The sequence below is a fragment of the Phalangium opilio genome, unplaced genomic scaffold (genome assembly GCF_054372755.1).
Source record: "Phalangium opilio isolate 3A_F unplaced genomic scaffold, DU_Popi_V2 ptg000003l_1, whole genome shotgun sequence".
Taxonomy (NCBI): domain Eukaryota; kingdom Metazoa; phylum Arthropoda; class Arachnida; order Opiliones; family Phalangiidae; genus Phalangium; species Phalangium opilio.
In genome coordinates, this window is record NW_028324145.1 from 13,408,177 (window position 1) to 13,663,067 (window position 254,891).

Here is a 254,891-nt window from a genome sequence, read left to right on the forward strand (position 1 = left end):
ACTTGTAAATTCTAAAATAGGAACTTTTAGAATTGTAATGTCGTAACCCGATACTAAATTTCCTTTCACTATAGCAGCAAAGACTATATATATTGAACCAACTGAACTACGTCCGATAGAAATATCTCCAGTGGGAGAGAGGATGAAGAGAAGGACCCTTGTTTCCTGAAATAAAACACTTCATTTTTGCCCCTACCCTACATGCCTCGCGATAGCTTCCACTATAGTTTATTTATAAACAGGAACCTACCCTTGGGATATTTGAAAGGAACGAAATATTTTGACTATGCATTTTGCTGATTCCGCGCGATCATTTTTTGTCAAGAGGGTGTCGTACCATAAAAAAAATTGTTACGATGCGTTGCGAAATATGTAGCTCGAGAAAATATTTAAAATTTTTGATTTTTCCTAACGGATTATTATGTTTTCTAGGCCTACGCAAAAATGGGAATAAGCCTGAAACTTAAGGCGTTCTTGGGATTGAAGCAGTCGTTTCGTTTGTTCATCCAGAACGCACCGCGAGAAATGCTGCTCCAGAAATATTTTGCGTTTCTATATGGATTAGGCATATTTTCCATTTTTCCAAAAATTAATCTTCCTTCTCTCTCCCTTTCCGCATCTGTTGATATTATCGCGCCTTTAACTATAAAGAAATAACGTTTCGGGCGTTGTCCGTTTGGCGTCGCTGTACCAGGAATATATCCCCCCTTTTCTCTATATTCTAAGGAAGCCAAGGTTTCCACGCACTCCCAGAGACCCAGCATCCGCTAGAAAATTTTCGACCCCTAGTGTCCATTAGGCGCGATTTCTAGAAAAGTGGGGGAGCGATGCTTTCTGCTAGGTCCGACTCCGATCCTCTCGGGCGCCTTCCTTCAGTTCAGTAGAGAGCGGAAGAGTGACTAGAGACTGGCAAGCAACCGTCCGAGAGTGGAACTCGCGCTCTAGAGTTGCTATAAACCCGGATGTTCGTGTCGAAGGACTCTCAGAAGCAAAATGAGCCTTCGCGAACGGGATGTCGCCTAGGCCTTTCCAGCCGTCGACAGTTCGCCGCACCGCCGCTTCTTCGCTCACTGCCGCTGCCTGCACTTATTCCCTATTACTACTTCTCAGCCTAAACAGTCGCCTCGCAGGTAAGCCCAACCATTTTTACTCCTCTCCTCGGCCCTGGCATGCACTCGGTGGAGAAGATACAGTACATATCTTCCACTTAGCAACCGTTGCTAACCGACGATAGGAGAAAAGAGACTGAGGGAGAGATATCTTAGGAGCGTTTATTTCCCAAAAACCTATAGGCCAGTAGACTCCGTGGCGCAGGATTTGTGTCGCCAAAGGTTCCGTTAGCTAGTTTTCGCCTTCATTTAGGTTTTAAGCCAGGGAAGTTAGTCGCTATTGATTCCGTCGAGGTTGAGTTTGCCTCTCTCGGGTTCGTTGCCCATTGGAAAAAGAATACCCCGTTCTCTCTAGACTATAACGTACCTTGCCTACGCTTCTTGGTTGTTTAATGCAGAATGTGGTGCGTAGATTTTTGGGATTCATATCTATTTTTCTCATACCTTTTCTGTTGATTTTTATTACATTCTTCTTTGCGTCCGTCTATCCCTGTTCCGTGTGCTTTGTGAGAAGGGATGGAGACTAGGTTGAGAAAGGTCTTGAGAACACGAGTTTATAACGATAATAATCTTGATCTAAATTTTATTTATTTTTCCCTTCTAAACAAACCCTGAATAATTATGGGATGGGTGCCTAGATAAATTTAAATATATGCGGGCTCTAGGGTTCAATGACGTTTACCCAACTTAACTTTCGTATCTCCTTACAATCTGAGATGCTATTTTCTTTATCTTGTGATGTATCACGAAAAATAACCACCATACATCGTCCACCTTTTTAAATATACGATTCTGCACATGTGTTTTATAAAAAATCATATTTCGCATTGGTAAAACGCACGTTTAAAAATATGCATACCTTCGTTTGAAACCTGTTTCGCCTTATACTTGTGGGTGTTTATTATTGAAATATCTATATTTTGAAAGGGATTGAGTATAAGCATAAGTTCGTAAGATATGTGCCATAAGTCTGTCACTGGTTAGAAACTGGAGCTTGTTATTAAGTGACGTAGGTCATAGATTCTGGTGAGGCGCTGTTAAAGACTCAGGAATGCAAAACCGAGTGTAGTACTTCAATTCTCGCTTGTCGTTCTCGAACTAGCTCGAACTGTAAGTCTCTAGAATTACGAAGTATAGGTAGTGTCATACTTATGGAAAGGAGCATATCTTATAAGCTTATGGTATAAGATAGACGATCACGAATATTCTGGGGTTTATACGTAATTCCTAACTACTTCTTTTTTTATGCCAAACATCGCTCGCTCGTTCCATAAAATATTGGATGCGCGTGTCTATGTAGTTAGGCCCGATTTACATCCCATCCTCTTTTTCGACCTAAACATCCCGCAATTACTTTACGAAAACCGTTTTTCCAAACTAATAACGCTGCCAAAGGCTGCTATATATTAGCTTTAGTGTTAAATTGAAATGGTACATGAGTATGGCTACTGACTATATCATAAAACTCGTTCTTTGGTCCCCAAAAAGTATGACCAAATTCGTTATTTTTTTGAGGAATGTACAATACGAGATAATTCAGCGTATAAATTAATAATCCTTCTTATAATTGAAAAGGTCTTTCTTTTCTTATTCTTTTCCTTAATTGAATAATTGTTGTATACGTAATTATAATTATGGTATTCTGGAATTTTAATTCCGTTAACGCCGCGTAATTTGCATGATATAATATAAATTTTCTCTCCAGTCTCTGGGATGCGTTTAGGAAAAGGAGGAGATGGGTAATTCTATACGGTTGTCCCCGGATTCTTTATGAAATATTTTGAGAGCGCGAGAATCAAGATAAAAAAAAATAATAAAAAAATTAGAACCATGTGGGTCAGAGAAAATCGATAACTTCATGACGGTGTTCAAATTTTTTTTTTATTTTTTTACTGATTTTTTTATTTGGGAATTTTGAAGAATTGAGGTTAAAAACAAGAATAGGTAGATGCGTATATACCTTTTTATTAAGTATAAAACACTTAATAGACGCTTTTAAAAAATAATTTGTAGCTTGAATTATTTTTTTTCTTCAAAATTACTAAATAATAAACCACTTAGTTCCGTCATAAGTTTTGAAGTTTAATTTTAAAATAATAAAACTCCCCGATGAGCTAACTTTTAAAACTTTATACTTAATTTTATACAATTTAACTGCAGGATTTAAGTGGGGGGGGGGGGAATAATGTGAAACGCTTTTTTGAAATCCCCGAGTTTTTAAGAGGAAATTGGTAGCCCATGGCCAAAACTGCTTTTCGAAGTAATTTTCGAAAGTGGTAGAGCTTTTATAGTTGGTGGGTGTAGGAATAAACTAAGGTACTTTTAAAAGTAGTAATACGTTTTCTCTCTCTCTCTCTCTCTCTCTCTCTCTCTCTCTCTCTCTCTCTCTCTCTCTCTCTCTCTCTCTCTCTCTCTCTCTCTCTCTCACTCTCCTCCAACTCATCCCCATTTAAAAGCGTAAAAGGAAACCAGAGAGAGAGGGTGGGGGAAGAAGGAATTGCTCCTTCATCTTCGGTCACTTCAAAGGAGAAGATGCGGCGGCGATGGAAGAGGCTGAGAGGGCTGGAGAGGATGGGAAGAAAAAATGTCCCCTTAAAGAAACTATTTCTTGGGAATGGAGAGGGGAGACATCTTTAGCACCTTTTTAAGTCGCTTTAAATGGACAGTCCGTTCCCTAACTGAAATTGTCTTGAATTCCAGATTCAACTCATCCTAAGTCCTTCGTTAATGAACTGATACTGGGGAAGGAACTGGGATAATGTGTACTTTGGGTAGAGCAAGAGAAAGCGACACTTGTAGCATTCTACACATTGTTTCATATAATATGAACAACGGACCATAGTGTAATGACGAAAAAAGGAAAAATGTGGACGGTTATGAAGTTATTTTTAGATGAGTAATAATTAGTTGACAGTATTTAGAAAGGTGGGAAGGGATGTTTTTAAGTATGATATTAGAGTCAACTAACTTCGATTAGTAAGATGGCTAGGTTTTTGTGTTGAAGGCCGCTTTGTTACTTTATTGTTCAACTTATGACGGAGAATAGGTGGAAAGCTACGGCGTATGTGTTGTTTATGCATTGACCAAGCGGCTATTTTTACCTTCCCCTAACATTTTTGTATTAGTTCGAAAAAAATGAACAGTCAACGTTACACGCCTAATCAGTCTCGATTGAATGTGGCCCACACAACACCGAACCGGACCCAAAATTCCGGACTGGAAAAATACCATAGAATTCACTTTGCTCTAGCGTGTTTTTGTTTGTAACGTAGAAACGAATACTGATAAAGCCTTACCCGTCTCTTTTAAGCCTATATACAGTATACCTTTTCTCTCATTGCCTCTAAATTAGTGAACAGTTTTTATGTAACTGTTTGGTGCAAGGGGTGGATACTTCGTTTCATTTTATACGGAGAAAATGAGTTTTTGATTTCTCTGCATCTAAACACGTTTTTTTTATTACATATAGGTGTATATTACACAACTCAGGAGTGCTTGTATATAATTTCACAAAGAACATTCTTGAAATACCCTGATTTTATCAAAGAAAACTAGTATATTCCATTAGATTTTTCTTTCTTTCTTGGATTACAAACGGTATACGTAAAAGGGAAGAATTCGCAATTCCCCAGCCGTTGTATATCATGCGAAACACCAGATAGCGAGCTCTTTTTTTTTAAAAAAGAAAGAGAGAAAAGGTTAGCCTATGTGTAAGAAACGTTGTAAATTTGGTTAATGCGAAATGCAATTTGTCAAAAGATTAGATGCACGTATCGTTTGCCTTAAGGTTTAGCTAATAATATCGACTTAAACATCCATCCCAAGATGAGTATTCACTAAATCCCCAAAGGTAAGGTCGAATTTATACAAGCGTAACTGCAATATATACATCATTACCTATATTACTATTGAAAATTGGGATGATTTACGAGTAAAACCATCAGAATACGTTACAAGGAGATTAGTGTACGCTATTATACGGTGTATCGATATCCTTACAAAGGATAAATTTGTTAACAATATCTTGCGTCATTTGACACTGCGTCCCTTTTCATTGGCCTGTTGCCAAACATGTCGTTGATGAAATTCAACCCTTTTATTCCTTAACTAATTTATTTAAAATGCAACGCACCTATAGAGAGGCCCGGTAAGCCCATGAGATTAAAAATATTCTAATTTAACTTTAATGTAAAAATTTTTGTAGGAGGATACGTTTATATTTCTTCTCTTTAGAACTAATATGATAATGCACGGAGCAACCTACCCCCTTGACTACTATTTAGGTCATTTAGTAATTAACCCTAAAAACCCCACGATGCTTGTGGTGTATTAGCGTTCAATTTGACAAGGCTTCTTATTAAAATTGTGCTTGATAAATTATTAAGGAGGCGTTGATGATTACAAGGGTACGAGCCGACAATGAATGAAAAACACCGCGTACATCGCGTGGGAGGGTTATGTTTTTTTAAACAATATATTCTCAATTATGCAAAACAGCTTTTAGTCTTTATGTCTTACCCGCCTTAATTCGTAAGCTTGTTTGTCTCTCGCTCTTAACAAATTAAACTTGTAGGTTCCTTCCACGTGATAAATTAACCAGCCATTTTTGATCTTGGGCGTTAACCAAAAGTCTATTAATTAATGTAAAATAGTTAGCGAGTCAGGTTGAGAATTTTTATCATCTTTTGATAGGAAATTTAGGTTACCCACAAACGTGATGAGTCTATTAATCTTTTGTTTACTTAGTATAATTAGAACCTTGGCTTTAAGACGTGTGTTTTTTTTTTTATTGCTGAAGGAGTAAAAAAAAGCTGTCGGCTTTTCTGATCGTTTAGTTGATGGATTGACGAGAAACGTAGCACACCACCACATCTTTTCAAGGGTTTTTAGAGTTTTTCGGTGAACTAGCTGCAGTTTCTATGTACTAGCTATAGCTAGGCTAGATGCGTGTGCCAATTTTAGTTATTTTTTTTTCTTCTCTTCCTATTTCCGAAGAAAGAACAACGATAAAAGAGTTGTTTTTTATTTATTTTTTTGACCTTTTACAAAAGCAATAACCCAGTTGGATACGTGTTATTTTTTCCCTTGTTTTTGTTTTCTTAGTCTATAGGCTACGATTTAGGGTTAGCGGTTTATATACAGTGGATGCTCTGATTTTTCAAAGAGAGTATAGGGATTGATTGAGAGCCAAAAGCTTAACGGAGATCCGCACGTTCGAACGTCAACTACAGACTTTTACAAGGATAAAGATAGCTAGGTTAACTCTGTATGCGTATTTCTTGGCGTTGACGTTTGAATTGAACGTCTGGATCAATGTGTTTTCGAGCTGGTTCACGTGATGCTTAGTATATAAATTCAAATGGAGACTTCAGTAGGAGTTTGAAGTCGTTCGGAAATACCTAGTGAGATCTTTATCCGGAACTGCGGAAGTAAAACTAAGACTTAGCTATTTACATAAGGCAAATACAAGAATATATAACGTTTTCCCAAGGAATATTGACTTGAATAATACAAGGTGTTCTTCGAAACTAATATAAATTCGTCGTTCAGTTTGGATATTCAAGGGAAAGTTAAAATAAATTCGTAGAAAATAAGAACCCATATTTCGAAATCTCTTCCAAGATAGTAGTACTCCCTTAGGGTTTTAAGACACGAATTTCGACTTTACATCCGGGCCCCGTTATTGCCAATGATGCGAGTACCACTATATCTGCAAGGTGGTGGCAAGCATGCAAATAAAACAGGCAATATGCGCTATATAAAGAAAAACATTTTTTTTGGAAAGATAGAGGTCAAAAAGACTTTCAAAGGTTTCCCATATTTCAGAGCTTAAATCCGGCCGTATCTCTAGCTCGTATATGAAAACTGCATACATGCTTATCTGCGTTTGCAGAAATAAAATGATTCCCTGCATGGATTCAAGGATTAAAAGTGTGGCTGCTTGAAAGATGTTTACACTTTAGATTTGAATTCATCCCGAGCCAAGTCCAAACCAAACCAAACCGAACCGGATTACCTTCTAAATTTACACGTATCCCCTTTGTTTTCATTGGTGTAAACTCAACATAAAACCTACCTTTACCCTTATCTTTTGCGTGTAACATATAGCAGACGATTAACATCGCGTGTTTTGTTATTGCTTTACCTCACACACATTCACGAGCTTATAAAGCTTTTTGGCTGGATTAAACCGGCGGGCTCGGATTGCCTTTATGTAACTGTATAAGTACTTGGCATTAAAAGCAAGGCACCCCATGGTATTAAAACCGTTACGACCAGGTGTTGTGGACACTTTTACGAGTTCCTAGTTGGTAGGTCGGTTAGGATTTTATTTAAAGGGTACCATAGATTTTTATTCGCGCGGCTTCTGGTACTTTTCTCGTCTATATTTTTAATCCCTCGTTAAGCCTTGGTCTTATATTATCAAGTATCAACCCAGTTTTAGACGTAAAAGACCGAAATTTAACCAGCCCACGATATTTTCCCGCTAAATCGTCAGTTTTATGATAACGCAATTTGTCCTTTTGGGTGCCAACTAGTGTCTACCGAAATGGAGGCAATATTGCTAAGGTTACAGAACGTATATTCACAAAACCCTTTCTCCCCCTTTACCTGGTATTGTTTCTGTTAACGAGACAAGACACGGGGTTAATACAGCCACTCTTTCCCCCCCCCCAACCCCATAGTTATTATTATGAAAGAGGCCCCTTCCGCGATCATCGAACGAAACCTAGCAAGGTCACTTGACCCTAAGGTGATTACGGACGGTAGTCTTTCGTAACTCTTGGATGAAGTGTAAAGTTCGGTAGGGTTGGGACATAGGAAAACCTTTTCATCGCTGGCCGCGCTTTGCAAGCTAAGCCTAAAACCCAAACTATAATTATAATTCCACCCTTACACCCACTGGTTCTCCGCTCTTAGCACCCCCGCTCGCTCTGATGGACTCTTTAGCTGTGGAGAATCGAGTGTGTGCTCGAGAGCATCCAAGGCCCCAGTTTTCTCAACGAGGCGAAACGAAAACAAAAACGCCTCTCTCTACATCATTCTAAAAAAAATTAAGAGGAAAGCTATATTCTTTCCTAAATGGATCTCTCTCTAGAATCTCTCCCTTCCATCAACCACAGGCAAGTCCTCACTCACCCTGTTGAGGATGGTTAAGCCTAACCACTATACCTCTCTTGTAATTATTCCCGGATAACCTCACCTATTCTGAAATTGGTTCGGGGTTTAGTTCAGTTTGCATGCTCTAGCGCGCATTTTGGAGCATTTTCTTTTCAGGACAGGGTCGTGACGGATCACGATTTTGATTCTGATAAAATGAATAAACCTTATTCATTAAAAATATAAAGCTATTAGTTAGGACTTTGGCGAAGGTTACTGTTGGTATTTTTCAGTATTGATATTGGCAGAGTTTGAACTCGCGCGTGTATTCGGTTGAAAGAGTCTATTGTTGTGATACGTTATTCTAAGGAGGGTGGCATGCACTGAAAATTCGATAGGTGATACGGGGCTTTGTCCGCCTTTATCCGACTATTCTGACAAGATGACTGATTGGTTTACTCAGATCAATGGGCCAAACCCACTATCTAATGTAGTTACCAAACTGATATCGAGGAATTTCCCTTCTGATTAATCTTACGAACATAATATCCCCCTTGTTCTTTTACCAATAGGCTCCTTCTGAACTTAGACGTTTTAAACCACCCTTAAGCGTAATGTTTTAGAAAATCTTTAAGCCCATTTTTCGCTGATATTTCTTTGGACCTAATTCGTGTAACCAATGATGGTCTCAATATATTTTCAGTTGCAACCGGACCTAACTCGTTGCTACGCGAGTCCTTCTGTGATCTGGACGAGATTAGACTGCGTTGCGAATCAAGCAAGTATCTGTTGACCATTCACGGAGCCCAATTCACGACTGATTTTGATACGGTGCTCAACGGAACGTGCCTTGGGAGAAGCGGAGCTGGAGACGAAGAACTGACGTTGCTTGGAGAGGAAGTCTTACAAGAAGACTATAAGAAAGAAAATCAGCTCAAGATCTGTTCCGAGGATATTCGAGTCTCTCTCAATAGCCAGTAAGAATAAACTACCATTTTTTTTTATTTGCATTCAATGCCTTTATGACGAGAGGTTGTTGAACGAGGTACAATATATAAATGGGGTTAAGATATCAATTCTTGCTTGATAAGAACGTTCGACAAGAACCATACTATTCATTTCAAAAAAAAACTCTTAACAACAAGTCAAAGAAATGAAATGATCCCACGACATACATGAGCCTTTTCTTATCTTCTTTGAGTCCAGTTTGTGACATCAGTTATAAAACAACCGTGAATTTGTCACAAACCTGACGCCATAATACAAAGTTGCGCTAACGGATATAGCACGTGTACACCTTTGGGACTGGAACCCAAAAATGTCACCCTCTTTTTTTGCCCGTACCTTAGTGGGTGTATCTGCTTCATTACTTTGATGGATTATCCAATGGAATCAAGGGTGAAACGGTCTGGAAAAATATTAAATGTACACATGGGCCCAATACGGTTACACTCTGGGACTGGTAAGGGTGTTAAGTTCTTTTAGGAGAGGATATTTTTATCGACAACGATCAGTTTGGAACGCCAGCAATTTCGACCGCTTTTATCACCCGAGCTGAAGAAACCAGCTCGCAAAATGTTTTCGTCTTACGGACGGTGGAAGGAAGTGATCTATATTTGTTGCCACCCGTCTCGCCTATTAAAAAACAGAGCGGGAAATGAGCTAACGTGTACAAGGGTGATAAGAGCCGTTGGGCGAACGTGCATGCACGCTATCCTGCTGTACTTTAGCGGAATAGCTACCTTCCTAATGAACCATAAATTACTCCTAAATTAGCCGAAAACTTTAGTATGTAATGTCCCTGGCCTTTTTTTTATTCGCCGAAGGGACATCGTGCGGTGCTCTCGCTCTGCTCTGGGAATGAATCTCCGTCGTTATATGTTAGTCGTTTCTCTTAGTTTAATTGCCTAACATTTGTTGAGGGTGCGGGTTAGATAATGACCTACCTGTGGTTATACATTTGAGTTTCCAACTTGGACTCAAGAATGAATGGATCAAAATTAATTTTGCGTTATTTGTTTATCCATTTCAGGTGCGCTGGTGCAACCGAGTGCGTTTACAACTACACTCACCATCACATAGACAAAGTCTGCTCGACCTCACCTGGAACCATAACCGTCGAGTACCAGTGCGTTCCTGGTAAGTTACACTTCTTAAATCAGAACCCTGCATGCACAAGCTCCAAAACTTAATTCTTTTTCTATCTCAGTTTTCCAATCTGCAAGGGGGAAGGGATTTATTTTAACGATTGAATCTTTTTGCCTTATACTAGCGTTTTAACTTTTTCTTAATCGCCGAAACCTTTCAATTTCTTTTCTTGTTCCCGCGATTTTCTCTTTTCCATAAAAGGGAGTCAGTCGTATGTAGGCACTTAGCTACATTAAGTCATTCCTAACCAACCCTCATCTGAACATCGAAAAGTCTCCCAAAAATCGATAACTTTCTTCTACTGGTTTTTTTTATCCTGAGGAACCAAATGCGGTTGGTTGGTAGGTTGAGGTAGTTTTTTATCTCCACGTTAATAGGGAAAATGGGAGGAACGGGAGCTAAATTTTTTACTGGGGAGCAGAGAAATCAGTTCGCGAGTCGCCCTAGCCGGAACATTTTAGCGCTAATGTACCACGAGAACCTTCTTTAAACACGTTCCATCGCCCTAAAATTCCTTACATAAGCTCAAAATGGACATCCTGCCTTATATCTCTCTTCCTTAGTTTCCTCTCAGGGTCACGTGACGCGACTTTTAGGCTTTGGAGAAGATGACACATCAAGTGGTTGGTTCTATGTAGAAATTGAACGGAAAATATCTTGGTCACCACTATTGACTTTTAGTTTTAGATATGAACTTATCCCGGATCATGTCCGAAAAAAGTGTTTCAGGCCCAAAATGCAATTCTGTTGAGGCTATAACTAGGACATGGCTCGTTATGGGACTGAATCACTATTTAATACGTGTTATATCGTAAACTGAGGATGAAAACACTGTACCGGTAGTAGGTTTTTTAATCTTCCGCATCCTCTATACTTACTTCCGACTCTTTTACTCATACCCGGAAGTCAGTGGCTCATTTCCGTCTGATTGAAACAAAGGCCAAGGAAAAAGTGCTTTGTGGAGCTTACTGCTTTGGGGGTATGTCGACGTGAAAGCGAGATTAGAGAGGCTTATAAAGATTTAATTAGAAAATTTTCCAAAATTCTAAAATCTCATGGCATACAAGCTTTCCTCCGACTTATTTGTCAAAAAGATTATTAACTTAATTCCCTCTACTTGAAAAATTGGGTATTGGTCCCCTAGACAAGGCGTAGAGTCTCCCAAGTATAAATGTAAAGAAAGGAAACTCATTTCGCTTATTTTGAGACTCTAACGGAAGCAAAGAGAGGAAGAGGCCATTATTCTTGTTAAGGATTACTTTGAGACATTTGCGCCTACATTTCGGTGAGTCTTACAAATCCCTTGGCCCTTTCTCTTCGTCTCGAATGTCAAAGTAGAGCCCGCGCTACCATCTACGTTAACATTCCAACATTCGAAGACATAACCTTCCCAAGATTAGTGCCGGATAAAAAATAAGGGTAATCAAACACGTTATCATACTGAAGGTATAGTTTGTAGATAGAGAAAAGATAAAAAACCAATCATGCTTTAACATTTAGTCAATATTACTGTGGACTACCACTGAAGGAATGTGAACCCTTCTACACCCATTATCCTAGCTCTAAATAACACCGAAATAGGTAGTAAGGTTAGGACCCAAGAATAATTCTCCATGGGGTCTAATAGAATAAAAGATAGAGAAGTACCATTTCTTTGAATACAAGACCCTTTCGTCTTCATTTTACATGTCCTATGGGTTACATTGAAACTAAATAGACCTATTCAACGTAAACACCGAGCGCAGTTCACGCTACTTCTGATCATATTGCTAAATTTCGAACTAAGGCTTAGGTTTGATTTTGACAGCTTAGCTTAGGCGAAAATGGCCCTTTGGTAATGATAATGGCTGAATTTCTTCCCACACACGCCAACTAACAAATAACACGAGACCTCGCGTGATGGTGAATCATTGACAGCTAAGAAAGTTGCTCCAACACCACTTTCTTCTTCTTCGGCCGCTAGTCTGGCTCTGTAATCTGTATATCAAAATGGGTATTAGCCGTGTCTGCGGACACCTTTTTGGAAAATGGCAAAGATCTTAAGCAGAAAAGTCCGTACCTAAGTCTCGAGTCCATCAAGTAACTCCCCGAGCTGAATAAGAATTATAAGGCGGGAAGGGAATGAGCTATAAATATTACAAGTTCGTGATAACAGCTTCCCCTTTTCCGAACAGACACCTTGGGTAATTCTTTCTTCCTCTTTGATGATCCCTCGCTTACTGATCTATAACAAAGAGTTGTTATTTTTCTCACCCCCTAAGTCCCAGAGGGTCTTACCACGCGGCGATAGGTGATTAGGAATCTATTTTCTAGATGGTGATAAAGAATGCAATTTCCGTTCCTTGCCTTCAGATAAAATAATTTAGTGACGTCATTTGATCAACTGAGTAGATCTCTTTGCCATTTTAGTCACTGATGAAAACTTTCAAGGGATCCTTTCTTTGGAAGTTAGGCCTTCTTTAAGAATCATTGATCTTTCAAACCTACCACTTTTGAAACCTTAAAAATTAAGTACGTGTTCCCAAAATAGGCATAGTTCATTCTTCATAGCTTTTCGTTTCTCGAGTCCAACCTGAAGGTGAATGAATAATTATTTCCTAAACTCCAAACGACTCACTGTCACTCTGTGTTTTTATATTTAACAAATTACAAATTGTCCTCCTTCTTTTGGTAGTCAGTCTAAAGAGTAAATGAATGATGGTGGTTAATATTCCGGGTTCGTAGCCAAATTAAGAATCTAATTGCTTTCTAACGACGTCCCCTCCATTCGTTTAAAAACAAATTAGTTGTCAGATTTTTGTTTTTTTAGGGTTTCCCGGGCCCGGAATCCAGTGAATCTTCTACATATCCGTTATGGTTAGGCTTAGAATTTTGTCCCTTTCAATAATATATACTCTATAAGAATGTATGTTCATGGAACCTTTTCTCAAAGGACTGGGGCGCACTATATAGCTGGATAAGTAAATGTATAAAAATGTATGTTTGGCTTCTCACTGGCCGTACTCTTTTCTAAAGTAATGACTGGTAATATCGTGTATAGGGGATCTTGTTATATCGATATTTATAGACCAAATAAGGGGATTGAAGACGAGGGGGAGTTATATTTTTTATTACTAGAGACTGAGGAAGGGAGATAAAAGGGTATCATAGACTCATTCCGTAGTCAAAGGTGACACTGTCTCGGGGTATAGACGAGAGACACGCTGGGAATATAAAGAAACTTCGATTTCTTTTCTACTATTTTCTTATTGGGTGAATAGGTAAAAACAGTTGAAAAGGGTTAAATGACCCGGCGATCTATCACCCCTTCTTGGTTGGCTATTTTGGGAGCCAAAGCAACTACACGCCTTCACGAACACACATACAAATATATCGTTTTCTTTCCTTTATTTTTTTCTGGTCGGTTTGGAAAACAGAGTCGTCGATACTCCGCTTCTGTAATTACCCGTCGTCCCCCGCGGAAGGATACGTCTCTTCACCCGGTTACCCCTCTTTTTATCCGGGTTTGGTCAACTGTACGTGGAACATCACGGCCGGAGATGGACAGACGATTTCTATGGATTTGTTGGACTATCACCTGAGACCGCCTCGTCCCTATTACGGCAGAAAAATTTGCGACGAAGCTCTCTCGGTCTACGACGGACCCACAGCGGGAGGGACCAAACTGGTCAGCGCTTGCGGACAGTCATTGCACGCCTTGAAGACTTACGAAAGCTCCGGAAACTCCATACTCGTTATTTTCAATTCCGAACGATTTTCGCCCTTTAGGGGATTTCTTTTGTATTACAGAGGTATGAAATAAGATTAGATGGGCTCTGTCCGTTCGTCCCAGAAGGTGCCTTCAATGCGGACAAAGATTATAGAATAGTGTTTAATCTTTGACTAAATTGAAAATACGTTTTGGGATGGTCAGATGTTTATTGCCCAATATTATAGGCCTTCGTCCGCGAATGTACCCATATCTTGTTCCGTTGTCCACGGTTTTAAATTCAACGCGAACGTCAAGGTATATACTTGTAAATGGCAACCAAACTGTTCTTGACGTTCAGCTTCGAATTACTAAATATATAGACGGTCTTATATAAATGGTACATAATATTTCAACCTCAGTTTGCAACAACGCTGCAGAAACGTACTGGAGTTTTTTTCCTTCAGAAGGACAGCGATGATTATTTACAGTGTTGCATTTTGCGGTTGCGTGGCAATGGATTATATGGCTTCGTTCACCACCCCCGGAAATGTTTTCTCATCAGATCTATTTTATTATCGCGTTAGCGAAAGGCTGTCCAACTTTACCACCACCCAAGGACGGGTATATGGTCTATCGTAACGGGACCACCGCCCTTTATATGTGCTGCAAGGGACACTTGTTCAACGACACGTTAGATAACGCCCGACCCGTGCACTGCGTCGACGGACAACATTGGAACGCCACCGTCCCCGCCGCTTGTTTATGTAAGTTCGTAATTAGAGTCCTGAGTTTTGATTAGACGCCTAATGTATGTTTAGTCTAGTTGTAAATTAAATAGCTATGTCTAATCTAATATTCAAAGTGAGCTACTAGATAACATTCCAGACTGGTTAATGACTTAATGTTTGCGATAAACACGTCTTCCTAATGACCAAGCCTGTTTGCTTTAGTGTAGACATTACCTTAATCAATGACGTTTTAAATTCCGCCATTTGTAATCACGAATCGTTAAGCCTAATTTTGATTGAATTCATTTGAATCCCGGCGACATAAAAATATTTTGAAAACACACACCGGGGCCTCTAAAATTAATCCCTCACGTTTCCCAACATTTGTAACTCGTATAAATAGTCGTATCTCGTCGATGTTAATGTAGGACTAGCAGGTGTTTTAAAAACAAGTAAAAATTTGCACACCCCAGTACTTGCTATGATACCATGTTTTCCGGTATCGTACCTATACTTGTTGAGCTTATAAACACAAAAAAGTAAAACGGAGGCACCAACTCTTATCTTTTCACACGACATCTTCGAGGAGGGCGACCTAAATTAGTCTTTATCTCTCTCGCTCTCTTCTGTGTTATATAAGAAAGGGGTATTGCTAAATCTATTCTTGGGTTTTCTCGATGCCTTTAGCTTACGAAGAGCTGCGTGAGAGCGGAAACTATACGGACATTGACTTCATTTGGAACAACACTTACGAATCTTCCAAACCCAAGATTTACCAAGCCGGCAACGATATGTTGGCTGGTAACTAATCTTTCAATTAAACTGTTTCTTATTGTGATAGTTTGAATTGAATGGAATGAATGTCCTCTGTTACAGATATTATTATACCGTCGGCCTTAATGGCTAGTCTCATATTGGGAAATATCATCGTTATGATCATTATTCTCAAGATTAGAAGGTGAGTAAAGGGTTTTGGCTCGTTGATTTATTTATTTATTTAATGATTGTGGTACCTAAGTAGCTGCGTTAAGTACCTGGTTACCATTAATTTTGCTATTGCATTTAATTCCTTGGTTCTTAATCCTGGTTCCCTGCACGTTCTGTAGTCAGAATCACGATATTCATTTGGTGCAAAACAAAAACTTGATTTTAAATCCATGCGTTCACATGGTAAACCCTTTATTTGACATTCATGCATTCTCATCGTAAAACCTTGATTCTAACCCATGAATTGTCATGGTAAACCCTTTATTTCAAACCCATGAATTGTCATGGTAAACCCTTTATTTCAAACCCATGAATTGTCATGGTAAACCCTTTATTTCAAACCCATGAATTGTCATGGTAATTTCCTTGACTCTATTCCAAGTCTTAAGTCATTGTTCTCTAAGAAATACGCGTATCAACCTTTGCCAAACGCAAGACGTTTTTATGATCACCACAGCACGCTTGACTCCTACCTAGCATGGTTGTCAATTTATAACAAATTAGATACGCTGCTATCGATTGCTTTAGACTATGGCCTACTTAGACGGTCCTTCCTAGCTTCCTCGAGCAGTTGGCTCCTTAGGAAGCTCTGAAAATATTCTTTTTTGTTAAGGAAAAACAAAGACAACGATGATTTTGACGACGAAGAGCCACCAAAACCGTGTTCTTCCACGGAACCCCCAAACTTGGATGAAGTTTGACCCTGGATATGACCCCTCTACCACTATCCATCGCGTTGGTCGCTGACCTTCTCTCTCTCTCTATATATATATATACGAATCATATCTCACATTATATTTAATAGCGAGGCATGACCTTATTATCGAAAAGGTGTCTGTGACAGTGAACCCTTACTTGGGCCTAAAAAAACAATGTTCCGCTTAAATGACAGTGTACCGAGTAAAATCAACTACTGACTACAGGCTACAGCAACTGTACTTCCAAAAAAACGGGCCTTAATTTCAGACCAAGGCTTAAATAATAATAATAATAATGCGAATCGGCTACAGTTTTATATAATAATCTACTTAAAAAGGCTTAGCAAGATAATATTGTACTTTAAAAGGTAATAATTTGAAACAGTGACGTAAATAACTAAATATATACATATATATACATAATATAAGAAAAAGTGTATTATCATGCAAAAAACAAACAACATTATGTTTTTGCTTAAATGTGATATCCATAGGTTTTCCCCAGATGTTCTAAAAAGGTTTTAGAAGTATTAAGGTTACATTTTTGAAAATGACACTATCCCTTTAAAAAAAAATTAAAAACATAACAGAGAATCTCATGACGAACCGATTTTAAGTTTCTGTTTTTTGGCGCCAAAAGTATCCCATGTTTCTAGGGCACGTTTTAGATGAATTAAATTTTTCAGGGCGTTTTTTATAAGAAAAATTTTATATAAACAAAATTAATATTTAAATTCGACATTAAGTTACTAATTTCGGAAAAGTGGGTCTAGATGGCGGCGCGAGAGTTTCGTAATCAAAAATATTATAAAATAATATGGCGGCAAAATTTAAAAAAAAAAAAAGTGCGAGAGAGAATCTCTTAATATATATCACTTCCTCGTGTGTTTAATTAATATTAATTTAATTAACACTTATTAACCCTAATTAGAGGCAGTTACCGTAATTAAGTGACGTTAATTGCTTGCGTTTGTAGGGGGAAAACCATTCCAGTAATTATTAATTATTTTTTTTTAGAAATGAGCTTTAATTATGATTTATTAAAGAGAGAAGAAAGGCAGAAAAACATTTAATATATTTTAACAAGTTTTTCGAATTTTCGGATATAAAAAATGAAGATGAAAATCATTAATTATTTAAAAGGTGAATCTTAATATGATGAAGATGAAATTAAAATTTGAGAAATTGTATTTAATTTTCTAACGAAGTTTAGAGAAACGTACGTCGAATGAAACCCATCTCATTCGTGTTTAAATAAATGTACCTTTTTCGATAAAAAAAAATTATTCAAAATTATTTATCGAATTTTGTTTGAAAGGGTTATTTATTGACATGTGGTTTATTTCTCATAAAATTATCATTTTCATATTTTCCATTTCATTTGTTAGATAAAGTTAGACTGATTAGAAGGTTCTATATTGTAAATATTTCATAATGAAATATTGCGAGTTTCGATTTAGGACCAAAATGGGTGACATTTTGCTCCAAATATTTGCCTTAACATTTTTATTAATTTCTTCCGTTTCAACACGTTAGTTTTAAGAATTATTTCTTAAATAAAATAATTGGTATTAATAAATATTTTAATAATAATATTACAGGGAACCTGGTGCATTTAGGAGATCAACCACTGTACAATAATGGTCAGGTTCAAAATAAATTTATAAGTAGTTCTATTTTACAGCACGTTTTTATAAAGCAGGTCTCTTCGAAGGCGATATAACTGGTATCGATTCCGAAGCTATTCACGTATGTAATTAATCGTGTAATTAGTTAACCAATTAGCAAATCTTTAATTTGTTGACAGGATAGAGCATCTGTAGTCAGTCCAAGGTTACTTTGGCCTGGGGGTATTGTTTACTACGAGCTTACGAAGTACACCGGTAAATGGGGTTATGGTGTATTTTAGTATCTAAGTCGGAAGTGGCGATTACATTAATGAAGTTTTGGGATAGTTTACTTCCTTTTAAAGATAGACTTAATTAATATTGTAAACAATGTATAGAATACATTAGAGAAGAGATTGAAGAAGCCATAGCCGAGTACCACGAAAAGACATGTTTGAAATTTGTCGAGAAGAAACCGGAAGATACTCATATTCAAGACTTCATACGTATTCAATGGGCCAATGGGTATATATTAGAAATATACGTCATGAATACTGCTTGAGGTTTGTACCTAAAACTAATTAACATCAATTTTAATCAAGTTGTTGGTCTAACGTCGGTCGCAAAGGGGGAGGGGTTCAATTATTGTCACTCGGAGATGGTTGCCATCACAAAGGTCTTATCATCCATGAATTAGGACACGCAATCGGCCTTTTCCATGAACATTCACGCTCAGATCGTGATGATTACGTAGAGATCATTTGGAAAAATATCAAGAAAGGTATGTAGGATCCGGGTTAGAAATATCACTTCGATTGAACTCTGACCTCCCTGTCAAGGTCAAGAAACACAGTTTCAAAAACTGCAATTTTTCGAGAATAACTTATTGGGGGAAGAATTTGATTATAAATCCATCATGTTATATGATGAGAAGTCGTTCTCGATTGACGGGGAATCGACCACGATACGTGTTAAGAAACCAGGGGTTGTAATTGGTCCTGTATGGAAGAAACCTGGCTTCAGCGAAAGCGATTTACGTCGAATTAACAAGTTGTATCAGTGTTTCGGACAAGTACGACCCAAGCCACCAGTCGCTCCCGATTTTTACTGCGATTTTGAAGAGGATCACTGCTTTTTCGAAGAAAGAACTGCTCAAGAAGGATTCGTTAGAGAAGTCAGGACACTGGGAGGACGCACAAGTAATTCGAATTAAAGTTAATTTGAAACTGGTAAGGATTAATTTTAATTGTACGCCAAAAAGGCACTGTCTTGGTTGCCGAGTCGAAAGAAGTTACAAAGACCTATTTGAGTTTCACAACACCAATGTATCCCATGTACGACCGCTACGTTGGATGCTTCTCGTTCGACTTTTACATGAATGGCAAGGAAGTTTACGAACTGAGCATGATTAAATGGGCCCAAGAGACCACCCATGTCTTGAATGAAAGAAATAAGAGTGATAAGTGGAGAAAAGTCTCGGTTCCTGTGTCCGGGGACCAAGAAGAGGTTAAGGTATGAGAGACGATTGCAATTCTTCAAGGTTAAACATTAATTTCACTTCTTGATTAACTTCTATAGTTCTTCTTGTCGCTCTACTTCCTTGACTTGGGAGGTGATGGCATTTTTGCCATCGATAACGTATCCTTTAAGTATAGTAAATGTGATTAATTATTGTTAATTAATCAAATGAATAAAGATAGGATAATCAGTGACTTTACTTGTTCTTTTAACCGACCTTCTTCGAAACCAGATGTGGGTTTTATAATAGATAATTTGAGATTAGATGTAACTTGCTATCAATTAGCTTGATTTTAATTTAACGAATGTTCTGTTTTAATTGTTATTGACAATTTTAATTCACTTGCTTATCACTAATGCCACCTGAAATTTCTAATCTAATTCCCAAAATTAATAACTCCCAAGGTTATGAAAAGTGTTTTAGATAATCGTAACTGCCTTTTTAAGTGTGCTGAAATTAAGTTCAGTAGCTACTTGGATTAGAATATAGCGTCGAAGATGGCAACGTTTTCGGCTGTCCTGGTTTTAACCATATTGTACCTGGCCAACGCTGGTAAAATTACCTTTACTTGCATCTTATATTTAAGCTATTAACACGTTTTTTTATGATAGGTCCCATATCATTCTCTGGAGATGCCCCACTTTACAACGATGGTACTTAAATTAAAATAAATTAATTTAATAACTTTAAATGATTCTTAATTAACACCATATTTTGCTCAAAGGGTTATTGGAAGGTGATATGGTAGCTAGCCCCGAGGTTAGGTTTGATCAATTAACTTCCATAAGTAATTAAACTAAACAAAAACATAATTACTATTAGGTTTACAACGCTATTGTGGACGCCAGGAAACTCTGGAAAGATGGTGTCGTTTATTACTACATTGGTGAAAGCGCCGGTAAGTGATGATTTAAATGTTTCTCGAGTATCAAAGTTAATCATTTTGAATTTAATTACTTAGAGGTAATTAGAGAATACATTCTCGCCGGAATCGAAGAATATCATCAAAAGACTTGCCTTCGCTTTGTAGAAGTTCAACCAGATCAAGTACCTGATTATATCGAAATCGGATGGTACAGCGGGTAAGTGTCCTTTCTTCTTCTTTGGTAAAGGGAGGTAAATAAGGACCATCCATCTGTATGTGTAGTTGCTGGTCCATGGTTGGTCGTGAGGGCGGCAGACAGTACATGTCCTTGGGTACCGGTTGCCACTGGAAAGGTCTAGTTGTCCATGAATTTGGTCACGCCATCGGTTTCTACCACGAACAAGCCCGGTCTGATCGCGACGCTTACATCGAAGTTTTATGGGACAACATCCTGGATGGTTACGTAGAACAATTCAACAAGATGAAGTACTACGAGCACAATCTTCTGAATGAAAACTTCGACTACAAGTCCATCATGTTGTACGAAGAGACCGCTTTTTCCAAAGACGGTGTCCTACCAACCGTTAAGGTACTTCAAGAAGGCAAGGTTATTGGTCCAGTCTGGAAGAAGGATGGTTTGAGCGAAAGTGACGTCAGACGTGTCAATCGTTTGTACCAATGCAACGGAGAGGTCAGACCACCGCCACCGGATGTACCTGATTTCCATTGTACCTTTGAGAATGACGATTGCGGAATTGTCAATCAGGAGAACATGGGATCTGAATTCGAAAGACGTTACGCTAACATCGCTGGACAGGAAGGTATCATATTTTTGGTTACTTTGAAAACATCACTGCATGCCAATGTTTGAACACTTGTAGGTTACATGTTGGTCATGGACGTCGAGAGGACCGGAAGTATAGGAGCGCGTTTAATCACGCCCTATTACAGTCTCTACGGACGTGATAATGGATGTTTCTCGTTTGACTACTTCGTGGAAGGCGAGGATGTTTACCAATTCGATGTTTCCAAGCAAGGAAACAAGGGAACCAACGAAATCTACCAAACTAAATCGATCGACGGTAGATGGAACACATTTTACTCCGAAATCGACGAAGAAGATGGTGATCCAAGGGTAAGATTATAATTTTCATAATCTCGCGTCTTTTTATACATAATTTGCATGATATTTCAGTTCTTTATTACCGGCACTGTTCGTAAAGTTGGTGGAAAGGGTATTATTGCCGTTTCGAATTTTAAATTCAGACTTGGCAAATGTTAAGCCTTTTATTTATTTAATAAATAAATCAACGGGTTAATCTATAGGTACAGGTTTGAAATTCATTCTTAAGTCTCGTTTAATTAAACCTTTCTTTTTCTCCCTTCATCGTGTTTAAAACCCCGGAGGCGGTAATTAATCGAAAAATTAGAGTTCTTTGACGCTATTATTTAAAGATCAGTTGTATACTATTGGAACTGGTTTGACCCGATTTTATTATTTTCCTTTCAATATTAGAAGCGAATGCAAATTTTCTCCACGTAGATGGCCTTGTTAAAAAGATAAGCAAATTCTTTACACAGACGGAGTCGAAATCCCTTAGGCCTAAATTGTACTTTTTTACAAGTCAAGTTCAGATTTATTTTGAAAGTAAATAAGAGGGTGGATTTTAAACTATTTTGACATAATGAAAGGGGTTTATTGTCCTTTTTTGAAAGCTGTGCTAATATATTATGAATCGTTTCGTAATTTAGCTTAACTGATTTGTAAAAATTAAACAAACAACGAAAGTTCATTACAATCACAATATAAAGGGCATTGCATTGTCGGCGGCATTAACCAAACCAGCCAGGCTCTAGTCTAGAGACGATGATTTGAAATGAGATTTTATATACATTATACATTTTTAATGTATTTGCGGGGGCCTGTAGGCAGCTGCGTACGTATGGTATGTATGTATGTATATATTCCTATCCATAAGTTAAATCTCCATACACCATTTCGAAAATTCGAAATTTCCCATCCTTACTCCTGAAGGATATAACATTACCTAAGCTGGTCTCGAAAATACGTTAGTTCCTTATCGAAATAGCCTATGGGAATCGTTATGGTTTAGTAGTTTTCCCCCAGCCGTCACGATTAGACTATACCACCATCACCACCCCTGACTTTATTCCCTCCCAGTCGACGAGGCACTTTTTTCTTTCTTTTCTAGTTGGTAGTCAACAGCCTTTTCTGTTTGCAACCCCAACCCGGGCCGGGACGTTTTAGATATTATTATTCAAGTTGTTGGTCTGGTAGAGAACGAACGTTAACATTCCTGCACTTGGCAGGTTTGGATCGAGGGTCTCTCTCTATCTCTCTGGTATTATTTTGCACGCGGTAACGTCCTGCATGAACCCATATCACCTGGTGGTATCGCCCCTCGCGAATCTTCGCAACTTTTAGAATCTTAGACGTTTTAGAGACACTACTAAGCCGCTTGAGACTAGTAAAGATGGTAATAGTGGCGTCTAGAGGATGTATCGTTACGAAGTCAACCGTTAGGTCAGAAGAAGAATTACCGTGAACCGTGAGAGTGATTTGGTACTGACTGACTGGTGGTCGGTCGGTCTACAACCCAGACGAGGTTGATAAGGAAAACGATACCGTGTGAGGCTCACGTTGTACTTGCGTTACCTGAAAGGATACGTTTTGAAAAGGGATTGTACATAAGTGTTTAACCATGGCTCGTGGAAGAGGTTGCGCCTCGCATCTTGTCTGCATCATGGCGTTTTTAACATGGGTATGTACTTGTAATTCTTGCGATGTTATTTGACAGCAATCTACTGTTAAATAGTTAAACGTACGTGGCAGGTTCCCGCCTTTTAATCTATTACACGTAATGGTTAAATAACATGGAATGTCATTGGAGCAAGTGTTAATTTCGATTAGTCATATTTGACACATTAATGTCATTGTTTTATGAACCGAGTACATTCATTTTTTTTTTCAAAGTTGACATCTTATTCAAAACAATTACGTAATTATTTTGTTATTACCATACATGTTACGTTTATGTTATGGTCCACCAAACATACTTATGACTTATAAGTTTCTTACCTAGTTTATATCTGTGCAATGCGTGACAATTCTAAAGAAAAATTTGTTAAGGATATTGGTATAGCGAGGGAGTTGAAATAACTATACGTAATAACAGAATTCCTTGATGTGGGTTATTCAAAATATGTTATGGGTAATTTACTTTTTGAAGAGAACCCGCTAAGTACCCTTAAAAAATATAAACACGATCTTTTTTTTTCTTTTTTTGAAAATTTCCTGGTTATGCTATAAGAAAGATCTGTCAATTTAAATACCTTACGTTCAGAAGTAGATAAACGAAGGTAATTGAAGTATTCTAGGCCTGAAATTCCCATAATGTTTCTCACAAGTCATTTGACAACTCGAGCTAATCTACTTTAGAATCCTTTTTAAAACAGTGCATCGCGTTTCCTCGTATTGGTGAAGAATTTTGGCAGTTTTTTTGTAAATACGGTTTTTTATTTTGCTATTTAAACACGTTACGTTTTTAGCTCATGAGTTTTCTCCCATGAACATCCGAAATGTAATAAATATATTCCTTTATTTACACGCTTCTTGATTTTGTGGAGCACAAAATTCACCGTTAATTCTTTTTGAGTCAGAACTTTAAGTTCTCTTCTCCTCCCCCACGTTTGCAGAAATCTTAATTGTTCCCGTTTTTTTTGTGTGTAGCCCTAAGCCCTATCTTAGAAATCAATGTACCAAGTATAACCGTATACATCCTAGTTCTTATTGTGTTTCTCCTGGTTTTGCTTGAAAGTAGGCCGCCAACTGGGTTCAAAGGGTAGCTTGGGGCTTATAACTTCATTTTCTCCATATAGATCGTGCACCACGGGGCTAATTTCCTATAAAGGCTATTAAATTAAAATGAAGGAATGTAGAACGCGGTAAAACGTGCATGCGTCTTTAGAAATTTACACTCTCAATTCAGTCAGGGGAAAAAAGAATTTTTTGCGATTTCAATTTAGGGTTTTTTGTTATATTTTTCGGACGAAAATACCGTTTCAAGTTCTTTTTATTAATACAACACAATTGACCCTTATCTGTGCTCGGAATTGACCCTTATCTGTGCTCGGAATTGACCCTTATCTGTGCTCGGAATTGACCCTTATCTGTGCTCGGAATTGACCCTTATCTGTGCCCGGAATTGACCCTTAACTATGCCCACAATTGACCTCTAGACCATTAGACGTTTTTACCCGAAATGAAATGCAAATTTCAGGAACTAGTCTTAGATGTTTACAATCACTGTATTTATTCCAAAATTCTAAAAAAAAACACGTCATGGTAGCTCCGCATTTTTGAGCGATTTACACCCATTTCCCGTTAGTCCTAACGGGTAACCACTAGGGCTAACTGTGGTTTTGTTTCAAAGGCTACCGCTATGTAGTACATAGTAACATTTTTCAAAAACATCCCGTTAATAAAGCTTGACGCTGAATCGCGTTGACTTAAAAATTTAGTCGGGAGATGGTTGGCATCTAGTTTGGCGTGAAAGGAAGCTGCGATCATATCCTGCTGCCCAAAATGTGATCGCTTCCTTTGCTCTGCGCCCAAAAAACTTTCTGATGAGAGAGCTGGGTGTTTGAAATGTGTCAACGATACTTGATAGTAAGATAAGGCTTACGAAATGGGTCCGTCTTCAATTGATAGTGGTCTCGGGTGACATTGATACGTTAGTGTATTCGTAGTCGCGCGACGAGGTCGAGGCCAGGGACTCTCCAAGCATTGTTCCCATTTTTTAATCGCGTTGCCAGTTTTGCTATTTGGCGGAACGGAGTTTGAAAAATATTATAGTAGTAATAATAATAATAATAGAAGGAAAAACCGGTTTTGGAAAAATATTCTTTTCATCTTTTCTCAATTTATTTTCGTACGGTTCTATCCCCTCGACAAAAAAGAAGATTGTCACCGTTTTTTTTGAAAGCGAAAATATTAATAAGAAATTTTATTTCTCTCTCTTTCATTCTTAGTTGGGTGTCTTTGACTTATCACTTTCTAATTTGAATAGATATTTTGAGTGGCCCAAAAAGACGTCTTTTATCAAATTTTGACACCCAGTTTGAAGGTATTTCGCTAAAGAAAACTGAGAGATTGAATTGGGGCTAAGGGTTTTATTAGTTACTAGTGTTTGATATTATCCTAGTCTAGTTGGGGTCCTGAAAATGTTCCATTTCGTTGGTGTTTATTTTTTGCAATGTTGAATAACGTATCTCCCTATGTTACCCTTTTAAAAGCATGTCCTCTTTACTCTCTGATCTGAACCGGAAACTCTGTAGCCACCCAACAACATCTTCCAAGATGATACTGCAGAGTGACACACGATCCTCATCCCCTCTCACGATGAAGTTTATTTCTGTATAGGCTTTGAGACAGTGTGGCGTCTGTGGGTCTCTTTTAGACTTAAAGTTAACTCCGGTACATGGTAGCGTCACCACCTCCCGAATTATAACCTTATCCTTCATCGACGTCACTGTAGGGGTCAGGGACATTGCGAAAACGTACTAGCTCTAATAATAAACTTGGCTACAAAATAAGGGGCCGTTAGGGTTCTCGTAATTTTTGGGAGGTCTCTGTGATGCAGAGAAGGGATACAAAGCCGAGATATTGTCCTTAAGATGGAAAGAAAGAAGCTTAATGGAGAGGAACATTACCAAATTTACACTTCCACCCACAAGTCTTTCAAGAGTTAAGACTCGTCTTCAATCAGTTCATCATTTCTGGAATTGGATGGAAGGTTTTTTACGAGCGTAACCTTCGAGTGATGGGAATTTGAAACTTAGTGTTAATTAAAATCAGGATTTACGGGTCTACGTAGGTCTTAAGTACCGGTAGTCCTTCGCCAAAATTAAATTAAACACTTTATTTCTCTTAATATCATTTAAAAGAATCGGATTAAAAAAAATGAACTGGGTCATGAACCTAAATAAATTTTATATAAAATTTATTTTATTGTCGGTTTTTCTCGTGTCTTCCTCGTAACCAACGGATGTCAGACTCTGATAATTAAAAACATCCTGCACGTTTTCATTCCTATAAATAAAACCAAACCAATCAACCGTGAAAATTACGATATAAAGTAAAAATATATGAGAAAAAAATCTTTAAAACTGGCCATGAATATCTGGTTTGACCCCGAAGTGACACTATTTATTATAACTAAAGATAATCAACTAGATATGATACCTAAAGAAATCTTCCGGATTTAAAACTATCTATAAATTCCAAAGAAGTAGAATTAAATTCAATGTATTTTCAAATTGAAATGAACTAGGCCTAATAATATTTTGGTTTCCGGAGCTATCCAAGCAAATCCGAGATAGATCTAGTATCGTTTCTTCTTCCCCTCGGGCACTTGATCTACGAAGGAATTCATAGGAGATATAATCTAAAAACCATTAAGGATGAATGACGAAAATGGTACCGAAAGTTACCCTTAAAAATAATGGCACGTTGATAGTCTTAAAATTAAAGAGCGTGACATTCTCTTTGTTTTTTTTCTAAATGGATCCATCTCCTCCCCTATACTATCTTCTACTTCTTTTTCTTCCGAGCTCTTTTGTTTTTGAGCTCTTTGACTAATCGAAATAACACGACAGAAAACCCGTCAAGCGAAACAATGACAGATCACGAAGATCATAAGAGGGGAATGGGTAGTTTTTATTAATTTGTTACGGATTAAATGTCAACCGTTTCTATTTATTTTTTTCTTCCCCATTAGATGATGGGGGGAGCTTTGCTCGGTTTAACCATGTGGATGCTAGGGACATCGCCCGCTGTCAAGAGGTTCTTTTCGGGGACATTGGTAAGAAACTGAACTCGGATGAACTGCATGCTCGAAAGAAGTTATTTATACTTATTTCTTTTTGGAGATTTTAATAAAAAAAACTCATGCCTAAATTTCGCGACATAAAATGTTTGATAAGTAATTTAAATGATATATTTTCTAATTGCAGTATTTCACTTACGTTCTGTTATGTCTGGGATCGTTAATGTTTATAACTGGTAAGGTTTTTGTTTAATTATTTTTTTTTAATTAAGGGCCAAAATTATTAAAACTTTAAAATAGAATTAATTTTAATCTGGATTTTAAATCTTTTCGTTTGAAGAAGCAATGACAAACGTTTCTTTACAAGAACAAAAAAAAGGGTTATAAAGGAAGTTATGTTTTTCCCTTGACTCTTATAGGTCTTTTTGGTTGGATTGGTTCGTACAAGAGGGGCGGATGTCTCATGAAAATGGTAAGAGAATTTTTGAAAAGAAAATGTGTCACGACTCTTGCACCAATGAATTTTAATTTTCCCCCTCATTAAAATTAAAAATCAAAACACCCTTGTTAGATTCTGTCGTCAAACGGTACATTTCATACATTATTTTACAGTTTCTGGTCCTTTCTGTTTTGACTGTTGCCTCAGAAATTGGAGGAATCGTGGCCCTCAACGTCTTACGAATGAAAGTAAGTATACTTAAGATTGTCGGCTTATTTGAACTTTCAATTACGAGGGTTTTCTTTTATCTGATATTGTTTCTCTTCTTTGCAAAGATGGCTGATATTTTAGAAACTGGCTGGAACGAAGTGAATCAACCGAGTAAGAACATGGTGCAAGAATCGTTTTCTTGTTGCGGCTTTAGGGGCCCGAAGGAATTCGCTCACAATAGCGATCCTATCGACGACAGTTGCTACGCTCAACAACCGAATGGCGCCGCCGTCTCCAACAACGACAATGGAGCCAGTACCACTCAAATCTTAGAAGTCAGAAGGCTCAATCGAGTGAGATATTGAAAGAGAGGGACTTTAATTATTCAATTATACTAAATCTATTCATTTTAGAATGGCTGCAAGGAGAAGCTGGTCGAATGGTTCTATAATCATAAAGTGATTTGGATTGTCGCCCTTGGACTTCTATTGTTATTTCAAGTAATTATCGTCGTAAACCATCACAATTCTAAATTGCACTCGGTCCTTTCTCTAATTGTTTTGGAATTTCAAAGGTTACCTCGATTTTAATGACTGTCTACGTTCTAAACCAAAGAAAGAGGGCGGACAATGGTTCCTCGACTCAATCCTTACCTATTGTCCAGTCGTATCTGTGACCGCCCACGGGTCATCATCGATACATTTAGGCCTAACCGCTATCAACTCATCTCCCCTGAAACTCAAACCAAAGCCAAAAATCTCCGCATAAATAAATTTGTAAAACGTGTGCCGAACCGTTCATCGCGAAAGGATTAACCTTGGACAATATTTGATGAAAGGTTTATCGTCGTTCGCCATCGCTTTGACAGCTGTCGTAACTGTCGTTTGCTTGACAATACTTGACATTTTTTTGACATTTTGAATAATTTTTTAATATGAAATCGAAGTTTTTACGTCACGTCTTGTACTTCCCCCCCCCCAAGAAGATGAAACGGAAGTTATAACAATGTATTAGTGTTGTTTAATCTGTTAAAGGTTGTCGCGCAAACACTAACTTGATGTATAATAATTAAGTTTTAAGTAATTAACCAATAGTTGAAGACACGAGGAACTCAAACTCAATATTGTTTAATTGTTTCAGAATTGTTTGCGCTCTCAAAAAGTGCAAATAAACGGAGAGCAAATATCAAAACGGATATGATTTTAATCGAAACTAGGAGGTTAGGCTTAACGTGTCGAATTAGGCCTAAATTTCCGCTAGATTCACCAGGTTTCTAAGGTTACCGTTTCATCGGTTTCGGTTGTAATTTCCGATAACCGGAACCGGAACTACGCCGAGTGAATTCCTTTCATTGTTTCATTCCCAGACGAACGGTCAATGATTTCCAGTGTACAGTTTTGAAATGGGCGCCTCTTTTACATCTATAGACTGTTCCATTATTGACAGGGGTGAAGAGAACTTTACAGGGCGGAGGGATGCGCCAAGAAGCTCCGCTAGAGGCAGTGCGGGTTGGCTAGCCTCCCGTATTCTGGCTCCATCTGGCGTTGTCTCCCCCCCCTAAGCCCCTGCGCGTTGGTTTCTCTACAAGTCATTACAGGAATAGTCTGGAATTCTCACGTGGACATAAAGTATGACGTAAGGCAAATAATCCACGTAACCACACGTTTAAAACAATTTTTTATTTAGTTTTCAACCGATATTCAAGTTTTAATTCATTTACGTATACATTGATAGATGTTTTTTTAAATTTCATATAAAACTCAAAATTAATTAACAGAAAATCTTTATGATTAACATGATTATTTAATTTAATTTAATTTTTTTGCTAAGGGGTTATTTTTAAAAGCCTATTTAATTTTACTTCAACGTGTTTTAATCTTTTGTTTTTGGAAGACACTGACATACGACTCAATCGTAAAGATTCGCCATTTTTTTGGAAGCGCTGGTAACAACGAAAAGCAGTTTGTTTTAGTCTATCTTTGGCCTATTTTATGATATATTTTTATGGCCGAAATTTACGCTTATTGTGGAAGCGAATTTAACCCGATATGCCTTGGTAATTAACCAATGGAAGCCCGACATTACTGGGTAATTAAATTCATTATAATTTTAAATATATTTTTTCAGTGTAGATGTATATTCGGAAGCACGTATTTTTTATTAGGTCTCTCTTTCTTCTTCACGTATTAATTTTGCATTGATGACGTCACATAATTCGTCATTTGCGCGCCAGGCGTCGCGTTGTTTGGAAGCCCGAAGAAACCTCGCTCCGTTTTAAGGTAATTTTGAATTTTTTAATTAAACTCTTATAGTTTTAATTTGGTTTATGGAAGCCCGTTTATAATATAAGAGTTATCTTTAAAATTACTTCGTTAATATCATTTAATTATATGGTATTTTAATTTCATATAATTTAATTAAAATTATTTTAATTTTTATTTATATCCAAATTACGATGTGCCCTTCTATTCTAACATTTAGGCTTAAATTTTAGCATCACATTTCTTATTTTCCTTCTTAGTATTTAAATACTTAAATCATGTATATTGGAAGACTGATTAGGTTTACTTTGGCGGCTTTATAATTTTGCGCAAAATTAATATGGCGCCATTTTTACGGTGTGCACGAGTACCACATTGTTTTAAGGGTAAAGATGGAGGAGAGGGAGAAGCCATGGTCGCGCTTTTGCCACGTGACCACAGTTTTACTACTACCCGGCTAGGGGGGGGAGAGAAACAATGGACAAAGAGGGGATGGTTTTAATTGCAACGCGCGGGCAAGTTTTTTCGCGCAGCGGCATCTTTTCCCTTGTTTTACTGTATTTTATGGCGAGGCCCATTTTGGCGGTTTAATTTTAACACGTGTTGGTCTTAGTTAGGCCTCGGCTTTTAGCACTCGTATTTTAATTCGAAGGTATTTATTTTTAATAAAGAATGAATTTATTTATTTGATTCTAATACGTATTTTTTATAGAAATTATGTCAAGATTTACTGAGATCTGACGAATTATTTTGTGGAAGACTGTTCAACTAAGAATCTTCATTCTTCAAGGCCAAAGGTCAACACATCATCGATGGCTTCCACCTTAAAGGTAGATGACTTTAAGTTTTAATTTTATGTGGTACCAATTTGGTATCTATATTAATCTAGACCACGGTGGGTATTAATTGGTCCCCCACTTATGTATCATAAACTTTGACCCTTTTGCGGGTACTTAACAACTATCTTGAACTTTGACCTTCGAATATGCTGGTATATTCATCCGTCTTTTACCAACATTATTGGCAACTGGTATTAGGTTTTATTAGTAATTAAGTTGTAACTTGACCCTCAGTTGACCTTTTAGTTTAGTGGAAGCTTATAGGATTAGGCAATAAGCCAAGGCCGCGTACATGGAAGACTTGGCCAATTTCTAAGCATTGAATTAAAGTTTTAAGCCTTGGCCCTTGCTGACAATCATGATTCATTAAGCCTATGTCCAGATAGTAATATACTCTTGACCAACTAGTGACCGTGTCGTGTTTCAAATTAGATTTGTATTATAAAATAACTAGATCTCTAATCTCATTGATTTTTGAGAATGATATAAACCACTTTTGGTTTAAAAATGGTTAAGAATTATTGCGTTTGAGATTTGGTTATACGGATCTTACCATCAATAATTAATGTTAATGAAGTTTAACGTTCCATTACTCATTAACAAAAAAAATCCCATACCTTATCTTCCTTCGTTTTAAAAATAATTAAACCCTAATTACGAATTTAATCTACAATATCTTTGAATTATTCGAAAGATTATTTTAAGAACTAGAGACCCGTAGTTAGGTCGAGGGTTAATTATTTAGCACCTCGTTTAATTGGCATGGAAAATGGGCAATGATTAATTAAGCCTTTGTTTTTAATTGTTATACCTTTCCATCAAGGTTCATTTTTCTATCTTGACGTTTTAAGCATTTAATCCATTTTTCTGTTATGGTCAGCGTGTTTTACCTAATTCGGTGGTCTTCTATAGTTTCCAAAATAGTCTTTTTCTTTATTCACGTTTATAGTTAGTTTCATTTAACACTTAAAACGCCGACAACATTGAACAAATATCGGTGAATCAATTTAAATATAATTATTTTTACGTCATTATTCCATTAATTATGGAAGACGCGCGATTATTTTTGTTTATTTTTCTTTAAATATTTGGAAGACGTTTTTGCATCACATCAAGGCACCCCCCGAACGAACTTTTTCCCCCCTATATATTTTTAAATCCTATTTATTTAAATTTTAATTATCTTTCTTGGTGCCTGAAACTTAAATGTTTTTGGTTTAAATGGCGCACCCCAAAATCGTCATTTTTTGTGAATTATAATAATTTGTTAATGATGGAATGGTGCCAACACTATCAAAAACTATTTCCACCGTCTATCTACAGTAATAATGACGAAAGGTAAAAAATATCCTCGTAAGCCTCGGTAATATTTTTAAAAAACCCTCCTCAACCTTATTATTAACTAATAGTTGTTAACGTAACCTTGCTAAGACCTTTTGGATGAACCGGAAGTAGTTCCTCTCCGGGTCGTAGCTTAGTCGTATACTCATCTTGTTGTAAAGAAAGTTCAACAAATAGTCCTAAAATCTTGACGACTCGTCTTTGAGACGCGTTCTGAATTTTATAATTGTAAATGATCCGATTGGTGGTGACTAGAGTTAGGGTTAAGGATAAATTACGCTTGAGGGTGGGGTTTAACGTAGGGTAGGGGAATGTGGTAAGCTTCAACCAGGGCCGAGGCGGAGTTGTAAAATCCGCTAATTCCGAAGAAGATTCCGATGGCCATGATGAAAACCTCCCACGATATGCTGTGCCATTGCATTTCGTGCCATTTTAATTTCATGTGGAAGTAGCAAGGCCAAACGAAGGATAACATGGTTCCCGTGAAGCTGCCAATCAGGCCCATTAAGAGCGCGAAGTGCGGAATCGACATGGCCATCAAGGTGATGAAGATGACCAACACGACTCGGAGGGCCACGGCCCATATGCGCAAGTCCCCGTCCATGGCGATGCAAGACGGGAACAGACTCTTTCCGAAGGTCCAGTTTCCTTTGGGCGCTCCTTCCGGGATGGGTGCTGGGAATTGGGTGGGATCGACGCTATTTTCCGCTTCTCTCGTCTCGGCCGAACCGGCGTCCCAATTGTCTCGTTCCATTTCGGCACGTTCTCTTTCGCGGGCTAGTTCCTCTTCTCGTTTCTTGACGACGGTGGGCGGTGGTTCGAAGAAGGCCGATTCCAGTAGTCCGATGGCGGCGAAATAGGGCAGAGGGTAGGAGAGTAGGGCTTTGAGTACCAGGGTCAAGTTGACGATGACTTTGAATCCTTGGGTGGGTAGATTGTTGGTGATGACTTCTTGCGTCTGTTCGCCCCAAGTGAGAAATCCGACGTAGGCGAAAACTCCTTTGAAGACGGCGGCGGCCACGTGGCTCCAGTTTAGCATGCATTCGAAGCGGGATTTGTTTAGCATGTTGCCCTCTAGCGTGGGCAGGAAGATTTGAGACGTGTAGCTGAAGACGACGATTCCGAGTGTGACGGGAAACATGTGGATGTCGATACGAAACTGCACTTTCCCCCAGAGCCAGTCGCCGGCTCTGGTCAGGCAATAGCCTAGAACGACGACGTTGATCAGAATGTGAGCGATTGTGCACCAGAAACTCAGGAGAGAAACGGCGTGCAAGTGGCGTAAGAAGGCGCAGGGGAGCAGGAACATAGTAGAGATCATCATCCAGGATCGCTGATCGATGGGCCCGTCCGGGAACGAGCCGATCATGAGGTCTCCGCAAAGGACCACGTACAGTATACACGTCATCAGCAGTTCGATTATTTGCGCGATGTTGACTACTTTGCCTCCCCAACGCTCTCCCAAACATATATCCGCGATCGCCACGTACGAGTTGCGAACTCGGATCATTTCTCCTTTCTCGTTCGGCTCGTACAAGCAAGCCACCAGAATTTTTCCCGTGTGACAGCAGATGTAGGAGATGAAAACCAGGGCGAAGACGCCCCAGTATCCTCCGTGCAGTACCGCGTACGGTAGACTGACTATAAACATTCCCTGTACCGAAGAAAAGAGACCCCCTGATTAATTCCAACTTCATTTCTCACTATCAATAGCTAAGCCTAATTACCTGGATGGCGTTGGTAACGTTCCATCCGGCTTGCCACTCTGATATCCGTTCCTTTCCGAATTCGCCTTCGGCTCCGTAACCGGTTTCGTGGTCTTCTCCTTCTTGCGAGCCTGACCGGTTTCTAATGGAAGACAGTTCCGTGTCGCCTTGACTGTGACCGTACTTGGCGAAATGTAGTCTTTCGTTGTCTTCGCTTTGTCCGCAAATTCCCGCTACGAGCGGCTTGACTTGCGCCCACATGCTATATACGTACGACGACATGGCCGCCGCCTTATTTTAGATCCTACTTCTTAATTCAATTCAAATGATCTTGTATATATTTAACCGATGTTAATTCAATTTCCCGCTGTTTTTGAGGATCGAGGACTCAGCCCTAACTCTCCTTTCCTCTTAAACCCAAATGGTCAGTACTTTAATCTCGTGCCGTTTATGTACTTGAACTTTGACCTTTGGATATTCATGCGTTCGTTTCGGTGTCGTTTGTATCTCGTTTCGATGGAACTTTGTCTTTCAAAAATGATTCAAATTGAATTAGCATTATTGACCCTGATTATTTATCTACTTAATAATGAACTGCTTTAGTATCGCGATTAAATTATTTTTGAAACTTTTTTGGATGTAATAAGTTAAGAGATTGAATTTTGACTCGGCTATGTAATAAAGCAAAGTATTTAGATGGTGTGTTGGGGCTAATATTAAGTAGAGGTTCTAAAAATCACGAATATCTTCGATCATATTCGTCTAGATAGCTGGTGGACGCCATTTTACAATCGATTGGGGGTCCCGTAACTAGGCTTCACGTTCTTACGAAAGAACGTTACATGGTTACACCAATTTCATATTTTTCTCTAGAATCTTACATAGCAACACGTATAATACTTAACACGCGTGAGATTCATAACGTCATTTAAGTATTTTTTGGGGGGATTTAATCAGAAAGATAAGGTGTAAATCTTACCTTTATTCCTGGAGGTTGGTTCCTAGCTCGATTCTAGCCCCGCCGTAGCTCTCTTGGTCCCCCCTTTTACACCCCAAGATGTCCGTCGCTCTCGATCTCGGGGACTACCATCGTCCTTCATCCGGGCTCTTCGATTTTCTCTCTCTTCCTAGAGTCCCTCCGAATCCCTTCACTCGCTCCTCATCCTCCTTTACTACCGGCGGAGAAGTGGATGGATAGCGTAGCTTTACAGTTGCCCAAGTGGATCCATAGACCTTTTCGATGATCAACCCCGTACGCGTTTGTTCCTCCCTCGAAATGTATTGTGTCCTTGTTGGCTCTTTATCATAATGAAAATGGTCTATAATTTAACTCAACCTTAGTTTGCCTAACACAGGAATGTACCCTTTAGTGTACTTAAATGGAGCTTATATACAGTTTATATCTTTGCCATTATAGAATAGTGGGCTTGAATTTGACCACAGCGCCACCGATCCTTGGGTGACCGTAATAAAACGTTACGACTCAGTCTACCCTTTCTTTACTCTTCACCAAAATTGAAACGATCGTGCGGGGATCATGACGTTGTGGACGGACATCTTATGTTTTTATGTTTTCTAATATAGCAAATAGTTTTAGATCATCCCAGCTTTTTGTTTGTTGTTATGGTTCCCGGAATTTTAGACCGCCCATATTTATCGATCCGCTGTAGACATTGGGTACAACTATTCTAGACGTTCCTCCCGAATTTTTTCATTTATGACAAAGAGATGGGGAATTTGCATCGTGGGTGGTTGAACCAATTTTAATATTTGCGAAGTTGTATTTTTTGTTGTCAAGTTAAAGGTTTTTCCAGTGAATGGGGGATCAATAATGCGACGCTAATTACCGTCCATGAGTCAAATTACAATACATTTATTTATAGGACTTGGTTGGGGTGGGGGTGGGGGTGGGGGGTTAGCTTAGTCTGGTCCTATTATTTGCCGAATTCCGAACTGATATTGATTAGGAGTTGCGAGTTTACCCACTGCCCTCTGTGATATATTGGAATTTAATTAAACTTCCAATGAATTTATGTAAATTACTTATCAGACCATAGCAGTGAGGATAATTACCCTTGATTATATCGATAAATTAACTGGTAATTACCGATAATAATTATTGATTACTGTCTGGGGTAAATTACTATCGTTCAAATAATCCGGATAATAAAATTATTCCTCTTTAACAATGATGGATGAGCGTGCCAAATTCCCAAGTACAAATTAAGTCAACGTTTATGTTAATTTTAAGGCACCGGTATTTAGCGCTGAGTACGTTACAAAGCAGATACTGTCCTGATCAATACTAAAACCCCCTCTCGAAAGTTCGGTACCTTTTGAAGCCTTTCCTCGGGCCTTCAGCTTTCACATAAAGTCACTTGGAAGTTGGTTTACCGTGTACAAGTTCGAATAACATCCATTAGACTTTGAAGGCACGCCAAGTACTTGAGCACGTTCCTGGTCAGGTGTCTTTGACAAGTTAATTCTAACTCTACGTCACAAATATGTTTGTTGTTACCACGCGTGTCCTCTTGATAAAAACTCGATGCTACTTTTAAAGGCGAACACAAATATTATCTCATACTTTCTCGGTCATGAGTTTTAGTAAACTCTTTTGTTTAGACCGCCCGTCTAGCTCAGGTCCGTGGCGACTTCCTCCAATCATTTAACCTTTGTTTTGCTCTGGATCGAACAAAGCGTTGAGCCATTTTCCCGGTGGTTGCATGCAACGATGCTGGGAAAGTTCCTGAATGGGATTACGTTTTGTTCCCCAAACCCATAATTTTCGAGCGCAGCTTTCGCTTAGTGTTAATGATGATGCCACGTGACGTAGGCTCTCCTGTTTAGTTTAGTGTTTTTTTTTAGTATGAGAGATAAAGGGAAGGTGAAACGAGACAAGGTTATTGTTAGTTACTTAGGTCCATTTGATTAATTTTAATAACAAATAAGCATCGTAATTTATGCAAAAAAAAAACAAACGTGAAAAGCAGGGTTTTATTATGAATTTATGAATATTGAACTGCAGACTCTGGGAAAGTAAATTTAAAATACAAATTTAGCTCTTAAATGATCGACCCTTATTCTGTTTTTGCGCGTATTGTTTCATTAATGGTTTTTTTAACCTTTAATCCAGAGGCAAATTTAGATTAAAAAAATTCTTAATAGTAAGGTGAATCATATGATTAAGTTATTGATAGCCTTTGAAACCTTAACTCAGGGTCTCATTTGACATCTTTTGTTGTCGTCTAGTTCTTCCATTTTTGAATGAAATTTGTTCAGAAACACGATCCCCCCTTTTTTTTAGCTTAGGATTTTTGGGGGGATTCGTATTTGAATACTCTTTCTATATCTAGCGGTATTAGGTTTTTTAGGGTGTAACTTGAAGGGTTCCTGAGTCCATGAAGAATTTGTTATCCCTTTGAAATTCGATATTACTTGCGCATCAGGCAGTAAGGTGTGTCGTTACGCTTTGGCTCTTACTTACTCGGAAGCGTTGAAGGCGGATTCAGGGGTTCCAGTTTCATATTTTTTTTAAACAAAACTAGGCCTATACATTAAGAATGGCGGGAAAATATATGCATACGGGAATATGTATTTCCTTTTCTAGAATTTCTCTGTATTTTTAGAAGGAAAATGTCTTAGCAACATAAATTTGAAACTTTTCTTCCTATTTTCTTATTTTTTCTACCAAATAACTGTTTCATCTCGTTTTATTTTTATTTTTTGATATATATTCACCTAAAAATATTTTTCAGCATATTTTCATACCAAATAAGGAGGGAAAATCCCTGGTTTTTTTTCTTATAACAAAAAACAAAACGCAATGCAATGCAAACTTCTTTCTTGTTTAAAATAGATTGCGATGGATAACCGTGAAGTTCTTGAATACCTATTTCTTTCACGAATTTCGCAGAACTTACTTTAAATATCTAGTTTTGAGACAAGGGAGGGTTGATACCATTTACACTGCAAGAGGTCAGGCTACTTGGCGGACAAAGTGCAGTGGCTGGTAGACTGGTCTCCTGGTGTAAATGGTATCAATCCTCCTTTGTCTGAAAACTATTTATATGTAGTTTTATATTATTTTACTAACAAAAAAAAAAAAATAACTGAAAAGTGGATTTAACTTCGTTAGGTTGTATGATCTGTAAAAGGCCTTAATATTTACTAGTGCCATGTTAGATCACAATAGCAATAAGCAGGTCCTGCAACTCTTAGATGGGATTGAATGGCTTATAAAGCCAGGCATATCGTTGCAAAACTAACTGCAATTACAGATAGATTTTCCACCCAATTTAAGTAACATAAAGTGATACTCCACTTTTCGTAAAATCATCGAGACACTCTTGTAACGCGTACTAGAGTGTATTAATTCAAATCAACGTCCCGGATTTCAAGTTTTCTTCTCATTATCTCAAGAAAATAAAAAAGACGGGGAAAAATTTTTACGGTCGGAAAGCTAGATGGAGAGATGATGGAGAAAAAAAGAAGAAACCATACTTTGGAGGTTCCTTATTAATGAGAAAGCTCTTTGCTTGGTTAAACCAAATTAAGTTTCCGTCACTTGGCGAAGTGTTTCGTGGTACTTTTATTTTTCTTGTCCTTTAAGACAGTCGTAAAAAGTAGCTAAAAATGTGAGCTCGTAAATGAGACGGTGGTATGTGTGGATGGTGAAGTAATATATATAAATTGAGATTCATTACGCGTTAAATTTCTTTTTTTCATACGCAGTTTATACCGCGTGCAAAGTTACTCTTCAATTATAAGATTATATACACCAGTGTGTTAATCTCCGATTGAAAATAATACCCGGATACGCATTTTTATTTTTTTTTTAACTTAAGAGAGATGACCACCAAGAGGTGGAACTGATTTGTGGGCAAGCATTTTTCTTAAGTCATTCTGCATTGTTTGAGAATAGGAAAAAAATTAAATTAAAAATTATCGAAGTAATTTAACGCATGAACGCTTTAATTTCAAATTATAATTATGAATTAATTTATTAATTAGGGTCGTCGAACTAGTAAATTGGTAGTTAATTAATAGGGATATAAATATCGCGTAGATAAGTTTTTTTTATAATATTCATACAAGGTCATAAAAATTGCTCTTGGTCGTCAACTAAGCTGCTCTTTTTCGTATAAAAAGCCAATAGGTTTTAAAAATATTTTTATATTAAGCTTATAGCGACGAGATCAGTTTATTGCAGCTTGGGTAGTATAAAAACAAAGCTTTAAGTCTTTTTAGAAGCGAGCGACGGTCTCGCTTTCCCCCCCCCAAGCACCGTAAACTTGACTGGGATTATATCCATTCTCTTTCAACAAAGCTAGGATTACGGGATGGGTTGGTATTGGTACCAGCGCGGCAGCAGAGACGACAGACACAAAAATCGATTCAGAGAACGTAAAGCTGTTAAATAGAGATAATTATCTTAACTTTACCTCTTTTTTTCTGTTTTGTTTCTCTGGGCTTTAATTGAAAGCCAACTAAGACGATTAGCAACGGAAGTCTGGGACCATCGGCTTTCATAAAGGTGTTGGACGCTTTCCAGTATCTAATACGTTTTCAGTAACATCTCAAAAAGAAACAAATTATAACTGAGTAAAATTACCTAAAACTATTACGTTGACACTCTCACACACTTAATTGCCGAAAACCTCTTCTGAAATTAGCACATAAATCTCAATAATTGACCATTCCAAGATTTTACTTAAATCTCAAATCTTCCTTCAATTCTTCGAACCGTGCTCTTGAATCTCGAAGAAGTCTTTTAAATTTTGGTTTTAAAATCTTAACATAACGTTGAAACCTGGAAAGTGTCTGACACCTTTCTGCACTTTCGTTGGTCTGGAAGCTATGGTCTTCGAATGTTTTTCTTACCGATTTGCCGCCTTACTAAATTACGATAGCCAGGCTTACCCTCGATTGTACTCTTTATTTAGTGGGGGAAAAATATTTGAACGGGTTATTTGGACCTAAATAACCCGTTAAGATAGTATATTTACATTGATAAGTTAGACTTTTAAATTATCTAGGGTCAATTGAATTTGTTATTACTACGTAGGTTTTCAACACGTATCGATAGATTTTGTCGAATTGTTTAGCTTTCATCGTGTTGAAAATACTGCATGGTATATAATTTACTGAAAAGCTACGTGTTGTGAAGGAAAGAGGAGACCGGATATTACAAAATCCTTACTCGCCGCATTGTTCATCTCAATTTGAATTGTATATCGAATGTTAGCTTTAAGACCGATATTACAAGCTTTACACGTATTGCATACGTAGACTGGAATTAATGTGGTAGATAGTTTATCCCAGTTGGGAGTTCCGTAGGCAGGAACCTTCTTCCATCTCTCTTAAGTTAGGTGAGACGAACTTAAAGGGAATTTGGCGCCTAGACCTAGTACCTTCACTAGGTTAGCTTATTTGTATTTTTGGGTTCAGGCTGCATGCATACCAAGCAATCTAGATTGAAGGTTTGTCCATAATCCCTTATGGGAGTTAAAGCTAGTAATCCAGATAACTTAGGGACCGGGAAAGGCGTGGGTGGATTATTGCATCCTTGTTTTATGACGTCATTGGGTTGGGTATGTCTCGGTGGAGGCAACAGTATAATGCTTTTCCTTAGTACCTTAAAATTTACAAAATGGAATAGGGACTATCGCTTTAATTTACGAGGGTGTACAAAGCAGCCTTTGTCAACGTTTCTGTTCAAGGAATATAAAGTGTTACACGCAGTTTGCAACCGAAATTGCTCAAACCAAGCGAAGATAGGGTCCGGCCTTTGAAAACTCTGCTTTTGTGCTATAGAGAAAACTGCGAAAAGGGATCTGTTAAGGTTTTGAGAAGCGATGGAGCAGAAAAACGGGCGAAAAGATGGCGTCGCAATCAATAAACTCTGAGTTTTCACACGATGACACCATACCTCTATTTCGACCCCTTTTATAATTTCGCTAAAAAGCTGGCTTTTTACACATTTTTTATTTTTCATGATAGTTTGATCATTTCTTGGTGCGTGGGAACCGAAATCTTCTTATCGGTCTTTCGACTGTACACTTTTCTATATATTAGGCTTAGGGTGCAATATATATCAAGTTAGGACTTGGTCTAATCTAGGTTAGAGAGTATATTAGTGATGCTAAAGTAACCGCATCCTACTTGTCTCTTTCCTCCCTTCTCTTTCTCTGTTATTTAAACTGTTCGCAGCCGAAATGCTTTGATCACGTGACTAAACCGAATGAAGTAATGGATGCTACTATATCAAAATTAGATTTTTATAGGGCGAAAGGAAACTAATTCACTCCCTTAAATTGAAAGAAGATATTAGTTATGCATGAAAAATATTATAGAATATAAACAAACTGTCAGAGCATAAAGTTGATGGATAAAATGGACTACTAAAGGATGTTTTTAACTTAGATTATCATAAATAGTCACTTGGATATTTTAAATTTTGAATGTGAATGATGCATGGAAGGGAAGAGAAAAAAGTTAGGAAATGCGCCTTGCCCCTCCCCACCAACTATCTCTTATTTTTCCCCCGAAATTTTCAGGAATTTTGCGCAAACTTTTAGCGCCAAGCATCTTCTTTTCTAATCGAAGCTTATTGGAAATTTTTTCTCTCCTCCCCCCCCTCTCTCTCTCTCTCTGGATGGAGCTAGGAATTCTTTTCATGGCTCGCGCGTCGTCTTCTTCTCTTTCTTCTTTCACCTCGTGACAGGTGACAAGGCAAAGAACGTTCCTCCTCTCTCTTTTTTCCTCAGTTTCCTCCATCTTTCTCCGTCTCTAAGTTCACTCGTCTCTCTCTCATCCTCTAGAACCCTAGTCGCTGCTGCCCCTAAGCGGCCAATACAGAAAAGAAAAAAAAACCCCTAGGGAAAGATTACTTAGGGACATATCGCGCTATTCTGATACGTAACTTGTTTGTTCAGCAAATGAGGAATTTAATATTTATTTCCGATTAAACGCGGAAGTAGAGAGCTTCTGTTGAACCTTTCAGTTCCTCTTTTATGGGGGTCCGCCATATTGCAGAGTATTTTGTATCAGTCAAAGATGAAGTTTAAGTGGGTTGGCGTAGCGGTTAGCGATTTCTCTTCGCAGCAAGAGGATCCTGGGTTCGATCCCGGACAGTGGCATCGGGTGAAAATCTGGGAACAAATCCTTCCGCGTAGAGTTGCAAGTTCTCTCTGCGTTCTAACCCTGTTTCTTCTTTCCATCAAAACTTGCAGAGGTTAATGGTAATAGTTAGTATAGGGCGAAGTCGGCGGTTAGCTGTGGCATAGGTCCTAGCCACCACCCCTCTGTGCATTGTAAAGGGACCCACCTGTAAACAAGCCACAGACTTAGCGTGGAAATCCCTTCATAGACAAAGCTTAGATCATTATCATCATAGCAATGTCATCATCCTCTACAAAGGACTTAGGACCAGCGTAGCGTTCCAATGGGATATTATTTGTTCAATACCGAAATATTTCTCCCCCCTTTTTATCTGGCTTTCCCTTTTTACATTTATAGTCTTTTCATACGGATCGGTTTTTTTTTTTTATTTTCGTTTCCTTCTTGGGCCCGTCTTTTTGACGTGGAAGAATGGTATAAAAATCTTTAAACGCGTCCCCGAAGTGTTTGCTCTCTACGCCCGAACCAAACATCGTTTTTCAATTTTCTCTTAAATTGAGACCGGTCTGGTGTGTGCCTAGTCTACGCGTCTGAAAGGAAATAATGCACAAAGAATATCGAACTATTTGAGATCTAAAAAAAAAAATAAAGAAATATATAATGCGTCCATAAAGGGGTCGAAAACATACATGAATTTATCATTTGTGATATTCACCTATCTCCTGGAATATATTTTATCTGGGGTTATGAATATCTTTTTAAAGTATATCCCATATGAAAGATGACAGATGAATATGGTTTTGTTTTAAATGCGTGAATTTCAGGCAAGGCTTAAATAGAATTTAGGACTTGCATTTCCAGGGTTCATAAAAACCTGGAAAACTCAGGGAAGAAAATAGTTGACAAAAACACAGGGAAAACTCTGGAGTTCTTAAAAGTTTTAGTGAAATTCAGGGTACGTTAGCTCTGATGGGGTTGCTTCAACTATAAAAAGCCACTCCCGTTGCTATTACTCCATATTTGGGAAAAAAAATTTGGAAATCTCGGGGAAATCGGTTTTGCCAAAGTTGTATGAACCCTGAATATGTATTCGCTATTAGCCTATTTACTTTTAGTTTAATGTAATTATTATTCTGATGTTTAGCTAAAATCAAGGAATTTGTTTTAATTTCAAGTCGTTTTTTTTTTTGACTGAATAACGTCAGGATGGAAATTTCTTCGAAGGGTCACGTTTGGCCATCAGCGAGGGATCAAGATTTGGGCGGTCTAGTGCACGACCGAGCTGCACGGAGGATCGCGGGAACCGTACTATTTTAAAGATCTGAAATGACGTCACCATGGTTCCCGAACGCGTTTGTTTTTCGCGGTATTTTTAAATCGGTTTGCATAAACTTTACGTGTACTTTGACTTTTGTGGTGTGTTACATTTGAAGTTGACACGAATTACGCATATCTACTAGTTCATCGGAAAGCCAAAAACAGTGGGTGAATACATAAGTGCAAAAGTTGGCGCGAATAAGCAAACATTAAGGTCAGAGCGCTGCGTCCCATTGTCCCTTTCCCAGATATCAGGTCAGAGCGCTGCGTCCCATAGTCCCTTTCCCAGATATCAGGTCATAGCGCTGCGTCCATAGTCCCTTTCCCAGATATCAGGTCATAGCGCTGCGTCCTATAGTCCCTTTCCTAGCTTGTCAGGTCAATTGTAACTAGCGAGCAGTACCAAAATGTTGCGCGCGCATTAACAAAGTTTCAGGTCAAAGCGCAGCGTCCCATAGTCCCTTTCCCTATAATGCGCTCATCTGGAAGTCACGTGATCATGTCACCTTGATGAGGCCGATCAAGTTTATTACGGTCCTACGTGGAGGATGGTGTGAATCTTACAAACTGTCTATCGTGAACTTTCTATTGAACGTCAAAACTAAGTCAATCGGTTTCCAGAACTGTTAAAAAAAATTAATCACCAAGTCGTGTCGCGGGTTAGTTTTTAAAAGCAAGTTTAACTTTGTGAACATTTCGCGTGATAGTTTATCATCGTGTTTGTGTGACGCTCTTCACCAACTTTGGATTCGATCGTCGTTAAAATGTAAGTACCCGTTTTATTTATTTATTTTTTTTTGTCGCTGGCTTTGTTACGTCCCTGTAATTTTTGGGTTATTTGGTTATTAATGACGTCAGGCATAGAAGCTCCGCCTACGATAAATGTAGCATAGATTGTACAGCGTAGATATGTCAGGAACTTGTAAAATGGATGACAGGTTGTTTGTTATTACTCCACATATGGGTAAAAGCCTGAAAAACTCAGGGAAATCGCTTTTCCAAAAGTTGTATGAACCCTGTTTATTTATGGGTATTATATCGTGTATTGCATTGTTCTTAATATATCGCAGTGTTACATAATCATTTTTCCATTACATTATCTTCCATAATCCATTTAATACACTCTCCATATGTTGCTCTTCTCTCGCTTATAAGAAACAATCCTTGTAAATTTGGGAATATATTTCATACGCTGGGAAATGTTCTATAGAAGGGGAATGCGAGTAAACGCCTTTTTGATTTAAGAGTTACCTCTATGTGAAAGAAATACGCATTAGGCTTAAGGGAGGAACGTCTAGTAAATAAATAAACGGAACAAAGGTCGAGCTATAATGGATAATAATGTTAGTACCCAAGTAGAAGTGGCAGTCGTATACCTCTCGCTGTATTACCCACCTATGGAGAAATAAACTCCAGTGTCTTTGCCGTTTAGAATCGTGAATGGAAATAAAACGCAGCAAAGAAAGATTAACGGGGAATCTGATATCCGAATGTTCGATATTAATTTCAAATGTGACTTGGCATTGTAGGGGTTATTATGGCCAAGGCTTAGCTTGGGTTTTGATTCGGAGTCAAGTGATACTCGGTGATATTCAATACATGTAGGGTGGTAAATGGGACAGAATCGGACCAAGATATACGAGAGGAAGTCATCGAGACGTAAAAATGATTGGTTGACAAGAATTCGGATCCGGCTTTGTCTTGTTCGCCTAGAGGAGACATTCCTTCTTAACCCTAACTTCACTCGCGCTATTGCTGGACACTCTTCCTTGTCCTTTGTTCTCCGTTTAAAAGGCTATAGCAAAATGGCAGTGAGGAACGAAAAAATGAACAAAATCCAGGAAACTGTCCTCGTGATCAGAAGTAGATAAAGAAAAATTTGAAGTAGAATTCTGAGGGAACTTTAACGAAAGTAGAAATAGATCTAATAACTTCATCTTGATTCGCTTCTAGTTTGGTTCGGTTTGGTTTGGAAAAAGAAAGTGCAGTGCCCATACCGTCAAACATTAAGGGTCAATGTAATCGGTCAACGAGATAGCAGAAGCAGTTTCGGAGTTTTCTTTCGGCTTTAACGGGTTTCGATGGATTAAGTACGCCAGAAATAAAAAAGGAAAATGGCGAAACGCAATTTATTCCAGATTTTTCTTTGCCCCCCCCTTTTCTTTTGTTTCTGTAAACGTCTAGCTCGAATATTTTGAGGCCGGGTTTCTATTATAGATTGATTTTCTAATTCTATCCTCAAATTTCAAGGGCGAGTTTGTGTCCTATTCTTTGGCAGATTCTAGTAAAAGTTATTATTTATTTTTTTCCGGTGAATTTATTACGTTAAATCTTAATTTAATTCAAAAATTAATCCTTGAACCTTGGGGATATTAATATGCATATTGTTAGTACCGTTTTTGGAATAAGTGTGTAGGTGAGTTCTCCAATGGCTTCTAAGATATTACACAGGTCCCTATTTGCGAACACGAGATCCAACTTGATTCACGCTTTTGGATATGTTTTTCTTTTCGGGGATATTTTTAAGAAGCCACGTGTGGATTTTACTCAATCCTCTTATCTCTAAAAGGTTTTTCCCCTCTTAAAGAGTTTGAGCAGAGAGAGAGAAAGATGCCCTGAAAGAGAAATAAGCTGGTAACCGTAATAGTGAGCGAAAAAACATTCTACCAAGGTGGACGCTCAAGCACCAGCCTTTCGAAATCTGTTCAATTCCGTGTTCAGACGCGAGGCCGCGATTTAATTCCTAAAAGAACCTAGTCTTGAAATAAACCATTTTGAAAGAGAATCGTTTGAAACCCGAATTTTCCGGACAGGACATGATGTTATTGAGACTTTTTAAGATCAAATCAAAGGACGTTTTTGATTGAAGGCTCGAGCTGTTTTAGTAAACCCGGCTTTCTATTCAATGGAAGTCTTAGCTGTCTTAGTTAGACAGAGGAACATCGTAGTTCGTGTCTTTGATTGAAATGGTCTATTTTGAAAAGAGGTTACCCATGCAATTTTATTTTCCACATATTCTATTGCCTGTTCTGTTGGTGGCTTATACGAAAGACAGAATCGGATATTGGGGTTGGAGGGGGAGGGGGGAATAGGAGTGACAGTTCTCTTTGAAAAGAGCGCTCCAACCGGAAGTTCACCGATAACAGACGTTATTAAATGTTTTCGGATCGCTTATTCGATCCAAACGACGTTTTATGGCTATGAGAATCAAGTCCACCTACCCATCCGATTCATCCGCAATTATCTCTATTATTTAAGCTGTAATCCGAGCTTTATTTATGTCGTAAGGGAATAGTGTAGAGTATCCTTAACACTTAAGGAAACCTAAGATTGGTTCTCGCAGTCAACGGATCAAAATTTTCCATTCTTTGAATTCGAACGTTTGCGCTGTTCCATACTGGACACGTGACGGAATCCCTCAATAACTCTGTTCATGAATGATTTAACGTTAATATTAGACCATACCGTTTTTCTGAGAAGGATATGAGATTTATTGGATCGTACGTTTCCTTTAGTTTGACAGAAATCATTCCCCTTTTTTATGACATTCGTTCACTTTTCCTTCATAAATATTTTTAAAAAAGTTTGATCGGAATATATAAAAGTTATTTTAAAATGAGGTTCAGGCTTCCCTAAATGAAGTTATAATATCGATTCTATTGGTCCGAAATTTGGGGTTATTTATAACAGAAGTTATAAAATGATTTAAAGTTAATTTGAAAAAGTAATTTTTGTCAGTTTCTCACTCTCAGAGAACAATTTTCCGACTAACAATTGTCTCAAGAAAAATAGAAAAATCTGGAATGGGAGTTTGAAATTCAATCAGGATAAAACACTTAATTATTACGTTTCTAATTTTTTTTTAAAGTAACGTAAGGTTCAATCGAGAATATCTGATGAAAAAATTACTCTGAAAATAATTTTGAAACTTTTTTTCCCCCAATTACTATCAACCATGGATTGAGTTTGAAATGCAGGGTTCCTAGGAAACATGGATTAGTCAGGGCTTTGGGCAGCTATCCAGGAATAATTTATTCCTCAATAAGTATTCAAGCATAAGACAGTGATAACTTTTGATCGTTAAGATGGTGTTTAAAAGAAATAACCTGCAAACCATGATAACTTAATAGCTAAATTTTCAATTAAAAATTTCATACGAACTCTGAAACAGAATTTCGAAAGAAAATGTATTTTTTTTTTTTTTTCATTACAAGTTTAGGATCTCCGTCGGTTCGTTAAACACCTAATTTTTTTCTGATGATTTAGAAAAAATTAGTTTTTTACTCTCCAAGTTTGTTAGATTTAGTGAGTGGAAAGAGTTTTCATTAAGATTTTACTCAAAAAATAATAAAAAAAAACCTGGATTTTTCTGTTAGGCATCATAAAAAGTGGCTCAATTTAATTTCGATGAGTATCTCTGGATGTAGTTTGGATTTTCATTAGAAAAAGCAACCCTTTTTTATAAATATAAAATGTTTTTCAAGCGTGAAGGGAAATTGTAACGTTATTATATTTCTAGAAAGAAACGTGAATATCCTTTCAAGATTAGATTAGATCAGGCCGTTCATTGTCCCTTAAATTTTTTATTTTAACTTCATATAATCAATTTATTTTTTCTACTTTACTTCGAGCTAAATTATCAACTACGTATTACATTTTGAGATCTGGTTTCAACACATATACCTTAATTAAATATACTTGGCCAACTTTTACTGGTTAAATTTGAAGACCCTTTCCTCAGGTGCGAGAAATAGACCTGTTTTTTGGTTTTGTTTTCAATTAGCGTGTAGTCTTCAACCATATGCCTTAACACTTTTAGCGCAGAGAAAATGTAATCAGGTTAATCATCCCATGTCCGTTTAGATAGGTACCTTCTATGATTTACTCGGCTAATAGCCTAGCTAGTTTTCCATGAAGTTTAGCCGTTTCAACCTTAGAATGGGTTGAAATTCTTATGGGAGAAGCATATTTTTCTCGAGTGATGTTTACCCACTTCTAAGTCTAATTCTGCAGTCCAATTAGGCATTACAGTTTTAGCTGAAAAAATTAGAGTCAACGTTCTTTAAAGGACAAGTCTCAAGTTTGAGTCGAATGCAACAACGCTATTGCTTAGTTTTTTTCGTTTTTCCAAAAGTATCTTGACACCCCTTTAATTTTCTCTGGCGGGTTAACGATGCCACGAAAAAAAGAGTTGCACCTTGTACATACACTCTTTACCCGTTCAACCACATCGTGCACTTCCTTTTCTATATATACGTTTTTACTTTTACTTTTAGTCATTTTGGGCGCAAAAGATTGGCGTTATTCGTAAAATAAAATCAACGTCAAAAAGTAATCTAGGTCGATTAAGCCACCGCCACCATCACAGTCAGTAGTCGGAAGAGCAACCCCCTAAAAACATTGATTTCAGAAATTCCATCAGGAAAAATCAATCGAAAGCTGATTTTTAAAATCGCTCTAGAACGTCATCCCAATTTTTTTTCTCTTTTTCAAAACGTTATGTGTGGGAGTCTTTTTAAGAGAATTTAAAATGTATGACCGAGGCTTAGCTACTTCTATGAAGTAGTGAATTAGGCTTAGCTACTTGCGTAAAATATTGAGGTTAGGCTAAGCTACTTGAATGAAATATTGAGATAAGCTTAGCTACTTCAATGAAATATTGAGATTGGGCTTAGCTACTTGCGTATAATATTGAGATAAGGCTTAGCTACTTGCTTGAAGTAATTAAATTAGGCCTAAAATAATATTAGTAAAACTAATTCAAACTATATTTAAAACGACGATCCATTACGCCTATTTTTAGACTATCTATTTCTCTCTCTCTTTCGTTTATCTGACCTGCAGTGGCACTATTTGTCACTAAAACCCGTACAATAAAACTTGTTGGGCGGTGCAATGAGACCCTTTGGCCCCCTATCTTAAAGAGAGTGATGGAGAGCGCCATTATGAAAAATATGTCCGTAATAGTTCAAGATGGGAAGATGCTAGTAAGAAATGTGTTTGACAAAAAGGGGAAGGAAAGTAAAAATGTCATTCGTTTCCTAAACGTTTTTCTGTCCGCCGACCTCACAAGGGTTTTCATGGTTTGCGTGGGTGAAACGTTTCTTTCACCCGGAAAAGATGAACGGGGACCCCTTGTCGTAATGATATGGCCTTTGAAAAGTTTAGGAATTTCAATGGGGTTTTTTTTTCTCTCCCTTCTCTTATTCCAACTCAAAATCGTCGTACATATAGATGATATCTCAAGCTCAATAAAAATAAAGATGGTATAGGGTTAAAACATAGAGATAAGTTGCATATATATAAAGTTTTGTCTTCAAACTCGAGCTATTTTGATACCAAGTATAATGAAGAGTACGTATCCAGGACTGCTGTTATTTTAGACTATACTTGCACGCCAAAATATAAGGAATTCCTCAAACCGAGGGGCTAATCACTATCAAAGTCAATGTACACCGATTACTTGTAATCATTTTAGCACTGTCAAGGGGCAGGGCTTTTAAAGATTTAGTACAGTCAAAGGTACAGTCGCGTACACCGATTGCAATGAGTGACCGGATTCTCGTCTTTAACAACACATCCTGGTTACGTTGCGTATAGATACTTCCGGTTCTCAGCCCCTCCCCCTTCAATCGAAGCTTTATTTAGAATACACAGGAATATAGGCACCCATCTCAAACTTAGAAACCTCTCATTTAACTAAAGGTCAAACCCCGGTTGCCATTGGTGTTATTGGTCATTCTCAGTCTGAAACAACGTGTGTGGTGTGTGTATTTTGTTGGGAGGACTTGTAGAGATGCTGTCACATTTTCCACTACCCAATATTGACGTATAAATAACAAAAAGAAAAAACTGAGAGAGAAAAAGTAGAACTTTTCTGGGGTTTTTTTTTTTTGGTTTTTTGTCATACATAACTCAAGGTTTTTTTTTCTTACTTCTGGTGGTAAGATCAAGCTTCCTGGGTTTTCTCTTTCTCTTTTTGTCGGAGTCTCGGGATAATGGGCGGACACAGACTGGGATGGAACTCGAACAGTGTGTTGGGGATAAAAATAAAAAAGGGAAGGAAAAAGTCGAGGAACCATAAACCTTAAGGAAGTATCGCTTCTGTTATTCCCGATTCCCTCATCCGCGACACCGAGGCTCTACGTGGACTTACTCACAATAAGGCAATCAAACTTGGGACTAAAACACTCATCCTCCCTTCAGTTTTCCTTTCCTTAAAGGGATAGTAAAAGCTATGGTTTACTTTATCGGAAAATGTAATGCCCAAACTGAAGTAATTAATCATTTGCATTTTGATTTTGTCATATAATTTTACTTCTCGATTCCAAAATAGTCTAACTTCCTTAGCATAGTGTATCATATGGTGTCAATGGCCCTTTAACCCAGTTCTATAAGCAACATTGAAATATATAAAATGAAGAATTTGTCCCAGACATATTTTTATCAACATGCAGTTTGTACTATACTTATTCTTTTTTACCCCAGTTGACCTTTTGTTTTCCTTTCCAAAAATATTGTGCAGTTCATTTACGCCTATTCAGTTGAAACTTATTTGGTCAGTTTGTTTTTAGCCTATAAAATCCATACAAACTTTACATAAAATTCTCTTCATGCGTATAAAGTTAGCTCAAAGTCACGTATATATATATATATATTTTTTTTTTTAAAGAAATAACTTTTACAAACTCGGACAGGTTTATCGCGTACAAATTTTACACGGTTAGACAAGCATTCAAGATTTTATAGCAATTTCTACCTTTTTTTCGCGCGCCAAATATTCTCACGTATTTTATATAAAAACCCATCTCGCGCCTTTTTTAAAAAAGGCGGGAATAAAAAAACCAACTTACTTGACAGCTTCTGTAAAGCTAGCACGTGCTCTAGATGTTTTTGGGTCAGTCTATCCGGATTATGTACAAGCGGCGGAATGCAGATTTACAAAGTTTGAAAAGTCCTATAACTGGCAGTTTTACTCGAAAAGCTTTTCTGAATCCAATCCAAGCCCCTTTCGGGCCAATTTTCCGTAGTGTTCCCCGTATTTCGCTAGCGCAAACATGTTGTTGATCTTTTTCGAACCGAAACTTAAGAGGACAATATTTGTTATAGTCTTTTTGGAGCGAGATTTCTGACCACCCCCATACCTGTCCTCGACCTACGATGCCGGTCTCCTTTGATTTTAAAGTTAAAGTAGCTTTGCACGAACTCCCACGCTAGCTCCGTTTTCTACGCAATTTGAACCAGGTTTTGTGTTTGGTATTTTAAAGCTTTTGGTTTCTGATGTAGGAAGGTGAATTAATTCGGTTTTATTTATTGAAACCCTACGTTTCGAAATTGGTCGAATTAATTTATTTCGTCAATATTTATCTTTCTCCATATTTATTTCTATAAAATACGCCCACACTCGGCGCTCTCTTTTATGGGTTTCTCTGATTGAGTAGTTAATTTAATTTAATTTAAATTAAATTAAATTGAGAATTAATTAGCAAAATATACTCTAATATCTTGATTAATTACGTGTAGAAACTCAATCTCTGAACAGTTATGTTTTGATGTGAAACCGATTTACAGGCGTACAATTGAAAATACATTATAATATTACCCCTTTATGTAATCTTTCCCTAAACACACAAATAGGAAAATTCGTAGGTCTTATAGATACAAAGTTTCATTATAATATTAGTTTAGATTCTTTGAAAATTTCTTTTAACCGCAATAATAATAATAATATCATGTATTATTTTTAAAAGACCCAATTAAAATTAGGTATTCAATAACTAAGCCGAACTAAAATTGATTAATTGGTGCGAAAATCCTTGAAAATTGTCAATTGATTATAGGTTTGAACAACTCTAAAATTTAACTGTCAAACTTAGTTCCACTTTAATTATATTATAATGAGTTAGAAACCAACCGATTCTTAATTTATAGTTATCAAATGACAACGGTTCGTCTCTTAACTCCCTTATTCTCTCTGCCCACCCCCACCCCCCTAGCCTGGTCTGGAAAATTAATCGATTACGTCTACCCTCCTTATAATCACGATGAAAGACCTACGCATAGATATAAGTAATAAATATAGATAGATTAGAAATACCCAATTATTACCTAAGTATTGCCCAATTTCTTTCAAGTCTGAAAGAAAAGTATTTGTACATTTCATTTATTTCTGATATCTATGAATTGTCTCGTGAGATGGGCGCGTGGGAATTTGAAAGACCAATGACGTGAATAATCTGGACTACCTTCAAACCCCCCTCTCTTTTCTAGTAATTAGCTCTAATTGAGTATTCTCTTCCAAGGGTGATTGGGGAAAATCGTTAGTCCTAAGAGAGGTAGGTAACAATTATACCCCCTCTCTTTGGTATTAATGACGTTCCATTATGAATCCTAGTCCCGGAACGAATTTGGGAGTCCCGAGACGTTCTGATCCCCATTTAAATGAACTATTTTGTTTTGTTTGTTTTTAGGGGTAGTTTCCAAATTTTAATACTCTTAAATTAACGATAAAGTCACGCGTCTGAGGTTAACTTAAGTGCTTTTAAATTGAATTAGGACGTCTATTGGTGAAGTTTGGTTAAATCTTGATGAACCAAAAAATAATCACATAAATAAAGGTTTGTGGCTGTAGTTTTCCAGACTGAGATGTTGCGAGCTCTCCCAAATGTTTGTTTTCTCGTAATTAGAGGTTAAAAGCTATAAAATGTAACGTTTTCGAGAGTGGGGGTAGTCCCTGGGGCCCATACCTTCTAGGGGGCAAGGACCTCGTCTACGTGGGGGCCCATGAACTCTATTTACGACCCTGTGTATCTGTTATCTTTTCTTGAAACTTTATTGACTCTAGGTTAAATTAGTGCGTACATTCTATAAAGGGCTGTTTAATTTTGGTCTTGGTTTCGACATGGTTTTTCATAGAACTGTATTAAGTCTTTGAAACTTATCAAGAAAGTAGAGGTTCCTCCAAGGGCGGTTCCACCTTTTAACTTTATGAACGAGCTTGCTTGGATCTTGACAGAAACTACTCCCAATGATGATGCGATGCTCATCTCCGTACGCAGCATCTCTTGCTTCTTGGATTAAATTAACAGGTCACGTAATCTAACTTAGTTAGTCTGGGGAAGATTAGAATCCCCTAAATGGGGTATATAGCCAAGCCAGGGACCGAAGCGTCTCACCTTTCACGCCCCCTCTTTGAAAGATCGAGTGATATAATACCCGAATTTCTATCTCACGTTCCCTGCTTCCTCCGTCTTTGAAGATTTGGTCCGACGAAATTTTGCGGGCTTCCATTTCCGGTTGCCCTCTTAAGGGGATGCCATTTGTAGATGAGATGTGGGAGGGTTCTCTTATCTTCAGGTCCTTTAATAAGTCTGATCCCTGGGATTAAGTAAAACTCGGGATGTAATAGTACTAAAGACAGAAGACCTGGAAGTAGAACAACTCGAAGCTGTTAAACAGTAACTATTAGCTTCTGTTCGTGAATACTAATATTCTGGCGAATTTCGTGGCTTTGGATTATTGGACTTCAGGAATACATGACGAAGACATTAGAAACCGAGTACATTTGCTTGTAAAGACGCGAAACTACCTCTTACCTTTGAGATTTCAACTGTAAGGTGTCTAGGACACCATTATAGCGCATTATTACGTCTACATAGCCATTATAAGTAATTGTTTTGAATTTCCCAAGGCTGTAGTTAAACCTCTAATAGGTGAACTGGAAAATTTTACTTAAGATCAAAAATTGAAACGCGTTAGAATTAATTTGGTCGACATATTGAATTAATCAAACTGTGAAATTGGGAGTTAAGGCAATTATAATTTAATAAATAAACAAGAGCTCTTTTGATTAGATGGATACCATTTGGATTAACAACTATATTGTTAACACGATAAGTTCAGTCGACCTTATCCCTTAGCTCAGCTCTATTAGCCGTAGTACGCATGCGCTAGTTGTAATATACAGTATAATCTGGAAGGGTTTATTTGGTCATTAGGTTTTGTGTATGTTTAGAGAACTAAGCAATGTAAAATTAATAATGGCGTTTGAAATGTGTTTGCGAAATCTCAGAGTCTGAATTCTCTAAATGTTTGTAAGTTGTTTATTCCGACTTTGAAATTTGACCAAAGTTACAGATATTTTGTGGTGTGGAATTTGGGGTTAAAGTATAGCTGTGGTCCAAACAGTTTATATGAACTTGTAGTCGTTGAGTACCTTGGTTTTCCCGAAAAACTTGTAAAAAAACCTACGATATTAACTTAATTACGGATTAAAAAGCGCAACTTTTGCGTCAAAGCTACTATTTCCGTTTTGATATCCCTTAATATACATATTTTTCTAAAAAATACTTAATATATTCAATATCTTCTGTCACTTGACAGTAAAACAAAGGCCACATTAACCCCCGAATCTCTTTAATATGTTGTGTCAAGTGAAGCTTCATTGTGTAGCATAATAAGCTAGTAATCAGCTTCACACCTGTGCAATCCGAAGTTTTTCGTACGATGGCGTCGCATCACGCCTGGTTTCACAAGGGGTCTAGAGATAGCCCCCCCCTCCCCGCTGTTGTAGGATGGGCATGGCAACTTTTGGTCCTCTTTCGCGCTCTGATGAGCGATTGATTAGCGCCCAAAACGGGTCATCACCATCCATCTCCGTTGCCCCTGAGTTGCTTTACTTTACTCTTGACAGTTGACACCAGTGTTAAAGGCTAGATAACCCTTTATTCTTTATGGAATATTATAGTCGAGTGTTGAAGTAACTTTTTTGTACGTTTATTCGGACATCGAATTTCCTTGGTGGACAAAGTCGAGTGTAGGGACTTGTAATAATCCATCTCAACTTCTACACTGAAATAGGATCAGGGCGGCCGCCCATTATGTATTTAACTAAAGGGATTATGGGAAAAGGATGTAATGCGCTGTTCCAGAATTACACGGGGCACTGTTGAAACGTTAAAACAATTCTGCGTTGTTCTATCTTCATTTTGCCGTCCGGGCCACTGTTTTTAAGTTAAAATTTCAGTGTTTTAGGGATGACCCCTTAATTAAAATTAGAAATCATTGTATGTTCAGTTTCTTTATTGAATTTAACCTGGGTCATTCGTAAAATATTAATACAAATCATGAGTTGAAAACCATGACCCGGACTGCAAAATGTCATCGAATACTTTAGACTCAAAATCACCTAAAAGAACACCCTCCTTAATTTATGGCAGTCTTATCAGAAACACCCTGTATATTGTGTGAACTTTGCCCTGGAAGGAATGGTAAAGGGTGTTTTTCTTGTAAAGAAATGAATTCGTTTGTAGCTTGCGAAGTTCGAATCTTGTATGTGATATTACACCATTAATATGTAGTGTCAGAAAATATTTGAATTATTCAATAGGCTTAAAGGTCACGGTGATAAATAATTTTTGGATATTTATAATAATTGTCGGCTGAGACGTATACATTTTCTATTTATTTGTGAGGGTCGACAAGGCTTGAAACTTATCTTGTTTGTAATTAATCACAAAAATCAAATTTTATTTTTATTATAATTTTAAACAATTTATAATCCACAGAAACGTATATATATATATAAAATGTATACGTACACTCTTTAATCTCTAGTATATAAATAAAAGCAACCACGGTATAGAGCTTAATTTTATTATACCAGGTACTTTAAGAAAGTTGATCGCTTTCGATTATGGAAAAGCAAACTAAACTCTCTTTAAAGATATTTCTCTCTCTCTCTCTCTCTCTCTCTCTCTCTCTCTCTCTCCCATCCAGCACGCGATAAAAATGTTGGGGCGCGTCAAGATTCGTATATAAAATGTTCATTAAATAGGAAAAGGCCCCTTAATGCTTGATGGGGGACTATAGCCATGCAGGCGATCTTTAGGCAAAGAGATGAAAAATCGAGAATCCCATCTTTCCCTTGGGCCATTCTTCGAAGCTGTACCCTCTAGTAGAGCGCTTCAACTCTCTCTTTCTCTCTTTCTTTTGGCCAGGGATACTTGGAAGAAGCTATAGCTCTTATGATGGGAAATTACTCAGTGTAAGATATGACTCCGTAAGGGATTCGTTACCCCGGACGTTTTTAAGAAGAGAGAATTGGTGGTGGTGGGCTATTAAGGTTAAGAACGACGAGCAAACTCGAAAAAGAGCCGCGCGTCGATAGATTTCTTTATAAAAAAATATATAAGGAACGAGGTTTCATTCTCTGTAAGTAGGACTACCCATTAGGACCCCTGTGCCATGTGCTTCCTTGAGATACTTTGGGTCAAACCTATTTATAGCTTAATATTTTTTGCTTTACCAAGGCTTATTTTTTGAATTTATTAGCATTTTTCGTGAATATTGTGCTTGGTGTTTGTTATACATAGTTTTAGACTAGGATGATTGATACCATTTACACTGCAGGAGGCGAGGCTATTTGGTACTGTACTTTGCCCACCAAGTAGACTGGTCTCCTGCTGTGTAAAGAAAAATATAAATGGAAAACAATACTTTTAAGTTTAAGTTAAATTTAATAATATCAAGTTTCTGTTGTTGATTGAAACTTGTAACGTTAGCTTCGTTTTACGTACAATATCCTAATGGTTTAATTTCAATATTCTTGATACGATTGAATTAATTCATTGTTTAATATATATAGCCTTCCCCCATCCTAAGAGATTACGCCAGGAAATTAGACCCACGTGGCCGTTTAACTTTTCTTATTTTTATGAGTTTTCCAATGAATCAGAAGTTTATAGCGAGTATACCCAACTAACATTTTATTCGTAAGTGTGATAAATGATATGCCAAATTGTCAGAAACTTTAATCGAGCTGTCAGAACTGTATCTTTTTTGTTAGTTTCAAAATCTACTATAGTTTTATGGAAATTAACGTCGTCACCACAAATACGTGCGTAAATGCAAATTTTTCCGTCTTTAGAATATGTTTAAGAAAACATTATTTAATGAAATTTAAAACTGTCACAAATAATAACTTTTGTTGGATCCCTTTGGCTAGATTTGTTAAGACTTTGAGGTTTATATATTTGAATTTTTATTAAACTTTTCTCGCAATTAGTGTTAGGAAAATTTATTCACTACTAAGTTCTTATTCTTCCCCAATTTTTGGGTGGGTCCTTAATTCGCGTCACTTCTTCGTACGTCTTTCACCGCTGCGAGCAAACTCCAAAAATTCTTGACTGCCTTTTTCTTCTGTAGGGGAACTCGAGAAAGAGTTAGAAATCCGAGCAAAACTCTCAAAACCGGCAAGAATCCCTAATTAGTTAGTTAGACGAGACTCGAAGGAGTCAAGAAGTCGAAAGTTTTCGCCTAGATCGCGTGGGCAAAAAGGGGATCGAAATATATTGTTATAAGAGCTTTTATATCACGGAAATTGCCTGCCGTCCCCCCTCCGTTTAATTATTATCAGAAATTCGTTAATTGAAGTAAAACTTTCATAAGGATATTTAGTTGTGTGTGTTTGTACGTGACTTTCTTTGAAAAACCACAAGCTATAATAAAGTCACGCGTTCGAATGAAAAAAAAATAGGCCCTTTTGTTAGAGATTTGAAAATATATCTGTAACAGAAAGAAATACGTAATTGTTTTGGAAAAACTAGAACTAGCTTAGTTTTTTAAAGATATGCTTTCAATAAACTTTAGGCTAGTCCAATTTATTTATTTTTGTTGAGATCGTTTGATTCGGAAAATTGCAACAAAATTTTAAAACTTCTAGTTAGGGAAACTTTGTGGATCAAGTGCCTGGGAAACTTTGTGGATCAAGTGCCTATCATTATATTGGTTAGGGAAAAATCAAGAAATAGTTCAAGTATTTACAAAAAACCTCATTAAATGAAATGATAAGACCAATTATTTATAAAATTCAGAGATGTCTTTATTAATATTTTACATCAAATAATGGACGTTTATATCCACGTGCCTTCCATAAATTGGACGGAAAACTGCACATCTTCATCTTCTTATTGTACATGTACTTGTACTTGTTATTAGTATAATATTAGCTTTCGATTGCGTAGGAATTTTTCCAATTAGCCCAGCGCGCTGTCCGTGAAGCCAAGATCCGAAGAAAATCCGGAGCGAACTTCTTTGTATTTCAAGAAGGCAATTATTTCTCTTATCCAGCAACTAAGGTTTATGGCTAGTTATTTTGAATATATTCCCGCCTAATTTGACCGCTGGGCATTCCACACCAGCTCTTGTTACACCAATAAGAGTGTATTGGGAAGTTGTACTTCAAGATAATAACATTCAATCAGCGTTACTTTTATATTTGTGTGTTGCAAGTTCGATGCTCTTCATCGTAATTTACGTAGTTCCGAACTTGAATAGGCTTTTAAATTACAATGGCTGAAACAAAGGCTTTTAGGCCTAATTTAAATTGATGACTAAGGTTTTTAGGGGATTTTAAAAACCAAAGAAAAATAAGAGATAAATTTTAGAAAATCAAAGGATTTTTTTCAGGTACTTTTTTCTTTTTACTTTTTTACAAAATTTTTCTTAATGAAAAAACGATACTTTCGCTTCAAGTGAGACTAGATCATGATGGAAGTTCAGTATATTTAAGAGTAGATTCCTTGCATCTCTAACAAATGATGTGATAGTGTTTTGGAAGTATGGCTTTCACAGTGCAGACGTTTGCACCTGATTACGACAGCAGATTGTTGAAGCTTACCAATAGCGGGGTTTATTCATGTGTAAGATCTTTAGTCGCATTCCGAGCGGAATAAATTGCCAACGGATGGTTTTTCCAGAGCTCTAGTGTTGAACATAAAAAAGAAAATGACCCCAAAACCACGCGAGCCGAGGATACTGCATGGAAAACCCCATAGATTTAAAATTAAAAATGTCGGTGCATCAAACCAAAAAATAATGGTTTTGTCTAGGGGTTGGTTTTTTGTTTATAATGATCTGTTGCATTCTGGGAAAGACTTGGTTGTAACTTTCAAGTACTGGAGACCTTTTGCGAGGTTATAGACTTTGTAAATATTTAGATGGACTTGGGGAGATGTTTTTCAAATAGGAAATTGTAATATTAGAAGAACAGAAAATCCTGCCAGTGTTAGACTGAAAAGTGAAATTAATTCTTTGTAAATACGGGTGTTTAGTAGTGTTTACTTTGTGAATTAATGGCCAACTAGGAAGCTAGAATAGTTTGTTGTTCAAAATGAAGGGAATTGAGATGCTGTTTGCATCCTTAAGAACACGGAAAACCTCTCAACTAAAGACAGCCTACGTCTCGTTTCGATATTGGAATACAACGAAACCAAGGGTTAAGTTCTATCATCACTTAAGATTTTTAGCGCGTGCACTTTCGAATGTGGAAATCTTAAATTGGGACAGACTCTAGGGCGACAGAAGCTGTTAGACAAGCGCAAACATCTCGCCTTTTCGTGTTCCAACAGATAAACAAGCTATTTCTCAGTTAGCCCCTCCGGTGCAGAGTGAATGCTATCAAATTTGGCGCGAATAGTGTGTATATATATACTATACACCAGCGCCTTGTTATCTTCAAGCCTGTCAGAAATTCTGAATATTATTTTCGACTTATGAGGTGTATGTATGTATGCCGTTTTATCTTTGTTTTAAGTCTAAACGTCAAGTTGATAGCGAGCTACCTTCGTATCGGTGTTAGAGTAAGGCTATACCTGTACGTTATTAGGTAACAATGAAGGTAGGATAGCTTATGGGCTGTCAAACTTTGCAGAATATACTATATACCAAGTTTTGAATCTCAAACTAAGCAGAACTTGGTCTTTCAATGAACACCTCCTTCGACAACTTACATAGGCTATTTTAATTTAAGACTATTGCTATCTCGCGGCATGGGTGTTATCGTGTTTAAGAGAAGCTAGGTCTTGAGAGGAACTAATTTACCATGGCCTTTCATCGACAAGGTCTATCTAGATAAAATTTTCGCCTCTAGCTCGTCAAAATTCAAATCTAAGGAGTCGCGAAAATTCGACAAGAGGCTTGCTTGTCTGTCACTGCAATTTTAAGTTACGAACTAAGAATTATTATAACAAGGCCGGGCTTTCTCCTTCAATTTTGATTTTAATTTAAATTTTTATTAAGAAATATACAGGGTGATTCTAAAATGGTGGTATAACCGGACTACTGCGGGTTCTATGAGCGATTTTAAGTCGAAAATGTTCTATGACATTTTGTCATCCAGGCCACCGTTTAAAAGTTATGATAAGGATCATTTACGGATGACCCCTTAAAATTAATTAAATTAAACAAAAGCCCAGCGGGTTGAATACATTTTTTAAGGGGACTCACGTGCTTAGTAATGGCGCTCGCGATTTACTTCCCCGTGAACTCCATAAAGAAGTCCTCCACCAATGTAAGCTTGAAAATGGGTTCAAATGGGAAGATTCATGCCGAATTGAGAAAAACCTAACCCAATGGGGAAATGCATTGAAAATTTAATAAAAAAGGACCAAATGGGAAGATTCTTGCCGGATTGAGAAAAACCTATCAAACAATCAACAAAGGTTTAATGTTTTATTTCCACTCTCTTCTGAGAATCGCAAAAAGAAGTGAAGCTTTTCAAGCAAAATTACACGTATTTTTGTTTAAAGCGGATCAAAACTTAATTTTAACAATTTGATCGTCAATGGAGTAAGAAGTTACGGAACACATGGGCTCTACTGCAATGTAACGTAAAAATTGTAAAGTCAGAAGCCAAATTAAGAAATGAACTAAATGTCGGTTTTTGGCGGTGTAGCGTGTTTTGCCTCATGGAATGAGAGTCTGACTTGTTGTTCTCACATTCGATTCTCAAAACTTGATGAATAGCTGGCTTTTGTTTGCTTTCGTGGCCGGATTGCAACTAACTGTAAAGTCAGTTGGAATTTGGAAGGAATGAGAGTCTGACTAGATGTTCTCACATTCCATTCTCAAAACTTGATGAATCGCTGGCTTTTGTTTGCTTTCGTAGCCGGATTGCAACTAACTGTAAAATCAGTTGGAATTTGGAAGGAATGAGAGTCCGACTAGATATTCTCACATTCGATTCTCAAAACCTGATGAATCGCTGGCTTTTGTTTGCTTTCGTGGCCGGATTGCTGGAAATGTCCCCCTTCATGGTCTACGCATAGCCGTGATCGTCGGACTATGGAAAAGCATGCCCTCCTTGTCTCGCCACTTTGCCTGATGATGTCAAACGCACCAAGGATTCTCGCGCAAAGGGTTTCTTCGTCAGGGACTTCCTTTGCGTAAACTAAATCCTTCACGCGGCTCCAAAGGAAGTAGTCGATTGGTGTAAGGTCTGGCGATCTGGCAGGCCAAGGCGTTGGTCCCGCTCGACTAATCCATCTTGGACCGAACGTCTCGTCTAGATATGCCCTCACTTGACGGCCAAAGTGCGGCGGTGCCCCATCGTGCTGAAACCAGAGTTGCACACGATCAGCCAATGGTGGTTCGTCCAACACATTTTGAACATCTGTTTGCAAAAACTCCAAATAACGTTCCGCGTTAAGACGAAACGGAAGGATAAATGGACCAATCAGGCTGTCGCCTAGCATACCGGCCCAAATGTTTATACGCCATTCTTCTTGAAAACTTGCGTTGCGAATGAGATGCGGATTTTCGTGAGCCCAATAGTGCAAGTTGTGTAAGTTTAGAATGCCCATCCTTGTGAACTTTGCCTCATCCGACCAGAGAATACGGCCACGGAAATGGTCGTCCGCATCATGTTGTTCCAAGAGCCATTGGCAGAACATTTGGCGCCTTGGAAAATCGAGGGGTCGCAATTGCTGCACTCTTTGGTAATGGTATGGGTGTTGATCATCCAGGGTTGGAAAAAATCCGGATAATTTGAATAAATCCAGACCAGTGGTTTTTATTGGATTAAACAGATTAAACCGGATTTTTGTGGATTTATCCGGATTTTTTAAAAACACGAGTCATTTTAGGTTTTTTTGAAGGCAAAGTGCGTCTGTTTGGCTCTTATTTAAGCTTTGGGGCACTCCCCAACCGCTAACCCTGGTTCCAATATAAAATCGTCTTCAACTTTAACTGCAAAAATGTTTTCATAAAATCTATTTCTTTCCCGAGTGCACGAGCCTAACAATAGCGCGGCTCCAGTGGATCCCTTGAAAGAGGACTTTCCTTCTAAACTCCGGGTTTGGCTTGGTAAAGGCTAGTGGGCGGCATTTATACATGCACGTATAATTCTCGCCCACAAATGCCTCTAGCTTTCCCAAGCCAAAACTGGACTGCTGGAGTTCGTAAGGAAAGTCAACTTGTAGGGGATACACTGGAACCACGCTCTGTTTTAAGTTCGAGTAATACTGGTAAAATATTGTAAGCTGTAACTGGACAGTAACTGGTAACATAACTATTAGTTTTATCATTTAAAATAAATAATCTTTAGTGTTCGCTTCCTATACTTTTGCCTTGTTTCTGGTTGTATTTTAATTATTTTTATGGCACAAAATTGATTTTTCCCCATTCATAATTAAGCCGGATATTTTAGGTGGATTTTTTTAAGTGGATTAATCCAACCCTGTGATCATCATGGTGAATGGTTCGCCAAACGATCGGCTGGAGAATGTTGAGCATTCTGCTAACACGTCTAGTGCTGAGAGTGGGGTCGTTAGACACCATATCCAAAACATTTTCCTCGACTGCCACTGCTCGTAATGCTGGACGTCCACGATCCACCCCTTGAATCAAAACGCTTCCAGTTGCCCGCAATCTTTCCTGTGTTACCCAGATTACGCGAGAATCTGGGTGACGCCTATTTGGAAACAATTCCGCGTAACGACGCGATGCGGCTTCGTAGTTTCCTTCACAATAGCCTAAAGCTAGTATCATATCTAGAGGTGTGCGGTTATCCGTTTCAATCGAATACCAAACCGAATAATTCGATTCGGTGTTCGATAAGCCCATTTTCACTATTCGATTCGAATATCGAATACCGAACCAACTATTCGGTTAAAGTTCGACTACCATAAATTTAGGTCCTTGGCACTAGAGAGACCCACCTCATTTAAAAAAATATCATCCCAATTTTATTTGTCTCCCATCAAAAACTCCCAGAAAGTGCATAGGAAAATTTTAAGAAATACTTGACCACCAATGAGGAGAGATATTTTGAAATTTAGTAGCTTCTAAATGTTCTTCTCCTTGCTTTGTATTGACTATTGGCGAATATTAGGGTTACTACCCGATCAACCGCGAATAGTTGGCCTAGTATTCGCGAATATTAGGGTTAAATATTCGCGGTTACTAGGCTTAACTATTCGCGATTAATCGGGAAGGAAAAAATTACCAAGGCCCAACTATTCTGTATTCGATTTGGAAAAAACTATTCGATTCGGTATTTGATAAGGAAAATTATTTGGTATTCGATAACCGGTTCGATACCCAAAAAGTGGTATTCGCACACCCCTAATCATATCGGTGTATTCACCGGTTGTATAAACTGCCATCAAAAAGCGGTTTTCTAAAACTTGGTTTTTAAAAAAGCGGGTTGGTTCCGTTCACTGTCTGCGCTGTTTAAAATCAAATTTGAAATAAGCTTAAGAATTGTTGGGAAGATCGTAGTCACGAGACTTTAGCACGGTAAAAGGCTGCACGTGCCATTACAAAATGTTTAAATGTTGGTGCGCGACGGCGAATATCAGTTTGAAATTTCAAGAAAACCAAGGCTTAGCTCAAAAACACAATAAAAATAAAAGCAGCTTTAATACCCTTCCAAATTCCAACTGACTTTACAGTTAGTTGCAATCCGGCCACGAAAGCAAACAAAAGCCTGCAATTCATCAAGTTTTGAGAATCGAATGTGAGAACATCTAGTCAGACTGTCAGACTCTCATTCCTTCCAAATTCTAACTGATTTTACAGTTAGTTGCAATCCGGCTACGAAAGCAAACAAAAGCCAGCGATTCATCAAGTTTTGAGAATGGAATGTGAGAACATCTAGTCAGACTCTCATTCCTTCCAAATTCCAACTGACTTTACAGTTAGTTGCAATCCGGCCACGAAAGCAAACAAAAGCCAGCTATTCATCAAGTTTTGAGAATCGAATGTGAGAACAACAAGTCAGACTCTCATTCCATGAGGCAAAACACGCTACACCGCCAAAAACTGACATTTAGTTCATTTCTTAATTTGGCTTCTGACTTTACAATTTTTACGTTACATTGCAGTAGAGCCCATGTGTTCCGTAACTTCTTACTCCATTGACGATCAAATTGTTAAAATTAAGTTTTGATCCGCTTTAAACAAAAATACGTGTAATTTTGCTTGAAAAGCTTCACTTCTTTTTGCGATTCTCAGAAGAGAGTGAAAAAAAAACATTAAACCTTTGTTGATTGTTTGATAGGTTTTTCTCAATCCGGCAAGAATCTTCCCATTTGGTCCTTTTTAATTTTACACGGAATTTTTCCGTTTAAAATTTAAGAAACGGCACCAAAACCCCTGTCCCTGTCCCTGTGCCGGACGTACGCTTACGATGAGAGAGAGAGAGATCGGTAGCGTACGCGGTGGCGATACGAAGCTCCGCGTAGAGAGAGAACTGCCTGCCTGGTATATTAGTGAGAGGGGGAAGAGGGAGAGGGGGCATCCCGCTCGGAGAGAGAGGAAAGAAAGGTAGTTTAAATCTCGCGGGCTTTTTTGAGTGAAGGGAAACAAGATGATAATTTTCGTGCACTACTGCACTTTTTTAATTTTACACGGAATTTTATTCCGTTAAAATTTAAGAAACGGCACCATGCGCGTGATACATCAGAGATTATGCTGAATGGTTAGGTTAGGTTAGGTTAGGTTTCGTAAAATAGAGGGGACGGTTTACGGTCATAGTGATTTCTGGTTTAGGGGATCCAGGATTTGGTTTTAGATACATTATTTGATTCGTATGGTTTTGAAAAATTATACTTTAGTGGGGTGCACAATTTAGTTTCATTAATATTATTTGAAATGTGACGTTATTAGAAATTAAGGGGATACACGATTGCGTTTCAGAAATGTTTTTAGTTGTACGATTTATTGGAGATCAACTATACGGGGGGTCACGTGAGCCGTGTAAAATTACTATTAAGGCCCAGCCCTTGGGCCATCTTGTTTATTAAATTTTCAATGCATTTCCCCATTGGGTTAGGTTTTTCTCAATTCGGCATGAATCTTCCCATTTGAACCCATTTTCAAGCTTACATTGGTGGAGGACTTCTTTATGGAGTTCACGGGGAAGTAAATCGCGAGCGCCATTACTAAGCACGTGAGTCCCCTTAAAAAATGTATTCAACCCGCTGGGCTTTTGTTTAATTTAATTAATTTTAAGGGGTCATCCGTAAATGATCCTTATCATAACTTTTAAACGGTGGCCTGGATGACAAAATGTCATAGAACATTTTCGACTTAAAATCGCTCATAGAACCCGCAGTAGTCCGGTTATACCACCATTTTAGAATCACCCTGTATTAATTTGAAGTAGTGACTTTCAGTATATATTTAGCGAAAAGTATTTAATGGAAGTTTGAAGCCTTGTTTTCGCGCTAATCAACTTTGGCCATTTGGCAAAAGGTACTAACTTACTTGCGCCTAAGTTTTGAAAGAAAATAAAAATTGAATCTCATTTTTGGCCGGAGGTCTTTTCTCGCTGTAACATATAATGGATACTGTAGAAAACTTGACCATTTTCGCCATCGTTATTGTCTTTAGGCGAGTTTTCGTAGTTTTCTTCCGCTTCGGGCCAGTTTTGCAACTTCTCAGTAAATTAGTCTCTAACTTGAACGGCTACTGGCTATGTACTTTAGGTTAGAGTAACTTTACACTATTAACTGAAGCGGTGCATCACGCAACTTGGAACTTAAGAGAGAAAGGTGCAGCAGCACTATATGGTTTTAAGGATAATGTAGCCCGTGGGTTATCGCTCATAGAACCCGCAGTAGTCCGGTTATACCACCATTTTAGAATCACCCTGTATTAATTTGAAGTAGTGACTTTCAGTATATATTTAGCGAAAAGTATTTAATGGAAGTTTGAAGCCTTGTTTTCGCGCTAATCAACTTTGGCCATTTGGCAAAAGGTACTAACTTACTTGCGCCTAAGTTTTGAAAGAAAATAAAAATTGAATCTCATTTTTGGCCGGAGGTCTTTTCTCGCTGTAACATATAATGGATACTGTAGAAAACTTGACCATTTTCGCCATCGTTATTGTCTTTAGGCGAGTTTTCGTAGTTTTCTTCCGCTTCGGGCCAGTTTTGCAACTTCTCAGTAAATTAGTCTCTAACTTGAACGGCTACTGGCTATGTACTTTAGGTTAGAGTAACTTTACACTATTAACTGAAGCGGTGCATCACGCAACTTGGAACTTAAGAGAGAAAGGTGCAGCAGCACTATATGGTTTTAAGGATAATGTAGCCCGTGGGTTTCTTAGTTTTCTAATAACATACGGCGGGTGTCGACACCGCGTGGAGTTAGATTCTTTCTGAGCTGTTAAGCTTTAGAAACTCAGTACTTAAAAGAACTTTGTAATAATCCTTAATGTTAGTCTAAACTAATGGGACAGTATACCTTTGGCTATAACCCAGGATCTAGAAAACTTGAAAAAGAAATTTAAATGTGTCCAACTTAAAATGCCTTCTGGAAATTTGAACCAATTAAGTTTTGCTGTTAATTATTAAAAATATGGAACTACGCATGCAGCCACTAGTCTCTAAAATAATATTTCTCAAAAATACTCTAGCTTTGGCCAATGAGAAGTTCTTCTTTCGTTCTCATCCGTTTTCTCAATTTTATCTTAAAAATTAGAACCCTAATTCCGGGAGGAAAAATGGAAATTTTTCATTGATCGCTAAAAAACGTCAAAACGGAACTTAGCGGAAGTACCCATCAACTACCACCACGCGCAGTCTTTTTAGTTTTAATTTCCGTAATAGTTAAAGTAGTCGCCAAGAGGGTACAGGCGTCAGTCATTTGTACTTTATGGGGACCCAACGTTGGCAATATCTCAATTTTTAAGCTCTGGGTGTCGTGGAGACGCAGTTAGTCGAAGTGTCGCCGGAATCAATGAAAAAGGGAGTTGAGAAATGAGAATAGCTGCGAGTTTGATCCCTAAATCGAAGATTTTCTTTTGAAAATGTTCCATTTACTAACTCGGAACTCTCCTATATCGCTTTTAGTTTTTTTGTTAAATCGTTTTGTCTGAACTTTAATAATAGTAATGCTTTTTGTACGTTTTGCTCCTTTTTTGGGGGAAACGCACGTCATTTCCTCGCGTCTGAGTTTCGATAGTCGATTAATCGAAGTAAAGCCATATCTCTTCCACAACATATTTCCCCCTTTATTCATTTACTTTATAACATTAATATCACTACCATAAAATGCAGATTTTTCCCATATTTACTCTAAGTGTTCATCTTCAGTTTCGAAATGGTTTTTAAGATTGCTGAATGTTTCCTAGACTTAAGCCTTGGTTATGAATTATTATTATTTTTTTTTAATTCATTATGCTTACTGAAAACGGAATTTTAGGCTATTGTTTAGTTTCTACCGATCATAGAAGAGGGAAGATGTGTGACTAAGAAACCTTAGTCACAGTATGAGCTGTTTTATCTAAAAGAACGTGGTCTAACCAAGTGCCTCACGTAGAGATGTTTAGGAGTTTTACAAACCACCGTAAATCTAGTACTGTAGTTTTCTCTGGTGATTCAGCTGAAGAACTATTCGTAGTCCAAGCTAGGAGAACGAATGAGATGGAGAGGTAAACATACGATGGGAAGCTGTCACGTTTGCTTGGCCTTAACGGGACATGTACGTGATCGGGAAACTAGAAAACCCCTAATACTATTTACCGCTCCTGCTCATTCATCCTCCATGGTCCTAGTCTCTCCGTTTATCTTTACGGTTATTTCTTGGAATACTGTCGGGGTCGAGGGAAATTACCGTGACAAGACTTGGGCTGACCTCTAGCGAAGACTTATAAACCCGATAGTAAAGGGGTCATCTCACCCATCTAGCGAAAGACACGCTGCTGACCAATTTTTTTCCAAGCAATAACCGAGAGGTGTACCTTAGCGGAAGAGTCTTTGAGATTGGTTTCAATTAGGGATGTTTCGCTGGAAAACAATTAAGGTTGAGAGGGACAGAGAACCAAAAAAAACCCCCCCAATTTATTTCATTAAAATTCAGGTGTCTGGTAAATTAAATTATGATAACGTGATACTATTTTTAGATTTAGTCATACCACTACTCAAAAATGAAAAATTACTACCTACAAATTAATTTGGCTAAAATGACGCACCTATAGTAAGAAAAAAATGCGTCATAGTTGGCAGCTAAACCGTGACGTCGAATATAGGGAAGACCATCGTTCCTTATTCTCACCCTCTGTCTCCAGTCATCCCCTCTTTCTCAAGGCGCCTTTTGCGTAGCCTTAACCTTACCCTTAAGATTGGCCTGGTGGATTTCTCGGGCTATCGGGTATTAGGCCAAGCATGCTAATGAAAAGAAGGCTGCGTGAGACAGATACATCCATTTTCTTTCTGATATCGCCCCCCCCCTCTTCCTAGTAATATTCACCATCCCCTAGCTCAGATATAAGAGTCCTTGAACTAAAGCCCAATCTTGAAATAACAACGTCCTCTAAAACGTCTTGATGTCTTTTCGTTTATATTCATATTAAGTTCTAACTTTTGTCAACAGAAACCATGATAGTATCAATTGTCCTCCCTATTGCATTATCCAAGGCTTAGTTATAGGTTTCCATGGTAACCACGAAACTTGGTCATACTTGAATTACACTGTACAATAAATAAGCCTTGGCAGTTAAAAAATTATAGTATAATCTCTAATGAAACCAAGGCCTAATTCCGGGAACGAACAGATTCTTTAGAAAAGGGGTCGGGCTGAATCTTGACTGGGGAAATATTATTGCGACAAAAATAAACGTCTTTATCTCTACCAGACGGCTTTACCACTCCTCTTTAGCTATCTTGCCATAGGAGATAGTACAATGGGAGTAGAAACTCTTCCTCTTTTTCTTTATTTCCACCTTCTCTCTGCCTTTTAATCAGTAGTGCTTTATGAATAATAGAAGCACTGAGCTAACGCCGCTACTCGTTTGTTTATCCGTTGTTCTTTTGTTCGACGATGTGTTTTTTATTATTAACTCTAGCGATAGTTTTACCGTCTGGCTCCGAACAGATAAAAAATTCCGTTGGCAATTCGGTTTATGGAAATTTTCAGACACCGAGCTTGTTTTAGCTTTTTTCTTTGAATTTTTTTCTCGTATCGAATGTTTATGTAAGAATATCAATTTCTATACTGCGATGCATGAAGTTACTCGTATAAAGAAATACGCTCCCTTTGGATTTCTTGTTTCTCTAGACAGAAGACTATAAATTAGTTAGAGTTTCGTATATACCGTTATGCAAATCGTGACAAATATCAGGACCAGATGTTTCGTTTTTTTCTGGTTTTACATTTTGAATTTGCGTTACTCGAGTTGCAGTTTGAATTTTTCTGACTTTCAGGCGATTTTGGAGATTTTTTGAGTATTCGGGAAAAGCCAGCTTTTAGGGGTTTTTGCCATAATGTTAAACCTACGAGCGCCTGTAGAAATGTTTTACCCGCAGTGAATGAATGAATGAATGAATCCTTATTTGCTTTCTATATGGAGATCCCTTTTGAAACAGGGAGGAGCCACTACTGGCTCGCAAGCAATTGGTACAGACCGTTACAATTTGTTAAACATTTGTAAGGTAAAATTAACCAGATTATATACAAAATGGAATACAGTATGAAATGGTAATGATACAATGATTTTTTTTTTATTATTAATATTATTGTTCTGCCAACGGAGTGAGAGGAGGCGCCGCGCACTTGCAAGTAGCAATATAGGGGGAGCACTGTTGGTACAGCATGAGTTAGAGGAAGACACACATGAGCCAGGCGAATGGTTTCAACTTGAGTTTCAACAAAGTCTTTTAATCTAGCCTTAATGGTGACCTGATAGTGGAAGTAACGCTGGCCTGAGTGCGGTCATTAAAGAGACTCCTGAACGGTATTTCGTCATCGCGTAGGCAGGATGAATGAGTGCCATCATAGTACATTTGCTCTTAAAGCTCACACCATACTTCTCAAAGTTGCCCCCTCCTGTAGATTCAGTACCCCCTGTGCAATGTCTTTACTTTAATTTTACATGTTCTCCTCCACGTTGCGCACCTCTTATTCTTCCGTTGACATAAGGACCATTATTCTGCCGCCGGTGGTGCACCTCGACGCGCCTTTTGGCGCTCGCGGTATTGTTTACGTTCCCATTGGGCTCTGCGGGTCAGATCAGCCTGGATGTAAATTGCGCGATAGCCCTCCTTATCTTTCAAGGATTTAGCCTTCCTGAGTACCAATTTACGTTGGTTGGCGTTCTCGAGACTCAATTTTACAGGGGGGATGCCAGACCCTTTCATCCGAGTGCAATGTAGTACTTTAATTGGCTCGTCTGTCAAGTCCAGTGCGTCATTCAGCCAATCGGTTGCAAGAGATGGGTCATCCAGGGCAGCAGAGGCAGCACCAAAGATCATGACATTTAGCGCCTTATCTTGGACTTCTCGGGCTTCTTTTATAACTTTTGCAACTAATGAATATTGTAGTCCATTGGCCACAGGTGCCGTCAAGTCTAGCGCGAGTTGTTTCATTTCCGATATCGGCGCCTGGAGTTCCTCAAATCGTTTCTGCATCTCAGCCTGTGGTTTAGCCAATTCCTCCCGTAGTTGTGCTATTTGAGATTGGGTAGATTGGAATTCAGCGGCTATTTCGTCGAAAGTGGCCTGGACGTCACTAAGTTTCTCTTGAACCTTCCTAGTAATCAATTGCTCGCAGTGTTTTTCCAATTCAAGTTGAAGCAGTGAGAATTTGGTACTAATACACAATTCGATGTCGTCTTTAATAGCTGAGACCTTCTCCTCTACCACGGAACCCAGTTCTGTTTTTATCATCTTACCCAGCGAGGCAAGAAGGGCGTCCTGATCGAAAACTGGGGTAGCATTGTGGCTGGCAGAAATTGCCGTGGCTCCAGACTCTGTCCGTTTGTTCTGATCTGGACTGTTAGGCGTGGTCACAGACCTCCCAGTAGGCGATGACTTGGAAGTCATAGTGGTCTTGGCAGAATTATTCTGGTGCTTCTTATCTTGACCCGACGTAGAGGTGTTTAGCTTAGCATTTAGTTGTGACTTCCCCCTAGCCATGGTCTGACAAAAGAATTGAAATTCCCGCCAGTGGTAAATACCGCCTGTTGTCAAAAGGTGGCGCCTTAATCTCCGGGTTCCCACAGAGACGCTCTTCCACCCTAAGACTACTACCCAGCTAAGCCTTGGTTAGTAATTTAAAAATCCCAAAATAAATCTTAACAGCGCGGGCCAGAGTCAGTTTTATGTTACCGTTAGAGGGTCAGGACCCTTAGTTAGAAGAAAAATATATCGTACATAGAGAAACCCATTGAATCACAGTAGAAATTTAAGGCAAGGCGCAGCCCGATCACACTAGACGCGACGCTGTTCTACATCACCGGAATACACCAATGTTCGCGGAGAAGCCGTGTTACAGGGGTTTTCTTAATTTTTGTTTAGAGAAGGGACATTCCATAGACTAATTATTTAGTATGTTCTTTTAAGTATTAAATGAAAGCAGGTGTGCCTTTCCACCTTAATTAACACACATAGGTATCTTAATTAAAAAGAAAGAAAGAAGAGGTGATTGAATGTCTTGAGCGAAATAATATCTGGAAGTTGGGGGATATAGCCTTTTCCGTAAATTAGTGGAGCTCGGTCCCAAAACACAGGCGTCATATTTTCTCGCCGGACTTTCATCTTAAAAAAAATGACAACGGGGATATAAGCAAGGGGAATTAACTAATCCAAAAGAGAGCAGCCCTCGGAATGTACTCGTAAAAAGTATTAAAAGAAGCCGCCCGAGAATAGCTTGAATAGGATCGAATGAGTTGGTTCGTGGTTTAGTTCCAAAGAGGATATGGGTTGGGAAGGAAGAGTTGTTTGAGATAGAGAGACAGAAACAAGACGTAATTATTTTCCGCTTCCGTCGCGGCAGCAGCGTCAGACAGTTTTCTTAATAGCTCCCCCCCACCCTCTCTCTCTCTTTTACAATCTTGGTTTAAACGCACCGCCCACTAAATAAAAATAAAATGGGCTGAAGCAAGTAAAATTTTTTATTACAATGATACACAGACTCTATAGTGTGTCGCTAGGCTGGGGTTCCCCATATTCGTAACTAACCTTATAGCTAAACATGATGATAAAGATGAATTTAGACTTAATGGATGAAAATATACGCTTAAAATTGACCCACTTAACTTTAGGTTTGGTTCATTGCTTACTTGTGTTTGATTAAGAAAATTAGTTTGATTGGCTGTGTGATTAATTACTAGACGTTAGGCTTAGCGCAAATAAATTAATACATACTATTTGTAATTAAGGTCCACGTTTGGCGACGTACCCCCAATAAACTTGAGGTTTTTTCAGGCGATACATTTTTTGACTCAACTAGATGAGTCAAAAAGTTGTATTGTCTGAAAAGACCTTTATTCTACCTCTTCCATTTTTGCTGAGGGGAAACAAAGTATAGAATTTTACTAGAAGTATAGTTGTAACTTCTTATTGCCATCTTGGACGTTTTTGAGGAACGAGAAAATGCGGTCGCGGGGAAATCCTATGGGGAGTTTTGTTCTCTTTTTATTATTATACAACCGAATAAAGGAACATCATTTTCCACCCTCGCGATGGCTGTTTTCACGGTATTACTCTTGCACGAGTGTGGGTGGACGGCGCGCGAGGTTCTGTTTATTTCATCCCGAGCATCTAATACCCTTAGGCGAATCTATCTCGTTGACCTTTTCTCTGATCCCGAATTTTCCCAACTTCTTCCAATATAATAAAGTTTGAACTCTACCCAAGAAATTGAGAGATAAAAAGAGGATCTCGATTTATATTGAATTGAAAATATAAATGGTCTGTAAAATACAGATCGTACGTAGAACGATAATGTACTTTGAATTTAGTCTAAGCTCTATACAGATCGAATTAATTTAGTTACGTTTTTTAATTTGACAGAGTTGAGTAGAGGATGAAGTGTTTTGTCCAAGGTACTTACTGTCTATAAACGTCTTGTATTCAACAGACACTTTCAGGGTCATAAGATGCTCTTATCTCTTCTTCCGTCGTTGTAGTCACTTCCGGTTAGGCCTAACAAAATCCCTTATTGAGATCGAAACTCGACTTTATAATCGAAAGTTTTCGCCTCAATTGACCAAGATCGCTTGAAGAAAGTAAGGGGAAGAAAAGATATATTTTAGAGTCGAGATAAGAAAAAATAAAAGTATGTCCTTCTACTATGTAAGATCGAAAAAAAAAGAACATCCCTTGTCTTCCAAAAAAGCAGCAACCACTAGATCTCGTGTTCCAGCTTCTTACCATCCTAATTTTTTTCTTCTTCATTTCATCCCGTCTTTTCGAACCATCGCTCAGCACCCTGTCACATCAATTCCGCGCTTTCAATGTCTCGCGCGCTGTAGCTCTAGTCGCTGCTATCGTTTTGGCGCGCTTCTTTTACCCCCTTCCATCTTCCATCCATCCCACGTGTACGACGAACCCTTACGCTTGGTTTCGTCCGCTTCACCACAGAGTGGATTTCCCATCAACCCCCCCCCCCCTCTTTCTTTGCCCCTGCACTTCACCATCCGATCAGTCGATGCCAGGCACGCGCCAGCAAGCTTTTCGAGCGTTAAAGGTTCTGGTCACCGATGGTTTTTTCCCCTATTTTCTCGCGCCAAGGCCTAACCGTACATACATACCCATCCTTCCTTTCCATTGAGTTCTTTAATCCCGGGTACATGGATGGATACAAGATAGTATACCAGAGACGTGAGAACTTCCTAAACTCCACCACCAACACCGTTTCTCTATAGTAATTGATTAGGAACAGAGAGTATCCGATTTTTTTTCGTAGACGGACTCTACAAGTAACAAAATATTCCAATGTATAGATTATTGTGAGGTTTTTTTCATGGTCATCTTTTTGTCTCAGGCTAAGTTTACTTTGAGGATATTATCTAGATACGTTTTTTTTCATGGTCATCTTTTTGTCTCAGGCTAAGTTTACTTTGAGGATATTATCTAGATACGTTTCTTGTTACTATGTATCGGTAACATAGTATCGGTGAATTCTTTTCTAGTTTTGTTGGCAATTTCCTTAGTTCGAGGAACCAAGGCTTAGCATTCGCAACTGTAAACCCTTTTCTCGTCTGACTGAGAGAAAAAGTGGAGGTTGGTTGAGAACCAGACGATTCGGTATGAAACTCTGAACGCGCAATACTCCAGCCCCAGCTAAATCCTATTGCTCTAGATTGAATCTCATTTTATTACTGGGAATTCGATAACCCAGAACGTTCACAATGATACGGACAGGGCCCCTTGCCTTTTTGTATACATTGCGTTGTTGAAATGGTACGGTTACTGCCCATCTTATTCGAAAAAGCATTTGGAAATGATTGAATAGCCGATCGTCAAAGCATGATGGAAGCGAAGCTTCCTTTTCTCACAGACCCCTTGCAGATTTTTCGTTTTCTTTTGATCCATAACTGAACAGAAAAGGAAATCCGGAGCCACTTGTCCCTTACGTACTACTTCTTTGGAAGTGCGGAGAATAATCGGAATCTGTTCCTCTGGAATAGATGTAGACGGTGTCAAGGTCGACCAGAACTTCCCCCGGTTCTTCCTTTAGGAGGTGATGGGGCGATGGAAGGGACGTAGACTGGTACTTATTGGGTCAAATCTCTTAGAGCAGACGCCAATGTTATTGGCCATAAACACCCCCTTTTAGGTCTTCCTAAGCTATCCATCAACTCTCGGGAGTTGGCCGGGACTATCTTCGATGCAGACCAACGTGTAAAGAACAAAGAATATGGTAGGATTTTTAGAGCCCATTCTACTGTCTACTGCAGATAAACCGATTACTTCTTAAGCCCAAGAGCAAAACCTCCCATTTCTGAGAAGGAAAATCGTTGTAAACAAAGTGTTAATTTAAAGGCGGCAAATTTCTTGAAACTTAATTAAAAGTTCCCTTATATACGAACCGAAGTTTTCCTGGAATTTCCAGGCCAGACACAACCCGGATAGCTCCTAGGTAACTCCAAAAATAATTGAATTAAAAGGTGTATGAAATACGGTATTGAATTATTTTGTTTTCCCTTTTAACAACTACTTAATTTGATGTTAAAACTAATGTCGCGTTGATCTGAAAGGTTATTCAAAATGTTTTACCTTTTATTGTTTACCAAATCTGGAATACTTAATATAGCATTTAATTTTAATCTAAGGACCATGCAGCTATGTCCAACAATTTATAGAATTGTTGTCTTCGTTCAATTTGACCGTCTGTGACGTCACGATGTTTAAGGCACCCTCCTGGTTCATAATTACACCGAACCAAAATTTCCCGGTCGCTTTTATCAAACGATTTAGACTTAAGGTACAGGAGATTGGTTCGTCTAAGTGGTAAAGTACTTCATAGATGAAGGTAGGAAACTCGCTTGACACGCGATGACTTTTCTATCTGAATATCTTGTTACTTTTGGACCTTTCAAGGTGAGATGGAATTCTAGCTAGGTAAAGAGCGGAGAAATGAGCCTGGAGAGAAGCTTAATTCTCCCAAAAATTAATTAAGACTGAGAGACGCTGAAACGTCGCGTTACTTTATTTAACAGCGCTTTGACATGAAAGCCGGGGTTAAAGGTTACGCCTACTAAGTACTGTAATATATTATATTATATTAACTATAGTCTTCTTTACAACTCAAAGTATAAAACGGCTTAAGATCAAAGTTATTAAGGTATAATTTAGTTAATTCAATGTATTTGAACTCCAATTCATGGACCATGTTCAGATAAGGCCCTGTGCAGCTTGAGTTATTTGAATTTATAGTAACAACCGAATGCGTAACACTCTGCCCTTCGTGTTCTTTTTATTGCAGCAAAGACATTAGAATAAATATGGTAACCAAGGAACCGTAAAGTAATAAAAAGAAAACACATTCGTGTGTGTGTATTGATAGGTCACTTAAGGTTATAACCATCCTATCTTCGTGCTTGTACCCTTTTTCTTAAATGGTATAAGCAAACATTTCACTCTACACCCACGTCCCTGATGGCTCAGGAAACTTAAAGTCCAGAACGCGTCCGCCAAAAGGAAGTAGTGAGGAAAGAAAGTTCAAAACAGCGGAAGAATCTATCGGTTATAGAATGTTTGTCTAAGATATATCACTCGCTTCGCCATGGGCCTACAACTTTATCGCGCTACAGTAGACCTCTAACCCTAAAACCTATTCAACCAGCCATTCTTTTAGATTTCCTGTTACAATAAGATGTGATTCGCAGTATAGTTTTATGTTTTTTAGTTGGGCTCTGGTATAATATTCGCATCAAATTGTTTTTGCGACACTACATACTGGTGGTGGTCAATGAACTGAATTTTAGTGAGGTTGAAGGTTCTTACAATGCCATTTAAAATTACTTACACCAATATATCAATGTAAATCCAATTTTCACGTCTATTGTCTGATCTATCTGATAGACTAAGACCTTGTGTTGTATTTCTGTCGCGTATGGTGTGATGTAACCAAAAGAAAAACAACCTTGGACAAATTACTACACAGCGAGAAGTTTAGATTGCTTTAGGCTTAACCCCGGCCGCGAATACACAAGCGACGCAGTCTAGAAACGTTTTTCCCTTACTTGATTTTGCGTCTTTTCTAGAACTCTGCTTTCTGCCAATCTTTCGCTGCTGCTGTTTTTCATCCAGGATTGGTAAGCTTTACTAGTCCGCTATAGCTGTCAATGGGTTTTCTGCTCCTAAAGCTATCTTCTTATTTTTTTCCTTTTGCCAAATTGAAACGAGTGTCCGACGTTCGAACCCTTGGCTAGCTATGGCTGTTTTTCTTATTTTTCCTTGAAAGGGGGGGGGGTGAGTTTATTGCATCCCGATAGCCTTTTTTTGCCACTGAATCTGACACGGATTTACAAGAGGGAAAAGGGATAGGGTGAAAAAGGAAGAAAAACACGTCGGTGTAAATGTAATGTATTTTTTTGTCCTTCCACTACCCTCCTTCCCGTTGCTTGCAAAAGAAATTGACCCAGCATGGTGGTATCATAAGTATCATAACATTATAAGTCTCCGTGTAGTATAAGGTTAACGTGTACGACAGTATTGAAGTCATAAAGTAATCTAATTTGCATATTATTATTATTATTTTCATGGCAGTGCTTCTTTATTATTACCACTTAATTTTAATGTAATTCCTTATGTTTAGTTTATTGTAAAAATCTTATGTCAAGGTCCCAACGTAAATTCAATGAATTCTGAATTTCTGATCAAATTACTTCTGGGTAATCCCATACCGTTTCAGTTGCTCCAACCGAAGAATATCTAGTTTCCTCAAAAGGCAATCTCGATATTTCGAGTTTTATTGAATATGCAAAGCTAAAATGCATTCGAAGCTTCAAAAGTTTGAAGGTAGTTCATACGGTGTTAAGTTTCTTTTTCAGAATTTTGCAGTCTATTTTTAGAATTCGTCCAAACTTTCTAGAGTAGTAAATCCGTTTGTTAAGCTGCTTGGAAACCATGCATCACATTTCGTAGGAGGTCGATTTGCTCTAGAATTGGAAATTTCGAAATAAAGACATAAAAGATGAACGCTTACTTTTCAGAATGAAATTTTAAGATTTGTGTATTTTTCAATTTTCAAGCTAGATTAATCAATCGTTTTCTCAAAATAGCATCCAGTTTTAAGGTGTTTCGACTTCTCCCCCCCTCCTGTAAATCTTTCTTAATTATGTGCTTAATTCGATAAATAATTAACTATATACATTTATGAAAAACGTACATTTTTAATTACAATTTATCTTTTGTTTTTTAAATGTCCATTTATAATTTATATATGACACTGAGAAATAACACCGTGCCATATTAAGTGAGCACTCTTTGTTTGGGGGTTTATTTTTTAATATATCTTTAAATTATTTTAATTAATTAGCTGGTTGTTCTTTTCCAATTTGGAAACATCGAGTAGAATTTTTATATAGTTTTAATTTTTAACAACAAGTTCAAAATTAGGTGTTTTTTATTTTGAACAACGTTTATTATTATTTAATTTTAATTATTTCATAATAATTTTATATTAAAAATATACACTAGGGCAGCGTATTTAATAATCTGCCATTTAATAATTTATTTCATTGAGATTTGTAACGAAGGGAAAAATGTTTTTGTTTTATCCTCTCCATCTTTAACGTTAGGCTTAGCTCAGTACCGACTTTTAAAATGTTTTCCCGCTTTTTCCACAACGGCGACGATAAGAAGACATACCGCTAAGCCTTCGTTCAAAGTGTTGGGAAGAAAAAGTTTCTTTGAATTGTAAAAGACGTTAGGTCTAGTAACGAATGTCCTTTGTAAGTCGGGATTTTTATTCGAACTCGCTTCGACAAAACTTATCCAAAATTTTCTAAAGGAATCTGGCATCACGCTTTCAAAGAGGTTTTGAACGTAGCAGCCGCTCGGTTTTGACTCGTCGTCGTGGTTCTTGTACGGGTTCTGGTACAAAGAATGCAGAATGCGTTCCTGAATTCGCGTCGAAATTTACCTTAGGGAATAACGAAGAAAAGTTTAGGGTTGTGTAACAGCTAGAAAGCTCTTGTTTCAAAACCGAATCTACTACCGTAACATTCGGTATAAAAATTCAAATATATTCCAGACGTATGAAAAGAACTTTACAAAGGGTTACATTGATACCCCTTCCATATGTTAACCATAGTTTTTTAAAAGAAAATACTCTTTCTTCTCTCTATCGGAACTACTGAAACGTGAACGTGAATTTTCGCTTTGATTTTTAAAGTCTATTAAACCTTTTGTGATGGGACAATTTTTGCCGCAGTCAACAATTTTTAAAAACTTTTTTAAATTTATTTGAAGAAGCTAATTTCCATTTTCTTCTTCAAAGGCTGCTCATACGCTTCAATAGTATTTGAGTGGCTTCGAAAGCAATAAATTTATACGTTTTTCTAAGCTGCTCAAACAATAATAGGCTCAATCGTAATTTTTATCATGAAATTAAAAACAATTTTCTGCAAATTATGACCATTAACTAACATTATCCGTAACTGCTTAACAAAAGCCTGATAATTATGAACACCAATTGCGCAAATACCTCGTAAAATTGCGTAATTAATATTAATAAGTCATTCCTAATCTCCTTACCAAAAACCCCTCCCAATTTAATTCAAATATGATGGTCTAGAAATCATAATATCGAGATTAGTTTGTCTGTTTTTAACGAAGAATCATTAGCTTGGCGTGGGTTTTTGCAGGGTAAACAGACTCGGTTTTTGGCAGCATTCGAACCTTGCCACCGTCACTTAATCCCATCTAGGCGCTTTTTTTCTTTTATCTCGTGCATGCCATGGATAACTGACTTACGATGTAGCAAATGGACGGTAAAGGTTTGTTAAAGCCTGGTCAAAAGGCTCAGAACGAAATAAGAGATATAGGGTAGGCCTTTGGAATCCAGTCGGTGGTAACGAGGTCTTTTGGAATTGGCAGATATCCCCTTAAACGCCAGCCCATGGAGCGAAGGGGGATGGGGAAGAAAAGTGTTTTTGGAACAAGCAAATAATAAACTTAAGCCTCGGTGCCTTTCCTCTAAAGTTACGGTAGGTAGGGCTGACGCCCACCCGCTGAGAAAACCGATTACTTGACGCGACGGTGAAACACTGATGTACGCCCTTAATTTGATCAAGGGAAGTTTTCCATTCTCGTTCGTTGGACCCATCCTTGTCCGAACTCATTCCGAAGGGAATATCAGACGATGGCCAAGCTGCGAACCTTCCCAAACTTCCTAGATAGATCTATTGGTTAAAGTACACTAGCTCGAAGACACGTATGACCCATGACAAATTTGCTAAGGAGCTCATACTAATCGCGCAACCGTAGAAGACTGTTGTACTGCCTTCCATTTTGGTAGACGTTACCGCTGTTTAGGTTAGATCGTGTTTGACCAACTCAAAACTATCAGCTTCTAGTTTAAACTACTTCTGATATTGTCTACTGCAGATTGTGTTTTGGTTTATATCTTCTGTTGTCGCGTATAGTTTCCGTCTACCATTTTGTTTCTACGGTTATCAATTAAGGACACTAGCTTACCACTCATGAAATTGTAAATGATGGGATTGATAGCGCTGTTGGCGTAGCATAACCAATGTGATATCAATGACGCCACCGTTGTAGCGTGCGTTTGAGGTATCCAAGTGACGTACCTGCGTATGCCGTAAAAGGGTTACCATCGTCGAAGTAGTTGCGATTAGACCTAAAAAGGTTTTTGTAATTTTTGCTCACCTGAGTGTATTGATCAGATGAACGGGCAGATAACAAAGAGCAAAAATGACCACGACAGCCATTAGCATTTTGGCCGCCTTTCTTCGCGAGCGTATTTGTCCTTCGCAAGCCGCGTTCGGACTCGAGTTGAAGCGGATGGCGCCGTTCCGGCCAGCGTGCTTCATTGTGGCTGCGAACGAGAAACACAAAAGCCTTTCAAACTCCTCAAAATAACTTTCTCTCCTCCATTAAAAGAAGAGGAAAAAAGAACGAAAACTTTTCATCCCATCAAAAGCCCAAAAGCCAAACCCTAGTTGGAAACACTTTGTCTTAGGAGGGCTGATTTTTACTTTACTCCCTCTTTAGCTAACTCTTTGCCAAATATTAGCTTTGGGGTTAATTTTGCAAAAGAGGGAACGTTGCGAACAAGTATGCCTGCAATGATTTTTATTCCTCCTCGTTCCATCCATATCTCACCCACCGTCTTCCTCGGAGAGTATTTAAAATTTTAATCCACGGTAAACATTTTTAAAACAAGAGAGAGAGAAAGGAGGGAAAGAGTCAGCCAAGGACGGTGGTAATTAGTCCCACAAGCTCTTTTGCGTAAAATTCCTTTCAGCTTCTACTTAACTGCGATTAACATTTTTCTTGATTAAGTATTCTTTACATTCTCGCTGGTTTTCCTCAAAGATTCTTAGCTCTCTTTAGAATTATTCTAGGGAGGAATTTTCTGTTTATTCTTTTCCATTATTATTATAATCCAAAAGAATTAGGCCTAGGCATTTTCCTCTTATTCTTGTTTTCTTCCAACAAAATAATTAGCTATTTTCCTCAAAGATAAAGATAAAGATAAAAAATAAGAGTGAAGTACGTTGCCTATATTAAGAAATCTGACGATGATTAATCCTTTCAGTTTATTGTCTGACCCAAGGCTTAAGGAAAAATGAGGGAAGGAAGGCGAGACAGGGAGTATCCAGCTATCTTCATTCCAGAGTGTCTCGATATATTCGTATCTTCCGATTGTCTTCCCTTTTCTCTCTCGCGAGATTAATTATTATCTTAATTAATTGGAGGTTCGTGGCCCCGCAAAAATCGGTCAGAATGCTTGCTGGTCGGGGGTCTCTCTCTTGTTTAGGAGAATATTTTGTAAAGGAGATTTTTCCAAAAGAATGGCCGCATCTCGATGCGACAGTTAGAAAAAGATTTGAGCCTAGAGCGGTGTAATGCAATGCCCATCTCTATTATATCAATCGATCTCGATTAAATCTAACTGGCAGATTAGGATTTGATCGTTGATGGCGGATATTTAATTAAAAGCGGGGGAAGTTGTATTGGATAAATAGTGACTTGGTTTTTGTTTGCTTTTTATCTCCTTTTTTTTTTGTTCTCTCTTTGTTGACCAAAAATAAAGTCGGGTGTTGATTTGCTATCTAAATATTTATTTTGATTGGCGTTCAGGGAAGTTACGCAATTTAATTCAGCAATCACGTGACCTAACTCTGTCAATTGTTGATGCACGAGGGATTTGATTAGAGATTATTTACCAAGCACGTGGCATTAATCCCCTCGAGAAACAATTGTGTTAAAGCGCTCGTGAAATTTCAAAATATCAAACAAGGCTTAACATTTTTTTTCAAATTACTTTTCTACAAATTGTTTAATTATAAATGTCATTTATGTTAAAATGATAATTACGTAATTAAGTTTGAGATTCAAAACTAACGAATGATTTCTTAATCTTTACTTACAGCTTCTCCTGGTCGAAAGTGAATTATGGGTTTCGGAAGCTCCAGGAATCTCGCGATTCCACAGGACCCTGACTATTTGACAGTAGGCACCCAGCATAAAAGCGAATGGAGCCATATATAATAGTACCACTATGACGAGTTGATAGTACTTGGTCGACTGGTCATCCCAAGTGTAGGCGCAATCCGTCAGATACAATGTCTGGATTTGCAAATCCTTCTTGGGAATTGTATTCAAGACGATGGCGTCCGGTAACGAGATGAGAAACGAGAAAATCCAAATGAAGGCAATGGCTTTCTTCGCTCTCGACGCTGTACTTTTGAAACGGAGAGGATAACAAATGGCGTACCAACGATCCACGGATATGAAGGTTAACGTTAAGACTGAGACGGACACTGAAACACTCTGTGGAAACGAGAAAATTTTAAATCTTGGTGAGTTTTTAAAAACTTTCTAGTCCTTAATTCTTCAGTGAAAAAAAAAATCAATATAAGTAAAAATTAATCAGTGGAACAAAGTTATAGTTTGGCTTAAAAATTATAAGACATTTTGTTTAAATCCCCTAATCTTTTGGGATTAAATTACTCTGTTTTTAACAGAGCTTAAATATGAGCTTGAACTCCCCCCTGCCCCCACTTATTAAGAAGGATTTAAGAACATGTCACGCAGCCTGTTGCCTCGAAGAAAACGCCATGTTTTTCTCTTTTAAAATGAAAAAGAAAATGGATCTAAAGAAGCTATAGAAATTTTTCTTTACCGCTAGTTTTCTTCACATATCTTGTGGTATAAAAATGAAAGGCGTTGAATGCGAGGTTACAGCTGCTTTTGACCTAAAACGACTTCTCAAATCTCTCCTAAAAAGTTTAGTTTTTTTTAAGTAAAGTTTCTTAGAAACATAAAAAAAATTCATTATTTTTTATTTGCCTTACTGCCTAAATATTACTCGTAAATAAATAAACTTAGTTAGGCTTAGCTATCTTTAAATACCGCGCAAAGTTAACAAGATACGTTAAGCAAAATATCCCCGGAACTTTACCGGAAGGATGGGTCTTATTTTACCCGTTTTTCCGGAAATATAGGCCCTTAATCCCTTCTTCTACGCTACTTGATTAGCTCGATAGGGTCTCCTAAGCTTCTTTTCCGCCATGGGCTATAGAAAGAAAGCTATGGCGTTTTTTTTTTCACAAGATAACCCTTGGGGTCTGCATACGCAATGTAGGCTTTTCTTACGCATAACTATAAAAGTATAGGCCCTGGAAGTGAGATCATAGCTTAAAAACTTCTTGTACCTTTAATATCCCATGAGAATGGCGAATGAAGAGCCTTCAATCATAAGTTTAATATAATAACATCTACGAAGTTAAACAGTAGCCACAAGTTTCTTAAACATCATTTAGAAGTAATGGCGGGGATACGTGATAACTTAATTATTTATTTACTTATGGTTCCATACATAATTGAGTAAAGTATAGAATTTAATATTTATAAGGTTTTAGGACGTGGTTTAGTTATTAAATTAATGAGCAAGAGAACCTCTTATCTGTCCTGATAAGTATACGCCTTTGCATTAGGGATGCCGAAAGACCTAATAAATACACCAGGGGGCTTTCGGTACATTTTACTTTTTGTTAACTTCCTAGATCTATTTTTTACTTGCCTTTGGGGAAAGAGTAGGCCTAAGCGTTTACTGTTCTTGGCTAAATAATTTCTTTGCCATCTCTCAAGGAGTCAAGATATATATATATGCTTTAGGGAGCCATTTGTCACCCCTTTCACTCGGATAAAAGTAACATTGCGGTATTACAACTAATGATTATTTTAGTCTTTTTATAAGCCTTGGTCTATATATACCTTTATAAGTTCTTATTCTTCATCAATAACACCTTGATATGTTAGCAGTTATGAAACTACGGAGTAGGGAAAGTAGTTCCTGGGTGCCATATAAAGTTGATTTAACCCCCTTGATATTATTTTCAAAAGTGAAATTGAATCAGAAGCCAAACAACAATAATAGTGTTACATCATTATTTTTCATTCAATATCTTCCTTTTCAATCTTTAGGGATTTTATATCACATCGTGAATTGATTCTAAAATGAGCTGACCATATTTCAAAATATCTTAGTCAGTCTCATAAATATATGCTTTATAGTTTCGCATCATATACCCTTCAAAAATATTTATTTCTTAGATGCTATACGAGCTTCCATTTTTCGCTGATATCTGTATAACGACGAAACTCAATAATCTTATAGACCCGTCTCACGTAGTGGTGTTATATTGAAAAATGCGTGCCCATGCACCCATGGGATTCGGAGAAAAATGTAACTCCCTTATCCATCCCCCAAAAATTTTAGATGAAGAAAATAAATGGGGTTGAATTGAAAAATACTTAAGGCTTAAACTCGATGAATTCATCTATCAAAATTGTTATTGCGAAGAAATATCCTAGATACTTTAAAACGTGACGTGAGCCCATCTTTGTATACTTTTGAGCGTTAGATCTTTCTGATTCAGAATGCGTGCAATTTTATTGCGTCTACCTTACATTTAGTTATATATTCCTAAATTTTTGTAGCAAACACGATGTATAATTCGATTCTAAAAAACAATTTGACAGATTATGCCCTACGTGTAGAACACGAAATAAATCTTTTAGCTGGAAAAAAAAATGGAAAAACTTGGAATAATTCTTCAGGCATTTTTTCATGAAACTCTAGTCAATCATGAAATGTTTTCGTTTTAAATGCAAAACACTGAAGATGTGCGGGGGAAGGGAAACGTTCCCTTATTTAAATGTAAATTAGGTTTAGCTTTTTCCAAAAGAGTAAGTTTAAGAGAGGTTTTTACCTCCCATAAAACGATAAAATACCAAATCCGGAAGTGTTTTTCCCCCCTCTATTTTCAATTAATACTTGTTATCCTTAACATAGTATATAGCCAATCAATTTGGAGGTAATTAATTTAAATCAATGGTTCTAGCCCTCTTTTTCCGTATTCATTTACTATGCGAATAAGGGTTGGAGCTTTTGGGGGGGGACAACGAAGGGTCTTCGTTTTTGTAATGTAATACTCCTAATGGAGGATTTTGTGAAGGAGTCTTTACTTATTTTTTATCTCTCTTTCTTTCTATTAAAGCCCGGCACTGTAACCTTAAACCTTATTAACCTTAAAAAGTGTTGAGGGCACAAACTTACTAAAACCGAGGACCGTCCTAAGGATAGTAAAACCCTTTTTATAGACTGAGTAATTCTATACTTTAGTAAAGAAATTGGTTACGTGAAGTAAAATATGGTTAACTATACGTTTATGAAAAAAGTCTAATCCAATTTTGGGATTTTGATGTTTGTACGAATTATTACCACCATCACGTGTTTGGCCTCCCAAATTCTAATGTTTTCGTTGTAATTTTAAACGTTTAAACCTAAAGCTTTTTAGCATATAATTAACTTCCGTTAATGGATATCAAAGTGTATTTACGTTAAGGAATGAGGTGCACTATTTGTATAACCTTGGCCACCCATAGAAATGTCTGACATTTTTTTTGGAGAAAGGCGTTTTTGGTTTACTCTTATCTGTTCGTTTCATTCCGAGGTTACTATTCAATGGAAGGTAATACCGCCTTGGAAAAATGTATCTCATTAGAGTAAGCGAGTAATCCTACGCATTGAAAACTCGGTATGAACCCGGTACTAAAAGTTTTTTGCTAAGGCAAGGCATAACGTATTCAGCCTTTCTTCCGGAATTCTATCCTCTTCATCCTTTTCTTTAGTTTGGACCACGCGAAGAAGCTGAATTTACTGTGAGGTGTTGGCTTTGGTTAAGAGTACTAATACTCCCTACTTTCGCTTAATTCGTCTCTACCTGATGGACAAATTTTAGCTTAGGGCCAACCAGCTTTATCTCGCCTAAATAAAAAAGGGACGAATCTTGATCCTAGATATTCATACCAAGCTTGCTTCTTGGCGTTCATTCCACGCCCTATTAATTTTCGTTTATCTCTAAGCTTCTATTACCATTGCATTTTACGACTGAAATGGATGGTCCATCTACTCAGCCTCTTACGGCTATCATCATCTATACGAACTAAAACCATCTTTTACTCTCGCGCCTTATTTCGCTTTCGAAATCCTCGAGTAATAAGGGATGCTCTTCTTCGGTTATAAGAACTTTTTTCCGAGTCTCAGACAGAACGTTTTTATCCTTTCTTAAGTGGCAGAGGGATGGGAGCGATATCCATTTTTTAACACCACCATTTTCAAACATCAAGACTTGGTTATTTCTGCCTAATTTAATTCAGTTCACTACGACGCTCGCTCCGAAGGTTCTCCGCATTTTAAGAAGAACCAACTAAGATTCAATTTACTTTGGTAAACAAGTTAAGCCTTGGGCTTTTGTCAGCTCTTATTTCTTCCCATGAACTTTTATACGCGAGTTTTTCAAGGACTCGATATTTGTAATTTTAGAGATGGGAATCTCTTGGATGGAGGTTGTTTATCATGAATTAATACATGTATACCCATGAATATAACGTTGTTGTTACTGTTAAACGAAGGTTAAATTCGAAAACTCTATATCTACATCTCTAACGTAATTTCCTACGTCTTGCGCTCTGATTGGTTCTTGAAGAATTAAGACTAAAATCTACTTGACAGTCAGGGGCTCAGAGACAGTGCGAGGATTCTTATTCACTTGCATGAATAAATTCTTGATTTCACCGATGGCAAAATGTAAAATTGAGTTTGAATTATGTTGTCAAAAACAATACGAAAGAAGAAAACCATAGGTCGACGTCCTCTGAATTTAAATTTTTTGGGTAGTTTACTTATAAACAGTTGCACCGCTGGAAGCTTTTAAAATAGACGCGAAAACAAAGTTCTCTTCAATTTAAAATATAGTTTTTTTTCCTTTCGAGAAATACTCTTTTAGAGGTGTAAACAAGGCAAAATTGAAGCCGCAAAATGATTCAAGTTTTGAGAGTCCCTTGGTCTCTGACGCTTTTTATTTAGGCCTGGCAAACGCGGCGCGTACACTTTACCATCCATATCATTCTGCAACGCGTATCCCCCAAAGGAAGTTATGGGCTGCTCTAGCTTTTTTAGATGGTTAGTTTTTTTTTCAGCACGAGAATGAACCACTATCGAAGCTTAGTTAAGTGAAATTTCCAATTCAAATAGGCGCTTTCCTAAGCTTTTGCATTCGGTAGGGTCTTCGCTTCAAAAAGATGACTCGTATATTGATAGTTTTGCAAAGTTACTTTCTCGGGGCCCTTTTTTTCCTTCTTTTCCTTATTCAATGTCCCCGAGTGCTGCTTTTTGCGTAAATGGTCTAAGAAACCTTTGATATCGACGTATCCGGTATACTTGTAAATGTCGCGAAAATATTAGGCCTATATCAACAAGAGTTTGGTCAAATATACTGGCATATTCATGTATAGGTTAAGCTATTTTGGGTATTTCTTCGAATCAACCATTTTATTATATTGTATAAAAACAACGTCGCCATGTAAGGCGATGCCTTATATGAGGCTCAAAGTAAGCGATGGGTTTATTTCCTGAATATGTTTTGCCCATAAAGTATTAGAGGTCGAACGGAACAATGTTTGTGTGCCATTGAGAGGCGGAAGTTAGGTCCCCTGGAACGGCCGAGTCAAAAGCCCATTCAAAATCTTGAGCTGAGAGTTGAGGAAACAATGAAGGTCCATTGTTTTGGTGGTACTGTACTGATTCTTGTTGTGTTGGCGCAATTCGCTCTTTGCTTTTGTTTGGGAGCTATAGTACCTATTGTTCCGTTTCCATAGGAAATAATTTTGCCTTGCTTTTGCATCTCTATAGACTGATCCCTGTAGCGTGCAATGTTAGATTTAATTGAGCTATGGAACCGGAAATGGATTATTCGTTGGTTGATACAAAGCGTAAATTAAGTTGTTGTTAGAAACACGTATATCCGAAAGAGATTTATACACAGTTTTAGGTTAAAGACCTCTCAAGTAGTTAAGCGTTGTTATGGTGATTGAACTATGACCTTCACCTTCATTCTGATTGGTAGATTTCAAATCTTACGTCATGATATTTTGAGTAGTAATTAAAATTTATGACTTCAATACGCAGCTCGTTGACAAACCTGGGGATTTTAACCCAATTCAAACTGAAGATTCACGGTTTATTAGTATTATATCTCATAAACGGAACCCCGCTTTGCTAAATAGGCTTAGCTCGCCTGAAACTTGACGAAATTAGGCTAATTAGCCTTAATATCCCATTAAGACCCGTGCCTTTTAATTATATAGCGAAAATCATATCAGTTCCAATATATATGGTTCGTTTAATCTCATACGGTTTGTCTAAGGGTTGCTGGTCAATAAGCTCAATTTAACTTGGTATTTCTATTATGTATGGACATCGTTAAACCCCATGAAATCTGACGAAGATAATTAGACCGAAGATAAATTAACTTTTGCTAGAAATGTCCTTTGTTATCTTGTAAATAAACTTTGGTGCTTAATATATTTCTGATAATTGTATATGGAACTGACTTTAGACGATATCTTTAGTAGAAAATATATATCTTCAATTTTGCAACGCCTCATGCATTCGTCGATTTGACCAAGGCCCTTTAATTTCCACAATACGTCTATGGAGAACTAAACAATCTTGTCGAGTGTATGTGTATTCGTGCGGATTCGTATATACTCTGATCCAACTAACCGGATTTCCAATTTTCCGTATGTAGCCGTGAAACGCGCTTGCAAATTAGATCTTTAGAAATTGGCGCCCCAGATAGAATTCGGAGACGCGACCCGCTCTTGTCTTGAGTCTGTTTCGATTCCTGTTGATAATGGAGTTCTCTATAGCTCTTAATGTTTGAACGCCTACGTCAAAGGAACGTGTTAAGTTCCATAGAGGAAACTTTAGTTTGGCTTGATGTACAAGTTTAAACGGCAAATTGGTTCGGGCTATTTAGTAAATTAGAGGTAAAGTTTGCGTAGTTCAGATAGCGTAAAGTTTAAGATATCACTTTGAATTTGTTAAGTTTAAATTTGTATCGCAATTTAAAATGAAAAATTATAAACGTTTTCCTACGAAATTTAGCATTCTTTAAACCACAAATCCCAGGAATTTTCACCTTATTTGAGGATACATTTTTTTTATAATTTGAGAAATTGTAATTTTATTATTTTTTAATTGTGTAAGAAGTTTTTTTTTAATTATGAAAGTTGTTTTCCAATAATTATCCCCGATTTTTATTATTATTTTTAATGAACATTTTTTTGTTCAAGGTTTTAAAACAAAGTTTAATTTCCTAATAGGTCGCCCCCTTTCTCTCTCTGTCTCCCTCTTTCTGTCGCGGAAGAGTGAATAATATCTTGGTATAATCATTAAGCTAATGTAAAACCTAGCTTAGAATATGAGGAAGATGACCCAATAGGTGGTGGACACATGATAGCCCCCCCCCCCAAACTAAACCTTCCATTGAAATTGCTCGTGAAATTTACCAAGTACCCTATAATGAAATTAACTCGGAAATTGCATTGCGGTTCTCGTAATAGAAATATTTACTTGATTCTTAGCTCTTTACGGTAGTCACGTATTGTCCTAAACCGTTAGGATGTGTAGAATTTTAGATAGAAATTTAATACAATACAAAAAATTTGTCAATCTGAACTTAAACTATTTTAGAAATTCTCTATATTATGCCAACCATTAGTTCAGTTATCTATTTTCTTTTTATTGTTTACCATTGTTTTGTACTTAATTCTTCCATCTTTTTATACTTAGGTTAGATTTAGTCCTAACTGCTTAGCGATATTCAGTTGTTTTCTGTCCAGGGCCTTCCTCTTTCATCTCAACTATAAATTCCACAAATATCTGGACTACAGTCTGCGGAATGTTTTAGTGCATAAAATTCAGGAATTTAAGGAATCTTTCTCTGGTGTAATTTTATTATCTAAAGGGTTTGAATTACAAACCCGCAATATTAGATTTAGTTTTAAATGGATAGTTTAATCTTACTTAATATTCTTTTTTCCAATTTATCCGGACCTGTAATTATCATCTTTTCTTGTGTTCAATTTTGTAGAGAAGTTGTAGTTTAAAACTTTATTATACTCATCAGTTCAAGAGAGAACATCTCGCGAGGTATTGTGGGAAACTAGATAAAATTTTATAGAAACATCTTAACACTTCAAGTTGGTATCAAATCTTTCCTCCATTTTAGTGTAGAATATAAATTCTTAATACCCCATATTTCTTTAAAGAAATATTTTTAAGTTTCGTATAAGAGGCTTCGAATGATGATATTTCTTTTGCAGAGTTTTTAAAACTTCGTTATTAAAAAAGCCAGCTGTTTCCATATGAGCGCCACTACTCAGTATATAGCTTACTAGCGTCTCTATCCAATTTCACTTCCAACCGAAACAAGCTAGCTACTTCCTTCCCTTCCTCTTCCATAAGTTCGAATAAATCGTCTTGGGTCCTTAGAACCGTAAAGATTTATGGTAGCCCGCCCGGAACAGTCTCTCGAACTCTTGAGCGATACCTACTTCCAGCCTCTATAACTTATTATTATAAATCTTTAAGAGCTCTGCAGGCCTTTTTTTTCACTCAACCAAATATCGCCCAATTTCGAAATTATCTCGCTTGATCGAATCAATTTTTGGATGTGGTGGTTCAGCAAATGGATTAGGTTTTTTGGGAAGTGGAAGATGTGTATATATTGAATGGAGATGAAGTTAAATGCTTAAAAATAAGTTGTTTATCTATTCCACCTACTTTACAGGGTAGGTTAAACCGAAAAAAAAAGAACAAAACACTATTTAGGCTTAGCGTCCCATAGAAAAACATGGTGTTTTGGGTGGTTTGCGTTTTAGAATTCCTTAAAAACTTCTGGGGTGTTATGTTTCGGAACACTTTTAAATTGACAAATATCTATTCAAGGTGTGCCTTTATAAGTTTCATTAAGAACAATAGGCCATTTTAAAAAGTTTTAGGGTCTTGTCATCTTGTTTTTTATGTAGCTCATACGTCACGCGTACGTCACTAAAGAGTGATGCAGTCAAGCACGTTCGGTTTACAGGGGCCATTCGTCGACTGCTGTTTTTTTTAGCCTTGGCCAAAAATTATTTACAAGCGCAAATGTCATGATGTAAGATCTATATTTTGAATTTTTAATTTACTTTAATGGCTTAATAATTGTACTTATTTCTCTTAAAGGTTTTTAAAGTTAGATTAGCCTTAACTCGAAACTCTGGCTCGGGATTACTATTACTCAAGTACATAACTATAAAGTGACATCAATATTAAAATCTGATTGGCATGGCTCCTCCTAAGACGAAAGTTGCTGTAAACCAAAAAATAGATCTTCCTAAAGGAAACTGGACTAAACAGTTTAGAATTATGCCAAATTTGTTCAAGGAGAGTTCCATTACAAATCACCATGGTGCTTTAAAAGCAAAGAAACATTTGTCTCTAGGGTATAGAATGTTTAAAGCGAGCAAAGTGAAGGAGGTTTTTCTTAGTCTAGGGCCTAGAAATGACTTGAACAAAACGTTTTCAAATGCTACAACTGCGATTCCACATCAAGTCGTATTTGTAAAGAGCAAAGTGGAGGGATCATTTTCCTTACACGGAAAGTATGATGTGGCAATAAAACTGAACTGTTCAAACGGATCTGTTAATTCAGCTTGGTGTGGTTGCAAGGCAGGAAGTGGAGGAGCATGCAAACATGTTGGAGCTGTTCTTTGGTACCTACTTGACTGCAAAAGAGAAGGAAAGACATTCATACCAGACGATCAAGCATGTACGCAAAAGGCACGAACGTGGAGCGCTCCAAGTGAACAAAAATCATTATCAAAACTAAGTTTCGCTGCTTTGGATTTCATAAAGCATACACCAGGGAAAAACAGTGACGTTTTAAAAGAAAAACTGAAAAATCAGCAGTCATACAACTCTCTAACTGACTATGCCAACGCAGGTGATAATGAAGAAATGAAAAACAGAGTCAAAGCTTTAAGTGAAAAATTTAGATCTGGAAATCGGAGATCCATGCTTTGTGATATACAAGAAGAAAACCAATTTCATCCTAACATTAAGCTAGTTCCTAACCCTCTTCAAGTTATCCCAGTTCCTAATGGTGAAACAAATACAGTGTTGAGAATTTCCATTCCGATAGGCGAGATAGATTTAGATGATAGTCTTAAAGTACTTTTAAATCGTGCAATGGAAGTCACACCGGATACGTTAAAAGTCTCGTTGAGTAGCGCACTCTCTTTGGAAGTAGACACCCGAGAGCAATCCAACTGCTTACTCTGGAAAACAGAGCGAAAGGCTCGCGTAACTGCTTCAAAGTTTGGATTAATTTGCAAAAGACGGAAAGAAACAAATGAAACCTTCCTGAAAACTATTTTCAATGGAGCAGACCTTTCCCGTAACAAATATGTTCAAGAAGGTTTGCAAAATGAATCTTTGGCAACTAATAAGTATAAAGATTATCACAAAGGAACAGTCACTACTTTTTCCGTTGGCCTTTGTGTAAACCCTACTCTTCCCATGTTTGGCGCCTCCCCTGATCGCTTGGTCTATCAAGACAACGTTGGATATGGTCTGTTAGAGATAAAAACTCTTTCCAAATGCAAGGAGAAAGGTATCTCCATCGAAGAAGCTTTAAAAACTAAAGATGCTACAACAAAGTTTCTCAAGAAAGATGAGAACGGGAAACCTTTTCTCGATACTAATCATAATTTCTATTACCAAATCCAAGGGCAGTTGGCAATAACAGGCCTTAAATGGTGTGACCTTCTAGTCGATTGTGGCGATACTAATCCTTTCTGTGAAAGAGTTAAGTTTGACGAGATATTTTTTACCTCGAAAATAGTTCCTAAGCTGCTAGGATTTTACGTAGACCATGCACTGCCATATTTACAAAAAGAATGAATATTGTGATTCTATTAATGTTAACTCATATTAAACTAAGCCATGTTACTTAATCAGTTATATTTATTGTTACTGAGTGCTTGTTTTAAAAAATAAATTTGATCTCAAGTGTTTAACAATTTTGATTCTATTTATGTGAGAGCTTTACATCAAGAAGTGGTTCGTTACAAAAATTTACCAGATGTACACATATTTTCCATATTTTATTTAGTTGGTTATGCATGTTATTGGGGAAAATAGAGCTCAGGATATGGTAACGTTTTACACTTCTTATAACTCTTTCTACGTGGATACGTAAACTGGCTATTTCTCTCGTTCTCATTTCTTCTTTTTCCGAAAGTTGGGCCTTATTGCCCAAAAAAGGGGGCATGTTCAGTGAGACACCTTTTTCTTGCAATAGATTTTCTATTAAAAAGCCCCTATCGGCCATGACCGAATCACCAGGGTCTAAGAGCTTGACTAGGCCACTTTCTTCAGTTAACTCTTTGTCTGACATTCGTCCCGGAACTAGATCCGAAACAAAACTGATGAAACCATTGGGAGTAATTCCTATAAGTCCTTTTGCGGTGTTATGAGTTTTATAGGATGACCAAGTGTCACTCTGCGTTTTAAAATCATTTGGCTTTTGAATAAATAATTCTGTAGCGTCAATGATCACTCTTGTTTTGGGAAATTTAGCCTTAAATTCTTCTGGCATATATTTGTCGACCACTGCGCGGGATGGCCAAATTTTTAAATTTGAGAGCCGCTTTTCAAGCAAGTCAAACCATGTTGCGCATAAATTAGAAATTGTTGCTACAGATACATCACATCTGTAGGCAAGATCTTCTTCCAAAAGGCCTACTTTTAATCGGCACAATACCATAAACAGTTGATTTTTAAAAGATAGACTCATGGGTCGCCCTGAGTCGTTAAACAGATTTCTCTCACGTTTGCGTTTATGCCGAGATCCATTATATAGGTTTAGTTTTTTTAAATCTGGTTCAATGTATTCGAATAAATCATTGAAACTTTCGAGGTTTTCGCAGCCAGTATAGAACTTGATCATGTTGCTAGAATGTGATACTGTTTTTAAGGAAAACCTACACTTCTCCCTTAGTTGTCTTTCTAATTCCTCGGCTTTGCTTTTGTTTCGTAAATTTTTCTCCTTTACACAGGCAAGAAGATTTTTCAACCGGGTGTTTTCAATCTTAGTTTTATCCAACTCTTCAACGCATTCTTGAAGCTGTTTCAACTGCGTTTTAAGGCTCAGGTTCTCCTCAATTAATTCCATCTTGTCTTTTTTCATATTCTCCATTTGGTCTAATCTTAAACGAAGATCAAAAACTTCATTCCGCAAAGTTTTTATAATGTTGCATGATACTAAAGGATCAGAATTCAAGCCATAGTTGTGATCTGAAATTATTGTAATTTCAAGTTTATAGATAAAGTAAAATATAAATATAATAATGAAAATCCCTTACCATATAAATTATCGTCAATTTTTGAAGATTCGGGCAACACTACTTGATGTAAATTTCCAACACCTGACCTATCATTAATAATTTGGCTCTCGTCACATATCTCAACTTCATGAGAGAGTCCTAGGCTGTAGACATCTATTGGATTTCCAAAATATGTGGGAAACTTTTCAGATATTGATCTACAACCAGACTTATTAAAATGATAGCCGCAAACGGTATGGCTTTTATGCCCCAGTTCTTTCCTAATTACAGGTGTTGACCATGGCCTTCTCTGAGATACCGGACTTTTAATTTCAAGTGTATTTGATGTAATCAAATTTATCCACTCCTGGCGCTGAGCTTCATTTCTCGGAAAAGGGCTAAATGTTATCCCTGGATTTCTTCGGCTAGAAGTCCTGCACCCCTGCACACAACAATATCTTCCTACCATTTTAGTTTTTACGGTATCCTCGACAACAGTTAAGCTTAAACATTTAGAAACGGATATTATTCTACCGGAATATTACAAGTTTTCAACCAGAAAATTAGTATTACCAACCTTAAATCCCGGAAATCTAAGACGTTGAGAAATGAAGACCTATATTACAAGTTTTTCGCCGCCATTAAAACGCGAGAAAAAAACCGGATGTTTACAATAATTTCCGACTAAGAATTTTGTCAGCGCTTAACGGCGCACACAAACCAGTAAGAAATACGTCACTGATGACGTATGAGCTACATATTTCTCCAAGCCACCTCCTAATTTTTGTAAAGGCCTATTAAGTCCAAGTACTTAAATACTTAAATTTAATTTTGAAAGTATGGGGCAAAATTTCATGGACGATTTTTAGCTATAATATGGAACCTTAACTTTATCTATACCGTTATTGAAATACAGGTTATTTAATTCTGTATAGACGTTTGTCATATATAAACTAGGACTTCGTAGTTGTAGTAAAATTTAAATTTGGATTCCTTTAAAATTGAGTCCACGTCTTAAAAAAATTATTCTCCCACCAAAAAACAATCGATCTTGAATAAATTGATTTGGTTGTATTTGATATATTGACTTTGGGCTATGTTAACAAACGAGTATATATATTGTCAACGATTGTCTCTTGACACTGAAATTAAAGCCGCCATAAATATTAGTTTTTGCGGCTTTGATAAAAAATCTTTGAACGAAAATTCGTAACCAATATATTGGGATGGAGTAATCTTAGACGTAAGAAGTTTCCCATGCAGGCGACGAGATTGGAAAGAGAAACTCATTTTTGAGGTTGTTTTTTCTTAGTATTTCTTTTTTTTTTGTGCCGAGGTGGGATGAATGGATGGATGCAAATTCATATATCACCCTGATTATAAAATTCTCCCCGTATCCCTAAGGATGAATAGATGAATAAATTTTTCAAGTAAATCACTCCTTGTGTGGAAGATGGTTTTAGTAGTCATGTCATCCGAAATGTACAGTGTTGATAAATCTATCTATACCTTTGTAGCTTAGTTAATCTGTGTTGGGTTATTTTGTAGCGTACCTTTATATACGTTGCATATTCCTTCTGGGATTATCTATTTTTTCGTATTAGTCTATCTATACTGATCCTGAGTTAGTGAAGATAAAATTAGGAATGATATAAGGAAAAAGGTATAAAATTTCATCATGGGGATTGACTGTGACACTTTCATCATTTAGTGATATTTCTATTTTATATACACCGCATTTTAGATAAGTTCAGATTAAGTGCGCACTGCAATTGAAATTAAAATCGATAAGCCTTGGTTTCGTACCTGCTTCACACGTCTCTAGTGATATCTCTTTAAGTTAGCTTATAGGAAAAACCATCGCGTATACATGCGTATCCCTTATAAATATACATTGGCTCATCACCGTATGCGAAAAATATATTAGGTATTATAAAACGTAGTCTTGTTGTGTCTGAAAAGAGGGCGGAGTTAATAATAAGAGAAGCTTTATGGGATGGCGAGATGATCGAGTTGCCCGTGCATCTCCCTGAAGATTCATCTTTCTAATATTTCATTTTTTTTTCGTAATTTTCATCACTCACCGCGCGGTTTTATTAGCATTTCATTATTAATACATCAAATCAGAATATACTGAATAAGATGTTGCAACCCTTTGAGTTTTTCTTTTCTTTCAGCTTGTCTCTTGAAATTAGGGACTCGGTTGATATTATTAAATTGCACATATTATACCACGTGACCTTTACATTGTAAAAAATAATAATAAGGTAGGCGGGCGCAATTGGGGGGCCCATACGCCGACAAAAACCCATAAGGAACTAACCACTTACGTGATTTAGACCCAAGAAGTATAAGAACCTAGCCTATATCCGATGCTACGTCCCATAAAAGTCAAAGCCCTATTGGCCCTATATACCCTCCCCAACAATAAAGAAAAAAAAACCTTCTTTCCATCGTAAGTGAAAGACTGTAAATGGGGGCCCCCAAGAATTACTGGGCCTTCTTTCTTTCTTTGTGGAAGGCCCGGAACCGTACTGAGATAATGTAATCGCTTCCCTATATAAGACGACAAACGAAGTTAACTCCTTTTGTAGCAGCAGTCCCAGAAAGTGATGGGAGAGAAGAAATTCGGAATTTGTAGAAACAGATGTATTCCGGCGTACAAAGGCTTATAGACGTGTATGCTCTTTCTTTCATAGATGGATCTAAGAATCTTTTGCTCACATTGGGGAAATGAACGGGAAAGAACATGTGTGTTTGTGTCTGTGTGTATGTATTCGGGGGGCAAGTAACCTTCTTGTCCAATTAGATTAATGGTCAGTCAGTGTTGCGGGGTGCGGTTCAAAATCATCAAACACCTTATATTGGAAGCTTCATCGATATTTCTACTTTGTCGTTTTTCCCCATCTCTCTCTCTCTCTGTCTGTTATTGTATAGTTGGAGGTAATTCTAATTTCAAGTTAATAAGTCCCAAAATATTCATTTCTCGAAATTCATTTGCGTATTTTATGAACTTTAACTTTTATTTATTTATGTATCGAGTCCAATATTTTGAGCAAAGTTTAAGGGTTACTGTTAACCCTAAAAGCTACAAACGCAAGCCTTGTCGTATCGTTTTACGATATGGGGAAACACGGAATGAAACTTTCAAAAATCGAACGTTTATATATTGATTTTGAAATCAAATCATATTTTATATATTTGTTTTTGTTGTTTGTCTTTGTAAATTCGAAAAACGAAGATAAATGCTTAACGCGGTCTGTTTTGGTTAGCCGATGATCAATTTCGGAACGTCCAGGGCTATCAATAATGTTTCGTATAACCCCCGAAAATGATGTTTTCTGTTTTTGTCTTATATAACGTTTGACATGTTTTAATAGAACCATTATTCATCCTTGCCGTATTTTTCAACGGAATATACAGGATTTTCCAAAAACGGTTAGTGGTAATTTACTTGTGGTAAGGCATTTTCGATTCTATCAAATTCTTCCGTAGAACCCATTGTACATCGGTCACTATACCACCCTTTTTAATCGTTATCTAGTAGTACGTTAGGACGGTTAGGTTTTTGGTATAAATTCAGTTTACGAAAGTAATTAAATATATATATTTTAGGGAAAATAAAGACCGTTAATCTTACCTCTTTAGCAAAATTCGCGGAATTTTAAATGAATCATTATCATATTTTTCTCGTTTTATAAATAGCCCCCTTTTATTAAATTTTTATTCATTTAAGCGAAGTATGATTAAAGGATCGGTTAAAATTTGCTTAGACGCTTGAAAATTCTCTTCTTTTTCAATATTAGCTATAAGGATGAAGGAATTTTTGATTATTATTATTATTCAAAGTCGATAAGCCCTTTTTTCTTGATTGGCCAGAATTCTGGTTAACGAGTATAGCTTAAAATCCCCATACCCTTAATCTCCTTTTAATTAATAAGAACGATGAATTTAGGTTAGGCCTAGTCTTGTTTTGTTTTGATTCAGTTCAGTTTAAACGTAACTCATACCTAAGAGTAGCTAGTGTGTGATTAATTATGTGCCCCTTTTAAATCCTGATGGATTTTAGTGAATTTTTAATTTTGGTCCCAAATTGGCTCGACCACGCTTTAAATCACGTCCCTTTTCCAACGAGAAACCTCTTTGCTAAATTAAAATTAACTTGTTTATTAAAAATATAGTGTTTCTGGGGCAAGTTGGTTTCGAACCTCCCATATATATATATATATATATATATAGCAAACGTAATCCAGCAATATTCTACAAACATAGTTTGTGTTTTGAAATGAAAGTTATAAATATGCTTTATAAACACTAAATTCCCCTGACTTTTAAATTTAAAATATCACCTTCCTTTGAAATGCGCGCGCGCAAATATCCTATGGGTGAATTTAAATTTATATATCTTATTATAAGTTTTGTTAATTTTTAAAAATTTTCTAGAAATTACTCCTTAAATTTGTGTGATTTTACTATTTTAGGGTTAGCTAATGAAAAGCTATAGAATTTTTCGAATTTACCGAATGTCAAATAGATTTCATACCTTTGTGCTTTCAATTTGGTTTGAATGACAATTGTTAAAATTTTAACGAGGTATTTTCAAATATAAAAGGGGAGATGAGCATAGACGTTTTATTTCTAAAAATGGAAATTATAATTGTCATAAAGGGGTAATGAAATGGAAAGATTTAGAATTGGAAAACCATTTCCAAATATATGTACTTTTCCGTTAAGTGTTCATAAATTTTTAAAGAGTCCAAGACTTCCAATTTCCAACGGCGATTAAGTATTGGAATATTTAATTAAATCTCTTTAGACACGTAAACAGGAACCACTTAAGTTCGCAAATTCATTATGGACTTTTCATACGAATAGTGAAATTTTTCTAATAATTCTCGGGGCATCAAATTTTTATCAAGAGATGAAATTCAATTTTTTTTTATTTTATTTTGGAGATATGACTTCAGTTTTGGCGGGAAACTGAGTGAAATCGCGCCAAAGGTTAAGCACGCACTTTCAATAATTGAAATTTCGGTTGAAGGTTAAAGGAATAGTGTAATAATAGCTTAGCTAAATTTTTTAAGATAAAAAGATACTCGGTTTTCGTATAGTATAGGTTTTTCGGTGCCGCTGCTCCTTTAAACAATGGAAACCATTTTCTTCTATTAAGGCAATTGAATTTTTTTTCTAGGGTTCACTTTCGTTAACTTTCTCAAAAGAAAGCTCGGGATATCTCTTCACACATTCTTTAACTTCAAGGACGTCTTTTTTTTGCCATTAGAAAAAGAAGGGACCCTTTACCCGAATTGAGACGATTTCTCCTAGATTTCTTTAACGGATGTCGGGGGCGAAAAGAATGATAATCGAGGGGTCGGACAGTTTAAATTAATATATTTTGATTTTAGAAATAATTTTTGACACGCTTAAGGATACTTTTTTGAATCTGTCTTAATAAGAGATGAAATTTATTTGGGGCTTGTTTCTCGGATGTAATAATATTGATAGCTGTTCGACCCCTCGGAGAGACTCCCAAATATTAGTCTTTTCTTTCTAAAAAGGAAGGTTGAATGATAACCTCTAAAACTCTTTTAACTTTTTCGTTTTCCTAAGTTTTTGATACATACGTATATATATAGTTAGATGTTGCAGTCTTGAACTGGAATCTCTTTGCAGTACTGAAAATTAAGCGTTTTATATTGAATTTAAGTCCCTTCTGAGATAGCCGCTATCTAGTTGAACGTGGGTTAAGGAACCCTTATCCCCATTTTGAAACGATACTCTTTAAGTTATCTGTAGTTTCTCAAAGAACTGTTGATGTTCCGTATAGAATACATGGTTCTTTCGAGATCCTGTCTAAAAATGGAGAGCTCTCATTTCGTGATGGGATTACAAAACTTGATTTCTTACGTCATTAAGTGGTGATACCCACTCCATCTTTTGAAATATTACCCTTACTTTGTTTCCTCGTAATTTAGAACCAGTTAAACGCTCCATGCACTCTCTTTAAAATTGTAAAGATGTATTTGACGTATGATGCTTTGTACATGAATTCTGTAAGACTAAACCTAATCAATTTGTTAATCTTGCCCATTTTTGTTCAAGACATTTTGGCAATAATTTAATTTCATTTTGATTAATTCTAGCCTCGGGTTTTGTCATCTCGGCCCAATCGGTGTTATAATGTCCTAACCCTTTACAATACAGGAAATCTGATATTTAGGAAAACACGTTATAACCTTTAAAAGCACATACGTTTTTTCGGGTCGATTTCTTGATGTGGTCAAGGAAATATGATACCACCGCTATTTACGACGAGGGTTTGGGACTTTCTCGACTTTCCACTTCCCAGGAAACTCAACTTCTTCGATCCCCCCCCTCCCAAACCACTAGCTGACTGATCCTGATCCGACAGAGTCGAATGATTTTTCCCATTTAAGCTTCTAAGAAATATTATTTGGAGTTTTTTCTCAAAAAAGATATTTTTCACGTATAGCATTTTATAAAACTTTCTCCTGCAATCTCAGAGCGCCAGCATGTCTCTGATGTATCTTAGTATTTATCAAATATATCTTTGGTAGTGAAATTGTTATTGTTTGTTTTCTGATTAAGAAGTTAATCAATGAGTAACCTGAAAGTAATTATAATTCGCTTCATAATAATTGAAGATATTCAAATATTTTCTCAGCGTAGAATTTTATTCATTTATATTAAGGAAATACCACAAAATACGACAAGATGTTTTTCTATAAGTTTTTTTTTGTTGGTAAAAACGAGGCACGTAATCTTATCGTTTGTATGGATAATTTCACCCTGAGTTTACACTACGCCTAAACTAGTAAAATGTAAGTTTTAGATTGCGATGGAAAATGGTTGATACGACTTTGATAAGCGTTGCAGACTCCTGGTGGGTCACGTTACGTACCTTATAACCCGGGTCAACCGCGTCGTCATATTCTAGTCGCGTGTCATCCCCTTCAAACTAAGAAAAATGCCAGCTATTTTGGTTTAATAATAAAAGCCAGTAGGGTTCGGGGGGAAAAAAAGACGTTCTTTCTTCCGGTACTCTTGAGATGCGGAGATGACGGGAGTTTGACTGAAGCAACGTTGTTATACGCTATCCAATATCTCCCCGAACTCTGTTCAATTTCCTAAAATTTCCCTGGTTTTTTTTTCCTCCCCAGAAGTAAACTCACTAGAAGTTGTTTTGTTTATAAAATTAAAACTAGGGTTGTTCGGGCAAAGCCAACATTTAGGGGATTTCATCCCCATGTATTTCCAATAGGCCCCTGTAGAAATGTTTACCCCTCAACACTCTGAAGTTAACGGAGAAGCCAGCTACCAGGGGTAATGATGTTCCTATATGTTTTTCGAAATATTATTAATGGTTAATTTAATAAGGAGGGGTTTCTAGAGGTTACTTCCTTTTCAAGCCACGTTCACAATATTGCCTTGACCATCGGTCATTCGCCCTTATGAATTATTATTGCTCTCAAAAGGACAGACTCAAAGTAAATGCAAAAGAGAAAACATTTAAAATGAGATCAGCGACGTGTGTAAGAGTGGCATTGGTGGTGCATTGGGATCGAGGTTTCGAAGGGATTCGGAGAGGCTGGAAGACCAAAGTTAATTCTATGGACGGAAGCTCGGGAGGGAACCGTCCGGTCGCGTAGGAGTTTAGAATGAGAGAATGGACAGAGAGAGCGAGAGAGAGAGAAAAGTAATAACGCGATTACAGCCTGATAGCAATTAAGCTAGAAAGCCGAGCAAAATTTTACGAGAAGGAAACTTTAAAATTCACCCTTCCTTCTCCCACTCTCTGTCCTTCATATGGGTTAGCGTTCCTAAGGGAGTTCCGCCTACGCTCTCTCTCTCTCTCTGCATGGATAGAAATTCATTTTTTGGTATTTTAATAACGAGAATAAGAAGACCTCAAAGCGGCTTGCTTAATTTAAAAGTACAGTTAAAGGATGGTACCAGAAATCCCCTCAAAATTTTAAAATTCATAATTGCTTTATTTTATCCACCAAAAGTTCAGATTTTATCATAATTGTCAAAGAAGACTGTTATGGTTATAGAAGGAAATGTTTTCCATATTTTATAAAGATGATTAAGGTTGTATATGGAGATTTAATTCTTGTTAAGCCTCTAAATTTATATGACTTACTGAGAATAATTACTATTTTGGGCCTTGGCTTTCGATTTTTTTTTTTTTTTTTTAGTTTTTCGTTGCTGTCATTTTAGTCAACCTTTTTCACGTAACAATGCGAACAGATACTATCCGTGATTTAATTTTTAATCCGCTGGGAAGAAGCTGATAAACAGTTTTTAAACAAGCTTTCTCGTAAACAAAGGGTTATTTATATTTGTGATGTATATACTAAAAAATGGAAAATTCAATTTATCTCTTACAAAATTGAATGAAAACCCCTCAAAGCTTCGCGTTCGTTGTCTCTAACTAAATCTTCTAAAAATACATTTTCTTTTTCACCGTGACGCCTTCCTAAATCTCTTCGTTGAAAATTAACAAACTTAAGAGCGAAGACAATTTAAGTACTGTTTGAAGAGATAAAAATATTTTTAACAAAGCCCCTTTGGGGGAAGGGGGTTCGTTGGAAATGGTGAGAACCTCAACCCAACCCCCCAACGGATGAAAAATAGTAAATACTAAAAGATAGGTGGTAGTCTCTAGCCGTATAAGTACCATTGAAGAATTTTCATTTTATGCAGATCTTTGTGAGTTACTGTGTATGGAGGCTGTCGTAAGAGAAAGTTTAGAGGTTAAAGGAAAAGCTTATCTGGTAGGGAACACTCTCTAAATCAATTCCACGTTTTTCTACCCAAATTTCCCCCAGTTTCCCCGCTAAGTAAAACGACAATTCATTTCTTCTCTCTCTCTCTGAACTCTGCACTCTTTTTTTTTCTTGATAAAAAAGCGCTCACCTTCCGGCTGATTTCGTATTCATTTTCTACTTTTAAATCTTCTAAAAAATAAAAATCTCCCTTCCTAAGCCTTGGTATCCTATCTTTGAATTGCAAAAGCAAACAAGAACAATATAACTCTGAGGATAGTTTTCGGCACCGAAGTTTCTACCGAATTTTCTTCGTATAACTAATAACGTTGCATGAGAATACATACTTTACGCTGGAATGACTTCGGTGTCGAATTATAACAGAGGGTGGATTTTTAGGATCGTATTTCTGGGGAGTTCAGTGAAAGATAAAAACTCGAAAATTCTTTTTTTTTACGTCGTGGAATTTGAATTTTTTGAAATGATTGCACGATTTAGTTTTGGGGTTGTAAGGTCTTTTAGGGAACTTAGGAATATGGGTCGATTCCCCTAGACTTCTAAATATAGAAAAATGTTACGGAATTGCGCATGCAAAAAACGCATTTGAAATATAATGATATACTTTAAAGTTTACGAGGGTTATAAATATGTCGTGTGGGTCAATATTGGACTTAAATTCTTTTTATTTATTTTCCTGACCTCGCGTCTTAATGGACTCGTTAAAAGTTAAATGACCCGATGGTAATCTGCGCTAGAAGAATAAAAATATATTTAAATGGGGTAGTTAATTCCCCATTATCGCTTCCGGTAATTTTCCGCCGCGTATTTGAAGAAAGTATATTATTTTAAAATACAGCATCTTTAGAAGTAAATCCGATAGAGTTTTTGTGAAATATTTCTTTTTAATCGAAAAAAAGAAAAATGTGGAACAGTCGGTCGTTACTTAACCGTGACCACCTGTAACGACTTAATACCTTACTGTATACGGTATTCGTAAAATAGCTCGGAATTTGTTCTTACCTGTAAATAGAGTACAAGTTTGCACATGACGCTGCCAAAGAACCACGTCTCGGTCACGTCCCATAGGACGGATGGCGGCAGACAAATCAAGATGACCAAGAAATCGGCCACGGCCAAATTGACGATAAAGTAGTTGGTGACGGTTCTCATGGCGTGATTTCTGTACACGGAAATGCAAACTAGCGAATTTCCCACCAGACCCACGACGAAGACCGTCATGTGCATCGCTATTAAAATCCACTCGTACGGTGTCGGGAAAATGTACTCTTCTATCAGACCGATGTACTCGTCGTCCGAGATGCAGTAATCGTTGGTACAAATCTGACTGGTCGCGTTCTCCACCGACATGTTAAATAAATTTTCGACCAGCGGTAGGTTGGTCACTACCAAAGTGTCTCCGGTATCCTGATATTCTTCCAACATTTTACAAACATTCACGACACCCCAACCTTATTATAATCATTTACAACCACTCTCCAAAGAGTATTGACGCGTTTTTTTAAATCTTAATTTAATTTTAATTCATGGGAGGACATTCCTGGTTGCCACGGATGTAGTTTGTGTCCTCGGATCTGAGGAGAAGACGATGGCGCTAAGAGTGTACTGCCAACTTTTTTGGCAAACCTTTGGTGGTTGAAATTTATTCGGGCACTTTGTGTACTAATGTTTAACTAAGCGAGTATTCTGAAGAGTCGCCAAACGGTGGCGGCGGCGGCGGCGGCTTAGGTAATCGAGGGAAACTTAATTAGACGGTGCCGATTGAGCTTTCGCAAAAGTTTTCAAAAAGGGGGATGGGGTACCTCTTCACCGAAAGTTTTGGGTTGTTTTGATGGAAGTTTCGCCTAAGAGAGTCCAGAGACGTCTGTGAAATACTTCCTTCATTTCGTCCTCTCCGCCTTCGATCTTTTGGGCTTGAGAGCGTACAACACGTTGCGCGAGAGATTTGAGAGTCGTTCGTCTATCGAACGTTGCGAGGCGCTCGCTACTCCCTCTTGTCTATACCCTCTCTCTATTTCTTCTCCCATGTTACCAGTTTCTCCATGGACTTCATTCCTGGCTTGCCTTGTCACTCGCCGTCCTCTACTCTTAACAGCCCCGCTTGTGGGAGTTGCTTGGTTCTTGGTAGATATTTCGCTATTAACCATATACAGACCTATAACCATTACCTACCATTCGCATTTGCGTTTTAAAACGGTGCTGGCAGTTCCCCCGCTAAATTATGAATATAATTGGTTAGATGACGAGGCAATCGTTAATTATTTTTAGAGAGGGGGGAGTCTGCAGTTCAAACCCGGACATAACTTTGTTGACTCGACTAGCTGGGGTTCCCGCGTGTACCAGACTGTACTTGTAAGACTTGTCTTTTAAAGCGGCGGAGGGAAGGTGTGCCTGGGAATTCCTGGTGGGCGAAACCGAACCGTTTCATGGGATGATGATTGTTTGTTAGTGTTGTATTTAAATATGTTTAAAATATACGAGTGTTATGATTATGATTATGAAATCTCGACGGGGAAGCTTTATTTGAGGTTGGGTTTTCGGGTTAAGTGATTTCTGAGAACCAGACATTCCCCCGTACAACGTAAACCTCTCGCGTCATAGACCAACTTGATTATGTTTATTATAGACTGCTTATAATCGAAGTCATTGCCAATTACATTTACAGCATTTGTAGGTGTTCTCATATTAGATTGATATCGAAGGCAATACCCCCTCTTTGAGACTCTGGTCTTTATATTGTGTTTTTATCGAGTAATTGAAAATAACTATTTTGGATTCGTCAATGTAGATAGCTTTTCGCAATCCCGGAGATTTACAAAGTAACGAATCAACCGAAGGGAACGAACCAACACGAGCTTCTTTGGGGGTTTAATTTATTTTCTGTATTATAAAAACGTCACCCTGAACGCACCCTTGAGAGAGGGAGAGATAGGCACAGATTCTTCATTTTCTTCTTCTTTCTTTTTCACTCAATTTTAACCAAGCGAAGCGACACATTCGAGCAGAAAGAACAGAAGAAGCCCCAGGAAAAGATAAATTCAAACTGTAATTTGAAAAACCGAAACCTAGTCAAACGAAAAAATCTTTTCCGCTTTTCCAATTCGAGCATCTTAGCTTTATCTCTCTCTCCCTCTCTCTCTTTCTCTCTTTTCTCGCAGCTGAGATTTTCTTTTCGTGCCGCGCAGTATGTCTTTTCGATACAGATACGAAATGGTTTACTTTGGTAATTTTAACCTCGAAGACTCTGAACTATCCTATCGTCTGTGAAGGAACCTTATGTGCACCCACTTCAGACGAACCAAACTATTTTTAAAATATTTATCAAAGATTTTTCCCTACAAAATCTAACGTTATAGGCCCTTCGAATTTCTTGATTTAGTAACGCGTTTTAAAGTTTGTACAAGAAGTATTTTCCACTCCTTATTGGAAGTTTATAAACCGGAAGTCAGTTTGCATGTAGTCGGAAGTGAACCAAACCATTTTCCTTTCGTTCTCTTTTAACTAAAATATTTCTTTTTGATTACACTATCCTGTACAAGATATAGTGTGCATTGATACGCATTCGTATTAGTTCCAACCCTTTTTCTACACGCGTTTCCCATTCCTTAAGTTGGTATAACGTAGATAACCCTGTAACTTTTAGGGTTATCTTAAAACATCCGTAACGTTTTGTCTCTCATGTACGTCAGTCATTCTAAAAATGGACTAGAAAAAGCTTTTCTTCCGCCGAAGTGGAAGTAGAGAGGGGGGTGAGGGAAGAGCAGATCGATTGCACGCTTCTTTGTATATCGGATAAGACGTTAACATTTTAACGAGCTTCCCCGCCTATGAAAATGAATACCGTCGTCGTATATCCGACAGGAACTCCTATACCAATTTCATATTTCTTCGGACAGCTTAGGCTTAAAAGCCACCGGAAAGCTTCTCAGGTTTGTGTATGGGGATGGTCAAGGAATACGTAAGAAGGTATTGGAAAAGGGTTAATAATAGCGTTGATTTAAGCTTCGAACTTTATTAAATGTTTCAACGCGAAACTTTCAAAAGGTATAGTTTCGTTATGTACGGACGGGCTGCTACCTAATCTTCAGTAATATTTTATAAGGCAAAAGGGGGAGGGGGTGAAGACTTGTCATAATCGGTCGGTGAGTGCCGACGGGCGTTAAAAGTCTCACGTTTGAATATATTGGACGAGGTCCTCTTAGTCTTAAAATGGCGAAAATAATAAAGCAAAGGCTTAAGTTATGGTTAGCTATACTCTCCATTTAAAAATAATAGGAGTGTGAACTAAATGATTAAAGACGGATAATTAATGGAAATCCAATAAGCGTTTTGAACCAACCAGGAACAGATTTTAGCACCCTCTATGCACCATCTCTAAGTATTTATTGATCTCGAGTGAGTGGTCAATGCGAAGGTCTGTTGGTTAATTAAAATTATATGGATTTTATAGATTTTCAAAGTTTTAAGCATTTTCAAAAAGGCACAGGTTTAACAATTTGGCAGTAATAATGACACATGATGACGTACTTTTGTAACCCCTTTTATGTCTAACTTGTCACCAATCCGCGCTGCTTAGCAGTTCAATGGTGGAGCTTCGGTAAGCCTTGGCTCCCAAAATCTGAGGTGTGTAGGTAATAGTCGCTACTATAATAGAAAATCGGCCTTCAAAGTTGTATAAAATTCGGGTAATAAAAGCAATATAAAGGAAATACATCGGTCGACTTCTCCTAGACTCGACTAACCCAGCCATTTCTTGACCGGAAAGAATTGTCCTTACCAACCTTTACCTTCCTGCCGTTTCCTCCCACCCAACCACCCCTTAGCATCACCTCTTGTCCGCGAGAGTGTGATGACCGCCTGTGGTCATGGGCGCCAAGGATTCCTGTAATACTGATGCCCAGGATTTATTCTCTAATGACTTTCTTCTCCTTCTAGCAGAACCTATTCTTTCTTTCTTTTTTAAGGGCCGTAAGCGATCAAACCAAGGCTTAGAAAGCTAGCCAGTCCCTTGAAGAGTAAGACTAGACGATAGATTTTTTTATATATATAAAGCCTTTACTAAACAGTCTTTTATTACCGGAGGCTAAACTTTGGATGGGCCTTTGCTCTTCTTCACGCGGTTTTTTTTCCCCAATGACTCACCGGTACCGATAATATGCTGACTGTTCTGTACTTTATGGGGACTTTCGGCCACTTTCAGGTTTTAAACTTTCCAAGGCCTAAGTTGAAGAACTTGCACCTTTGTTTTAAAATAGGCTATTACGCAATTTAGGCTTAAAAAGTTGAAGAGTTTGGTATAGGGAATGGAACTTTGCACGATTCGTACATCAAAGGTCCCGACCCCTTGTGATGGTAATTAGAAAACCTTGTTCGAATTAAGCTAATTAAAATTGTTCATCCGTGTGTGTGTGTGGCTGTGTGAAATTTGACTTCCTTCGCTGTGAAGAGTGGAACCATAAAAAGAGGACACCTAATGGTACCAGTTCCCCATTAAAATTCCACGCGTAGAAAGGCTCGCGTATATTGCACACTTTAGTGTGGAGATTGCTTTTGTCTTTATTGCATACTCGTTTTGGAAACGTTTTTTGAAACTTCTCCCATTTTAAAGCGATTAATTATCTTTAGACGGTTAAATTCAACCCCCCCCCCTTTTAAACCCTTTTTTTATAATCTTGACTTTTTATTCTTGAACGGTGAAGTGTCATCTTCAATCGATCGTAGATTTAATTTAGGCTTTACAACATTAATTAATTAGATCTTGGAGATGTAATTTTATTTTTCATTTGACCTTGGAGATGATTAGATTTAATTATGTTTTGGTATTTTTTTAGTTAGTAAATCGAATTTTAGGTTAAGTTGTTTCATGTCTATTTTAATTTAATGTTTTTTATTTATTTTCTTTTTTAGATTGTTTTGCGCCTTTTGAAAAATTGACCGTCAGGTGGAGAATTTAATACGACTATGTCTGGTGTCTCGAGCGGTTGAACCACCGTCTTATGTGATAAATGACCTCTGCTAGACCTTAAAGTAGATGAAAATAAGAACAGTGTCACGTTTACGAATGACCCAGCAAGATATTTATGGGTAAATATGTAATCATTTCTGTCATGTTTCACAAAATTCCTTTTGGTTTGAACATGTTATTCCTGGAAAAGGCTTAATACAATGCATGCATACGGTATACCATAGTTCAAGGACAAATGTCTGTTGGAAAGCCCCATCCTGTCTGATGTATATATTTATTTTGCATCGAGTTGAATCGATGAATGTGTTAAATTTGACCGTTACTGGCAAATATTCCCCCCCTTTATACTGAAATTGATAAGAGTTGACGGTTTATTTGCAAGCCAAGTCTTACGATATTTACTTGCGATAGACTGATATAATGTCGCCAAAATCAAAGCTTTTATCAGATGGGTTATATACGTGGGAAGAGAGACGAGTGTCGCCGGAAATGCGATAAAATGTAGACATTTGATCTTGTTTCCAAATAGATGCTAGTAAAATTTAGGTTTTCTACCAAATTTTTATTTCTTTTTTTTGCTTATAAAAATCTGTCTGTTTTGATTTGATCTTGAAAACTTTTATTGTCGAGACCAGATGGTGGCTGGTTTTTTGAGAAGCGAAATCCGTTTTGACAAAATTTACGATACCTACTGTTTTACGTTACTAAAATTAGTTTAAAACGTCCGGTTCCCTGAACAATGTTGCAAAGGTAGTTTGACCCTTTTTTTTTATCCAATAAGGTTTAACTCAATTATTCTCGTAAAATAGCTAAAGGTAAATCAATAAGTTTTTCATTTAGAACTCTTTCCAAGAATATTCGTGAATTTTAAAAAACCCCATGCACATAAACGTTTTATTATTAGTTTTTTACACCTTTTTCTTTCTTTAAACCTAACCTTGAGAAGTTGAGAGAGAATTTGAGATGAATAATGGTAACGCGAACGTTTCGTAAGTGCCCATTTATATTAAAGAAATCACGATGATTTCAAGCTCGAAGAGAGCTCGGCTATTGCAACGCAAAAATTGCTATTGCTGGATAAAGAAACTTGTAAAATACAAGAATAGAAAACCAAAGGCGAGAAACTTTGATGGTTTATTTTTTTTTTTTTGTTTTTGGTATTTTTCCTTTTGATAGTATTATGTTTTTAACGTGTTTGGCCAAAGAAACCCCACTCTGGCATGCATGCATCGAAAAACAAAACCCTTAAAGACGCAAAACAGCTTTCGCCTTTCATAATTCGGGCTCACACACAGACACGGCACTTCGAATAAAAGCAAAATGCTGCTTGGTAAAAATCCTAAAAGGGCTTTATTTCAATTCTGGACAGTTCGGCTTCGTTTCGGTTTAGTATCACTGCGCTCTTTCTTTTTTATATTCGCAAAAAGACGGATTTTATGACGAATAAAATTGCTTTAGTCTTAAGCGCTGCATGGAGAAGGTTACGCGAGTTGACCTTGGGTGTTTCGATGGGTCCACTAAAAATCGTATAGGCGTTGCCTTGTAAGTACCAGTACAATTACAACCTTGGAAAGCCTACAATTTTTCATTGTACGACGCTGTTGTTTTTATTGTCAGAAGATGCTTTCTGAGCGTGGGAAGGTAGTCTTCTTTTCTCCCAACGAAATTTGACCAATAAAACGATTTAGTTTTTTTTATGTTCTTAATGACATTTGGTAGATCTAATATAATGCATTGTCTAAAATGGAAGACATTAAACAATGCGCAATTTTGGCAATGCCTCAAATAATTGGAAGGACAGGCAACTAACCGCAATTTATTCCCTCGTTTTTAACACGTGAAGATATTTAATATAGCCTTAATTTTACAAATGATTTAATCTGGAAGATCACGTTTTCGAATCATTTACCCGATACTATTAACTTATCAGGGATGAAGTTGAGCAAATAATTTGCTCCGTTGATTTCGCAGGCGCCTTGGAAATTAGTCGCCAGTATTTGAATATCCAATTAATGAATTGATTGTACTTAGCTTCTGGCACATATATATGAAATTAAATTGGCTTAACGTACGTAGGAAGTTGCTATCCTAATCCTTTCGCAATAGGTTAATTAATCTTTAAAGTTACTAAAGTTAATGAGGCATAATATTACCAGAATAATAATAAACAAGACTGGAAAACATTTTCCGCTAAATTTATTTATATCGAATTTTTGAGATTGAAAAAGAAATTAGGCATAGATGTTTTTGTTTTGGGTTGGGTTGGGTTTTACCAATAATTATCTTTTCATAAACGACCAGAAAATATCCCATCGTCCTGGATGAAATCCCAATATTGGATATGTTCCCTTTCCCAATATTTTTACCTGACTTCCAGGTTAATCTTACGATGTATGTTTACCCTTTCATCCTCTCTGTCTCTGACCTTCCTTTATGGGCCATTTCATCGTCAACGTTACGTAGTCTTCTGCTCCCACCTTCGATCAACGTCAATCTTATTCAAAAACACCCTATAAACGTAACCCAGTCAAAGGTTACCTGGAATATCCGATAAAAATGGTCGATAACATATACAGTATTCCTAATTGGATATATAACCAATCTTTGTCTCTTATGTTATACCAATCCTTACGACGGACCCAATCTTGGTAATGTCCTACTGTCCAATTGAACGTCGGCGGCTGGATCAACCAATCTAACGGACTTTAGACTTATTCATCATCTTGATTAATTTTTGAGATGAAAAAGAAATTAAAGGTTTTCCTTTTCTTTCCAAAAGGTCGCGTGGCTTAAGACTGAAAAGATGAAGAAGCAAAAACCAACCAGGATAGACGCATCTCACGGGAAATGAACCTGAAGTAACGGTCAAAAAACCTCAACGAAATTGCTTCTCATCATTGGGATATTTTTTGCTCTCCTCTTCATCCTCCGTATTTCGTGTCATCTTCTACAAGATCTTCACCAAAAGGTAGGACCTCTCTCTTGATATATCTTTTTTATTGGATACTTGACGTCTTTGGTTTTTCGTTGGTGTTTTCTATTTTTTCTTCTTTTATCCGTTTTGAAACGGAATTGCCCTGAGCGGTGTAGACGGTAACGTTTTAGTACTTTGAAATACTTTTTTGTTTATTTTGGGATTGGAAAAACTTGGATAAGTTAGGGTTTTTATGTGGGATACGGTTTTTTTATCTCTTTTGAAGTTTAAATGCGAATTCATCCATGCACTTGAAATGTGTTGAACGTTTGAAGTTAGTTGTTGACTTTTGAATGGGCATTGAATTTGATTGGGACTGGGGGGGGAATGGGTTTGGGTGCCTTAAAAATGATTTTATCAATTCGAGCAATAAATAAATCATGATCGGTTCTATAAGGTTTATTTTGTACATCTTTGACAAAGTCAGCTTACACCTACAGTCGTTTTCGAATTGTAGTACAGATTTAAATCAAGTTGCCTGTACTAGACTCGCTTTACCTGAATTTTTGAACAAAATACTTAATTAATATTGCGTTTGGAACAAAAATTAGGATGAAATTACACTGTAGGAGGCGTCTAAATCATTTCATTGACTGTTGGTTAAATCAATGAAATGACCCAAGACATTCCAATCGATCGTTCTTCTTCTATACTTAACCAGCGACCTCACTTCGAAAATTTTAACATTTAAATATAAATACTTATTCCGGGGTTAGCATTTATTAATTATTACCTGGGGATTTTAGTATTAAACTTTTAACTTTATTATTTTATCAAGAACTAACTTCGGTTACTTTCTTCCAATAACTAATCGATATTGTTGGGAAATACAGAAATATCTGAAAGTAAAGTAGATTTGGGTAACCCTGGTGGCAGTAAAATCCAATGTTAAAGCTTTGACCATCTGGTAATAAGTATAAGCTCTGTACTTCATCAGCACCTGTTTTATTTTTCCTCATGGGTCCTAAAAGTGGAGTTGTAGGTTATAATGAAAAAAAATTGCACTTTCCATATGAATTTGACCTGGTCTGTTCTTAATTTCCATCTTGGACCTTCTCGGACATTAGATCCTGGGCGTCCATTACCCAACATATCTGTGTTTGTAAGATGGTATTACGGACAAAAGTTCCCCGCCTCTTCTTAGGTGCCAGTTAGATACCAAAACAAAGTATGTTTAACCCCATTTCTGTGACAGATATGTCGTTTTGGAAGTAATTTTAGATGGTTCTCAATTGCCATCTGCGGTGAAATTCTTACAAAGTAGAACGCAGCTGAAGAACTTATTGGTTATGGAATTGATTTCCTAACCAGAAAGGATGAGCTTGGCCCCCTTCGGTGCGTTTGTTGGTCAAGTTGACCGCGCTCTCTCGCGATTGAAAGCCATTATTGCCCAATTAGTTCGCGTCGTCCGCTTTGTCTTACGGTTGGACGAACATTGTCGAGTCTCGGGCCTTTTGCCGTATACCTGGATATGCACGCCTGAATGAGATGGGTCCCAATTTCGTTACAATACCCAAACCTCCCATCCATCGAGCCCAAATTATATTTTCACCCTGCGCTGTCTGTACTTGACCTTATTTCGTTTTCAGATGAGATTGGGAGTTGTTCTAACTTTGTAGATTTCCAATAATGGGCAGCGCTCTATTGGGAGGGTTATGCATGGTCAAGAGGGATTGTCCTAATTAAGCTTTCACTCATTCCTTTGAATTCCCATTGAAGCATTTGTTTCTAATTATTTATGGATTATCTCTTAATTATGCGCTATGCTAGACTGCGCTTTAATTGAGAATTAGGTCAGTATTATGTCTTAGCTGTTATTTTCTTTTTAAATCCCTTCGTGGCCGACTTAAATCGTAAGCCAAATCCAAGTAACCAAATCCTAACTCGCATCTAAACCGCTCTGAAGTTTTAATTTTATCTTATAACATAAACTGGATGCGATATTGTTTTCCCGGCATGCACTCTGACTATAGCAATAATTTAAACGTGCAATCTGAGTTTCATAATCTAAATGGATTTTCCGGTCCTTTTACGAACCGGCCGCTCGACTCTCCACAATATTTCAAATGGACCATAATTCGTAAAATTTCTATACGTGGAAATTCATCTACACCCCTCTTTTGTCTTTCACTCATTTCGCCAAAAAGTGGTAGGGTTCAAAGGGAACTAGCATCCGGGGATTCTAACAGGAAGCGACGAAATTTAATTTTCAGAACAATTATATCATTTAAACTGATTAGAAGTTAAAAGATTAAAAGTAGAATTATGGGTGAGTGAGGAAAGAGACTCAATTTATGGGAGTCTCGTTGAAGGGTGTACTGTACGTCACTGCATTAGATATGTCCTCTTTATTTTTACTGAATAGGACTCCATTTTATATATATGCTCCCTGGGGAAAACCTTTTACCATTCATGCACCGTCACCCCCTTTTAAAATCGGTAATTAAAAATGTGTACAATGAAAGTTTGTAATAAGTTAATGGGACAGTCGCTATAGGGACCTGACAGTAACTTCTCAGGTCCCAAATTAGGGGGACTAATTTCTAAATAACAAAAGAGAAGTGAATACTTATAGTTTTATCCTTTGCGTAATTGGCTTTCTGGGACCGAATACATCCGTCAGTATTAATTGCATCGTAATAAGGAATTATGTAGGCCTTAGCTTTCCGTCAAAGTTTGCAAAATATATATTTTAGGATATAATTGGGGATTTATGGAGATATTTTTTAAGGGTTTTAAAATCTTCTTGAAGATCCGGATGGAAATAAAAGGGTATAAGTTCTTGTTAATCATAGAATACACAAACCCTTGAACAAAGCACGAACCAATCAATAAACAAGGGGACGGGTCTCTTTTAGCATCCTCAGGAAATAAACAAGTATATTATTTTGTTAATATATATATATATTTAATTCCGAACGTTTACAATTTACATTAAAATCTCATCATCGGATTATAACGTGTTTTCGACCGCCTGACAATTATATAATTTTGATTATTATCATTTATTTATTTAATATATATTTACAAGTAAAGTTTTAGTTTATCGTGTATAAAATGTCGTATTTTAAACACGTGCTTATTATTTTTTTTTGTGAAGTGATTTTATAGATGGGTTTATTCGACGGTGCTGTTGTGTTGGTGTATTACATACATAAAAAAGATTTCTTATCATTTAGGTTTTTTTTTTGCTTTTTGGATTTAATTGGTTTAAATGTTACTATTGGTCGTGGCCCCGGCGTTAACCGTCTTTGGTTTAAGAGATTCCACCCAACTTTTGAGTCTGAAAATAAAACAGGGGAAGGATAATTTGATTTCTGTTATGAATCACGAGTGATTGAGTTCATTGGGATATTTTCGCACTGCGTGAAAGAATTTCCGTAGTACCGGCACAACGATCCGTCCAATTGACTCCGTCGACGATTCGCGTCCAAGAATCGAACCCGACGACACGTCGCGCAACGGAATGTCTTCCGAAATTCCTTACGAAATTTCCCTTTAAAGAATAAAGAAAGAATAAGATTTTGATTACGATATATTCGGGAATTAAATTGGGTTAGAATTTATCCCAAAGTGTTGGAGAATTCTTTAATCAAAGAGATAGTGGAATTTAGGCGTCTAAATCGTTAATGCAGTGGAATGTTTATCCATTCTCTAAGTACTTAAGCAGGTATCATTAATGTTTCAATGTTGATGGGGAAGATCGTGGGTTGAGAGCGTACCTACTTCGAGAGTCTCTTACGGTTCTATACTTGTAAAGTCTTTACGTCATCGAAATCTAATTCACTAGATGTTATTTAGATTTTGAATTATTTACTAAGCCAAGCCGTAAACATACTTAATAAAACATAAACTTCATTTCTAACTTCGAGGGCTTCTATCTTCGTGTTCAAACTGATCTATTCCACCATCCCTTTAAAGGTCTTTTTGGGGTCCCAGACGTACATAGGCGGCTAATTTATCTCTCTTGATATCGACGGAGATCAGAGACAAATACTCTTGTTATCTTGATTAAGGTCGCCTCTGGTTAGATTGCTTGTATATAGCTTTAAAACGAAGATACGTTTCTCCCGCCAAATATTGTGAGTGGTAGAATCCCAATTAGAGGATTGTAGGCTTAATTCATTGTGTTGTGTTGCCTGATTGCGGCATTGCTAGGGAACGAACACGTCAGGGAATTGCGTCCCCATTTTAGCGCCGCTTGCATGTGTAAACGTGATTAACACCCCTCCACGAGTATAACGTCAATTTTCGATTTCCTAATGACAATTTAATTAACGTGTTTAAGTCCGGCGGGATTAACGCGTCTTTTCCAGGAAATCTGCAATATGACTCTTAACTACTACTTCTGGGAAGAACGTTATTCGCTGGTATTACGTAACGTTTCAACTTCCGGTTAATTCGGAAGTGATTAGTCTTTAAAACCGGATGTTACGTAAGGTGTCTTTAAATCTCGAGACCTATTTTTATGGTTACGTACCACTCATGAAATTGTAGATGATTGGATTGATGGCGCTGTTGGCGTAGCACAGCCAATGAGAGAGTAGGGACGCCACCGTCGTCACGTGACTTTGTGGTAGACCCGTCGTGTACCTGAGGAACGGGGGGATAAAAGAAAGGAAAGAGACTGTGTTTTAGGAAATTGAACAATCGCACGCGCCTTAGAAAATTAGTTTAGAGCTCAAACTTGGCAGTACAGTTGGAAAACATTTCTTAGGGGGTTTTCGAACCTGGACGTTTTCAACAATTACATTCGTGGCTGCGCGAGTTTTAAGTCTAAGGGGATGTAATTTCCGGTTGAATTGTTTTCCCGAATCGTTCTCTCCAGAGGGAGGTGAAAAGTTTTTACTTAACGCTGCTGTAGAATCTAATGTTTTAAAAGTAGGGGTTCTTTTATTTTCTTATATACTTATGGCGCTGGGTCAATGTGAAGTGACTGTGGGGGAGGGGTGAATATATTACTCGACCTTGGTGAAGAGTTGAATGGCGATGCACCCACGTCTCATGTTTTTAAAATCTGATTTTTTTACCTCACTTTATAGTTTGACTTTTAGGGTTCCCTATTCATCTATTCATGAAATTGAATTTCTTTTCTTTTATGAAAGAGTATTTGATTTCAAATCGCAACGAAAAACCGTAAATGGCTTCACTTCTTTTAGAATTCATCTTTTGTGTCATATTGGCCAATTTTGTGCAAAGTTATAGCGTTTTCATTGCAAAGGTTTTTTATTTTTTTTCCTTCGCAATCTATGGGTTCACTTTTATAACTATTTATTACTTTGTCCATTTTTAAGTCCAGCTCAGAATTTTGAATGGGAATCCATACCATATACTTAAACATACAATCTGCTATGTATTTCATATGGGATATATATAAAATCGATAGATGTGGGAATCCAATATTTGGATATGATATTGGTTGGGTGGAAATATTCTTTTACTTCCGTATTTTTTTTTCGATGCGGATTTGTATACAGGGTGTTCCCATGATAAGTTCTTCGGGTTGGTTTTTAGTACAATATGTCATAGAAGTTATATTTTCGACTCCAAAATTGATTTCCCATAGACTTTGGTCCCATAATTACCCCCTTTTTTCACACCCTGTACATAAACCCTACGTCTTTATTTAAAAATGTGCCGCGTACTTTGGTGAATTTTCAGGACCAAGCTAGGAGAATTAAAGTTTTTTTTTGGTGGTGGTAAAGCCATTCTTCACTTTTACTCTGGAGAAAGGACTGATGCCCAAAAGAAAAATCCTTCTTGAAGATATGAAAAGCGACTGGAATTTCGAACCCACACCCGCGCTCGACCCTCCCCCCCCTCTCTCTCTCTCTCTCTCATTCTATAAGGATTTTTCATTCTCTAGAATCTCACTCAATCCCGATGAATCCCGAACTTCCTTCTATACCACCAACAAGTTTTATACGAAAATGAAATATAAAGTCCATGCAGAAGTTCCCAGTCCCTTTTTTTTATAAAAATCCGTCGCTACTCTCATATTCAGTCTCTTATTAAATTTAGTTATAGAATGGAAGCGCGCAGCTCAGAAATTTTAAGTTTTTATTTTTTTTTTTATTTTATAAAGCTAATATTTTGTTAGAGGGATATTTTGGTGGTATAGTATCTATGCCTGCCCCATTTTCTAGTGGGTATGAAATAATTTATAGGTATGAAAGTAAATTTCAAATCGAAACCAGCGATTCAAAGAATGAAAGCGAAGTACCTAGGCGACCTGATTCAATTCAATTCAGTATGTGCGGGTGTCATGTTTGCCAATTGAAGGCATTCAACTTTACCAAAGGAGCTAAAACACCAGCTACTTCTAACTCTAGTTTTCGTTTCTAACTTGGTTCCAATAAGGTATAGGTTGCGAAAACATTAACCCTTTGATCTGTTCTAATATTTTCGTTGTTAGGATATAACAGTGAAATTCACCACTTCAACAAAAGTTTTACCGGATTATTTTTTTAAGAAATTTCTCAAACTCCATAGTTCCTATAAATCATTATATAGACAGATATTACAAGAGCAAGGAAAGCAGAGAGATGGATGCAGTTTGAAATCGTAAAGTTTAAAAGAGTTTCCACAAATTTTGTTATTATTTTTTTTTATATTTTCTATTCCGTTTCATCAAAACTTTTAAGGCCAAAACTTTTATGTAATCTCGTAAACAATATTCTCTCTCTCTGTTTTTTTCCATAACATTAACATTTGGAGCAAGTTGAAGTACATCTATTTCAAAAAAGACAAGTACAAGACTATGAGGCGTTCTCGGCTCCTTTCTATTGGTATTTTGAGGTTCTCAGAACTTTATTAACATTATAGAGTAGCCTCTACCAGTGCGTGCTTTTAGGGGTCAGTAAAGGATTTATTTGAGTACTTTAAAATAATGTACTTAACTTATGTCAAGGTCGGTTAACAAAAGGTCTTTGCTTTCAAGAAAGAAAAATATTGTTTTTGACATTACATATGTAGCTTAAGAAATGTTTTATATCTTAATTCCCAAAGAGCTAAATGTTTTTGACAAGTTAAGGGTAATGTTTATGATCATTATCCAAACTTCGCAAGTATATCTACTTGAAATTTCCCAGTTCTAGTACGAAATACAGATTTATGGGAACTCCTTTTTCCCTCTTTGCTGGCTGGAAATGTAGTTTTGTAGACTAGAATTAAGATTTTTATTTCTCTTCCATCTACCGAATTAGATGTAATAAAGTCAAAGGGGTAACGGGGGTTATTTTCCCGAGTCTGATCTTGACCTATACTAGTCTTGTTATTTAATTGTGTTTATTTTCTCGAATGTTAAGGACGTGACTGGTCACGAGTTTCTTCTTCGTCTTCGTTAACTGCTTCTTCTAGACCTTTGATGTGGTTAGGCCTAATCGCTTGCTTTAGAAATTTACTGAAAAATTCCAAGCGAAGAAAGAGAGAGAGAGAGGAGTGTTGCCTTATTTACTCGTTTAATGATTATTTAGTCTGGGTAAAGAAAATAGGCTAAGGAATTGAAGAACCGTCACTAGTTCCTTGATAATTTGAATGCGGACATTGTTTTGCATTTACTTCCGGTCCAACTGGGGCGATAGAAACTATAGAGATACTCAAGATGTTTCAGACGGGGTTTTTCTTTCCATTCCTTACCCTATATTTTCTTGGAGCTAAGTTATTTTTATTCAATTTCTAAGTACTGCGGTGATAATCTGGAAGAGGTTTTTGGCGAACTATAAAACTAGGATTATACGAGTTAAGTCGACGAAAATCTTCCATAATGGATGCGGGGAAAATTTCTTTGAAATCCTCACGAGCGAGCTAAAGAATATTAAAATTAATTACTGCCTTCTTATAGATTTTCGTTCCCCTGTCCTTGTTTTGACTATATTTAAATGTTAGGTGGATTATCTATTTTTGGCTAAAGTAGTTTCGGAATTTCATTTCTCGTGGAAAGCAACTTATTTTTTGGGTTCGATATTTGAAATGATCTCTTGGCTGGGATTCAGTCCTAAATTGGGAGTTTTCTTGGCTAATGATGCTAAACCAGTGTAGCGAATTAAATTTATCTTAACATCATTTGATTTCTGAATCAGAAATATCAATATAATTCGGATGGTGGTTTACCTAAAAGGTGAAGTTCACGTGCGAGTGGGTAAAGATAATCTTTACAAGTTACTCTAAGCAATTGGTCACATTACGGTACGAGAAATCCTACATTGAGGAAATAGTTCATTCTACCGAAGTTACATACAACTCTCTCCTAAACAAACAAACTAAAACCCAATACGGCGAATAAACGCGTGTTGCTTACTCCGGATGGTCTGCGGAATAGACTTAAAGTCGGTAATGTTTACCTTAGGGTATTGATGAGATGAACTGGTAGATAGCAAAGGGCGAAAATGACCACGACGGCTATCAACATTTTGGCCGCTTTTCTCCTGGATCGAATTTGACCCTCGCAACTAGGGTTAGGGATTCCGTATCGTACGGCTCCGTTTCTGTGTTTGACGGCTAGATAGATAAAAATAGAGCAAAATAGAACGGTGTATAGTTATTTCCAAAGTTTAAAATCTAGAGAACTGAAGAGGGCAGCAGAGACCATGTCTCAACCACTATAGACTTGTTTACGTTTAAAGCCTCTCGACCTACAGATGTGATGGAAATAGCTCCTCAAATATTAACGAAACGATGTCTAAGCAAGCTTTCTTTATTACAAAGATAAGAGGTTGGTGTTGTTAGGGTTTATACGTCACAAGCGTCGTCTGCCCTTACGTAATTTGAATAAGAGCGGTTCGCTAGTTAAATATTGACAGTTTATTGGTGAATAAAGCTTACCTAATCTCCTGTTATTAGCGGTGTAAGGTGGAGGGTGCTCTTCTCCGGAATATCCGGGAATGTTTTTGCTCCATAGGACTTTAACTATCTGGCAATAGGCGACCAACATCAGAGAAAATGGCGCCACGTACAAGAGTAGAACGATAAATAATTGATAGAGGCGGGTTTCGCTCAGGCTCCAACCGTACGCGCAATCGGTCAAGTAATGAGTGTCCACTTTTAAATTCGGGTGCGGCTTCGTCTCCAAAACCAGAGCTTCCGGCAAGACGAAAAGCAAAGAGACGATCCAGATCAGGGCGATCGCTGTCTTGGCTCTAGCCGCCGTGCTCTTGGAACGAAGTGGATGGCAAATGGCGTACCATCGGTCCAAGGATATGAATGTTAGAGTCAGGACAGAAACTGATACCGAAACGCTCTGAAATAATATAAACATAGCCACGGGTCATTTTACTATCTATATCTAGTTTGAAGTACACGCCCTCTAATTATATTTCGGAATAGATACATTGTTTTCAAGAGGAAGGGCTTGATTTTAAAGTAGTATAGAAAGTTAGACCGTATCACTAATTATAAAATCAATTTTCGCTCGTACGGAATATGTTTTTGAATAGAAAGCATCGCATTTGCCAAATATATATTAATTAATTTGCGTATGACATTGCTTCCAATTGAAATTAAATTACTGGATAGAAGCCAGCGTCTTTTTATATTCGATCTTAATTTATATTAATTTAACAAATTTTCAAATTTCGAAAACATCCAAGAATCAAATAAGTCTTTCCACGAAATAAAATTGTTAATGCTAATTTAATTTTCGTATAAGGTACTGGTTTTTAATTTTGAAATGAAAAGCTAATATTAAATTTTAGAATATAACCTATGTCTGATTTCTCGTAAATGCAACGATTGAATTAGTTGGGAAAAATTAATAACTTCTATAATTAGAAAGAGCCGCTATGAAAATAATATGATTCTTCTAATTGCTTTTACTTTTCCCAATTAATTATCTTGAAATTTTAAGCTTTCGAAAAATTTATCTTTTAATGCTATTTTTCCAGAGTTTTAAACTTCAAAGTGTGCCAAATATTAATTCCGCTACTTAAAGAATTTAAATACTTAATTTTTCGCAAAAGATATTATCCGAGATACAAAGGTATAAAAGCAGTTACAATATTATTCCCTTAGCACTCTGCTCTAGTTTTCCCAAAAATTTATTTCTCATTTCGCAAAGGTACCTATACGGCGCTAGAAATTGAGAAAAGAAGTTTAGAAATAGCCTGAATTAACGTTCTTTCCCTTAAGAATAAAGTTAAGAATTGTTCACAAAATATCTGGTTGAATATCAACTCGATCAGGGTATTAAAAGCGTTCAATATTCATTTGGGGAATCGAATAAATTCCCGTTGAAAGCCCTAAAATTTTCTACATCCCATGTAATTATTCCATCCGTGAGTTTGAATAATAAAAACACTCTTGAGCTCTCTGGAAAACAAGAAAAAAAATAATAAAATGGTCTACATGTACGGAAGACCTAATTTCCAAATCGTTTTATGGAGGGACCTACATTACTCGGTCGATATTAATTTTTGCAGGCCAGGGTTTTCAAGTGTAATCTTTCATTTTGCGCCAAAACCTTATATATTCCCGGAATGAGGTGTGTAATTTTCCATTCATCAAAGTGAAGTGACGTAAATGGAGAAACCACATAATTTAAAAGTAATATATATATAGAGAGGAGTGAATGTCTTCATTAGAAAGTAGAACGTTTATATGTATGTTTTTAAAAGGAAATGCGAACGGTGCCAAGTATATTGCTCTGGTGGTATATTGTGTTATTATACGTTTCATCATAAGTTTATAAGATATGTTCCAGTACTTCGTAATGCTAGAGACTTACAGCTCGAGCTAGTTCGAGAACGACGGTTAATTTTGCTATCCATCTGCCTATTAATCTGTAAGCCTTTGCCAGCGCCTCACCAGGTGTCGCTTTACGAGAACTTCATGACAACCTCTCAGTAGCCAGTGACAAACTTATGGCACTTATCTTATAAACTTATGGTTAAGAACATCTAGCCGTTTTATCGTGTAAAATAACCCTTTACACCGCATCTTGAATTAAATATAGGTAGTATAAAATAATACGCGGTGCAGGAGCGGAATTCATGTTTATTGCCGCAGTTACGTTAGGTCTAACTTTTTATAAAATGTGAAATATAAATTCATATGCCTAAGGCCCGGAACTAAAAGGCTCTTATATTTATTTATAAACATATTTTAAAGTTGAGAGGAAAACTGTCGAATCCTTAAGAAACGTTGTTTTGTTTTATACAAGCGACAGAGTCTTAGGTGGGTGGTCTTTCGGTCGGTCATATTGGCAGCCGAGACTGTTTTGGAAACTGGATCCGACGTCCATTAAGCCACTTCCTCTTATCGCTCTATTTCCTGCCTTTAAAAGAGTTATTCTCCCACACGACCCCTGTCTTTATCTAAAAGCTACCGAGTGTCCATCCGCGGAGGAAACTGTTTTGTTATATCAAGGTTGCGCCGCTCCAAAAGTATCCTCTAGTCTTGTTGTCTAAAAGAAGTTCGTTGGAAAGTATCAAGAGATGATCACGCAGTTACGCGACCCTTACTGATCGGAATTAAAACTACTATAACTTGATTACATTGGGTTAATACACTTCTTACGATCGAGACAAAACGTAAAAGAGTGTCCTCCTCCAGGATCTTTTTGTTAGAGAAGGGAGACGATTGTTGTTTGTACGTTATCTTCCAATACTCTTTCGAGGAGTTTCATAATTCTTCACTTTCTTTTCTTTCTCCTTCGATATCAAGCTAATCCAGAAAAGCTTTTCCAGAAGATTCTTCTTAAAGAAGTAGATATCCCATCCTGAGGGCTTATTCCTCAAACGATGTCACTTGGCACTGTAGTTTTCGAAATAGTATTAGCTCTTAAAGTCTTTCTGTAGTGTCGAGTAATATTGATGGTCACTATAGACGGATTCGATGGGAATTTTAGTAATATTGAGGTGCATCTTTTAGGAATTGGTACGGGGAAATTTATTCAGTTATTTACTCGATCCTTTTATTAAAAGGGTCAACGAAAAATGAATCGTACCATTCCGAAAAGAAAAAGGCCCATGGATTAAAAATACTGCTTTCTTCACACTACATCATCTTTCACAGCCTCTACCATAGTTTTGAAGAAGCGTGAAGCGTCTAATACTCGATTCTTCCACTCTTTTGTTTTCAAGGTTTCATCCTCATGGGCTCTCTTAATGATTGGTAGTCGTTTAATCCCCTTAGCTTAATTATCGTCGTTTTTCTTCTGGTGGACAGTATTAGTTTTGACATCATTTAAGCCTCGCATTCCGCCTTAGGCAAAGGCTTATGAATCCTCTGATTAATTGGACTGTCCAGTTTAGTTCATCACTGGAGGTTTAACTAGTGTCACTGACCCCCGACTTAATGTTATATGAGACGCTTCTTAAGTCTGCATGGACATTTCGAAACCTTTCTTTTTTCTTTTTCAAACGGTTATAATTCTAGTCTAGGGAATTGTAAGACTATGGTGAGGTTAGTGACCCATCTATCCATATTTCGTGACAATGTTGAAGGAGGTGGTAGTGGTGGTGGTTAAGATAGATAGGGTGGGGTTCGTACTTTATTGTATACTATCTTCCATTAAGGATCAATTTTCCAGTAGGTCTACCTTCGACGTTCGTAATTCAATTTAGTATGGTTGATAGACGATGCATGCGGTTGACTCGATGAACGACGGAACTAGATCGCGGGGTCATTCTTCGGTGATGCTGAAAGTGGGTGGTGATCATGGGATATTATGGTGCGGTTTGGTTATATAGAGATATGTATAGATGTCTTAGAATATTATTTCTTTTGCTTAGAGTATGGTCTAGAATCTAGGCTGCATATTTAAAATTATTTTTGACTCTTGATAAGTCGACCAGCGCAATTTTCAGGTCAGACTGACTGAGATAGTGTATAGTAACTAAAGTATTGTTGTCTTGTTAATGTTTAACGTTTAACTTAATGAGAAAATTTAAGGATTTTGAGATAAAATTACATCTTTGTTTACCCAAACTTTAGTAACTGTGCTATCCAGGGATATTAAAGGAGATTAGATACATAAGGTCGGATATTTACTTTGTTTATATCCTCTTTTGGCCTAAATTTAAATGTGGAAATGTAGCTTATTCAACGGTTATATTATTCTAAATATAAAGAGTCTCTTTTATCTTGACCTTTTTGAACGTATTTTTGACATTTGAAGTTTCCTGCTACGTTTAGTTTTAAATATTTAATAAATTTAGGTTGAAAGCTAGCTTTTTCGTATAAGTCGCCCGAAATACAAATACGTGTAATACTAAAAACAGTTTGTTTTATATATTGAATTACTCCTTCAGAAACTATAGTGGAAATAATTCAAGCATTAATTTTTAACTTGTTTTGTTGGAGAGTGTTACTATATTTAGTTATATTCAATCCCAAAAAAGCGAGGAGCACCTTCAAAGATGATTGGTTTAGAAATATGGCGCGAAATGGGATGTTTTTTTTTCTTTCACGCGCTTTATCCCCTAAATTCATCCTACGCATCCTTCGTTCAAACTTCTTTTAGCTGACATTTTTTTTCGCGATTCGTTTAATCAGGTGAGAGTTTTTTTAAACGAGATTTAAGACTTTTGGTTTATGGGTTTAAAAAAAAAGAACATTCTAAAAATATCTGGTCCACCATAACGAAATAAGTTTTATCCAAAGAGCATTAAAGTTTAAGATGTCCTTTCATTCAGATGCGAGGGTTGTTGTAATTCATAATTTTGGCAAAGTGTCATACCCAATTCAAGGAGAAAATACTTGAGAATTTTGCGTATGTAATGTTATGAAATATTTTGCCGCCAGTGTTAAGTTCTGGTCTGGTGTTTCAGGGTTTCATGGTTTTTTCTAAATATTACGAGGGTCTACTCTTATGTAAAGGATATATTTATGGGCAATATCATAAGTTTATAAGATATGTTTCATAAGGATGATACTTCCTTTACTTTGAATCTATGACATACGTTACTTCATGACAAGCTCTCTGTAATCAATGACAAACTTATTGAACGTATCCTATAAACTTATGGTGATATTGATTTTCGTTTTAACCGTTCTTGTGTTTACGACACTTGTCCTTGTAGTCACTTGCAAAGGCTTAACTTGACATATGTTAAATTGATATTTTTGAGAATGTTAACCCTGGTTGGAAACGTCACGTTTTTCGGTGAAGAGCTAAATCTCCTGTCAGATTTCCGATACAACTTTTTGCAATTTAAGAAACGCATCAGTAAATAAGCTTAAAACAACCTTTTCGGCTGTGTAATCTTTGTTCAAACCAAGATTCATCGCCGCTAATAGAAACTCTCGAATTTAACATCAACAGCTTAAATTTTGCCAAGAAAAAGCCTTAATTGTGTTTACGAAGTTGCTATATTCGTTCCGAGTATGCCATTAATCTAGCTGTTCACTCTTAATTTACCCTGTTTTTGAAATGGAAAGTTTAATACAGTTTTTATGGTTTCAATAACACTAAGTCTGGCTTAGTAAGTTAAGTTGTTAACGTCTAATGGGTGGTCTAGTCAGCGCTGTTTCAAGGTTTCTCCAAGAATTCAAAGATTAATTTTCAGGAAGTTGAACCCCAATATTTATGAATTTTAAACTACTTCCTGGCTCGCTGATCGTTTACACACAATATCCGTAACCATAATATGATTTAATGTCTCGCTTACGATGTGTCCTCGTCGTAACGTCGTACAGATTTTAAGACCATCAACCGAATTACCAGTAATGACAGTACCTCTTGTTTGGCTGTACGAGAATCAATGTTAACTTAACACGGGGTGCCTGCCTGCGTCTTTGTCATGCAGAGATTGGATCAATGGTTCGTTTACCGGAAGTAAACTCGGAAGGAGGAACGGGGGGGAACTTTCGATAAATTCCTAGCTGGCAAGCGTGAGCTGACGTCGCCGCCCATCTTTCCCTCGAAGCCTGCCTGCTCTAATACCCTTTATTCTGCTGTGGTGGATATTGCGTTGTCGTGTATATACGATTTTATTAGATTTTCTTCCGTGATAGGCCTGCGAGACATTCGACTAAAATGCTAAGAGATCCCGCGCGCTGGTTAGCGGATGTAAGCGCCGTCTTAGATTCCTGGAAAGTCTCTCTTAGGAATTTTAAATTAAAACTTTAAAGTCTTTTAAGAACTAATATTTACTCAAATATACAAGTTTGATTTGCATCAACATAAATTAAAATCGTGGGATTTTAAACTATTTAGTATTTACAGTTAAAATCAGTCGCTACTTTGAAGTCAGTCTAGCTATTAGAGTAATATCAAATTGTTCGTGATTTCTGAAACTTTACACTTAAGAACTTTTTTGGTAAACACGGATATTGCTTCAATGCTAAAAGCCGGGAAATTAAATGGAAAATATTGCAATTCATATCTTAGGAAAATTCCCCATAGCATTAGACGAGTTGTTTAACTAAACGCTATCCGAGATACTGAATGCGTATAGTGAAAGTCAATCTCGTGCTCTCATTGGATTAGATATCTGTTATCTAATATTACCGGTATACCCTGGACTGTCGTCGGCTATTACCGAGGTTTTTTTTGTCCTTTCCTGATAATAAGTATTATTGTCACCTATTTCCCACGAGGATGAGGAGGGTGTTAGCCTCATTCCGTTGAACATATATTGGCACGTGCCTCCACTAACCCTATCACCTTGCCCTGGATATATAGCGTGTGATAGGCTATCGCCAGTATTATTAACACTGTCAAGTGACATTAAAATTCAAACCTAACTCGAGTTGGGGGAAGGGGGGCGGAAACATAATTGCCGGACTACCTCTCTCGGTCTCATTTCCGATTTCTATAAATAAACGACGGGATGACTTTTCCTGCCTATGTCCATTGATAGTATATTTATCTATAGTTGCGCGGTTTTTTAGCTCTAAAAGGGGTCATGACCTTTCGAAATTCAGTGGAATTTGTGTTAATTTAGATGGTAACGATTACCATAATTCCTAGAATGGAATGAATTAAATTTATGGTGAATATTTGAATGCCAACATCCGGATTTGTGTACTTCCGATATCTACACATTTATGATTTGCTCTTATTTAATCTAATTCTTTTTTCCTCGTGTGATGGGAAAGTGGGTGTGGGTCTTTTATGACGTTTTAGCTGGTGACACGTCACGTTTCGTAATAAGCAACCTGACAAAACGTTGGGACATTTTTTTTCTAGGAACCGAAATGGCCAAACGCCCCAGCCTCCACTCAACCTTAATCTTTTCTTTTTCCTTTAGGCGCCGTTCCGTTTCAACTCGCGACACGATTGTAGATATTGTAATAAGAATTTTGCGTGTGGGAAGTTCTAAGTATAATTGAAATTTTTCGTCTTGGAGTTTGTTCATACTGAGCTTTTAACTTGGTACGAATTGATACGGAGAAAGGCTTGAGATATTCTTTGAATTATTAATGCTTGTAAAGTACCAATCTGGGAATCGCTCTCGTTGCGTCAAATAGTATGAGTCGTTCCTCAAAGGACTGTTTCATTTAAGTTCTGAGAAATTTAAATTTCCAGTTTTGATAAGACTAAGCTAGGGTCTCTTTGCTAAACTCAGAAATGTTTTACCTCCGTCTTCCTCAGAAATGATCAGTATGTGAAAACTGTTGCGTGACTTAAAGGTACAACTCGTAATTTGACTTGGATCTTTTCGAGAACGTTTTTTTAAATATTTTATTAACAGTTTTATTGCAAACTATTAATTTGATCCTGCACGCATTCGGTGTTAAGGAAGTTCAAGCGTGTTTGCAATGGGTTATCGCGGTTGATTCCCGAATTGTTCTATATCGCAGTCATTTCTTTGTATCCTTTACAATAGGGCTAGACTTAGGAACGTCTGTCAATTTGTGTAGAATCGAAAGTTAGAGTTAGAGCTATTGTCAAAAGCTTGAGAACACGCAACGCCCCCGCTTTGGAAGACCTAGTTTGGCAATTAACTTAGTTCCGTCATACGTCCGTCTCTGTCACCTCGACCTCTCTCGTGTCCTGTCCTGTCTTGCCCTGTCCTGGTTCCATTTGAATTTGAAACGTAACGAATTATCGACCCCCAACTTTAATTAAACCACACGGATCAAATAGGTTTTCTCCGCAGTTCGTTGCAGGCTTGATTGCCTTCATATTAATAGCCATAAAACCCTTATTTTATTGTGATTCTAAGATTGCGACCAGTTATATTCTTACACGTCATTGGCAATGAACAAAAATGTTTCCATGGAAGTTTCCCCTACCATATGGAACAAAAAAAAAATAGTTTAGATTTAAGGGTTCAAGTACACGTATGGTATGACGAAAATCGGCGCCATTTCTGCCTTTTTGTTGATGTTGAAGGTTTTCAAGTGGCGGAAAAAATAATTAAGAAAGGGCTTGTCAAAAAGTCATAACGTGTCTACGCTACGATAACAATATTAGGCCGTAATTCTTTAGTTAAGTTTTAAATCATTCGTATTACTTATCTTCGCCAGCGCCGCACTCCATGGAAAAATCCTTAGCTAATTTAAACCTAGGTCACGTAATTAATTAACAAGTTTGAGAGGCCATATGGTCGGTCGGTCATCTACACGTACGGTAGTCGACGCAAATTCAGTTGTGGATGTGTGTTTTTTTTTAAGTTGCTTTCTATTCATTCAATCGAAATCAGCTTTAAATATCAGTAGGTACAAAGCTTGACGCAGTCATATTTCTAACCTTTGTTTTGATCAAGATAACATGGAGGCTAGCTTTGTGTACAGTATTATTTCAATTTGAATCGGAGTGTATGCATTCCTTTGGTTTTAATTGCGCAACCCCCCCCCCCCTCTTAATAGTTTTATAGTTTAAGGCTAGGGTACTGCCAACAACGTCTGTCTTTCATATCATACTTTCTAGACGTTTAGGAATCAAATGTCAATTGCCCTTGGCCTTCCATCGCTCCATTCAACAAGATTTTTATTTTTTTTTTTTTCTTCTCGTTTATTTGGCACTCGGCGAAACATTATAGCCAGCTTAAAGTTCTTTCAGAAGTACTTGAAATGCTTTTTCCTCGATATGTCTGTTTATGTAGGAACTGAATCCGTAGAAAGACTTATAACCGTTTCTGTGAGAATTCTACCACTTGAAAAAGTAATAATTTTGCTTAAGAATGGTCCGTTTTTCCTTCGAATTTTTTTTTTATCATAGAAGTCGAGGTTTTAGTTGGTTTTCAACGAGGAGACAGATTTTGTGTTTCTTTTGAGGCCAAGCTTAGTTTGATAGAAATATAAATGACATCTAAATATCCCAGGGAATTTATATCACTAGACTCAAATGGAAAACAGAATTTGTCTTTATGCTAATTTTCCTATCATTTTCTTTGAAGAAAATCTTTTTTTCTTTTTAAAAATATCGTTCTTTTATGTTAAGAAATTCCAAAATTCAATTCGAATAGTCTTGCATTTTTTATATCCTTTTTCGTACAACTAGATCTATAGCGTATATATCTTTATTTGTCGAGTTGCAGCTGTTTCTACCATTAAAAGGTAATGCAGTTGCCCAGTCCATCTTTTTCTTTCTTCTTTCCTTTTTAAAAGTTGGCTCTTGAGCGTTGGGAAAGATTAACGTGTCGAGCCCTGCGAACCTCAGTATGCCTTTGGTATCGCTGCAGAGTTAGTCAAGTTCGGATTATAGAGAACGGGCAGCTCTATGACGTAAGGAGTTTTACTCCCATTGGGAAGGGAACCTTAGGTGCCATTTCTCTCCAGACACCAACGGGTCAAATAAAGAATTCATTTTCTAGCTTTCTAATTTCTGAACGCTCTTAGCTTTCTTTACATTTTTAATGCGAGGACTGTGTTTACAGTGTGGATACTTTATATCCCTGGGGGAATTTAGTGAAACTTATCTTAAAACTCGGAGCTAGTTAATTATTTAAGTTTAGCTCGTAAGAAACACGAACTTAATACAAAACGCTAATTAGAAATTTTAAATGAATTTAATGTTTTCTTAGGTAGTTTAATATTGAGTTCTTTAAAGGTGAAGGGTTGAGTGGTGCATGAAGTTTTATTTTTAACTCAAGCTAAGTTAAACTTGTACAGAATCTACAACCAGTATAGAAACTGTTTTCTGGGGAAGAGCAAAAATGGAATAAAAAACCCCCTAAAGGCAATCTGACTGATTTGCTTGCCTTGATTTCTTTGGAAGTTAGATTGCCAATCGGCATAGTGTAAATTGGGAGAAGTAAGCCTAGGATCATAAGTTTATAATATATGTTCCATAAGTATGACACTTCCTATACTTCTACAGCTCGAGCTAGTTAGAGAACGACAAGCGAGAATTGACTACTCTGTTTTGCAGTCCATCTTCCTATTTAGTCCATAACACACCTTACCAGGCTCTATGACCTCCGTCACTTCGTGACAAGCTCTCAGTAACCAGTGACAAACTTATGGAGCACATCTTATGAACGTATGGGGAGATGAAAGGCTGTCTTTTACCATTCTTTAATTCATCATAATTTGATGGACGCTAGACGTTTCTCGGAAAAATTTAATCCGAGCTTATTTTTCACGTTGAATCATTTCTAATTATTCCAAGAAATCTTTCGTTTCCTTTGAAACCTTGTGGTGTAGCGAAAATTACTTTGTTTCGTAGGAGAAGAAGGATGGTCCTAAGCTTTCTTCACTGAAGTTAGGCCATTTTTCTTTTTACTTTTCCTGATTCTGGATTTCTAGTTGTTCAAAGAAGAAAACCTCTTTTTATTTAATAACAACAGCGAATCGGCTCAACCGACTGAAAGGAAATAAAGGCTACGTATTTCATCCTCGTCCTTTTATTTTTAGCAATCGAACCCCGGTCTTCATGCGGTAGCCAGTACTTTACTGGGGTAGCTAGTTTTTTTAACTAGGAGTGGCTCACTCTATTGATCAGGCGTTTACCTTCGGCCATGGGTTAAAATTAATACATCCATAAGTGATTTGTCCCTCGAAGTTGATAAAAAGTAATGGAAAATGAAGCCAATTATTTTTACCACTTTTTTCTAAGGACAAGTGAGTTTATGGTTTGGATGTTGTAACGGTGGTGATGAGCCAAGCATTTTTCAAGTATTGCCTGACATTGATACTTTTATTAAAGTATTAAACTCGTTGGCGTTTCTTTCGGAGTCAGGTAGTGTTGGAGGTCAGTGTATGTGTTGTTGTATCTATTAGTATCGTATCCGGTAAAAACTTGAAAACAAAGGACCATACATGATCGATATTTTTTACCCAACCTTCCGTTTTTGGGGGGTAATTCCCCCCCCCCGAAGTTTGGGGTTGCCATGGATTAACCATAATTTAAAAGAATTGGGACAGCTTGTTAACGGTAAAGTACCAAGAGCAGCAATGCGGGGTGAACTTGTTATTTATTGACAACGCCATTTTGATGGTCAGTGTAGTTTAGACTATGTTACAATCTCCTGGTGAAATAATTAATGCGTAGGATACATATTGACTCGAGTTCGATCGCTATTATTAGCATTAAACTTAATCCCTATCAAGTAAAGGATTTGTCAAGTGTATATATCTGCGTAAAAAAATAGGTTCCATCGAGGTGTTTAATACTTTCCATTGTTTATCAGTGCAGTGATATAGGTTTAAAGATTTTTTTACAAGTTAATTATCCGACCCCTTTGGCTTGTTTCCATACAAGATGGTTCAGACACATTTTATCTCATTTTGTATTCAAAACTCTCCCAAAAAATCAATGATTACCCCGTAAAGTCCTTGAAAGAAGAGGTATTTTGCCGGTTTATTGAAACTGATGGTACTTTTGGGAATTATTCTCTTTCTTTCTTTTTTTGGATCTTCTTCTTTGTTCATTTTTTGGGGGTAAATTTAAACCCTATTTTAGCGACCGCATTTTCTATTCATCAGAAGTAGGGCGTTTTGAACATATAAAACTGATTTTGCGAATTATTGGCGTCTAGTTTTGGACGAATCGGCACGTTCTAAACACGTATATTATAGTTAGGTCTGTAAACGTTATTTCTGTGTACGAATTTGTCTAGATTCGTCCGACTATACTGTTTGGATTTAAGGTTTCTATAAACAAATTCCACATCAAACCATGTGCCTTATTTGAGCTACAGAAATTCGAACCAAAGAGATTGTGGTCCAATATTTGATAAGGTTTCTGTAAACAAATTCAGCGCATCAAATGAACGCGGGTTCATTATTTAAACTAGAGAAATTCAAACCCAGTATAGCTTGGACACTAAGATTGTGCCAATATTTGATAATGACCGTAAATTCTGACCTAAATATAAATCGTGTATACATAGTTGACCAGTCATGTTTCACATTTGTTTTTTACGGTCAGTACTTTTGTGGTTGAATTTGACCACGTAGAAAACTTAAATTGACTTCAAAACTTCAACTCCTCCATTGAACAACAAAATTTATTGTTATCGAAAATCAATAATGGATAGTAGGTAATCAAAGCTGGAGTTTCCCCCATTTCATTCAGAGTACGAGAGGGTATGTTTCATAAGTTTGTTACTGGTTACCGAGAGCTTGTCATGAAGTGACGTAGGTCATAGATTCTCGTAAAGCGACACCTGGTGAGGCGCTGTCAAAGGCTTAGTACAGACTAAGTAGGAAGATGGACACTGAAAAACTAACCGAGTGTAGTCAATTCACGCTTGTCGTTCCCGAACTAGCTCGAGCATTACAAAGTGTTATACTTATGGAGCATATCTTATGGTAATATTAGATTACATTGATTATTCCGTTTGCAAATGTACCACGTGACTTTTGCTTAAATAACGCTGAAGTTCATTGGTTAAAGTAGAAGCCGGTGACTTACCTGTAAATATAGAACTAGTTTACACATGACGCTTCCGAAGAACCACGTTTCGGTGACGTCCCATAGTACTGTCGGTGGCAAACATATCAAGATGACCATGAAATCGGCCAAGGCTAGGTTAACTATGAAGTAATTTGTCACAGTTCGCATTGCGTGGTTTCGATAAACCGATACGCACACTAATGAGTTACCGAATAGTCCCGCTAAAAAGACGGCGAAATGTAACGCGATCAAGACCCATTCGTAGGCCGTGGGAAAAATGTAGGCTTCGATTAAATCCATATAATCTTCATCCGGTAAACAGTATTCGTTACTGCATTCGCGACCTCCTGACCCTTCTTCGGGCCACGAGTCGTTTCCGTTAAAGGTGTGATTGGTGATGGCCGATAAGTTGATTTCTTGATCAATCGCGAAATTGTCCCCGGAAAACATGGTTTCTGTTTTTTGTTTTTATTGCGGGAAAAAAGTAAATATGGAATTTCTACGTCCTATATTGTCATAGTTGAAATTGTTAAATATGTCTGGGTCTGGCTACATCACATCTTCATTTGTATACTGGTTCCGGTTTTAATGAGTTGCGTTTGAACCTGAAAGAAAATATTAAGGTTGAAAATTCTTCGTTTCATAAATTATTAATTGACTCTCGAGTGTTTTATTTGTAACTTAATTATATCTATTTTGCTGGGTAATAGTGATTTTATTTCTAAAAGTTTATACTCGCTAAGGAAAATCCAACTTCGGATGTTTGAGGATCTTAATAGAGATGCGTGGGATTTAATTCGGACTATAAATGAATGAGAGTGCTTGGTTTGGAAAAAATGTTTCCTTTTTCGCTTGTCATTTAAAGTTAAAGACAATGCGGCCCACTTTGCCTTTCTTAGTTGTGGGAAGTAACATTGTTAAAGGTTAGATAGAAATAAAACTGACCATTAAGTTTTAAGAACTATATACCCTAAAACCCTCGTGGTATTTTTAGTTTATTGAGCATTTTAACTGCCCTATTGTGTAATAAAAGAAGTATAGGCATAGCGCTCTTAATTCCTGCTTGGTTAGCAAATTTTCCGCTCTATTGAATCCTTTAGGTCCCTAAATATAAAACTATATAAACCAAAATGAATAAATTTATACGTTAGCCTGATAATCATTTTATATTTTTCTTCGTGTATCCATCCGCATTTTAAACCATACATTTTCCACTTAATTCCCAAAATTATACCAACTCTGAATTTTAAGTACAAAATATATTCATCTTTGATGCAAATTTTAAATTTTATTTTCTTGACAATAGACTGTTCCTTTATTTTCTAGTTTAGAAATCTTGCAAATAAAAATTAATTAGCCATTGGGGTAGCAACCGTTAAAAGGATACCGCGACAAATATTTCTCGCTTATTTATATTTTGTTATGTTTCAACTGTAACACCGTAATGTTTTTAAAACACTCCTTAATGGCTCTGTTGAGACTCTCGCGCTGCATAATAAGCTCTTTGTTCTCTTTGAAGTTTTTTTCTGCAAGACGTGAACGGGGTATATTACGTATTAAGTATTTGGCCATGAAGTCCCTCTTTAATTTTAATAGACGGCAATTATTTCATGTATCGAATTAAATTTTGGTTATTCAATACGTCTCGATAAGTATTAAACGAAAAAGATACGGCTAAGGTTATAGTATGTCTTTTTAAATTTGGGAATGTGGAATCCTGCCTGGACTTCGTATTAGATTACCCAATAATGGGAAGCGATGGACGCTCTTGATGGATGCTCCTGTCAGATTGAACTGACCTTGATATGGAGTTAGATAGACCTGGACACTGACGTTGACCATAAGCCATGGGGCTTTCTTTCTTTTTTTGGAAGACATTGAAATGGATGCTCGCTTTGATTTTAGATTATATCGGTAAGACTTAAAGCACACTTGGTAATACTTCAAGGACATTTTCTGAGTGTCAGAATCTTTGATAGTGATTCCCAGTATAGATAAACTTATCTTCTCAAGTTGAGAATTTACCAAAATTTAAACAATGGGCTTCGTAGGATTTATTATGCCAGTTCTGTTAATATTAACCTTAGGAGGGCCTAGTAGTTCAGAGGTTAACGCTTCATATTTTAGGCTTGTGGTCGTAAAGTGGGCACTAAGCTATCGTTACCGCGTGAATGTTGAACACAAAGCACCCTAGGGTTACGTAAACCTTTGAAGAAAAAGAGATTACACGATGTCCTCTTCTGAAGATTTTTATCGCTAAGCTATTTTTGTTCTCCATTACAATCTTAGAAAGGTATAAGAACTGGTAGACATCAATGGAAAATCGGGTCCATTTTTAGAGGTATCACTATAAATATTGTTTATGGATGCACTCTCATATTTTGAAAACACTGATCTTCGTAGTTTGATAAGAAAAGGTCAAGAATCCCCCTGGCGTTATTCACCTATACTATGGGGGCTTTGGGGGGGGGTCCATCGATTTTTAATATAGTGTCCCGTTTTATCTCCCATCCCGAATGCAGAGTGAGATGCTCGTGCTACTGGAATTAATGGGATTTTCTAGACCAAGAACTTTTAGATCATCTCTTATTTTCTTCATTCTTTCTTTCCTTAGCCTACACTAGTTTATATATTTATAAAAAGGGGGATATAAGCTGTATCTTACACTAGTACTTGGCGTTATTGATAAGTTGATCCATCCCTATAGCTCCATCGTATGGTCTATAAAGAATAATAAGTACTTTGCTCGCTCGCTTACTTTCTTACTTAAGTCTTCGAGAACTTGTAGCTTACCCCTGAGTATCTGCCTGCCTGCTCTGGAGTGTGGGTATGCTTAAAGATGGATTCAGAGTTTTTGGAAGTTTCAGAGAAAGGGTTTTTTTATCCGAAAATATTGTATAGTTTTTTATTCCAAACGCGTGAATTAGTAATGAAGATTGAAAGGTGAACTAAAGTGAGGATGAAACGCATTTTGAGATGAGAATTTTTTTTGTAGAAAAACGCAAGATGCATATTAGAGTAATCTTTTAAGGAACATAATATTTTATTCATAAAAAAGAAGAGAGTGTAGCATGCTGGGTTTATCTTAATCTTATAAATATTTCTCGTTTAAAACAAGCGCCGCCTATAAGAAACACAAAGAACTTTCATTGATTTGCCATTCGCGTAATTTTTGTATTTTCTTTCTTTCTTTCTTTCTTTCTTGGCGTTGGGTTTGAATAGAGATTGACTTTGATTGGTTAGCTAGCCAGTTTTCTTACGGTTTCGGTTTGTACGGCTTTGTACTACGCGTGTAGTAATGGAAAAAAAGCTAAAGTATACAGAAACAAGGATAAAATAAATGGGAAACGATTTGCCCCTTGAATATGCATTGGTTTAAAAAAAAGTGTCATTTATCTTCTTCGCTCCATCTCCCATTTGACGAGTGCCAAAATATCTCAACTATAGCTGCTAGCGAACAACTATCTTCCATTTAAACAAGTACGGTCCTCCTAGGGAATGATGGGATGGTTAGGGTAACGTATCCAAGAGTAAATGAATGAAAATTGATGGGTGAAATTCTCCTTTTCTGGAGAAGCGTAGTTTTTCAATTTTATCCCATTACTACCGTCTTTGTGTTCCCGGATGGGTAACAGAATTCTACCACCTACTTTTTATCGGCTGGTTAAGTTAACTAGATAATATTTATCGAAACACTTAACCGTGAAATTAAAACATATCTGATCGTATTATCCCTTTGGATATCCGCGATATTAACCCTGTTACAGATACGGGTCTATTTGATTTACTCTTCTCTTATAATGTTCCTAGGCAAAAAATAATTGAGTCAAGATCGAATCTTTGGCTCTTTCATCCATCCGAACCATTGTTTGGGATCAATCTTTGTTTGTATTTTTTCTTCTGTCGAAAATAGGCTACTTCTTTGAGACGCTCTTTTCTTTGTTTCTCACTTTCACTATACTAGGTACGCGTAAGTTTCTAGTCGGGATTAAAGTCCCTTTTATATAACTTAGACGGCTTAGAAAGGTGTCAAAAGGACTGGAAAGTAACTGTATTTTATTTTTAGCGTGGTAACCATGTGCGTTGGTGCATGGTTTTTGCGTCACTTCTTTGTGTGAAAGTGTTTCAAAACAAGTGAATGGATGAAGTGAAATTATAAATTTGGATTAAATTAGTCATTAAATTATTAAATATTTATCTCGACGTCGCACGACTTGTCCAATCAGCGACGAGCTTTATTCTAATGTTACATTACTTATTAACACCTCGTAATGATAATACATTAAAGAAAATCTTCATGTTTTTCTAAATGCGAATACGACCGATCTGAATCGGATTTTCGTCATTGACCCCAAATGAAACCTTTTTCATCATTTTCTCTCCCGCGCAATCCACGATTTTCACGCGCTAACGGATTCGTGCCGTGATATTTTCTTCAATTGCTTTTTCATCGATTTTTATTATTGTTTTTTTATTTACTCGATTTTCTTTGCGGAGATTTTAAGAACAACTCTCGATCTTCAACGATATATTTTTGTGTTTTTTTTATTATTGTATCATCATTCCCCGATATATTTACTTTTTATAATATTCAGTTGATAAATAAATACCCGTTATATTCGTAAACGGGCGCGTTCAGTTTTGGGACTGGCTGTTTGACAAATGGCGCCTGACATAATGTAATCCTTTCTATGTCTGTGATTTATCTAATATGACATTGAAATTTCGTTGATGAATATTAATAGATTGATTAGAGGGGGGTGGAAGTTGTGTCGTTTGATGTACGCCGATTCTATAATCATGAGATTTGTGTCAATAAATTGAATAAACGCGCGATGACAAATTGGTAAGACGAATGAATGTTAAAGGAATGGCCGCGCCTAAAGCCTTAATAATTATTTACGTTACAACCGACTTAAATCATTCTTAATATTTTAAGATTTAAATATTTAAGTTTATATTACTCACTTTTTGAAATGTAATTCCAATTTTCTTCCCGACTTCTCGATATCTTTTAAACCAAATGTCCTTTTAAAATAATAATCCCCGATGATCTATAGTTAATTATTATTCCGTTTGACAATTAAGTCAGTAACTCGTCGATGGCTTTGAAAACGGGTTGTTGTGGTTGTTCTTGAAATCGGTTTAACCCTGATATGATATCATAGGATAAACCGTGATGATGTTAACTAAGTTTCCTGATCCGACCGGGCGCGTTTTCGATCCCAATCCTTCTCTATTTGCTACACTCAAATGATCTGGCTCGCGGAATCCCGTCGACAGTTTTCTTCTCACCAGAGAAAGAGGAGGAGGGAGCGAGAGAGAAAACTTCGTATAGGATAGAACTCTCTCTCTCTCTGAGCCAGTTGGTGAGGCTGAAGAGCCAAGGAGACTCCTAGCGGGACTTAGGGACCATCGTGGTGGTGGATTTCTGTGGTTGCCGACTTCAATTACCTATGACATTTATACGTATTGAAATGAAGAAACTGAGACATTGTAGATAAATTCGTAGGAGTATGATCTTTTGTGTAACATTTTTACGCATTTAGAGTTTAATTTCTTATCGGTTATCACTGGAGACTAAACTTGGTTTTAATGTCTTATGGAGTTGTTTCATCTTCTATATTGATGTCAAAGGTCATATAGATGACTTAATTGTTTATAAAACGACACTGGTATCGAGAGAGTACAGTTGGGAAGATAATTCAAACGTATTGTTTCATATCACATCATTATTTACATAGAACAAATTACTTTTACAATATTTAATTCAATTTATCCTGTAACTTAAAAAAAAATATCTTGGGTCCCCGTGTCTTTATCTTTATCTTCGAATTAAACCCCAAAATGGATCCTTTTTTATGTCGATCTCCTTTTCGTAATTTAGTTTTCGTGCGTTGACTTTTTGTTCAACAGGGTAAATCCGGTATTAGCCGTTTCTTTTTTATCTCGATTTTCTTTTGGTTTTTGTTACTAACTTCCCAAAAAGAAATCCGACTAAGCATTTATAAACTTCAGCAGCCGATTCAGCTATTTTTTTCTAAATACGTAACAATTCGGTTAACAAAGGAAACATTAATTAAAATATTAAGTATTTCACGCACACATACGCGTTTATTTCCAGAGCCTTTAAATATTCTTAGCCTGGTTTTAAGGTAGAAATGTTTTAGTTTTACTATCAACTTAAATGGCTTTGGCGGATTTATATCCAATTTTCTGTAAACAAATTATTCAAATTTCTCTCTCCTTTTTTTGGTTTAGTCTGGGAATTGTTTGTGGTTTTTCTTCAAATTGAGGCTATAGTTAATTGCGTTTGTGGATGAAGATAATTACTCTAAATAGACTAAATTAGAGTGAAACTATACCGTTTTTCATCCCCGGCAAGGCTTAGGGAAAATATTAAAAGAAACTCTCTTAAAACACCACTAGATTTTGGGTTTTTGGTTATGTTATCTTTCACCTTAATGCATTTTACTCATTTTCACTTACGTAATGCGTATTTTGCGTATATAAAAAATAAAATAACTTCGCTGTAGTTTCCGTATACTCGTAGTGGCCCAGAAAATTTGCGTCTCCATTCGCTGCGAAATATTGAATGGATGGAAAGTCTTAAACCCGTACGAGACTCCTTACCTTGTTTTCCCTTATTTCCCCCAATCCGTCTTCATTCATCTTCTTTTCCCGGACGGACGAAAGAGAGTTTCTCCATCCCTCGCGTGTTATTATTTATCCTAGGCCGCATCCCTCTCTCCGGGGATGTTCATCCAGGATGCGTCTCTCCATCCCTATCATCTTTATAACCCTTCCATCTAGGGCCAGGATAGTGCAGTACGTCAGTGTTATAACTCAACTCTCATTACATTCGAGTTATGTTCCTTTTCTCAGTTTTGGTCCAAGTTAGCCTTTACCTTTGTATCCGAGTCCGGGTCAAGATGGTTAGAACTATACGAAACTGGGTGATAAAGTGTCAAGGGAATTGAGCTGAATGTAACCTACATTGATATTCGTTCTATATTTACTTTTAACACGTGAGCGAGGTGTGGTCTTACCAGCCAACAGGCGACAGTCGGCTTTTCGGTTAGAGCTACTGTTAGTGTTATAGTGTTTTCCCCAATCTGTATTTTGAGATATATTTATCCTTGTTGTAAGTCCCAGCTTTCAATATTGGAGACATTGATTAACTATTTCACTTTCAGCGAGGTAATGGATTCTATCCCTAAATTTATCGTTTCAAATCCGCTTAGAGATTATGGAGTTTGGACCATTTGGTTCGTTCGCATTTAGTGTTGGTTAGTTTTGTTTTGTTTTGAGTTTTTTAAAGTTGTATCTTTACTCATAGAGCTATGGGCAATGGGTCACGCGTATTTACGAAGCAAGGACATTCATTTGAGACGCCTTTGTAGCTTGCGCAATGTTTCGTGACCTTTGTGAAAAGCAATGTCCCATAAACCTTGGGTTCCAATTGTAAAATGTCCTTCAATATACAGTGCGAACGCTAGTTTTGATCAAAAATATATTTTTTTTTACTCGCCTATGGAAAAAGTACAATCGGTTTCTTTTTTAGATTGTTATTTTTCTTCATCGAGAAAAGATCGAAGTAAACAGGTAAAAGTAAGACACAAGTATATGAACTCGAAGTTGTTGCTATTTAAGTAATATTTCAGCTGCAAAACATTTATGTATCGTCGTCTTTGGCAAAATGTCTCCCACTGAAATTATGGCCTTCAGAGGAGCGTAGCCTTTATTTCGGTTTAATTTTCTTTTGGTAGTCCTCAGAGAGAAGGATGCTGGATGTTTACAATAGTCTCTTCTTTGTCTCGATCCCCCACCCACTTGTCCGTTACTTCATGTTGTTACTACTTATTCCTATCACACCTGAAGCGAAAGAAAGACCTCTCACCTTCATCCTTTTCGTAAACAATCTTAGATTCATTGGATTTTCGCGTGTTTCACTTTCAAACTTCCCTTTCTTTATAAGAAACATATTGATGAAAAACGCGTGGGTTGTTTCCGCTTCCCCCTTTAGCTGAGTTGAAGGATTGAAACTTAAACCACAGTATGGAAGGCAGAGAGGAATCTTCCTCGAAAGAGTCTATACGAATTAAACCCAGAATTGGAAAGAACAGAATATTTATTAATATAATTCGAGGATTGAATTACAAACGCCTTAGAGTTAGGCCTTAGAACGCGTGTATCATCACGTTATGTCATTTTGGAAATCGAGGTCGGAACTCCTCCTTTTATGCTATACCGGCAATTCAGGATAGTTTTCCATTGTTGAGGGACCATGTCCTTGCTTGCGAAGTTTTACAAAAACCAAAAAGATTTTGTCCTTAGATTGCAATATCCTTTATCCCTTTTGTTGTAGACCTATAATGCAAGGCGGTGTGAATTTACAGGATTTGTATTGAATTACGCTTTTACTTCCGTTTCCGGTGTCTGTCACTTTATGGATTGAATAGATAATTGAATTTCTAACAACACCGCGGTATTCTTTGAAATCAAAGTTTTTCTTTTAATAATAATAATAATAATTCTTCTTTTAGTATTTTTAGTCTGTAAAATGGTATACCTAACACATTTTAGGAGGTAAAACGCAATATGTAACCTACATTCGAAGGATTTGATTACCTTATGTAATATATACAGGTCAAATTTAGGTCACCACAGGAGATGCTTAAACTAATATTTAAAATTTCTCTTAAGCCATGCTCTCTTAAATGGTGACATAACCCTTTACCTCTTTAGTTTGTAGTCTGCTCGATCTTATGGGGTAAGATAGGTAGAGACTTTACACGCTCCATTTAACTGTCGGGAGTGACGTGGTATAAATCCTTAAGCTAAAAGGCACCCTCGGGGGTTTGGGAGTGATGCGTATACTAAGCAATCAAGATGTTGTCGACGTTGTCAGGCGCTTTTTCCCCGTTATCACTTAACAACTATAATTAGTCACTGCCACAAAGTGGTTAAAAGCTAAGCAAGATTTCCCTTAACCTTTTTCTGGATATAACAGACTCAGAATCTCTAGTTGGCATCAGTTCTGTCACTCGAGTCTTAGGTTAAGGTTTGTACAGGAAAATGGTGGCGTCCTCGCCTTCTACTTCGGTAAATTCTTAAAGTGAAATATAGTCTAGGTAAATACAATCTGTTTATCATGTTTCAGACAGTGGGATGTTTTTGAGTAAGGGAGAAAATTTCATTATGCTCTTTTGGGTTTTGAGTTCATTGAATGAATTTCCCATGGAAGTTGAATGGACTTCGGTCTTTACTTAAAATCATCATTGAACTTTTACGAGACAAAGCTGGATATAGGCGCGTTAACCCTTCAACGGAATAGACACCTACGTACCTTTAACCGTATTTTTATCTCAATATATAGTAAAAATGCTTCTATCTTTGGATCTGTTTCCTAACTTCTTTCTTTGGCCGTCACCTTGAGTAGCCCTAGAGCGTCATTGGGAAGGGTTCTCTGTTACGTCGTGACAATGACACTTTGTGAACCGACAAGGGTCAAAAGACTATTTTAATTAGCGTTTCTCCCTTCCCCTCATTACGTTAAATCTCTCTCTCTCTCGCGCCATTATAAGCCTTTACTTGTCCAAGCGTGTTGATTACAGCTGCTCTTCTTTTAATCTGATTAGTTTATTAATTTTGGTAATCTCTTTAATTTTAAGAAATAAGTCTCGTCTGTATCGTGTTCTCTCTAATTAGTTGGATATGCTCTTTCCCCGTGCATTCCTACAAGGCAACGCATGCGCTGTTGATGAACAAGCGACGTCTAGTTATTTTTGATGTTTATAATAGTTTTTTAGACAGGGCGTTGAAAGTTCATTAATTAAAACGTGTTATTACAATTAACAGACTTCTGTTATGCCTAGTGTTTGACAACGTTAGGTTAAACGCCGCGAGTATTAGCCCACCTATACTGATATTGCCTAATTAGTTCTAATTCATTAAACGAATTGCTTAATGGGAGACAGACGACTTGATAGGTTGTTTGAGATTTAATTTGTTTTTCTAAACACACTGTAGTTTTTTGCGAGGTTTCTTGTAAGGGGCCATCTGGTAATCTTACTTTCTCCAACTCCAAAGAAGCCCGTACATAACATTCGAGCCTAGGAATGAGCAAAAACACGCCTTGCAAATTACGCCCTCCTCAAGGATTTGCTAAATGATTTATGACCACGTATTTCTAGCACCACTTAAAGCCGCTTTCCTTTCCTTTCCTTCCTCCTTTAACTACTAACAATATTTTAGCCATTAATTTTTGATCGGGGAAATTTTCAATTTTAGTTCTTTTTTTTCTCGAGATCAGAGAAATTCTTTAAATTTAACTCTTTTTCATTCCTTACTTGGTTTACTCTTGGGCTGGTTTATGACATTTTTTTTGCGGCTTTTATGGCATCGGGGATAGGGACCCATTTAGTTGTAGTTACCAAATGTTACGTAGCTACCACAAATCTTTCGCTCCAGTATCAATCGATTGCAAATTTCATCTAGTTTTAAAACGCCATCTTCTCTGAGAAAAATTGGGTTAGCTAAATTGCAAATATAATATGTTAGTAAGATCATGAAAATACATTTAAATTTACTTCTATACTTATTCGTAGCGAGTTATAATTTTAGGTATTGATTGAGCTTTGAGTTCATTTCTTCCTATGCTCCAGAAATTCTTACTACATGGCGTTACTGTCTGTATCAGTATTGGTATTATATAAACATCTGATGTGTTTTGTACGTAACTACGTGTACTGAACTTTACATAACGTATGTGACATTTCATAAAAACAGGTGAATCGTAAGCCGTAGGTGACATCATGGAAAGTTTCATGATTTACCTGTAGAATTCCAAAACCTCTTACTTGTCACAAGACTCCCAAAATCCACATCTGTTAATGGAAAGGTTTACGATCTAATTTTCTAGTCAATATTAGAAAGTTGTGAATATTTCAAACTGAAATTAAGTTGCCTATCTTTTGAATATAATGAAGAAAGAATAACATTTGTGAAATTTGTCTTTACGTCTAATAGCGTGTTGTTTTAGTTTAATTTGTTCCCCGCCCCATTTCGCAATATTATGTCGGTGAGGACTATAGAGAAAATCCTTCATTCTTAATTGCTTTCGTGATTAATGTCGTTCACTTTGAAATTCTGTTGTGAGAAGGGTTTTAAAGTAGACGAGCACTTAGTATTTTGACATTTTATTAAGCGTTTTTGAGTTAGTTCTGTTGCCCCTTACACGCTAATGATCGTTTAATATATGCAAATAATCGTAAAAATTAGGGGTTTTCAAAGTCTAAGAGAAGTTAATTATTAATTAAATTAAGTCGAATGCTTTTATTTTATTGGATTATTACACAATATTAGATTACATGTGGGCCAATAAATGACATCTTAATAATAAGTAGCAATAGTATAGTTATGGCTATCGCTTTTTGCCCAATAAGCGACGTTGATATCGCTTTCCTCGGCGTATCCTTTGCAGGGTATCCATTTACTTGTTCTGTTTCAAATTTAAAATTAACCTTAATTTCATTCGTATAAATTAAGGTTAATATACTTACGTCACGAGAGCGTCTTCCAGAACGTAAGGAAGTTTAGTGTTGAGACAAATTAGTCCGCTTAGAGTGGTTTTTCTTATTTCTCGTAATTGATCTGGTAATGAAGATGTTATTTAATTATTTTTGGGGGAAAAATGTCTGGGAAATGAACCAACTTACCACACGTAAAGGACCACGGTTGGTTTAAATTTTCGTACCAAAATCTATCCCCGAATTTCAAATTGAGAAACTGTTCCTCTATTATCCGTTGGAATGTTGGCCCGAATAAAATTCCGGGACAGTTTTTGTCACGGTATTCTCCGATTCCACCCAGGAATAAATCCAAATTTTTTAACCCTTTTTTCCTGTAGAACAGTTGGTCAAAGTCTTAACCATGCACCATAAAGGATAATGAGTTTACCCGAAATAATGTTTTAGATTTTCCACGTAAAATGGTGACATATAATCCTTCAAATCGTCGAAACTATTCGGTACTTCCAAGTTCAGTAACTTCCTATAGTGAACGTAAGATTGTAAACCGTATTGTCTGGTTCGTTCTATGTCTGCCGCCGCCAAGTCGCTACGAATTGGGTTTAGTGCCACCCATACGTTGTTAACTGTCTATATATGAAGGAAATTGCAAAAATTCCGTTCTAGATTTACCTTCTTCTGGTTTATTATAAGTTACTTGGTTGGGATAGTACTGGTCAGCTATTTTAGCAGAGTCTTTCATGGTACCCAGTATCATTTTTTCAATTACATCGCTACCGGAGCTGTAGTAAGGGTGCAAAGTGTATAATTGTCCCGTGGGAATTTGATTCTTCTTAGTTCCCAAGCTATCGTAGTTAACGGCTTGACCATGTCCAAATTTAAATGCTCCGCCCACGAATTCTTTCATAGTCGTCGCGTCCAAATTGTGGTTGTATTCATAAATGCGGGAAGGTACCTGTAGTATAATTAATTAAAGGTAAGCTTGCGCAGTTGTTGGACCATGGTTTTGCCTACCTTTAACCCTTTGTGTATACAACTACCCAATGTAGCGGGCAAATATTCGTTGTACGTAATGTGTTGCATTTTTGCTATCGTAATTCTACGGACTTCTTCGAAAAGTACATCAGGATCTTTGAATATATGCCTTAGTTTATCAACTAATCGGTTGTGTTCCCGTAAAAAGAGGGTGTTCATTGCTTGAAGTAATGGGGTCAAATTTCCTTGAAGATCCGCTGAATGTAAGCAGGGTCCTTTAACTCGAGGGTTTGTCGTCTGTACGCAATCACCAACTGAATACCTAGGGCCTATCGAAGGAGCCAATGGAATCAACTCATCCTTGGTCATTCGCATTTTCGCGCCTTTTAAAATTATAACTTAGTTTTAATATTATTATGAAAGAAATTATTTTTAAGTAATTGTTCAACATTACTTCCTGGCTCTCTCAGGGTCTCAAGGACATCCCTTTCGGTAGAATAAATATTAGACAAGTCAATGAAAGATGTGTGGAAATTTAGTTGTTGAAACTCTCCTGGTAGTGAAGTCATCAAGGTATTAGAACATTGGTACCATCGAATGGAATGTTCACGTCTTCTTATGCACCTATTTACCTTTCTTACACAACGGGCAACCGCAATACTTTCCGTAGGCGCCGTCTTGATTGCAAAATAGACCTCGATGCGCACTCAATAGCAAACATTCGGTGTCCTTAATGTATTTTTCATTGGGACCAACGTACATTTGATCATGGGGACATTTTTCGCTCACCAGTGGACAGTTATCTAAAACCCCGAAATTAAATTATGTTTATTAAACGATATGCGTAGTTCCACCTCGATGTAAGCTTGTGAAAATTAGTTTCAAACGGAAATGAAATCTTTATTTCTTAAAAAATTTGTAATTTTAAAACTGATACTTGCATAGCTTAGCGGTACTAGGGTGAACGTAGGTCAAGGTGATATCGTGGGTTAGAAACAACCCAAAGTAAACGTGCAATTCGTTTAAGTTGTTTGGTTCATCGGGTTTGTCATCGACGTGTAGTACGTTCGTACTCAGTTCCCTGGCCAATGGTAAATGTGAGGAATAATTGCCTTCCATTGTTGCCTCTTTGGGGCATATTTTACCTAAAAGAACGTAACTTTGTAGTTAGTATCTAGAATGAATTGGATTGAATATACTGTATTGTACCATCCGCATAATCCAAGGGTAACAGCGTTCGGTGGCTTCTTGGAGAGCTACCCCGATACGGGTATTTTAGATTATTGCAGTCGCCATTTAGGGTACGGTATTTCCGGTAATAGTTACAGCCTATTCCATTGGCTAATCCAGTCAGACTTACCACTAACAGTATATTTATTATTATTTCGCGCATGATTGAAAGAGTTAACTCTTCAAAGGATCGCGTGTTCCCCTTTTTGGGACCCACTGAACGATTTTGTTGTGATCAAAATCGTTTATAACTGATGCTATTAATTACTTTGGAACCATTCACCTTCGGTTTCGAACCTAATTTAAATATATGCAATCGAATGGTTTTTATATATATTGCAAAGTCACGAATGTTAATGATGACTAACTCTAGCCAATTAATACTTATTGTCAAATAAGCTAGATTTTTATTAGATGAGAAGAAGAACATTGGAATTTGGAAAAGAGCTAGAATTGTAATTGTTATCTTTGCGAATTTTTGAATACGTCAACAAACGCGCGGGATTTTATTTCATGACGTGTTCCGTTGGCATTTTTCATGGAGTAATTTTACCGGAGTTGAGAATTGCAGCTAGGCCCTCTCAAATGTTCCATAAAGGCATATTGCTAGACAGACCGAGCTAAACCTTTTGAATGAGATGGGTTTATATATTCCTACTGATTTCAATATCAAGAAAAAGAAACTGAAATAATTGGAGAGTAAAATATTTTATTATTCTTTATGGATTTATTACAGTATTTTCGCTGTTAATTATTTAATGATATTTAGTCCAAAAAGCGATGTCTAAATCGGTTTCTTCCGCCAATTTCTGACACGATCTCGTTTTACTCGTTCTGTTTTAATTATAAATTTCACGGTTAAACTCAAAATGAAACCAAGCATTGATAACTTACATCTTCATGGCTTGTTCCAGGGCGGATTCCAGCTTGGTGTTGAGACAGATCAATCCACTTAGGGTTGTTTTTCTAATTTCCTTTAATTGCTCTAACAAGGAATTATATTACACAATCTAAATCCTCAGTGTCTGATCTATTTTTCTTGTTTGACCTACTTACCACGAGTAAATGACCACGGCTGACCCAATCTCTCGTACCAAAATCTATCCCCATATTTTAAATTGTAAAACTGTCGTTCTATTATTCCTTGGAAAGTAGGTCCGAACAAGATTCCATTACACTTATCGACCCGATTCTCCGCTGACCCTCCAAGGACCAAATCCAAGTTATTCAGTCCATCATTCCTGTAAAATTCGTTAAGTTTTATTTTGCAAATCGTCCTACATGACGATTAAAGAAGCTAAACTTACCCGAAATATGTTTTAAGTTTGTCGACAAAATTCGCCGGCATGTATTTCTTCAAGTCATCGAAAGACTTGGGTACCTCCAACTTTAGAAATTCTCTGTACTTGACGTAGGATTGTAAACCGTAGTTCCTGGGTCGTTCTATATCGATTGCTCCTAGATCGCTCCGTATTGGAATAAGTTGAAACCGGAAGTTGTTTATTGTCTAAAAATGGCATCATTAATTTTTTTCTCCTATCCGTTGTCCTGGAAGTAATTACTTGATTGACGTAGAAGGGGTCAGTCTTTTTGGCATAGTCCCTCATAGTTGCCAGCATCATTTTGTCCATAACGTCGGAACCGGAAGTTAAATAAGGTTTCAAAGTGAATAATTCCCCCAGAGGTACTTCATTATCAGTGAGACCCAAGCTAGCCAAGTTACCGGCTTGAGTATGTCCAAATCTGAAAGCAGCTCCTACGAACTCTTTGTAAGTGGTCGCGTCGATGTCCTGTTTGTATTCGTAACTGGAAGTTGGGACCTGTAAGAAGGTTGGGTGAATGTCAGTTAGTCATTTCGTTGGAGCTAGATTGAAGGGTATTCTTCCAGTATTATTTATTTTCAACTTTGCTAAGCGTACTTTCAAACGTCGGTCCATGCAACTACCCAATGTCAGGGGCAAATATTCGTTGTAGGTAATGTGTTGCATCTTAGCTATCACAATTCTACGGACTTCTTCGAATAGAATATCGGGATCCTTGAAAACGCATTCAAATTTATCAACCAGTCGATTGTGTTCTCTCAAAAAGAGTGTGTTCAATGCTTGTAGGAAAGGTATTAAATTTCCTTCACGATCACCTGAAAACTTACTATTTTTAGTTACGAATTTTTGGTATTTTTATGTCCTACCTGAAAGTAAGCAAGGTCCAGTTGTGTTCGGTTGCAATGGTTGAATACAAACATTAGTAGAATACTTAGGGTCAGTTGATGGGGCTAGTGGCATTAGATTATCTTCCGTCAGCCGCATTTTAGCACCTTTAAAAGCAATTGACTCTTGATTTTATGAACTTGATCAAAAATAACTTTGGAAGGACATACTTCCTGGTTCTCTCATTATTCCGAGCATCTCCTCATCGACAGAGTAAATATTAGACAAGTCAATAAATGGTGTCAGATTATTAATTTGTTGATATTCCTCTGAGAATTAAACTGATCACATGACTAGTCTTAATGTCACAAGGACTTGGGAACGTACCTTTCTTGCATAATGGACATCCGCAAAGTTGTCCCTCCGCACCATCTTTAGCGCAAAAAGTACCATTGTGTAAACCCATTAACAGACATGTAAAATCCTTAATATACTTTTCGTTAGGGCCAACGTAATTACGATTTATGGGACACTCTTTGCTCGCCAAGGGGCAGTTATCTAAACGTAATTTTAATAATTACTAATTAACAGGCTAATTATTTCTATTAATTGTTAAGTTACATAGACCCGGAACCTTAGGGTCCACTAAGCTCAAGGTCATATCGTGCGTCAGAAACATTCCGAAGTAAACGTGCATTAAGGTCAAGTCATTTGGTTCGTTGTCTTTGTCGAAGACAAACAGTATATTCGAACTCAGTTCTCGTGCCAGGGGTAAGGCCGCTTTCTTGTCGGCTGTCGCTTTTGGACACATCTTACCTAATCGTATATAGAATTAATGGCTAAAAAAACTTAACTGGTTGTAGAATACAATACCGTCGGCATACTCCAGGGGTAAGAATGTTTTATGCGTTCTAGGGGCACTTCCCCAATATGGATTAATTAAATTATTGCAGACGCCATTCAGGGATCTGTATTTGTTGTTCTTTATTTGCTGGTCGCAGAAAGCTCCGTTTGACAATTTAGCTAGACTTACCGTCGTTAAGAAAATTAACAAAATCGCGCGCATAACTGAAACTGTTAATTAGTATTTAACAAGATATATTTCGCATCTGGTAAGACACCAGTAGCTCCGTTTTAATCTTATGTACACGTAACGGCAGCGCATTCCTTTTCCTTACATTGGAACCATTATCATCGAACCCCAACGTTTAATTACGATCCTATTAATTATTAAGAGTATATAAAGTCCGGAATTTTGTTAATGCAGTTTTTATTGTGACAGATAAATAAGTAATCACTTTTAACGTCTATGCAACGTCGTTTTCAAGTAGATTTTTCCATGGAGCAGTTTTATTGGAGGTGTTTTACTTCTCTCTTGTGGTGACAGATTGCTAACTAAATTAGAACCTCAATTAAATAGGAGGAAAGACAAAATGTTAGAGATTTGAAATTAACTTTTTTTTTAAACGGTAATTTTCCGACTCGCATCTCTACAAAAGTGTTTTTTCTTTATTGAATTTTTTACAGTAATTTCGTGCTTAATTATTTAATATTGAGAGCCCAATGAGCGATGTTCAAGTCAGTCTCTGCTGCAAGTCTCTTGCACGATCTTAATCGACTTGTCCTGATTTATTTATAAATTTCATTTATTTCGAAGCTTTAAGAACTACCAAGCAATGATTACTCACCTCTTCATGACTTTTTCCAGGGCGCATCTCAGCTCGGTATTAAGGCAAATCATTCCACTTAGGGTTGTTTTCTGTATTTCTTTTAATTGCTCTAACAAGGAAGCCCAAACAATAAGAGTAATATTACACAATCTAAACCCACACCTCAAGTTACCACTTACCAGGTGTAAATGACCACTTCTTCTCCATTATCTCGTACCAAAATCTATCCCCGTATTTAAAATTGTAAAACTGTCGTTCTATTATTTGTTGGAAAGTAGGTCCGAACAAGATTCCAGAACAGTTGTCGACGCGATATTCCGCTGCTCCTCCGAGGACCAAATCCAAGTCTTTCAACCCATCTTTTCTGTAATGTTTAATTTTTCAATTCGTCCTACGTCAAGATGAACGAAGTTTACCCGAAATATGTTTTAAGTTTTTCTACGTAATTCGTCAGCATGTATTTCTTCAAATCATCGAAAGACTCGGGTACTTCCAACTTTAGGAACTTCCTGTACTTGACGTAGGATTGTAAACCGTATTGTCTGCCTCGTTCTATGTCCGTTGCTCCTAAATCGCTTCTAGTTGAAGTGGTGTCAAACCGGAAGTTGTTTATTGTCTTACAATGGCATTATTAGTGAGTTTTTGTCCTGTTTTTGTTCTGGAAGTAATTACTTGATTGACGTAGAAGGGGTCAGTCTTTTTGGCAGACGTCCGCATAGTTCCCAGCATCATTTTCTCCATAACGTTGGAACCGGAAGTTAAGTACGGTTTCAAAGTAAACAAATGACCCAAAGGTACTTGATTGTCTATGAACCCCAAGCTTGCCAAGTTGCCGGCTTGCGAATGCCCAAATCTAAAAGCGGCTCCTACGAACTCTTTATAAGTGGTCGCGTCAACTTTGGGTTTGTAGACGTAACTGGCAGTTGGTACCTGTGAAACAGTTCTTTCAGTTTAGCTCGACCTCGAATTTAGAATTATTGATTGTTTTGAACTTTTCTAAGGGCTTACCTTTAAGCTTTGGTCCATGCAACTTCCCAATGTCATTGGCAAATATTCGTTGTACGTAATGTGTTGCAACTTAGCAATCATAATCCTACGGACTTCTTCGAAAAGAATATCGGGATCTGTGAATATCCTTTTTAATTTATCAACCAGTCGATTGTGTTCTCTCAAAAAGAGTGTGCTCATTGCTTGTAGAAAAGGTGTTAAATTTCCTTCACGATCACCTGAAAATTTTTCTTATTATAGTTAAAGAACTTCGATAGATAATTATGACTCACCTGAAAGTAAGCAAGGTCCAGTTGTGTTTCGTTGAAATGGTTGAGCGCAAGGACGATTCGAATACTTGGGGTCAGTTGATGGGGCCATTTGCATTAGATTGTCTTCCGTTAGCCGCATTTTAGCACCTTTGTAAGTTATAGACTTGGAGTTTTATGAACTAATGGAAAATAGCTCAAGTGGCTTGATGTATAGACATACTTCCTGGCTCTCTCAGGAATGTTAGGGTCTCCTCGTCAGTAGAGTAAATATTAGACAAATCGATGAAAGATGTAAAATGATTTAATTGTTGATACTCCTCTAATAATCAAAGTGATACTAGTTATGATAATAAGAATCGCGTTATAATTGGAAACTTACCTTTCTTGCATAATGAACATCCGCAAGTCTGTCCTCCCGTTCCATCTTTGGCACAAAATGTTCCTTTTTGTACTCCCATTAACAGACATTGAGCATCTTTAATGTACTTTTCTTTAGGACCGACCCAGTTCCGGCTTACTGGACAATTTTTGTTTGCCAATGAGCAATTATCTGAGCGCGATTTTAATTATTGTTAATTATTATTATTCAAGGTATTGTTAAGTTGTTTACTAAAAATTCTTACATAGACTCGAAGCATTAGGGTCCACTAAGCTCAAGGTAATGTCATGCGTTAGAAACATTCCAAAGTAAACGTGCATTTCGGATAAGTCATTCGGTTCGTTTGGTTTGTCGTAGACAAACAGTATATTCGAACTCAGTTCTCGGGCCAGGGGTAAGGCCGCTTTCTTGTCGGTGGTCACTTTTGGACATATCTTACCTAATCATATACGTAATTAGTGTCTAGAAGAGACTTACCTAATTGGAGAATACAATACCGTCGGCGTACTCCAAAGGTAAAAACGTTTTATGCGTTCTAAGGACACTACCCAAATACGGGTAGTATAGATTATTACAAACGCCATTCAGTGATCTGTATTTCTGGTTCCGGATTTTCCGATCGCAATAAATTCCATTAGCTGAGCCGGTTAGACTAACGACCAATAAGAAACTCAACAATACAACACGCATTTAACCGAAATTCTGAATTCGTATTTAAAAAGATAAATTGAGGTTTAGCGCGATACCAATGGCTGTATTGATCTTTCAAATAGACGTAATGGCAAAATAAATTCTAATTAATAACCTTAGAACCATGATCTTTAAAACGATAGAATTCTTTATGAGTATTAAGGTCCGCAAAATGTCTGTTAAGGTAAATAATTTCTGCCTGATAAACACTTCATATAGTATACACAAATTGATATCAAAATTCCAGTATGGATTTTAGGTAATCTTTTAAAATATATCAAGCAATGTAATGCCGTTTTCAATTACATTTCTTAGGCCTGCTTAACTATTATAGTCGCAGGCTGGTCGCGCAAAATTGTTAAACAGCATAAATAAATCTTACTAGTGTTAATCAGGCCTACTAATTTTAATATGCAAACCATAATTATAGTTAATTCATCACAAATTTTTGGCGAATAATGCTCTGATTTATTAACAGAATTATGAACTGTTAGGGTCGTCGATACAAAGTGTTTTCTTTATTGATTTATTACATCAGTATTTTTGCACTAAACTATTTTGTGTGGAGCCCAATGGGCGATGTTTAAATCGGTTTGCTCTGCCAATATCTTACAGGATTTCCATTCACTTGTTCTGTTTTATAAATTTCACCGTTTAACCTAAATGAAGACCATCATCCAAGCATTGGAAACTTACTTCACCATCGCGTTTTCCCTTGCGAATTCCAGATCAGTATTGAGACAGATCAATCCACTTAGGGTTGTTTTCCTTATTTCCTGTAATTGCTCTAAAAAAAGTAGACCAAATATTAATAGCCAAGTATGAAATAGACTTAAATCATGGAAGAATAGATACCGCATCCATTTTTTCCAAGTAAATCACATACCATGTGAAAAGGACCAAGGTTTGCCCAATATCTCATACCAAAATCTATCCCCAAATTTTAAATTGTAAAACTGCCGTTCTATAATTTTTTGGTATGTAGGTCCGAACAAAATTCCAGAACAGTTATCGACACGATACTCCGCTGCTCCTCCGAGAACCAAATCCAAATTTTCCAACCCATCTTCCCTGTAAAATTCTGAAGTTATCATTTTATATACCATACTGCGTCACAATTAACGAAACTTGCCCAAAATAAGTAACGAGTTTGTCCACGTACTGAGTAGACATATATTTCTTCAAATCAATGAAACATTGTGGTACCTCCAACTCCAAGTACTCTCTGTACTTAACGTAGGACTGAAACCCGTATTGTCTGCCTCGTTCTATGTCCGTCGCTCCTAAATCGCTCCGATTTGCGCTATTACCAAGTCGGAAATTGTTTATCGTCTAAAATTTTAAGATTAATTATTATTCCTTCATATTTCCAGTCGCTTTCCCCCCCCCCCGATAATTACTTCGTTGGAAAAAGAATAGTCGGCCACTCTAGCAGAGTCCATCATACTTCCCAGAATAAATTTTTCGATAACGTCCGTACCGGAAGTAAAATACGGCTTCAAAGTGAATAGTTGTCCAAGAGATATTTGATTTTTAAGGAATCCCACGCTTGCCTTGTTACCGGCTTGCGAATGTCCGAATCTAAACGCGGCTCCAACGAACTCTTTGTAAGCCGTCGCGTCAATGTCCGGTTTGTAGGCGTAACAGGAAGTTGGTACCTGTAAGGAGGTTGCCTATCAGTAAGTCATGTCGATTCCTATTTCCGAGCATACCTTTAAGCGTTGGTCCATGCAACTTCCCAATATCAGGGGCAGATATTCGTTGTATGTAATGTGTTGCATCTTTGCGATCATAATCCTACGGACTTCTTCAAAAAGAATATCGGGATCGGTGAAAATACATTTTAATTTATCAACCAGTCGATTGTGTTCTCTCAAAAAGAGTGTGTTCATTGTTTGTATGAAAGGTGTTAAATTTCCCTCACGGTCAGCTGAAAGGTATTATTTTCAGTTGCGAACGTATTTCTGTTATATAATTAGGGCTCACCTGAAAGTAAGCAAGGTCCACTTGTATTTCGTTGAAATGGTTGAATACAGGGAAAATTGCTAAACATAAGGTTAGGGGCCATTTGCATTAAATTATCTTCGTTTAGCCGCATTTTGGCACCTTTCAAAGCGATAGACTTGGTTATTATGGACTTAATCATTTAATAACTGTGGACTGACTTACTTCCTGGTTCTCTTAGGATTCCGAGAATCTCCTTGTCAATCGAGTAAATATTAGACAAGTCAATGAAAGGTGTAAAGTTATTTATTTGTTGATATTCCTCTGAGAGTTAAAGTGATACGTGTTAGAATTAAGTTGAAACCATGACACAAGGACCGATAATGAGAGTCACAAAGGAACCGTACCTTTCTTACATAATGGACATCCGCAAACCTGTCCCTCGGCGCCATCTTTGGCACAAAACGTACCATTATGTGTTCCCATAATCAGGCATTCGTAGTCCCTGATGTACTTTTCGTGGGGACCGACGTAATGTTGAGCTATTCCACACTTTTTGTTTGCCAAGGAACAATTATCTGAACGCAATTTGTAACTGTTATTGAAAGGTAAAAGTTTTTTTAAAAAAAAAACTTACATAAATCCGTAATATTAAGGTCAACTAAGGTCAAGACAATATCGTGCGTCAGCAACATTCCAAAGTTAAGGTGCATTAAGGATAAGTCATTCGGTTCGGTGGGTTTGTTCTTGACCAACAGTAAATTCGAACTCAGTTCTCGAGCCAGTGGTAAGGACGCTGTCTTGTTGGTGTTCACTCTTGGACATATCTTACCTATACATACGTTCAATTGAAGTCTAAGTCTAACTTAACTGATTGAAGAATTCCATACCGTCGGCATACTCCAGGGGTAAAAATGTTTTAAACGTTCTAGGGGCACTTCCCCAATATGGATTTACTAAATTATTGCAGACGCCATTTAGTGACCTGTATTTCTTGTTCTGGGATTCATCCTCGCAGATAGTTCCGTAAGCTAATCCAGCTAGGCTTACCACCGCTAATAAATTTAACAATATCAAGCGCATAACTGACTCTGATAATTACTATTTAACAAGTAATTGCGTGATTTGGTAGCTAAGTCGTTCTTTTATATTGACTTATCGGCATTATACTTTTTTTAATTACTTTGGAACCATGATCATCGACCCTTAACTTAATATGATGATCCATTTAATTTTTAATTAGTAATTAAAGTCCAGATTTTTGATTTTGTATTTTAATATGTGAGATAAATATTTTCCAGAAATTTCAACATCTCAGCATTTCTTGCTTTAAATATTTCTTTTTGAAATGACTGAATGATTCTAATATTTCACTAATTGTCTTTCAAATATGCAATTAATGTATTTAATCACAGTACCCTCTTGAATTTCATCCGCACCATTCTACGATCTCGCCCAATGCGCTACATTTAAGTCGGTCTCCTCTACCAAGGCCTTGCAGTTTTTCCATTTACTTGTTCTGTAATGAATTAGATTCGCGTTAAGTTACAAAATTTGAAGAATGTTACGATTACTTACTTGACAAATGCATTTTCCAAGACAAGCGGAAGCTCGGTGTTAAGACAAATCATTCCACTTAACGTTGTCTTTCGTATTTCATTTAATTGTCCTGAAAATTAAGGTATTAAAATTTTGAAACCACCCTCTACATCCGCTCACTTACCGACGGTAAAAGACCACGGTTTGTTTAAATTCTCATACCAAAATCTATCCCCGAATTTCAAATTGTAAAACTGTTCCTCTATAATTCGTTGGAAAGTTTGTCCGAATAAAATACCATTACAATTTTGAACGCGATATTCTCCCAGACCACCGAGGAACAAATCCAAATTTTTCAACCCATATTCACTGCAAGATTTCTTGACCTTATTTTAATTGGCTCGAATCGAACCACGTGACGATTTACTTACCCGAAATAGTATTTTAATTTTTCGACGTAATTAGGTGGCATTAGATTCTTCAAGTCATCGAAAGTGTAAGGTACTTGTAACTCGAAGAAATTTCTATAGTTGACGTAAGACTGTACACCGTATTGTCGAGATCGTTGTATGTCAGTCGCTGCTAGATCGCCCCGGACTGGGTTTAGGTCAAACCAAAATTCGTTAATGGTCTAAAAGAAAATCGGGCAGATGTTTATTAAAATTGTTAATTGAATAACTTTTTTTGCGTACCTGATTGACGTAAAACATATTAGCCTCTCTAGCCGCGTCTCTCATACTACCTAGCAACATTTTATCGATTACGTCCAAACCGGAAGTGTAATACGGTCTCAATGTCGCTAATTGGCCCGTGGGTATTTGATTGTCCATAGTCCCCATGCTAGCGAAGTTAAGGGCCTGAGTATGTCCGAATCTAAAAGCAACAGCTACGAATTCTTTCAAAGTGGTCGCGTCCAAATTTGAGTTGTATTGATAGTTTACTGTTGGTACCTGCCGAGATTGTCTATGTTAAATTTTAAGAGAGCCAGCGGAATATTAGATTAAGTACCTTCAATTCCTTATTAATGCAACTACCCAATGTAAGTGGTAGATATTCATTATAGACTATGTGTTGCATCTTAGCGATCATAATCCTACGGACTTCTTCAAAAAGAATTTCCGTGTCTGAGATGACCCATTTGAATTTGTCAACTAGTCTGTTGTGTTCACGCAGAAAGAGGGTATTTAAAGCTTGTAGTAAAGGAATTAAACTTCCTTCGCGGTCAGCTGGAATGAGTTTGTTAAAGTGTATGTTATGCCAGGATTTTAGCAATTTAAAATTCTTATGTAACTATATTACGTGAAAGTAGGCAAGGCCCGGTACGTTTGGGCTCTGTAGGTTGAACGCAAGCGAGAAGTGAAAACGCGTCATCAGTTGATGGAGCCAATGGTACTAGATTATCTTCTGTCAAACGCATTTTAGCACCTTTATATTAAAAAAAAAATTAAGATCTAATTTATCTTGAAGGACTAGAATTAGAATTACTTCCTGGTTCTCTCAAGTGCGTCGCTAGCATCGTCTTGTTGATAGAGTAAATGTTAGACAGGTCTATGAATGACGTGAGGAAATTCACTTGTTGAAACTCCTCTGAAAATTAACGCTAATTAGAGTAATTACGAAATTCACTTAAGCCTTTGGGTGAAATTATTTTCGTAATGATGTTGTCATTAGATAACATCATTACAATAACCTTTCTTGCACAATGGACATCCGCAAAGTTTTCCAAATGCTCCGTCACGGTCGCAAAATGTACCGCCGTGAGCTCCCAGTTGTAAACATTGAGTTTCTTTTATGTACCGTTCACGTGGACCGACGTAAATTCTACCCACTGTACACTTCTGACTTTCCAGTGGACAATTATCTAACTCCAATGTATCAGAACTGATAATTAACTACAATGTTGTTAGGATGTATCAAGATAACTTACAGAGACTTAGTGCCTTGCGGTCCGGAAAACTCATGGTGATGTCGTGCGATATAAACATTCCGAAGTAAACGTGCAATTGGCTTAAGAAGTTCGGCTCAATTGATTTGTCCTCGACGAAGAGTATATTTGAAGACAGTTCTCTGGCCAATGGTAATGGTGTCACTTTGTCGGCTGCCACTTTGGGACATATCGTACCTAAAGATACTCTTTAACTAATATTTCTAAAAGTTTGAAATTCTTATATAGTCCAGTACCATCAGCGTATTCCAAAGGTAGAACTGTCCGATGTGTTCTTGGAGCGCTTCCCCAATATGGGTTGTAAGGATTGTTACACTCGCCATTCAGGGTTCTGTATTTCTGATTCAAATCACATGGCACGCCATTGGCAATAACTAATTCAATTAGGCTTAGCGATAGCAAAGTGTTTAGAAGAAAGTCAGGCATTTTCAAATCATTTATTAAAAATTTATTAGGTGCGAAAGCTCTAAACCGTTCTTATATAATTACATACGATTTAAGTATTGGCATACCTTAACTACTTTTAATTTATTTATTAATGGTAAAGTCCAAAACTTTATTGATAAATTCGTTAGATAAGCATTTTAATTAATTATGGCGTTGATACTTTATCAACAGATTAATTAAAGTCATAAAGTAAATTGCCATAATCATCCCCATTAAGTGGTTGTTTGCGTATTCAAGGTTCAGTATCAACGTATTCTTCGTCCCAATAATCGACATCTATGTCCGCCTCCGCAGCCAATTCATTGCATGACACCCATTCGCTTGTTCTGTTTTGAAAATTTACCTCACTTCATTATTAGGCTTAGCTTTTGAACAATTAATATCTTACGCGACTAGCGCCTCTTCTCGGGCCATTTGGAGGTCAGTATTGAGACATATCAATCCACTCAGCGTTGTCCTTTGTATTTCACTAAGTTGCTCTGCCAGTTACGAAATTAAGAAATGTGTTTACTGAAAAACATCACTTATCTGTCCTCTTACCAGGTGTAAAGGACCACGGCTTGTCCAAATTCTCATACCAAAATCTATCCCCGAATTTTAAATAGTAAAACTGCTCCTCTATTATGCTCTGAAACGTAGGTCCGAATAAGATTCCTGGACACTCGGGGACGCGGTTCTCTCCCAAGCCTCCGAGTAACAAATCCAAACTTTCCAACTCTTTTTCCCTGTAAATTTCATTTATCTTCAAGGGTATAAACATACAACCGTACAACAAACTTAGGCCTAAATACCCGAAATAATGTTTAAGCCCTTCGACATAATGAGACGACATATATTTCTTCAAATCATCGAAAGATTTTGGTTCTTCTAACTTGAAAAACTTTCTGTAATTAACGTAAGACTGTAAACCATATTGTCTGGATCGTTGTATGTCCATCGCTCCTAAGTCACTCCGAACTGGATCTAGACCCAATCTAAAGTTGTTGATTGTCTAACGATGATAAGTTACATTTGTCTAGATGGTCTAGCATTTAATATCTGAAATATTTACTTGATTGTTGTAATAGAAGTCGGATATTTTAGCAGCATCGATCATAGGACCAAGCATTAATTTGTCAATTATATCCATACCCGCGGTGTAATACGGTGTCAAAGTGAATAACTGTCCCATAGGTATTTGATTCTTAAGGAACCCCAAGCTAGCCAAATTGGCGGCTTGCGTATGTCCGAATCTAAAGGCAACGGCCACAAATTCTTTGAAAGTAGTCGGGTCGAGGCTGGAGTCGTATTCAAAATTGTCCGTTGGTACCTGTTTAATGTTTGTCAACCTTTGGATAAGCGCGTGAATGAAGTCAACAACAGTCAGTCTGTATTATTGCGTACTTGTAACTCTTCGTCCATGCAAGTACCCAATGTAAGGGGCAAGTACTCATTGTACGTAATGTGTTGCATCTTAGCGATCATAATTCTACGGACTTCTTCGAACAGAATGTCAGGATCCGTGAATTTCCATTTTAATTTGTCAACCATTCGATTATGTTCTCGTATAAAGAGGGTGTTCAATCCTTGAAGGAAAGGTGTTAAATTTCCTTCACGATCAGCTGAAATATATTAATTATTTAAACTTAAATACTCTCATTAGTCTATGCATTATTTACGTGAACGTAAACACGGTCCGGTTTCCTTCTGGTCTCTTGATTGTATACACAATCGAGCCGATGAAAATGCGTCATCATTCGGGGGAGCCAAAGGTATCAGTTTTTCTTCAGTTAGTCGCATTTTTGCACCTTTATGTAAATGTTCGTGAAACTTAATTTAAATCAACATTAATGTCTTAAACAATAATAAATTACTTCGTGGTTCCCTCATTTTCTTAAGCGTCGTCTCGTTTATGGAATAAATATTTGACAAGTCAATGAAGGACGTGAAGAAATTTAATTGTTGAAATTCCTCTGGGAATTGAATGATTCAAGTGAATTATCAATTCAAGATTATCAATTGCTAGTTCTGACCTTTCTTACACAATGGACATCCGCAAGATTTTCCATTGTCCCCGTCTTTTTCGCAAAACCTACCAGCGTGTACACCCAATAGTAAACACTCCTCGTCTTTGATGTACTTTTCAAAGTGACCAACGTATAATTTATCTACGCTGCACTCGTTATTTTCCAAATTACAATTGTCTACACCAAAAATGAACGTGGAATGGGTTCTTGCGCAGGTATGACGCGCATGCCCTAAGAATGACTGACTACTTACAAAGGTTGGCGATATTAGGGTCTACGGTACTTAAAGTGATATCGTGCGTAAGGAACATTCCGAAGTAAACGTGCATCTCGGTCAAATAGTTTGGCTCGTTAGGTTTCTCCTCAATGAACAGTATATTCGAACTCAGTTCCCTGGCCAATGGTAAACTAGCAGAATTGTTTGCTGACGCTTTAGGGCATATCATACCTAAATACCGCTTTAGTTAATTAATGATAGAATTAAACGTTACTGATTCTATGGTTCAGTTCAGTACCATCCGCGTATTTTAAAGGTAGAAACGTTTGATGCGTTCTTGGGGCGCTACCCCAATAAGAGTTGTCAGGATTATTACACACTCCATTCAGGGTTCGATATATGTCTTCTAAGTCACAGGTAATTCCCTTTGCTAACTTATTCAGACTTAAAGCTAACAGTACACTTGTCAGTATGACGTGCATTTTTCAAGTATTTATAAATATCACGCTTTCTATACGAGATGCCAGAACTCTAATATTATTTTTAACCATCCACCAAAAGATTATAGCCCAAATTATTTACGATTAAATCTTTCAATCATATAAGTAATAAAGTCCAGTTATTTAGTCATAAACGTGCCAATTAAGCAATCTTTATTAATTGAATTTTCTCTTATTTATACACTATTGAATTTCCCTCTTGAGATGGTGCAAATTTGGTCACGTCAATATCGCTCTCGGCTGCTAGTTCCGAGCAAGGTCTCTTCTTACTGGTCCTGTAATTAATTTGTAAGTTGGAACAATTCAGATCCACAAATAGAAATAGCCTGTAATTGGCTCTAAGAACTTACGCGTATAATCCATGTTCAGGCGCTTCCGACAGCTTAGTGTTCCTACATACCATTCCACTTAAAGTAGTTTTTCGGATCTCTGCTAATTGATCTGATGAAAGAAATTACGAATATTTTTATTATACAATTATTTTCAAATATAAGCCAGTCTAGTTACCATCTGTGAATGAAAATGGTTGACCAGTACTCTCGTACCAATACCGATCCCCGAATTTTAGTCTCCTAAACTGTTCTTCAATGATACACTTATAAGTCTCGCCGAACATAACTCCCTTGCAATTGGGTACTTTGTACTCTGACATGGCCGCAAGATGAAGATCCAGATTTTTAACGCTGACCGTCCTGCAACATTTAAGGATATTCAATAAAATTACGCGGTTGTATTTGGACAATTTAGTATCACGTACCCATAGTACTGTACAAATCTTGCTAGGACATCTGGAGGTATTACTGGATGCAAGTCAAAGATTGAATTTGGTACATTCAGTTTATAATAGCTTCTAACGGAAGCGTATGACGGTACACCGTGTAATCTTCCTCTTTGCACGTCAATAGCTGCCAAATCACCCAACGGTGGAAAATTGGAAAACTTAAATTGATTCACCATCTAATTAAGAAAAGGCGTACGTTGGCGTAAGAGCGACAAAAATGTTATTATATCTTAACTAGCCTGGTCGTTATAATGTTGGTCGGTTAATTTGGCCCGGTCGTTAAACATGGCTTGCATCTCTTTTTCCATGACGTCAGGGCCGGCGGTGATGTAGGGGATGTTGGTGTATAGTTGTCCAAATGGTACTTGGTTCGGAACGTCTCCTAAACTTCCGTTGTTTTTGGGTTGGGTATGTCCAAACCTGAACGCGCCAGTGACGAATTCTTTCACGATAGTTGCATCGATGCTGGAATCGTATTGGTAATTTGCGCTTGGTACCTTCAAGTCTTTGCTAATGCATTCCCCGAGAATGCTGGGTAAATACTCGTTGTATACTATGTGTTGTTGAAAGGCGATATTAATTCTTCTAACTTCCTCGAACAAAGTGTCCACGTCCTTATAGATGTCCTTGAACTTGTCGACTAGTCTGTTATGCTCTCTGACAAACAGGGTATTAACTGCTTGTAAAAACGGAGCGATACTTCCAAGTTCTTCACCTACGTTTGAAAGTTTATAATTTAACTAGATCGTCTTTAAACGGTTACTTCTTATTACCTGAAAGTACGCAAGGACCAGTGTCATTTCCTGTGGGTAGTTTGCAAGGGACTGCTGTATCGTTCAGATCCGCTGTCGGCGCTAAAGGTAAAAGGTTGTCCTTGGTGACTATGAACTTGGCCGCTAGTTAAAGAGTGAAAATTGAGGGTCATAAAACTGAGTAGCTTGGCAATAATCTCGGTTATCTTACTTCCCGCTTCCCTTATATTCATATTTCTCGTTTTGTTAATGGCGTAAACGTTCGACAAATCAATGTAAGAAGTCATAAAGTTCCAGTGCTGATACTGGCCTGGTGGACACGATGCGCAACCGCAATATTTATCGTCACTTCCGTTACAGTATCGTCCGAAATTTATTCCGATCTCCAAACACTTGACATCTTTGATATACTTGTCCTTTCCACCGGTGTACATCTTAGTTATTGGACACTGGGCCGTATCTCTCGGACACGGGTCTATATTAGAAATGAACTTTCTTTAAAGGGGATTCATTTTTGGTGATTATTGCTTACAGTCAATCGTTGGATCGTCTGACGGGTAAGACAAGGCCATGTCGTGAGCTAGAAACATTCCGTAGTAGATATGAAGTTCGTCGATACCATTAGGGTCATCCGGCTTATCGTACTGGTACATTAAGTTCGAGCTAAGGACTCTAGCCAAGGGCAGAGTTTTATTGGGTATTGTGCTATTCCTCGGACATACTTTACCTATAAGAATACCTCTTTTTATCAGAAGTGTATAAATAAATTAAGAAAGATGATATTTAAAATATGTACCACCGTCTCCGTAAGCTTGCTTTATTAATGTATTATGGGTTCGAGGTGAGCTTCCCCAATAAGGATTCTTCAAGTTGTTGCATTCTCCGGATAAGGTTCTGTACTTGGCATTGGCGTCGCAGTTTTGAGATTTCGCAAATTGGAATATCGAAAACCATATTGCCAAGATCAATGTCGGATATAATTTAAATCTGGAATACCGACATTGAGTTAAATTATTTACCGGTTTTTAAGCGTTTGCACGATAACGTCAAAAGTAGGTTAAAAATACTTTACCTTCTCATACTGATACCAGCTTGTAGAGTGTGAAACTAACTCTGCGCGTACTGCTAGACGACAGCTAGTATTATATCATGTACTGCTGTACTTTAGGTTTTCACATATGAATAGGAATTTGAATATCACTGACAAGCTGGTTTGAATTTATCCGCGCGTGCTGGTAGACGTCACCTAGTATTATAACATATACTGCTGTACACTAGGTTTTCAAATATGAATATGATATTAATATCACTGACAGGGTATATGTTTTTGAATTAATCACAAGTACTATAGTCTCGCTAACAAACAGCTGTATTTTTTGCATTTCGAAAAACCCACTTTCGTGATCTAGATTTTTACGTTATCTAAATTAGTTTTCGAATCTCATAACTACATTGAAATAACGAACTCGTTTTGACGTTAAGGTCAGATTTTATAATGTGAAAATTTATACATTTTCCAATTATGTGAAAATTTATACATTTTCCAATTATGTGAAAATTTATACATTTTCCAATTATGTGAAAATTTATACATTTTCCAATTATGTGAAAATTTATACATTTTCCAATTATGTGAAAATTTATACATTTTCCAATTATGTGAAAATTTATACATTTTCCAATTATGTGAAAATTTATACATTTTCCAATTATGTGAAAATTTATACATTTTCCAATTATGTGAAAATTTATACATTTTCCAATTATGTGAAAATTTATACATTTTCCAATTATGTGAAAATTTATACATTTTCCAATTAATTTTGTTTTCGTTCTGTCATTGGGTTGGGTAGCTTTAAACAAGCTGCACACTATAGTGAGGATTAATTATATTTTAACAATATAATACCATACAGTATATATTCTATATTCATTGTGTGGCCAAAAGGTGTTTGCCCAAACAATGAGATGTAAATCACCCTGTATAGACCAATCGCCTACTTCACAGTTTAGTTAAATTTACCGCCTGCGTAATTTTCATCCTAAACTTTCACGTATTATCCGCCGACAAGTGACTTGTTTTTTCAATGGTAATTTTAAATTACAAGTTAGATTAACTATAATTTTAATTAACTTCAAAGAATTGTGTAAGTATTTTTTTAGTAAAAATTTGAATCGTTTACATAAACATTAAACTTAATTTCAGCTAAGATAAAAATAGAATTTTTACAAGCGATAGATAGCGCCTCAAGTTCTTAGTTTGTGATCATTTTTCCCGCTTTATAGACTTGAAAAATTGGATCGATTTTAAGAACAAGTTGGTCACGACTAAAACCTTCTGAGTTTCTGTATATATATATAAGTTTATTATATCTATAGTTTTAAATATTTTACGATTACAGTTAATTAAGTGAATATATTGATAAGATTTGTATTTAGAAATTAACTTCGGTGCTTGAAATTTCCGAGACATTGTGATTCGTCTCCTAAGAGGTTCAAATCTTCCAGCGTCTTGTTTTGGTCCCAAATTTGGCATACCCTATCTTTCACGCAAAGAAAATTTTGGAACAGTAAATATATCAATTGATTCCATATTTTCGCTTAGTATTATTTGCATCATGCCCTTTTCCTAAATATTTAACCTAATATAATTAAAGAATATTCCATCTCATATCACCAATTTGCAATTGCTTTATTTTTTTTTTTTTTTTATTTTAAATCTTGTTTAATTTGTAAGTCAGATTTCCGGAGCCTCCCAACTGCAAATTTTATTTTGCATTTAAGAGTGTGGGGTGTATAGATCCAAATTTTTCCCCTCCACTTCATTTTCAACTTTATGCTCTTAGTAAAGCTGCAAAGAAAAAAAGAAAAGATTTTTGTGGCGCGCGACAACCCCTCATTAGTTGCTTTGATGGATTTCTTCTTAACGTCGTTCCATCTACTCAATTCTTCTCTCTCGCTCTCCAACATCTTCCCATCCCCTTTCTCCGTATTTAGAATTATCATTTTTAAGTCTAGGTACCACTTTTTCTTTTTTAGGTATAAATGCAATTGCACTACCTCTCGTATCGTTAAGTTTAATTTCTCTTACTACCCACCAAGGAGTCAAACCTAAATTCCTGTATCGCCTTAAGTACCTAACCAATCCTGTAAATTTTAACCTAATCTTGGTTTGACCATTGACAGTACAGCGTAGCTATGACGTTATAAAATTCATCTCCTATTTAATACCTCTATGTTCATATCTCGACACTCGAGGGTACCGTGAGAAAATATCATAAGCAGACGATTTTAGTGGTCCATTAAAATTAAAACTGGTGTACATATCACGCCTGCCATTGAAAATTAAATTTCTTTACGGTTCACTAGACGCCGTGAACTTTTTATTTTATAATTAAAGCATTTTTAGTCTTAACATATTTTTTTTTTCTTCTTATTGAAGTTCAAGATCATTTATTATCCATCGGAACGGCTCTGGTTTATTTTCCGCGCGTTATTTAATATGCCTGTTGCGTAACAGTTTGGTTTAGAGATTTAAAGGAGATCGAAGAAGCGTCCATCCAATTGGCCTTTTATATCGGATCCCTGCATGGTTTGTACCCATGCATGCAGTAGACTACTATCCTTCCTATCCCCCTTGATTTTAGTTATAACCTTGAAAAATTATAAGAAATTGGCCGGCACCTGTCCGATCTAGCAGGGATAGTTGTACCAGGAATGGTTGTTGCTGGTTGTAAGACGGTGGAAACCAGAGCCTATGGAGGGTGGAGTTGTTGGTATAAAGAGATTCAAAGAAGGATGCCCTAGCTAGCTCCTTGGAACAGTCTGAACGATAGATTCGGCAGAAGTGTTCGAATGGCGGCAGACTGCCTACCCTTGATCGAGTATCGTCTATGATATTAATTGCGGAATGGAGAGTTTTAAAAGGGATAATGAAGTGCAGGCGTTTGTGCAATTATTGAAATTTAAGAAGCATGGAGGATAAGAGGAGTTTCGCTTTCATTGTTCCTTGCAAAGGCAAAAGAAAAAAATCATCTTCCCTACATAGGAGTTGAAAAAGAAATTGCATTTGCGCCGGAGAATTTTTCCTTTCGAAAGTGGGAGGTCAAGTTTCGTTCTAGCTATAGTCGAAAGAAAAAAAATAAGCACTCGTTCGTTATCTGCTAATAAGTATCTTGCCTTGTCTCTAGCTAGAGTTACGCCCCCTTGACCTTAGAGTCATTTCTTCTCTACCCATGCATCCATCCATATACACGTGTTCCTTCTCCGCCGTTTTAAAGATTTCTTGACTATTTTTAATAACAGAGCGTTATAGTTATAGTTGCTTGAACCAAAAATGAAATAGGCGTCCGTTGTATCTGCCCCTCTTATTTAGGAAACTTAGAATTCTAAGTAGGCCTAGACTTTCTCAGGTAGGAAGTGGCCACACAAAAGGTATCTATAGTTAGAGTGGACGCAAGACGCGATCGAGAAACGTAGAATTTAGTAATTATCATAATCGTGTACGTCATAACCAAATTATGCCCATAAATCCAGGAAATTAACACATGCATGGGGTTAAAAGTATCTACCCCTTAAATACCAATAAAAATAAATATAATTTTATCACGTATCGGAATTTTTTTTGCGTTGGGGCGTAGGTAATTAGGGTCTTTCTTCAAACGATTACCAAATCGTTCTGTTCCATAAGAAAAAAACATTGGCATGCAATTGAGCTTCCTTCCCCACCCCTCCCCTCCCCTGATCCATAAAAATTTTCTACCTTAATTACCGGCGATACTCGACGAGTAGCGCTTAAACGCCTACGTAACGAGTCACGTAATCTCGATTACGGTAAAGATATCCAAAAGTACCATCTTCTTTTCCGCGGGCTTGGCAAGAGTGGCCAGCAGTAAGTTCTATCGTAGGATTAGCTTAGCTCCCGGAGGGATGGATGGATGGATGGATGGTGGATGGTTTGCCTCGATTAACTAACGCTCCATCTTTGATTGCTATCGAAACTAGCTAGAAGAGCTACTCGGGTAAATTTTTGGCTAAATGACGTTTACCAAATGGAATGTCGCAAATTATGAACCTTTTTTCTTCATTTATTTTTGGGTACGGTCCTTTTTATTTTTATTGGTAAATTAAGCGGGTAAGTAAGTATAGGATCGTCTCTACCTACCTACGGTTTCATCTTTAAAGGGAGTGTGAAGTATCAAAATTTAAATTGGTACCATGAAGAAAATAATGACATTTCAGTTGCTGCTGTTTTTGTTGTTGTAGGTATGCAGTATGTAGGAGATATGATATTCATGTATGAAATAGGGGCAAGTTTAAATGATTTAAATCTACCATTTAGACGGTTAAAAACGACTCCTGTACTTATGAGAATGAATGGATTGTTTTTGTTTACGTTTTTGATCAAACCCAAGTGATTCGATCCTTGTCCTCGATTTGAAAGCTACTTTAGCCGCAACCCATGCAATAACTGTCCCTGTCCAAGTGACCAGTTAGTCACGAATTAAATTACTTAACCGTTAATTCCAGAGGACCCAAAATTTTAAGGGGAAAAAAGAGAAACTTTTAAATGTTTTTCACTATCTCTTTGAATTGAAGCCTAATATTTCGGGCAAATTTTGGCTGTGTCGGGGGGGGATTTAGGGGGTATTATTTCTTATGGTTCCTTTAAGGTAAGAAGCGCGTGCGTTTTTCTGATGCGGGGAGGGGACGTTTCGGGGTTGGTCCATCTTTACTCTCTCTCTCTGTTTCTCGGAGAGCGAGCGCTGGCGGTAATAGCGTTCTCACGCTCTTTGGCCGTTTTTCCAAAGATGCACGAACGGTCATTGAAGACGTTGACCCCTTTAAGTCCCCGCCACTATACCTTTCTGCACGCGGAAAACATCCGCGCGCGCTACTTTGACATTACCTAAAAGGGGAAAGATGGCCATGGAATATCAATGTTTTAAAAATCTCCCGACACGCCCGATTAGTTAGGCCTTGATTGCAATTTTTTGGCCAATTTCTTTTTCTTTAAATTACTTTACTGGTGGCTTTCTTTCATTTTATATAAAATGTTCAGCCCTTTTTCCATAAATTACCTTAGCAATGTGACATGTTTTTAAAGTTTATTATCGGGAAATTTTACGCAAACACATTAATTTGTTTAAAAATTCAATTAATATTTAAGAAAAAAAAGCATTGTAGCGAAAGGTTTTTATTTTATTGGTTTTTATCAAGTCTGGTTCTGCAGCAAACTATTTTTGTTAGTAATTTTTTGGGGTATTTTTTAGTATCGCGTATTAATGCGCTAGACCTATAATTCGTATATTTTCTTCTATATTTGCTTTTGTTACCTGAAGCGTAGGTAAAAACGTGAATGCAAGGAGTAATATTTGGGGATATCAGTGTTAAATTTTTATTAGTTATAAAGAAAATTCAATATTGGTATCCTATATTATTATTATTGCTATAGTTTTGAGATCGGTGCTTTAGATCTATTTTTCTAAAGCTCACGTGACTTCCTTATAAATAGTTTTTTAGTCTATTTTGGCCTACTGCCGCTTGAAAGTTTCATTCATTTCTCGCCAAAGTCGGTGGCGTAGACATTGAACTAAATTTTCTAAAGCATCGGTAAGCCTTGTCTTTATATTCCTTTTGTATTTAACTTAAATGATAATAACCAAAGCTATTGAGTTAATATATCGCGGCATTAATAGAGAGCCTTTACAATTAAAATTTACGGTTTTGATTAAAGTGAAAAGGGCTTTATACCACCGCAACCCGAACCCTGAAAAGATCTTTTCAATTTTGAAACTTTGAGGCCTTTGTTAATTTCAAGCGGTGCAACTAGATCGTACAAACAACACGGGCCATTTTGAACTTCGTTAGAGCGGAATTATTAAATTCTAACCCCCAACTCTCTCATTTGTTTTGGGCTTTGCATTATGCGGAAAATAATAATTACACTAATTAAAGTCTGTTTTTAAGGCGCTCATCAGAGTTAAAATAATTATAATAATAATAATAATAATAATAATAATAATGTTAAACTAAATATTCCTTTTTTTTTACAATGTTTCCAAACTAAATTTCAAGAAATTAAAATGCGAATTTTAATTTCCTGAAAAATACAAAGCTATTCCTGAAAAATTTAAAGAAACAAAAGCGACTGTATACTTTTTCGTGATTAATTAATTTCCGTAATGACCCGGGTGGTGGTGAAAATTGTTTCTCAAGAAGTGCCATCTTTTAATCTCTCTTACTAAGTAGCTTTTTTAGCGACAGGCGTAATTAGGATAGTAAAATATTAATGGCGTTTTCATGTCTTAAATTTTCGTAAATCATTTTATACCTTCCCTTAAAGGGAGACTCTCAGTTGAAAATCTTAGTGCCATGTTTTATTTTTTCCTGGTTCGTTTCAATTAAATATGAAGCCTCAAATTTTTTTCTGATTTTTCAAACAATTTTTTCAATGAAAATTAAATTTTTTAAAATTTGTTAGGCTTAGCAATGGGTCTCGATTTTAGCGCACTTACCTACCGGCCAATAAAAACCTCTTTAGGGATAGAGCCAAATCAGCCAATCCCGTGAGGGTTAGAAAATATTAAGTGGTATGTTGTCTGCTTCAAACAGGAAAAGCAGGGTGGGAAATAAGTATTTTTTCAGAGTGGGCTCGTTACCAGTGACTCCGCGGGGCCCGTCGTCTGCTAAAGTTTGAGGAGGATAGTAATTGTGTTGCAGCTTGACTCTGCTGAGGTGTAAAAGATGGGTTTTTAATTTTTTCCATCTCGAAGATCACAAAAAAATAATAGTAACAATAATAAGTACACAGATCTTCCCATTCCAAAGGCTATAACTAGACACTGAAGATATACAACAAAATACGACCCGCCACATTTTAATATAATAAGATTACGAGAGTAATTTGAGTTTAAGTGTAACGTATAAAAGCATAAACCTGCTAATTACTAAAGTTTCTAATCCGCTTATCGTTAAACGATCGAAAACGCGTCTTTCTTTCGAGTGTTAAAAAGTAGATAACATATTTCTGAACATAATGCAGACGACGCAAATGAGACTCGCCCGAGAAAACCTTTGGGGGTTGACTCTTATAAATCGCGGGCGCTGATTGGCCGGTAGGTCGCTTTATCAAAATTCAAACGCATGCTTTGGATACAAAACTTCAAATATTGTTTAATACTATAAATAGCGCTTCAAAAAATCAGAAAAAATTCAAGGCGGCATATTTTAACATAAGGAATCAGAATAAAAATACTTAATTTTTGCCAATAGTGTCCCTTTAATTCCCTTCCCAAGCTAGGATATGTCAAATTTTTATAAACTGTCCTTTTTTTATGTTGCCTAAAACGTACACTAGCTTTGGGGTTTAAAATTTAATTAAGTATACAAATTTTTATTTAAATAATGAAGTAATATTATATTTAATTTGGATGGCCATGTACTTTTTCAATTTTCCCCAAGCCATAGGCAAAAATCTTTCCCATTAGATTCATTAATAGATTAATTTGTTACGGTTTAGGAAAGTTTTTTTTAAAAAAAAAGGAATATTTTGAGTGCATATGTTTTAAAGTGGAACTGAAAGGGAACATAATTTAACTTGTTACAAAGTTTCAACGAAAATTCGTGAGTTTGAAGTGAATTTCAATCCACTGAAGTCATTTATGATAAAGTCCAGTAAATTAGGCTTATATCTGATGAGCGCCACGAGCCAGCAGATGTCGCATAACTCTGTCACAATTCTAAAAATAGCTCAACTTCAACGCAAATTAAACTTAATTTAAGAGTTATTATTGCAATTAATTTAGGAAATCGGACCGTTGACCAAGCTCCAAACGTGTTTCTTGACGATAATCAACACTTTCCTAAAAGTAAGAACTGCATTTATGGCATTTTTTAGTTTCTAAAGTACCGCTACTCACTAAACCTTGGTCCTTATTTGCATATTTTTATTTTAAAACTGAAACTTGGGCAAAATATTTCCCGTCACACCCACCCAAAAATACCTTCTAAAAATACACTTAAATGTCTCCTTGAACTTGAAATAATTTCCAATTGGTAAATTCTTTTGGTAAAATTCACTGACCATAAATCTTTTAAAACAAAATCAAAGGCAACCCCTCCACCACTATCATTGGCAATACAGGTTGAACGGGTCCTATTCCGGGGTACCTTGTAATTACATTTTTTTCTGCTTGAAAAAAGGAAGAAATGCCAAATTATTTTAAAAGAAATTTAAAGTAAAACATGATCATCATAGGTTTTTAATTACAACCTACGCTTATAAGATAGAGAAGGTAAAATATAAGCGACTCATAAATTAAATAAGAAAAAGATTACGCGGTATCAATGTTAATGATTAGAATTCAGCCCCAATATTTTTGGGAGGGGAAGATACGTGCGTGGAAAGGGTAGGGGCATCTTCGCGTATGCACGTTCACTAAAACAACTCCGCTAAATTCGATGGTGCGACCCTCTTAACGAATTCTAATTACTAAAGTATCTAATCAGAAGTAAATTACCCAGAAGCTTTACATTCTTCTGTATAATAAAAGGTTGTGATATTTTTAATTCCAAGTGGGAACATGGTTCTATCGGAGATTTTGAGTAACCTTGCCCCAAGGAAAGGGTATAATGCCCACAGTACCCACACCATTTGCCCACGTGAAATATTATGCCGAAAACCACTATTTTTAAATTTTCCTTGTTAGATAGGGTATTTTATAAATTTGGACCTCTTTAGGGCTGTCGAGAGAGGGTCAGTTTTCCGGGGCCCATGCCTTCTAGGGGGTCCGGGCCACATGTAAGACTGTCTTGGTGGGGGCCCTTTATGTCCGCTATCTCTCTCAACGTCCCTGGACCACATTTAACTTTGAATTAATCCACATCTTTCGCGCATTAAAAATCAAAACGATTAAAAGAAGCTAGCACGGCACTACATAAGATTTCCATTCAGCCTGCCCAGTTGAGAATTCTGCGCTTAATTATGCGCATTAAGGACACGAATTAAATCTCTTCGCAGCCGGTGTGTTTGGGAGAGATAGAGATTATAAAAACATTTTACACCGCTGCACGAGAAAGATGTGGATCCGATAGGTATATATGGGGCCCTCCTTTCTGAGACGTAACACGCCCTTTTAAACATCGAAGCCGACCTTTGCCAATATACAATATATATATATGTACGCGGCAATGTGTCCGAAGTCGTGAATGGAATTTTTGATGAGCGTCGGATACCTTCGTAACATTGACCCCTCCCATTTTTTCTTCCTTTCTTTCTTTCTTACAAACTCGGTATAATAGTCACATAAAAAAACATTTTTCAATGTTTTTACTCATCTTCTAAGGTTTTTTCCAAAGGGATTGTGAAGTAAACAAAATAATAATTTGAAAGATGATAAATTTAAACTTTTGTTTCATCGTGGATCGATAAATTTTTCTCCTGAAATTATTATTTAGGTTTAATAAACCTTCCAATTATTATCAACCCAACTGCACTACTTATCAAAGATACGAAGCTTATGATTCCAGTTATAGTTAATAAGCTAAAACCTTCGTTACTTTTGTTATATTTTACTGTTAAAGTGGATGGGGAAGTTCAAGAACGAGTACATCCTAACCTAAATTCATATGGGATCAAAGAGGCTGGGAGATACCACTTGAAAACCGTTTGCATCCCCAAACTTAGGACCGCGTATGATCGTCTCACTCCTCTTGAAAAATCATCCCCATCAGTTTCAAATTTTTCCCATCATCATTTGAAAATAACAATGGGATACTATATAACATTTGTCAAAAGCTATCGAGAAAAAAAACTAGTCAAAGACTAACTTGTTAGTTAAGCCTTGTAATAACGAGCAAACCAATAAGTCGGACACTTTCCAAAGTTAACTGTAACCGTTTCGATATATTTTTTATCGTTAGCATGGGTGATTGTCCCATCCCAAAGACGGGGATAGTTTTTTTAGGCCTAAATTGAGATTGTACTTGTAACATTGAGTGAGTTGAGGCGGCATCCTTTCAAAGGGACACATGTCCCTACGGTGTAGTTATGCCCCCACTAGTACAGTACGTGATAGTTTCTATGCTACCATGGTTATGTCTAATGAAGCGATACATTCGGAAGTAATTGTCGATTGGGATTTGGGTATTACCTTCCATGTTTCTTTTTTTACCCCAACTTGCAACGCGAGTAAATTATCCCATGAGCTTTGGTTCATTTCCTTTTTTTCTCTCTCTCTCGATAAATCATTACATGACCAAATAAAACTTTGAAGTACTCCATTTCATTTCATTTAATTTCAAATATCAGGAGCCAATTTAAATATATCTCTACTTCATTCTCTAGTACCTTAATTAGTTCTCGACTCTATAATACTACAATGTTTTATTCTTTTAATTTTAACGCTAATTTAAAACAATATGGCTTCAATTTATTTCAACAGTTTTTTTTTCTCTCTTTAGGATTTCCTATTCTATAATAGTGGCGTAGCATTGTTTGCGCAAATATACTATAGTTAGAATTTGAATCGCAGCCTTCAATAATGATTCGGGGGAAGGGGGGAGGGCAGAGGAGAATAGGCCTTGTCTTGTCATTAAGAGGAAAACCCGGGGTCCACCAGGCTCTAGCCGTAGCTTGGATATGAGTTTGCATCTCCCTAGTCCTCTATAACTCACTAGCAACCCTACGTACTTAGCCTAAGGCCAGATACGGAAAGGGGATTTCTCTGGCTCCATCCTCATCACTGGGACTTCTCTAGCACATGATTAACTGGGACTCTCTACTCTCTAGCAACTCTTACTGTAGCTTTTCTAACTCTCACCGTATCTTGGCAACTTATTTCCTAGCATCTTCAGTTGAAATGAATGTAGTTAGGATTCGGTCGGTTTTAGAGGTTGCAAGAAGCCGAAGCTAAGTTTTTCGCTAGATAGGACATTAAAGTTTTGAGTCTATATACCGTTATACAAGTATATGGATGATTCACGACTCATGGTAGTAGACTTATATATAGCCTGGGCATCATCCTAGTGAAAAATGAACTTTTATCTGTTTTTATCCGCTGAGATTTACTTGAATAAAAAATATATAGAGGAAATAACTTTGTTTTTAGACCACGTGGGATTTTTCCGCCATTTATACCGAAAAATGTGATTTACTTTTTTCACGAGAAACATAATTCTATTTTTTATTTTTTGGGTTACAAATGAAGTTATCTTATGTTATAGTAAATCTTTTAATCTTTTCTTTATAAATTATGTATCTACTTGAAATTTAATCTAAGAATAATTTATGCAGTATTTTAAACCGATTCTTATTTATTTTTCTCTTCTCTCTTTTCAACAGAATGCCTAAATTTTCTACAGTGGAGAAAGGAAAAAAAAACCATCTCTGTATTGTTGTGTCATTTTTGGAGATGTGGGAAAATGGAGAAGCGTGTTCATCGTCGCCTCAGGGTCCTACTGCTGTTCCTTCGAAAGGATATCACTCTGGACGACGTGGATCCCTGTATGATTTTTGATGCTTCTTCCCTTTTACAACATTAAGGGGTAAGTCCAATGAGATTTTTCTATCCTGATCCTCTATCCCGTATTTTTTGATGATGCGTTCTGGAGTCTGGTCATTTTGATCAAAATCAGAGAACGCGCCGCTAGACTCCAGTGATAAGGGGCGGAAAGAAATGGGGCAATTTTACCAGCCCCGTGTCGTACTTAAGTGTATCATTTCATATTTTAAACGCATTAACGTTACCAATGCTGGCGACGAAATTCGACAGTACTTTTTATCAAAAAGGTCTATGCATAAAGTGTGTGTGGAATAAGAAGACCGGTTGGGCTCTTTTTCGGGGTTATATACCAGTTGCCCTTAGGGCTACAAAAAGGGGAGCCCAAAATTTTAGCACGTGCCCTATCTGGCACGTGACAATTCGCGCGCCTTTTCCATCCCCCCATCCCCACCGATTTTTTTCTGATATTGGAAAAAAGAACGTTAGTCCTGCTATATAACCTCGTGTATTCAATTTCTTTGGCCCGTGTAATGGGAATGCACCAATCACGAAAGAGTATCATCCCGATTTAACCGAAAAACTTGAACGAATAACTCGTCTCTTCCAATCATCTTAGGATCTTGATAAAATGCAATTTTTTTTTGATATTTGAAAGAAAAAAAATATTTCAAGAATGTTGATCGTAATTTTTTTTTCTTTCAAATTTTTTATTAGTAATTACGATTAAATTGATGTTTCGGTATAATTTTCGTATGCGGAACTGAGGGAAAAATCTTTCAGTTTTTCTTGATTAAGGGTTATTAATTTTATGTTGGGAATTAGAATGTAGCTTGGATGGATTAATTTTGAATTAGATATTCATAGACCTTATCCCGAATATTATATAATTTTTAAATGCCGTTATTATATCGAAGTTATGTAAGTTCACGAAATAATTCCTTTTGCCAAAAATTAAGCGTAAGGGATAATTTAAATTGAAGCAAAATGGCAATTGCAATTAATTTATCATTAATTTCGTTAATTTGAATCATGGCTTGCAAGGGTTAGGTAAGGTTACGTTGCCAAATTTCAACAACTGCAATATTATTCTACGTATGATATCTCAGTAAACAGTTCTGTTATCGCTGAATAAGCTGCCTAAACCTTTGAAGGAAAAGAGCAATAGACTTAGGCCAAGTACAGATTCGGTATAGTTTGTAGAATAGCTGGGTTATCGACTATACTATAGTGTCCTATATAAAATAGCAATGGGGGAAATTCGTATATACGTCGAAACTCTTTTCTGCAGACGTTACTCCGTTTATCCCTTAATGCAATTGCGCCAAATTAATCGAATGCGAAGTCCCGTTGGGGGAAAAGTGTTCCGCTAGGGAACCATATATACTTGTTCGTGTCGTTTCAGCTCGAGTTTACAGCGTTGTTTAACAAGGCTTGGAACAAAATACCTCAGTTGGTTTAACACGTGGTTTAGGTTTTATTCTGTGTGGAAGTCTGGAATTGAAAATAGATGACCGCTAGATAGGGTTAGACCCCACGGTTTCCGACCGAGCTTTTGGGTTTTTATTCGATTAGCGTCGGAAATTGTTGGTCCAACCGTCCAGAACCTTTTTCTCCTTCCATTGGCTGGCATCGTCCGAGACTCACGAGCAATCGACTGCAACTAAAAGGGTTGAAAGTATTTCGCTTGACCGGCGGGCGTTCTGGTTCAGCTTTTGCTTTTCTCACGCGCTGCCACGCAAACCTTTCGCTGAATGTACTGTTCTTTCAGAGGGGGGTAAAAAGTTTGTCCTCGCCGCATCTCGTTAGACCATTTCGATGCCCATCTCTTGTCTTAACTCGCTTTAAATATATTAGGATCACTAAGGAAGGTGGGCGTGAAGTTGCACGACCTTTTCAACGAAATCACCCTAGCGAAGTTAAGTTTGTCAGTATCCCCGAAAACAACTACTTACTCGGCGCGGTCGTGGTCGGCGAAAAGAGTTAACAACTTAACAGCGCTAACGGCCACGTTACTACTTTGGCGGGAAAACTTCTATCTACTTGTTTTAGGCTTGCTTATGTGTCCCCCCCCCCTCGTATCCCCCTGTTCTTCTTTTTAATAAGACGTTTTTCGTGGAACGGTTGCGAAGTTGGTTGCGCTCCGAGCTGTTCGTGCGCTAGTTGGCGATTGTTTCCTAATTGGTCAAGTTGTTAGTTTCGTGAGCTTCTTTAATTGAATCAGCTTCGGGCGAACCCCGAATTAACAGAAGTTTTTCCATTGGCTTTGCATTTGGGAAACTTAACTTTTTGGGGAGATTTTCTTTCCCAATGTTTAATTCTGAATGATGCATGCACTTTTTAATTTTTAATCGAATCTCGTTCGATGTATATATTTTTAATGACTGTAGTTTTGACGTGCCGATGTTTAAACCAATCAGTAATCAAGATGTAGGCCTAGTTTGATGTTTATCCCTTAACTTAATTTGTGGTCGTGATGAGGTTATCATAACTGATGTCATGTCAGTAAAAGAGACATTGTTAAATTAAATCTGAAGATTGTGCGATCAAATTTACCCAAGGGAAAAATTTAGAATCCTTTATAATCTCATATTTTTTGATAATTCCATTAATATTTTGGACCCTTTTTTATTTAAAAGTATTTGATGATATAAAAATAGAATGAACGTAGATTCTAGATTTGAGTTTGGAGATGGGATTATATACCTACATACTGTATATCAGGTGGATTTTTATTAATTTCGCACATGGCTTGCTTTTTCGCGGCCCTATCTCAACTTTAGGCGCTCCGTGAATATCTCGCTCCTCTATAGGAAAATATAGGAAAAAGAAACGCTCTCGCCAAGCGCAAAGCGTAAATCGAAAAATCGCTCGAATTTTACGCTTTGATCCTTTCTGAAGCAATTTTCTAGTCAAACCAAGTGTGATGAAGGTTTTCGCCCTTTCCTCTCTCTCTCTCCCACTCTTTCTCTCTCTCTTTTTCTCCCAACTATAGCTTACTTCTAGTCCCTTTTTGCACCTTACTGCCTTAAAAAGTCAGCCTTGCTTTGAAGCACTATCAAGCCAGGTTCGACTCTTATTTGACCCTACTCTTATACCAGATTCAAAATGACGCAAACTATAGTTTTAGTTATAGTTAGGTATGTAGTTCAGAGTTTGAATCGTAAATATTTTTCCAAAACTCTAAAAGCTTTGTGTAGCTTAGGACTCCAGTATTTATAACACGTGATAAGTATTGCTAGCGTTGATTGGTTTAAAACTTTTAGTTGAGTTCGATAGATTTGTTAATCCAACTTAAGTCCAATTTGGTGGTCGAATTTGACCTAAAAGTTTTGACCTTTTTGTTTTCAAATGCTTAAGAATGAGGAACACAATTAAACAAGCCTTTTTACCTAAGGCTTAATATATATTAAATTTATTTTATTCCAACAGTTAAAAAATAATTTAAAAAAAGGAATCTTTTAAGATACATTAGTAAATTCCAAAAAGTTCAAAGCCTCTTCAATGATTTTGACAAAGTATTTTTTGTTCAAAGTTAAAGGGGCCTTTACGATAGCCCGTATTAAATAGGAATCTAATTTATGGCCTGAAGGTGCCTTTTTTTTGCCTTTCTTGGACCATTACCTAAAGAAGTCAAGATGACTTAAAAATAGAGAGGGGGGAAACAAAAGTCTTTAATATGAGAGGAATTCTCGATAGATTTATATGGATATGTAACACGCTATGGAATTAAGAGAGAACGCGGTGCGAGAGAGAGAGAGAGAAAAACTTGTAATTAATGGCGTATCTTCTTTCTTTAATTGGTTTTTGATGACGATTTTCTATAGCTCGTTCCGTAATTTATTTCCTTTTTTTTTGGTGGTGGTGGTACCTACGCGCGCCTGAACGTCTTCTTTAACAAAAACTGGTACTGACTGGTAGGGTGCATGGTCAACCTATTATTAATGCAAGGTTTATTCAGCTTCAGGGTAATTTTTCTTTTTTTTTCTTTACATTTTCGGGTAATTTAATCTAATTTCTCCGGAATTGTTAAATTATTTTGTATTACCATGAAGGTAATTACTAATTTTCTTACCGGATTACCTGGGTGGTATGAATGAATATTGTAGGCGTGGCTTAAAGAGGTAAACGATTAGAGATTAGCGTCGTCATGTCGCTAACGTAGAAATTAACGCCAACCAAAGTTCATGTTACGTACTAGGTCTTCATTAATTTTTCATTTTAAGGAATCTAAATTCAGGTAGAATATTTTGACTAATTTAGGTGAGTCAACTTTAGTTGGCTCGTGTGAAAATAATTTGGACATGTGAAATAATCTCCAAATTTGAAGTTCATCACTGACCATGCAATTTTTTTGACCCATCTAGTTGAGTCAAAAGTTGTATCGCCTAAATTCCAACTTAATTCAACTGATTTGAGTTAAAAGTTACGATTGAATGTATATGCCATATTTCTTATTATTATCTCATCTCAATTTTTCACCTAATATAAAAACCTTTCCTGGAATATACAATGTAAAAATCTATACGAATTTGCCAGTAAGGGGGGGATCGATAGGTTTAGATGTGTCGCTGTGTGCGGCGAAATGCCCCGGGGCATTTTTATTTCCACCCTCGTACATTCGCTTTGTGTCCCGGATAAGAGTGTATATAACGAAAGGGAGTCCCGGTCCCGGTGTGTCCCAGTAGACGCAGCTGCGGACCGATATTCCTCCCTTAAATATTAAGGATGAACGCGTTTTTTCCTTTTTTTCCGCCATGATGAAGACTTCTCTTTAACACCCTATGATAAGAACCATGATTCCAGATCTTTCCAACACGAGCAATCAGTATGGCCTAATAGTAAACCGTAACCTTGTTTGATACTATTCGTAATACGGTAATGCGTAACTTCGCACATGCAGCATTCTCGAACTGAATAAAAGTGACATGTTTATCTCGTTCTGGGTATGCAGAAATACACTAGTTGAAGTGTTAACTAAAGCTAGTTAAGTGAAGTTGGAAGCCCGGAGTGTTTATGATTGTAACTCCTTTAAAAGCTTAGTGTTTCTTAGGATTTTGTAGATGTTTGTTGTCTTTGTAACGTCGTAGATATGAAGATAAACTTATCAATTTGAAATGAAACGCGTACAATATATGTGATGAAATATATTGGTTTACTTCCTGTTATAGGCCTTAGTCGCTAAATATAAGCGCATCGTAGTATTTTACGCATTGCAAAATTAGAATGGTACGATGGGTGTTAGTAGAACGCAAGGTCTCCGGGAGACACGGGTCATTATTCGCTTCAATGATCAATTTCAGGGATCCCCATCTCGTACCGTGGTAGCCCGATTTCTCCTCTCTCTTCTCTCTCTCCATCCTCTTTCCAAGTAGACCATTTTTTCCACTGTTGCTCCACCACTGTATTATTATTGTACATTTTTCCTGCCTATATGTTCCCTTGGAAGCAATTTTTTTATCCCCCTTTCCCTTCACTGTATTATATACGGTATACTTTATGAAAACGCTATTTAACACGGTGTGCATGCAGGGTAAGGCGACCCTCCATTCGTGATAATACAGATTGGGTTGAATGTTTTTGAATGTATGTGTAGGAGTGAGGTTTTTCTTTTGGGGGGAACCCGCGAAACTGCTCACCGTGGTTCATTTAACATTCGAACGAGCAACATGATGTTGTATAATGTACACTATTTAAATCTATTAAGATGTTATCATGGGTGTTTGGGGTATGTGGCTGTAACGTTGTGTAGAGTTATTTATTTCTGGCTTTTTAAGGCATATATCTGTTTGAAGACTTCTGAGAAAATATGCCCTTCAATTGGTTCAAGTTTAGCGTGACTAATTGAGAATTAGTTTCTAATTAAATTGTACTTTAAGCTTAAGTTATATCTTATAATTTGTACAGTACCTTTTAAAATCAATCTCAGAACATTAATCTCCCCCAGAACTGCGGTTGATGAGAAGGGATATAAATGCAGACAGTATAGCCCTTTATAAGTCGAGTATGTGGGTTTGTACGAGTATTAAAAGAGCAATGTGCCTCTTTTTTTCCACCCCTTGTCGGCTTGATTCCATCACCGGGGCTTGGTTCGCAGAAGCGGAAAAGTATAGAGGAAGATTTTGTCCAGTATTAAAAAACTGTAGCGTACGTCATGAGCCTAAAAGTCCCACGGTCTTAGCTTCCGCCATTATCCACTCGAAGTCTCCCCAACATAAACACTCGTAGCCGCGTGTCTCAGAGAGAGACGCTCCCCTTTTAGCCTGGGCTTAACGTTCCTCCGACCATATACTATGCACAATCAGTCCTTCCTTCACTATTCTAAGGCCTCTCGTTTCTAGCCTTCGTCGAGCAAACACTAACATGGTGTGGTTGAAGCTCTAGAAAAGGCAAAATGAAAAAAATATAATACTCACATGAATCTCTTCATTCTTCCTCTTCTGCAAAATCGAAAGTTCATTGAGATCCCTTCTTCCGGTATTTTCGTTTTGAGTAGCACCACCCCAAGCTTCATACCTAAGTTCTGGCTAATTTAGACCAATTGTTGGTGAGGTCTTTCTGTAAAACATTAACTTTTCTTCGATATATTAACTGATGCCGGCTAACAAACAGATTCCATGGTGCCTTTTAAACCAATTAAAAGAATATGTTTGTTAGGTCTTAGTTTTGAAGAGCTATTGAAATCCCTTTCACACGGAGATTACCAATATGCCCAGTGCCCACCCTTCAAATTCAAGACTAAATTCCACTCTTGAGTTAAAACCAACTTGACTATTTTATTATTAGTTACTATTTCCCATAGGTTTAGTAGATCCCAAATGAATGACGTAAGTTTAATCCCTTACTTGATTCATAATTCTGTATATGCAGTGACTTCGATTTCCTATATAGCTCCTCCGCTGGAGAAGTGAAGAGATTTATTGGGTGTATCGAGAGTGTATCAACTCTGTCCCCTCCCGCTTTTGCTCTCGTCGTGTTTTCGCGCCTTACCTATATAGTATAAGCAAAAGGCGCGTCTGAAGAGGTCCCGGTCACGTGTCTGACTCAGCCCTCGTATCCGTGTAGATTGGTGGGAAGTGAGAAGGTTTTGATCCCTTGCCTCGTTGACCCTTGAAGAGGGGACCTGGACGCGTGCCGATCGAGGTCCGTTGGCGATGCGGACGGCCCTACCTTCTCTTGTTTGTATATTCCAAATTGGTCTTGACCTTGTCAAATACGTTGTGGTACCGTAAGAGGCCATTTTGCGGGTTAGGGGGATATAGTTTCTGACATAGCTTTGCTTATATACTGTATACCTAGTGAAATGCAAGCTGACTTAAAGTGTACGGTTAAAGACTAATAATATTTTGGTTTAATTTTAATTTTCGGTAATTTATGGGGGTGTATACATTGTCGTTAATTATCTTATTCTGTACACGTCATAATTAACCAAGTCGCTTTGGTGACATGTGCCCAACGTGGATTTTTACTCTCCGCAAAAGGGTCCGCTGGGTTTTCCTCAATCTGGTGCTTAAAACATCCACCCCCTCCCTTTTTGCCGGTACAAGAGTATGAATTGGAGACCGTATCAAATTATGCAATATAAACATCTCATTTTGCGGGGAATCCCTTTTGCCAATGATACGGATATGCACCGCAAGGCGACCGTAAAAATCACCATTTTAGAGTATAACCACGGTGCGGCGTTTAGTTCCGCTGTACGATTTTCTTCCCAACTATATATACAATTTTTCTGGATGCGGATGGATGCTGGAAAGAGGAGGGGGAGGAGCAAGAGGAAAGAGAGAGATTCCTTCTCTCACTAGGGACCAAAAAACGCGAGCTCTCTGTTTATTGACAGTAGTGTATGATCACAAAAACGCCGCTTTACTTTTTTGGTACGGCTCGGAAAACGTTTTTACTCTCTCTCTCTCTCTCTCTCTCTCTCTCTCTCTCTCTCTCTCTCTCTCTCTCTCTCTCTCTCTCTCTCTCTCTCTCTCTCTCTCTCTCTCTCTTCCAGCATGCACTAGCATCCTCTTCTTCCAGTATATTTTCCATCTCTCCATCCCGATCCCTGACGTCTGATGTCGGTCTTTTGTAATCGACAATCCCCCGCTTAGTTTCTCCAATCCATGATAGCTAGTTGACGGAACAGATTTTTATACTATTCTACGTATAAAAAACTTAGCTAGCTCGAAATGGCAGCTGTTAGACGCGCGAGAGTTTTTACCACTCTTCCTAGAGCGAGCTCAATTTTCCATTTCGTTTGGAAAAGAACTGAAAATAATATGGAATATATAAAAAGTTCCCAGTGTTTACTTTCTATAAATTTTTGAAGTACGTTTTAGAAACGTATATATTTTAAGTCCCATTTTTTTTGAATGGGAGCATTCGGATTCCGACTTCGTTTAGACTACGCCTTGCTTTAATATAAACAATATACCATAATGCAACTGTTTATAGCTTTTAACGTTTTCTTTCTTTTTTTAAAAAAATATTTTTTAACAATTCTACCATAAAGTATGCGAGAAATGGAAAGCTTACATTCACATCCAGCGCCTTACTTTCTTTTTTTATATATTTCTCTTTGCTAGTAGTGATGTTAATTAATTTACAGTTGAAATTAAATACTAATTAAACTCTGATAATTACTATCTTGAATATTAAGTACTCCTTTTCATTCATGAAAGCTAGGTTAGACTGAGACAATTTATTTTGAAGGAAAAAATTAAATTTAAAATGAACGCGGTAAGGTTTATATTTTTTTAGTGTTTAAAATTCAGTTGGGGAGGGGAGTGGAGTTAAGTTTTCCATGCAAGGCTCTAAAATCTAAAACTCTGTATAATATTAATCATTAGTAGAAAACTAGGGGTGTTCTGAAAAAGCTAGGAGTGAAGCGTAATTGAGTTCTGGTGGTGCAAATGCGGGGAGTGAAAATAGCCGTGATTACTCGGGAACCGCAAAAGAAAAAATATCTCGTGATTCAGCTCTTGATATGAAATTAGCGGATGGAGCAAGAGCTCTCTCTCACTCTCTATCGCGTCGGTGGTTTAGATTATAACAAGCTTTTTAGGGAAGCAACAGATATGCAAATGATTTTTCCTTCACTACACCGCGTTCCCCTTTAGTAAGTGCCTCTCTCTCTCTCTCCCTCCCTATCATCTTCTCCGAAAGTATTTTGTACAAAGCCCCAGCCTACCATGTATAAAATAGAAAGTGTAGAATTTTTTATTAGAGGGGAGAAAAAGTTGAGTTAAGTTACGGTAATGTTCTGTTGAGACCTATTTTCAATTGTTCCTTGGATTATTCTAAGAGTTTGTGGTGCCTCTGATTGGGTAGAAATTGTTTTAAAGTATATTCCACCTGAGGTACCCATTGGTATATTATAAGATTAGGTTTTTATGTGAGGAAAGGGTTATTGAAGCGATTTAAATAATCAATATATTTAAATAGCGTTTGCCTTGGCTTATCTTTCCCAATTGAACTATAGAAACTTTGAATGTTCTTGCAATTTCTTGGTTATACTATTTAACATAGCCCCTTTAAGTTTGCTTCACCCTGAGCACCGGTGTGCAGCTGGTGAAACATTTCTACAGGCGCTCAATTTCTTATGGCCTATTTTTATCTGAAGCCTTCCATTAATGAATGGTAATAACTAGACACGTGACTTTAATAGGAATTTCAGTAAGAAAGGAACATCGCGAGTCTCTTTTTTGACAATCCTAATTTGACAGCTTATTCTTAGAACCATTAAACGAACGAAAGGAAGAAGGCGGCCTCTCTTTCTTTAAAGGGGACGATAATATTCGTACTCGCTTGATTCTGGATGAGAGATTCTCTAGCAAAGTATAATATTTTTTATCTTTTCTCGCTCGCTCTCTCTCTCCAACCTCATCTTTTTTCCCCTCTTTCTCATCCTTTGGAAGAGGGACCTTTTCCGATATAGTTTAGAGTCTCGCGTCGTTCGATGATTTTTGCAAAGAGCGAAAGGGCCGTTGCACGAGGCACGCGTCTCGAATGTTTTCAATTCTCACATGAATATTGTAATTAAATGTTGTTTATCGCGTGTGATTATCATTCTAGAGGTTTCCTTGCGTACGAAAGCGAGAGCTTTGATTATTGTCAGTTATTTTGAGGTACAGTAGACTATTCTGGAGACAATTAAACGCATTCACGGCCTCACCGATCCATGCTTTGCCCGTTAATAGAAGTCGAACAAAGTTGTTAGCGCTCCCTTGCCCTTGGGCGTCGCCTCGGGCCGGAATCGTGCTGACAACGCCACTGACAAACGCCAACTCCCGGCTCGTGTCCCGGCCGACCCGCGCGCCATCCTATCCTATCCCATCCCGCCAAAACCTTCTTCCATATACCTTCTCTCTCTATTCTCCGTACCTTGCTCTCAAACTTCCCGGTATTTTGTTCCGACCCAATCTCCCGCCCATCCTTGATTCACCTTCTACCCCACGTACCATACCTTTCTGGCAGTACAGCACGCGCTCTTACCTTCTTGCAATTTCATCCCAGGTTGGCTGCTTGGCTTTCTATTCCTATAACATACACCACTGGAAAGTTACGGTCGCATTTCTACTCTAGAAGTTTCTCTATAGTTTTAGTTTTCGTTTCTTTTATAATTGCGCGTTAAGTTAAGACGGCGAAATGACACTGATAAAAACATCCGAGTGAATTCGAGTTTATGAAGTTAGTGTTTGTCTAACATCTTCAATGATGAAGTTTCCAATTGGAACGTTACCACCTTGACCCAGATATATTTCTATTATAAAACAGCAGGCTAACTTCGTAAATATTTTACGCAATGTTATTACGTATTGCATAACGCGACACATCACTGGAGGGTTGCTTGTTTTATGAAGAAAGTCCAGTTTAAGTCCGAACGAGTCTCGTTTCAAGGTAGGCCGCGTCGTGAAAACCCCTTTCAGTCCGGGTGCCCCCCCTCTCTTCCCCCGAACGTTATAAACGCAACTTCCATTTTCTGGTTCCTATAGGTTAAATTTTGGAGCCGCCGGCATTGTATGAAATAATTACCGTTCATTCAGGTGCGCTATTCGAAGGCGAAATGGAAGCGGAGAGAAGAGTGGGGGGTGGGAATAGTAGGGATTGAGAGAGGAGGATGGATAGCGAATTAAAGCGCTAGAGAGAGAGGAGAGAAGATCAAGAGGAGAGAAGAGGAGGAGATAAATTTTGTTGTACGCGGGGAGGTAAACTACAGAGTGATGGAGTGTAAGGCGGGAGGAGAAGCGCGAGAGCGAGTATGAAGACGAAGACATCCCAAAATCTCCGGAGCGCGGGGCGCAATTAGCGAGCCGACACTGGATGCTGCCGTGGATAAAGGTTTGTCGGGAGATGGGGAGAGATGGTTTGATGGAGAGAGGTGTGTTGGTGGAGGATGGAGGAACGATGAGAGTTCTGGCTGGAAGGCAGAATATTGGCGCTGCCAAACGCAGCAACGAGCACGTCGCCGACGTCTATTATACGCTACGTTTCTCTCCTCTCCCCACTCTCTTTCTCTCTTGGCTAGCTCCTATTATGAAGCGAAAGGCCTTGTTCGGGGAGGGAGGGCTAAGCCTTGTTGGTGACAATTTGTTGGACAGCTGATGGCCCCGAGCTGATTCCTTCCCCGGTCTCGAGAAGACTTTTCCAGATTACCTGTAAAAGGAACGCTCAGTTCTCCGCACCCCCTCATCTTCCGTATACTCTTATTGCTCCAACGTCACCCCATCTTCTTTAAGATCTTCCTTTAAAGAGACGGTGAAAGGGGTTCAGTCACAGACGTAGCCTTGCCTGTTCGTGCACGGTCAAATTCTTGAATTGTAATAATTAGATCAACTTGAGGACTGTCTGTTGTCGCAGCGTAGGTTTATTTTCTGCATAATGTCTTAAACTCAACAGAATGCAACTCGCTGCAGCTGGTACCAATTTCCTTGTATTCTCATTAGAGAGAGATAAGTGCTTCGTTTCACCGTCCATTTGGCGATCTCCTTTCTAACCCTCAATGTCATAGACAGCACGGTACAATATCGACAAGTTTCTTGTCACCATCAGGGTTATCTCTCTTTCTCTTCTTAACTCGCTGGATATATATAGGGGCTAAGATCCTCGGTGGTACTTTAATAAGAAGTTTGTTTTTTACGTAACCTATAGTAAGATATAGTTGCTCGTATAGTGGCGATCTTTTTGCGTTTCGTTGGTGCGTGTGGCGGCGAGATAAGCTTTTAGCCTTTCTCCAATGATCCCCGGGCGACATCTCTCTCATCCCCAGCATCCCCGCTCGCTCCTCATCTTCTCTTCACTTCCTTTCGACAATCTCCATCCCCGCTATACACGTCTCCTCTTCCTTACTCTTTTACGTCTTGTTTGTTAGTTAGAACAACTTGAAAAGAAAAGACTTTGAAACCTTTTCTCTACCCAGTCTCCTTCCACCACTATCTCTTGCCTTTTAAGCGCTGTGTATCTATATATAGGGATAGGATGTAGGTGATGCTGAGAGGATGGGGAAAAGATCTTTTCTCTGGAAGTAATTACCGCGGATCTTCTCTGTATCTTAGCGTCGATACGCCTGTTTACTTGACTACCTGTTATTGGGGGGAAGGGAGTCCATTCCTTTTACCTGCATGGGAAACTCTCCGAAATGGGGTTAGATACATAGAAGACTGAGACGATGTTGTTTGGGTTGTTTTCGCTGTCTAACTTCGGAGTTTACGTAGAAAGTGAAACTCAAGGGAGTTAAGTACGTCGTCGATGTTTTATAATTGATTAAAATATAATTTTTGAAGAAACTTAATTTTGGGTTTTGGTAGTCGACACATAATTCGTATATAATTCTTTTGAATGTGAAGCAAATTCAGAAGGCAACCTTATGAGATAGTTTAATATTTTTTGATACCATGAACGACCATCCTTTACAAATATATCAGCCTAGTTATTGTAAAAAGAGCTTGGAAGATTAATTTTTTTATCTCTCTCTCTTACCACCCAAAGATCGGTTATCTGTTGCTGAAAATGGGTAAGAGGGTGAAACGGTATAAAAATCGTTTTCAGGGTGTATATTTATATGAAAAAAAGAAATCCCGTAATAATGGATTCTGGGAAGGCATTGTTAAAACTTCACGGCGTTATTCCATTTTGCTTTACGTTCTACCATTTTACCCCAACGGTATAAGGATGAAGATACTGGCAAAGTTTTGGATGGGAGAGAAGGATGGTTACAATAGAGTCACCCAAGCGGAAGCAATTGTTCGTGTCACCCTGAATAGGACTCTGGCTTGTGGTTCCCCCTATTCAATTCTCACTCCCTACGACTACCATATAGGCCTACTTAGCCGACTATTTAGGACAGTACCTACGACGCATACCCGTCGCGGTAGCGGATAACAAGTGGCGTGACCAAAGATATTTTTTACGAAATTGATGGGGAGGATTTTTAGAAAAACCGAAAATTGGTATTCGCGATCATAGACTCTATTGATATAACGAAAGGAAAATATTATGTTTAAGCGAAATATTTTGGTATTTATGACATTTCGAATGAAGTCGGGGTTATGGATCTTTTAACTGCTCTTATAGTGTACATCGGAGAAGCTTACTTACAGGCAACAAAAACCAATTACCGAGAACTTTATTTTTTAACGCTTTCATCCATAACTATTTTTAAAGAAAGTAAACTTGACAAAAAGAAAGTAATCTTAACTTTGGTACGAAGAAAAACGACTTTACTCTGAGATCTCTTCGGTAAGAACCATCATCGTTAAGACTCTCTAGGAGAAGAAAAAAAAGGGAATTTTTACGATAGGCTGTGATTAACGAGTCCAACCTTACATAAACGACAATTCTCCCTTACCAACGGTTATATTAAAAAAAGTGGGAGTCAAAAATTCAGCCCTCAGTCCATAAAGATCGTGGCTTCCGGAGCTATTCTACCTAAACGGACTCCCCCCTATATATACTTATAGGTATGAGACCAAAACTAAAGATACACCATAACCTTGGATAAATTAAGTACCGAATGCTTAGTTCCCTTTCGCCATCATTACGTACTTTGAAACTGTGAAGTCCTACCTAGCCTGGATGCTTTCAACTCCCTAGGTTACGTAACTCCAAAGAATACAAACGGTGTACTTACTACATGTTGCGGAAGGTTGCTGTGTATACCCTTAGGTCTAAACGCTTTAGGAACGATGAGTGTATGGAGCAAAACTGGAAGCGGTAGTTTTTGGGTATTGGAGGGGGGGAAGAGGACTTGGGTGCGAAATGAACCCGATAAGGTGTGGGTGCATGCGTCTCCCGGGAAAATGTAGTCTTGAGTATAAGAGAGAGAAAGAAAAAAAAGTATTCTAGCTCTAGGCATCCCTTAATGGCCCCTCACGATTTAAGCCAAAAAACGGAACGGTTAAAGACGGGAAGCGCCCGAACAAAATGCCCCTATCGCCTCGACCAGGGGCCTTTTTTTTATTCCAGGGCGAGAACATTTGGTAAAGGGCGGTTGACCCGCGGGGGAAAACAATCTTCTAGCTAGTACCATACCACCACCCTCGAAAGAGGTAGATCATTGCCGCCTACAACATTCTCCGTCCATGGAGGTAAATTGAATTCACGAGAACCGTGTTTATCTAATGATGAGTTAGCCCTTTTAGTTAACGGTTTCATTCCGGTTCGTCCCGTGAACGAACTAGAGGTCCTGCCATATATTTATCAGCTCTAGAAAACAGGGAACAACTTTTCTCATCTTTCATCACGGATGTGCAACGCGTTCGGTGCAGATACCCTTCATCAACTATAAGAAATTCGCGCGAAGTTTTCAAACTCCTTCTTCATTAGGATACCCATCAGCAACTATTCTCTCGGATATTTTTTAAACTTTTGTTATATTTACTTAGTTGGTAGTGTCACGAGGGTTGCCTAGCAACGTGATCTGTTAGGCAAATTAAAACAATGTTTGTATTTATCAAAACTTCAGAGTATATTTCTGGTTCCATCAACTTCTCTACAGAACCTTGATAAGAAAATGAAGGGGTGGCTTTCACCACATTGAACTCACACCTTGCATTGTTACGTTACGTAAAAAAATAAGGGGGGGTGGGAGGGGATGGTGCTAAGGACGTTACCGATAACGCTATATATATTCCCAACATTGCAAGAACACCCAAGACATAAAAAGAAGTCCGCAAAAACTTTTAGGATAGGGGTATACGGGACTGTGCATGGAGTACTGAGTGAGAGAAGGGAAGGTGTTATGTAAGAAATAAGCCAGAAGAATACGGACCATTACTGCCAAGGCAACCCAACCACATATCCACCCGAAGTGGATGAAATTGAAGTTCTGAGTGTTTATTATACCTCCCACCCCTTACCGGAAGTAAGGCAGTTTTGTAGTCAGGGTATAGTTAATATAAATTAACATTGAACGCATTAAAAGCTTTGAGTATTTCCGTTACATGCGCATTATTTTCTAATTATTAGGTAACTATGCGTATGAAACGACGGTAAAATAACATGGGATAAACGCGGGGCAGTTTAGAAAGATTGTAAAATAACATGGGATAAACGCGGGGGAGTTTCTATAACAGCTGAAAAGTCATTATAGCTTTAGTTTGATACACTTTTCATCTACAAATACCTGGTATAGTTTGGTTAAAGTATATAACATGGGAGGGGGGGGTTCAAAAACGTTAGGGAGAGAGGGGGGGAGAGGAACAGTGTCTGTAAGTGGAGTAAATGCTTCTTTTGCGGCTCGAACGAACTCGCGTTCCATAGCTCAGCTATATACAGCCAAAGTGGGGGAAATGAGAAGCCGCGAGGCATCCTGGGATGGGAAGGAGAGAAAATGATGCTGGGACGTAACTCCATCCTCTTCCTCATCTTGGTTTTCCTTTTTTCTCAGTGGATGCAACGTTGAGTGTGTGGATATAAAAAACACAACTACAGACTAGATCGCGCCTAAAAAAGAGCCAGCGAGAAATGTTCTTATGGGCGCTAGGGAACGAGTAAATTCAATAGGGGGATGAAATGACGGGGGGAGTGAAGAGAGAGAACTGAATTGTTGTTAAGAAAGAAGAGGATAATAGAGTTTTTCGGGTATGTACTAGTCCTTAGACTTCGATGATGGATATGCAGGGTGGGCAAATGCCTCATGCCCCTTCCCCCTTTTCTCCCCCCCCAACTTGCTAGCATTTTCTCTGCAGTTAAATATATTTCGGTATATCTTAGTTCGAAACCGTATATTTCTTTGTACTTTATTAAGAGAGATATTTTGCCTATATCGCTAAGAAATTGGGATATAAGATGGCACAAAAAACCGATTATTTATAAGCATAAATTATCTTTCTTTTTCTTTGATCGATTTTTATTTCGTTACGAGGTGTTAGGATCAGGATGAAGAGTGAAAACCTTCAGAATGTTTCGTAATAGGAATGGGAAAATTAGTTTACTTATCCCGAATTTATTTTTGTTCATTTATATAGTCATATAGAACCTTCTGGCAGTCAAGTTACTTTTTGGAAATGAAGTTTATTCTGCAGTTTTATAAGCTTAAAGGTGCTATAAAAGCATTCCCTCAATAGTTTTTGAGTCTTTGGTACTAAGAAATATTTTCTGCGGTTATTTTCTGCCCATGAAATATATATCTGACCTTTGACCTGTGTTCCTAACCTTCATCGATCTTACCCACTCGTCTATTAGCGGTTTGACAATACCTCGTTGTACAATATGCCCTTTTTAAGTAAAAGTTTCGCGCTGAAGGTATTCCCCAACCCAAATCCAGTAACGATATCAAAAGAAAGTCGACAATGTCAGGATCTTCGTCACCTCTGTTCTGTTCGCGCCCAAAAAAACCAGGAGGAACTTGGTTGGTAGACTTCCCTACACTTCTCTTTTTTGTACACAGACATATTATAAAATTTGAAAGAAACCCCTGTATACCACCACCGCTATCAAAAACCGACTAGGCGTGATATCCCTCTCATGGTTTGCACCCCGAGTTAGGCCTAACACTAAGGCGCCCTTTAACAAAGACGCGTACGGGACGGGCATTGTATTTCGTAAAACCTACACCTCGTTGAAAAATTTTGGGTAAGGCGCCAAAAAAGAAGTGTTTGAGCCCTTAGTTTGTCAAGTAACCCCCCAACTCTCGATGCATGGTTCGAACCCAAAACTAGGGTCCTGGCCGGTCATCATTGTGCGTTTCGACCAGAATCTCTTCGAGTGTCACCAAGCGAAAGTAATTGAGCTATTTGAGGGGCGCGACAGAGGGGAGAATGGTCTTGTGTGTGTGGTTAAGGATGATGAAAAAAATAAGTGCCTGGTCGTGTAGAGTCAAAATGCTCGGAAGGTTTTTTGAAATGAGGATTATTTCAGATTAGAAAAACCATATCGAAATTGCTTGAAATGCATGGTTTCTGCGGGTTTTTCTGCATGAAGGTCTAAGTGGTTAATCTTTGTTTCTATCTTTTACTATGATAAATGCTCGAGACAGTTGTATTTAATTTTTTGACGATGGAAAAAATTAAGTTTTCCTAATGTTGGATAGGAAATTTTCTTCCCATGAATTAACACCATACATTACACGAATACGTTCTTGTTATCAAACATTTGTCCATAGCGATAAAAACTCTGACTCAGTTCCCACTTCTTTTGATTTTGAACATAGATATTCCGCGTTGACAAGATTATATCTTAATTTTTCATCAAAGTACCTTCAAGGTAATAATTTAACCTTTGATTACAAAAACAAAGTTCTACATTTCGATGAGGCTATATATATTATTTTTTAAATAGAAATAGTACAACATTCGTGGGGGGAATTGAGTAAATTGTAAGTACACGCGTTCGTCGTTTCTCCACGTCTGACGCAATCGGACCCTACGGAATGCCCCAGGCTTCTTAGAGAAAACGATCTTGTTGACATAACTCGGTGCTCGCTCTCGCTCTCTTTTTCGCTCTCTTTGCCTAGAATGAAAACAGTCGTATCAACTGTTTCTACTTTCTCGGAATAGTTCAGCCTCATTCGTGGCTCCAGCTACGTAAGATCTAGCCATTCATTCCTACGCATCTCTTGCTCTAGCTCCGCATCTTTATTTCTTGCGCTTTTAGCCGATTTTGCTCCTTTTTCAAAAAATACACTCGGGGCTAAAGAGAGAGAGAGTTAACTTTAGTTTTTGCTAAATATATATGTTTCCCAATGAAAATTTTAAAGAACATTTAATGAGCCTGAAGGGACTCGGATTACTTTAAAAACTGCTCGTGTTATTTCGCTTAGTAGAGCCCGTTTTTGCGCTTAATAAATAAACTCCTTTTTGCTCGGCGTCCGCGAATAATTTAACAGTTTACTACGTTTACTCGAGGGCCTTTTTAAAATTAATCCCCAGCTATATTCCTTCCTTAAGAAGGAAGGACTTAAAAATGATATTAAGGAATTTGTAAACGCGTAATTTTTTAAAAAGTTGCGTTTAGCCCGCGCACACGAGTGAAATTATTAATTTCTTACATGAATTTTTAAAATACCCTTTCTTTATTATTATTTCTGTCTATTAATGAAACCCTGTGTCGACTTCATATCCATGAGCGCTTTCTACGAATTGCCTTAAGTTAGGAAGATAAAATATATCGGAGAAAAAAATTAAATGGAATGACAATTGGTTTAAATAAGGAAATTTTATTGAGAAAAATATTTTTAAAGATAAATCACCAGACGTCGTCCAATTTTGAAGGTTGATTTCCCCGCAAAGCTTAGGTGTGCAGCACGTTGCCAACCTCCAGGGGTTAGTGCCCATTATTCCAGATATTACTGAAGTTGGAAAGCAAAGAAAATTAGGGCATTGAAACATCTATCGTCTTTATTTTCTTCTTCCGTTACATTTCCGAAGATTCCATAGATGAAATTCTGGGTTACATCTCGGGCCTTTCCTCGGGATGATGTCAGCATCCCTGTAGTTGCTTCTCCGATCTCTCTCAACTCGGTCTCCTCGTTCTCTCACTCAGTCTCCTATTCGCGTCATCATCCATAGTGATCCCGCCCCTTTTCGCCGTATCCAACATCCCTCCTCCGGCTTCGGAACCAATGAAGAGAACTTGGGCATCCTCTCAGTCACGTCAATCCGCGGATGGAAGCCGTCCCTTTCTCTCTAGCTTTCCACGTCAATTTGTATCCTCTTCTTATCCAACCCAGATAGTTTTTCCTCAGCATCTTCCCTAGCTTCTTAATGTATAATTTTGAGCCGTGTCGTAATATTTCTTTCGAACTAGGGGTAACTGTAGGTCAATTCCTCTATATCGAAACGTGTACGGTCAACTCTGGGTGCTCTCGGACGGACCGTTATGGCGACCTGAGAGTCTCGTAGTCTTCCCGGAAGGAGAGAGACGCGAGAGACTGAGGACCCCATTGACCCGGTGTGATGCCGTCGTCATATTCCAGTCCACCCGGGGCTCCGCCCAAAGGCTTCCCTCTTCACCCGCCTTCCGGCGTCTCTTCTCTACGTAACGGGAATGCTATGACAGTTTAAAATATAGCATCCGCGGTATTCGTCGCCAGTGCTAGCCCTTTTTCTCTTCCCCCAACGACGTTTTTCCCCCCGCCGACGCTACCGTTCTCCTTTTCCGCATCCTCCTATCCTCCCCCGCGTCTATATCTCGTCATCAACTATACCGTCTTTCTCCGGTTTTCCATCCTCCGTCACGTGGAGAAAATTTTGCCCGCGCGCCGCGCCGACTCGGGCACCCGGCGGCCAGTCGTCCTCGTTTTGACCACTCCGAAAGTAGAAAATTGGTCGGGTCCCGCGGCCTTCCCCCTTTGTCTCTTTCTCCTCTTTCGTCTCTCTCGAGGAAGCGACTCCGAATAACCCACTCTACTTCTTCTCCGGAGCTCTCTAAGAAATCTTTTTGGAGAAGAGAGAAAAGTACTTGCCCAGCAGCGGGGGTGCGTCGACCAAGCCCCTCACTCTCTAAACTCCTCTCTACACGGTGCACACTGCCGGCTATCCGTCACCGAGTCTAGCGCTTCTTTCTTCTCCGTTTGCTTGAAAACAATCCGGTGGCGATGCTCGTCCCTTCGACCCGCGTCGAAGATCGGCACTTCGGAAACTCCACCGTATCCAGAAGCGTACACCCCTCGGGCCATCCGAAAGATCTGCCCTCTCGGCGACTTCTGTAAAAGAGCTTGGAGAGTCGGAGAGTAAAGCACGCGCTGCACCAGAGTTAATCTCGCCAAAGCCTCCGGGTCATCTCTCTCTCTTTCTAGTCTTTCCTCGATTGAACCAAGGACGACCTTGTTTTGTGTCCTTTTTTACCAGCGTCGCGACCCACTCCTGGATCTCCGCGGGCCAAATCGTCTGCACCCATTGCAAATACGTCAAAACATTTTTCGCTATTTGAGAAGAAGAGTGCGAGAAACATTGCCTTCCAGCTCTAAAGTGTATTTTTTATCGTCATCGCGTTAAAAAAATAATAAACAAGAGAAAGAAGTCTACAGGAAAAAAAGTTGGGGCGTTTCGGTAGACGTCTCGTCTTAGCCCGGAGCGACGGAGGGCAATTCGGGCTACGGCGGTATGTCCTTCTTGGCACTCGACTCGTGCTCCTGGCAGGTAAGCCTCTAGAAAGCTCTCGATCTCCGTTGGTTAGTCACGTGTTCTCCATATGCCTAACCCCTTTCATCCCCAAATTCATTCGATTGTTTCTTTTGGACAACCCACTTTTGATGTTTCCTTTTTCGTCTGGTTTCCTATCTTTTGACATTCCGAGATGGTGTTACTGGATCCTTTTTTAATCGCGGGCTAGTTTACGTAACCCCCCTCCTATTTTTCGGGACAATAGCTAGATCCTTCCGCGCCTGACAAGACGTTTAGTATCCAAGAGACAAGAAGAGAGAAATCGTGAAAAAAAAACCTTGCTTTATTCCTTAAATCCGGCGTCGACGAATGTTAGGTGTATTATTTCTTTTCAGTTCTTTTTTTCTTACGGGGGTCTTCTTACTTCAGTACGCGATGGGTATACATCTTTTCTCATCCTCCAGCCCTGGGTATCCCCTTTTCTTCACCTGAGGGGTCGGCGGACTTTGAACGAAGCTTTGCCGAGGTGATGTTTACAGAAGGGACCCTCAGGGCCCCGCGGCCATGGCAATGGATGTGAGCGAGAGAGACGGAGACGTTCTCTAAAAGCACCATCTCCATCTCTCCGGATTCGTATCCCCCATTCCTCACCCCTCCCCCTGGCTGTAAAAAAAAAAGAAATCAATGTCGTATTTACTTACCATAACTTAATGGCATTTGGTCACTGTTTAGCCGGGCACCCTCGGGGGGAGGGGAATGTGAAATTGGAAGAGTGTTTATGAGCTATTGTATTGACTCAGGCCTCGAGCCAAGGAATCGCTTCGGCTCCGAATGAGAGATGTGTATATATAGAAAAGAGGCGAACGGACGAATAAGGAAGAGGAAAGAGACGATCTAGAACGGAGACATGCAAAAGCGAACACGTAGCTACGTTTTCCAGCGCGACCAACCTCGCTTGCTTCTTTTCCATTTTTTTTTTCTTCACCGCCGCCGTATACCCTTTTTAAAGACGTATGATACCGAATGTATCCCGGCGACTTTTAGCCCTCGGGTTTTATACCCAATCTTCTACTTAACGTTTCCATTCCCGTAAAAGAAGTAAGGAAGGAAGAAAGAAAAAGGAAAGGAAGGAAAAAAGATCTTCTCTTCTACCGCCTCGATCTCTCTCTTTTCTTCATCCGTTCTCTCGCTACCAACAGTCAAGATTGGCCGCCACAAAACGCTGCATCGGGACGTCCACTAAACCCAAGAAAATACTTGATAACATTGTCGTGTCCTGTTATATTTAAATGAAACGCGCCTACCTGTGACTCGAGGTAAGGTTTTATACCACTTGGACCAGCTCTATCTATCTATTTAAGGATATTGATTAATGACCCGCTGCATTGGAATGCTTAACGCCTTGATCTCTTAAAGTGTATCTAAATCCCGTAAGCTTTAAGGAATGGTGCGTGGGAAGTTTTAAGGCGTCAAACCGAGGCCCCGCCGGTTTCGTATTCAATCTTATAGGGGCAATTCCCTTCGGATGTTGAAGCCTTATTCCCGTACCCGGGTTTGATTCACTCTTCTCCGGGATTCCGTGGAATATCCGTTTCCGATTCGCGGCCCGCTCATCCTTCCGTTCTGAAAACTTGTTAAACCACCACCACCGGTTATAGTGGATCAAATTTCGTTCATCTCCCATAGGTTTTACCTTTCAATAAATGGCCCAATATAAAAGTAGTATTGTTTCTATTTTTATCCCCATAGAGCGGAATTGGATAACAGTAGGCTATTGGTTGCGCGTGCCAGCTTGAATTAAGATCCCGTATTTTTCGATAGGATTAAAGAGTAGAATTGAACGACGTGTATTTGCTTTTAGTTATTTTTTCTATCTTTTTCTAATGCGCCGGTCTTACGCGTGGTCCCAGGGAATTAGTGGTCCCAGGTTTAATCGTCTGAAACGAAGGCAGTTCAATAATATGGTTGCCGGTGCCTATGTAACTATGGCTAAATATCTCGGTGTCCTTTTACAGTCCGGTGGGGAAACGTAGAAACGGTATATAGGATTTGTACAGAATTTTTCCGCTTGAATACAGCTGCTCATTTCGCGGTCCTGGCTGCGTGCGTGGATCCCGGTTTTCGCGGTACCGGAGCGCGCACTCGGTGTAAACGTCCACCAAACAGTTCCTTTTGTCGGTCGAAGCCATAAGCCTTTTCAACTGTTCCCCACTCTCGCTTTCCAAATAAGCTTAATCCACCCATTCAAACTCTTACCGAGCTCTCTCTTAATACTTCTTCTATACTCGAGTCTATACACTACCCGGGTACCGTATTGCCCGTGCGCCCGGGTACCATGTGTTCCTCAATTTATTCCCGCCAAAAAATAAAGCGCGAGATCGAGTCACCATCCATGAAATGTCAAAAACAAACGTTTCATAATAATATAGACTTTATTTTTTTTCTACTATAAATTTGCCCATTTCTTTTAACTATTGCATAGTGTCATTGATTGAATTATGTATTCAAGTTATGTTAATATTTTAGTGTTCTTAATTGCTTCCGAAATAGTTTATTAATGAAATTGAAATTTATCGTTTTGGTGAACTGTCTTTACATTATAATGAAGCACCCCTGTAGAGATGTTTCACCCGCTGCACAAATACGCGCGCCGTAAAACGAACACAAAGGGGTACCTAAACTTTACTAGTTTTAAGTTTTCTCTGATATGTTCTAGAAATATTTATTATTCAGAATGTATTTCCCTTTAAATTGATTCTGTAAATAAGTGATCAAAATATTAAGTACATTAGTTTGCTTAATATTGCTTGCTAAAGCCATATCTGATCACGTTTAAATTAGGACCACTGAATGTATAACGCGGCGAATGCAAACATATACGCGTTTTAAAATTTATTGACATATCAAGAGACCAGTGATTAAGTTGTTTTGGTCTTAAGTTAATTACTTCAACCATTAATTAGTTTCCACAAAGAGAACTTTGATAACCAATTTAATAAATCTATCATTTGATAAAAAAAATTATAATTTTCCTTCGCTGTAAACAAATAGTTTTAGAATGCGATTGTTGAAGTTTGATTAGATTCCTTGAATGATGTTATAGGAACAGAAACTTAGCTATATAATATTGCAAATCACGAAAATAGGGTTAAAAGAAGTACGTGGGCTTCACGCAAAGACCAGGGAGCTCTCTCTCTTGGAAAAAGTAGGCGGTTTTTGAAGACTCGATAATGGTTTCTTGATTCGCCTTTGGGAAAAATGCCCGCATTAAGGGATTCACTCACTGACTACCCATTCCTCCACGTAAAGAGGAACGCTTGGGTGTCTTTGTTTTAACTCAATTCCGACAAAATTGGCGGGAAAGTAAGTCTCTGATTGTGCCTGATGGAGGGCTAAAATAGCAACACCTGAACGACGACTTAGTACGCGACGGACCTCTCGAGAATTGTCGCGATCGTGCATCAGTTAGTTGATCTAGAAACCGCGGTTCACGTTAGGATGTATTCTCTTTACGATGTCAGTATGCAAATATGGCGGGTAACTCGCTCGCGCCACGTTGCTGCTACGTGATGTTAGAACTTCACGAGCCGCCAATTCTGACTTGTCCCGCGAGGCGAGTCAGGACACCGACGTTACACAGTTGCTTAAATTGTCTCCCCTGTACCCAAAGCCTGGTTCGAACTTAGAGCTTGCAATGTCTTGTAGGTTTTATTAGAACTAAAGGTTGGAAAAAGGGCTTTGGGATCATTGATTTTTGGAAAATCCTTGATGTTATTTAATATATTCACTTCTCTGCGTGGTTTCTTTTAAAATTTTTGGGGTTTGGGGGCTTGGATCTCTAGAAAAATACCGTTTATTTACGCTTAAAACCCCGTAGAGATCTTGAGAGTTTTCTATCCGATTCCTTATATGCTAATCACTATGACTTTGGGTTAAGTTTTTCCGAATTTTTAATTTAGAATATTCTAAATCTATATGTATATATAGCCCGCGAATGTTTTAAATTTTGACTTATTTTTAAATTATTAATCGACGACAGTATTTCTGGTTTGGGGGTATATTATTAGTAAAGTTTTCTAGATTTGTTTTCACTGAAAACTTGAAGATAAATTATTTCTCCTTGGGCCAGTTCAGTTCCTCCATTTTAGTTGGTAGTTACTAAAATTTTGGGGATGGAGGGAGGGGGAGGGGCCGGGTCTTTGATATAAATATTCGTAACATACTTTAAACTGACCCGCGGTATATCTTTAAATTTTTGAATTTTTGAAGCAAAGGATAAATTTAAATCAATTAATTTCTTGATTAAATAATTTACGAGTGACATGAAGCATTTTTGAAACCAGAGGGGTTTTAGGGTTTAAAATTTTCCCTCGACTTTCTAGAAAATAAACATGAAGGACCCAACAATACGCGTCAGTCAGTTATGTATATATTGCAGATAGAAGCTAGGGTGAAGTCCTAAGGCTTCAATTAAAACTCTTGGATCGTCAAAATTTTAGAAAATATAAAAGGAATATTACACCCGATGTAAAATGTTTGACCCCATCATCTTTCTCCCTGAAACTGTCGAATTTAAATCCACGTGAGGGTACATGAATTAACCTAATATCCCCGTGAATATGAACCATTATATGGCAAATTAGTAAAGGTTAATTTTCTTTGCGTTGCTTTTTCATTTTTATTTGGATATTTTGTTTTTTAGTTTTCCTAGAAAAATATTCATTTGTTTATTTGTAATTTGCAAAATTCACCTTATTGTTCTTACAAAAGATAAATGACGTCAAAACAAAGAAAGATACTGGTTATGAATAATTAAGTAATAAAAAGGGAGCAAAATTTTGTGGTAAACAATAAATAATTTAAATCTGTAGCATATTTAAAGCACATAGCTAAAATAATCCAAACGCTTAAACATATTTTTGCATGCACTGTATAAGCAGTCGAACGCCATTTTTGAAGATAGCATCTAATCTAACTAATATTTGATTCTGGAGATAACTTGATAAGTTAGTATTGATACTTAACTACCTACCTACTACCCATCTTCCTCGGGTTTCGTGGGGGTATTAAAGACATTCAAGAATGCATACCCCTTTTGGGGAAAAATTCTTTTCTCACAAAGTTGAGAAGAGCTAGCTTGCTATAGTCTGCGAGGGCATGAAAGCGGAGAATATTTTGGGAAAATTAATTTAGTAAAGAGAAGGGTTTGACGGGGGTGGGATATGATTTAAATAAATTATTCTTTTAAAAGTTTATTTAGTTTTCTCGTTTTAAAAGGTTTGTTTACATCTCCCCTGACGGATGGGGTGAAACTATATACATCTCCCACTCCCTGCAACCTCGCTTTCTATAAGTTTTAATTCGGTAAACAGGCCCCTTTTCTGAGGTTGTTCAAATATGCCTAATTCCATTTTACCTCCCCCCAACTATAAAGCGACTTTAAAATCTAAGGTAGGTAGTATGAAAACCAAAGGCCTTAACCAAAGCACATACCGAGAAAGAGCTCTCAACTCGTAAAGGTACATTAAGTATAATTCCTTTTATATAAACTCAATATCAGAAGTTCATCGTCGTGACGATTTGATGAACATCTTTGTTAAGAAATTTAAGCGCGCGAGATTTATAATTCAATCGCCAAGGCTTAACGAACATCAATATTTCTATAAGGCACGTGATATTCAGAATTGTTAAAGCCATCCAAACAGTCCCAAACTTCAAAATTCAAACTAGGCTTAAGGAAGTGCCAACGTATCATAAAGCACGTGATATTTTGACTTGTTAAAGCGTGCCAAAATTAAAACAAGTTGGGAAAACCAAAATATTACCTCTCCGTGTCAAGAAGATTATATAAACTTAAAGTATCCAATGAAAACGTTATTATGTTTCTGAGTTGGGGTTTCCCATTTTTGTTGTTGTTTTGAAAAATATATCGCAATGCACGGGCCTTGATAGATATAGGAGGCAATGAATGAAATATATCACAATGCACGGGCCTTGATAGATATAAGAGGCAATGAAGGAAATATATCGCATGCACGGGCCTTGGTAGATATAGGAGGCAATGATAATCTCTCTCTTTGCACCAGAGGTTTATCTTTAATATTTAAATAAATATAATTATTTTTAATTATTTTAATCTTCAATAATTAACATTAATAATAGTTAAATCGTTTAAAATAAAGTTATACCTATTATCTTCTCAAACTTTGCTAATATTGACGTTTAAAGTTAAGGGTACCCCTCTTGCCCGCTTTTTTCAAATTTGGGGTATATATACGATTCGTTTCCATTATAATAGTAAGGAAAAAGCGCAATTGCGAAAACCTTTGGTGGCGATCCCACCTTAGGGAGGCTAGACGTTTCTCGTAACCCTAGCTGATCGCCGCGTATATCCTAAAACCAAACGATGATAATGGAGTAGAAGCCAATGATACAGATTGGTGTCTATGTGGAATAGACGGAAGACCAGTGGATGGTGGTGTTAGAAGCCAGTGTAAGTGCAGACTGGTGTCAATGTGGGATTGACAAAGAGCAGAAGATGGTGGTGATTAGAAGCCAGTAAGAACAGACTGGTGTCCGTGTGGGATGGACAAAGACCAGAAGATGGTGGTGTGAGAACTCAAGTAGAGGAGCCATTTCCGTGACTGTGAAAGCAGTTCGGAAATGGCGAACACGTTTGCTCCGATACGCAAACTGCGAACGCGGTCACGTGGGTGTAACAACGGACAGACAGACAGACACACAGACAGACACACACACAGACAGACACACACACAGACACGGCCGTTACAGAACCTCTCCTGGACTACGTCACACGGAGAGGTAAAAATTCAAATTAGGCTTAACGATGTTGTAGTAGCCGCAATGGGCCTTTTCTACGATTCGTTTTTGAAAGTCACGTGACATTTTAACCTCGGTTATAGTGGGCAAAGGGTTACGCCGTTGTGTTACAGCACCGAATGAACTTCTATATAAACAAATTTGCGTATGACGACGGTTGGGTTTTCCGAGATTAATTTCTATTCGAAATGTTGCGATCGTCATAAAACGAAAATGCGCGCGGACGACTGTACCTTATGCGTCTGTTAGTCTGTGGTGGGCACGCCTGTTGAAAAATACACATCGCTCATTTGCAAGACTAACAAGAGATTTTGCCCCAGGCCCCCCAAGCTCTAGCCTCTTCATCCGTTTATACATATATGTATGTGTATATATAAATATCTAGAAATGTATATATATACATACATATGTACATGGGTGCTAGGTTTGCCAAGGCTTAGCTATTCTCTCCTTTTCCTCTCTGGTTTCACTTTCCTTGGTTACGTTTAGGGAATACAAATTCGATGCGGCATTGAAACTTTACATCTAGGTGGATATGTATGTATATCTATAGGTCCTCCTTCCGGTTTTAATTTCATACCTTTTATTTGCAACCGCACCAGTAAATTAGTACCACCGTCTTTGTTATTTAAGGTTATATGCCTTATTTATATTTGTTGTTCCTTTTCACGGTGTAGGAAAATTTAATGAAATTAATTACATTTTTGGGTGCTAGTATATGTGGTTTCAACAAATATTTTCATTTTTAAGGTATAGTTTGTTCTAACAAAAGGATAGTGTAGTGTAAATAAATTCTATTATGAATAACGATGAAACTTACTAATTAATATGAAAATTTTACTGTTTAATCACTGAAATAATTTTTGGGCTTTTGTCTAAGCCATAATTGCAAACTACTAAGCATAGCATTCAGTCGTTTTGAGGAATTAACTTGAACATTCATGGGATAATTAGATAAATGCCTTTTGTGTTATTTCAAACCTCAACTAATTTGTTTAAATTTTCTTCATACTCAAGTTGGCCACCGAAATTTAATTACAAAACAACTGAGAATTGATTTAAGATGTAAATTTAATGAGGTTTACGTCACTTTTTATCGTGATCGAATTAAATCAGTTAGTAATCGAATTTTTGTATAGTTGGGGAGAGCGTGCAGGTGTAATTCGTTTATTCTGATTCGCTATTAAAAGTTATACTAAAACCTTATAGCTTGTTGCGTGAAAGAACCCCTAAGACAATATCTCAAATTTAATGAACAACCTTAACTTAGGTATATAAGGCAGAAACTTAATTCAATTCATTCCCTAAGTTATACAGGCTTTTTAAAAAGGTCCCAAAGAGATAGTAAAAAAGTAGCGTACCATACATACTGTCCTGTAATTTAATTTGGGTTCCACTTTACCTCAACATTGTGACCTGACTGTAAAGTAGCCTTTTTTTTACAAGTTCTCTAGAAATGGTAACTTATTTATAAGATCTAAAGACACTGTTCCATTAATGCTCGATAGATGCCGAGGAAATTTTTAGGTCCTTGTCGCCCGAACGCCACTTTGCATAAAGATCCTTTCTTTCAACTATCAACGAGGCGATCTTTGTTATTGGTCGCCTCTGGAATTTTGTGGGAAATTTCCAGAAGCTCCATTTTAGACCAATTTGGTTTGGGAACTCGGGCCCGTCTTTGGCTAGACTTATATTCTGTAAAGTGGTTATGTAGTGGAAGATGTGACGAAGCTCGCAGTTGCCTTCTATCGAAGTGTCTCTTGGTAAACGCGATTTGCGCCCCAAGTGCCTGGTTCGGCGTGGTGTCTTTTTTACTTGATCATTTCAGCAGGGAGTTATATCCCGGGATGACGTCTCGGGACGTGGGAAATGCAATTTAGTTCCATCAAGCCAGGCCGCGCCGTTTTTAACCCTCCTCCTTCTCTTCTCTCTCGCCTGTGGGAACTTATAGGATGATAGCTAAGACTTGCCATGGCAAGATGAGCTAGAGTCTTGCAACCGCCGCCAAGTGAAAATCTTCTAACCTAAGAGCCTGGATGAGCGGAATATAACGTTATTACGTAATTTTTGTCGCAGTTCCCATTGGATGGCAAGAAAATTTGAGTTTAACCCGAAGATTGTTGTGGCCACGTGACATGATGCCTTGTCTTTATTGTATTCTCGACTTTCACCAGTAGAAATTTGGCGCCACTTGCGAGGAACGTGTGACTTTGTGAATATTGTGGGTGTGCTAGTTAGCAGACGATAGAAGACTTCAGTTGGACTTCAACTACTAGTGCGAACCGATCCCCAAATGTAATTCAGGGCGGTGTAGGAGTTATACGGTATAGTGGCGCTGACTTCATTCCCTCGTGAGCGTCTTGGTCCTAGCTGGAAAGCGCGAGGGGGTTAAACCTAGTTATATCTGATATACAGGGCACTCTATATGAAACGGGAGGGGGGCAAGCGAGTAAAGGATCATGACGAGCTCAATTTGGCGGCTGGTCCCCGTTCGTCCATTTGTTTGATCAACTTCGACAGGCGAAGGCGGAGATACCAGGGCAGAGGGTGGGCGCCAGTCGACGACGACCTGTCAAGACTCATAGCGCCGAAAAGAGACCGTTCTGACGATAACCGAATTTTCTCGTCGACAATCTAACGGGACCTCCTTGTTTCGCTACCACATCGTGGACCAATTATACTGCAGAGGGTGTACTATGAGCGGAATATGAGATGTTCTTCGTTGGAAGAGTTTGCCGATGTCCGAAAACATTATGGAGAGAAGATTGCTGCTTGTGGGTTCCTCTACCTTATTGCTTTTATGTGTCGCCACCAAAAGCTAAGAGAGATCACGATGTTCATCGAAGGGAATTGAGAAAGAGCAGTATATTGGTACAGACATAGTCTTCTCTTTAGACCATTTCGCTAGAATTATGAAGCGGCGGAAGAACCTGACTCTGACCGTGCTACTAACGATAGCGTATCCGAAGTTACGAAGGGTTGTTCCTAGAAGCAGTCCATTCCATGGTCCCTTAGCTACAGAGATGGACGTATTACTTATGGGAAGCCCGTCCGCCGCCTTCATTGAGTATATATTACGATGTTATACGCGTACTTGCTTGCCCTTCCGTTTTTTGGGGTTAGTTGAAACCAGTCCGGTTCGTTAACCGTAGGTCTGCCCTTTTCTCGGATCTGGGTTACCCATGTACCAGTAGACCTTAAATGTGCCCGTATTAACTATTTTGTACTCGGTCCTAAGACGTGTTTTCATTGATAAGTTTGAATGACAAACTATTCAAAATGCTTTGATGAATATGATAAGTTGCATTCCTGATATTGAAACCTGGAAAAAAAAAATTTGTCGATGCAATCTTTACAAGTTTGACTATTCATATTTTTGTTGATACGCTTGAATTTTCTTTTCGTAACTCTCTGAGAATCATTTTCTCCGTTTGGGTTCGGTTGGGTGGGTGTTAGTTGTCGAGGGTTGTGGGTTTTTCTCGTCGAGTATCTTCTCATATTGCGACATCCAAATCTTTTTCTCTCCTCTTTTATCCTCAACGGCGGGCGACGGAAGAGCCTTTTGCAATTCTAAAGATCAATTTGTTTCCTCTAGCTTGTCGCTCGCGGAGCTTCGTACGCCGTTGTTCCCGTAGGCTTCCCTTTTTAAAAGAAACGCTGTATAGTTATATAAGCGTGGGCCCCTTTGGAAAAATTCTCATTTTGTCCCCGCTAGGGCGGCGCCCATGGCTTCAGTCTACCGTCAAAGAAGCCTCGGGTAATTTTGTTGCCCGGCCTTGCTGGCAGCCATTTCTTCCTCGACAAAACCAAGCGGGCTTTGTATATATTTTCCAACGTCCTCCTCAGAGGACTCGAACGCCTAGATACCAATAGATGTAACCTGATAAATAGAAGTATGTCATGGTTCAGCTAAGACCAAGTCTAGTAGTCTTTGCTTCGGGACTTCAGACCTCGCACTCGCCGTTGAAGTATTACTTCTACCGTGCAATATCGTGCGTGAATATTGTAGCGAATTGGGGCAAACGTTGCTTATACGAGTATATATATGTAGTATATACGATCCCAACAAGTATAGATAGTGGATCAAGGATGCATCGGCGCGATGGTGTATGTTCTAAGACCTAGATGAAATCGTCTCTGAATGTGTCTAAGGCCGTAGCTACGCCCGTGGCTTATTCCCGGAATAAATCCGCCTCCGGGCATTATCCCCGGAGCAGCATCCCTTCTGAGAAGGGAAGATGGAGGAGAAGGATGGGAAGATCCGATTCTGCAGACTCTGCCGCATTCGTTGGAAAACGGAATATATAGAAGGTTTGGCTTAGGGGGTCGCCCGAGGAGTCCCCCTCTCCCCGAATTGACTCGTATTATGTCGTACTATGATGCAAAAAGGGAAGAAGCTCTGCTGCTTCAAGAAGGATGAAAAAAAATCGATTCTGTTTCGACAAAATAATACTCGCGTAGAGTTGGTACGCGCGTTTCGTTTGGAAAATTTGTAATATCAAGTGAAGTACCTACCTTTTTCTTATCTGCATGGGAGTAAGGTTTCCCACAGTTCAGTTCAAACAGTTCAGTTTTCGGTTCAGTTCAGTTATTTTCGGTTTCAGTTTAGGGACTAAACTGATTTGATTGCTTCAGTTCAGTTTCAGTTTGCACATCTCCAAACTGATCAGTTTTCAGTTCGGTTCGGTTTATTTCTTAAACTGAACTGATGAAAACTGAACTGAAGATATATTTAAGTACTCTTTCGATCTATCGCGAGAAACGATATCAATACGTTCCCGCAAACATTAGTAGAACAATAGAAAACTGGCATCGTTTAGTATTGCATGCTGTATGATATTTTGGGGGATGTGTAGCGTAAAGTTACCTTATTAGAGTCGCGTATATTTCATCATTTATGTCGCATATATTCCATCATTTATGTCGCGCATATTTAATTATGCATAGAAATAAGCTAATAATTTAAGTCCCGTGATTAGCTGGGACCCTCTGCAGAGAGACACAGGCTAAAAGAATACCAATAATTAGTAACTAAAGAGGGTATCCGTATCGTATCGTAGATATTGAATTTCTGATCCACGGTATTTTAATATTTCTAATGTTGTTAATTTCAATAAGAACTGCTACTCCATGAAGAAGTGGTTCTTATTTAAATTAACAACATTAGAAAAAGGGTATCATAATTAGTTAATTAGTCAAAGTTAAATTGTTCAATGTTAATAATTAGTAGTTTGTGAAATAAACACGACTCTTAAGGTATGGCACTTAACGATTCCAAAATATTTAGTAGTAGTAGAAAACGTTAGCGGTTAATAGTTACAATCTGGGGTTTTCGGTTCAGTTCAGTTATAACTGAAAACTGAACTGATCAGTTCGGTTTCTTGGCTGAACCGAACTGATAATTTCAGTTCAGTTTCAGTTCTTGAAAATCCTAACTGAAAAGTTTCAGTTCAGTTTCAGTTTTAGTCCAAAACCGATTTGAACCGAACTGTGGGAAACCTTACATGGGAGAATGCTAAACGACAGCGAAAATTATTGTGCAAGCCAAACTGCAAAGTACCTGTATCAACATTCCGGTAGAATGAATGAAGTCATTTGAGATCCAAATCTGGTATTTTCTCTGGGCGATTTGCATGGTCAGTATGAAGTTAAACCACCAACTCGTTAGGAGAGTTTTGGACCTTGCTGAACATTTCAACACATGAGCAGAGGAGTTTAGTTGAGCGATGCTTTAATAGGACCTTACTGAACATTTCAACAACACGTGAACGTAAAAATCCAATCCAATACCAAACATCAGCAGTCAAGCGTCTAGGTGAAATCTTATTTGTCTGGGGTTTAGCCCTCGGGCCCCGATGCTTGTGCCGTGCTTCCGTTTATATTGAGCCGAGAGTCCATCGCGCTCAGGGAGAACTAGGAATAGCAAAAAGATCTAGAAGAAGAAGCGCCAGAAGATGATGTAGAAATACGGGAAGAAGAAGAAGAGGAAGAAAAAATTGCGTCGTTGGATGGAAGTTGTACTGCGTGAAGCATTTCCCCCTTCCTTGGGTCTTCAATAATAAAAAAGCTACTGGATTCTCGATGCCATCGTCTCACTCACTATCTTGCTGTGTATGTGGGGATATGGCTTTCCTTCTTTCGCTGAGCATTAGTCCCGATTCTCAGCTTAGACTTATATTTATGCTTTATATGTAAAGTTTCGATGCTCTATTCGTTAGTTATAAAGAAGATCATATATAAGGGAAGATATTTTTGTCATTATTATTTTGTCAATAGAACATTTCGGAAATTGCTTACAGAGAAACCAACACACAGGGGTGAGGTCGCCATTAGGGTATTCTCCCTCGTGCTAAGAAGCAACGCCAGACGGAGCTCGAGTTCACTACACGCGGACGGGAGGCTAGGCAACTATATTTTATGAAAACAAATAATATTTCCTATAAAGGTTTCTTAACTTGGTTCGGAGAATTTTTCTAGTAAAATTAATCAAATACTTTTGCTTTAATTTAAAATGAAAGCGGCATTTACGCTACTCTTAAGTTTAGTAATTATTCAGTTTTTTAAAAATACTTTACATAATTTCTATTAAAACTAAATAAGCTGGAATTTCTATAGAAATTTATCAAAAACCTTGCGCTCAAATTTCGTTCCAGGCGGAAATTATAGTTATTAATGGAAATAATTAGCGAAAATTACCCGTAGCTACGTTTACGCTTTAATAATTTTCAATACAAGTGTCGATACCTTAAGAGTAAGCGCGGGCGAGCGGACGAAATTTTGGGCGTCAAAAAGCAAACTCTATACGAAGATGGGTGAATATTAGCAGCCCTGGTCCTTTTATCATCTCAGGCACGGACAAGCTTCTTTGATGAAGTCAGGAGGACGTTTTAATTTTAGCCTCTGGTCCTTCCGATTATTCTCAATGGGATTCGGAAACTGCGCGCCTTTATGGGGGGAAAATTTTAAAAACCCAAATAATTTTGCTTTGGCTCGGCGCGACTTTTCAATATTTGAATGAAAATATCATCACCCAATGGACCTTCTTCTTTATCTAAACTTTGCGCGTCAGGGTTTTCTAAAACAAACACCGTTTCTACTTAATAAGGGCAAAAAAGTTCCCGCCTTAACTTTTCAATAGCCTAAGCCTTGGTCAAATGTTTACACGTGCTAAAAATCTATCGGAACCATAATTTCTAGAAGCCCGCGCGCGGGAAAGAGGTAAAATTGGCGCCAAAAACGTTAAAGGCAGCCCTTGGTAAATAACATCGAAGCGAAAATCCCGCGCCCTATTCAAGCACGAGCATGCATGCCGTTACTGTATTATACACCAGTTTTCTCGGGCTTTATCTCCTTTGGGAAAATTGTGGCAGTGGGAAAAGGGATAGAATAATTTTAAAGTTTACCCCCTTCCTTCCTTTCCTTCCTTCGCCTTAGTTCCTTACGTTCCTTCCAGGAACCCGGGCCCTTTTCGTTCAAACAACGATTTTCTATTGGATAAAATAGCTACGGTCCGATTTATCAAGAATTTATTTACATTTCCCATTGAAAGTTGCCACTGTAGTTCCTCCAACTTGATTCGATTGTAAACGAAACAACGCGTAACTACAATAATCTCAAATTCATGGTAGAATTAAGTAAGCGCATTGTTTTACTAAGGAAAAGAAAGAAAAAACAAGATATTTTTCCCGAGCTTAAGAAGTGGATGCGAGAAATTTCGTATCCGGAAATAATTAGGTCTCCTTCGTTGTTGACTCAAGTAAAACTTTTATCTCATTTTCCTCACTTTTGTTTTTGGGGGTGATAAAAAAAATGTTTCCTCCCATTTCTGATGGAGATTCCCTGGGATATTTGACAACATTTGGCGATAGGTTTTAAGCGGATTCCTTTGGGATTTCAATAATTAATGGCATTTCGTCGTGCCTTTTCAGGCGAAAAATTACGCTTCTCTTTTTGTTAGTATAGAATTAGGCCTAAAATGTTGTTGAATTTTAGCACTGAATATACTACCATTTTATAATGAAGGACGTAATTAATCCCAATTCCGTACAACATATATACTGTACCGTTATTTATTTTGGTTAGAAAGAACATTTTAGACGCTGTACACCATCACGTCTCATCTTCCTATAGCTGATAAAACTGATGGCGTCGGCGAATAACGCTAGGGGCTTATTGCTTCTGGGGGAGCGTCCTCTGGCGTCTCTTCTATACAAAAGCGGATGGGAGGGGAGGGGAGGGGAGGGGGAGAGCCGGAGGATAAGGTGCCTTTAAAAATGCCCGAGGCCTGAAAGCTCGATTGGAGATTTCAATAGGAAAACTAGAGTCGAATAGGCCTTGGTTTTCCCCGTCTTTAAAGGGCAGAGAAGCGGAGGGGTTTCTACTTTCTGGAAAGGGAAAATGTCCATTGAAAAGCCAACCCTACCCCATTCCCCCGCGCCACCTAGTATCGACAGAAAGAAAGAGCTGAAATGGCATTTTTTGAGTTCATTGGAAAAACTTTTCCTTTTCGAGTTTTTTTATCCTTCTCTCTCTCTTTCTGCTCCTGAGCTTCTCTTCATCCCATCTTTCTTCCTCCCGATGCTCTCGGAAAATATATCAAACCCAATCTTTTCCGTGTAATAAGAAGTCCTCGTGCCGTTGCTACCGCGGATTATAATTAAGAATCCAAGGAAACCCAACCCCAATTTTTTTTATTTCCGCTTTTCTTTTTTTCTTTTTAAATTTAAAAAGATTGCTTGAATTTTAATGATGAGGCTACGAATATTTAAATGATGGTTGATGAACGAAAGCTTAAAATGATCCTGGAATGTAAAATTAAACTGGGGATGAGGCTATAATCCAGTCATGTGACGTACTCATTTTACGTCTATAAATCTGTCTTCCACTTTGAAATAAATATTCGATTAAACCAAACAAAATTATTTTTTGGGGGACCCACTTAGTTGAATCAATCGCTGATAGATGGCGAATAGTATTTACCCCGCCTTTTCAGATTGAATACTATGCAAGACCTTTTTCCATCCGTCTCTCCTCTCTTTCCCAGCATCCCTATTTACGGAGAAGAGGAGAGAATATTCCTAGAGGCCGAGTTGGACGGGGGTTTTCCTTACCCCAGGGCGTAATCTTGTCCGATGCCTTCTGCAGTTTAGTGGGAACTTTTTCGCTACACTTCAAACAAGCGCCGAGCGGCGCTTTTTCGCTTAACCTAAGAAACTCGAGTATCTGCCCGTTTATACTGTTTAAAACTAAGCAGCATTTGGTCTAGGCTTAAGCTGCGTTTGCGTTGGTTGGTTTTAGGATTAAATTTTATTTTTGCTTATTTCATCAAATTCGAATATATACTAATGCCTTGTTTGTTTATAATATTCCAAAAATGAATTTTCTAATCGCCTCAGACAAGTCTTTAAATGTTCGTAAGGTTTACTAAGTTGAGTTTAAATAGCTGATATTGTAAATGATCTCCAATCTAGGATATTCTTAAATGAAAACAAACTTTTAGATTTAAATTTTTAATAAAAGTTGCGATAGCAATTGGAAAGGCTCTTTGCGCAATGAACTGAGATAAGACTCGATTTAAGTACTATTAATTTAATTGCTATTGTAATGAATGAAGCAAAGCACGGTCTCATTTCAATATACCAAATCCCACAGGATTATATGCTTCATCTTTGAGAGATTAGAAAATATTTTCTCTTGTTAATATAAATAAAATAATTCTCTTGATTTTGAAACTACATGAATATTCTCGTACGTATTATACTACAGGTCCGTAAAAGTTCCGTGAAATATCCGCCGCTTTCTTAAGAAAGAACAATATATATACCTTAATTTTCAATATTTAATGTCCCTGAGCAGGGTCGAGACAATCTCGGATATAATATCATCCGCCGCACTTCCGCTCTATCTAATATTAAGGAAACTTATTGCCCCCTGGGAATATTATTTATAAAACATCGGGCTTTAATTCGGAAGATAGTTCCGAAGTGACTTAGGCGTGCCATGCAAACATTACTCAACCCTTTTTACTAAATGAAACCTTACAGTATAGTTACGAATGAAGAGAAAACTCCGACGTGTCCTGGATAAAACTTAGAAGTTTATATTCGTGAAAAATTAAATGTCTTTTTCTTCTCCTAGCTCGACCATTGTTATTCGTGTCCTTTATAGAGGAGTTAGTTATGTATATTGTTCGCGAGCTGATGGGTAATACTGTATAACAAGGACATGGCGTTCTGTCCTCCCATGTCCATCTTGTTCGCCTTCATTCATTATCTAACCACAAACAAAGCTGCAATGATTAGTAAAACACGAATCCTTCTAGTGCACCATTCTTCCCGCGTTTATCAACTCTTAATTTCGCTTTGAGAATTCAATGTTACCCAGCTTAGTGTTTTGGTTTCTAATTACTCGGGGATGGGTATACGTCTAGGGAACATTCCCTTTGAGATGTTTGGTGTCTTCAATCTAAAGTATTAAGTTGCTGGTACCCGATGCCCCGGGGTATGCGTGTCAAGTAAAATGCCCCCTTCATCCAATCGCCGCAGGAATTGACCTCGTAGAAAACGCCCAGTCAAAAAGGACAATTATGATATTGCTTTTATATCAAGTTTCCATCCCCCCAACTTTTCATAGCCCCATTTATTTAATTCCGAAAATAACGTATGTCCTAAAATGTATATTCTGTACTTAATATGGTATTTAGTTTACTTAATCAAAGATTTATCTCCGAGTTACGTGCATTTGGTGTTAAGGGTGTCCAGTATAAATGGGATTCGTAGAATCGCGTTTGTTGCATGAGCGTCGATGAGACCCCGTTATTACTTGTCCCATGGCGAGCAGAAAGCATCAAAAGCTACATGGCGAATCTTCGCATCGCGCGACTGTAATTTATGTTAAGGAGGAAAAAAGGAGAAGGCATCTTCTATGGACCGCTATTATTATTCTTTTACGTCACTTTTGAATAGACGACGTTCGCTATAACTAGAAATTGGATTCAATAATACGCGCCAAATCTGCTGGCGCTACTCCCGCTCCCGCTGCTGTATTGAATGACTTAAGTTAAGACTACTTTTGAGTTCAACGATTTTTATACGCTATTCGTTTTGAACAAGTACATAGTAATGCTATCTATCTATGTAGGTAGCATTATTATTATTACTTTGTCGACATTTTTATATTAAATTATTATTCGCCGTCTATAAAATATTTCGGAATTCTATTCTAGACTCTTTAAACGGATCCGTTTCTTTCATAGAGAAATCTTTTTCTTCTTTTTCAAGTACTTAAAGATTAAAGTTTCTTCGGGGATTAGCCCGCACCATATAAAAAAAGTTTTACAGACACATTTTTCAAACCTGCTTTTTATCCGATTTTAAAAATTTTTTTCAAAAAAAAAAAGTTTTAATATCATTCGCGACATTTTTTTGTTGAATCCCTACTCGTCAACTTCATTCACGTGATATGAATGAAATTTAGAAGTAAAACAATTTAATTTATACGCTAAAAGAGCTTTGGTTGTAGGTTTTACGAAATGTCAATGTTTAGGTGTATTTTCAATACACTTTTAGCAATAAAATGATCAAAATATTGAACTCAGTATAGAATACCGAATTCACGAAGTATTCTGGGGCTCAATTTGAATATTAACTTTGAATTAAAATTCAATCATGACTAATATAATTATATTCATTAGGGACATTAACCCTATTTCATTTTTAAAAATTTTAAAAATCGCGATAAAAAAAATTCAAGATGAAGGATGGATACTGTAATGCGAAATAATCGTTTTCAAGTTAATGCGTTATATAGTAATCCCCTTAGGAGGTATTTTTATTTTTTAAGTCTATATTAGAAGCAATGATACTAATCTATCACTTGACACATCATCTCGATACCACTTCAGACGGTACAAATTTTTGACTCATTTACATGAGTCAACTTCAGTTGAGAGTAAACTGGTTGGTTCGTTGGACAATTTGAATCACCAAATTAAACCAATTTTTGTTGACTGAAATTTTTGACCCATCTAGTTGAGTCAAGTTGTGCCGTCTGAAAGGGCATTTAGTTATATATTCCCTGGAATGTTATATAATATACCTACATCTAGATTTAGTGACACGAAACTTAACAAAAATTAAACTTAAAGAAATAATTTTTCCCAAAATGTCACCGCATGCAGTTTTAATTTTCCCACGGTGTTTTTTTTCTTCTTCTGGAATTCCACGATTAAGATAGCGACCTCGTTAATTTACTATCTAATTTATAACGGGTTTAACTTCGGAAATTGATTTGGGAGGGGGGGGGTAAATTATCTTGCGTGGACAATAAAGATATACCTAGTTAAAAGAATATTATATACCTGCAATTGACGACGTGTCTTCCTGGGTCGAAGTTGTTTCTTTTTTTTTTTTTTTAACTTTAAAAGAGATATAGGGTATAGGACGGATATCCTGTGACCTTGAAGGTCTTAAAAGGTTCTCACTACTTGAGATTATAACCGTTTGATCTTTTTTTTATATATAAGAAGAAAAATATCACGAAAAAAAACATTTTCTACCTGTCATCTTGAGTCTTGAATCCATGGGATTTCTTTAACCGTCTCCCATCGTCGCGTGATGAGAAAAACTTAAGCTGTGTAATTATGGATGATGTAAACTTAAGTGTTCCTCTAACTTTCTTGTGTTAAATTTCTTCATCTGCTGCTAAAACGGGATTTTTGTCGCCTTGAATTGAGAGGAAATATTGTTTCATTAGTAACCAAACGTTGTTCGAAAGCATTTACTTACGATAAATATTTATTTGGGCTTAGCTTCCAACAATATAATACCGTACTTAACCCTAAATTAAAATAACCTAAAAGAGGCGTTATAAGCCTTGGTTAAACGCTAAGCCTAATTTAAAACTCGCGGCGGGAAAGTTCGAAGATGCACGAAGACGAGATATTTCAAGATGTACTTGATTTTTCATCCATCGTTTAAAACGCAATTTCAATTATCAATAGGCGATAATTTTAATTAATTTTTCACGTTGTATTTAGACTCCTTACAGCGAGCAGCCTCGAGGTCATCTTCTCAAGTTTACTTGTTTTAAAAACCCTAGTTAATTCCAACGCGTTTTCAAAGTCGAGATAGCCTGTTAAGATTTCAAAGATATAGCCATCTTTTTCGGATGTGTTCTGTATTTATCTTTTTTTCAACCCCAACCCCCTCGCCTTCTTTCCCAGCGATATTTTTTTCCTTACTTCATCTTACTAGGGAGGAGTTGAACAGGAGACGAACTGACTCTTCGATCCCTTCTCTCCCATTGTAGGTGGGAGTTTAGGTTCGCGGTGTAGACTAAGAGGGTAAAACTTTGCCTTCTATCTCGCTTTTCGGCGCCTGCTCTCTAGGCGCAGAGACGGCTTTGTGTCAATCCCCCTGTTTGTCCCGACACTGACTGTTGTTTATTCCCCTTTTTACATCGAAGAGGCTTATACCAGGTCGGCTCCATTTCTACTCCTCCCTGATTTTTACCTCCTTGGGCATTAGATCTACTAATGCTTTCGATACATACGGATGCGACTTTTGACAGGCGTAAAATTCTCTACGCGTTTGGCGGCAAGGTTTTTTTTTGGCCAATCGTACGTAGGAATGTCGGGTCGACGAGCGGATCGCGTTATGGATAGAAGAAGATACGGGGAAAAAGATGCGGGGAAGGGATGAAAAACACCACCACCGAAAAAAAAGTGATTGAGACTTTAATTATTAGGTGCTGTTGGAAAATTGCTCTTTCACTTAAACGATTTGAAAGCTTCCATTTTTTGTTTCTTTTCATACTGATGGGGTGATTCCACCTTTCTATAATTCTTAATTTTAAATATTGCTTTTGCAAAGATGGGTATTTATAGGAAGACTGTCCGTAAGCTTAACTCTTTTATCAATTAAAAAATTTAAATAATTGTGACGGTTGGTAACATAGCCTTGTGATTATTGAACAGTAGTTAAATGAGGGTCTGCAAAGCCTTGTTACTGTTTAGCATTTACTAATTTTACTAATTAATGAATATACTCTCAGATTGAAAATTTATTGCATGCAAAGATAAATTAATTAACCCAGGGTCGTTTTTAACTAATTTGAAAACGATTTTCCCAAAAATTAACTAACCTCTCTATTGTTATAATAGTGTAGACACGCACCGAACGGTCAAAATCGTGACATTCAGGGTATTTTTTTTTAATTCAGCTTTAATAATATTTCTCAATCAGATTAAAATTCTTTTAATTCATTTTTGGTTGAAATTAAATTCACGTCACGTTGCTATAATTAGACACATTTTTTTCAAGTCTCCGTCCGCTTCTGGGGATTTCACCTCGGTATAAGACGTTTATGAACTTTAGTCGAAGATTGCGGTCTTTTTTCTTTCTTTCTAATTTCAATTTTAATAAAATTCCTTAACTGGACGAATTTAAATAAAATTGTCTTCCCAAACTAGTTGTATTCGAAATACCGGGCACGAATTCGACAAATATATTCTAGTTTCTTTTCATTTAATCGCTCTTCGAAAATTACCATCTTAGATTATCCGGTATGAAGATGAAGTCCTGCAATAATGTATTAGTACTAAAAAAAATTGTAAACTCTTCAGACTTGTTATTAATTTTTTATTTTAATTCTACATCTCTCTCCTTCTGTCTTTAGTCGATCTATAAAACTAGTAATTAAATACGACGCTACTATAACGTGTATGAAATAATTGGCAGGTCGTTTTTATATCCACTTCTTATTTAATGGAGAGGTAAAACTTATTAGAATTCATAAAATCTAATTTCATATTCAAATTTTGCTTTTTGGAGTAATGCTTCCACTTTGAAGTACGATAACTCTGGTTCTATAAGAGATACAGTAAAGTCCTTTGAGTATGTTATAGCCCTATTTCTACCCTTTCTAGTGATACTTATTACTTGGGGTTACAACAATTAGGGACCGAGTAATTAAACAAAATGTTGATAAACGTCCTCTCCGTAGGATTGACATTATTTACACCTCACCTTTTAACTCTGTTTTTACAATACAGTGGGTAGTCCTTTGAGTATGTTATAGCCCTATTTCTCCACTTTCCAAAGATACTAAATACTTTTGGGGTTACAACAACAATACTTCTAAAATGGCGTTCACTTATTGCATGGTTATGCTCAGTTTTCTTTTTCATTACAAAGATGTGTGGATTTTAATCTTCATCAAACCCAAAACTTAAAATTTTAAAATCTAAGAAAGACAGGTAGAGAAAGGAGAGATGAGAGAGTGGAGGGTGTCTTCATGATTAATCCATAGACAAATAAACATTAATTATACTTTGATGGGATGTAAAGAAAAAAATCATTTTCATCAAGTCAAAGCATTTGAAACATTTGAACACACACACGTACGTTATCATGGGTTATTTTTCAAATGGGGTTGATCCGTAATATCAAATCCTGATAGACGGGATGTTTATTTAAAAGAGCAAAGTATAGTCAGTCAAAAGTTGATCTTCTTGAAATCCCCCCCCTTCCCCTTGAAGTGTGGCTTGTCTCTACCCCCCCCCCTCTTTTCGTTTTAATAATAATAACATATTGTTAAAAGGATTCATCTTGAAAGGTTGGATATTCTCTCTCTCTCGGAGAGAGAAAGAGAGAGCTCTCGATTCTAGTCAAAAGGAGTAAGGGGGAATGAAAGGAGAAATATATGATATGCGAACTTCATTAGTTTGGTGATTAATTGTATGCGTTCCCCCCCCCCCTCGCTAACTTGTATTCTAGAACGCGTACAGTAAAACGTATTAATTGGTGAAGTTTTCAAATTATTTGAAATTTCAACTAATTTTTCTAGAATTTATTATTAGGTCTATTACGATACATTTATTTACACCAATTCGAAACGTCAACAATAACTTTAACTGCTTATACATAACTTATATTATTAGCGGATTGTTTTGAAAGCTGAAATAAAAGGAAGAGTTGGTATATAACTGAGTAAAGGCATTTAATACTTCGGGTTGATAAACTTCTAATTAAATCTGTATGTAACGGCACGCCGTGCACGAGGAATATTCTGACTCTCTTTAAATTAATTAAAATTGAGAATATGGATGAAGAGAGGTGGGATTATTATGCTGCCGGAGTATAGATAGGGGTTTCGTATCTAGTTGTTAAATTGTATCTCGTTGGATTATAATCTATTGATTGGACCTCTTGAACAAATATATCACGATATCTCAAAAATCCCTTAGGTTTTCTATTGAAGTGTGCTTATTGAAGGTAACGAAATAATCTGACTTGCATTCAGTAGAGTTTTAATCCCTACAGGGATTATGTTTTTCCTTTTTTCTTCTGTCGACTCACCGACTGTGGATTTTAAGTATTAAAGAGAACATATCTAGGAAAGTTTTTTTTCACAGGTCTAGCTTTATTTAAACTTTGAACTTTTTAAGTAGGAGTTAAGCGTATTTCTATGGCGTAACAATTTTATAGATAAAATTGAAGAGTTTTATGTAAGCTTAATACCACGATTAGTTTTGCGTTTCAAAAGATACCCGATTTTGCGTTCCACCCTTGCCCGTAAATAATGCGTTAGTTATGGTGGTAACTACCTTTCGAAGTTGCGATTGGATACACTTTTTTTTAATAGAAAGTTTGAAGCAATTAAAGCAAGCAAAAGCAACTCAAATGTAAAGATTTGCGCATCTTACCAATAAAAACATGCAAACAAATTCATTCATATCGAGTTTCTGATTCAAGAGAAACTATATTTAGTTCTAAAAGGGTTAAGTTCTTTTTCATTCTCCAATTAGAAATCAGAATCCGCTTTTGGCCTCTAAGATTCCTTATCATTATGATGCTTATCATTCGGGGCTCTCAGCCTCTTTCTATAAATATACTCAAAGATATTTTTAATGTCCTTTCGTTCATGTTTTGGTAGATGTTTCTTTTCTTTTATAATTGTTATACTCTAGCCATAGCCAAATGATAGTTATCTATAATTCCGAGTATTAAACATTTTATTCAAAGCCTCGCGAAAGTCTTAAGACATTGAATCACGAGTGAGTGAACGGGTATACAGGTATATCTTTGAGAAGGGGAGAGAGAGAAAGAGAGAGAGAGAGAGAGAGGAGGAGAAACGCTGTTAGTAGTTGAGGAACAAGGTATCAGAGGTATCATTAAAAATACGCGAGCAGTTTATTAAAGTTGTTTAATAGTTGTGTACTGGCTACGTCCATCCGTCCAATGGTCGCCATTGCAAACTGAAAATGGCCTTATAATTACCACATTGAGACAAATGAAAAATACCGACTTGAGTCTTTTTAGATTAGACTCTCATGGTTTTGAGGAAAGTAATGTTTGAAAAGAAAATAAATGTAAGAGATATTAAAATAGTAATTAAGACTCGGATAATTTTTATTATAACACCACCAACACGATTTTTTAATTAACATGGGCCAATAATATCAAAGATAGAGAAATTGCAGTGTACATATTACCTCCCATAAAGAACTGAGTCGGATTATTAAATTCTGAAAGGACAATTTCAATTTAGGGTCTTTTTCGGCTCTGTAACTGTCTGTTTTAGAAACTCGGTATAGCTTGACCCTCGCCAGGTCAGTTTTGTAATTGAATAGTGGGACATGGACTTACTTTGGAATTGCACGAGTCAACAAAAGTTGTACTATATATGCGTTTTATTTTAGTTTATAAATGTTATTTTTGTATACGGTAAGCGTGGTCGGTCCGAGGGGCTGGTCACTCAGTGCAATCGGTTTACGCGTCTGTACCTTTAACTGTACTGAATTGATTACGCTTAATCTTTAAAAATCCTCCCTTTGACAGTGCGAAAATGATTACACGTAATTCTTAATCGGTGTACAGGAACTTTGACAGTGATTATCCCCTCGGTTCGGTCGGCAAGAGACGAATCATCTTCGATGGGTCGGTGCAAGTGCATTAATCCATTAAAAAATCGAAAGATTATATATTTTCAACGTCGGGGGATGTCTTGAAAAAACAATGAAGCTTATAGAGAAGGGGAGGGTGACTCGAAAGAAAGAATAGCTTCTTATAAAAAGAGGGGGGGATGAACGATGAGAGAGTGAGGTGTATCATTGATCAAAAATAGGGAATACGTTCAGCCCACTGATCAAGGTTTTCCAGACCTACCTAGTACACTCTCAATGTTCGATCCCCCATAAGTTTGAACACTTATCTTTGCAACTAGGGTTCGCGTTCTTTTCGATATTCATCCGTCATTCGGGACATTCTCTTTCTGCCTCCTTAAACCTCCTCTCCTCCTCCTACCTTATACGGATATATCTTTCCCGCCTTCTCCTTGTCTTAAACCGGCTGCAAAACACTTCTTCTTTTTCTTCTCCTTCTTTCGCATCCCATATTTCATTCCCAGTTTGCAACATTTATAATCGATTCCCATAAAAAGTATAACCTAGCTTGTAGACAATGTTACAATTTGTTTTGTTTGTTGCTTCCAAATGTTCCATTTCGTTCTGTTCGTGTTTACATTTTTTAACGTATTAAGCAAATCTGCAATTTAAGACATTGCATCTCATAGAATTAACTCAGAGTCAGAGTGATCTTGCAATTGCAATGGCAACGATAGCAAGGTACAAACTTGCATATAGCGCTCTTTCAGTGTTAAAGTCTTAGAAATCATGTCTAGCAGCTTTGAATTTCTTTAAAGTTCTTGATTTAAGAAGAAAAAGAAAGGTTTTTCGAGTTCTGACGTACGCGTTCGGAAGGGGACTATAATATCCATATACGGACATTCCTGCAGTGAAAAAGAAGTTGGAATTCTTGATTATATATACGTATTACTCTGGGCGGTGTGTCCGCTGTAAATCAACATTTTTCTGGGTTCGACAGCTCGAGCATCTTTTTCCCCTCGTCCCCATGCAGCAGCATCTTCTTCAATGTTCTCTCTTCTCTCGTAATCATAGGTCTCTAGCGCGATCGGCCTCTATCTAATACGTCTCCATCTTTCTCTCTCTCTCTTTTCTCTCTCGCGTTGGGAATACAAAACATGGTTCTCCCATCTTTAGTTGCTTTTTTTGCATCCCTTGCCGCGTACTGAAATTCCTACCACCGCTATAGACAATCTAAGAAATTTGAAGGGAATCATTTGAAGTCGAGGATGCCAAGTTAAAGTGTTGAGCGGGTTCTGTTTCTGTTGACCTTCCGTCGAGGTTCAAGCAATAGGCGGCCCCTTGCATGTTGGCTTAACTTCTAAGCACCAATTTTACTTCGCTGTGCAGTAGGAAAGTCATCTTGAAGGGGCACCAATTTGGGCTGATCTTTGCTTTAAGGGGTGCAAGATGAAGCGACGCACTTCGACCTCTGTTCTTAAAAGTTACGCGTTATGTTTTTGGTAACCTTGTCACTTCTTGCGATGTATTTCTGATGAGGAATATATGTTTTAATACACGTAACGCGGGTTTGATTTCTTACTGGTCACGGGTATGTTAGTATCGAGCCATGAAGGTCGGGTGGGTCTATGGGGGTGGGGCCCTAAATTGGCGCGGTGGATCTCGGATGTTATAAGGGGGAAATCTCCGGAGAAAAGTTTTTTTCCCTTTTTACCTCTCCGAGTGACGTATGTCACGGAGAGGTATTACACCGGCCGTGTCTGTCTGTGTGTCTGTCTGTGTGTCTGTGTGTCTGTCTGTGTGTCTGTCTGTCAGACCCCACGTGACCGCGTTCGCAGTTTACAAATCGGAGCAAACAAATACCCGATTTCCGGAACGCGTTCGCGGTTCACGGAAATTTGGTCATTCATCTACCAACACCAGTCTTTACTAACTGGCTTCTAAGGACCACAATCTGCTAGTCTTTGTCCATCCCACATGGACACTAGTCTGTACGTGCTTGCTTCCAAGCACCACCAACTTCTGTTCTTCGTCAATTTCACCTTGACTCCAGCTTCTATGCACCACCATCTTCTGTTCTTCGTCAATTCCACATTGACATCAGCTTCTATGCACCACCATCTTCTGTTCTTCGTCAATTCCACATTGACACCAGCTTCTATGCACCACCATCTTCTGTTCTTCGTCAATTCCACATTGACACCAGCTTCAATGCACCACCATCTTCAGGTCTTTTGTCCATTCCACATGGACGCCAGTCAGTACATTCTGGCTTCTTTTCCTCCGTCATCGTTTGGTTTCAAGATATACGCGGCGATCGGCTAGGGTTACGAGAAACGTCTAGCCTCCCAATGGCAGGGCTTCCACCATCGGTTCACGCGAATGCGTTTTTATTTGGTTTTAAGATTTACGCGGCGAGCGGCTAGGGTTACGAGAAACGTCTAGCCTCCCAATGGCAGGGCTTCCACCATCGGTTCACGCGAATGCGTTTTTATCTATTATTATAATGGAAACGAAACGTATATATACCCCAAAATTTGAAAAAAGCGGGCAAGAGGGGTACCCTTCACTTTAAACGTCAATATTAGCAAAGTTTCGAAAGATAATAGGAACAACTTTATTTTAAACGATTTAACTATTTTTAAAGTTATTTACTGGCGATTAAAATAATTAAAAATAATTATATTTATTTAAATATTAAAGATAAACCCAAGTACCGAAGTCGTTAAATCATTGCCTCCTATATCTATCAAGGCCCGTGCATTGCGTTATATTTCCTACATTGCCTCCTGTATCTATCAAGGCCCATGCATTGTAATATATTTCCTTCATTGCCTCCAATATCTATCGAGGCCCGTGCATTGCGATATATTTTTGAGAACAACAACCAAAATGGGAAGCTCCTCTCAGAACCATAATAATTTGTTTTCTCAGTTATATGAAATGAAAATATGGATAATATTTTCGGCAATTCGATTTGAATGGCTCTTTCTGATGTATCATTCTCTCAGCACTGTTCATAATGGACAGGAACGTAGAGATTCGAGACACTAGGAATTACGATAGTGTTTCAAATCCTCTGTATTGAGGGCTTAAAGGCTTGGAGTGAGTCGAAAGATAAATACACATCCTATTTTGTAGTTGTACCATGCGTACCACAATGTTGCCAGGCGTTTATTGAAGGATGCTTGGGTACTTGGTACAGACTGTTACGTCTACCAAGTTTCCTAGCATCCAAGAATAAATAGGATTCATAGAAGCCAGTGTTAAGGGCATGTCATGGGTCAAGTCGTTAAATATATCGACGCAGTTAAATAGCTGATGGCATTATTTTATCCACTTTCCCATTGCCTTCGAGTGGAAGTTCAACTTTGGCACGGACGACAGATGGCGCTCTTAAACTTCTACCCTCAAAAATCGTTGTTGTCTGCTCGTTTTCCCCTTCCGCGTTTTTTCGTTATAAACTTATGATTTAACGAACTGTTAAGATAAAATTTCATATTTCCTAAGACAGATAAGCTTCTACTCCTTTCATATTACTCCCAGTTAGATTTAATGCTTAAAAATATATTTTCAATAAAAACACCGCTTCCACTAGTGGATTTATACTCCTTGTTTGTGTAAGGTTAGTGTAGGTGTAGAGAGTAATCATTACAAACGCTAAAAAATATATTTTCAAAAATGAAGAACATAGAACATTTATTCTATATCAAAAAATATTTTGGTGGTAAGATTGCTTTAGAAAAATCCAAACGGCTAGATATTGGTAAAAAAAGACATGTGTAAGCTATTTGTAGATGAGATAATTGTTTTACATGTTTTAAATGAGACTAAAACTTCCACTATTGTGTCTAAAAAAGTGTTGGCCATGTATATTTTTTAAATATGACGGAATTGCGGTTGATATGATAGCGCCCTATTTGCGAAAAAAACCTTTTTTTAAACAGTTGAATCATTCTTTGATAGAATTTCGAAGGAAGAAGTTAAGTGTTAGATTTGCTCGATTAATTTTGTTCGGCAAATAATATAATTAAGCCTTACGTATTACTGAAGGAGATTGATTTTGCCAACCTTTGTGAGTATTTAACTGTTTAATAATTATTTTGGTTAAGTGGGAGCCTAGCTTATGTGTGATTGGGTTGTGGCTTCCATGATTTGGGCACATTTGCTTTTTGTGTGGCGAGGTATGATTCAGCTTTGATATGGACAAATGTTACAAATCATACTGGTAGACTAAGAATGCGGTTGAGGTATAGCGAGAGAGTAGAGTTTCCACAGCAATTGAGAGATATTGAAAAGGCTTGAACAACAGACTATTTTAAAATTCAATTCCTGCACTTGCAAAGAATTAAAAAAAGCGATAGATGCATATATTTAGGTTGTTTAAGGGGTAGTGATAGTCATCTCCACTCGGAGAGGTAATATTTTGGCTTTCCCAACTTGTTCTTTTTTGGTAAGAACGTTGGACGGACGCGTTCGGCATTTTAACTAAGCTCAAAGATGGAACGAACGAATTTTCAGCTTCTCTAGTAGATCTTCAGCCAGCTTTTGGCTTTAGAAACGACCACGAGAATCTTTAGACTGTATAGACAAATTAGATTTAATAAGGACATTTGACGCGCAATTTCCATTTTACAGATGGGACCCAATCTAACTTATTACGAATTATTTTCTTATAAAATTAGAAGTTTTTCTGTCGTGGAATTTTGGGAGAGACGGTCAGTGTTAATTGTAATTGTCTCTATGAAATGTTATTTAGTCTAAACCGTACTATAGCGTCACTGAGAACGGATAGAGAGAGAGAGAGAGAGAGAGAGAAATATTCAGTGATGAATAATTCACATAATGACTCCGCACTCTACCCGAATTCTTAAGTTTATTTTATCTCGCACGAGATATAAAAATCGGCAAACCTTTTTATTATTTATATTTTATCTAAGCATCTCTTCTGGAAAGATCGAGTCTCATTTTTAGGCATAGCGACTGACCTTATGTCCGAAATGCGTACTTGAACCATGTCGTAATTACCCAGTGGTAATTACCAACCGTTTTGCGAGGGAATGTACACTTACCATTATGGAACACAAAGTGTTTTTTTTTTTTCGTTTAGTATTTATAGATGTTTATGTACGGTTAAAGTGAAGTTTGTTTTGAATTTACAAATGTTTTCTCACGCTTAATCAATGAAGTAACAGACTCAATATTATAAGTATTAACCTTTCTTGTTCAAAAGAATAATAATTCTAATTCATTATATAACATTAAAACTCAAACACGACCTTGCCAAAGGTAATTTTCTAAAAAATTATAAATTGAGAACTAGGCTTGACTATACGCTTATACATAAGATATTGATGTTTTCTAGGCCTATATACTTAATATCACGGTATATTTTCTTGGAATTTATTCCAGGTTAATATTTTTTGTTCGAACTCCTCCCAACATTTCCTGTATCAGCATCAGGAGGAGTCTGGGTAATTTGCAAAAAAAAAAAAAAGAAAAAAATCTTCGCGTCTCTAAAAATTGTTTCTCATGCTCCTTGTCTAAGATTTAAACGTTTAGGCTTAGCGCTTCGGATAGAAATCTATATAGGATGGTGATGTGTTATATAAAAAATATATATATAAATCTCTCTCTCTCCTCTCTCTCTCGCTCTCGCTCTCTCTCTCTCTGAATTCGGAGGAAAACCTTTCTACTTGACCTTCGGAAGCGGCGCTAAAACGTTATCCATGGGATAAAACGCGCTAGATTATACTAGACAAAGGTATCGGATGTCCAAGGATGGCTAGAGGGGGCCTAACGGTGGGCGGATCCCCAGTAATTACTCAAAAGTTATGGAGAAATTTTTTGAGAGCCGAGACGATGCCAAAATGACTTTACCTATCTATAACTTTCACCGTTGTTTAACTGGGGGAATAAAATAGGCCTAGAATTCTAGACATTTTTAAAAAAATAGCTTAGAGTACAACCCACTTCTGACAACCAAAAAAAAAAAAATAATAATAAGAAATAAATTCCCTTCGATTCTTGATAATCAAAATGATTAAGCTTTAGTTCAAACTGGCACGGTTTATTTTTTAAAGTTATCTTCAAAAATATTTACCCTTTCTTTTCAGCATGGGAAGACCTAACCCACACTCAAATTTATTTATTTATTTTTAAATGTTTTCACTTAGTTCTGATTTACGACGAAGTATAAAATACAAAATAACTCGACACGTAATCCCTAAAATATTTAAATTATTTAATAATCATCCTAATTCAAGGGTTGTTGAAATATGAAAAATGAAAACTAGTTATAATTTAATTTTTTTCATCATCATCCTCGTATATATTTATCAAAACGCCTTAATAATTTTTTTTACCAGTCCCGACGTTCCATAACGCTCTTCGTGATTGTAGTTTTGAAAAAAAAAAATCAAGTGTCGTACTATTATAAAGACTTATCCTAAAAAAAAAGAAAAAATGGTTGCTAATGATAGTATAGACTTGTCTTTATAAATAATGTATTTTGCCCCCAGGGGAGCCGCCGTCACTCGTATTTCTTATACTATAAAGAGTAATAATATGTATAATATGGAAATTTTACTGGACGGTAATGCTATACGTTTTTTTATTACATTATTTCGCATTTTTTCTATATTATTCCTAAATACTTTAATCTACTTATTTGCAACATGAATAGTGAAGGTCTTGTGTACTGTCTTTAAGAGACGCTTGCCACCAGTAACTTGTCCGTTCTTAGCTTCCCAACGCTTAGCGTCGACCGCTTAGGGCCGGTAATAAGCATAGGACACTGGACATTGTCCAATTAAATTTTAAAATGTCCCATAATATTTTTAAAATCTAAGGGGGTCACTGGACATTTTGACCATGAAGATGCGACACTATTTATGCACACTCCAATGGATAATGTCCTATAAATTTTCTAGTCAAAGTAGGGGTCACTGGACACATGTCCTATATAAAACATTTTTCTTATTACCGGCCCTGACTGTTTCCCATAAATCGTGTATTCATTGTAGACTCTTAACCATTACTAAACTTAAAATACTCTGGCCTTTCTTGCAATATTCTTAATACAATTAAATATATTCACGCTATATTCGTACAAGTTCATAGCCAGTAAAGGAATCTTTATTTCCGATGCCAGTGTCGTCTTAGAGACGAGACTATTTTAATCGAGGCATCGACACTTTGGTGCGCAAATTATAGGACATAGGAGACACAGACCCGGGCCGGTCGCGCGCCAAACTGGTCTAAAATATAAGTCTTACGAATATCAAGTTTGTCCACTTTTATAAAATATAAAATACCGAGTTTAAATTGTAATTGTAGAAACTCGTCCTCCCCCCCATTTTTATACTTCATTAAGTTATAAGTTCGTCTTATTTTAGGTAATGGGTAATGTTAAAGAATAAGGGATTAAGCGGTAAGTGGGAGGTTAGAATTAACACCCCCTATGTAAGTTACACGAATTAACTTAAATTGTCCGAACACTGGGGTATCGTAAGAATGTAATTCGAATCGTAATGCCGAAATTATTTCTTTATAAAAAAAATTAAAAGATGGATTCATCCCGAATTTTTTAAGAGTTGGAATAGCCTCTGGATAAAATCAATTGATTCGGAATAAGATTATGGAGAATAATGAAGATGAGTTGTGTACGCTGTTTCCGTTGAATTGCGAAGCCATTTTATTGCTGCCTTTTATCGTTATAAAGAAATTGTTATTTAAGGTTGCGTCTTTTGGCGCTTGAAAAGGCTGGTGATAATATGCCTCTATTTATACCACGCCGCGGTAGGATGGGTTAATAAGGTTCTTTTAATTCAGTTGCATCGTTGCAGATTATCCCTTCGGGACATATTGGAGTTTTACGAAAAAGACGTTTAACTGTTTTTTCTTACATCTTGAAATACCTTTTTTTTTTAGCTTTATTATTTTATCTCGATTATTTCTTTTAAATTCTTTCTTTTCTAATATTTGGATGATAATGACTGTAATATTCCGAGACGGTCAACAACTATACGGAACAAGAACGTATACCAGGATTGTAATTTGTTTTAATAGGTGCCAGTTTTTTTTGGGGGTTTTTTTTTCTTCTTTTGCCATGATATGATGGGTAAATCTTTAGAGTTATTAATTCCTAGGTAGATTTAAATTTCCGGTATTTTTAAATCAAATAATTTTAATGGTTGCGGTTAATTCTGTGTATCGATAACTATTGGGTAAAAAATAGACTTCATCGGAGGGAAAACATTGGCGCCATTTGAGGGAAAGATTCTCTTGATATCGCATCCATTTTCTCCTGGTACCACGCGCTGTGTACTTTTCTCAAGACCACGTGACAATTCTAATTCTGAATAGAATTTAACTTTAGCCTAACTGAGAGAAAAACAACTCAATTTTCCCAAAGTAACGCCTCATATTTCCAAAAAAAAAAAATATTAGCATCTAATTTCAATGTAATTCAAATGGCGCATTCAAAATGACCCTATTATGAAAATACGGTATTCACGTTTTTGTTAAAATTGGAATTTTTAACTTGATACTTCGGTCGGTCGGTCGGTATGGGTTGGGCTTTTTCTAGAACCTGGAAGTATATAGTACACCCTGAATTATATTATTTAAAAAGCTCTTTCTTAACTTACCCATCTAATATTACCACCATATACCAATACCATGATTGAATCCATTAGATATCTGGTAAATTTGAATATTACCATCCGTACTACGATCATTAAGTATACAGTTTTTCCCCCCATTTTTGAACTTCATTCGCGACGATATGAGGAATGAAGATAATGCTTAGGGAATGGGGGAATAATAAACCATGTTAATATACCTTAGTATTCATTACATCTCACATCGCAAACAAAGTAATTCGCTAGCTCCGTCTCAGTTTTCATTTTTAACCAATTTTCGGCCGAACGACTAGCTGAAATTGAAGTACGAATTTGTATTAGTGAATCCATCAATTTTCAGGATGATATGCAACTACTTTTAAGTATAGTTTTAGCGTAAAAATTCCTGGTGTAACTCAGGGTTGGGACTTTTAACAACAGCGTACGCGCTAAACTCGAAATATATTTAAATGTATTCAACTTTTGATTGGAAATCAATTTCAACTCGAGGTGAATTGTTTTATAATTTGTGTTTACACGTTTTTTTGAGCCCGGCCGTCTCTATACTTGTAGGCTCCTTACACCAGGTTGCGTGTTTCAAGTCTAAAGGTCCCTTCAGACGATACAAGTTCTTGAGTAGACAGAAGTTGAATCTCCAAATTAAAAATTGATGACTGACCAATTTTTCCTGACTCTAGTTACATTTTGACGCGTTTAGTTGAATCAAATGTTGTATATCGTCTGAGAGGACCTTCAGATATTTCTTGAAGCGGGCCTTAAATCTGAAAGTAAACAGTTTAGTTTATTTTGAAAATAACTCTAGTTGCGGCAAGGCTTTGCGAGCGATCCCTTGAAAGATCAAAAGACGATGATTGGTCTCTAAACGACGATTATTTCAGTAATAACCATCCCCAATTCTCTACATGCATAGTCCCATCACTGAACTAAATATTTCTTATACCGAAATGTAACAACCGAATAGCGTGATTATCCCCATTGAACGTTCTATTACGACGTTCTTTTTTCTTTCTATAGTGTAATTTTAAAATAATGGGTGTATATACAACTATACCTAAAAAGAACCCAAATTTTATCCGAGAACTTTTGAATAACCGTACATCTTAGCCTTATATAAACTTATCATCCACAATTTTATCCCTTCCCAGAAGTTGAAAGTTCTTAGATTTGTTATACGTTCTTGGGAAGAAAAAAAAATATATTAGATTAGATATACTGAAACACTCAATAATAATTAAGTTTATTTATGACGTTCAATTATTTTTTTATTCCAAGGCTTTATTGGAAAAGTTGAAACTCTAGTTACAATTTATTCAATGACGTAATTAGTTTTGTAAAAAAAAAATTATAATCAAAATCCTCATTCAATTTATTTCAAACAATGCGGAATTGGGAAATTAAAAGACCCGGGTTTTATCTAACAGGATAAGACATACTAATTAAGTAGTTCTACATTTGTGAAAAGAGTATCATATTTAATTACTGAACTGAAATGTCGAATGACTCTCAGGCAGCTCGAGGATTGAAAAAGGGGGGGGGGAGAGATATAATAAATAAAATAAAGCAACGTTAACGACTTGTCTAAAAGTACTAATTAAATACTACTCGAAGATATCAAGCAACCTCATTGAATTAAAGAAAACTTCATTCATCCTAAAGGCTTGCTTCGGGACTAGTTACGTTTATAATTAAATTATATTACGCAAAAATAAGAAAAGAAATGTATTTCTTGATGATGTACCATCAACTAAAATTAATTTGTATTTTCCAAGATTAGAGGAACGCTAATTTTTATATAGTTTTTATAAAGATCCATTCAGACAACGTGAATTAATTTCTGTTCTTTTCCCCTGTTCAGACGCTAGAGCAGACGACTCGAAACGAGTCGCGTGATTTTAGAACCAAGACTTTTAAATGCTAAAATAGCAGAACATCCAAATGACAAACATGATGAAACATCCTAAAAGTTTTCGTATGAATCGCCTGCTAATGCGTACTACCTCATTCGTTCACGCGTCAGTCAAGGCACGATCGAGTGAGCTATGGCTAAAGAAAAGGCATTAACGAGATAGTGCCATCTCGACACAAACTGCTCGAAAAAAAATTTAAAATTCGAGCAAAGCGACTTAACCGACGTAAACTTGCGATTTTAGTTTAGTGTCTGAATGGGTATTGATGGGAAACTAAAAATAAGAAAGGATAATTTAAATAACCGACTTTAAAAGGTTGTGGTCCTGGTTCATTCTTGTTCGCCTAGTTATATTAAAGGACTTAGACTAGAATTACGGAACCGAAAAATCGGGATGCCCACAGGCGCGATACGCAAAATACAAATACACAATTGAGGGTTGTGTTTTTTTTTCTTTCGTGAAAATCTATAGTACAACAATACCCGCCCTTCAAACGACCAAAAAAAGAAAAGAAATGATATAAAGTATCATAATTAAATTATAGATAGGACAACGAGCTTGGACCCGAGCAGGACATTGAGTGCAACGTACGAAACCATTTTTGATCATGTCATTTAAGTCTAACATAAAATCCCTCATCTTAATGCGGTGATAATTTCGTATGTTCTATGTTTCAATGAGAAATATGGTCTCTTACGTTCACCGATGAAATTGTGGTGATATGGCCCCCGCATTTTGGTGAAATCTTTACGGTCAAAGGTTATTTAAGCTTAAGTTCCGTACACGCAGTATCTTTCTTTTCTCATATCTATTTCTAACATCCCAAATTTGACTTACCTCGTAAATAAGAGGTATCAAGTAACGTATATGGTATCTCCAGCAACCAGCCAGAAGTCGGCATCAGGGCGGATAGAAATATCTTGGGATGTTATTCAGAAGTTACAGTTATCCTTGTCCTGAACCCAATCATAGTTAGCGATACTAACAACCACGAATGCCTTATCAATTTTAACCATTACCTATAAATATTCTTATCCTAACTAAGATTGAAAACAAACCCAAGTAGCTAGTAGTAGTAGTAGTTGTACCAATTCTCTATCGGTCGCGGATCTGATGCCACTCACACAAACTCTGGCATGTCAAGAAAGACTGGGGTCTCGTGTAAAAAAAAAATAAATAAAAACCAAGTGAGAACCTCTAAGAGAAGATGAAGGAATATTGTATTAATCAAAACTAGAGAGAAAGAAAGATAGGTTGAAAATGAAAAGACGTTAGCTAACGTCTGCCTTTTGAACTAAAGGAAAAAGAAGATGATGCGCGGTTTTTGCGTCGCTCGCTCGTCTTTAAAATTAACTTTTGAAAAGGTGTATTGGCCTGTAATTTTCGACTTCGGTTTTATGGGGTCTGTTCTGTTCCATCTTTTCCTTCTCTATACTTCTTTTTCGGATCGAGTTACGGATCTGTAATCAAAATAAGAGATAATGTACACTCTCTAGAAAAGGGATGGATGGACGCGGGTCCTCTTCTTTCTGTCAAGACGGCGAACGTGTCTAACCATTTTCGCTCAAATAGATAGAATTTGACAAACAATAGATACGTTTTTTTTTATTATTTATATGCCTACATAGAACTTTTCAGGATTCAAGATATCTACCAGAGATTTTTTTCATATCAAACCCTCTTACGAATGTCGCGTAAATGTTGGGTTGCCTTATGAGTGACTCAGAATCTTGAATCAGAAGTTGGGGTTTTCAAAGGCACGTGGTGAGGGTAAGGTTTACCCTAATTATAAGTAAATAATGCGTAAGAATGGTGCCGGGTCACGTGACCATATCAAAGCTATCGTTGTCATTCTCCAGTCAAAAGCTACCGTTTCTTACGTTCAGTGATTTAAAACACTTATAAAATAGGAAAATGTTTCGTATGTCTGTCTTTCTAGATAGCAAATTGTGTACGCTTCCATAATTCATTGATTGCAATGAAAGTATATATATACCCTAAGCACGAGTATAGCCTGCAGAAGAGAACCCGGTTATATACTCAATAAACTTCCTAAATACGCGACATGCGTCGAGTTATCTTTCAATCTGCGACTGTTAGACAATTTTAAAAATTTTCGCCCATGGTCTTCCATGCTTGGGTGTCAAATATCAATTTATTTTGGGGGCAATCAGACAACTTGAGACAAGACACGAGCTTAAGCGTTAATGTCGTCTGCTTTAGGGTGCTGCGTCTCTGGAATTTTGGTAGAAGGGTAGAGTTAGGCTTAACGTATATTTTGCGGAATCAAAACACGCGGGCCAATGCATCTCCGGGCCGTTTCTGATAATATCAAAATTCCGTTGAATATTTACCACCAAAGTATAAGGGCCGGGGTGACAATAGCTACCGGGTTTCTTTTTTTTTTTTTTTTTTCAAAGTTTAAAAATAGAATTTGAAAGCTTCGGGGTTTCAAACCAGACAATTTTTTTATACATATATAAATTCATCATTTATTAAAATTCTTACGTATTGATGGAGTATTTTTAATTTCTGGTTAGGCTTAGCAAATTAGAACACTACTTATTGAACATCAAAGAAAATTCATTCGGGCCTATTTTTTTCTTTTAATGAAATATCCTCATTAAATCTCTCTTTTTTTTATCAAAACGTGAAGCTGAATCGTTTAAAACTTTAATTCCCCGCCTATAAAAATTTTTATTTTATATTTTGAAGGAATTTTTTTCATTTTTAATCCGAAACTCATTTTTATATTGAAAAATTGCTCTATATACAACATTGTTAGATCCTGCTATTTTTCCCAGAAACGTTTTAAGGAGATCGGCACGTCCTTACTCGAATTTACCGAAGGCGGGAAAAATAAGAGAGCAAAAAAATTATTAATTTTTCATTTTTTTTTTAGTTTGGTTTAATGTTTCTAAAAACAGCATCGCTCCAGAGTTTTTAAATAAGAAAAATATATCGCCCTTTAGCTGCTAACATTCCCTTAGCACTCGTTTTGATTTTTGGCACGTGAGATGCTTATGGGTTCTTAGTTAGATATTTGTAAAATTTCTCTCACATTTTTTTCCCGTATTTATGCCCGTTTAGTTTTTAGCCCTGGGAATTTGTCTGGTGTGAATCAATTTCTGTGGCGTTTTAAATATTAAAGTTGAATCTGATGTATAATGAGTGTTATTCCATAATGAGGGATGAGATTTTATTAAATCAAAAGAAATAGATGTAACCGTGTTTAGTTATTTAGTAAACTGTAGGTTGAAGTTCTTGAAACTCAAAGTAAACTTTTGCCGTGTTTCATGTTGCGTTATAATTTACCTAACTTCATTTGAGTCAAAACTAACCTATAAACAATTGAATTTAATGATAGAAAGACGTCAGAATTATGACACATAATTGAAGGCCGACCCACAAAAAAAATTAACATGGTATATAAAGGGACCCAATTATTCCTACAATCTGTATGTATTCCCCGCTATTATAGTTAATTTTGTTCCATTTGACCGACGTAGCAAAAAATCTAAATTATTTTTGACAGCGTATTCGGTCGAATGCGAAGATAGTATACCCAAGTTGAAGTTGAAAGTCACATCCCAGGGATTTAAAAAAAACCAAGATAAGATATAGTTTTGATTTTAACTAGGAAATTCAATTGTAGTATTGAATATTTGATATCCCTTTTTAAATTTTTTTCTTTCTTTCTCTAATGGCGAGATTTCTGTCCTCGGAATGATTTCCGAGGAGCGACGTCATCCTAGGTAGTAATCTTTTAGTAGACGTTTTAAAAATAATGTAGTGATAAAGGGGAAATCGGATGAAACTGGTTAGGAGTCCAATAACCTCTGGGCAAGCGAGACGAGCTATAGCTATACAGCTTGCCTCGTTTACCAAAATGCAATTTTACTATTTTTTAATATTAATTTTTTGCCCCTATGGGCTCACGCGCATCGCGCACTTTTCTGTCTTTATTATTACAAGTGACTCCTTTTAATTCTTTTCTTTTTTCTTTATTTTTTTTTTTATTATTAATTTTGAATTTTTTATATTCGGCTTTCTCTGTGATGTGATATGATGTAATTTAATACAATACATAGGAGTGTGATTAGTTATTAGGAGGTTACCTGTAGGCTGAATATGAACGGAATTTAGCCCCCCCCCCCAAAGAATAACGACAATATATATAGTTCGTGCCACACGTTTTTGGATGTGCACCTTTTAATTTTAAAAGTTTTTTTTTTTTAAAAAAAAAGAGAAAAAGGCAATTGGAAGTTCAATCACTGATATTTTAGAGTTAAGAATGAATTATATTTTTTATGTCCATGGCATTTTTTAAAATATTTTATAATAGCATTAAGTGTGATAGATAATGTAGATTAAATTTAATTGCGGGCTATTTTTAATATAGCGTGAATATTGGAAGACGTAGAGTAGTATTAATATCACATTGTTCAAGAACACGAAACACCAATTTTTATTTTAGCTAGATCACGCTGTAGTAGATTTATTGAGTAATAATTTTGGAGACAGTGTTTCTGTATAAAGAAAAGTTCAATTTCATCTTTTAGTGTTGAAACTATCGTACTTAAGTTTTTACTTATGCTATATATAAACTTGGGCTACTCCATCATAGTAAATTGATTTCATGATTTTCAATTTCTACTATTTTATTTTTTTAGGGGGCTCTTTGCCTAACGAAATAGACGTAATCAAATAAAAGGTATTAATAAGGTTATAAATCAAAGCGTAAACAACCTTTGTCAATATTAGTTCCCTTAGGTAGGTAAAGAAAAACACTTGAATCTAATTAATTACTTTGGCTTTTCATTAATGGTGCTGTTGGAAATGGTAATTACTTGAACAGCCCAATTGCTCCTTATACCTAAGTACTATTTTAGACATATTTACAATGATAAGTAGGCCTAATGAGTAATGTTACAAAAATATTTGGGTTTTAAAGAAACATATATTTTAAATGAATGTATCGTACGCTCAAAATTAATAGGAAATTTAATAGGTAATATTGTTTTGTGATGAAGTTTTCTTTTAAGAATGGTTGCTCATGCGTGGAATTAGCTTTTTTATTTTTTTTTTAATTTGACGTATCGTCTAGACTGCCTGCTATTAATTGGATAGGAAAAATTATCCATCGTTTAAAAAACACCGTTTCTAAGCTATAACCTTTCTCTAACCTTTCTGGTTTAAAAAAATAATATTGTGGTCTAAATTTATCGGTCGATTCTACAGAAAAAAATTGAAATTCCCATGATCATTTATGCCCTTCACGATTAAGATGTTTATTTTTGGTCTAATTAATATCTTTGACCTCCATTGACATTGATCTAAGAAAACGGGAAAAAAAGTTTTTATACCTACAAATTATTTGGTTGAAAAAATGCAAATTCGATAAAAAATATAATTGCCTTAGTTGAGTTTCAAATCTCGCGGAGGTCAGTTAGTTAACGCGTATGATTTAATAATGTACCGTGATTCAAGATAATACCTCGCGTGCAACCATATTTGGACCAAGTTTCGAATTTTAAGAATAACTGCGTCATAAGCTACTTATTCTTCAAAGTCCGTATCTGTAAGTACATTTGACTCATGGTATAGTCTACTTAAGCGTGACAATAACAAGCCCAACCTAATACCTAGTAATAATTTGTCGTTTAATAATTATGAACCATAAGTACCTCTGCGTCACGTGCAATTACAAACTCTACTTAGTAAAGATTCAATTTCCAATTAAATACAAAGTGCAACTAAGCGTGACGCAAACACAGACCTTCAGGTCATCTCTTAATTTTTAGTTTAATAACCGTGAAATGTTTTCACTCATTTTTTAATCGGGGATTCTTCGGGATACCAGTTGGGGGGGGGGGGGATACCAGGAAAAATAAATAAAAATAGTCCCCATAGAGCACGAAAGTGGGTGTGGGGAAAGTTAAATAATCGTGCCGTCACGGTTACTACGCCGCCGCCGCGTGTAGTTAAGTACTACCACCACCATGGATTGCTTCACTCACAGTCGCCCCTAGAATGGACGCTTAGCGGGGCGGTGTTCAATCAAGCAACCGTTACCAACTTGTCGTCACTTGCAAACCATAGACGCGTGCTTTGGGAAAGTTCCGGGTTAGTCCCGTACACTGTACCGTACCATAAACCACCACCACGTATACTTAATTTCCACTAACCCAGTAAAGACCCCCTGACACTCTAGAGGACCTTGGGTCCCTCCGGTGTGCGAGAAACTGGGGTTTTAAATCGTAATTGAATTGCCTACACCACCATCATGCTGCTGCACCGCGTGCTGCGCAATGCCTCCTGGGATTTTCAATTTTCTCCCAGCATCGTTTCGGTTTTTGATGAAGCCGATTGCTCTGGGAGATCCTAAACCCAAAAAATTCTATTGTTTTCGAGGGAATTCTAATAATTCTTAACTACTAAAATACAGGGTGTGTTTCCAAAAGTGAGGGTTGGTGAACCCCAAAGTACAGTCGGATGGTTCTAATGGAAAAATCCATTTTGAGTCGAAAATGTAACTTTATGACATATGGAGTGTTTTACGGATGGCCCCTTAAAATTATCTAAGAAGTTGAAAGAGGATATATTAATTTGAGGGTTAAACACTACGGTTCATGGCCTGGAGGACAAAATGTCATTGAACATCATCGACTCGGTCCTACCATCCTTTTTGGAATACCCTGTATGTGTACCCTAAGCCTTGGTAAGATGAAATAGATAAGGTGCACTATGGTGGTGGTGGTGGTACTATCTTGTTATGGTTAAATTTCGTCCATGCGTTCTGTTGGGGTCAATTGGACTTTTTATATCCTGGGTGAGTGGGCCATAGACCATTAAGTCCCTGGAGAGTTTTCTCGCGGCGGTCTAAGCATTATGGTGAGACCTAAGCCAGTTATCGTATTGCCACGGGATTGGATATAGACTAGAGCTTGGATCCTTTTCTTAATCAATTTCGATGCTCTGGTTCAGTGAGTGACTAAGCTTTACTTGTACGTTCCTGGAATATCATTTTTTGCAATCTATGACGGGGTGACCTCAATCAGGTTTACTAACGCATAGAGATATGTAGTGGAAAGACCTTATTACTATGTCACGTGCAATATCCTTTGTCATGCGCAAGCCGGGTTGGTATTCCTAAAATAATAATTATTTCATATAGTAATACTTAACATTTGATTAAAAACTGGAAAACAATTTCCTTTTCGGTAAAAATTCACGTTCCCCTTTCACTTTAATTGGTCACAAAACCCGATGGTTTTAGTTTATTTCTAATTGGTTCATCAGGATGTGGCGTTAATACTTAATTTGATCCTCTGTATCGGTAAATATTCGTTAATGAAGTGACAGAGGGGAGACGTTAAACTGGAATGTAAACTAAAGTACGTTCCACCTTATTCATTGGCTGTGAGTGAACATAGGGATAAGAACAATACAATACATTTCAACGGGCGCACCACGCCGTCCAAGATTATTAGTTTTAAGCGGATAACGTTTGTATAATTAGATTCGGTCGGCATCCTAAGAAAGAGTGGAATTCTTCTCTCCCCCCCCCCTTCCCACCTTGATCTCTCTCTGATTTTCTCAAAGGTAGCGTACCTAAATTCAATGGGAAATTATTCTTATAAATTTAAGAAAAAGGAAACCAGCTCTTAGAGCTATAGTACGTAATAAATGGCAGGTGTCTGTAATAAGTGATGTTGAGAACGACAAAAAGAAAAAGAAGTGTTTTGTCGAACCAAACCCACTTCCTCTTCAACCTGAAAAACATTTCAGGGACATTATTGTATTCAATAGATTTTCTGCATCGCGTGAAACGTAACTCAAATTTGATATTTTATTATTTTTTTTTTTTGATATCGTAATTGTATTTACAAGTTTGAAATTATTTTATGGGGCTGAGATTATCTGAAGTATTAGAAGTAAAGTCTTTGTGAAGTATTTTTACGACGTAGCTCTAACGTGAATCACTCACTGGCTTCTCGGACACTTACTTCATAATTAAATACAATCAGTTTTGACTATGTAAAAAGTCATTGACGCATAGAACGCCGCCTCATTAGTAAATCAGTTAAAGAAATACCGATACCTTTTTGGAAGTATTATGAAACAGAAAATATTACCAACCATTCTCGGACATAATTACTTTTTGAAACGTATCTTCAATCCATTACTAGCTCTAGCTATACAGAGGATATATAGGTATAGATAGATAAATGTAAAAGATCATTTACAAGAAGAGAAAAAAAAAGAAATAATAAATATTAAAAGATGTCGAATCCCTTTTGTACGCGACGAAAACTGGAAAAGGGGATTTTTCTTAACCTATCATTTTCTCGTATTTAATATACGTCGAATTACACGGTATAATTTGAAATTTTTTATTTCTTTTTCAAATGTAGAAATGCGAATGCGAATGCCTTAGTTGTACTTCCATGGAATCGCGGCGCGGTTTTTGGGGTAAAGAGGTGCTGGATGATGAAGTGGGGATGGGGGGGGGGACAAATTTAGTTTTTATAAGTCTCCGACCGACCTTTTTCAAGTTTTCACCGTAATTAAAGTCATGCATTTTTAATTCACTTGATTCGATATCTAGCCTCTCTCTCCTCTATTTAACTCGAATCGAAATATAATCATTCTATACTACATGTTTTAGTCTTCCATGTTCATTAACCTTCTTTAGATATTCGTGAATTGAAGTAAAGACATTTTTCTTTATAGCAAGAAGAAAAACTTAGTCATTAACTCATTATTAGAAAAACTGTTATGAAAACTGAATTGATAATTCTAGAATTTAAGGATAATTGTCAGATAATTAATAAATGTTAGGTAACTAATTAGCGGACGTTTTGATTTTGTGTTAAACTTCAATAGTACGAACTTACTCGTGACGTCACACCTCTTACCTTGGTTTTTGACGACCATATTGGAAGTCGTTAGACCATACCAATGTTGACGTCACGTCCCCGTAGCTCCTCCTCTCTATGTACCACTCTATATATCCTCGCATGCCAACTTCGCGAGAACGTATAAAATAACTTAGAGATGCAATCAATAATTGCGAAAAGCATCATTATTTACTTCAATTAACTTGCGTCTGTTAATACCCATTAACCTTACTAATATATTTCGACTCAAAATTTTAAGTCTCGCTTATTTTCGAACGTCTCCTGTATAAATATTTATGCTCACGATATGGCTCCCCTTAGTCAGCTAGTCCATCCAGACTTTTAACTTATTTAAATGACTTTTTTCTCTTCGTTCCTTTCTATGCTAGTCTTTACACTTTTACCCATTCGAAATTGTCATTAAGAAAAGTCTTTATTTCTTATTATTTTTTTTTTGGACGATCTACCAACTTGCAATTACCTCTCCCCTTCTTTTTTATTTCATTTATACCAAGAGAGAGAGAGAGATAAAAATTTTAGGCCTTTTTTTATCATTCAATGGTAGGGGTCGAGTTTCCCCTAATTTTTTTAAAGGAATTGTGGAAGATTGTATAAGCAAAGAAACTTGGCATAAATTAGGCTTAAGATGAAGTTTTTTTCTTCTACATGGTGTAGTTAAGTCTAAATACGTTTTAAATTAGAAGGGACTTGGTTACGTCTCAGATAAAATCATTTCATCTTGTTTTACAATCCCTTTTTTGAGCGCGCTAGCTGGGCGGCGTGGTTTTCCTTCACCAAGTCGATTTAAAAGTCGACTGGTGAGGTCATTTCTGTGATTACCGAGTAATTTACAATTCAGAGGAATATAATATAATATAATATTTTTTCATGCTGTATTATTCAGAACTGCGATGTTCATAACATGGGGAGAGTAGAAGGGTATAGCTTAATACTTGTCTACGAAGGTTCTTGATGGACTTCTTGCTTTGGATGCCGCTGCTGTAATATGATTTTATGTTAGAAATAGGGATTAGGTATAAGGGGTATATTGTCAAATAAGGGTTCGTAAGCTTAGAGTTTAAATTAGGCTTGTTTTGCGACGGGCATGTTAAGTTGTTAACCTCTGAACCTAACCATTAGCTTATTTTCTAACAAGATTATCAATTTAGTTTGGTGTTTTTATAAGATAGACTAAGGAAGCTTCTGTTTGAAATCTAAACCACTCATTAAGAACATATTTTGTAGTTCAGTCTAAACACAAACGAAAAAAACGTTATGTCCAATCAAAAAACCCATCCTTTAGCGTTTAATTTCTTACTGGCACTAATGTTACTTTAAACACGAGTGGGCGTTAACTAACACCTTAACCAAATAGTTTCAGAAAACTAAGAGAATATTAATAATCAATTTATGTTTCTTATATCATCAAGATTTAAAGTCATATTGAATTGATTAATATTAACGAATGGTCCGGGGCTGCTTGCACCTCACATGGCTATTCATTCTTTATTTACCTCCGTCTTCTCTTTCCCAATATGATCGATCGATTCCCGACTCTTTAATTAACCCGAAATCAATTATTTCCAGCTTTAATTAATTCCGGTCTGAAACGAAACTGTGACTGAAACTATATATATACTCGTCTAATCGTAGGCCCTTCCCGAACACGATTTTGAAGACAATCTTTGCATCCAGGTTAATAGCTTTGCCCTTTCGGGTTAACGTTATAGTGCAATAAATAATGCCTTAGTTCGAAGCTTTAATCGCAATAATCGATGGACAAACGCCATTATATATTTTTACCATAAGTTTATAAGATATGTTCCATAAGTCGTAATGCTAGAGATTAACTGAGAGCTTATAGTTCTACTAAACTATATAAAAACAAACTGTTCTTGAAAGAAATGGGAAAGAAGGTATAACTAATTTTAACCTTTTTCTAACTCGTATTATTTAATAACCATTGATTATTACTCGCGTAGCAATTGGATCTGAATTGAACTAGCTAGACTCACTCGGTCGGGGTGGCCCTTGTTCAGTTGAATTTCAATACACTTTGCAAGTTTTCTATTTCGTGAGTTAAAGGCGCTTTTACACAATCTATCTTTTTCGACTTCCGAACTGCTAGTAATGATATCGTAATAATTTATATAAAACTCGATTTACACGGGCAAACCAAATTGGTTTAAGGGGGCTGAGTGTTTTTGATTTCACGAGAGGGATGTTTTTTGGGTATCACGATGTCGAGGGTCCCCCCCCTAAGGTATCCCCCTCGATCTCTTTTCGTATATAATTCTCTTCCACTTCATAAAATCTCGTGTAATGGCTATTATAGTCCCTTTTGCAGGTAACTCGATATTATTATCGCTGAGGCTACTTACCATCCTGTTAAATCCTAAGCCTTGTTTTCTACTTGTAAAGTTCTTTTTGGTAGACGATGAAGATGAGATGCTTGAGGAGCCTATAGTTTTAAGGAAGTTATAGTATTACCACAACTGTAACTATTTCAATTCCTTAGGAAGATGCAGGTTTTCAAACGCTCATCCATCTACCTATAAATGCAAAACAACTAAAGGCAAAATAAGCCATGATCTTTCATCTTCAATTGTTTGATTACCAACATCACTGCTTATTTAGATTTGGAAATATTTAGGCTTTCCTCAAAAATCTCATCTGCAGTTTCTTCTCAGCTATCAGAAAAACGTTTTTTTTTTAAATAAAAAAATTAAAAAAGGAGCGCGTTTTCCAGTAGCAGTTCTAAAATCACGCTCTCGGATTTTCAATCCACGCCGCTTAAATATCTTTTCAGTTTTTTTTTTTTGCGCTTGGTGCGCGGTTCTCAAGGTTTTGAAGGGGTCATTTTTGTATTTTCTACATCGTGACCTCCCGCGCCGAAGCTCTCCTAGCTATATATGTATCTCCCTGTAGCTTCTTTATCTTAGGTAATCACAGCAGCAGCCACCCATGCTTATCCCCCTTACCTTCTTATTCTCAAGAGATACGCCATAGAGCTTTCGCTTTTGATATCCGAGCACCAACACTACTTTTAAAGCCAAGTCGCGTAGAATTCTCGGATGAGGTTCAGACTGTATGTATGTTTTTTTACTTTCAAACGGAAGCCCCATCACGCCTCGCCTTCGGATTGTTGAATCAAAACTCGTGCCATTGGGATTTAGTTTCGTCTGCAGGCGAAGATTAAGATTTACCTAGGGATTTTTCATTTTGTTTGGGTGTGAAAAATTACAATGTAGAGTTGCACATTCCGTCGAGTTAATTAGTATAGATGAAAAACAAATTTAAAAGGGTTGTTATCGTAGTTGGCTTTACTGTAGATCAATAATGTGATACAGGGAAACATCCTTTAGGGGTTTTGGGGTTTAACGCCGGTAAAGTACTTAACCAGCCTAACACCGGTGTTTAAAGAGGAAACAAGCATCTCAATAAATTTTATAAATTATTGAACTGAAGAATTATACGATTTTTTGCGAGTGAATTATATCTTTAATTAAAATATAATTAGTTCAAGTCGTGAAAACCTAATTTGCATTTGGAGCACCGGGATTTGTATGTAAAATAAGCTAATGAATGTTCATTTTGCTAACCTGGGGATGCGATGAACACTCTGAATGAACATTTTAATAGCTATGTCTAATGTTATTGGCCCGGAGAGAGGGTAAATGAGGGGCGTATTATCACTGTTTTTTACGAGTGATAAAATGATCTAGAATCAATGTTTAAAATGAGAGATGGGGGGAAAGAGAGGGTATAAAACCTAAGCCTAAAAGCTAATAAGATGAAATGGTTATAGTGATGGGGACCTCTCGGGGATCCCAGCAGGTGCTCCCATTCCCTACCTATGTTCGACTAACTCCGAGAGCTTTAAAGATGATCCCAACCAAAGGCAGCTGCTTCTTACGTAACGTGGCGCGTGACATTGCCATCGAAACGCTCCACAGGTGGCCCTAACTTAGTTTTTTTTCCCAAATTAGGCCTACTTAAAACACTTTTAATCCTCGTTCGTTAATTTTTTTATCAGATATTAATCTCGAAGGGAAGATATTCAAATTTTTTTTCTGAGTTCATCTGATTTATAATTTGACAGTCATAACCCACTCGATCCACACTTACGGATGAAAGCTAAGCTGCTTGAGCTCGTGATCGAGTAGGCTATGACAGAGTATACTTCCAAGATACGTTTATCTTCCTTCGGGAAACGATAGGGGTTTTAATTCTGATTAAAAAATTACAACAAAGTTACCTCGAAAGGAATTTAATTTTTAGATAGGAGGAAGAAAAATCGTAGATTTTCATCAATAAAGAATTTGAGTGATTTTTGCTGCGAAAAATTGAGAAAAACAAGTTTTTTTATCTTATATATATAGCAAAAATTAAATCTTCTTAATAAAAAATTTATATATATAAATCCCGTTTCAATTTTCGAGTGGTTTCTCATAAACTTTAAGATTAAATGGGGTGTTTTTTTTTCTACCCAAAAATATATAATTTTTTTTAACGTGTAGGAATTGAGCCGCGGCCAAACGATTACGGATGATTTCTACCAAACCCCCTTCGCAATTTTCTTTTTTTTTTTGGAAAAAGCGATAGTTAATTAACCTTGCCGAAGTATATTTTGTAGCAAAGCCGTATTGACCCGCAACTCGCCCCGTTACACGCGCTACCGAGTTGTTGTAAAGGGTTTAATAAATCTAACAAGTTAAAATTTGTGATGGGCCCTTTTCGCTTACTTGGTTCCACCATAAGTTTATATAAGATATGTTCCTACCATAAGTATGACACTACCTAGGTGTGCTTAATGCTAGAGACTTCTAGTTCGAGGGAGACCGGTGGTTAATTTTGCAGTACCTATTAAGTCTCTACTAAGCCTTTGACATGCAGCGCCTCACCAGAGAATTCACTTCATGACAAACTCCAGTTTTTAAGTTATCAGTGACAAACTTATGGGACGCATCTTGTAAACTTATGGTTCTGCGTTTAAAAAGAGGTGTTTTTCGCCTCCGTCTTCGGAGTACGTGATGCGTGCCTCCTATAAAACCAATTTTAGAACCTCCATTTCAAGCGCGCTTAATTTGTTAGAAAGAACTCGGATTGGAAAACGTTTCCACACAAAAATATATAATTTCTTCTTGCGGTTCGTTCACTCCTAAGTCTGAAACACACCATAGCTTATTATTAACTTAAGTTGTTACAATTTAGTTAAAAAAACGTTCAAAAATACACGTCCGTAAATTATCCGTCGTAGGTTGGTTGGTTTATAACTCGAGATAAGCTTAGGTTAATGTCTCGAAATCTTAATTAGTCGAAATAATTTCACGTAAGTTTTTTAGGCAACTTTCAAATTAGGCGTTTTTCTAATTGAATTGGTCACGTGGTATGTGTGTTAATTTTATTCTTCATTTATTTAATACGAAGACGGACTAGCATCTCTATCTTGTATTTTAAAATTCGCGGGGTCATTTGTAAAGATTTATTACTAAAAACTCTCCTTAGATGGGGCGTTAAACCTATATGGGCAACTCATCCATTTTTCCGAAAACTGATCGATGCGTTTTATTCCCGCATCCCACACTTTCCCAACAACCATCCTCCTCCTCTCTAGCTATTTCATCCTTTTCTTAAAAAGATGCTCATGCCATTGTTAGGTCCGATCGGTATCGAGTGAGATAGGTTAAGGTTATGGAAGGAGAATGCAGATAGATGAGTGTAAAAAAATAAAAAATAAAATATTAGAAATTGGGCTTGGACCACAAAAGGAGGGATGGACGGATTAAAATTTAAAGCGGAAGTTTTTTATTGGCTACTTGTCATGTTGTTGGATGAGAACGTAAAATAAGTTGGCTCATTTTCATTCTTAGAATGATACCAATTTTCTATTAAAAAACTTGTTTTTTATAATACGGAATTGGTCATTTTCGGAATGGGAAGTTACGTATAGAGTTTTGATCTCTTTTGATATCCGAAATAATAAAGGAAGATAGATGATGAGAATGGCGTTCTCTCTTGTCAATGGGGTGGAGTCAGTCGACTGCCCGGCTTGCCCCGCAATCTAGAATAAAGGAGCTAATTTCTCAGCTCTTTTGTGTAGATCGAAACATCCAAACTCTCCCCCATCCCTCTCTCTCTTCTCTACTCGTGTTGTACATCATCTAGAAGGTATAGAAATAATGAAAAAGAAGAAAATGGGCAACTTTAGAAATGTGTTATATTTATTTTTATGTTCTTTCAAAAATGTTTCCAATTTTATTTTCGAACGGAATATACTTGGTTAGATTTGAAACGTTTCTCATATAATGAGAAAAAGCACGTGGTCAAATTTGAGACGTTTTATGTAATGAGAAAAGGCACGTGGTTTTTCTCGCGCCAAATACATTTTTTTCTTTTTTCTATTTTCTTAAAAACTCCGAATTGGCCCGATTCAATCAAATATTCTCGGAATGTAATATTTTCTTATAATAACCTCACCCACCTTGTTACATAGTGAAATTAGACATTCCAATATGTATGTATGTCTTATGTACAGTACCTGTATGATAATATAAATAATTTCCTGTTTCCATGGAATTCTGAATGGGGAGAGATGCCTTATAATTGGCATAGGACTAAAATCACTTCTAAGAATTGGCGCGCTATAGGAAGGGAAAAGGCGGGAAAAATAAAAGGAGGCCATTGTGGAATGTCGGATGAAATCATTCTTCGAACAATACATATACCCGAGCGTTCTGTTCTGTTCTGTTTATTAAGACTTTGGTATTCCTTTGCCATCAAAGAGAAATCTGAGAATATTCTACTAGAGAGAGAATGAAGGAAGGTAAAGAAAATTTAATCTTTTGGACGTCAGCGACTACGATATCCCCTTTAATAATGCGTATGCTGAACTGAGAGCGAAAACATTAATGAACTTTATGGTAGCGTCGACATCATTCACTCAAAATTTAATGATATGTTTTTCCACGTGCAAATATGTTGTATGCCTCTGTATTTTCGTATTATAATTCTATAGCTATAGCCATGTGTGTGTGTTTCTGAACAATCGCCTCATGCAGTTTCGTAGTGTATTATTATGAAAAGCATCTGATGTTATAGACTAAATAGCGATTAATCATGGGTGTTGTATACTCGCTTTTTTTAAAGGGAGAGGTTGTCTTAATTAAAATGAAATTTATTAAGTGTTAGGCTTAGCATTTTGAGCAACACTTGGGTAGCATCTAGCACGTTCTGAACTTCAATTTAAAAAATAACATTGTTAGGCCTAATTTGAAAATGGGATTGAGGAAGCTCGTGCGCGCGAGTTTTTTTTTTTTGCGCCAAATTTGAAAGATGCGCGCTGTCGTGCACGTGTTTTTTTTTCGCGCCAAATTTACATTTTTTACGGTCAATTTCTCAAATTTTCACGAGATGTTAGAAAAATAATATTGCATTGTCTCCATAGATCTGTTTCATAATTACTTTAATATCTCTTTTGTATCATCATACCTTTAATTAATGCTTTAGTGTGATTGTCAGTTTAAGGGTTTGGTCTCGTCACTGCACCCAACTTCCGTTCGTATATAATTTCTTTATAATTTCGTAATGAAGGACAATATCATCGTCGTCTCTTCCATTCTCTCTCCATCATATCATTAGGTACATTAACCAAAACGAAATCTTAAGTTTGTTTACAGATAAACCCGGTTTTTCTCGGAATCTACCTACATGCTTTTAAAATTGATATTTAATTAATATCATCCCTCTTTCATTTCTTCCGAAGTCCATCATTTGTTATTATAAAAACAGAGATTTAAAGTTTTTAGTATTATGGATAAAGTTGTGAAACTGATTAGGTTGATTACACTAGGCAAGGCTTAGTGAAAAACACTCTTGTACCACGTGGTAGAAATATTTTGAAAGAAGCGGGGGGGGGTTTCTTATAGTATTACTTCAAAAACGGTACTTCTGCCTTTATTAAGATAGATAGGTGGCTGTCTCATCTTTGTTATTGTTTAGTCACGAATCTGCCGCCATTATCAAGTATCTTCTAGATTTCACTTTTTTTTTCATCTTTCTTTTTTCCTGTTCATGTTAAGAATCGCCTTAAACTATATAGGGCATCAAACAGTGGCAAACAAAACAGGTTGCTTCGTAGCTACTCAACGCCTATTACGCTTAAATAACAAACCACGAACGCGGCCGTGTAAACGACTATAGTATAGTAGAGGGCGAAATCATTCCCGCTTGTGTGTAGATTTTTAAGTTTCCGCTCCGGGTCTCGATGGACCTTGGATGGATGTTCATTTTGACGCGCCATTAGTGAGCGTTAGCGACCGACGACGGACGACCGTGAATCGTTTTCGGGCAGGTAATCCCCCCAAAATTCCGTGTTTTCCCTTAAGGCTTAATGGGAGAAAAGCTATAGCTAATCGTCCTTGCTAAATAAACAAGCCATAATATACAAGATGATGTAACTTTTGGGCCCAGGTGATAAAGATATGCCATAGTGAATTAGGTGCTGCTAGCTACGGCTTCAGCTCCTTTTGCCAAAAGGAAATAAGCTTGGTGTAGAGAAAGCTTCAAATTGAGATAGCGTACTTCGAATTATTGCTATAGCTGTGGGGATGAGGTTACGTGTTTTTATTTATGGGAGTTGTAAGGAAGTATATCGCTTAGGAGGAACTGTGGCCAAGTACCACTTCAATTGACCTTTGCGAGTTACGGTGAAATACCGCTTCGATTTATGGACAGTAATTGTTATATTTAAGTACAGTTTATAAACTTTAGATGGACTGCAAAATTAACCGTGTGTAGTCAATTCTCGCTTGTCGTTCTCGAACTATCTCTTAAGTCTCTAGCATTGTGAAGTATAGGTAGTGTCAGACTTATGGAAGGAACATATCTTATAAACTTACGCTACTAGCCCCTCTGCTTTATTTTTAAGACTGTATATTTTCTGTGGGAAATAATCAACCCAGACCTTAGAAGTAGTACCTTTATACCGGCCGGCGTTTATTACTTAAACTGATAATATTGGGTTGAAGATAAGACTTAGGCACGTCTATGTCTTAAATCTCTTAGAATTCGAACAGGAAATGAAGTTCTCTCTTCATCACCGATGCGTTTTCATTCAAAAAATCTTGGTGTCGCCGCGCGGGACCCAGAGGGGGGGGGCGACTATATAGTTTAGCCAACGGGTTCTTATATCTGCATGACTGAAAAAGGGGGTCCCCCAATAGTTACAAAGCTGCGCCGATATCAGTCGAGAAATGTTACGTATTATATATCTAGCTCTGGGGTGAGACCAGCACCAGAGATAGGCAATTTTTTTATATGTGTATAAAGACACGAAGAACCATGCATGCACGTTCTAACCTGAGGCATAGCGAAATTTTAGTTAAAAATTAGTCGTTCATTCAGATATACATTGCGTAATCCTTCTCTACCCCCTTTCTAAAGTCTATATAATTTATCTTACTGATTTTACAAACAACCCCTATAAGAGAATAATCAATATTATATTTAAGGTATAATTTTCAAAAATTTAATACGAGTTATTTAGGACAGAATTCTCATTTTTATTTGAATTTCAAACCAATTTTATTCGAGTTTAAAATCGAAGGGTTTTCGTATATCAAAATAATAATTATTTTATATATCGAAGAACATTTTTTAGAAAATTGGTTTGAATATTTTTTATGTATAGAATTTTATCTATTTGACATACCAGCCCTACGTAAACTAATTTTTTGCAAAGTTTAAAAAACGCATCAATAACTTTTAACATCAAAAATCGACTTCATTTGGAATTTCTGTAACGTTCCCATCATAAATTAAAACTAAAACCAAAACGCGTCCCTTCGTTTAAGTTTAAGTTTTAAGGTATGTTTTTTCCAGCGTGAAGATGCATTTAGTGGTTAAGGCGGGGTCGTAGCGTTTGAAATGGAATCAAAATTTAAACAACGCTGACTTTGACTGTAGTAAACACTCTAATTGAAAGAGGTTAAGTATATATTATATATACGCAACTCTATTACGAAAATCCGCGTGCGAATAGAACTTAAAACTACTTGAAATCGCCGCGAAAAAATCTTTGGAAGGAAGAAAAAAAAGTGTGTTCTGACAGTCTGAATGTACCGGTATATCTTTTTAGGCAGCTAAGTAAGGCTACCAAACTTATTGGTCTGATTTGTCGACCCAAGTCACGTCTTGGTTTTTAAGCCTTTTCCGACAGCGCGCGGGGTTCTTTTTGGGATTATACCAAACAGGATTGAGGGTAATGTTGGATGGTGCAAAATCTGCTCTAATAGTCCCAATTGGCCATCGATAACCGAGCTAGCTTTTATAGAATTAATACCTGCATGCATGCATTCTTGCCATGTTGTATATACGATCTGATCAGGCCGAAAACTCTTATATGGCCGCAGCTCGATTTGCGGCCCAAAACGTTTTTTAATGTCAGCTCTTCAGTCTTATGTTTTTTTTCTCCCTTCTTTTTGCCCCCTAATTATACAACTCTCCCGCGTCTTATGTGCGTGCCAAACATCGAAGAAATACAACCCTGCAACCAGCATCGAGAGATCTACAGAAAGAATGATAAAATTTTCACATCTTTTTCAAAGGGGCCATGAAATTGTGATTTTCATAGTAGAACCTTTTCCCTACAGAGCTATGCCAGTTGTGACGTCAGTGTCTGAGTAAAACGTCACGGGTTTAGCTTTGGCAGTGGTAGCCTGTTTGGTACCTCTTTGGTTCTATGGGTCACGTCACATTAAAGCTAGATTCCCACTCGACCGAAAAAACCCGGCGAAAATCACACAGCCAACGGTAGAAATTTTAACTTACGCCGGCGTCCGGCGGTAGACCGTTCACACTACGACTGAATTTTCAGTTTGGCGGTAGATATTTTTGGGTCACGTGACAGATTTGAGTTGTTTCCAAAACATCTATTTCACACTCTGAATTGGTATCTTTGTCCCCTAGTCGCTTAGATCGTAAAATAAGGGATATTTTCTAACCTCCTCAGTAAAGTCTTAATTCCTTATTAACATCTTATCTCTTTTTACTTTCGTAAGTTTAATTTTTCTATCTTAGTGGTATGTTTCCAATAAGCCTTGGTCAACCACAAAGAAAATGGCGGCTATCAATCGATCTCGCGTGTGCGTGCGCTCTTTAAATTTATGACGTTGTCAGTGGGATAATTTCATTGGCTGAGACACCGGCGTAACGCCGAACACGACCGAAAAAATAGAACACAACTTACGCCCGACAGAACGGTAATTCCGTCGGGCTCGGCGTAAAGATATTTCGGTCGAACCCCTTTCTGCCGGGTTTCCGTCGTGTTTTCCGTCGAGTGGGAATCTAGCTTAAGGCTTCTGAGATAGCTCTATAGATGGGTTTGTGGACAGGGCTTCAACGTTACCAGTAGGCCGAAGTCACTCCTTTGTTGTCCATCTAGGCCTACCACTGGATATCCCATTTTTAGAAATCAAGGTGGTCAAATCAAACGCAAGTTATGTTTTGTCACCGACGTTTCGAAAGGGTACATTTTTCTGCATGGTCCAAACTTATCACCATTACTTCACAATCCCTTTAAGAATTTGTCGAAAAGAAGCTTGGTTTCTTGATCGCGAGAGAAGAGCATGAAGCAGCAGCGCGGCGCATCAGAACGATCAATAATGATTTTTGAGTCGCGCAGGGCAATTATTTTTAGATGTGTTATCTAAACGGAATTTCTCTCTCTCTCTCTCTCTCTCTCTCTCTCTCTCTCTCTTGCTCTGTTCCAAAATGGAAAGACTTCCCATGTCGGAGATTCACGTATAACAGTAATTAAAGCCTATAAAAACCCCGCTCTTTTTTTTCTTCCATCCCAAAAAACTTATAGGGTTTATTGTCCCTGTAAAGGCGGTGAAACATCGGTGACCAGCAACTCGTTTTAAGCCTATGTAATGCGAAAAATCGGGGGACAAAGGACGACACAGGGCGGCCTTTGTCACTCTGCATGCATGCAATGTTGGTGGTGTTTCTAGCTAGCTACCCGTCTATTTTGGGGACCCCCCTCTTCTCTCTCTCAGGAGCTGCAGTCACATAAATCAAAGTTACGTTGTGTGTTGTAGCTGGTGTCCCGTTGCCGTTGTATACTTGTCCCATCGCGATGGATAGCTTTAGTGTTTTTTTCTCACACACACACGCACAAGACACACGATGGACGTAGGAAAAGATCTAAGCATTGTTCGTAAAGATTTTATTTTACATGGACAGGGCCCATTTTTCATCCTTTTCAAAAGACGTTCGTCGGCTTCTTTTGGCCAAAGTTTTTGGTTCTTTGGTGCGGTCCATTCCTCCTCCCCCCTCTTCCTTCTTCTACAAGTTCTAGCTTTAAAAACTGTTATCTTCTTTTACTTTTCGTCAACTTGGTAGCCGCGTTCTATTGTTGTTCAGATTGGGGAAATATACGTAAGAAAGGTCAGTTTTTTTCCATGCCTGTCTAGGCAAATAAAACAGGCGCTCCCTCGTTATTTTTCTATTTTAGGAAAAGTTTGGGACATAACCGGTGTAATCTTTTGGTTCTCATTGTAATAATTCTTCGGAAGGTTTTTGGTTAACCGTTAAAATATTAGTTAAAAGTCACTAGAAACCTGATCATTGATCAATAAATACTTGGGGGAACAGAATCAGTGGAAACAAATGTTATATAATATTTTAATATTGTCAAACGGAGACTTTTTATGAACTATTTAATTTGAGTTAAATTCCTCCGCTATTCCATTCGTAAATATTTGCATCGTTTTTTTACTTTTTTCCCATGCACATAATTCTATTCCAAAATTAGTTTTTCCCTGTTGTAGTTCGGGGGTCCGTTTATAAAGACTGAAAACGTTTGTGCGCATCTCCATTTTTTTTAGGATCGTATCGAGGTAGAGTACCCACCCCTAGAGAGAGAGAGACGGAGAAAGATAAAATCTCCGATTCCGAAATTAGCTTAATTTATTCTTAATTATCGGTTGCCGGGCGATTCGTAGAAATGTCTCGAGATAAATTCGATGCTCTCTTCTCTCTACCTCCGATGTAAGATTCTAAACGGAACACATCGGAGTTATAGAGAGGTTAAAATATATTCTCTCTCTTCATCCCCCCCCCCCTTTTTGGCAGGATTTAAGCTTGGTGTGTAGCTATAGGAGAAGGGAACTGGGG

At 37.3% G+C, this 254,891-nt stretch overlaps 9 protein-coding genes and 2 long non-coding RNA genes across 11 annotated transcripts; 5 read left to right on the top strand and 6 right to left on the bottom strand.

The window, feature by feature from the left end:
- Window positions 1-764: 764 nt before the first annotated feature.
- Window positions 765-17,767, top strand: LOC149717972 (uncharacterized). The gene is made up of 8 exons (XM_089841782.1): window positions 765-1,130; window positions 8,914-9,187; window positions 10,243-10,349; window positions 13,775-14,149; window positions 14,634-14,813; window positions 15,465-15,578; window positions 15,654-15,735; window positions 16,378-17,767. Exons 1-8 carry the CDS (start codon window positions 1,013-1,015, stop codon window positions 16,463-16,465), a joined length of 1,338 nt encoding a protein of 445 aa, XP_089697908.1. The 5' UTR covers window positions 765-1,012; the 3' UTR covers window positions 16,466-17,767.
- Window positions 17,768-17,929: 162 nt separating this feature from the next.
- On the top strand, window positions 17,930-19,737 carry LOC149717973 (astacin-like metalloprotease toxin 1). The gene is made up of 9 exons (XM_089836800.1): window positions 17,930-17,993; window positions 18,064-18,105; window positions 18,165-18,211; window positions 18,270-18,345; window positions 18,468-18,594; window positions 18,672-18,850; window positions 18,909-19,268; window positions 19,331-19,581; window positions 19,648-19,737. Exons 1-9 carry the CDS (start codon window positions 17,930-17,932, stop codon window positions 19,735-19,737), a joined length of 1,236 nt encoding a protein of 411 aa, XP_089692926.1.
- Window positions 19,738-20,323: 586 nt separating this feature from the next.
- Window positions 20,324-22,599, top strand: LOC149717974 (hatching enzyme 1.2-like). Its single transcript, XM_089841790.1, has 7 exons — window positions 20,324-20,347; window positions 20,411-20,486; window positions 20,550-20,670; window positions 20,736-21,274; window positions 21,335-21,588; window positions 21,649-22,399; window positions 22,489-22,599. The coding sequence occupies exons 1-6, from the start codon at window positions 20,330-20,332 to the stop codon at window positions 21,733-21,735; spliced, it is 1,095 nt and encodes a 364-aa protein (XP_089697916.1). The 5' UTR covers window positions 20,324-20,329; the 3' UTR covers window positions 21,736-22,399; window positions 22,489-22,599.
- Window positions 22,600-22,763: 164 nt separating this feature from the next.
- On the top strand, window positions 22,764-29,141 carry LOC149717975 (tetraspanin-18B-like). Its single transcript, XM_089841791.1, has 8 exons — window positions 22,764-23,236; window positions 27,254-27,337; window positions 27,489-27,537; window positions 27,721-27,773; window positions 27,914-27,988; window positions 28,076-28,303; window positions 28,364-28,450; window positions 28,525-29,141. The coding sequence occupies exons 1-8, from the start codon at window positions 23,177-23,179 to the stop codon at window positions 28,624-28,626; spliced, it is 738 nt and encodes a 245-aa protein (XP_089697917.1). The 5' UTR covers window positions 22,764-23,176; the 3' UTR covers window positions 28,627-29,141.
- Window positions 29,142-29,610: 469 nt separating this feature from the next.
- VGAT (vesicular GABA transporter) lies at window positions 29,611-35,209 on the bottom strand. The gene is made up of 3 exons (XM_089841789.1): window positions 35,077-35,209; window positions 34,119-34,625; window positions 29,611-34,045 (listed from the first exon to the last, which is right to left on the bottom strand). The coding sequence occupies exons 2-3, from the start codon at window positions 34,377-34,379 to the stop codon at window positions 32,666-32,668; spliced, it is 1,641 nt and encodes a 546-aa protein (XP_089697915.1). The 5' UTR covers window positions 34,380-34,625; window positions 35,077-35,209; the 3' UTR covers window positions 29,611-32,665.
- Window positions 35,210-43,399: 8,190 nt separating this feature from the next.
- LOC149717977 (uncharacterized) lies at window positions 43,400-177,026 on the top strand. The gene is made up of 6 exons (XR_016368304.1): window positions 43,400-43,828; window positions 43,869-44,298; window positions 82,668-83,097; window positions 109,732-109,908; window positions 112,569-112,757; window positions 176,846-177,026. It is a non-coding gene; the product is annotated as an uncharacterized LOC149717977 (long non-coding RNA).
- LOC149717978 (orexin receptor type 2-like) lies at window positions 78,420-105,405 on the bottom strand. The gene is made up of 5 exons (XM_089841793.1): window positions 104,827-105,405; window positions 82,666-83,068; window positions 80,939-81,107; window positions 80,747-80,859; window positions 78,420-79,190 (listed from the first exon to the last, which is right to left on the bottom strand). Exons 1-5 carry the CDS (start codon window positions 105,247-105,249, stop codon window positions 79,069-79,071), a joined length of 1,230 nt encoding a protein of 409 aa, XP_089697919.1. The 5' UTR covers window positions 105,250-105,405; the 3' UTR covers window positions 78,420-79,068.
- LOC149717979 (uncharacterized) lies at window positions 93,293-95,726 on the bottom strand. The gene is made up of 2 exons (XM_089841792.1): window positions 95,057-95,726; window positions 93,293-94,988 (listed from the first exon to the last, which is right to left on the bottom strand). Exons 1-2 carry the CDS (start codon window positions 95,484-95,486, stop codon window positions 93,721-93,723), a joined length of 1,698 nt encoding a protein of 565 aa, XP_089697918.1. The 5' UTR covers window positions 95,487-95,726; the 3' UTR covers window positions 93,293-93,720.
- On the bottom strand, window positions 115,647-139,843 carry LOC149717980 (orexin/Hypocretin receptor type 1-like). The gene is made up of 7 exons (XM_089834597.1): window positions 139,459-139,843; window positions 134,509-135,095; window positions 121,587-122,001; window positions 121,106-121,262; window positions 117,244-117,356; window positions 116,151-116,259; window positions 115,647-116,046 (listed from the first exon to the last, which is right to left on the bottom strand). The coding sequence occupies exons 2-7, from the start codon at window positions 134,938-134,940 to the stop codon at window positions 115,974-115,976; spliced, it is 1,299 nt and encodes a 432-aa protein (XP_089690723.1). The 5' UTR covers window positions 134,941-135,095; window positions 139,459-139,843; the 3' UTR covers window positions 115,647-115,973.
- Window positions 160,479-217,793, bottom strand: LOC149717981 (uncharacterized). Its single transcript, XM_089834614.1, has 23 exons — window positions 217,159-217,793; window positions 216,930-217,095; window positions 165,575-165,748; window positions 165,299-165,489; window positions 165,035-165,229; window positions 164,714-164,977; window positions 164,524-164,646; window positions 163,990-164,465; window positions 163,727-163,926; window positions 163,477-163,661; window positions 163,320-163,410; window positions 163,152-163,244; window positions 162,768-162,814; window positions 162,506-162,700; window positions 162,259-162,429; window positions 162,100-162,198; window positions 161,905-162,033; window positions 161,630-161,847; window positions 161,298-161,555; window positions 161,038-161,237; window positions 160,787-160,971; window positions 160,635-160,725; window positions 160,479-160,572 (listed from the first exon to the last, which is right to left on the bottom strand). The coding sequence occupies exons 3-23, from the start codon at window positions 165,580-165,582 to the stop codon at window positions 160,479-160,481; spliced, it is 3,513 nt and encodes a 1,170-aa protein (XP_089690740.1). The 5' UTR covers window positions 165,583-165,748; window positions 216,930-217,095; window positions 217,159-217,793.
- LOC149717982 (uncharacterized) lies at window positions 194,682-198,480 on the bottom strand. The gene is made up of 2 exons (XR_016368303.1): window positions 195,847-198,480; window positions 194,682-195,777 (listed from the first exon to the last, which is right to left on the bottom strand). It is a non-coding gene; the product is annotated as an uncharacterized LOC149717982 (long non-coding RNA).
- Window positions 217,794-254,891: the final 37,098 nt, after the last annotated feature.

What these genes read in the sequence shown, in the direction of transcription:
- LOC149717980 (XM_089834597.1), bottom strand. Translation starts at nt 134,940, where the DNA reads ATGTTTTCCGGGGACAATTTCGCGATTGATCAAGAAATCAACTTATCG. An exon ending in CGCTAATAACAGGAGATTAG is followed by an intron (nt 121,263 to 121,586) that starts GTAAGCTTTATT and finishes TTATCTATCTAG; the next exon opens with CCGTCAAACACAGAAACGGA. An exon ending in CATCTACAATTTCATGAGTG is followed by an intron (nt 116,260 to 117,243) that starts GTACGTAACCAT and finishes TATTCTTTAAAG; the next exon opens with GGAAATTTCGTAAGGAATTT.
- LOC149717974 (XM_089841790.1), top strand. An exon ending in CTACATTGGTGAAAGCGCCG is followed by an intron (nt 20,487 to 20,549) that starts GTAAGTGATGAT and finishes TTAATTACTTAG; the next exon opens with AGGTAATTAGAGAATACATT. An exon ending in TAACATCGCTGGACAGGAAG is followed by an intron (nt 21,275 to 21,334) that starts GTATCATATTTT and finishes GAACACTTGTAG; the next exon opens with GTTACATGTTGGTCATGGAC.
- VGAT (XM_089841789.1), bottom strand. Translation starts at nt 34,379, where the DNA reads ATGTCGTCGTACGTATATAGCATGTGGGCGCAAGTCAAGCCGCTCGTA. An exon ending in ACGTTACCAACGCCATCCAG is followed by an intron (nt 34,046 to 34,118) that starts GTAATTAGGCTT and finishes TCTTCGGTACAG; the next exon opens with GGAATGTTTATAGTCAGTCT.
- LOC149717981 (XM_089834614.1), bottom strand. An exon ending in ATGTCCATTGTGTAAGAAAG is followed by an intron (nt 162,199 to 162,258) that starts GTCAGAACTAGC and finishes TTCAATTCCCAG; the next exon opens with AGGAATTTCAACAATTAAAT. An exon ending in CGAGAAGAGGCGCTAGTCGC is followed by an intron (nt 160,573 to 160,634) that starts GTAAGATATTAA and finishes TTTTCAAAACAG; the next exon opens with AACAAGCGAATGGGTGTCAT.
- LOC149717978 (XM_089841793.1), bottom strand. Translation starts at nt 105,249, where the DNA reads ATGTTGGAAGAATATCAGGATACCGGAGACACTTTGGTAGTGACCAAC. An exon ending in ACTTTCGACCAGGAGAAGCT is followed by an intron (nt 81,108 to 82,665) that starts GTAAGTAAAGAT and finishes TCTCGTTCGCAG; the next exon opens with CCACAATGAAGCACGCTGGC. An exon ending in CATTTACAATTTCATGAGTG is followed by an intron (nt 79,191 to 80,746) that starts GTAAGCTAGTGT and finishes TTATTCCCTAAG; the next exon opens with GTAAATTTCGACGCGAATTC.
- LOC149717972 (XM_089841782.1), top strand. Translation starts at nt 1,013, where the DNA reads ATGTCGCCTAGGCCTTTCCAGCCGTCGACAGTTCGCCGCACCGCCGCT. An exon ending in ATTTCTTTTGTATTACAGAG is followed by an intron (nt 14,150 to 14,633) that starts GTATGAAATAAG and finishes TTATCGCGTTAG; the next exon opens with CGAAAGGCTGTCCAACTTTA. An exon ending in CGGCAACGATATGTTGGCTG is followed by an intron (nt 15,579 to 15,653) that starts GTAACTAATCTT and finishes CCTCTGTTACAG; the next exon opens with ATATTATTATACCGTCGGCC.
- LOC149717979 (XM_089841792.1), bottom strand. Translation starts at nt 95,486, where the DNA reads ATGGTAGGAAGATATTGTTGTGTGCAGGGGTGCAGGACTTCTAGCCGA. An exon ending in AATTGACGATAATTTATATG is followed by an intron (nt 94,989 to 95,056) that starts GTAAGGGATTTT and finishes CAATAATTTCAG; the next exon opens with ATCACAACTATGGCTTGAAT.
- LOC149717973 (XM_089836800.1), top strand. Translation starts at nt 17,930, where the DNA reads ATGGGTGACATTTTGCTCCAAATATTTGCCTTAACATTTTTATTAATT. An exon ending in TCGATTCCGAAGCTATTCAC is followed by an intron (nt 18,212 to 18,269) that starts GTATGTAATTAA and finishes ATTTGTTGACAG; the next exon opens with GATAGAGCATCTGTAGTCAG. An exon ending in GGGACCAAGAAGAGGTTAAG is followed by an intron (nt 19,582 to 19,647) that starts GTATGAGAGACG and finishes TAACTTCTATAG; the next exon opens with TTCTTCTTGTCGCTCTACTT.
- LOC149717975 (XM_089841791.1), top strand. Translation starts at nt 23,177, where the DNA reads ATGGCTCGTGGAAGAGGTTGCGCCTCGCATCTTGTCTGCATCATGGCG. An exon ending in GGTTCTTTTCGGGGACATTG is followed by an intron (nt 27,338 to 27,488) that starts GTAAGAAACTGA and finishes TTCTAATTGCAG; the next exon opens with TATTTCACTTACGTTCTGTT. An exon ending in ATCGTTAATGTTTATAACTG is followed by an intron (nt 27,538 to 27,720) that starts GTAAGGTTTTTG and finishes TGACTCTTATAG; the next exon opens with GTCTTTTTGGTTGGATTGGT.